The following is a 283,025-nucleotide window of genomic DNA, read 5'->3' as shown; positions in this document are numbered from 1 at the left end:
GAATGAGTTTGGGCTGATGGGGATTTGTGTGCCCACAGGGATTTTGGGGTGGGTGCCCAGCTGGGACTCGGCTGGAGGAGCAGGGAACTGTTCCTGCAGCACTCCAGTTCTCCTCTCAGCCTCCGAGCTGCCTTGCCAAGTGTTATAAAAATATATCAGTGTGAGCCAAAACATTTAGCACTCCACTTATTACTTTAAGGTTATAGGTTAAACAAATTCCTTCTCAGAATTTACTGTGTTCATTTTAGCTTCACAACACAGCCCTGCTAGTGCTGGATATATTTCACACTGTAATTCCTCCCTTATGGATTGCAGGGGGTGGGGGGGGAAAAGGAGAAGAGGAAGGGAGCTTTCTAAATTTTTATGTGAACAAAAGCTACTATATAAACTAGCTGCAAACAAGTCCTCTGCAAGAGATAGTTTGTAAAACTTATTTTCCAGTAACCAATAAAAGCAGGAATGAAAGGTACAGTTTGTTTTTAACTTACCTAATAACTTTATTTTTTTTCTGGGTTTTGCCCCTTTTTTGGGGGAGGGGGGTAAAAAAAAGCCTAGAAAGAAAATAAAGAGCCCAGCTCACACCTTAGGCAAGCAGGTGGGATTGTTGCAGGGAAAGTGCAGCTCTGTGAGCTAGGCTTAAACCCTTCTTGGGTGGTGAATGGATTTAGGGAATGGGAATGGGAATGGGAATGGGAATGGGAATGGGAATGGGAATGGGAATGGGAATGGGGTGCCCAGAGCAGCTGTGGCTGCCCCTGGATCCCTGGAGTGTCCCAGGCCAGGCTGGATGGGCTTGGAGCAGCCTGGGATGGTGGAAGGAGTCCCTGGGGTGGATCAGGATGATCTTTAAGTCCCCTTCCCACCCAAACCGTTCTGGGTCTCAGCTCCATCCTGCGATGCCATTCCCATGGGTGTCACAGGGAAATGCTGGAGGCAGCTCCAGGGTCACAGAATCCCAAAAGAGTTCAGGTTGGAAAGGACCTTAAATTCCACCCTGTGCCATGGCAGGGACACCTTCCACCATCCCAGGCTGCTCCAAGCCCTGTTCAGCCTGGCCCTGGGCACTGCCAGGGATCCAGGGGCAGCCTCAGCTTCTCTGGGAATCTGTGCCAGGACCTGCCCACCCTCCCAGCCAGGAATTCCTTCCCAACATCCCATCTTAATCCCAGTTTAAATCCATCTCCCCTTGCCCTGCCACGATCAGTCCATATAAAACCCCTCTCCCTCTTTCAGAATCCCCCTCATGGAACCAGGAGGATTTTCCCTTGGTGCTCCAAGCTGCTGCTCTGGTTTCTATGGAACAGACTTCAACAAAAGGGCTAAAAAAACAACAAAAAAAGAAAAAAAAACCCAACCCCATCAGGTCCGGTTCACATTTGGGGTTTGGATTTCACCTCGGAGGGGAGGGAAGAGGGAAATCAGACATGGAGGTGTCGTGTCTGTGAGCTCATAAACCGGGGCCAGCAGCTTGAAGATGGAGGAGCTGAGGGACTGTTTAGAGGTTTCCATCACCAAAATGAGGAGGTGGAGGAAGTCTGGATGATAGTAACCCCATATTAAAAAATTCTGCCCTGTCAACAGGCGAGGAACTACACGGTGGAAATCCGTCTGTGCCGCTGGAACTGGGAAACCAGATGTCTCCGAGCAATAACTGTCTTGGGAAGGACGACAGGAACACGTTTGCCTTGAGTTAAGGGGGGGGGGGGGGGGAAATAAACCCCTAAAAAAAAAAATCCCAGCCGTGGTTTCAATTAAAACAGCCCAACCCAAATATTGCTGCTATTAATGGGATGTCCAGCTGTGACAGCACTGTGGATATCCGTGTGCAACATCTGCAGCTGAGAGCTGCGAGGCTCTGCCCATGTGCAAGGGGAAATCCAGGCCTGGGAGAGGCTGGGGGCACAGCAAACTGGGCCTAACTGGAGAAAAGAAAAGAGGGGGTTTGGGGATGTAAAATTGGATTTATAGTATGAATTCCAGGTTTGGGTGCAGCAGAAACAAGGCTTGGGGTGCTGCAAGAGAAGAAAGAACTTTGCTGCTTTTCCAGCAGCTGGAGAAGCAGCACTTGGGCTCCTTGCAGCTTTTAAGATGTGTTTAAAAATCCTAAACCCAATCCTAAATTGCAGTGCTGGGATGGGAGCTCATAAACCTGGGATTTGCACAGCAGGAGCTGCTCCCACCCTCTCACTCCTGCTCTGTCCCACCCCATCTCTGCTCAGCATAAAATCCTCCAATTTTTCCACGCAGATCTGTGCCCCAGTGTCCCCAGTGGCTCTGTCGCACCCCACCCCTGCTCGGCACAAAACCATCCAACCTTTTCCATCCAGACCTGTCCCTCAGTGTCCCCCAGTGTCCCCCAGCTCCAGGAGCACGCATCCCTGTCCCATCCCTGTCCCAGCCTGTCGTTGAGTGTGTGCCCGCCCTGCTTTGGTGTTTCCAGCCCGGGACAGGAGCGGGGCAATGTCTGCCGGCTTTTCCTGCCCGTGTCTCTCCAAGGAGCCGCACGTCCCTCCCTGCCCGCGTTCCTGGGGCTGCAGAAGGAGCAGGAGGAGCTGTGTGCAGCAGCCCTGGCGACTTGGCCGGGCTCCAAGGGGACCCTCAGCCACTTCATTTGCAGGGGCTGCAGCCGGAGCCCGCCGGGGGAGCCATTCCAGCCTCAGACGCCTGCGCCGGGCTCTCATTTCTACCTCATTAACTTTACAGTTTGACAACTTCACAAGGCGCGGGCTTCTGTGGGGATTGCTGCCGCAGGGCCGGGGGCAGACGGTGTCTCCCAGGCCGCGGTGACCTCATGCACGGCTGCAATGGGTTTTCCTGCAGCCCTGGGCTGGCAGCGCGTCCCTGAGGGTCCCCGGCTGCTGTCACAGCTCCTGCAGGTGAGGCCTGGCCTTGGTCTCGCACACCATCCACGGCGAAGGGAAAGGCGGCCTTATGGCAAAGTTAGTTAAAGTTAATTAGCTCTCTAAAAGCAGCAGAGGACCCAGTGCCCTCTTCCCAGTGTTCAGTGGTCTCGGCAAGGGCTCAGCTGAATTAAAAGCTCTGTTTTCTTTTGCCATAAAGAAAACGACTCCGAGGCGCGCGGGGAGAGGCGGAGGGGTGGAAACGCAACTTTTATAACCTTTCTTCTGTTTATAAGGATGGTTTAACCTTTCAGACTTTCCAAAAGCTCGTTGCACAAGCCCTGTCTGGGCTGGCTGGGGCCTTGTGCCGTGGCAGGTGACTCAGGATGGGCTGGAGGGAGGAGGAAGAGCGGTGAAACGCAAACACCCGGAGCTGCAGAGCCTCAGGAAAAGCCCAGAAGCAATAGCTGGGAAAGATTATAAATTCTCATGCTCCAGTGCTCTGCAAAGCTCCAGTGAACAGAGGCAAGGACAACCTTTCCCTTCTGGACACGCTGGCTGCCTGCTTGATGTTCCTCCCAGCTGGCCTGAGTCGCTGCTGAAGGCCGGGGAGACCCAGATTGATTAAATTCCTCCCTCCAAGCCCAGCCTGGGGATCCAGCAGGAGCTGGTGTGTTCAGGGGCAGTGAGTGCATCCATCCCTGCCCAGGGTTTGGGATCCAGCCTGGGCTGGGGAGGTTGGGAATGCCAGGCTGCAGTGACAGCTCCCAGGCTGGCTGTCCCTGGTGAGACTAAGGCAGCAATGCCAGCCTGGCACAGTGACCCAGATTGAGCCTGCAGACCCCTGAGCAGCCCAGGCTGATCCCACAGCTCAAGGAAATGCAGGAAACCCAGGCAGAGAACTGGGCAAATGCCCCTCACGTGGTGCTCAGCAGGGAGGGCATGAAGAGCTCTCTGGAAACCTCCCTGTCACCTTGTTCTTCTAAACCTTCTGATGTTTACATTTTTGTAATGGAGTTCTCATGCACATTTCATGTAAATAATGATTGTTTTACATTCTTTTCTGGAGGAGGAGAAATTTGATGGCCTGTTAATTTAACCAGTGTCATTAGAGAGGTGGCAATTTCATCCTCCAATCCAGGGTCACTTTTAGAATTCTATAATTATGAAGGTCGAGAAATAAACTTCTTTTTACCTTGAAGGTTTCAGAGTGTGTGTCATTCATCTCGTGTCCCATTGAGACACCTCCCCACGTTCCTCTGCCATCCAAAGCCACATCCTGGAGAAATCCCACTGGGAATGTGGACAGGACAGTTGTTTGAGGGACTGCTCCATGGGATGAGAGTGGGATCACGAGAGGGAACATGGGGAGGTCATGGAGGAAGGTGAGGAGGAGGAGCAGAACGTGCAGGGTGTCCAACAGAGGAGCTTTGTTTGGAACCACCACAGAGGGAGAGGGTTCTTCCTGGTAGAGGAACAAGTGACAGGGTCAGGTCCTTGCTCGGCCTGAGAGAGATGAGATTAGATAAGAGCCTGTCCATGCCGTGCCAAACCTGCAGCTGGCACTGCCCAGAGGGGTGGGAGCCATCCCTGCCATTCCCAAATCCCTGCAGCGTGCAGGAATCCTCTTCTCTTCCCATAGGAGCCCAGCAGGAGCTTTGTCCTGCAGGATGAGCTGAAGGTGCGATGCCCTGGCCATCCATGGAGCAGAATCCATGCTGGATTCCTAATTAGGAACAGCACAATTCCACCCAGGAGGATTCAGAGGCAGGAGATAAAATGTGGGGCACAACCCCCTGCAGATACAAAGTGATTCTATTTTCCCTTTCCTCCAAAAGGAGATCAAAGAGGCGTTTGATGGAGTTAAAACTTGGGGCCAGCTCTTTTGATGGCATAAATTGACTTCCCTCCAACTCAGTGCAGGTGAGAATTTGGCTTTATCTATTCAAATAAAAGCTGGTGCAGCTCACAAGGTTATAAACTCAGCGAGGCAGGATTATTGTTACAGCAAACAGCTCTGAGCTGCCAAAATGGTTGGAGTTAGATGGGAATCAGGATAGAAAAGGTCATGGCTGTAACAAAAACGGGAGTATCAGGCTGGATTAGTTCACCAGCAGGCCAACAAAGGGATGGGGTGCTTGGAAAAATGTGGTGAATCCCTGCAAGCCTTTGAAAGCAGCCCCTGCTCAGCCACAGTTTGCTGCTGGTTGGGCACGAAATGCCCACAAGGTGAATTTCATGGAAATTCTTCACCCGATGAAAGCTTGGTTCTCCTTCAGTTTTATTTCCCAGGCTGAGCTGGGGTTTGGGGGGCAGCAATCCCTGCCCTGGAGCTCACCCCTGGCAGCTCCTGCTGCCTCCACCCCACAGGGCTACCCTGGTGCAGCTGGGTTTGGGATCTCACCAGGCTCTGTTTTCTGAGGAATTACCAGCTCTAGGTGACCAGCAGCCCCTCTGCCACCAGCAGGGACAGGGATGTCCTTCCTTGCCTTGGGATGCAGCAGATCCCTGGCCTTGGAGTGCCCTGGATTTGTGGATAAGCAGCTTGGGAATTCCCAAAGCTGCGTAGTGGGGCTGAACTGCCCCAAATTGGGGTTTGGGGAAGGCTGAGCACCCCCAGTTTCCCCGTGCTGGAGCAGCCTATAATCTGACATCTCCTCATCAACTAAACCATGGCACCAAGTACCACATCCATTCCTACCTTAAACAGGTCCAGGGATGGTGACTCCACTCCCTGGATTAACAGCCACCACCTGGCCACAATCCCACCCAAACGAGAATCACCTGGTGCAAGCAGCAATTTCATTGTGAACTGGCTGAAAGCTGTTGGAAAGTTCTGGTTTCCCTCCTTGGTGCAGCTGAGATCGGGATAATCCGCCCAGAGACTCAAAGTTGGGTATTCCCAAAGAATGGCCCAGATGGAAGCTCTCAGGAAGCCTCAAAGGAAAAAAGGATAAAGCTCACCCTCCCCAAACTTGGTTAAAAAGCCTCCATTGCCCTCCTCAGCAGCAGAATTTTAAAGACCCATTTTTAATTGTTGATTCTTTTTGTAACACAGATCTGTATACGAGGGATGGCACTGGTGCCATGTGGATCCAGCACCCCGAGGGGACCTGGAAAGGAGAAATTTCCATCCTACCATGGCCTGCCCCTGCCCCTGTCCCTCACACAGCTGACACTCAGTCATGCAGCAAATTAAACCAGCAGGAAGACATTTCCAGCTGTTCCCAATTAATTGGGTCGCTGCTGGTGGCACGGTGGTGGCATCACCTGTGGTTTGGGGACACTGCCACTGCAGGGGAAGCCCAGATCCATCCAGCTCCAGCAGCCCCTGCAGCTCTCTGCTGTGGGAGTGAACAGGTTTGGGCACTCATTCCAAAGCACAACCCCCAGATTGTTTTAAATTGGTTTTATTTTATTTTATTACCATGAGGAGGTTTCTCGGTCTGTGTCTGCCTCCCGTGCTCAAGGCACATCCTGGTGGGGCAGGACCAACTTTACAGGAAAGGGATCCCCTGCAGATGCAGCTTGGACAGAAATTTAGGTTGGATTTGACGATTTCAGAAGTTTTTCCAACCTAATTGGTTCTGTGATTCTGTGGAAATCAAAAGGATGTACACACGCTTCTCCTGACAGACCCTGGAGGAACCTTCCAGGGCCTGAAGGGGCTCCAGGAAAGCTGGAAAGGGACAAGGTTTGGAGGGACAGGACACAGGGAATGTCTTGACATTAACAGAGATTAGGATTAGGTGGATATTTTGAAGGAAATCTCCTCTTTGAGGGTGGGGAGGGGCTGGGATGGAATTCCCAGAGCAGCTGTGGCTGCCCCTGGATCCCTGGAAGTGTCCAAGGCCAGGCTGGACAGGGCTGGGAGCACCTGGGACAGTGGGAGGTGTTGGGGATGGAACTGGAGGGTTTTAAGGTCCCTTCCAACCCAAACCATTCCAGGATTCCACGGGATGGTGCTGGCTGGGCTCTGGTGACCTCTCCCATGTCTGAGCAGGGCCTGGATGAAATCAGCCCTCAGCGAATCCCTGGATCTCAGTGCAGGGAGGAATCTCAGATTCTCCTCAATGTTCCAAGCCACTCCAGCTCCTGCTGGAAGGAGTTCAGGCCTCATTTCTCCCAATAACTTCTCACTCAGCACCTCCCTGCTCTGGGTACCGCCGTGCTCCCACTTCAGACGCCGGGTAATTCTCCGGGAATTCTCCATTCCTGCCCCGCCAGCTCGTCTGCCCCCTCATTTATTCCTGTCTGCTCCCTTATTTATCCCCCACGATCCACCAAGAGTTAAAGGAGAAGAAAACATTTGGCTGCTGGTGGTTTCCAAAGCCTCATTACAGCTGAAATCAAGTAACCACTAAATCTTGTGTGGTTACAGAGGTCACTGCTGTTCTGGCACAGCGGCGCCAATCCCGGGGCAGGAATTTCGCTTCCCTCCCAGGAAAAGTGAGCACAGAGTTGAAGGGATGACAAGGAGCAGCCTCGTGGGGACCACAGGGGCTCTTTCATGCCTGCAGATCCCAAGTTTTCCCCGCTGGAGCAGGGACAGCTCTCTGTGTTTCCTGCAGGGAATTTCAGAGGGATTTGCCACCAACTTGGAGACTTCCCTGGCTGTCCTGTGGAATCAGGAGGAATTCCTTGAGTGTGCACAGGCATGGAGCCGAGCCAGGAGAAGGCTGAGCCTTGTGATGGCATTGTTGGGAATGCTGGGGGTGTGTTTGAATATCCCAGTGTTGCTCCAAGCTCTGCTCCTGGAGGGATGGGAGCTGAGAATTACGGAGTTGTCACTCCAGAGGTGCAGGAGCATCCCTGATGCAGCAGAAGATGAAATTTTTCAGTGCCAGAGGATTCCTGGTCCCAGGAGAGGCTGCATCCAGAGAGTTGAAGTTTGCAGGAAAATTCCTTCCCAGCTGGAGTGTGTTACCAGCTCCAGAGTGGATCTCCCAGGGCAGGGAACTGAGATTTTCCATTTCCACAGGGCTGGATCTCCCAGGGCAGGGAACTGAGATTTTCCATTTCCACAGGGCTGGAAGTTGGGAGAGGATGGAGCAGGGCATGGAGAGCCTGGCAGTGCCACACACAGGGTTTTAGTACCAGCAGCACTTTGTTAGAGATTCCCAACACAGCTGAAATCTGGGAGAGTGGAGCTGCCCACCCAAAGCTCCAGCAAAGCCAGGGATGCTCAGGGAGAAGCAATGGATCTGTGAAATCCCTGGGAAGGCTGGAGCAGACGTTCATTCCCTTTTCAAACAGCCTCAATTCCATCCCTCCCATCCCACACCAAGGGAATCAATCCGAGCTGCATCGTGTGGGCTGTGAATGGAGAGGGCTGCTCGGGGTGGCTGAGCTGATCTGCTGGAAACTCACACCTTTAATTAGCTGGAATTAATTGTCTCGAGTGCCGCCGCGCACACACAGAGCGCGCTGGGGATTTAGAAGGAAAATTCCAGACATGGCTCTGTTCCCTCCCCTCCTGCTCAGGAATGCCACCAGAGCTGATTTATTTCAGGGCTGAGCTGCAAGGACCGAAATGAAACACGTGCCACACAAACAATGATGCACCTCATTTAAATGTCCCCCTCTTAATTAAACCTGGGTAATTGCGCTGTGCCCTTTTATTGCCCTCCCGGGGCAGCGTGGCTGTAAAGTCACTTCACACACACTCAATTCCTGCTCCTTCTGCCCCACCTGGGCTGTCCAAGAGGGCTGGTTTGGTCCCAGGGCAGTCTGGATGCAGTGCAAGGACACGGGGAACAAGCAGGGTTTGGGATATTGGGAAGGAATCCTTCCCTGTGGGGTGGGGAGGGGCTGGGATGGGATTCCCACAGAAGCTGTGGCTGCCCCTGGATCCCTGCGAGTGTCCAAGGCCAGGCTGGATGGGGTTTGGAGCCACTTGGGATAAAGAAAGCTGCCCTTACCCATGGAGAGCCTCTCTGGTCTATGTTTTGAGTTCTGGAGGGAGTTAAAGACCAGCTTTGCACTCAGTTTAGACCAGGGTTTAATCTGCAAAGAACCTTTGAGAACAGCCAGAAAATCACCTGCCCTTTTCAGGCAGCATTTGAGCCTCCCAGCAGAATTAGTAATTCCCCCCCTCGTTATTTGACATTCCCATTGGAGTTTCCAGGCGGATTCCTTCAGTCCCTCTCTCCAGCACAGCTCCTGCAGAGGTTCCAAAATGAAAAAAACCAAGGAAAATCTATAGACTCATAACACCAGTTTATTGTATCATCTCCACTATTTTTTTAGGCTCCCTCCCCCATCTTTAAAATCTTTTAAAAATTCTACTTTTCTTTTTTGTTTTGCACAAAACGACTTCATTAATTAATAGACAAAATAATACAGAACATAAATACATATTTAACAGATTAAAAAAAAAAAAACAAAACCAAAAGAACCAAAAACATTTGAAGCTTCCAAAAACAAAAAAAAACCACCCCAAACCAAAATGTTAATTACAGCCAAACCTTGCTTAGAAGAGCTCCTGACTAAAACAAAAAAAAAAAAAATCAACAAACACTTCAGACACTGAATTGGTTGGTCCCATCAGACTCTTCCCACGGGATTTTTCTGGGATTTTGGGGCTCATCCCTGTTGGCATGCCCTCAAGGTTGGTCCGTTCCTCACATTGCAATAGACCCTGGAAGTCTCCAATTCCAGGCATCCCTGGGAAGACAGGCACGGGCGAGCTCTGGGGACACCAGGAGGTGACAACGGCCCCACCAACATTTTTGGGAAAGCTCCCCCTGCCCATCCTGCCCCTCCATGCCCTGCAGCCACAACGCCCCTTCCCGCTGCTGTTTGCCCTGGCACAGCTCCACGTGGGATCAGGGCAGGAACAGCATTCCCTGCCCTTCCGTGTCTCATTTGTTTGGGCATCATCCCGGCCTAATCCCCAGTTAATTACTGCAGGATGATGCTTTCCATCAATGAAAGAGCACCTTTGTGCCTGCTCCAGCTCAGCACTCCCAGAGCTGCGTTTCAGGGCACGGCTCCGTGGGCAGATGGAGCAGAGCAGGAATTCTGCATCCCCTGGGACAGGCTCTCCCACCACGGGTGGGTCAGGCAGTGCCTTTCTCTCCTCTGTGGTTTTGGGGTTGGTTTTGTTTTCACAGCTCATTTCCAAAAGCCTTGGTGGGGATCAAAAGGGCTCAGCAAACTCTGACGTTCATTTTTTGGCCAGCCCTGCACAAAATTCGTCAGCTCTGCCATGTGAACTTCTGCTCTTTGAGCTAAAGGGGGACAAGAATTCCAGAACAGGAACAGTCTGGATTTGTTTTTTATAGGAACAGGTAGGAAAAGCACAGCTCCTCAAAATACTCAGGGAATCCTGGAAGGTTTGGGTTGGAAGGGACTTTTGAGCCCATCCAGTTCCAACCCCAACACCTTCCACTATCCCATACAACCTGGCCTGGAAATGTTTTCCTGGTTCCTTGGGACACTGCAGGTCTTCAGGGTGAGGATCTGTCAGAGCTGCAGGACATTCACCTGTTTCACAGGCAGAGCAGCCTCTTTTCTTTCATATATCCCTCATCACCCCAATTTTTGGGAAGTTTTTGTAGAATGGGAATGATCCCTCTGGAGAAAGAAGAAAAAGAAGGATGTGAAAAACAGGAAAATCAGAATAAATCTCATCATAGATGATGAGAGCTCCTGCAAACGAGGGATTAAAGAATTATTGTAGACTCTAGAAGGAATTCTGCTTTGTATTTTCAGGATACTTTACAAATCCCAGTTAATTCCAATCCACAGCATCCCTGGAAGGAACAAACCTAATTTTTAGGTAGGATAAGTTTTAAAGCAGGAAAAGAAACATGAGAGGTGTGGGAGCAGATCCTTTCCTTTCCTTTCCTTTCCTTTCCTTTCCTTTCCTTTCCTTTCCTTTCCTTTCCTTTCCTTTCCTTTCCTTTCCTTTCCTTTCCTTTCCTTTCCTTTCCTTTCCTTTCCTTTCCTTTCCTTTCCTTTCCTTTCCTTTCCTTTCCTTTCCTTTCCTTTCCTTTCCTTTCCTTTCCTTTCCTTTCCTTTCCTTTCACAGAGAACTCCATGAGGATGAAACACTGATAACAAAACTGAGATAAACTCTGGGATTTTCTCACCCATTCCTTTCCCTCTCAGCTCCCGTGGGTGAGAGCAGCCACGAGGTGCCCTCCATGCCAAGATGGGATTTCTCTGCTCTTCCCTCAGCCCATGGGGCTGGGACAGCACATGGAGTAATTAATTTTGACTTACAGAAGCTGGATTAAATTGGATCGAAAGGGGTGAAAATAGGATTAGGAATGGAGTTTAGCCAAGAGCAAACAGAATTAAAACTCCCAGAGAGCAGCTCAGCACAGCTGATGGCAGTGATGGGATGAGAGGAGACAGCCTGGCACATTTCTGAGGGGTCATGGCAGAGAGTGGAACCCAGTGCCCCACTGGATGGGGGAGAATTCAAAAATAAAGTATTTTTTAAATTGTTCTTGTTGGATTTCTTGATGTTTCCCAGGATTGATTTGAAAACAATAGTGCAGAACAAGCAGGAGTCTCCCTAAACCCCGGCCCACAGAAAAGTGTGCAGGGCTTTCAACACATGCCCGAAATCTAATTAGTCTGGGATTATGCCTGTCACAAATCATCAGAGCTGGAAGTATCCTTAGCAGGAAAACCAGCTCCTCTCCCTGAAATCCTCCTCGCAGAGCCTGGAGACAAACCAGGCTCGGAATTTCCGTTTCCATCTCTTCCCTGGTGAGAATTCCAGGGACTCCTCTGAGTCCCCATCCACTGTCTGAGCCTGGAAAATCTTGGGTTTGGGTCTGGCTTAGCCTTGTGGTGCTGCAGGGAATGAGGAGCTGCCTCTGCTGGGCTCAGTCTGGGACTGGGTTTGGCCTCCCTGAGCTGCTGCAGGTCCTGAGCTCCTCTCCCACCCCTCCCCTTGATCCCAGTGGGAATTCTGTGCACTAAACTGGAGCAGGTCCTGCTCTTCCCTGCTGCTGAGTTATCCTTGTCTAACCCACAGGTGCCCAGGCCTGGATTTGCTGAGGAATATCCCTAAAACAGGAATGTCCAACCTTTGTGTGAGGCCTTGTGGCTTCCCCTGCCAACTGCTGAGCACAGACTTTACATCCTTCTCTCCATGGATTTACATCCCTCTCTCTATGGATTTACATCCCTCTCTTCCTGGATTCTTATCCCTCTCTCCCTAGATTTTTTATCCCTTTCTCCCTGCATTTTTATCCCTCTGTCCCTGGATTTACATCCTTCTCTCCCTGGATTTTTAACCCCCCTCTCTCCCTGCCTTTATCCCCCCCCTCTTCCACTTAAGCTCACAGCCTGAGGGTTCTCAGTGTGCCCACTGAGCTCAGAATTCCCTTTCCATGCAGGAATCCCATGCCCAGTGAGCTCAGAATTCCCTTTCCATGGGAATCCCACTCCTGCAGCCCCAGGAGCTGCTCAAAACACAGATTTCTGTTGTGTTCCCTGGCTGCTGGCACTGCTTGGTGCCCTGCTCTGGGGGAGATGCCCCACCAAGGCTTTCTTCACTCTGAGCTGGCCCAGAACATTCCCAGGAAAGCTCAGGGCTCCCAGGAGGAGCAGGATGATGGCACAGCCACTGCCCCACAGCCTGGGGCTGTCCCTCCTCCCCTTCCCCATGGGAATGGCCACAACCAACAAGGAAAAAGGCTTGGAAAAACAAACAGGATTGAAAAAAAACCCTTGGAAAAGCAGCTCCTTAAAGCTGAGATGGACTCAAAGCTGTTCTGGGAGCCTCCACCTCCTTTAATGCCAGAGCCTTTCCTTGCCCTGGCTCCTGAGGAATTCTGCAGGTGTTCCCTCCCATCCCTGCCTGGGAGGATCAAAGCTGAGGATCTGGCAGCCCCAGCAGGGATCTGTTCCTGCTCTGACCCACCTGGGCGGCCAAGGGGGGGGGCTCTGGGGGCAATTCTGGGGGACAGCAATGAATCTCAGCTCCCCAAAACCCCCACGAGGCTCTCAGGGGCTGCCGGGACACCTGGCTCAGCTCTCCTTCCCTGGCTGCTCCCTGGATTCTGCAGGGCTGGAGACTGGAGCTGCATTGTCCTGAAATTGCCCCAAAAGCAGCGTGGGGAGGGCACTCAGTGTCACCAGGTCACCCACCCTGGTGGCCTCCACGCTCCCCATCCACAGCAGGGATGCCCAGAATTCTGTTGGATGGACCCAATTCCAGAATTCTGCTGGATGCACCCAAGTCCAGAATTCTGCTGAATGGAGCCAATTCTAGAATTCTGCTGGATTAATCAAATCCCAGAATTCTGTTGGATGGACCCAATTCCACAACTCTTTTTATGGACCCAATTCCAGAATTCTGTTGTATGGACCTAATTCCTCCCCTCATGCTCAAAGGAATTTTCAGCCCTGGAATGAAATCCTGGCCTCTCTGGAGCGTGGCATGCAGGTTTCCCAAATCCACGGATTTTCCTCCATCTCCTGGTGCCCAGGAGCTGCTCCCAGGAGCAAAGAGTGCCAAGACAACCAGGCTCACCCTCTTTTCCCAGGATTTGGGAAGCAAATGGCACAGGACTCACCCTTTTTTAGCTGCAGGGGAAGAGGAGGGGGTTAATTTGATTTTTTCTCTGGGTTTGTTTTTGGTCTCATCGCTCCAAGGCAGTTCAGATCCCTGTCACTTCTCCTTCCTCTTCCCAGCGCTCTGCCTCCCCCTTCTCCTCAGAAGGTAACAGTATCCCTGCTCAGACATGCATTCCTTTCTAATAAGGTATTGTGCCTCTATTTATGCATCTTAGGTGCAGCGTGAGGCAGCTGCTGCTCCGCAGGGCCCTGGTGAGGAGCAGAAAATCCAATCCAGCCTGGAATGTGCGGGTGCAGCCGGACATCTGCCTCACAATTGCCTCCCCTGGCAGCTTTGCAATGCTCTGGAATGGGATTGGGGCTGTTTGGGGTGCCACAGGTCAGCCAGGAGTGTAGATTTGGGATTTGGGGAGTTCTCCTGGGCTCAGGTGTTTGTAGGGATCAGGATTGCCTGGGCAATCCAGCTCTGGTGCAATGGATGTGGATTCATGGGGTTACAGAAGGGTTAAAAAGCATCTTAAAAGATCATCCAGTTCCCAACCCAACACCTTTCATTATCCCAGGCTGCTCCAGCCTGGCCTTGGACACTTCCAGGGATCCAGGGGCAGCCACAGCTGCTCTGGGAATCTGTGCCAGGGCTGTCCCCACCCTTCCAGCCAGGAATTCCTTCCCAATATCCCCCCTAATCCTAATCTCTGTTAATGTCACATCATTCCCTGCGTCCTGTCCCTCCATCCCTTGTCCTCAGTCCCTCTCCAGCTCTCCTGGAGCCCCTCTAGGCTCTAAGGTGTCCCTGGCTCCTTCTCCAGGTAAGCACCCCCAGATCTCCCAGCCTGGTTCCAGCCCTGGGGCTCTCTCCATCCCCTCCATGTCCTTCCCAAACTGGCACACGTGGCCCAGGGGGTGCCTGTGGGGTGAGACCCCCAGATTGCTGCCCCATGCAGCAGATTGAGGATTTTGGCTGCTCCAGCTGCTCAGGGCAGGTGTCCCCTGTCCCATCCCTGCCCGGTGCCACCCCCGTGGCACCGTGACCAACGCGACACCAGGAGCCAGCTGGGACGGGGAATTTCAGCAGCTCTTTTGGGATTAAGCTGTTTCAGACCCCACTGCTCGCCAGGGCCAACTTTCCCTAATGATTTTCAGAGCAATAAATCTTTTCTCCTGCCCAGCAGCATTGGCAGGATGCTCCTGTGGCTCTTCAGGGATGATCCAGGGTGACTCTGCTTTCCCAGCCTTGGGAAAATCCCTGGATTTGTTACTGCTGACCTTCATGTTCTGAGCTGTTTGTAAATAAATCCCTTTGGAAAAAAAAAAACCAAAAAAAAGGAAAAAAAAGAAAGAAAAGGCTCCTTAAAATCAGGATTTAAGAAGCTCCAGAGGGATTTGGAGGGACCAAGTACAAAAGTTCTTTTTGGGAAACACAGTTTCCCTGTCAATACCAGGGTGGCAAACCTGAGCACCACCTTAAATCCACCCCCCAATTTCCTATCCCACTTTAGTTGCCATTTCCATTAATTTGGTAGCCCAGAATGACATTCATGACCCTATCCCTCAACTCTTCCAAGGCCTCTGTTTCACCCAAACCACCACATATTATTATTATTATTATTATTATTATTATTATTATTATTATTATTATTATTATTATTAATTCATAGTAATAAATTCTGTATAATGAATATATATTATTATATATTATTATATATTAATAATAGATAACATAACAATAAATAATATTAATTTATAAATAATAAAAGATAAACAATATAATATAAATATAAATAATAATATAATAAAGAATAATTACAGTATATTTATTGTTATTATAATCATTATTATAATATTAATAACATTATCAATATTATTAATGTTATAATATTATTAATATTATAATATTATTAATAACGAATTTTTATTGTTATTTATATCATTATATATTGATATTATAATAAATATTACTATAACAATGACTAATAATTACTATATTATATTGAATAATAATAATAATAATAATAATAATAATAATAATAATAATAATAATAATAATAATAATAATAATAATAATAATAGTGATAATGATAATAACTTCAGCCACTCTGTGCTGACCCGTGGCCTTTCCCTGGAGGTTTTTTTGGATATCCAGGGGGGCACCTGCAGCCCGGGCAGGGTCAGGGAAGCATTGGAGGGCTCATCAAGGAGCTAATTAATGACGCTGCTGGCGGTGAGGGAGCCGCGGGCAGGGCCAGCAGGGCTCTGCCGTCAGCCCTCCGTCCCTGATTAGCTCTCGCTAATGAGGCTGAACTCTGAACCCTCGGGAGGATCCCGGGATCCGCCCGCAGGACGGGGTTATCTCCTTCCCTCCTTCCCTCCCTCCGCCCAGCGCAGCCCAGCTGCCGCAGCTGATTAATTAATCGGCCACTTCCAAAGCCCGGCCTGATTAATTGGCCACTTCCAAAGCCGCTCCAGCCTCCGCCAGGAACCGGCAGATAGCCCCCATTAACCCTTTCAGCACCTGGCGCTGCCCGGAAGGGGTTGGAGATGTTCCAGAAGGAGGGAATAAATCAAAGTTTGGGGCTGAGCTGCCCCAGGGATGCACAAGCCTTGAATCTCTGCATCCTCCTTGTGATGCTGCTCTTGAAGAGCCCCCAGCCCAAACTCTGGGCTACCAAATCCCTGGGGGTGGCAACAAGATAATAATGATGATGATGATGATGATGTGTTTTGGGTGAAACAGAGGCCTTGGAGGAGCTGAGGGATGGGGTCATGAAGGTCACTCTGGGCTACCAAATTCATGAAAGTTGCAACAAAAGGAAATTGGGAGTGGAGTTAAGGTGTTCAGGTTTGCCCTGGTACTGGCACGGATGATTCCCAAGAAGAATTTTTGTGCTTGGTCCTTCCAAATCCCTGTGGAGTTTTCTTAAATCCTGATTTTCAGGAGCATTTTTTTCCCCCAAAGGGATTCATTTACAAACAGCTCAGAATGCTGGGTTTGTGTGATAAATAAAATGCAATGAGCCTGATCGTCACATTTTTCCAGGAGTTGGGGATTGTTCTCAGTGCCCATCAGGTTTAGTCATTCCTAGGGACAGGAATTCCATAGAACAACCACTGCCCTTGGAATTGTGAGCTGCACACACCAGCAGGAACAAGCAGGGTGGGTTAGGTGTGCTGTGGGTTCCTGAAGACTTAAACCTGAGGAGTTTTACCCCAAAAATCTGTTCCAGCTCAGGCAGGGCTCCTGAGCTGGGTGTGGAAAGGAATGTCCTGTGCTCCATGTGGAGCCAGACCTGAGGATCATCAGGGCTCTGCTTGGATGGGAAGAACATCCCAAGTGGGTTTTCCTTCTGTTTCATGGAATATTCCTTCTATTTCAAGGAATATTCTCCAGGAAGGCTGGTGGAGGAGCTGAAAGGCAGCTCAGGGGGCAATCAAAGGGGAAATGTCTCTGTTCCCCACCCAGCTGCAGCTTCCTGCTCCAGAAAATACCCCAGGAGCGGGAGCCAGGGCCTTGCTTCCCCAAAATGGGTGAATGATGGAATTGTGGGGCGAGGGGAAGGTGGAATTCCCAGAAATTCTCATCCTGAGGGGAGCACAAAGAAGGTGTCTGTGTGCTGCCCCTGGCATGCACGTGGGTGGGGAAGGAGAGGGTTTTCCTCTGCTGAGCACGGGTTGTAAAGCACATTTTGATGGAATGACATCCTGTCAATGTGGGATCAGGCTCTGAGTGCCTGGGGAGTGCTCTGGAGCCCATCCAAGGTCAACAGCCCAGTTGCCATCAGGGTTGGACTCCCAGAGTTCCCCTTTCTGCTCCCTTCTGAGCTCTTCATCCCCTCAGGGGTTTTTGATGCGGATCTTATGGCTCAAGGCCACACTGGGATATTTTCCTGCCCGAGGAATCCAATGAAATCTGCAGCCACAATGCACCTTTCCCATAAAAATGGCATTTTATTCAGTGGGGGGAGAGGGAAGAAGAGGGCTCAGCCCTTCCAGGTGTTTTGACAAGCTCAGTGGATGTTGCTAATATGTCATCCAAACATAAAAGTGATTTGGGGAGAACAATGGTGACATTTCAGCACAAGTTTTCCAGCAAAAGTCTGACATTCCGAGGGGGAAATGCCTTATCTTTCAAAAGCTGGATTGTTCAGGTGCAGTGGCAGCACAGAGCTGATTATTTACATCGGATTTACCCTGGTGGTGGATGGACAAAACTTTGGGATTTGGCCTTTCTGTGTCGGGGCAGGCAGGGAGAGGTGGCCCACCTGGATTCTATGGATTTAGGGAATTTTCCCAAAGTTTGATCCTATTTCATCTTCTAATTAATTTGGATAACCTAATCATGTATACATTTAATAAATTAGGAGGTGACTTTTCTGCTGGAGGAACTGGGGAGGGGTCAGAACTCCAAGGCTGAGTGACCCCAAAATGAGATTATTGAGAGACAAATGCAAGGTATAACCCAGGAATTGCAGGAAGAATCCACGGGCACTTTGGGAAGGATGGAAAACAAACCAGCCAGGCAGGGGGCTTTCAGCAAACAGCCTGAAATTATTGCAGTTGTGCACAGATGAGTGTGAACCAAGAGCCTGCTGGAGGAATGAAGGGATGAGGGAAAAGGGAATTGGAAAAGCAGATGAGAGCAGTCCTCAAAGCAAAAAAGAGGGAAGGCTCAGCCCTCCACACGCTGCAGAAAGGACGCCTTGGATTTCAGGGAAGAGGCTCTGGATGAATTTTGCTGAAAGCTGCTGGAGGGGAGCAGAGGGAAGAACTGTCCCAGATCTCCTGTGGAAATAAAGAGCAGAAGGGAAAGGACAGAAGGGACCCCCGGGGCTGATGCTGTGGCAGCACCACCAGCTCTTCCAGGGCAGGGAATTGCTTCAGGGACAGGGAATAATGGAATTGTGGGGTGGGGGAAAGGTGGAATTCTTCCAGGGCAGAGAATTGCTTCTCAATAATAAGGGAATCATTGTGGGGTGGGGGAACGGTGGAATTCTTCCAGGGCAGGGAATTGCTTCTCAATAATTAGGGAATAATGAAACTGTGGGATGGGGGAAAGGAAGAATTCTTCCAGGGGCAGGGAATTGCTTCTTAATCATCAGGGAATAATGGAAGTGTGGGGTGAGGGAAGAGTGGAATTCTTCCAGGGCAAGGAATTGCTTCTCAATAATCAGTGAATCATGGAATTATGGGCTGGGGGAAAGGTGGAATTCCCAGGAATTCTCATGCTGAGAGGGGCTGAGTGCTGCCCCTCAGACCCACACGGGTGCCCTGGCGGCACCATCGGCTGTTCCAGGCCCGGGAGAGGTGGGAGAGGTGGGAGAGGTGGGAGAGGTGGGAGAGCCTCCCCAGCCCCTGGTGTCCCTGCCCTGAGGAGCTGCACCCGCAGGGCTCAGCGGGAGCCTCAGCTCGGTCCCTCTGGGACAGGAACAGTTTCCTTTTGCGGGCAGGTATTTGTTAATCACCTGCTGCCTCTGATTGTGTTACCCGCTGAAAAGGGATCCCTGGAATGAGCCAGAGCCCCCGGAGCAGAGCAGGGATAACATTTCACTTTGCTTGTGCGCTAATCTCAATCCTCTTCTCCCAAATCCTTTTAAACTCGGGTTTTTTTTTTCCAGCCACCTGCCTGCGTTTGGATCAAACATTACGAGACTTCTTCACTCTGAGCTCCTAACGAGCCTGCTAAAATATTTATGGATGGGCTGAACGCTGATAATTCCACCTAAAACTGTCTGGTCTCTGCTCTGTGCCCTGCCCCACCTTTTGTCTGGTTGGGCATTGTCATTTTGGGACGTGCTGGTCCTTTCAGAGGGCTGGGACCGAGAAATCGGGGCTGTCATCACAGCAGAACTGGCTCTCGAGGCAGAAATCTCCCCACTGCTCCCTTTTCATTTCCTGGCTCGGCAGCAGGGGAAGAGATTATGTGATCTGATAGGTAAAATTATCCCGTCAGAGGTGAATGTCCTCATAAAAGGCTTTTGCAGGCCTGGTTGTGTGATATCCCTGAGAAGGGGACGTTCATTGGGAGCCTTTTATTGAAGGGAATTCTCAGTCCCTGCAGAAAGCCAGAGGGACAAAAGGTGATCCGAGCTGTAGGACACACAGACACACACTGAGGGGGTCAGGGATGCAGAAATGTTCCTTTTCCCTGAGTGGAAGGAGAGGAAAAAAACAAGAAAATCAACAAAACACCCCAATTTTGGGTTTTGGCTTAAAGCAGAGCAGGGTTTTCCCAGCTGGGTAAAATCTGGGGGGATGAGCTTGGGCTGGCTGTGTGAAAAAAGAGAAAATGATCTAAAAACCTTCATTGGTGGCTTTGGGGATATGGGATAAGGGTCAATCAATCAGGAAAATGGGATTTTTTTCAGGGAGACCTTCTCCCAGACCTCTGCCCAGTGCTGTCACTGTTTGGGAAGTTTTGAAAGGAATTTTTCAGGAGGTTTTGAAAAGAATTTTTAAAAAGTGACAAAAACCTCAACCAAATTTCTCAGATTTGCTTGGAATGATACAAAATCATGAGGGTGAAGAAGGTGCCTGTTGGGAATTCTCCCCTCTCTGCCCAGGAGCTGGTGGGACATGATGCCAGACCTTTTCCCAGCTCCTGGCTGGGCTTTTCCTTGGAGATCTGAGCCCAGGAGGCTTCACCAACAGGAGGAAAAAATGAGGATGTGTCCCTCAATCAGCCTGGGGGATTTTGGGGAAGGAGGAGCAGCAGCTCCGTGTTTGCTCTTCAAACCCCACAGCAAATACTGGGATTTGTTCCTGCTTCTTGGGAAGGCTGGAGGGGAGCACACTGCACTTCCCAAAAGTGTGGTTTCAATTAAGAGAAGAAAAAGCTCCAAAACTCACAGTGGGTTAAACATTCCAGTAAAAAGCATTTACTCTGCTCTTCCCTCACAAAGTATCCCTGGTTTCTGTGGGTGATTGCAGGCAGGTGGTTCCTGTTCCTATTAAAAATGAGTAATTCCAGCTCCCCCAGGATTCCTTCAGAGACAATCTGCACAGAGCTGCAAGTCCAAAGTGCCTTTTAAACCATTAAATGTTTCCCCTCCACATCCCACAGTTCTCCTTCCCAAGTGTTTTGAAGGAACTTTTGGATCGGGATGGTCTCACTGTGCTCAGGGAGGGAAGTCCTGCTGCCATAAATGAAGAGATTCCCCATTCCCTGAAACCTTCAGGAAAATCCAGCCTGGAGCTCCTGGTGTGGGAATAGTCAGTTCTGGTCGTTTTTCCCCTAATTTTCTTGTTTTTCATCCCGAGGGCTCTGCTCCTGATGGGGTGACATCTCCAGCAGGAGAGGTGGGCAGGGACACCCTTGGCCTCACCTTGTGCCACTCCCAACTTCCAATCTTTGTCCCAGCCATTCCTGATGCCTTGAGAAGGCTGAGCTAGAACAGACACTAGGGAGTTAAAGAATAAAGCAGGGATTTATTAAAAGCCTTCAATGGATACACTTGGGCAGCACAAGAGCCCAGCCAGGGCTACACCCAAGATGAACCAAAATGGTCACAAAAATTGACTCAAGGTCTCACTTCTATAAGTTCTGCTCCATTTGCATATTGCAGTTAATTGCCCACTTACAGCTTTAGGTTATGCAGTCCCATCCTTGTTTTTCTCTCTCCAGCCCACGGTGTTTGTGCTCTTGGGCCTGAGATTTGGATCATTTGTCCTTGGTCCTCAGCTAGAGAAGGAATTGTTTTACCTCCCTGCTCTGTGCAGAGAGCTCACCATCCCCTAATATGAAGCTCAGACCCACACACTAAAGCAGCACAGAATGTGAAAAATAGAAAAGCCAAAACCTGAGGCATGATTTGGGCCCTGCTGTGTTTGCTGACCCCTCCCAACAAATCCCCTTCCCAGCTGGGCATTCCCAAAGCCCGTGGGATCCCCGAATTCCAGCTCCTTGTGTGAGGACAGGGAGCACCCCTCAGCTTTCCTGCTGCTCCAGGAGCACCTGCAGGGATTTGAAGGAATTGTGATCTCCCAGTAAAGCCGTTTGAAGATTCCCATTCCCAGCTTCTCCCTGGCGCACAAAGGAGACAAAACCTGGAGAATATTGGAGCAGAAAGCCCGAGGGCTGCAGTTTCACAGATCCCCCGGGGGAATAAAAGAACACCACATGCCCAGATCTTTGACTGAACATTGGGATGTTTAATCTTGCCCAGTCAGCAGTTTTTGAACAGATTCCAGGAAAGCTTTTAAGCCTGATAAAGCCGGGCCTTTTGCATTTCCAAGTGATACTTTAGCTCCCAATGACATGCTCCACTTGTCATTCGGCTTTAAAGGGAGGTAATTAAAATCTTCCTCCAAGTATGGTTACACCAGGGAGAGAACCCAATGCAAACTGAAATAAAAAGGGAGAGACAAGCCCACAAAAATGCAATTTAGCAGCTGAAAAATGGCGAAGCGGGCAAAGATAAAAGTATCAAATGCACAATTGCTGTTTGCCCAAGGAGGGCTGGGTGATCTGGGAGGTGCAGAGACTTCCCCAGCAAAAACAGGGCCAAGGCCAGGGAATTTCCAGCAGATCTTATTTGCAGATTTTAGGGCCACTAGAAGCCACAAGACAGACTTGGAAATGTGGATTGGAATTCTGGCAGGCTTTGCTCTGTGAGGTGGGAAGTGGAGGTGAAAGAGAAATCCTCCCCCAAGCTGGGAGAGTTCAAGAAAAGCTTCCCAAGAAGAGTTTTGAGGAAAAAGGGATCAGACTGGGTTCAAAGGATATCACATCTGCTGGGTTTGGGAGGGGAAGATGGAGAGGGATGAATCCATGCAGGATTCCTGAAGGAGGGAGGGTGCACAGCTCCAAGGGGCTTCTGTGTAGGGCAGGTGAGAGCCAGAGGGAAGAGCAGAATTCCATAAGGATGGCAGGAGCAGGGAGAGCAGCTCTGTGGGAATTGAGCACGTTCCACCCCAAAACATCCACAGCAGGAACATCTTCCCTTCTCCTTCCAAGAGCCTCAGGCTGCAGTGTCATTGTCAGCTCTGCTCCATGGGGAGGAGGAGGAGGAGGAGGATGGCTGAAGTGCATCATTCCCAAAGAACCTTCACTCCCAGACAGCTGGAACAGCTCAGGGGTGTTCCAGCCTAAAAGCAGGGAAATGAAATTTTCTCCTGGCATAACACCGAGCCTGCATCACTCCACAGCCGTGCAGAGGAGCTCAGCAAAACCAGACACAATCCACCTCTCTGGGATCAAATGGAAAATAAAAATCCTGTTTGTTTCTTTCCTGGGGTCATGCTCTGATGCCAGACTGGCCGGAGCAGCTGGGGTTGGAGCCTGGAACTTCCCACATACTGCTGGAAATCCCTCAGACTCTGTGTGTTTATCAGTGCCATTTGCTGATGTAAAATCAGCTGCTTGGGGTAGTTTCCCTTTTTTTAGGGATTATCACTCCCTAATTTCCCCACCTCTGAGGCAAAATCCTCCCAAATTCCAGCAGGGAAGAGCAGCAGGCTGTGCCCTCGGATGGGAGAGCAGGAAAAACCTGATTGCAGCAGCTCCAGCTCCTTGTCCTGCCTTTCCACAGGTCAGTGTGAGCCCGGGGAGGGAGAAAGTTCTGCCAAGAGCCCCTGGAAGGGCTTCCCTTCTCCAAAAAAATCAATGGGAACACGTGGGGGAGGAGGAGTGTAGGGGGAAAGCAGGGATGAGCTGCTTGGGATGGGGGAAAGCAGCTTCAGAGTCACCTCTAAATTTCTGTGTGTGCCCACAGAGGTGCTGGCATGCACAGGACAGCCTGGATCTCGTGGGAATCGTGGAATTATGGAATGATTTGGGCTGGACGGGACCTTGAAGCTCATCCAGTTCCATCCCCATCACCTTCCACCATCCCAGGTTGCTCCAAGCCCCATCCAGCCAGGCCTGGGACGCTTCCAGGGATGGGGCAGAGGGAGAAGCTTTGAAATCCTGGGAGATATCACAAATAGGTTGGTTTAGATGTGATTTTGGGAAGGAACTCTTCCCTGGGAGGCCCTGGCACAGGTTTTCCAGGGAAGCTGTGGATGCCCCATCCCTGGAAGTGTCTAAGTGTTCACGCAGGAAAGAATGGTAGAGGAAAAACTTGGAGCTCTTGATGAAGATTCCTGAATATCTCTGTGATCACCAGCCCTTTTCTGCCAAGCAAGCAGGGAAAAAAAGGAAAATTTGGAATTTTGCCTCTCCAGATCTCTTGCTGTCATACTTTTAAGATGGGAAAAGAATTATTATTAAATTTCTATTAAATTATCATAATAAAGATGGGAAAAGCAGTAGCAAACATTCCTTACCCTTCCTATTGTTTTCCACTTAGTCCCCAGGGAATATTTTTGGAAGCCTGGGAGCACTGATTGCTATAACTGAGTGACCTCTGGGAAAACAGGAGCTGTGCCTTGTCTTGAGTCCAACTCCAAGCAAACTCCAGCTCAAAAAAGCAGGAAAAGAGGTAAAAAAGTGCTGTGTGAGGAATTTCTCCGAATGCCGTTGGGAAGGGCAGCAGAGAAACCAACATTCCTGTCTCCAGTGAGCATTCCACAGAAATTCACTGAGCAAAGGCAGAGAAAACCCACCCAGCCAAGGCACAAAACAATTCCAACAGCTCCACAATGATGGGATGTGCTTTGCCACTCCCTGCCCCAGCCATTCCTCAGCTCATTACGGGGAGCTGTTCATTCCTAACCCGGAATCCACGCGCTGCAGGAACGGGGTGAGGTGGGAACGGGATCTCTGCCAGGAGGGCAGGGATGGCCTCTGTGGGTAGGACCAGATATGGAGCCAGGCATCAGAATTCCAGACTGCTTCAGGATGATGGGAACACTGAATGTTGTCCAGTCCCACCTAGAACGCATTTCTTGGGGTTGTGTCCAGGTGGCTTTTGAGTATCTCCAGGGAAGGAGGCTCCAAATCCACTCTGGACAACCTGGAATACCAAGCAGGATGGAGAGAGAGTGAGCAGAGCTTTGTCCCACCCAGGGGGGATGGAGATGCTGCTGGGTGGCCTGGACACCTTCTCAACAATTGGGAAGAGATGGAGCTTGTCCCACACCTTGTGACGAGTGGGAATCAGCCTGGATTCCTGGTGGTGGGACACCGTCGGCAAAGGTCCAAACTGGGATTAAGCAGAATCCCACAGCTCCCCTGTGTCAAGGAACATCACCTGTCTAGGCTGGAAAGGTGTTCCACAGTTCCTTTCCCAGAGAATTCCTGATCTCCCTACATCTGACTCATGCTCCTGGTGTCCCAGCACCAGGAAATCTCCCAAATCCTTTATGGAATAAAGCTGCAGGTCAGCAGGTAACTGTGACTCAGCCACAGCCACTTCAAAGGGAATCCAATTCCTGAGAACTCTTTTCTTTTCCTTGATAAAGGGACTTTTCTCTTGATTAATTAATCACCGAGCAGAGCCATTGTTGGATCCTAACGACTTCCCTTTACCTTCATTCTTGTTTGCTCTGCTGTGAAAAACTCATTCCAAGAGAAGACTTCAACCAGGTCACGTTCCAGTGGCAGAAAGGAAGGGAAGGGGATGGAAGCAGCGTGTCCAGGGTGAAAAAACCCAACCCTGGCTGGAGCAGGGACACAGAATTCCATTGGGAATGCTCAGGGCCTGAGTGTGGGTCTACAGGGACCTGCCTTTGCCACAAAAACATTGTTTAACTTCTCCAAGTTGACTTAATGTGGGCAGTGGAACTGGTCTGGCCAGTTTGAGCCATTTTCACTTCCTCATTCTGGTTTTCAGCGGATGTGGGAAATTAAGGAAAGATTCTGTGAGGGAAAGCTGAAATCCAGCAGTGGCTGGAAAGAAATGGAGGAATTTGATGAAAGATCCATCAGTTTGGAGGGATTCTTTTCACTGCTGCAAAATCCCCTCCTGTTTCACGTTCTCCAGAGATGTCCCCTCATCAAGGAGTACCTCACAAGCTCTTGATCTCCAGACTGGAAGAATATCCAGTTAATAAAGCAGAGGGGAATTGCCCATCTGGTTTTGGTTATTATTTGAAACTGTGGAGTAGCAATATCTTCTTGTTCTTCATTTTTCTTTTAATTCTTCATTTTTCTTCTTTATTTTTCCTTTTGTTCTTCTTCTCCTTCTTCTCATTCTCCTCCTTCTTCTTCCCCTTCTCCTTCTTTTTCTTCTTCTTCTTTCCCATTTTTTAAGGAATGTGTAGGAAGCTGTTTCCACATGCCAAGTGATGAGTCCTCCTGCCAGCCTCCCTCCCCACCAGACAATTCCTTGGACACAGAGCCACGCTCCAGAGGATTGATATGATCTAATCCCTGATGAAGGGGTTAAAAGTGCCTCTTTCCAAGCCAAACACATTTTTAAGGCTGGATCCTATGGCAGGTATCCCTGGATACCAGGGATAAGGCTCCAGCTGGAGAATTTAAGGAGGATTTAAGGCTGGCCCAGTCCCTTCCTCCTTCCCTGAAACTGAACTGGATCAAGGATGATGCTTTAAAGCTAGCTGCTGGATATTTCTGGAGAGGGATGCATTGGATAAATCCCTGTGGGCATTCCAGGGGCACAGAGAGGGTTGGCCAGTCCAGGGCAATTTTTAGGAAAAAATTTGGGCACAGATTGGTGCTGTGTTCCTTGGAAAGGAATAAAAACAACAACATCAGTGTCTTTAAGATGGGACAGCAATCAAAGTTTTGGGGATATGCCTGGAGCCCACTTTGGAGCAATCCTGGGACAGAACTGGAAGAGAGAACCTGCTGTGTTCCTGCATCCTGGATTTGTGCAGGATAATGGGATCCCCAACGGGGTCTGCAGCAGAAGACACCACAACAGCCAGGGATAAGCTCAGGCTGAGGAAAGGCCCTTCCTGAGCCTGCCCTGCCTTTCCCGCTCCCCCAACACCACCAGGGCCATTTGGGAACCAGCGGGAAACCGAAACCCCACAGCTGGTGGGGCCACCTGTGCCTGCAGCCCCCCGGCCGTCACCCCCTCCCTGGGGACACCCTCCAGCCGTGGCCAGGGCCGGGACACGGGGTCAGCCGGGGAGGAAGGGGCTGCCGGGGCCCCAACACTGCGCCCGTTGTGGAGCGGGATTAGGGTGGGAATTAGTGCCGCTGGATCGAGACGGAGGCACGGGCAGCAACTGGGGGTGTCCTTTCTGCAGCCCCTGCAGGGAATCCGGCGTGTCTCGGAGCGGGGCCTGTGTCGGATCAGCACAGCTGGAGCAGCGCCGCTCCTAATCCGGCTGCACGACGCCAGCTGCCCGCCTGAGGGGCCACGGGGATGGGATGAGTGCAGGGCCAACAGGGAGGGGATGGGATGGGATGGGATGGGATGGGATGGGATGGGATGGGATGGGATGGGATGGGATGGGATGGGATGAGCCCAGGGCCAGCAGGGATGGGATGGGATGGGATGGGATGGGATGGGATGGGATGGGATGGGATGGGATGGGATGGGATGGGATGGGATGGGATGGGATGGGATGAGCCCAGGGCCAGCAGGGATGGGATGAGCCCAGGGCCAGCAGGGATGGGTTGAGCCCAGGGCCAGCAGGGATGGGATGAGCCCAGGGCCAGCAGGGATGGGATGAGTCTAGGGACAACTCCAGGATGGGATGAGTGCAGGGCCAGCCCCAGGATGGGCTGGACCCACCAGAATCCTCTGAGCTGCAAGGGGAACTCATCCATGGCTGGAGGCTTCTGGGCCCCACCTGTGTAGTGCAGCCTGGTTCTAGTCCATGTATGTTGGCCTCCAGCTCCCTTTGCTGGTCCTTCTCCTTTCCCTTTGGATATTCCTGGCACAGAATGGTTGGTTCTCCTGCTGGTGGATGTTTGGAAGGCAGAAGGCGGTGATGCTTCATCCTCCTCCTCAGAAGGTGATGCTTCATCCTCCTCCTCATCAGCCTGGCTGCATCCCTCCGATCCACAGCCGCACCATCACTGAGATCCCAAAACACCCGTACAAGACACCCCCTCTCACCCCAGCTCCCATTCCTGGGGTAATTAGTCCCTGTGAGTTAATTCCCAGCCGTTGGGCCCGGCAGATGGATCCCAGATCCCACAGCCCCCTCCGGATGCGGATCCTGTCCCAGCTCCGCGCTCCCGGCTCCGGAACACGCGGCGTGTTCACTCTGATTAGGGCTGCTCCTCCTTTCCAGCTTTCTGTCACCACACCATTGTTTTAGAACTTGATACCTCATTTATTTTCATGACAACAAATAATTTGGCAAGTCCTCCCCAGCCCTGTTCTGGCAAAATCCCACTCTGAGATTGATAAAGCTGTTAAGCTGGAGGGGTTCGGGGTTGGTTTGTACAGTTGAGTTGGGGTTGGGTTTTTTTTTTTGTAGGAAATTCAAGACTTTTAGGAAGTCTTTGAAATATTGACGGCCTTGCTTTTCTTCTTGAGCTGTCACTCAAAGGAGAGGCTGCCCAGCCAAAAATGGGGAGAAACAGAGATGTGGGGAACACCAGAGCCTCTTTCTTTCCCAAAATCATCCTGCTCCCTGCTCAGCAGGAGGAAAATCCCTCATTCCTGAGGGCTTGGAGCAACCTGGGAGAGTGGAAGGTATCCCTGCCCAGTGGCACTGGATGGGTTTTAAGGTCCCTCCAACTCAAACCTTTCTGGGATTTCATGAAGCAGCTCCAGGGTTAAATCCAGCTCCCTACAAAAGACTGGTGTCCATGGGATCTGCATGGATCACAGCAGAGCTGTGGATGGAACAAAATTAAAGTTTAGAAGAGAATTTCTCTCATTCCTACATGGCTCTGACCTTCTCCTGCCTCTGGCTGTACCCCTTTGCTCAGCCTCCACTGAGTGTCTGCAGGAATTCCGTCCTCTGGAAAAACTCCTCCTGCTTTCTCCTGGGCTCCTGGGAAGCTCCAGCTTTAGTTTGGATCCCGATAAGTAAAAACAAAGAGCCCAAGTGGAGCAAAACCAGATGCAGGAATTAAACAAACACAAACTCCACGTCCCCAGTGTGGAGCTGGCTCTGATTTATCAACTCACATTGAGCTGGAGAAGAATGAGCCAAAGATCTCCACATCTCCAGCTCTTTGGAGCTCTCAGGAGCCCCCAGTCCATGACTTTTCTGTGCTGGCTTGCGGCCCCTTCTTGTCCTTGTTGGAATGTGACCCAAGTAGGTCACGCAGATGGCACTGCCACCTCCCAAAGAACCCCACCTCTGCAGCATTCCTGGGCTTTTGCACCCCAAAAATAACGGGACAAATGAAGGGGAAGGGATGTGGAGAAAGCACAGCAGCGTGGGCAGCTGGGAGGGTGGGGACGAGGGAATTCCCGGGGACACAACTCTGGGATTCCCAGGCTGTTACTGAAAATTGGGACATGGATCCCTGGGGGACACTGGAGGGATGGATGCTGAGGAAAGAATGGGTCACAGGCCAATTATAATTGTTGTTATTATTATTATTATTATTATTATTAATCCAATCTTCTCCTTCATCTTCTCAAGTCTTCCAGTGTGTCAGAGCTGCTCCTCCCTCCGTACCCACTGGGAAAACTCTGGAAATTCTGGGAGTTTTAAGGTAGAAAAGTAAGTTTAACAAGATGGAGTTGAGCACTGGGAAAAATCACTTGAGGATGCACTGGAATCATCCCCCTGGAGAGCACTTCAGGCACCACCTGAGGCAGGAGAATTGCTGGGATGGCCTGGGCAGGTCCTTCCCAGCCTTGTTTTCCATCACTCCATGGGAACAACATCCCGTTTTCCAGGGATTCTTCACCCAGCAGATACACCTGGATCTGCTGGTCCCAGTCCTGGAATTCCACCAGTGGACCCTGGAGTTAAGCCTAGTTTAAATCCACAGCACCATGGAGCAGAAACCCTCAGGCCTTGCAGAGGTTTAGTCCGGAGCCCTAAGCTGGGCTTTATTTCTAAGCCACTAATGGGGTTGCTGTCCAAGGCTGGGATTTTTGTCGTGCCAAGTCCTAAAACGTGCAGCGGAGCTTCTGGCAAAGGCCAAAATCCCACAAGGAGCTGGAAAGGCTCTGTCTGCATTGGCAGTGCCCAGGGTAGGGGGGGTTTTCTCTTTGGGACTGAGCAGGGAAAATCCATGGGATAAATTAAGCTGTGGTTGCCTCTGGCTCAGCCTGTCCCTGCCACTGCTGGCTGGAGAAGGCCAGAGAATTTTTGGGCAAGAAAAAGATTGATTTCCACCTCCAGCTCTTGCTGCATGAAATTGGTGGTTTCTGCTCACCACTGGCTTTTTTTTTCAGAGATTTCTTTCCCCACCAAAACAGCTGCTATTGGATCTATTGTCAAGGTAATAACTCCTATTTAAATACACACGGATAACTGGGAAGGCTCCCATCACTGGGCACCTTTTGGGTTCAATTTCAGTGATTTCTGAGCCCCAAACCTGCTCTATCTGTGGTTTATTCACAGAGCTGATAATTGCAGTTACATCTGGAGGGAAAAGCATCCCATGCAATAAGGAGGATTTGATGGAAGGAGAATCCCAGCAAGCCATAAAAATACCATCCAGCAGCCCAGCTGTTCCTGCATTTCCTGCAGTGCTCCCCATCCCAAGTAAGGCTGCTGGCTGAGCTGTTCCCTTTCTTTTTGAAGGAACAGGAACAACCAGGTGGCCAAAAAGAAATTAAGCCTGGAAGTGAAGGCATCTCTCCCAACTGGAGAAGGATTTCCTTTGCAAGTACAAGAATTGGGATATGCTGGAGGGTGCTGCAGAGGAACTGGCACTGAGGGAGGGGAAAAGTAGAGGCCAGTCTAATTCCAATGATTTTTCTACTCTGGCTCATAATAAATTGAGATATTTTCAAGTTAAAGGGGCTGTGACCCTGGAAGGGAAGTCCTAATTAGCTGAGTTCTTCTCCAATTAGCTCCCAATTCTGCTTGACCCCGAGGTGGTTAATTAGGGGCTGTCAGGTCATGGAGGTGCCTCCTGTGAAGTTGTTTTTAGCTGTTCCTGAGCTGGCTGCAAAGTTTGCTCTGTGGGGAGGATTTGGGGATGAGCTGAGGCCACAGGGGTGGTGCAGATCCAGATGGGATCCAGGAGTGGTCCTGGGATCAGAGTGAGGGAGAACAGCCCAATCCCAAGGATTTATGGATGTACAACCTTCCCTTCTATCCCAGTGGTCTCTTTATTCCTGCCTAACCTGGAGGGCCAGAGGAAGGCCTGAATCCCTTCTCCCTCCTCTTCCTCCTCAGTGTCCAGGAATTTCCACTCTGCTCCTCAGGCAAGGAGTGCCCTGAACAACCATCAGGAAGGGAGACAAGTTTTTATTTTCAATTTGAAATGAAAACAGTTCCAAGTGGGCCATCATTCCCTTCAGACTGCTCATCTTGGAGCTGCTTCCCAATTCCTCCAGCATGTAATCTTCCCATTTCCTCCAGGCCAACTCCTCTGCACACTTATAATTAGGGCTGGTTTTTATTGCTCCCTCTCCCAAACCTCAGGCTCCAGGAGATTCCAAAAGTAGCTCATGTCCCATTAGTTATTTTTTATTATTATTATTATTATTCCTCTCTTCTGGACAGAGGGGTTAAGGAAGGGGATAGAGGGAAATGTTTTGTCTGCTGTGTTTCTGAAGAAATTTGGGAGCCAAGAGAAAGCTGGGAATGGTTGGGCTGGGATGTGTCCAGTGGCACCAGGAAAAACTCCTCAGCCACGAACTTCACCCAGCTGCAGCCAAAGACATTGGATTTCACTTGTGATAAAGGAATTTATGTGGAATTTATCAGCAGGGCTTGGAGCCTCCCACAGACCTTGCAGGGTTTTCCCCCTGTTACTCTACAGGAAAAGCAGCAAAAAGGTCAATCCAGGCTGGAGTGGGAGGCAGATCCCTGGATTTAAGCTCTGTCATGGGATCTTTTGTTCCCTGCACAGCCACAGCCCCCTGGGGACCGTGCCAGGCCCGGTCTGGCTCCAACATCCTGACAGGCTTCAAGGATTAGCCAGGAAAATTGGCCTTGGGGAGCTGCTGCCACACAGCAGAATTCAGCAGCTCCTCGGATTTTTTGTGAGGAAAACAGCGCTGGCTCCTTGCAGGTTGGAAAGGGAATAGTTTCCCAGCTGGAATGAGCCAGCATTCCATGGCCTGCAAACCAAAAACCTTCCCAACACAAGGGGGGGAATTTTTTGAGGGAGTTTTGACTCCTGCCCTGGATTTTGGTCACAAGAAAAATGTCTGGATGACACCAAGGAGATTCCAGTGCTGTTCCCAGAACCCAGAGGGATGTTCCTGGGGAAAACTGGGGTGTAGCAGATTGTGAGGTATCCAAAATTTTGTGGGAACCAGAAGCCATTAAAACTCCTTCAAATGAGAGCAGATTTCCTGGCTGTCTCTGCTTCCAAGATCCGAGTTTTCCTTTGGGTGGTCTTTTCCTTGTTATCCCATCTCTCCCTGTCACTCTGCCTCCCTCCCTGAGCTGCAGCAGATCCCAGGATTTTGCAGATTGTTTAATTCAAAGTGTGAGGGCTGCCTTGGTATCTTTTCCTTAATTTATCTTTTGATACCACTCTTGGAGCAGGGACTCTGGCTCCCAGAGATCTCAGCTCAACATCCCAGTGGTTTCCCAAGGAGGTTTTCCAGCCTGGGAACTCAGGGTAATCAGGGTTCTGCAGCCCACCAGGTCCTGCCAGAAATCACTGCTCAGGGAGCAGCACTGACTCTTTCCTTCTGATCCCCACAGAATTCTGGGATCCTTCAGCTGGAAGGAACCTTAAAGCTCATCCTGATCCATGCCATGGGCGGGGACACCTCCTGCTACCCCAAGGTTGTTCCAAACCCCATCCTTGGATGGTTTGAACTGAAGAATTGGAGGTTCAGGCAAGAAAAATGAAGGAATTTTTTACAATGAGGGTGGGGAAAGCAACTGTAGATTCCCCATCCCTGGAAGTGTCCAAGGTTGGACGGGGCTTGGAGCAACCTGGAATGGTGGGAGGTGTTGGGGCTGGAACTGGATGAGCTTTAAGGTCCCTTCCACCCTAAACCATTCCATGATATTGGAAAAGGTCAGCAGCAACAACACCTGAGGATGTGAGAAGGCTGAAAATGCGATTTTTTTTTTTGGGAGAGGAATAAAGTCCAAAATATTTTGGAATGTTTGTTAAAAGCATGGAAAGAAAAGATTTTCCCCTTGCTTTGCAGACTTGCCACGTCCACAGGGATGCGCTCTCCAGGAAGGAGCTCTGGGATCAGGATCCCCAGTGGGATCAGCTCCCCCAGCCCTGCTCAGGCTTCAACTCCTGACCCAGGAGCGATTTCCATGGGCTGGTGTCTGGTGTCCGCCCTCTCCAGGAAAACAGGGAGACACGGAATCATTTTCCCTGCTCAAGCCAGCACAAAGTGCTGCTCCCAGTGCCACATTAGCGCTCAAATCCCCTCATTCCTCGGGAATGAAATGGATACTGATCATTAGGAATGGGCAATAAACTTCCAGACACGAGAGGCAAAGTTCAACCCGCCGTGGACGGAGGAGGATTTACAAATATTTCAGCCTGACGGAAAAATTCGGCTAAAATCAAATTATTTAATGGTATTTGAGTGGATTTCTTGGATTTCTTTTTTTTTAAGGAATTCAGTTTTAGGGATCAGGGAAGTTAAATGGGTTTGGAAGGGCCAAAAAAAGTTGGGTTGGCAACAGCTTTTTTGTGGTGCTTGAAATGCAGGGGTTGAAACAGATGACCTGGAAATTCATTAAAATAGCAATTTTCAGGTAAAAATTGAGATTTTTTTTCCCCAACTTTCTGTATTTTTTGTTAATAAATAAAAATTTTCATTAATATTTTTATTTTGAATATTAATAGGTTTTCTTGCCATGTTTTCAAACACATAGAACTTTCTGTACCATTTATTTAGGGTTTTTTTGTTATGGTTATATTATTTTATTTTATTTTATTTTATTTTATTTTATTTTATTTTATTTTATTTTATTTTATTTTATTTTATTTTATTTTATACACCACTTGGAAATACTGGAATTTCTGGTGCCAAGTCCCTTTGCCTGATAGCGTCCACTTGGCTGTCTGTGTTTATTTTATTCCAACAACTTGGAAATCTGGGATAGTTTATGTGTTTGATGGACTAGAACCTGGAGTTCGATGGACTCAGGAACCTGAAGTGTTTTCCATCATTCCAAGAATGAAGTAGCTGATGCAGATTTTAGAGCTGTTTATCCAGAAACCTCTGGAAAAACTTGGATTAATGAAATTCCTCTCAGGTCTGACCTTCCTCCCCTTTCCTGACACATTCCCTCTCAAGGATCCTGCTTCTCTGGGCTTGGAGCATAAAAATCTCTGTTATTCCCAGGAGAGCTCTCCTTGTCTGCTTCCAAATGACAAACCAGGTTGGAATTTTCCTGAGAAAAATGGTGAGATTCCCATCTGACTTCTTTGGTATCTGGATGGGAGCAAGGAGAGACAGAAAGGTGGAAAGAACCTCGGGTTCTCCCACAAATCCACCTGCATCCAAAGGCTGAGTGAATCCACTGAAGTGTCTTTTGGGGAAAATGGGATTTTCCTGCATTGCGGCAGCACCCCAGAGCTCCAGGGAATTCTGAGCATTTCAAACTCAGCTCCAGCAGAAGTTCCAGGCTCAGAGGAGCCGGAGCAGCTTCCCGGGATGTGTTACAGGAGCCTCCCCTCTTTGCCAACCCGCAGAGGTCACAAACTGTCCCAGCAGCAGCTGCTGAGCCCGTGCTCCTGCTCCAAGCTGTTCCAGCTTTTAACTGGATTTACCGGGAGGGAAAACGAGCCGGAGCTCTCCCATTAACTCCATCCCCGGCTCCCTTGGCAGCTTGCACAGGCAGCTGCTGCCCACCCGCTCCTCCACGGGAAGCCACAGGGTCAGGATTTATTTTCCTGGAATTCTGGAGCACTTAGGAACTGGATCCTGCCTCTGCAGGGGCTCTGAGGGCTGATATCCCACCAAAACACCAGCCTGAGCATCCCACACTCCTGGCAGATTCCTAAGGGAAGAGCACTGAAGGTGGCACCTGCATCCTGCTGGCCCCATCCTTATCCCATCCTGATCCCATCCTGATCCCATTTCTGGCTCTCCCCTTGCAGTGATTTCCATCAAATTTCCATTTAAATCTCCCTATTTCCTACTCCTTTGGACACACTCAGGGCAGATCCATCTCCAGCCCCTTTGACATCTGGATGAAATCCCTCCAGTACCTCAAGTGTTAACCCAGCCCAGAAAACCGAAATTATTTTCTCTTTTTTTTTTTTTTAGAGAGTCTTTCGGCCTTTTTTATTTTCATGTTTGGGGTTTTTTGGAGCTGCTAACTGACAGCTGAATGGGAGATATGAATACAGAAATGATTCTTCGCTGAAAGCTGCAGAAAAGCCGCAACCCTCAGATCAAACAACTTTTTTTGTGCCGCAGCAAAACGAAATCCTTGTGATTTCCATATTCCTGGCGCCCCGAGCGTTGCCATGGCTCCCTGAGGACGGGCTGGCAGGAGCAGGGAGCGAGTGGGAGCCACTGGCCCAGGGTTAAGGAGCTGCTGAATTATTCAGCCCCATCCCTGCCAAAGGGGGGTCTCCTGTGATCCCTGCCTGGATGGATCCCTTTAACTCCTTCTCCTCCCTCCCCACTGCATTCCCTGAGGGAAGCAAGGGAAAAGTGGATTTGCTGTGCTCTGCTGTGCTTTCCTCCCTTCCGTGGTGCTCGTTTTCCTCTGGAGGCTCTGGATCACAGCCTGGGATAGTGGAAGGTGCTGTGAGTGTGGAATGGGACCATTTTCAAGATTTCTTCCAACCAAACCATTCTGATATTCCATGAACACCCCCCTTATGTCATGTGTGCCTCAGTTTCCCCATTCCCACAGCCTCAGGGATGGTGATGCTCCTGGAGGAGCTTTTGTCCTTCAGACTCTGGGATGTGCTGGCTCTTCCCATTTGGGATGTGCTGTGCTGTGGCCATGGCTTGGGGCATCCATTCTCCAGAGGAACTGGGAATGTTGCCCCTGGGACCTGCTGGAGAACAGCACAGCCCAGCTGCTGACCAGCACAGGATGGGATTCACTGCCCCAAGAACCACTTTGGAATATTTTTCCTCAATTTGACATGTTTGGCATATTGAGAACATGGGTTGCTTTTTTTCTAATGGAGCAAAACAATGAAAATACTTGGAAAAACCCCAGCTATGCTGGTCGAGACTCCCTCATTAAGGAGAGTTGTGCTTTCAGATGCTTCCCTCTCCTTCCAGCTCTCCCTCACTATTTAACTCCAGAGAAACCCAGGCTGTGTCCCATCCAAACTCCAGAGTTTTTCTTGCTGGAAATCACATTAAAAGCACTGCCTGGGCCAGCTCCTGATGATTGCGTTGTCCTGTGATCTGAAAAAAAAATGGGGGTAAGGTGAGGTAACAGCTCCGAATCCACCTCTTAGTCACTGCTGGCCATGAAAAACTGCTTTGGTTATCAAAGAAAAATGTTGAAGCAGACCCTGAGAGCCCCTGGGGAGCCAAGGACCTGCCTGGTGCCAACAAAAAGAGACGGATTAATGAGCTCCAGGGCCACTTGCTCCTGGATTTTTTCTTTAACCTCTCTTTTCCAGAGGACTTCCAGACAGATAAAGGACAGCGCCTGGTTAATCATTTATCCATCTGCATATCCAGCCTCTCTCCTCATCGTCTTCTCCGAGCCTCAGAGGGAAAATTACCATATTTATGTGCTGCTCTCTCCCCCACAAGCCGACGGAAGCAATTTGGGCTCAATAGGAAGTCGTGTCCCGTCCAATTCAGTGGGAAAAATCGCAGGGAAAAAGGAGCAGAGCGAAAAGCAGGGGCTGGAGTGAGCGGGGAGGTCTGTGAGGAGAGGGGCGGCTCCCGCCGGCCCGGCCTGCCCCGGAATGTTTTCCAGAGTATTTTTAGTGGCTGTCACGGGGTGATTTCCTCGCTGTCTGCCCGGGGCTTGGGTTGCTTTGCTGAAAAGCTCCGGGCAGAGCTCGGGGCTGGAGCTGGAGTATTCCTGACAGCAGAATCCCGGCTGGACGGACTTCTGTTCGCAGGGCCGTGCAGGGGAGCCCTCAGCCCTCCCTCAGCCCTTCCTCGGCCCTTTCTCAGCCTTTCCTCTGCCCTTCCTCAGCCTTTTCTCCACATTTCCTCAGCCCTTCCTCAACATTTCCTCAATTTTTCCTCAGCCCTTCCTCAGCTTCTCCTCGGGCTTTCCTCAACATTTCCTCAGTGTTTCCTCAGCCCTTCCTCAGCCGTTCCTCAGCATTTCCTTCGCCTTTCCTTGGCCTTTCCTCAGCCTTTCCTCCCTGGAATTCCATTTTGTAAATAAACCAGCACACCAAGCTGTGTGGCCTTGCAGCATTCCCTGGATAACGCATCTTTCCCCTCAGAGTTTCCTGCAAGCCCATGGCCCACAGTGATAATATTCCAGGATTTTTGTGGGATTTTTGGTGGTTACACATCAGGAATGGCCCAGCTGGGTGCAGAGACCATCCCCAAGAGTCTCCTCACACCCACTTGTATTTTTCTTTGCTTAAAACCCAGAAATTGTTGACAAAAAATGCTTTTAGGGTGATTTATTTGGTTGCAGCTGAGCTGCAGCAGCTCTGCAGTCTGATTCACTACTGAAGATTTAATAAAACGGTATTTTAATAAAATGGTATTTTAATAAAAGGACAATTTAATAAAAGGACAATTTCATAAAGAACAGTTTAATAAAATGACATTTTCTCTCAGGCTTCTGGTGGGTGAAGGGTGAATGGGATATAGTCCCTGCTGGCTCTGGGTGTTCCCTGCATCCTACATTTTCCACTGCCAAAAATGCCTCTGGATTTCGGGTGCTTGGATCTCCTGCAACCTCTACTGAGAGACAAGAAAATCCTCACTTGCCGAGCTCGGGAAAAACCTGGGAAATCTCCAGAACTGGGGCCATTATGGAGTTTTGTTGAGGATCAGGTGTGCTGGGGGCATCAATCCCTGCTCTCATCCCAGTCCCCACAAAATTCCCAACTCAGGAATACTTTAGCAGCATTTAAAGCATTCCCCAGGTGAACGGGAGATTCCTGGCAGGAACACAGCCTGGAAAGATAAGAAACCCCACAGTGGGGATCTTCTCCTGTTCCATCAGATGATGAGACCTCTAACAATCTCTCTCCTCTGCACCCTTTGGAAGGACAGGATTTTTTTGTCCTGGGGAAGGTGACTCAGCCAAGTGGATGTAAAATCTGGGGGCTGGAAAATCAGCTTAAATCAAAGCAGCAGGGCAAAATACCCTTCTCATTTCCCAGGAAAAGCAGGTCCCCAGCGCGCGCCTTCATTGGGATTAATTTGTTAATTGTTGCCTGCTATTAGCAACAGTTGCCATGTTTAGGGTTGAGTCAGAAATGCTGCTAAAAAACCTTAATTCAAAAGCGCCTCCACAAATAAAATCCAGCCTTGGAATGGGATTTCATGGCAGCTACAGCAAACACAACACTGCCTTCTCCATCCAGCCCTTTCCCTATCTGGGGACTATGGATCATTTATAGATAAGGGCTGTGGAATTGCAAATTTTTTAAAGTGTGATTTTTTTTCCCCCCCTAAATGTTATTTCTGGATTATTTCCCTGTGACAAGGGGGTTGTGTGTCCCACCCTGCAAGGTGGAAAAGCTGGGTTATCCCTGTGTGATTCCTTGGAAAACCAGTGCAGGGATTGCTGTGGATCCAGAGGGAGGACATTCACAGAAATCCAGACTGGTTTGGGTTAGAACAGACCAAAAGTTTTCCCATTCCATCTCACAAGATGGGGACATCTTCCACTGTCCCAGATTGCTGGAGCTGGAATTTATTAAGCAGGGACACAGTCTGAGTCTTACAGATAATAACTATAAAATTCTGTAAATAACTGTAAAAAATAGGGGAATGGATGGATCTGTGGATAATGAGGCCCCACGGAGCTCCCACAGGCAGAGTTTGTGATCCCAGTTTTCCTGTCCAAGTGCCTTTTCCTGGCTTGCTGGCACTTGTTCCCGGAATTTCCCATTATCACTGCATCTGAATTACTGGAATGCCCTCCTGCTTTTTCCTTGGCATCTCCCGGCTCTGTCTCACCGAGTTAAGCCAGGAAATTGGGAAGGCAATATTACAACAATACCTGTGAATCCGGGGCAGGCAGAGGCAGATATGCAAAAAAAGAGAAAATATTAAAACCTCTGTGTGTCCAGGACTGTGTGGTCCCTGCTCCTGAAATATCCATGGGAATAACTTAGGGAGCACAATCCCTCTCCTGCTTTCTCCACGTGCTCCTGAAGTTGTCACAACTCTGCCTTTAACCGTGGGGGAAGTTGGATCTTCCACCACAGCAGGTGCTTCAATCCATTATTCACAGCAGGAATAACCAGGATAGCTGGATTTTTATAGGATAGAAGGAGGTATCCACCCCCCAGGAATGAGAATTACAAGGGTGGTAAAGCAAGAAAGGAGGAGAGCTTGAAACAAGGAAATATTCCAGAAATTCCCTGCTGCTGGCTCAGAGCAAAGGCAGTGCCCTGGGAGCTGCCCAGCACAGGTGAGCACAGGGTTTTTTTGGGAATGCCACTTGTTTCTCTGGAGCCAGCTGGGACCTGAGGGCTGGAGAAACCACTTCTTTTATTGGATTGTCAGGGAGTTGGGAATCATGCTAATGACCCCTCCCAGAGCTCATAAAACCAGAGGGATGCTGCCAAAGGCAAAGGATGGAGCCACACCAGCACAAGAGGAGGAGGAATCAAAGTTTCTGACACAATTTTGTGGGAATAAGGTCAGAACATTTTGTTTTGGCTGCCTGAGTGGGACTTTCCCAACGGGACACAGTGTGGAAATATTTTGACTCTTTTTTGGGGTAAAGGAGGTAAATCCCAGAGTCCAGCTGCTGTGTGATTCGCAGCTGAGTGGGGTGATGGAATCCCATGAGGGATTCCATGAGGGCGCAGGTAAGCTGTCATTCCCAGTATTGATCCCAAATCCACTCTGCTCTCCCAGAGGATCAGGTGCTCTGCCCTTGATGGCAACTCCATCATCATTTTTTTAGAAATGACCTTTCCTCAACATTCAACCTCCTAATCCACCTGAAACTCCTGCTCTGCCTTCAGTAAGGAACAAACTCCCTCTGGAAAAGGCAAAGAGGTGCCTGAAACTCAGGCCAGACAATTCCCAAATATGCTGAAGGAACGAGCTCCACTCCCCCTCGGAGCGTGGCAGGGAACTCATGGAAGAAGTGAATCCACCTCTTTACTCAGCAGCATGACTTAATTCCAGCAGGGAAAAATGAGCTCACAGGGACTGCCAGTTTCCCTTTCACCTTCCCTCTCCCTCCTCCCGGAATGGGAACGGGCAGGGGAGGGTTGGACTCGTGCTGACAGCGTTGGCTGAGCCGCGGAGGAGGAGAAATCTGCACAGAGCTCTCCCAGCTTTTCCTTGGAGGGAGGATGAGCAGGGAAGGAGCTTCTCATCCATCCCCACAGCTCCTCCTGCCTGTGCCCGGCCCGGGCCAGCTCCATCCCCCCCTTTTCCGTGGGAAGAGGATCGGTGTCAGTCTGACACCTCGTTATTACTCATCCCGGTGGCTTTGGCACGTAGGGATTTAACATCACACTTTCCTCTAAGTGCTCTAATTCCTGCACAGCCTCTTCCAGCTCCACTTGGAAGTGGTGGGATGACAGAGGGGGTTGGGATTTCACAGGGAGAAGTCCAGGTCAGAGCCTCAGCCCGTGCAAATCCTCAGAGATGAGCTGGATTTCAGCATCCCAAAGCTGGCAAAGTTGGAAGTGCAGATGTCCGGGCAAAGCAGCGATCCCCGGAATTCTATTTAAATGATAGGAATAAAAGGAAAACAACTTTAGGAAGTGGATGTAAACCATCCCTAATCACAACCAGGAAATCAACTTTGCTGCTGAGGGGCTCGGGGTGGGGACAGGAGAAATGGAGAAGGAATCAATTTTTGCTGTGTTATGCTGAGGTCACACTGACAGACACAAAGCAGCTGCCACTGGCACTGCTGGAGGCACAACCTGACCACAGTGCTCCAACTTGGGGGGAAAAATCCACTGGCAGGATACCCCAAGCTCCAGGGAAATCAATCCTCCTGGAGATAAGGAGTAAAATATCAGTAAAGATGCACTGGAGGTGATTGTCCTCATGGATGTGGCCACTGGGAAATCTGCTGCAGAAACAAGCTCAGAGAAAATGCTGAAAAACCCCAGATGAAAATCTGCTGGTTCCTCTCTCCTTGGGGGCTTTTCACTTGGTGACAAAGTCAAATGACAGCTTCTGGCTCTGGAGCTTCAAGCTCCCAGCCTGACAGCACCACTGAGGTGCCTTTTCATCCTCTCATGGAACTCCTGTGGATATTGAACCTCTTCCCTATTCATTCTTCCTCCTTATGGGCCTTTCTGACCTGCAGCAAGAGCAGAAGGTGAGTTATCAAGGGTGGCCACAATTCAAGAGGAATTTCTTCCTGGAAAGGCTGGTCAGGTATTGGAAGGAGCTCTCAGGGAGGTTTGGAGTCCTCATCCCTGGAGGGGTCCCAGGAATGCCTGGAAGTGGCACCCATTCCTCTGGGCTGGGGACAAGGTGGGCATTGGGCACAGCTGAGACTCAAGGATCTTAAAGTGCTTTTCCAGCCTCAGTTCTGGGATTCTGGGATTCTGAGCAAACCCCCAGCCAGTGCCCAGGGTGTTGTGTGTGTGATAATTTAGAGTGACACCAGCAAAAAACCAAGTACCCAAAGCAAGTACTTGGGCCAAAAACTGATCTGATCAAAAACTCCTAAAAATACTGTAGAACAACAGCAGCAAAGTCATTCCCAAAGCAGGGATGCAGCTCCAATCTCTCCTGGATGGCTCTGAGCACTCCTGCATTTATGGATGTTGACATCAGCACCGGATGGTGTTTCTTATTTCGTTTCACGCTTTGTTAACTTCTCTCAATTACGTGGAACACTCCTTTTTTTTTTCATTTTTCTTTTTGGTGGTTTGTTTTATTTTTTAAATACCCAAACTTCTGCCTGTTCCCAATTACCAAAATGAGGAAAAAAAGTAAAATAAAACAAGAAAGAAAAACAGAGTGGAAGAAGCTGGCACCAAAATGAAGTCAGGCACACAATGGAACAGAAGAGTTGGAGGCTGGAGAGATGGAGGAGTTAAGGCACGTGGTCGTAGGAAGCAGAGGAAGGCACTGACAAAGATAGAAAGAGGCCTTGAGGATTTCACAAACGCTGAAGGAAATGTCAGAGATATTTCAGTGATAATTATCCCTGCCTTCTGCTCCGGGTATTTAGAGGATTTATGTTGTCTTGGAACAACAAAAAAGTCAAATCAGTGCTGCTTTTTGGGGGGTAATTTGTTAAATCTTAATAAATGCAACCAAAGCTTCGCCCTGTGCCAGAGGTTCACCTTCAGCGGGAAAATGGAGTTATCCAGACCTTTAAATAGCTTGGGATGTGTGGTTTGCTGGGCTTTTGAGCCTTTCTCCAGTGTTCAAAGTTGTTTTTAACACAATTGAAGATGGTTTTGATTCAATTATTGCATTAGTGGGAGGCTGAGCAGGCTCGGGAGCAGCGGGGTTATGGCTCTATGAGTTAATGTTCACACCCCTTTCGGGTGTCCCAGAGGAGCTCCACGGGCTGGCGGCCAAAATTGAGCTTGACTCGGCTCCCAGTGTGCGAGCCAACTGTTCCTGCATTTCATTTCTGTCATATCCTGGACATTAAAACACCATTAATCCAAACCTTTTGTTTCGAAGAACAACTGTGCTGTAAAACAGCGAGAGAAGCTGCCAAACTTCCCTCAAAGCTGTGTAATATCGTGGTCATCCACACAAACTGGGATGTAAAATTCAAAAAAATGGGAGTTTTTTTTTGTTATTTGGGTCTAAAACATGCTACAAATGAGATTTTTTTTCTTGCTTGGCTTTGCTGTGGGATGAGGGGGGATGAGTCCAAGAGCAGGTTTGTCCCTGTGGGATTCCACAGCAATTCCCCCCATTTAACCATTAAATAAGGGACAAGCTGGGAAATTATTTTGCTGTTGTGAAATGTGTTAACCCCAGGCTTTATTCTGGAAGTGGCTCTATCCTGCTTCCATTGGCTTTTCCCGGGTAACATGAGAAGCACTCTGATTTTTTCTTCCCAAATTGCTGGGTGATTCAGCACGGTCTGGGAGATGCCTCCAGAGGCACGTTCCCTGCACTGGCCACAGGAGTCAGGGATATAGTCAGGATTCCAACAGCTTCTCCATCTCCACGTGCATCCCCTTGTTTTATCCCTGCTTGTTTAATTATCTCAGTAATTATTTTAATGGAGGGACGGAAAAGGCAGCAAAGGGTGAGGCTGGAAAACCCACAAGCCATGGGATTTGTCATTTGTCCTAAAAACACCTCAGCAGCCACCATTCCCACAGGGATATGGCCTTGCATTCCCAGGGTATGGATGGGCATGGCCACATCCCCATCCCAAACACAGCAGCCAAGGAAAACACGGAATCAGAGAATCCAGAAATTGGAAAGATCAGCAATTTAATTTAAGATCAGCAATTCCAACAGTGCATGAGTCCAGCTGTGTCCTTGTCACTGAGGGCATTCATCCTCCTCCAAACCCTCATTCCCAGTCACCCTTCCCAGTTTTTCACAGCCTCCCCATGGAATCTTGACTTCCTCCTGCAGAGGTCTCAGCTTTTCAATCCATGGTCGGATGAGCAGGGAGATTCAAACACCACCACACACCTTCCTGCTCCACCCAAGAGGGATCTGCTTCCTTGGCTTCCCAAGGCTCTGGATGAGCTCAATCCATAACCACTTCCCTCTCCTCATGGTGCCTTTGGGATCAGGAAGATGATGATGATGATAATGGCCGAGTGTCAGGATGTGATTTTTCATTGTGGGGTGATTTTTGGGATGTCCCGTGCAGGGCTGGGAGTGGCACTCATTGATCCTTGTGGGTCCCTTCCAAGTCTGGATATTCCATGATTCCAGGACACCCTTCAGCAGCTGCTCCCTGGCTCCCATGTGCAGGGACTGAGGCTGGACAGGGCTCCTTTCCCAGAGCAGCTGGATGTCCAGGAATCCCCCATCCCTTGAGGAATATTCCAGGTAAAACTCTCCTGGAGCTTTTCAGGTGCAGCAGTGGCTGCATCATTTTAAGGACCAAGTGTTTCTTGCACGTCCCTTTTTCCTCCAGAGCTGGCGGTTGGAATCGGATGTTTATGGAACAAGGGGAAGTTAGGAACTGGAAGGAGGATTTAGGAAGCAAAGCCCTGCAGGAGGATCTCTGGCACCAGACATCCAGGAGCCACAGAAGCAGCACTGAGCCTTCCAGGCTGGGTTTGGAGGGGCTTTAAAGGAAGTTCGGAACTTCTCCCTAAAAAGGAGACATCCAAACATCAGCATCCATGACTCAGCTCATGTCTCTGGATCAAGCTGCCATTCCCAAAGAAAACCTGGGATGCCCTTGCCAACAGGTTGGCCTCCTTCATCACACACTCTCCGTCTTTCATCCCGGGGCTGATCAGGGAATATTTTGAGAGGAATTTAAACCACTGTAAATCCAAGCCCAAGGCAGTGCCAAAAGAAAGAAAGAAAAGGGAAAAAAAAAAAAAATCAAATACCACCAGAAGAGAGGGAAAGATCTTTCCCCAGGCCACAAATTCTAAAGCTCCCAGACAAATTTATGACCTGTTGGTTAAACCAATGCTCCTGGAATCAAGGATCCCTCCTGGAACAAGCTGAGATGGATCCATGAGCTGTGTTTTGGGCAGGATGTTTTGCCCCCATTTGCTGTAGCATTGTCTCCAAAATTTCCCAAATCCCATCCTGAGCATTCCCCCTCCTCTCCCTGCCTTAAAAGCCTTGTTTTGGCTCCGGCTGCAAGGAATAACAGAACGGGGAAGGGGAGGGAAAAGGGATCTCCGTCAGCTGCTAAACATATAAACCTGCAGATTTATTTGGTAGGAATAATCCCTGAAGGAGAAACAGATCCAATACTTCATCATCCCACAAACTGCCCACATCTGCTCGGAGACAGCAACAGGCGGCCGGGAACATGTGCCAGGAGCGGCTCGGAGGCAACCTGTCCCTGCTTCCCTGGATCCCACATCCCATTCCCAGAGATGTTTCTGGATGCTTCTCTTCCTTGGGGAAATTCCCTCAGCTTCTCCTGGGCTGGGGAAGTATCCTGGGATAGCCTGAAGAGTTCATCTCAGAGGCTGTAGTGGGATATATTAGAAATGTGCAGCTGACTTTAACCTGGAATTTTCTGCTATAAGCACCAGGAAAATTATTTTCTCTGGTGGGTTCAGCCCTGGAGGTGATGGCACAAAGTGCTGGGTGACTTCCCATGGGGACTACAGCCCACAGCCCTAATTTTGGTATTAAATTAGGATTTCAGCTCATTGGGAACCCAGAAATAAGGAATAACCCAGTGCCTCAGTCTCATAAATTGTTGCACGACCAGGCTAATTCCAGCTGGATCAGGAGCCTGGCAGGACAAAATCCACCCTGCAGAGAGGCACTGAAAAACACCCAAAATCAGCCAAATTTCATTGGATGAATCCCCTCAGCACAGAAACCCTTGGAGGAATGGATGCAGCAAGGTGCTGTCAGGCTCTCTGGGTTCCAGGATTTCCAGAGCCACTTCCCATGGGGAGCACAGCCCACAGAGCCCTAATTTTGGCATTTAATTAGGATTTCAGTTCTTTGGGAACCCAGAAATAAGGAATAACCCAGTGCCTTGGTCTTAGTGTTTCTCCTGTCCATGACCAGGATGCTCCTGGTTGGATCAAGAGAACAAAATCAGAACAAAATCAGGAGAACAAAATCCAGTCGCAGTTGGATCAGGAGAACAAAAATTGGGTGCCTGCAGAAAGGCACTGAAATACCTCCAAAATTTGGGGTGAAATACATCCCAAATCAGCCAAATTTTGGGGGTTGAATCCCCTCATCAGAGAAACCTTTGGAGGAATGGATGGAGCCAGGTGCTGCTGGGCTCTCCAGGGATTTCCAGGACTTCCAGGCTCCCTGTTTGGCCCCTGGAGAAGGGAAGCCGGGCTGGATCCGTGGCTGTCAAAGGGCGATTGTGGGGTTTGGAGCAGGGCAGGGTGGAAGGGGCTGGCCCTGGAACAGTCTCCCCACGGCTCCCCTGCGAGAACCACGCGGCTCCGTTGACTTTTCACACCTCATTAAGGAGGAAAACTCACCAGGCTCCCGGTTGACATTCCCGGGACTGCGCTCCCGACTGGCAAACAGCGGCTCTGTGTTCGGGCTCTCGTTATTTTGGGGCCCATGCTCAGCTGGAAAAAGTTGCTTGACAAAACTGCCTCGAGAAATCTCCTCCCTGAAGAGTTTAATTGTCCAAGTTTACTCTCCAATAAAATCCCCAAGTCTGGGCTTTGGTTTTCCAGAGGGAAAATGATCCTGCTTGGATCCGTGTGGAAGTGCAGTGCCTGAGCTGGGGACTGTCCCCTTTGCTGGGCATGGGGTCTAGGGCAGATTTGGGAATTCTGATTCTGTGCCTGCAAAAATGTGGATCCTGGGGGACAATCCACAGCCTGGTGTCACCTGGAATGTGCCCAGAGCAGAGTAGGCATGGAAAAGTGGTGGACAAGGCCATGGAAAAGGGGTGGGGAAGGCCATGGAAAAGAGGTGGACAGGGCCATGAAAAATTGATGGACAAGGCCATGGAAAAATGGTAGAGAAGTCCAAGGGCTGGAAATGTCAACTCAAGGGATGCTGTGAGTGTGAAAATCCCTCCCTGTGGACTTAAATAAATGTCCAACTCCACCCTAATTTTGTCCTTGAGGCCGTCACAGGATCCCTGCTCTGGACTAGTCACCGCAAAATTTTGAAACACAAAATTAAATTATAAAGACATCACCACAAATTCTGCTTAATTCATTCTATTTCCCATTTAATTTGAGTGACATGCAGCAAATAAATACTAAAAATTACAGCAAAAAATAAAAAGATGATTTGTGCGAATGTGTCGTGGCTGCATAAAACGGGCAGGTTTTCATTTGGCTACTTTTTAGTTCCTGGAGTGGGAGAGCTGCAAATAAAAACACCCCAGGAAGCTCCAATTCTGGGTCAAAAGCAACAGTTTATGTCACAAACCCCTCGGGGGACGACTTTTGACGCGAGAAGCAGAATGGGTAATTCGGAAAACACAGTATGAGGGACTTAATGCAGATTTAGGATTGAGGAAATCAATTTTTCAAATGGGAAGCGATTTTTGTAAAGAGTTGGATCCAAGAGGAGACACACAGATTCCAGGGGGAGAGGATGGAAATAACTTTTTTTTTAGTGTGGGATCATGTTACTGGTGGAAAAATTGACCTGCAGGGACTGAGTTCCTCCTTTGTGTCACTGACCATCTGCCAAGACCTGATTCTTTCTGGATATTAAAGGTTCAAAATCCAAACTGGATTTTGGAAGACGTTTAAACCTGAGCCTTGTGCACTGCCCGACTTCCTCCACATCCCAAATGAAAATCCTAAAATTGAACTCATCTGGGACAGAAGTGATGCCCTTTTTGAGAACAACATTACAAAGTCCTTCAAAAAAACCAACATGAGGCATCTTCAAACCTTCTCCATGACCTTATGAAGAGCCCAGACTCCAACCACTCTGTTCTCTTGGCTGCTTCAATAACTCTGGAATTCCAGGGAAATCTCAGCAGCTTCTCCTCTCTCTTGTCCCAGGATATTGCAACTTTTTGAGTGTCTCAAACCGTGCTGAAGGTCAGGAGATGCCTGGACTTGGTGTTTTGCATTGGAACAATTTCAGCTTGGTGCATTTTGGTGGCACAGACACCAAGCCAGGCCTTGTCTGCCTTTCCCTGTTTCTCTTCCTGCCCCTCTCCGGGTGGGATTTGATCCTTTTGGGGGTAGGTGGGTGCCAGCCAAGGTTTTTCCTTGTCGCAGTTTGATCCAGATGAACTTGGAGGGAATTCCTCTCAGCAACCGCCTGGAATGTGTGGAGGAGGTTGGAGTTCAGGTTGGTTTTTTCACAAAGTCTTCCCTGGGTATTGGTTTGGAAACCCCAAATTCAAATGAAAGATTAGGGACTGAGATAAAATAGATCTGAGATCCAACTCAAGCTGATTTTGCTTTCACAAACCCTAAACCATCCTGGTTTGTTCTTCACAGAAATGAGGGAGGAAACCCCCCAAACTTTCATCTGACCCCTCCTCGAAATTCTTTTGATGCTCAAGATAAAATGGGAGTGAGATTCCCACAATTCTTGGGGGAAGAAGAGGCCTCAAAACAAGAGATTCTGGCCCTGGATGGACGTGACCCAGCGCAGCTTGGCAGCCCAAATTCTGAAGTCATTGATCCTGGGAAAGGCAATAAATCCATTTGACAGCTCAAGAAAAGCCAGTCTGACCTTGGGCTTTGTTTTGATCCCACTGATGCAGCTGGAGACCTGCAGGAGCACAAAAATGGCAGCTCTGAGCCAGCAGCCCACTGGAAAATGGGTGGAAAAAATCCATCCTGCTGAGATGGGGAATAGGAAAATGTCTCTCCAGGACAGCAGCATCCCTGAGATCGTTGGCTGAATTTATTCAAAATCATAAAATCATGGAATCTCTGAGGTTGGAAAAAATCTCCAGGATGATTAAATCCAAGCTGTGCCTGATCCCCACCCTGTCCCCAGCCCAGAGCAGTGAGTGCCACATCCAGGAATTCCTTGGACACCTCCAGGGATGGGCACTCCAAAGCTCCCTGGGCAGCTCCAATGCCTGAGCACCCTTTCCATGAAGAAATTCCTCCTGATGTCCAACCTGACCCTGCCCTGATGCAGCTTTGGGCTTTTTCCTCTCCTCCTGTCCCTGTTCCCTGGGAGCAGAGCCCAACCGCCCCATCTGCCCCCTCCTGTCAGGAGTATTGCAAAGCCAGAAGGTCCCCCCTGAGCCTCCTTTTCTCCAGGATAATTCCCCTTCCAGCTGCCTTTCCATAGGCAGGGAAAAGCTGGGAAAACAGCCCTGTCCCCTGTCAGAAACCCACGGAGTGTCCAACTGGCTCCGGTGGGATGGAAAACGCAACATCTCCCAACAGGAACTGTTTACTTCTTCCTCCCACCACCTTGGGCTGTAACATCAGCAGCCAGCTCGGCTTTTGGAAGTTCTCAGAAGCTCTGGAAGCTGCACAGGGTTTAGGGCTGAACCTCGCCAGGCTAAAGGCTCGCAGGCCTCCGGGTCAAGGCCTTTTAAGGACTCTTTTATTGCAGCTTTCACAAATCCATTAAAAAAAAAAAAAAAAAAGAGGAAAACAATCCTCCTGAAGATTGCACCTTTGAAACGACAGCTACCTACAAAGTTTCACCACAGTAGTTCAAAGTGTTGGAAAAGACACTTTTACATTTAGCAGGGAACAGCAGGTTTTAATCTACTGTGAGTTTTTTTTCTCCCCAGCATGTTCCGAGTCTGTTCCATGAGTGTTATCTGTCCGGTTTCCAGGTTTTTATAATCCACTGGGGCCTGTGTAAATCTCAGGATTTCCTCTGCAGACTCGGCTCATGTTCCACAGCTGTGCTGTAGCACATGTGTGAGGAAATTAGAAATGAAATCAGCTGATCCAGTGTGGATTAGGACAAGGAGAGAGACCCAAGGCTTGCAGGCTCAATGGCTTGTCCAGGGTGTCAGTGCCACCCTCCAGAGCATGGCCATGGCTGGATCAGTGTCCCCTTACAGCAGGAGTGACATCTGCCCCACCAGGGGACACCTGAGGCCTTTCCTCAGAGGGTGTGGAGAACCTGGAACAGATTTCCAGAGCAGCTGTGGCTGCTCCATCCCTGGAAGTGCCCAAGGCCAGGTTGGATGGGGCTTGGAGCAACCTGGGATAGTGGAAGGTGTCGCTGCCCATGGTGGAGGGTTGAAACTTAGATGACCATTAAAATTTCCTCCCAGCTCAAGCCATTCCAGGATTTTATGGTTTTCTGATGGTGTTCCCCATCTCTTGCCCATCCAGTTGCAAGAAATTTGCACCATCAGGAGATGTCAGCTCAGAGGAAGCCACGTGTGGTTAACTGAGGTCGTGGTTCCAGAAATGCTTTGAACTGGATTCAGTGTGTCCATCTGCTCCTGCTGCACTTGGTTCCTGCAAATCTCCAACTGGGAACCAGCAGCAGGGAATGGACCTTGCAGGATGCTCAGAAAGGGCAGGGTGATGTTTGATCCCAAACCTGCAAATATCCCAAAAATCAGTGCCAGGAGCAGCCAGTGGACCTTGCAGGATACACACAAGGAGCAGAGCAATGCTCAGTCCCAACATCTGTCCATGGCAGACACTTCTTGGGATGCTGGGCATTTCCCTGTCCCAACATCTGTCCATGGCAGATATTCCATGTTCCATGGGCTCCATGTGCTCCATGTTCTCCATGGGCTCCATGTGTTCCATGTGCTCCATGGACTCCACAGTCTCTGTGTGCTCCATGTTCTCCATGGGCTCCACATGCTCCACATGTTCCATGTGTTCCATTTGCTCCATGTTCTCCATGTTCTCCATGTGCTCCATGTGCTCCATGGACTATGGAACACATGTTCTCCATGTGTTCCATATGCTCCATATGCTCCGTGGTCTCCACACACACCACATGTTCCATGTTCTCCATGGTCTCCACACGCTCCACATGTTCCATGTTCTCCATGGTCTCCACACGCTCCACATGTTCCATGTTCTCCATGGTCTCCACATGCTCCACATGTTCCATGAGCCCCACGTTCCCCATGGGCTCTGGCAGAGGGGGCAGGGTGAGCCTCTGGGGCTCTGGGGTTTATTTGATGCCCCCTGAGCTGTCGGGGGGTGCGGGGCTGTATCAAAGCTGGGCTTAGCGTGGGCTCAGACTGAGGGGGCCAGGCAGGGGTTAAGTGAAGCCTGAGGGCTCCAGCAGTTTGGGGCTGAGCCTTTCCCTGCCAGCAAATCCCACTTCAGAAAGATTCCCCCCACACAGCCAACTTTTGGCCCTGGAGATGGGTTTGCCATGAAATCCCCACGCCAGGTGAGTTCTACCTGCTTGAAGTTCTCCTCTGAGTGCTCCAGGGCCAGGAGGGTCACCAGGGAGGGTCACTCCTTCCCTCAGAAGGATCCAGGCACATCCCAGGAATGTGCTGTGGGATTTCTCAAGCCAAACCATTGTTTCATTTTTATTTTTTTGGCTATCTCCCCCTGACAGTGAAAAGGAGCCCAAATTCCCAGTTGCAGAACCATTTTCCACTCAGTGATGGAAAACCTGGCAAAGCTCTCCAGGCTTCCCAAAGCTGGGAACACCAGGAAAGGGAAGGGAATCAAGGTAATTGCAGTCTTGAGCAAGGCAGAAGTGGCACTGCAAAAAGTGTGGGCAGGTGTGGGTGAACCCTGCAGTTCAATCACCCCGAGCAGGTAAACTCAACCAACTCCTCACCTGAACGGTTCCTCCCTTTTCCAGCACCTGGAGGATCACAAACATCCCTTTATCTCCGGCTTGTCTCATGTGGAATTGGCAGCTGGGCTGGCTCCAAACGCCTGTGCAATGTTGGAATTCCTGAAAGACTTTTCAAGGGGTGAGCGCTGCATTCCACGGTCTGGCAGCACCCCCAGCCCCGCTCCTGGAACAGGAGACAAAAGGGAATGAGGCTTGGAGAGCGAGTTCCCAACGAGATCCGTGGATGTGACGCCCCTGTGCCTGGAAAACCCCGCTCCTTTTCCTTTTAAAGGAGTTGGAGGAGCAAAGGAATGGGAATCTAGCCCAGCTTTCCTGCATATTCAAGCAGCATTTCTCCCTCTAGGCCACAGGCTCGTGCGCAGGGAAGCAGAACAAAGGGAAAACACAACTGCTGTGAACTGGGATGAACTTCCAGCCAAAGTTAGAAGAAGGAATTCCAGCTTTTGGGAGCTGCTTGGTGTGGTGTCCACTGGTCCTGACTCATGTCCAGCTCAGCTTTACATGGATTTGTAGTCAAATTCCTACCCTAAATTCCTGGTGGGGTCTGGTGCCAGTTTGGAAAGGGTGGTGGAGCTGGTAGGACACTCCTATGTCCAGCTGTTCCTGGCTTTGGAATCTGGCTGGAATAAGGTTTGTCATCCACATGCTGTCACCTGGGATTGAGGTGAAGGTGCCTCCAACAGGGAATGTTTGGTTTCTCTCAGGGTGAACACAGCAATTCCATGCAAATACCGCGCCAGACAGTGAAATTCTGAGGAAACAGAGCTGGGTTTAATCCTTAACCAACATTCCTGCTCGTGTGGAGAACGATGTCCCAAGGGAATTTCCTATAATCTTGGTAAGAAACAACCCTGAGCTCCAGAGCTTGGTTTCCTACATGGTTTTCTTGCCCTTCTGAGGCTTTGATGTCTCAGGAGGTGCAAACTCTGCCTTCATTTTCCTCCCTGACGAAGCACCTGCACTAATTTGATTTCTGGCCTTTAGAGGGATTTTTGAGGAGTGCTGCATTGGGATCTTGCTCTGGGAAGTTGGGAAGCAGCTCTGGAGCAGGGAAAGCTCAGCAGAAGTGGCTGTGAGTTTCCCAAAATCTGGCATGGAGAGGCTGGGCAGTGTGTGGAGCTTCACCTGCTGCTGGGAGCCAGGGAGGAACTGGAAAACTCCTGGAATTGGGATCCTCGGGTGCTTTTGCATCACCCATGAGGCTCCGGGCACAGCTGTGAGATGTGGGATTGGCACATCCAAAGGTGCTTCCAGCAGCTTTGCTAAGCCAGGACTAGCAGCCATGGAAAAAGTTTGGAGAGATTTCCCACTTTCCCTCCACCTGTTTGGCTCTTTGGCCCTGGTAGGGTGAGGAGTCTCCATGTGTGCCGTTGGATTTATGGGATTTTGGTGCTTCACGTGCAATCCCGGGACACTGAGGAGGGTCTGGAGTGCATGACCCCCTAACAGGGCTCTTCCTGCCCCTTCTGCTCCGTGGGAGGCCCAGTCCATCCCCATCCCTGCCCCGTGGCCCCATCCCAGTGGCGGATCCCGCGGATCCCGGCTCGCTCCGTGCTTGTTGTTCCTCCCAAACCACCCAGAGTGCAGACAGATGTCCTCCCTCAGATCCAGCTGTTCCGGGGGAGGGAATTGCAGCTCCCAGCTGTTTGTCCCCGCTCCCCTGCCAGCGGGGCCGCCGGGGTCAACGCTCCCTCATCCATCTCTGTCCGGAGAGCTCCGCTAGCGCGGACCTGCTGCTCATTCCCTCTTGGAATTCAGCTTGGGTTTGTCCGAAGGAGCTGGGCCAGAGAGAACCTTGGGAAAACTCCTTCCCTCATCCCAATGTCAGCATCCTGCAGGACAGGATTGGGCTGACACAGCTGAGCTTCCTGGCACATCCTTTTGGTGCCAAAAATTCCCTGGAATGACTCGTTGTGGTGCAGAATTCCTGCTCATCCCTCCCTCTGTTCCATCTTTCCCTTCATACCCATCCCAAGGGAAGCTTGGGCAGTGGATCCTGGGCCATGAGCCTGCAGATTTTTAGGATTAATCCCATCCTGCCCTGTCCTTGGGCAAGGCAAGGATCCCCCCTATCCTGGCTTCTCCCTGCTCTGTAAAACAGGAATGACAATCCCAACTTTTCCCACCTCCCTCGAGGATTATTGGACAATGCTTTGAAAACACTCAGGGGGTGAAAGCCCAATTACTGGAAAATCCAAGCAATCCCAGCCCTCCTCGGGAGTGGGATTTGTGATTCCCAACAAAGCAAATATGATTCCCAACAAAGCAGGAGCCGCTAAAATCTTGGGAAATTCGTGTGAGTGCATCCGAGTGGGCAGGAACAGCAGTTTGAGCTCAGCTTAACTTGATTCATGTAGGTTTTGACTCAGATTAGCTGAGCTTAGAGGGAACAAGGCTCCTATTTCTGCTCCTGATTCCTAAGCTTGGGTGGGATTTTTCCCCTACTTTTTTACTCTCCCTCTTTTCCTTCCTCAAACAACCTCTCCTGGATCCTCATTAAGTTCTGGAAGTTTTGGGTGTGCTGGCTTTCACCTCCAGCCCCAACTGTGGCTCATCTTCCTTTACTTCAAACCAAAGGCCAAATTAAGGAAAAATTCCCTGTTTTCCCCCCTTTTTTTCCAGACACACACAATGCATTCCCCCTGCGGAAAAGCAACAACACATCTGGAGAGTGTTTTCCAAGGAATTATTGGAACAGCATCCTCAGCTTCATATTTTTATGTGCCACACATTAAAAATTACTGAGGGGAAGAGGAGACCCATGAGAAATATTAAAAAAAGCAGCAAATTAAAAAAAACCTAAAGATATATTATATAAATAATTATTATATAAATAATTATTATATTTTGAAAAATAAAATAAAGCAGAGTTTCCATTTGGGAACTGAATCTTATGGAGGAGTTTGCAGTTGGAAAAGCTGTGATTTGATGATTTATTCCTGATTTTTTCCCCTGGGGGTGTCCTCAAGGAGGAAGGAAACATTTGGGAGAAAAATGGATCAATGTTTTGGGCTGGGCTGAGGATCCTGAGGAAAAGCTGAGCGTGGATGTGCAGGGATTGGGATTTTTCCTTGTATGGCTCTGTCATTGAGATTCCAGGTCTTACAGATCCCCTGGGAACAGATCTTGGGAAAATCTTGGTGATTTCAGAAGTTGTTCAACTTCAAACATTTTTGGGAATTGTGTAGAAGGGCTTTGACACTCAAAATGCGATTTATGGATCCTGGCTGTCCACGGAGGGAATGCAGGGATATTCTGGATGCACAGGGGCACACAGATCCCTCATTTTGGGACACTCTAAGCAAGGAGGTGCTGTTCCAGATGGAAAAACAATTCCTGAGGAGCCCAAACAAGCAATAAACTCCCAAAAAATGCTCTCAGTAAATAAATCGTGACCCCAAATCTGTTGCTTCCTGCCTTTCCTTTCCATGCATCCCTTGATGAGCTGCACTTGGCAGGTTCAAAAGCACCTGAATTCCTTTATGGGCTCGTTCCAAGGGGATATAAAGCATTCCCAGGAACCAATGGGAAGAAGGATCCTAAAAGCCATGGTGACAGCTGCATTCCAAAGGCTGAGAGACAAAGGAATGGTAGAATAATCTGGAGTGAAATAAAGATTTTAATAGGAAAACGAAGTCTTCGGAGAGTGAACATGATCCAAAGCAAACCAGACCTTTATTTGGGAATGTGGGAGAGGGAGGAAAAAAAAATCCTCTCATTTTTTCCCCCCTAAAGCAAATTGTTCCTCATGGAGCAGTTTCAGATTTGCTGTTAAATTATTAAACTCCTTCTCTGGGGAGAAGAGATCAAATAAACATCCAGCATTCCATGGTTTTTGTGTTTCATAACCGAAGGAGGCTTGGGTGAGTGGAAAAGCAGCCTGGCTGTGGATAACCAGGCAACTGGAATAAAATCATCAGATGTTTGGGAATGCTGAGGAGATGTGGAGCCCTCGAGAAATCAACAGCTTAAAACAACAGGAAAAAAAATAAAAACCATTCCATTGGGATGTGGACGCCAAGATTTTCCCAGCCTGGAGGAAGTTGTGTCCCAACACGTTGGATGGAGGAGGTGGGACATTTGTCTGTGCTAAAAGGGACAAAAAGATGGGAAGGGATCGGGGATTACATCATGGATCAGAGCAGGTTTGGTTGGACACGTGGGGAGGAAGAGCCAAGGAAGGAGAATCCAGCAGGAATGGGATCCCCCAGAGCAGCTGTGAGGGATGGGGTGGAAAATCCCCCCAGGACCAAGAGCTGGAGGAAAACCCTGTGGCTTTCATGGATGCCAGATATTCCATGGATGGGAGATATTCCATGGATGGGAGCTATTCCATGGATGGCAGATATTCCATGGATGGCAGATATTCCATGGATGGCAGATATTCCATGAGTGGCAGATATTCCATGGATGGGAGATATTCCATGAGTGGCAGATATTCCATGGATGGGAGATATTCCATGGATGGCAGATATTCCATGGATGGGAGCTATTCCATGGATGGCAGATATTCCATGAGTGGCAGATATTCCATGGATGGGAGCTATTCCATGGATGGCAGATATTCCATGGATGGCAGATATTCCATGGGTGGCAGATATTCCATGAGTGACAGATATTCCATGAGTGGCAGATATTCCATGGATGGCAGATATTGCATGGATGGGAGATATTCCATGGATGGCAGATATTGCATGGATGGGAGATATTCCATGGATGGCAGATATTCCATAAATGGGAGCTATTCCATGGATGGCAGATATTCCGTGGGTGGCAGATATTCCATGGATGGCAGATATTCCATGGATGGCAGATATTCCATGCCCCAATCCCAGCACCCTCACCCTTTTCCCAGCCTAAATGGGCTCTTCCCAATGTCATTTCCTTGCCTGGAGTTTGCCAGTGTTGGAAGTCAGGGAGAGGATCCAGGAGGGATGCAGTGGGTGCTGAGGTGAGCCATCCATGCAGGTGGAATTCCTGCTCCAGGAAGGTGGGACAGGTGAGGCAGTGATGGATGGTTGGGAAGGAGCTGTTGGGAACAGCTCTTTTCCCACCTCTTTTTCACCTGGAATTAGGTCTGGATGTCCCCACACAAAAATCAGGCATGGGAGAGTTTTGAGATCTCAGTCTTGGCAGGTTTTCCTTATCAGAAGCCATCCCAAAGCAGAGATTCCCAAGGAAAGGAGCGTGATTTCACCATCCCAGGATTTCCTTCCTGATGGCTCAATCAGATCTGTGCAAATCCAGAGAAATTTGGTGTTTTCTGGAAGATTTCCTGAAGGAAAACACAATCCCACATCGTTGGAAATTTGCTTTTTCAAAGAGAGTTTGGATGTTCAGCTTGATTTCCATCAGCAACAGGGAAATTTTCCTGGATCTTGATGGAATCTACCCCAAATAATGGAGTTAGAATGCGGGAAATTCAGGTTTTTCTCTTCAGACAGAGGACATTTCATCCCTTCTGCTGCTCCAGAGGATCCATCAATTCATATCTTTTCAGAGAAAGCCTTTTCCAAGCTGTCCACACTCCAGGATTTTATGGTTTTCCTCTTTCACTCTCAGGTGAGTCAGGGTCAACACCAGCACTTGGCCAATTTGGAATAAATTTTCCACAAAATTCCCTTTCTCCTTTGTTTTCCACGATCAGGAAATTCTCTTTTCATGGATATGCAACCAGGAAAAGGAAACAGAGAGGGAAAAAACATTGATCTAGAAGGAATCTTTGAGTTTTGGCTCCCCAAATATTGAGATAAAAATCAGGAAAATTGGATGGAAAAGGAAATTTTCCACGGCTTGTAGGCTGAGTTGAACAGATTGTGTGAAAAGTCCTGGGATGAAGCAGCACTTTTCGATCTGGAATCAATCCTGGCAGGAAGTGGAAACATTTGCCGTGGAGTGGGAAACAACACATGGTTGTTGCATTATATTTACCCAATAAAGTCACTTTCTTTTTTTTTCATGTAGGATTGGAAAAAAACAGCATTTAATAAAAGAAGGATGCTGGGAATGCTTTTCCAGTTAAGCAGGGAGAGATGAGGAGTATTTTTTTTTTTTTGCCATTTTCTCAGGATTTTAGCAGGTAGGGAATGATCCTTCCATGATTTGGAAAAAATAAATGCTGGAAAATAAACAAATACTGATATTTTTAAATTTGATTTTTTTGTCTGGTGATGTTGGTGTCTGGTTGCAGGGATATAATCCTCCTGTGTGCAGGTTCCAAATGATTCCATCTGCCATTCCCATGGAGCAGAGAGCCCCTGGACACCTTGGAGCTGAGCGCTCCCCGGTGCTCCCCGTGCCAGGCTGGGGGAGAAGCTGAATTCCTGCTTTGATTGCCACGTGTGTGGGAAGGCACAGGAGGAGCGTGGGCAGGGAAGCGATGGAAGGAGCTCTCCCACCTCCTCACGGCATTTCAGGAGGAATCAGGCCCAGCCTGGGAGGAGAAGGAGCCGCTGGTGAGGGCTGGCGTTGTGTAACGGGACGGTGGCGCGCGGGATGTGTCACCTCCTGTCCCCACACGGGGCTCCAGGGGAGGATCCTGCTACAGGTGGCTGATCCAGGAGGGGTGGCAGCTTCCTCTTGGATGTGGTCATGGCACAGGGTCCAGCTGGTGAGCTGCAGGAAGGTTTTCTGTGCAAACCTCGGGAATTGTCTCCATTAAGGTGATTTTAGGAGCACAAAGTGTGGCTGGGGCTCTGCCAGAGCCTCTCCTTCTCTGGATGGGGGGGCAGCTGATGACCCCACTTGTCCAGGGGTTCAGAATCCCAGAATCCCAAAATTCCTGAGGTTGGAAAAGCCTCCAAGGTCATCGAGTCCAAGCTGTGCCTGATCCCCACCTTGTCTCCAGCCCAGGAATTCCTTGGACACCTCCAGGGATGGGAACCCCAAACTTCCCTGGGCAATTCCAAGTCCTGACCAGGCTTTCCATGCAGAAATTCCTCCTGATGTGCAACCTGAGCCTCCCCTGGCACAGCTTGAATCCTTGGATTTCTCAGACTTGTCAATGGCAAAAGCTCTGCCAGGTCCTTCACGCCTGGAGGGAATTCCCAGGATGGGGACTGGGGAATGTCCAGCCTGGCCTTGGACACTTCCAGGGATCCAGGGGCAGCCACAGCTGCTCTGGGAATCTCTGCCAGGGTCTCTCCACCCTCCCAGGGAACATTTCCTGCCCAGTATCCCATCTCTCCCATGCCCTGTGTCCTGTCCCTCCATCCCTTGTCCCAGGTCTCTCTCCAGCTCTCCTGGAGCCCCTTTAGGCTCTGGAAAAGGGGCTCCAAGGTGTCCCTGGAGCCTTCTCCAGGCTGGATAATCCCAGTTTTCCCAGCCTGGCTCTGGAGCAGAGGGTCTCCAATCCTCTCATCCCCTTCCCAGCTCCCACAAGGGCTCTCCAGTGATGGAAATGTTTCCATTTCCAGGGAAACAGCACCAATTCCTTAATTATTGCTGCTCAGAGCTGGTTTCCACAGAAACATTTTGAACTCTGAACCTGGAGGATTTTCTTCCCTTAGCTCTCCCTTATCCCATTCCTGATGGGAAATATCCCAACCCAGAGCAGCTCAGACCTTCCCAATGTCCTGAACATTTCCCAACCAGGTAAACCAGGCTGGGAAAAGGCTCAGGATTCAAACCAAGGGGACACTTGTGCTTATTCCTCATCATTTTTAACCTCTGCCTGTTGGAAAACCTCTCTGTGGTCATCTGGGAAGGGAGAGACAACTGGAGACCGGGAAAAAACAACTTTCCTTTTCTCGGAGTGCCTGCAGCTGTCAGCTGAACCCATTCCTGCCCTCTCCAGAACAACAGCTGGAGCAGCCAAAAATGGGATGCTGGGCATGAAGCAGTGCTCCTGCAGGGATCATTTACAGCCAGCACCTCGCAGATGCCACTTCCGTTCAAAAACATAAACTGGGCAGGAAAAAAACACCCCACAGATGGAAAAATTATTTGCCTGACATTGGGAATTCTTGTTGTTACATGACCCCCACCATGTGTTGTGCTGGAAAAGGCGGGAGGGGGGAGAAAAGGGAAACTGGAGGAAGGAGAAATTCTCCGTGAATTCGCTTTTCACCTGTTGTCTCCGCCTGGGGTGTCTGGGGATGTCTGGGGGCAAGATGGGGCCACTGGTTTGGCTCCAAGGATTCTCTTCCCCAGAAATATTTCCAAAAGGATGGAATTTTCTCGCCAGCAATTGGGGGTTTTTATTTGCTGGCTTGTGGAGTGGTGAAATTGGGTGTTCTTCCCTAGAAAATCCCATTCCAGCTCCAGTTGGAGTGAAGGAAAATTTGAAAATGGGCTCTGATCTGTTTGTTCCTGGTTAAGCAGGGAATGTGTGGCTGGAGAATGGGATGGTAGGGAATAGAGGGACGGGACAGAAATCCTGGCACAGGGACGTTCCTGTGGGCCACACACACCTCACTCCATCCTTGCTGCATCCAAACCTTGTGATCCCAAAATCCTGACACACGCAGAGCCGTGGAGCTGGGATGTGGGGAGCCTGCATGGATGGGGCATCAGGAAAAGCCTGGATATCAGGGAAAGGCTCTGTGGCGGGGCACTGAACGGGATTCCAGGGAATTGTCACATTCCCAAGGCTCCAGCAGCCTTTGCACAACGCGCTCAGGCACAGGGTGGGATTGCCGGGGTGTCCTGCGCGGGGCCAGGAGTTGGATTTGATGATTCCCATCCCTTCCAGCTCAGGATATTCCGTGATTCCATGAAAACATCCCTTCCACTAAAGGAATCATCAGCCCTTTTCCCTGCTGTGGAGATATCCGTGAGATGTGGGGAGATATTAATGTAATTTGTGAAGACATCAATGGAATCTGTGAAAACATCAATGTAATTTGGGAAGATATCAATAGAATTGTGAAAACATATATGTAATTTGGGAAGATATCAGTGTAATTTGTGAAGACATCAATAGAATCTGCGAAAACATCAATGTAATTTTTTAATATATCAATGTAATTTAGGAAGATATCAATGTAATCTGTGAATATATCAATGTAGTTTGTGAAGACATCAATAGAATCTGTGAAAACAATGTCATTTTTGAATATATCAATGAAATTTGGGAAGATATCAATATTATCTGTGAAAACATCAATGTAATTTGTGAATATATCAATGTAATTTGGGAATATATCAATGTAATATGGGAAGATATCAATATAAGCTGTGAAAACATCAATATAACCTATGAATATATCAATGTAATTTGAGAAGACATCAATAGAATCTGTGAAAACATCAATGTAATTTGTGGATATATCAATGTAATTTGGGAATATATCAACGTAATTTGGGAATAAATCAATGCAATTTGGGAAGATATCAATAGAATTGTGAAAATACCACTCTGAATTGTCAATATCCCAGGATATTGAGAAAACATTCCCAGGATTTCCCCTCCGATGCTCCCCAGGTCCAAAGTTCCTGCAAACATTGATTAGTTCCAGCCCTGCAGCTGATCGATCACTGCCTCCCCTCCGTGCTGCAGCTCTTGTCAGCATTTCAGGGCTTTGTCCAGGGCTCATTTCCAGCATCATCCACTCAATCCGAGCTGGTCCCCACACACAGCTCCTCCCAGAGTGGCCAAAACGTGGGGACAAAGTGGGGACAAAGTGGGGACAAAGGAGGGACAGGAGCATGGGTGGGACAGAGGTGGGGAGGAGATGGGGGGCTTTGATGGGAGATGGAGGCAGAGACTTCTCAGGTAGGGTGGAATGGGAAGAGAGATGGGGAAAGGGAGGGAAAGAGGGAAAATAGCAGGAAAGAGGAGGAAAGAAAGGGGAAAAAAAGGGGGGGAAATAGGGGAAAGGAAGGGAAAAAGAGGGAAAAGAGGGAGAAAAAAGGGGAAAGAGGGAAAAACAGAAGGAAAGAGGGGAATAGTCCTGGTACAAGGACACGGGAAAAGTGTGGATCCTCAGCCTTGGAGCTGTTCGATGCTAATCTAGGTGAATTCCTTTCATCTTCAGCTTGTGGCTCTTTTGGGGCTGGATTAGGGATCTGAGGGGTCTTTTCAGACCTGTCCTCGTGTGACACAGGGCTTTGCAATTTCCCACAACATTCCAAAAACCTGGAAGTTCCACAATGTGCATCCAAGCCTTGAGGACCAGGATGACAACTGCAGAACGGGGGAGACTTCCCTCCCCTCCTCTCTGTCCTCCCTTTCCATTAGCCTGGAATGACCCACCCACCCCCCCTCCAATCTGGGCCTTTCTGGGTTGGAATTTCAGCATCACAGACCTGGATTCACTTTCCCAGACCCCGGTGCTGCCCATCTCCCCCTCACTGTGAACCTGGGGAGCTGCACAGCCCCACATCCCCTCCCTGCAGAGCTTTGGGAAAAGGCAGCGAGCGAGCTGGGAGAGCTTCTCCTTGGAGCCTCAGCCTCCCCATTAGGAGCGAGCGGGAAGCATTTGCTGCTGCTGCTGCTGGTGGGAGAATGTTCCCGGTGACAGGTCCCAAAATAATTGTGGAGGTGACAAGAGTGAGCGACACCGCTAATGAGCGCGAGTTGGTGGAGCTGCCACCGCTCCTGCGCAGCTCTGCGGTCCCCAGGGAGGCTCTGCCGCCCCCGCCGCGCCCGATTTAACACAAAGTTTGGGAGTTTCACTTCACCCCGAGCGCAGATGAGGTGCTCCAACTTCTCCCCGTCCCTCTGGTGCAAGATAAACGTTAACTCTTCGCTGGGATTTGAGTTCCAGCTATTTTTCGGTGACTGCGTGTCCCAAAAAATGTGCCCCGGTGTGGTGTCCTCACCCATTGGGATGATCCCAAAGGAGTTCACCCCTTTTTAGGATCATTTCCAGCTTTGGAAGGAGCAAATGTCACTTCCAAAGGGATCTTTTGCTGGTGGCTTTCAGGCAGTTGTGGTGCAAATGTTGGGAAAAGGATTTAGGATCAGGAAAGCTGATTGTGGATGCAGGGCTGGAGTTTTGTCAGGATTTGGACATCTCTTTGTATACCCTTGGATTTTTTCCCAGCTCTGGAAATTTGGATTAAATGTTTTGGGAGGGACAAATCCCTCTGGATTTGGAGCATAGCTGGACCCTGTCTGTGAATAAATGGAGACCTTTGGAGTGTGATGGTTTAATTTAGAGGTGGCACCTGACATTGGGCTGAGATGATCCCAACCTCACCCAGTCTGGGAATCTTCCAGATTTTGGGCTGGGAGCCATGAGGGATTTGGGATGTGGGTCCAAACTTCCACCCTGGAGTCTTTGGGATGCTCAGGGTACCAAGGAATGATTTTCTGCCTTATCACACACTGAGGAGAGAGGAATTCAGCTCCAAGTTCCTCTTGCACCAAATCCTGGTGGTCATTCCTGTTCCTCCCATCGAATCTCCCAGTGAACTTCCATTTGTGCCTCCAGCAGCAAGGACTTCCCATGATCCTGGGGAAAAAAGCTGACATTTTGCTGGAGAAATCAGCTGGATCTTCAGGAGCATCTCTTTGGGGTTTGTCCATGATTTTTATATCCAGACGAGCACAGGGAGTTCCTGTTTGTGCCAATCCAGCAAGGACACCCCATCCCCTCTCTCCTGACATTCCTTGGGGCAGGTTAAAGAGAGGAGGGAAAGTTGGGGTGAAGGGTTGAGAAGCAGCTGGAGGGGGGACGCCAGGAGTGCAGGATTTGGAGAACATTTCTCCTGAGTTTTCCTCCTCAGTCCCTGAGATCCCTCGAGCTCCAAGTCCATTCCAAGGGATGTGTCCTTCCCTCTCCATACCCAAAATCTTCCTACCTCCCCCTTAAATCCCTGCCAAATCCCAACTTCTGCTGAGATTACCCAAATTCCAACCCCTCCAGAAGTATTAAAACTTCCCAACTTCCCAATATCCTTCCAGATAATTTAGTTTTCCTCTAAAGTAATTAAATCACTAATTTTCTGACCCTTTCCTTTTCATCTGGGAACTCGTGTTCTGGAGAGAATTCCAAACTCCCTCCTACTTTTCTTTCCTGCATGTTTCCCCCAGAGCATCCTAATTAACGATCATCAGCTTCAACGCCTCCAGATTACTGCAAATGAGTGATGCCTCCCTAATTAATAACGTCTTAATCACGTTATCACCCTTTGCCATTGCCAGACAGACTGCACAGAGAGGATTCCTTCCTTTGGGAAGCTCTCCACAGAAATGATGGATAGTTTGGAAGGAATCCCTCTGTGTTTGACACGTGTTTTCCCCATGTTTATCCCCAACACCCCATTCCGAGATAACGTTATCAGCAAAGGCCTTATCAGGGCAGTTTTCCTTCGTTTATCACCTGCTCTGGGTGTCAGGGTTAACAGGGCTGGGATTCCTTGGATTTGCTCTCCTTCACCTGGGATAATTGCAATTAAAACATTGATTGTTTTCCTGCTGCAGATAAGGAGCCACATCCACACGGGGGTGGAATCTCCAGGCCCCGCATTCCAGAAGGTTTTTCAGAGCAAATCTGGGAAATATTACAGATCTTTATTCCCCTCTAGTGGCACATCCACAAAAATCCAGCTGAATATCCAAACTGCTTCTTCCTCAGGGATCAGATTTTTTTATTGCTTTGCTTCCCAGTCCGAATATCCAGGTGGTGTTTGGTTATTAAATTGATTTTTGATACGTCGAGGGTGGAGGGAGCATTTCCAGCTGCTGCTTTTTCCAGGATGGGGATGGGGATCTCAACGCTTTGTCCTGGAAGAGAATCACAGGATAAAACCAGGAATAATTTGGAATTTGAGAAGGAAAATTGATGGGAAGAGGAGCAACTTGGGAGAGTTGGCATCACCTGCCTCAAAGGCGCTGGGAGAGCAACTGGATCCCAATCTCTGCATGGAAAAATGGGAACTATTCTGGGATTATGTGACTTTTTATCCTGCAGGAGAAGGAGGCTGAGCCCATCTGGGTGCCCACATGTGGGACTGGGATCCAGGGCTGGGAACACTCCTGGAATTCCCAACTGGGCCACTTTGGATGGGTTCACCCTCTAAAGCAAACCCTGAAAATGAGAGAGATGTGGGAAACCTGCAAAGATGGGAGAGAGGGAATAACATCAGTGGGAAAATCCTGGTGTCTGTGAAATGTAAAATATTTCTCTTTTTAAACCTTTTGTGGCAATTTTGGTTGACTCCAGAATTCCTCAGTTTCCAGCTTTGGATTTGATTCCTCCAGGCAAAATGGAATAGGGAAGCTCATGGCACCTCAATTCCCTTGGGAAGAAAAAACAAATAAAATCCACTACTTTAGCTCCAGGGTCAGCACTCACTGAAAAGTTCCTTTTAAAAATTAATAATGATGAAATTAACAGCAGAATTTCCTTCAGAATTGTTTTTCCTAAAATACAAGAGTGGCCTCTAGTGGTGTCATCTCCTGAGTCATCCTTCCCAGGACATGAAAAACAAGTGATTGAACTTAATAATTAACAATAAATAATTGGTATTGGACTTATTAATTAATAATAAAAACATAATAGAAAATTTAAGAACTCTTTTGGGAACTCAACTCTCTTTTCCTAATGGTTTTTCTGCTCCTTATCAATTCTGATTTTCCCAAGCCAACCTTACATCAAAAATCAGACTGAAATGGGGTGAATTTTAAATTCGTATTATTTGGGACATTTGATGCTTTTACAATGGGAGATAAAGATAATTGTGATTTATTTTTTTTAATGAATTAAGAATTTGAACAAAGTTTTGTTTGGGGTCTGCTTTGGGTCTGCTTTGGGGCTTGGTTTGGGGTCTGATTTGAGGTTTGGTTTGGGGTTTGGTTTGGGGCCATGTCCAGGGCCCAGCTGCAGAATTTCCATGCAGCCCTTACAAAGAACAAAATAAAATAATTTTTCCCAGCATAAATCCACACATCCCACATTTGCTGTGCCCTCAGGAACACTCTGAGCCAGACTCTCCTTCACCCACCAGTGGCTTTTGATTCCCACCTGACCAGACAAACCCTGCCTGAATAAATGATTTAAAGCATTGAGAAACCACTTTTGGGAGTGGTGATCAGCGCCAGCTCTCTCCAAAGCTGTGCCAATCACTCTGGGAGATTATTTGGATTATTCCTGGATTATTTCCCACTTTTTGCTGCCAACTTCAGCCCCTGCTTTGTGCAATTGCCTGGCTATTCTCAGGTTCAGCAGGAAGGAAAATGATGATAAATAACTGTGCCAAAAACGGACAATGGTTTTGAGCCGCTCTGGAGGTTTGAGTAAAGCAGCAAATCCCACAAATTCCCTTTCAAAATGGAGGGAAAAGAGTGAGGATGGTGTTTGCTGGCAAGGGTTTATCAGGAATAGACATCACACAAAAAACATCACTTATTTCTAAGAGAGTTCTTCAATCACAGGGGAAAAATATGTGGGAAGAGGAGTTGCATAGAAATCCTTTCTGGATTTATAGAAATGCTTGGATCTGGCTTTAGGGGCTGAAAATTGGGACTTTTTGCCCTAAAGGATGGATCTGTACAACAGAAAATCCAGTGGTTGTGTTGTGCTGTTCCTTGTTCCTTGCATATTCCCAAGGCTCACGGAATGGCTCTGCCCAAAATAGGGCAAACCCAGCCAGTCATCTGCAGGAGAATCCTGGAAATTATGGGAAAAACCACCTGGAAATTATGGGAAAAACCTCCTCAGAGTTATGGTAAAAACCTCCTGGGAATGACAGCAAAAACCTCCTGGGAGTTAGGGTAAAATCCTCCAGGGAATGATGGCAGAACCCTTGGAAATTATGGGAAAAACCTCCTGGGAATTATGGCAAAAGCCTCTTGGGAATTATGATAAAAACCTCCTGGGAATTATGGCAAAAACTTCCTGAGAATTATGGCAAAATCCTCCTGGGAATTATTGCAAAAATCTTCTGGGAATGATGGCCAAAATCTCCTGGGAATGATGGCAAAACCCCCTTGGGATTAATGGCCAAAGCCTCCTGGGAATCATGGTAAAAAAACCCCTGGGAATTTTGGCAAAAATCTCCTAGGAATGATGGCAAAATCCTCCTGGGAATTACAGCAAAAAGCTCCTGGGAATGATGGCCAAACCTCCCTAAACTGACATGGCTGGGGAAGAATAGTGGGAATTCATGGCCAAGCTCTGCTCTGGACAAGGAGGAGGAGGAATTTCCCTTAGGAAAACACAAAATTCCATTTTCTATGGAATGGGAATGGTTTGGGTGGGGAGGGACCATAAATCCCACCCAGTCCCAATCCCAACCCCAATCCCAACCCCAGCACCTTCCAGGGTTCTCCAAGCCCCATCCTGAACATTCCAGGGCTGAGGCATCCACAGCTTCTCTGGGAATCACTGTAAAAACCTCTTAACACCTCGTCTATATCAACCCATTTTTAGATTAAAAAAAAAAAAAATTTTGGATCATTTTTATTGCCTTCAGTAATTCCTGTTTTTGAGGCGCAGGACGCGGTGCCCTTGGCTGTGACTCGAGGCAGGGCAAGCTGTGCCCTCCCCGTGCTCCTCCAGGCGTGGCCCAGCTCCTTTCCTGGGGCACAATGATCTTCCCTGACCTTCCAGCTCAAGCTGTTCCCTGAAAAAAGGAGCTCCAGATGCTCCACAAAATCCCTTCTGCACCAAGGGACGCAGTTGGCTTGGGAAACTTGCCTGGAAAAGCTCCTTCGTGAGCTCAGCTTGGAGCATTCCAGTGTTCTTGGCGCTCTCAGGGATTTAAAATAAAAAAATTACATGTAAAATCATTGTGTTCCGGGTCCTCTCGGGAATTTAAAATAGCAAAATAAAAAATACATGTAAAATCCTTGGGTTCTTGGTGCTCTCAGGAATTTAAAATAGCCAAAAAAAAAAAAAAAAAAGCAAAAGAATAAATGTAAAATCCTCGGGTTCTAGGGCCTCTCAGGAATTTAAAATAGCAGGAAATTAAATGTAAAATCCTTGGGTTCTAGGTCCTCTCATGATTTTAAAATAAAAATTAAATGTAAAGTCCTTGGGTTCTAGGTCCTCTCAGGAATTTAAAATAGCAAAAAAATCACATGTAAAATCCTTGGGTTCTAGGTCCTCTCATGAATTTAAAATAGTAAGAAATTAAGTACAAGATCCTTGGGTTCTTGGTCCTCTCATGAATTTAAAATAAAAATTACTTGTAAAATCCTCGGGTTCTAGGTCCTCTCATGATTTTAAAATAAAAATTACATGTAAAATTCTTGGGTTCTTGGTCCTCTCAAGAATTTAAAATAGCAGGAAATTAAATGTAAAATCCTTGGGTTCTTGGTCCTCTCAGGAATTTAAAATAACAAGAAATTAAATGTAAAATCCTTGGGTTCTTGACCCTCTCAGGAATTTAAAATAGCAAAAAATTAAATGTAAAATCCTTGGGTTCTTGGCCCTCTCAGGAATTTAAAATAGCAAAAAATTAAATGTAAAATCCTTGGGTTCTAGGTCCGCTCAGGAATTTAAAATAGCAAAAAAAAAATTAAATGTATAATCCTTGGGTACTTGGTCCTCTCAGGCATTTAAAATAGAAGAAAATAAGCAAAAAATTAAATGTAAAATCCTTGGGTTCTAGGTCCTCTCAGGAATGTAAAATAGCAGGAAATTAAATGTAAAATCCTTGGGTTCTTGGTCCCCTCAGGAATTTAAAAGATATTTTACAGCTGTGAACCATTCCCACTTTTCCTGCCTCTCCAGGGGCTCTGAGGTGCCCAAACTTTCCTTTCTCCAGGGGAACATTCCAAATTTTCTCAGCCTCTTCTCTCCCATGGATATTGCTGAATTCCCTCTTTTTTGGACTCTCTATTCCTCATTTTTCTACACTGATTTTTGCCCTTTTTTTTTTTCTCCTACGTGGACCAAATCCAAGCCCTATAAATCCACTGTGTAAACAGGAATATCCTTCCCTGAATGGGATTATTATTCCCAAAGAGCAAGCTGTCATTCCAAGAGGCAAAATCCTGTTTATTCTGGAGACACCAGCACTGCTTACATAAAATCCAGACTCAATTAAAAGCTCCCATTTGGACCATTCCTGGACAGTTTGGGGCCAGTTTTCCAGGTTTTCAGACCCCCAAATTCTCTTTTTTCTCCAGTTTAGTCCCTGTTTTCCTGTCCGGGTGTGGAAGTCCCTCACCCCCTGTGGAAGCAGAGCTGTGGCCCCTCAAATTCCAGATTTTTCTTGGCCTTGGAGAGTTTGGAGGAGCTGAGATCCAGAGGGTGCCCCATGGAGAGCTGGATCCTGCTTGGGGTCACGCCAGGACAGTGGGAAAACTTTTTAAAATGAAAATATTTTCATTAATAAAAACCATTTCTTTATAAAAGTATTTTATTTATAAAACTATTTTATCCATAAAATATTTAGCTCATAAAGCATTTTCCTTACAAAAATATTTTTCTTTTCAATTTTTGAATTTATTTTCTTTTTTTTTTTTAATTTTTATTTTTAAATTTTTTTTTAAATATATTTTTTTATTAAAAAAAAATCATCACCTGCTCATTTCCTTAAACTCCACCAATTCCAAACCATTCCTGACAAAACTCATCCGCCAAGGATTTTTTTTTCCCCTTATTTATTCCAGCTCCACCCATGGATTTAAAGGTTGTTTTCCTTCTTTCATTTGGAAAAGCTGTTGCAGAGCTTTTCATTTTTTAATTAAAAAATATAGATTTTTCTTTTCAATTTTTGAATATATTTCTATTCAAAACCCCTTTTTTTTAATTAAAAAAAAATCATCACCTGCTCATTTCCTTAAACTCCACCAATCCCAAACCATTCCTGACAAAACTCATCCGCCAAGGATTTTTTTTTCCCCTTATTTATCCCCGCTCCACCCATGGATTTAAAGGTTGTTTTCCTTCTTTCATTTGGAAAAGCTGCTGCAGAGCTGTGTCAGCTTTTCCATGGAAACAGCTCCACCTCTGCTCCAGGGCTCGGAGCACTGGGAGCACCGGGAATTGGGGCAGAATGGGAATTTCTGGGAGCTCTGATGGATCAGGAAAAGCCCAGGGAAGGGAATATTTAAACCTGGGATGGGAAAGGCACAGAGAGGGCAAAAGTCCCCTTTCCCTCCTGGTGTCCCCAGGCTGAGCCAAGATTGCCTTTTCCTTCTCATCCCTGCCCAAGGAAGAGCGATGGAGCTGCCATGGGATACCTGGAGCTTCCACACCTGCTGCAATTCATGGGAAGCAATCAAAGGGAAAGGGGAAAAGGGAAAGGGAAAGGGAAAGGAAAAGGAAAAGGAAAAGGAAACTTAAATTCAGAGCCCAAAGTGACTTTAGATAAATCCCCAAAGTGTTTTTCCCAAGGAAGTGACCAAGGGTAAAAAAAGTGTGGGCATGAAAATCATGGGATTCTGGAATGATTTTGGTTAGGAGGGACCTTCAAGCTGATCCAGGTCCATGGGCAGGGACAATTCCCACCATCCCAGGGTGCTCCAAACCCCATCCAGCCTGGCCTTGGGCACTGCTGCTCTGGGAAATCCATTCCAGCCCCTCCCAGGGAAGAATTCCTTCCCAATATCCCATCCACATCTCCCCTCTTTCCCCTCAAAGCCATTCCTGCTTTTCCAGTTCATGCTGGAAATATAGAAATGCACAAATCCCAGAGATTTTATTGTGGCTTCGTTGTTTCCTTTTTTTCCCCCCTTTCTCCTGCTTAAAAAGATGCCGAAAACTCCCAAAGAAAAATTCTTTCCATGTGATCCCAGCACTTTCCCTCTTGGCTGGAACTCTGGATGTGGTTTTGGGTTCTGTGGTGGAGTTTTTTTCATCCTTTTTTTTTTTTATATATAATCCCATTTTTTTCACTTTTTATTTCCATCCCTGGGAGAGGCCCTGCAGAATTCCAGACTGGCAGCAAATCCTGAGGAATCCAGAGCGGGACAAAGGCTCGGGAGCGCGGCACAAGTTGCTGCAAGCAAAGAAAAGCAGGGAAAAAATTCCTTTTGCCGAGGTTTCCTAAGGATCCAGGCTGACTTTCCGTGTTTCTCTTGGATCCCAGCACGGGAGCTGCAGCCTGCCTGGAGAGCTGCAGCAGCTCGGGAACAGCGAGGGAAGGAGAATCCAGGGATTCTGAGGGACCAGGTGAGCTCCAGGGATCGGGATAAAGGGATGGGATCCCCGGGGGAGCAGAGCATTCCCACCCTGCTTGAGAGATTCCTTGGGAAAAGCAGGAATGAGGGGGTTTGGGAGTGCTGGGATGGCTTAAATTTGTCCCAGTTAAAATTCCCGATCCCATTATCCACCCTGCACACGCCAGGACGGAGATTTCCCAGCGGGATGGGGATGGATCCGCCGTGCCCGAGGGACACAGGGCAGGAAGGAGCCGCTTCCCGGAGCCTCCACAGGCGTGGAAACTTCCAGGGAATTCTCCTTTCCAGCCTTTTGGGATGCGCTGCTCCCTCGAATTCCTCCGGGGAATTCGCTTTTCCGACCCCTTGGGATTTGCTGCTCCCTCGAATTCCTCCAGGGAATTCGCTTTTCCAGCCATTTGGATGGGATGGGATCCAGGCACCGCATCCTGGAGCGGGGGGAGAAAATCCCACCCGGGACCCTCTGCAGGGACAGCCCCGAATTCCCGCTGAATTCCCAAATCCCGGGAAAGCTGCTTCTCCATAGGGAAAGGTGAGGGAGGGATCGGTCGCTTCCATCGGGGGGGTTTGTCCTGCGGGAGAAGCTGCCCTGGGAATGACTTTTACTGTAATTCCTGCTGAATCACCGCCTGCGCTGGCTCGGGAGCCGGGAATTCTGCCAGGGAGCCGCCCAGCCTGGAGCAGGGACAATTCCAGGACACTGCAGGAGTCAGAGGTGCGGGCAGGGACACGGGGAGGGAGAGAGGGAAGAGCTGTTCCCTTGGGAACTGGGATCATCCTCCTGCTCCCTGACAGTGTTCCTTGGGAATCAGGAGCATCCTCCTGCTCCCTGTCCTAGGGTAGGGTGGGATCCTGGGATAAAGACAAGGAAAAAGGGAAAAGTTGTTCCCTTTGGAATCATAAACCTCCTCCTGCTCCCTGTCCATGTTCCCTTGGGAATCAGGAGCATCCTCCTGCTCCCTGTCCTAGGGCAGGGTGGGATCCTGGGATAAAGACAAGGAAAAAGGGAAAAGTTGTTCCCTTTGGAATCACTAACCTCCTCCTGCTAGGGCAGGATGGAACCTTGGGAATTTGCAGGAATCCAGGGAACGTTTCCATCCAGGCACAGCCTCTCCTCCTGCAGCACCCCCATGGAATTGTGGTAAATCCTTTCAATCACCCCGAGGTGCAGGGATATTTCCTTGGGAACCTCATTTCTTCCCATTCCTGGTGAATTCCCAGCAGGTGAGCACCCCAGTGGTTGCTGCTCAGGGCTGGCTCCTCCCAGGACGGAGGAATTCAGGGAATCATCCCCACTGGAACAGGCCTAGGCTAAAAAGCATCAGAAAAGTAAAAATAAACTGGATAATTGGAAAAAGAGCTGTGAATTCCCAGACAAATGTTCACCCAGGCACTGCAAATCCAGCTGCAGCTCCACTCCTGGATCTCTCCATGGCTGGGTCCTGTTTCCCCCTCCATTCCTGCCTCTCTCCCAGTGTCCAGCCCCTCTTCTCCATCATCCCAGGCTTGGATAAACACCCGGGACAAGGACCTCGCTCATGCTCCAACCACGACAGGCAGTGGGAATTCCCAACCCTCTTCCTTTTTGGGATGCAAATATTCCTGCCTGGGAGTTCTCAAATCACTCCTGCCACAGCCCAGCTCCTGCAGGACCTCCGGGATATTTTGTCAGCACAGAATCCAGCAGAATTTTCCTTGGAAAACTCACAAAATCCTCCCGTGCTTTGGGCTTTTCCACAAGGAGCTGCCCACTAAGAAATTTTAGATCCTCCAGGGAGAGAAAATAAAAACAAATCCCGGAGAAATCCGTTCCAAGAGGAAGAGCAGTGTTGGACAATCCCAGCCCTGAGGATGCCTCGTTTCCTGCTGCTCCCGATCCAAGGAGCTCCGGAGCTGTGAGGAGATTCAGGCTGAGATTCAGAAGATAAAAGGTAAAAAGGCACAATCAGAATATTTTCCATATTTCTGGAATGGTGCTGAACCTCAGAGCTGGCACATCCGTGAGTTTTCCATCAATTTTTTAGGTTTAACTGTGGGGTTTTAATCGAGGTTTGTCCTGAATTAAAAGGGGCAGTGCCTGGTGTTGTCCATGGATTTAAATCAAGGATTGTCATGGATTTCTTTCCCAAGTAAAGCCCTAGGAATAACCCTAGGAAGGAAAACATCAGCAGGAATTCAGAGCATGGCTCAGGGAGTCCTGGAATTCCTGAGGCTGGAAAAGCCCTCCAAGACCATCAAATCCATCTTGGGCTGGTTTTTAGGATTTTCTGCCCACTTAATCTTCCTGTGTTTCTATTCCCAGTTGGAAACTCAAAGATGGCTTTAAAAAGTATTTAATTACGTGGAATTCAAGCAATGAATGCTGGTGGAAAAGGGGGATTGATCCCTCCTCCAGCTGCTCCTGGAATGAGGTACAACTACAAATCCAAAGGTATTTCCAGTCCTGATGGATTTCAGGAAAGAGCATTCTCTGCTCTCAGAGGCAAAGTCATTATTTTCCTGCTAATAAGGATTTCTTGGCTTTCCAGGAAGCTGGAACAGTGTGAGTGACACTTCTTTTGCAGCAGGGAAGAATGGGAAGTAAACATTTCCCAGGAATGCTGGTCCAATCCCACTCCTGACAGGTTTTTCCTCCTTTTTTCCTCCCCTGGCTCATTTTGTTCCCAGGGAAGCAGCTCCAAGGCTGGAAGTTCTCCCTCTGGGTGTCCATGGAATGAAACCCACGAAATCCACGAATCCTGGATTTCCATGGAATCCAGGCCATCCAGCACCCCCTTCCCAACCCATTCCAGGAATTCCAGCTGGTGGCAGAGGAGCCATTCCCAGCCCAGGGTCAGCCCGAGTCCATCTCACTAATTGGACTTTGGAGAGGATCCACGGAGGCGTCAATCCAAGAAATCTGTCCTGGATGAGGCTCCACTGCAATCAGTGCAATGACACCAATTACACATGGAATGGGAACCAGTGGCCAATCTCCAGGTCCAATCTTTCCTTGGGAACAGGTCAGTGAGGAGCCAGAGAAAATTCCTCTTCTTTTCACCTGTTCCTAGGGAGGGATTGGAGCTGAATCTGGGAGAAATCCAGGGAAAAAATGCTTCAGATGGAGAAATGGAGATGGATGGAGATAAAAGAGGAATTTTCACCCTGGATTTCACCCAGAATCAGCTGCAATTTTCCTCAGGAACAGGTCAATGATGAGCCAGAGAAAATTCCTCTATTATCGCCATCTGAGACATTTTCTCCCTGGATCTCTCCCAGCATCCAGAACCTTTGGAACTCACCAGGAGCAGATGAAAATCTAACCAAGGATTCCCAAACCCCAGAGTTTGTGCTGAGCACATCCAGTTTGGTGCAGTTTGGTGCAGCTCTTTGTTTTTCTGTTCCACACAGGAGAAAATCAAACTGGAAAATAAACACAGGAAATCCAAGAATATGGGAATGGATAAACCACGGAAAGAAGTCACCAGCAAGAGGCTGCCGGAGAACATTTAAAGATAGAAATACTTTTGATTTCTTTTCAGTTTGCTTTTTTTCTGGGCTTTCTCTCCCAAAAAAAATCAGGTTTCAGCTCTATATTTAAATAAAATTCCATATTTTGCCCTTCATTTTGAATTTTTTTGGATACTGAAGCCCAAACAAACCAACAGAGCATCACTTTTGTCTTTTCCCCAGAAATTTCCCGTAGCACTTGTTCCAGGAGCTTTTCCAGCGGAGCTTCTCCTCCCAGCAGGTTTTGTTTGGCTTGGGATTTCCCCCCCCCCCATCCTTTTGTTGACCTGGTGTCTCTCAGCAGCTGTCACAGGTAATGCCAGCCAGGAATCGCCTTTTCCAGCGCTCCGAGGGTCACCGCTCCCACCTGGAGTCTCCCGGCGCCGCTCCAGGAGCCGTTAATGATTAACCCCAAGGAAAGCACTCGCCAGCTGGCCCCGATTGGGATCGCCCCGTTAATGGTTTGTGTTCCCTCTCCTCCCCAGCTGCTCCCCTGGGAGGATGAGCTCCGTGATCCTGCTGCTGCTGCTGCTGCTTCCCGCCGGCGATGCCGGTTCTGAGGAGCTGCCCAGGCGGCGCCTGGCGTGCGTCAGGTGCTGCGGGCCCTCGGAGCAGCCCGTGTCCATCTTCTCCCAGAGGTCTGCCAGGATGAGCGGCCATCCCCAATATCCCCTGCCCAAAATCCAGCCCACTATCGACATCACCATCCTCAAAGGTGGGTGAAGCTCGCTCGCCCCTTGGCCTTCTCCTTGCTGCTCTTCCTTGGTGCTTCCCTGCGGAAAAATTCAGCTCAGAATTCAAGAACGAGGGCAAGGGGTGGCCAAAAGTGCCCAAAATGCGGTTGTGCCCAAAAGTGCCCAAAACAAAGTTAAGGGGTACCCAAAATGAGGTTGTGCCCAAAATGAGGTTTAAGGGGGGATCAAAATGTGGTTGTGCCCAAAGGTGTGCAAAATAAGGTCAAGGGGTGACCAAATGTGCCCCAAAGTGCCAAAACAAGGTCAAGGGGCACTCAAAATGTGGTTGTGCCCAAAAGTGCCCAAAACAAGGTTAAGGGTGCCCAAAAGTGCCTCAAAGTACCAAAATAAGGTCAAGAATGTCGAAAAATGTGTCCAAGCAAAAGCTGAGGGGTGCCCAAAAGGTTGTCATGCCCAAAATGTGTCCAAAACCAGGTTAAGGGGTGCCCAAAATGTGGTGGTGTCCAAACATGGCCCAAAGTTAATGCTTCTGGGAACTGGGAAGCTGCTGATATCTGATTGATATTCCCAGATTAATTCTTCTGGGATTTGGGAAACTGCCGATATATGATTGATATTCTCAGATTAATCCTTCGGGGAACTGGGAAGGTGCTGATATCTGATTGATGTTTTCAGATTAATCCTTCTGGGAGTTGGGAGGGTGCTGATATCTGAACATAGACAAATCCCTCTGGGAATTGGTAGGGTGCTGATATCTGAACATAGACAAATCCCTCTGGGAATTGGTAGGGTGCTGATATCTGGCCGATACTCCCAGGTTGGGCAAAGGCCCCAGCACCTCCCCCGCTCCCTGTCTCCAGGCCATTCCCAGCACCTGACCTCCCCACCCTTGTGTTTCCCCCTCACCCCTGGCAGGCGAGAAGGGCGAGATGGGCGAGCGCGGGTTCCCCGGAGCGGCGGGGAAGGCGGGAGAGCGCGGATCCCGCGGGCTGAGCGGCCGCAAGGGCCAGAAGGGGCAGCCGGGCCCCCAGGGCCACCCCTGCAAGCAGCTCTTCGCCGCCTTCTCTGTGGGCCGCCGCAAGGCCCTGCACAGCTCCGACTACTTCCAGCTCGTCACCTTCGACACGGAGCTCGTCAACCTCTACCAGCACTTCAACATGTTCTCCGGAAAGTTCTTCTGCTACGTGCCCGGCGTTTACTACTTCAGCCTCAACGTGCACACCTGGAACTTCAAGGAGACCTACGTGCACGTGATGAGGAACGAGCAGGCCGTGGCCATCCTGTACGCCCAGCCCAGCGACAGGAGCATCATGCAGAGCCAGAGCCTGATGCTGGATCTGCAGGAAGGGGAGGAGGTTTGGGTCAGGATGTTCAAGAGGGAGAGGGAAAACGCCATTTACAGCGAGGAGTCGGATCTTTACATCATCTTCAACGGGCACCTGATCAAACCCGCCCTGGAGTAGGAGCTCCTCGGCTCCAGGGAAAAGCTTTGGGCCACCCAGCAGTGTCTTCCCTCTAAAAATGCATCTTGAATTCCATCTGGAATGGTTGTTTTTCCACATCTGTGTGTCTCCAACTGCACAAGAATTCCAGAAGGTTCCCAGCTCCCTTTGTGGCCTCTCAGGAGCATCCCTGGAGTTTGTCCAATTGACAGCAAAAATTTCCCTTCTTTCTCTGGGGGCAATTTTATCTCCTTTAACCCAAAGAATTCCCAAAAGGAAGTTGTCACCAATTCTTTTTCCTCTAAATCAATGCCAAATCTTCAAGATCTCCCATTCCACTTGGAATATTTGCCGCCCTTGGAAGGGTGGTTTTTCCACTCATCTATGGATGGAGGGAACTGTTCCAACTGCACAAGAATTCCAGAAGTTTTCCAACTCTCTGCGTAGCCCCTCAGGAGCATCCCTGAAGAGCTGCAAACTTAGCAGCAAAATTTTCTCTTCTTTCTGCATCTCCCATTCCATTTGGAATATTTGCAGCCCTTGGAAGGGTGGGTTTCCACCCCTGTGTGGACAAAGGTGGCTGTTCCACCTGCACAAAAATTCCAGAAGGTTCCCAGCTCCCTGTGTAGCCCCTCAGGAACATCCCCAAAAATTTGCCAAGTTGGCAGCAGAATTCCCCTCCTTTGCTGTGCTTTAGATAAAGAATTATAATAATTAGGATATGATTACAATAAAATAATTATCCTTGAGGACCAGAGTGGTTATCCAGGTGCTAATTAAGGAATTTTGTTATTCCTGCAAAAGTCTCAGCGAATAAGAGCCACCCCCCCTCAGCAGCATCAGGTTGGCTCCTCTCAGGCAGGGATTTTGGCATTAAAATCAATATTTTGCACAGGAATTAATCCCAAGTTCCAGTTCGGTTCCATTCTGTGTCATATTCCATGGTTCCAGCAGAACGGTGGAATTAGAGCAATAACAGAAGATGGATTCAGGAAAGCTTTTCCAGGGAAACAGATCTTGGTACAATCACAGGCTCCAGAGGAAAACTTCCCAGAAGAAAATCCAGCCTGGGAATGTGCTTCCCAACTGGACAAAATGCTGGGAATTTGGGAGTTGCCATGCTGGAATTTCAGACTCTGCTCCCATCTGGACGTTCCCATTCTGGAGCACCATAATTTCTGGGAAAGGGAGGAAAAACTGGAAAGAAAAAGGTTTTTGTTGTGGTTTTTTGTTCTTTTTTTGAGCATTTGGGGTTTTTCCTCAGAAATTACCATCTTGGAGCACCATAATTTCTGGAAAATGGAGGAAAAATGGGAAAGAAAAATGAGTTTTTCTTCAAGCAGTGATTTTTGGGGATTTTGGGTTTTTCCCTAAAAAATTATGGATAGAACCATGGTGCATGCAGCAAAACCCCATCATTTTATCTCATTCCTTCTTTTCATTTTTCCCAGTCTCTCATTTGCTTCCCAAACCTTTTGTACAAAGAATCCAGGGAAATTCCTGCCAGGAAAACGCTTCCATGGATCTCACCTTCCCCAGCTTTGGGAAAAGTAGCTGAAATAAAGATTTTGCTTTTAGTACCTGGGGTTGTTTCTCTCTTTTTCATAATTTTTTCCGCAAGTTTTTCCACATTCCCTAGATAAAAACACCACACTGACCCTGGAAAAGTCTTGGGGGGGCAATTTAATCCAAATAATTTCCAAAAGGAAGCTGTCACCAACTCCTTTTCCTCTGAATCAATCCCAAATCTTCAAGATCTCCCAATTTTCCTGAAAATAGGGACTTTTAAGTAGAAAATTCCAGATAAAAATTGATCCCAAGCCTTGAATCCTTGAATGTGCTCCTGCTTCCCTTAACCCGCATCCTGAAAAGAAAACCTGGAAAATTTCCATTTTTAACGCCGCATTGGAGATCTCCACATCTTTTCCCCTCCTTTTCCCACTTCTAAACCCTTCCCTGTCCCATCCCTGGGTTGGAGAAATAACTCCAAGGTGGGCAGGAGCTCTGTGGTGGAGCAGGAGCATTCCCAGCTGCTCTGGAATTCCTCATTCCTCACAGATCCAGCAGTTTTCACACAATTTTGGCTCATTCCCTTCTCCCATTTGCTGCACTGATTAAAATTGCAATTAAAACTATTTCTGATTATTGCCAGGGATGGAAAAAAACCACACCCAGAACATTTTCAATCCACAGAATTCCATAGAAGTTCCTTTTTCCAGGGAAGCAGCAAAAATCCATCATTTTTATCCCTGAATAAACTCATCTCCAGGGGAGATATTTGGATTTTGGAGCTCTCATGACTCATCCCAGTGCCAGGAGCAGGGGAATCATTAAATCCACATCGATTCCAGGGGCACAACGACCTTTCCAAGCATCCAAAGGGATCCAAATTATCCCTAATGGGCTAAAAACCACTGGGAATCTCAACTTGCCGAGGTTTTCGGGGAAAACTGGAATATGCCAAAGCTGAATGTTCCCACTGCCACATTTTAAATCACTTTTCCAGGGCTGGACACCCCTTTTGGGAAGGAAATTTCCCAAAAATCCAATTTAAACCTCCACTGCTCTGCTCGTTGAGCTCCCTCTATCCTGGGAATGCCAAAATTCCTCGTTCCCATCTCCTCCCCAACTATTTTGGGGATAAAGAGGGAAATCATGAAATCTGCATCAATTCCAGGGGCAAAACCCAGAGTGTGCCCACAGGATCCAGATGGCCTAAAATCCACCAGGAATCTCAGCCTGCTGAGGTTTTTTGGGAATCAATTGGAACCTCTAAAAGCTGAATGTCCAAAGAATTTCCCACTTCCACCTTTTAAAATCCCTTTTCGGGGCTGGAATCCCTAAAATCCAAATTAAACCTCCTCTGCTCCGTGTGGTTCTGCTCCCTCCATCCCAGGAATGCCACAACCCCTCATTCCCATCTCCTCCCAGCCCGTTTTGGGGACAAACAGCCTGTTTGGGTGTGGTTCCATCCCTCTGGATGGATTTTTCTCAGGAATAACAACAGGCACCGGTGCCTTGGGCAAACTCTTCCCTTCCTCTCCAGGAGGAAACTTTGGATTTACAACAGGAACGGCGAGATAACATCGAGGCTGATAAGGAAACCAGGCAACAAACCAGGCTAATGGATTGCCTCTGGATGAGTGGAATGGGATTTAATGGCTCCAGCAAGGATCTATCCCACCCCAAGGATTGGGAGAAAATGCAGGAGATGGGAGGGGAGAGTGGGAAAACAAACAGAGAGTGCTTCCAAGCCAGGGAGCAATCCTGGCTAAAAGCTCCAGGATGGAGACTTTGGCCTTCCACACCCTCCCTGCAGGCTGGGAATGGCAATTCCCAATCCTTGGACAGGCTGGGAATGGCAATTCCCAAACCTGGATAGGCTGGGAATGGCAATTCCCAAATCTGCACAGGCTGGGAATGGCAATTCCCACACCTGGATAGGCTGAGAAAGGCAATTCCCTAACCCAGAACAGGCTGAGAATGGCAATTCCCAATCCTTGGACAGGCTGGGATTGGCAATTCCCAAACCTGGATAGGCTGAGAAAGGCAATTCCCAAACCCAGAACAGGCTGAGAAAGGCAATTCCCAATCCTTGGACAGGCTGGGAATGACAATTCCCAAACCCTGGATAGGCTGGGAATGGCAATTCCCAATCCTTGGACAGGCTGGGATTGGCAATTCCCAATCCCTGGGCAGTCTGGGAATCTCAATTCCCAAAGCCAGGACAGGCTGGAATCTCCATCCCTCCCTGGAATGAGAGGTGGGATTCATTTGGGTGTTCCCTGTTCTTGTTCCCTGCTCTGTCCCTGTAAATCCTGAGGATTCCTCATTCTCCTCCTGATTTTCCACAGTGGTTTTATTTTTGCTGGCAAGACCCAGAAAATCCGTGTGTGCTCTCTGCCCTCAGCACCTTTTCCTTGCTTAATTTGGGGAGATTTGCTGTTCTCTCCCAGGTTTTGCAGTAAAATCCCTGGGATTCGGATGGGACAGGGCCTTCCTGTGGGGATAACTCAGGATTTGTGTCCCTGCAGGGCTGGATTTGGCCCTAGCAGAGATGTGGGAAAAGCTCCATCCCCTCAGGAATGGGCAAACAGGGAGAGGAGTTGGTCCCTGAGATGAGGAGGGATTTGCTTCCCTGTTCCCAAAGCTGTGGATGTTCCCTCCCCAGCTGCATTTGTATTCCAGGCAAAAGCTGCTGCAGAGATTTGGGCACCCAACAATCCCTGCCAGACATGGGGAATGACAGCCTAATGCTATTTCCAGGGAAAATCACATTAAAATCCAAGGAATTGGGTTTTCCCTGGATGGTTCTGGAAGCAAATCCCTCTCTGCTGGCTCCAGGCTGGAATGCTGCAATCTCAGCCTCCCCAAGGCCATTCCAGGAGTGAAATTCCATGTGCAGGAAACTGAGGAATTGCCGTTGGATTTGGGGTTTTGCTGATCCAAAACCCAGGACAGAGCCTGAGTGAATTCCCAAGGGATCACATTGGAATCATCTCCCTTTTTAAGAATCCAAAACAATTCCTCCACCATATCATTTCTAGCTGGATTTTGTGTTTTCATCCCTGTTAAGTCAGAATCCTGAATTTTTCCAGGATGGAAAGGTCACCAGGACAGGGATGGGCTCAGTGATCACAGTGATCCTGTGATTCCAGGGATGCAGAACCCTCCATTCCCATTCCCATTCCCATTCCCATTCCCATTCCCATTCCCATTCCCATTCTCTGCCTCTGTCAGCTCAGCTCCCATGTTTCCATCAGGTCACAAACCCACAGATCTGCTGTTCCTTCCCTGAAAACGTGCTGGAAAAATCCAAACACCATCGAGTGCCATGAATTAATTCCATGGAAATGCCTCTTGATTCCTGTCAGGAAATAAAAGAATTCCAAGTGTGGGATAGGGGCTGTCAGCCCTGTCTGGCACCCGGCATATGGGGCTGGGATCTGTGGAAAAAACGGGACAGGGATGCAAACAGGATGCTCTCATTAATTCTGGGAATGCATAATTAATTAATTACCCTGCCCAGGGGAGCTGCTGTCACCACGGCTCCCAGAGCCAGCGCTTCTCCTCCTGTGGTGAAGCAGGAATTGTGCATGAGATTTGTGCTGCTTGGGTTTTGGAATTAGGAATTGTGCATGGGATTTGTGCTGCCTGCTCTTGGAATCAGGAATTGTGCAGGAATTGTGCATGGGATTTGTGCTGCCTGGCTCTGTTGTTCCTCCTGGATGCAGGAATTGTGCCCAGGATTGCTGCCCCATCCCTGGAAGTGCCCAAGGTCAGAGCTTGGAGCATCCTAGAATAGTGGGAATTGTTCCTGCTCATGGCAGGGGTTGAAATGGGATGAGCTTTAAATCCCTCCCAATTCAGAGCTTTCCACGATTCTTTGTTTTGCTAGGAAAAGCCAGGAGTGCATAAATTCATTGAGGCCTTGGAGGGGTTTTTATCCTTTTTTTTTTTTCCCCAACAGATTCTCCAGGGGAAATCATGGTGGGATTCACCTCTGGAGCAGGGAGGGGGAAAGCCCCAAATCTCCCTCTGGAATATGAAATAGGAATCCTCTGGAGAGGAAAAGCCACAAATCTCCCTCTGGAATATGAAATAGGGATCCTTTGGAGAGGAAAAGCCACAAATCTCCCTCTGGAATATGAAATAGAGATCCTATGGAGCAGGAGAGGCTGCAATCCTGGATCTCCCATCCCAGAGGGATGCACCAGGATTACAAACCCCAAATCCAGCCAGCAGAGGTGATCCATGGAAGGTGAAGGGAAAACTTTTCCCTGAAAATTCCCAGGTCTGATCTGCACTTCCAGGCCTGGGCTGTGTTTGCATCCAGGTCAAATCCCCACGGAAATTCCTGTTTATCTCCCACCCCCACAGGCCAGGATTGTTCATTCCCAGAATTTTCCAAGGGCTGCTACTTTTCCTGCTGGGAAATCACAGCAGGTTCATGCCAGGCTGAGGGAATGGGATCCATCCAATATTTGGGATGACTCCTGGCTCAAGGTCAGGACAGGATCCAGGGCTTAGAGGCTCAGGAGAAGGGAGGCAGCAGGGACAGCTTCACCTGCTGTGACTTTCCAGGGAATGATGGGCAGATAGGGAGGATTAAGTGTGAAAGGGAGAGGGAACACAGAAACCCCGAGCGTTGCCCATCCCATGGCAACAGCGCCGGATTTCCATGGAGTTCTCCAAACAACACCCAAAGGGGAGGGAATGAGGCACCCAGGAGCACCAGGAGCTGGGTGAGGTGAGCAGCTGAGGCATTCCAGGTGAGAGAGGGGCTGGAGCTGGATAAAATACCCTGGGAATAAAGCTGGGAATGAAATCGGCTGCTCCTGCCTGGGCTGCAGCTCCAAGGAGCAGGGACAGGCACTGGAAATTGGGATTTGTGGGATTTAAGGATGCTGCTCATGGGTCAAGGCTGGCCCAGGACTTTGTGGCACAGGGAATGTTTGGATTCCAGCCCTGGAACCTCAGGGAGCAGAGAGCTGGGAGTTTAACTGGGAGTTAAGGAGGGAAGGTGCAAAAATTCCATGCATGCCCTACTCTTAACTCCAACATCAATCCATTGATAAATCCTGGGATAAATCCCACACTTAAATCCCAGGATAAATTCCACACTTCAGGCACTTTCCTGGGATTTCCCTCCCTTGGGGAGCAGCAAGGAGAGATCCCAAAGATCCCAAAGCCAGAGGATTCCATGGTGACCCTGCTGAAACCCAGGAGGTGCCCAGTGAAGCCCATGGATCCCCATCCCTCTGGTATGCCCACCTGGAATCTGCCCTTTGAAATTGCTGTCTCCTAATGCCACTTGTCCAAACTGAATCCATTATTTCCCCCCCTCAATTAAACCCGTTTTTCATGGAATAAAAAGTGAATTCCTGAAGGAAGCTGCTCCTGTATTTTTTCCACACACCCTTCTTTCCCATCCTTTGGTATCCAGCAGCTGCAATTCCCTTTATTCCATGGATCTCATTGAATATTCATAGCTGGAGCCTGAACCAGAAATTCCAGTTTATTTTTTATTTATCATTTTATTTCATTTTTATTTTATCCAAATGATTTTTCCACCTCCTGAAGGTCAGGTGGGCACCGGGCAAATTTTCCATGATCTTCCCGTGGATGTTTTGTCTTTTTTTTTTTTTTTTCCAGCAGAGCAGAGCCAACATTTGGAATCCTTGGATAAATCAAAGAAAAAGCTGAATAAGCTGGAATTTGGAAGGATTGTCTGTCGAGGTATTAAAGATGTCACTCAGTCCCTGGGGCTGAGGGATTGGGGTTGGAATGTGTGGATAGAAAAAGGGATGTGGGGAGTGTCAGTGCTGTCTGGAGCTGCTGGGAAGGGCTGGCTGGGAGGACAGATTCTCCCTGGAATTTGTCATTCTTTGTGGAAGGATGACATGTTTTGATGGGATGTGTGCAGGGACGTTGGCAGCTCAGCTGGCTCCTCAAAATTCCTCTGCCAAGCTGCCAGGAGAAGCCCAGGAATGGCGTTTGGGATGCAGGGGAAAGCCAGCAGAGCTTCTTCCCAAGGCACAGAGCTGAGGAAAGATTTGTTAGGATGGGAGGGAATCCCATGGAGCAAAGGCTGGGTGGCACTGGGAGAGATGATCTGCAAGAGCTGCTCCCAGAAAAAATTCCTTGGGCCAGGAAAAAAATAAAAATAACTCATCCAAAGCAGCATTCCCATGGCACTGAATTCCCCATGGAGCTGCTGCTTGGAAAGGGAATTTTCCTGGGAATTGGGGCATTGAGAGCTTTCCTAAATTTATCCATGAATATGATGGATTGCAGCATTACCAATGGGAATGTTGGATGGGCTGGCTGGAATTTCTGTTTTCTGGGAATTGGGATCCCCATCCTGATCTGGGGGGTGGGAAAGAGGTGGGATCAGTCTGGAGGCAGTAGAAAACAAGACCCAGGTTTATCCACCTCCTTTCCAGGGTCTATTACCTTCAGATAAAACTTCCCTTTGTTAATTCCAAGGATTTATCAAACTCCATGGAAGGAGGGGACAAATGCTCTTTGCTCTGCCCAAAACAGGGTTTAGCTCCTTCCCAGAAATCTGAATTTATTAAAATCTTTTTATTTTTTTTTCCAAAGCAGATTTTCCTGCCCCAACCTTGAGCTTTGCAGTCATTTCCCTCTCCAGAGGGAACATCTCAGGTGGAAAACTGAGGGAATCACCACCCAGCTCACACCAAACCTACAGGAAAAGTTAATTTTATTAATTAATCAGCTAAACCCAGCTGTGCTGGGAATTGGAATGTGCTGCAGGGCAGGTGGGCACTGCCTGCTACTGGGAGAAACCTGGGAGTAAATTACTCATGGTCCCAGCCAGGCTCTGTGCTTGTGCCTCAGTGAGTTCCTGCCTTTGGGAATGTGAGTGTCACATCCAACAGAACAAATGGAATGATGGAATCATTAAAGTTGGGAAAAAACCTCCAGGACTGAGGCACAAACACTCCCTGGCAAGTGCACCAGTCAGGAGGGGATTGAGCTGGGTTTAGTGTCTGAAAACACAATTTTGAGTCCAGACTTGCACTCAGAACCAAGGAATGGACACCAAACCTCCCCAGGAGCCCATGGCCATCAGCACTGACATCACAATGACGGGGTCACAGCACATTTCATGGGGTGGCAAGGTGGAAATGTCATGGCTGCATTGATTCCTTTCCAGAGTGTTTTCCTAATCTTGGTTTTTTTATCCTTTCTGGCTGTGTTTGAAGGGTTCCTGGCTGTTCTGGCTCCCTGGGATGGGTTAATGGCAGGAAAACAAAGCAAAGGCAGCACCCAGCACATCAGAACCCGTTTCCAGAGCAGTGCTGGTGCCTTTTTTGCATGAAACTCTGAAGAAATCTCATTTTCCTTTCAGAAATCCCCTTGAAGAATTCCCAAATATCCCAACTGAGCTGTTTGCTGCTCAGAGCTGATCCCAGCAGTGCAAAGCAGCCTTAAACCAAGCTTTAACAAGAGAATTAGAGCTGGCTTAGTGTTGTTTGCATGGCTAGAGGGGTACAAAGCCTGGAAATCATTCCCTGGAGGACCCAAAGTGGTCCCAGACATCAGATCCATCAGGACACCACCAGAGCTTGGCACTTCCAGCTGGGAAAAGCAGGGAAGAGCCCTCTGTGTACATTTGTGGGAGCTTCTGGGGCTCCACATTTTCCTTTTGCATGAACTGAAGTCCCCAAGTCCTCCAGGGGACTTTGCAGTGCCAGGCCATGCTCCATTTGAAGTCCCCAAGTTTTCCAGGAGACTTTGCAGTGCTAGACCATGCTCTGCTTGAAGTCCCCAAGGCCTCCAGGGGACTTTGCAGTGCCAGGCCATGCCCTCCTTGATGTCCCCAGGTCGTTCAGGGGACTTTGCAGCGCCAGGCCATGCCCTCAGACCTTGCTGGTCTGCATGTGCCCGTTGAACTCCACGTTCCTCTGGGTCAGCATGGACTCCTGCAGGCGGCTGCTGTTCTCCTGCCTGTGCTCCACGGGCTCTCCATCCTCCACTCCATCGCCCTTGCAGAGGCAAAGAACCTTCTGGAAGCTCTGCTTGAAGTTGTCGGAGAGGAAGCCGTAGAGGATGGGGTTGGCGCAGCTGTTGGCGTAGCTCAGCACCACCATGAAGAAGTAGAGCCCCTCGAGGACGGGGTCGGCGGGCAGGATGAGGATCAGGTTGACGATGTTCATGGTGTAGAAGGGCAGCCAGCAGAACACGAAGACCACCACGATGATCACCACCATCCTGGTGACCTTCCGCTCCGACCGGCGGCGCCGCGTGGAGCCCACGCGGATCCCCGAGGACTTCACCTTGACCACGATCAGCAGGTAGCACAGGCAGATGACCAGCAGGGGCCCGAAGAAGCCCAGCACCGAGGTGTAGATGATGAACGCCGCCGACCAGACGTTGACCGGCTCCGGCCAGTTCATGTTGCACGTCTGGAAATCCTCCTGCACGTCCGAGAAGATGATCACGGGCAGCACCACCAAGAAGGAGAAGGTCCAGACCGTGGCGCTGATGAGCTTGGCCACCCTGGGGCGTCTCCACTTGGTGGATTTGATGGGGTGCACCACGGCCAGGTAGCGGTCCATGCTCATCACCGTCAGGCAGAAGATGCTGGTGAACTGGTTGATGCCGTCCACGGTCATGACCAGGCGGCAGAGGAAGGAGCCGAAGGGCCAGTAGGAGATGGCGTTCTGGGTGGCCAGGAAGGGCAGGCCCAGCATGAAGAGCACGTCGGCCACGGCCAGGTTGAGGATGTAGATGTTGGTGACCGTTTTCATCTTGGCGTGCCGCAGCACCACGTAGATGACCAGGGCGTTGCCGCTCAGCCCCAGGGCGCACACCAGCAGGTAGCAGATGGGGATGAGCACCTTGTGGATGTACTGGAACGGTGGCACCTCCGGGAGCGTCCCGTTCTCCGTCCCGTTGGGCAGCAGGGACGAGCTGGCCTGGCTGGGAGCAGCCTCCATGCTGAACGTGCTGGAGAAGTACAGAGGATCCATGGGTTTTTTGTTTTCTCTCTCTGTGGTTTTTTTCCCCTCTTAGGAGAGATTAAATTTCATGGGCATCTTGTTCCTAGGATGAAAATTCGAAATGCGAAAAGTCAAAATTCAAAGATTGAAAAAATAATTTTTTTTTAAAAATTATAGAATTATAGAAAAATAAAAATTAAAAAAATAAAATAGAAATAGGAAATAGAAATAGAAATAGAATCAAGTAAAATAAAATAAAATATAAAAATTTTAAAATTTAAAATTTAAATATTAAAATTATTTAAGATTTTTAAAATTTAAAATTTCAGAAATTCAAAAAATCAAAAACTCAAGGAAAAGACAGGACTTTTACAAAGCATAATTTTACAATTACTTCCATTTTCTCTTCTATTATTCAGGATTTGGGGTTGGATTATTCAGCCAGGGAGTGGGGTGGGATCAATTCCCTACAAAGGAATTGCACAATGGGAGAACTCCCATGCTCATCCCAGGTTCTGTTTCCTTTTCACAGGATCCAGGGCTGGGTGCAGCTGTGATGGATTTTTCCCTGTGAAGGTGGAGAGGCTCTGGAATAGGATTCCCAGAGAAGCTGTGGCTGCCCCTGGATCCCTGGAACTGTCCAAGGCTGGGCTTGGAGCACCCTGGGATAGAGGAAGGTGTTGGGGTTGGAACTGGGATCAGGAGAAGAAGCAAAACTTCCCATAGCAATGGAAAACCCTTGGGAAAAAATCCCTGAGCTCCAGTACAGAAAGGGTCATGTCAGAGATCTTCCCCACCAGGTCAGGGTGTGTGCACAGAGAAGGGAAGGAATAAACTCCTTTTTTCCATCTCTCAAGATTATTTTTTGTATTCCTGCATCCTCTCCTCTCACCCTGAACTGCTTTTTATCCCAAAAATCTCTTTTTTCCCTGCAGGAAATCCAAGCTGCACTGGGCAGCTTCAGGACAGCTGAGCAGATTTGAAGCTGGAATAAATTTTACCAGCCATCCTGAAAAAGGTGGAGAATTCCCAACACCCCTTTCCTGTGGCGAGCTCGATCCCCAGGAATATTTTTCCACCTTTTTGTCAAAGTGGGGTTCAATTTATCAGGTGGAGAAACTTGGAAACATCATATGAAAAATGGAGATTTAAAGCAGCAGAAAATGGATATTTAAAGCACCAAATCCTGGTGAAGGTGGAAGAAACACCCAGCAATTTTTGCTGCCGTCACCTGACGATCAGATTCCCACAATAATCCGGGGTTTTGGGGCTGGAATCACAAACAGCCAGCCCACAGCACTGGAAAAGCTCCTTGTCTCCAGGAGCAATGTGAAACCACCTCCGTCCATGGCTGGGCTTTCTCCTGTGGTGAGAAAACCTGGGGGAGAGGAGGAGCCCCTGCAGCTCCCGGGAGGAATCTCAAATGTGCCGAGCTGCTTTGGGAAAGTGCAGATGGGGAGTAGGTGTCTCACGTGGCTGGGTGGAGATGCACCGGGGGAATTGGGAGTGCAGGAGGAGCTGGGGGAGCTGCTGGAGCTCCAGGGGGATGGGGAGGATGGGGCAGGAGGAGCTGGATGTGCTGCTGGAATATTTGGGGTTCAGGTGTTGGGAGCATCCCTGCAATTCCCAGCGTCCCGCTGCAGGCAGAGCTCAGCCTGAGCTCTTTATAAATTAAACAGGAGAGGGTCAGAGGCTGGGTAAAATGACACAGGGAAAGTCCAGTGCTGGCTGGAGAAGTGGAATTTTAAATCCTGATCTTCAACCTGTTTTGAAGTCCTGAGCTGTAGCAAATATCATGTTATTTGTGGGGGAATTCTGGGAGAATTCAAAACTGGGACCCCTGATTCTCAGCTGGGAGGGGTTTGGAAATTCCCATTTTCCTGCTGTGACCCCACTGGGATCATCAAAGGGAAGGATAGGAAGGAAAAATGCGTGGGATGGGGCAGGCAGGGTTTATAAACTCATATCCATAGAGCTGCATCCTTGGGATTGGGAAATTCTTCCCAGAGAAGCTCAGCACATCCAGGCTGGGCCCAAAAAGCCCAAATTTCCATCTGAGCCTGGGAAAAATTGGAAGGCACAGAAAGAAGCAGAGCTGGAGCTCAGCAGGGAAGGTCAGGAGGGGCAGTCATGTGTGGCTCATCCTCTAACAAATGGGAAAGGACACCTTTTCCAAAGTGCCCTTTCCACAGTGTGAAATCCTTGGATTCAGGACTGGAGGAATTGCACAATGACTTCAGTCCTGCTCCTTTCACCACCTCTGGAGCTCAGGCCTTGGAAAGAGGAGCTTTTTCTTTGGATAATTCCCAATTCTTCTCCCTCTGGAGAAATCCTCCAGCCCCAAATCCCTGTTTGCAGAGGGCCTCGGGCTCTCCCAGCCATCCATGGGTATTCCAGGGGTTATTCATGAAGGGCTTAGGTGTGTTTTCCATGGAGAGGGGTGGATATTTTGGGGTTCTTTTGTGGATTTTTGGATTTTTATTTTCCAACAGAGAGGAATTTCCAGGTTCCCTCAGCAGCCAGACTTTTCCTGGAATTAGGGACACTTTGTCACCTCAGCGTTTTGGGGCTCTCCCCATGGGTTTGTGGGAACATTCACCTTTCCCTCGGGATTTTTGTTCTGTGGGATGAACTGTAGAACATTCCCTGTCTGAGCAGATTGGGAAGGGAGTCCCAGAACCCTGGAATGCTTTGGGTGGGAAGGGACCTCCAAGCTCATCCATGAGCACCTCCCATGATCCCAGACCGCTCCAGCATGGATATGGACAATTCCAGGGATGCCCGGGAGCATGTCCTGAGGGGAAATCCATTTCCTAAGGCTCTGCTGTGAATCCTTCCAACTCTTCCCTCCTGTTCTCATCACCAGGGAGGAATTTACCCCACCTGGACATTCCCCATTCCCAGGATTTGACATCCCAAATTCCCCCAGATCTGCAAACCAAACCCAGATCGTCATCCCACCTTTGCTTCCCTCAGCCTTTGCCTTGCAGCCACCAGAATTTTGGGATTTTTCCTGGGAAAAAAAAAAAACCAAAAAACCTCAGCTGCAAATCCATGTTTTCCTGGCTGCCTTGGAGGAGCACGGGGAGTTTTCCCCCCTCCTCAGGTGACAATTTGTCCCTCACCAGCACGATTTGGCCTCAGCTCCTTTTGTCACCACGACCCTGAACCTGCACAAAGGGTGATTAAAGATGATGATTAAAGGTAATTAAGAGGCGCTGATTGATCCCTTATAGCCTTGTTTAGTGTTCTTAATTAAGGGATTAATAACAAACACGCCTCCAGGGGGTTTTCTCTCATTCAGCTTTTTCTTTTTCCCCTTTGATTTCCAAGCGCCCACCCTGGGATTGTCCATAAATTCTGGGGTTTTTGCTTAAAATTGAGGAGCTGGGAATGTGGACCTGGAATAATCACTGACAGAATTCCAAGTTTTGACAGAACACTATCCAGGAAAAAATCAGCATCCACAGCAGCTGAATATATCTCTGTCCCTGCTTCCCAAAAAAATTCAGGGAATAAATAGCAGAGGTGTTATGGTGCTAGAATTTCGCATTTGTGAAAACTCCTAAATAAACCTGGGTGAAAAAAACCCCAAGCATTAACAGAACAGCGACTGAAAAATCATCCCAACCTAAGGAAAAACAAACATTTAAAATGGAATTAACATTTTTAATTTAAAATTAAAAATGCCCAGACAGATCAAGGCTGAAGTTTTCCCTGGGCTCAGGTCACAGCAGGAAAGCAAAAATAACTCCATGGAGAACATTGCATGAGAGTGGGGCAGGAATTGCAGGAATTAAACCTCATTTTCCAAGCTGGATTGGATCCTGCTGCCTGTTTGCCTCTGGAATCATCACTCTCTCATCCACGATAATTGCTGGGAATGGAATTACAGCACCAGCATGGCAGATTGCTGCTTCCAGCAGCAGGATAATTATGGATAACACAGCCAGTGGGAATCCAGGCTTTTCAAACTGTCTTGGGAGGAAAAACACCCCGAGAACTCTCCAGGAATTGTCTCCGGGCAGCAGAGTTCCCATCCCGTGGAGCTGGCTGCAATAAATCCCTGGGATTTTGATAATTTCATCATTTTCATGTTTTGGAGCTGTGTCCATCACCTGTCCATCCCCAGGGAGCTCCTGGGGCCTCGTTTGTGGGTTTGGGTGGATGGGACAGGCAGGGCAGGGAGGGAGGGAGTCTGCTGGGGAAGATGAAACAGGAAAGCCTTATAAATATGATTGTCTGGCAAAAGATTTTGAGAATATGGAAACTATAAGTGAATTGAAATGAAAGCAAGCTTTGAGATCCCTCAGTTACTGAACAACTGGAAAACAATGGTGTGGCCAGCTGAAGGTGATCCCCTTTTGATGGAACAACACCCTCTGCTTGCAGACAGGCCCAAGGGTCAGAGCAGACCCTGCAGCTTGGCAGAAGGGGCCCAAAGAGGAGTTTGTAGGGTTTAAAACGTAACACAGTGTGGTAATGTAATGATTCTTACAGGCTGTATGGAAATGCTGTAGGATTTGTACATTGTACTAGATTGGTTAGTGAGAATGAGAATATTCAACACAGAAAAAGATTTATTGTATTGGAATGGAAACTTCGCTGTCTTAGCTCTTGCCTCATACTCTCACCTCTTGTCTCTCAGCTCTTGCCTTTTACACTCTTACCCCTTTTACTCCCTTATGCTTTTACTCTCTCACCCTCTCATCCTCTCTCCCCCTCTCTTCTTTCAGTCCTGCTCTGAGCTGTGGCTGCAGCTCCCAGCAGGGCCCTGCACCCAGGCCCTTTGCAATAAACCCCAAGTTCCATGACCAGAAGAAGATTTATTGTATTGTAATGGGAACCTCACTCTCTCATCCTCTTTACCACTCTCTTACCTCTCTTTCTCTCTCTCTGGGGCCTGCTCTGAGCTGTGGCAGCTCCCAGCAGGGCTCTGCCCCCAGGCCCTTTGCCATAAACCCCAAATTCCACGACCTGGCTGCAGAGATCTCTCATGTCCGTCTGTCCCCACTGTCCTACCCCCCTTCAATCTTACAGGAGACCTGGCAGGGCAGCTCTGGGATAGCTCAGAAATCCCAGGAAAGCTGGGGGGTAGCAGCAGGGAAATGCAGCATCACCCTGAGAGCCGCCTCAGCTTTGAGGGATGAAATTGTTCTGTACAATGCAGCAGGGACACCTCGGTTTTCCCATTCCCACCACCTGGAGTTAAAAAAAAAAAAAAAAAGGAATCCATTCAGATTCTCCTGAAAAGGAATTTTCTCCTTGGACAAATCTTTGATGTTTCTCAGGGGGCGTTTGTTGCCCTGAAAAAAACAAATTATGGATTTTTCTCTGCTGAAAACAAAACTTTCCCATCTGAAATTGCTCCTCTGCTTCCAGTCTCTGAATTGGGACTAAACCAATCAGCTGAAGTTCAACAACTTCTTCCTGCTTTTAACCCTAAAAACATCTCTTTAAATTGTATATTTGGCACTACCTTGTCACCCCTCAGCCCTTCCCAGGGTTTCCCAGAGCACCTGCTCTGAGAGGCTGCTCCTATTTTTATGAGCAAACAACTCATAAAACAACTCACAAACCCAAATCTTTGCTGAATCCTTTTTTTTCTCCCCAAACACATTTCAGTCATGCTCAGGGATCACTCACTCAGGCTGAGCTGCTCCTGCCACACCAACACTCGTGGAAAGCAAAAGCTGCTGTGCTTGGTCCCAAGTTTAAACTGGGTTTGGTCCTGGATTTAAACTGGGTTTGGTCCTGGATTTAAAATGTTGATGTTCTTTGTTAAAATGTTTGCTCCTGAATTTAAGGTGGGTTTGTTCCCAGATTTAAACTGGATTTGCTCCTGGATTTAAACTGGGTTTGCTACCAGATTTAAACTGGGTTTGCTCCTGGATTTATGATGGGTTTTCTCCTGGATGGGGTTGGTCCCAGATTTAAACGGAGTTTGCTCCTGGATTTAAGGTGTGTTTGCTCCGAGATTTAAGGTGAGTTTGGTCCCAGACTTAAATCGCGTTTGGTCCCAGATTTAAGGCTGGGTTTGGTCCCAGGTTTGAGATGGGTTTGCTCCCAGATTTAAAGCTGGCTTTGCTCCAGGCAGAGCAAGGTGTGCAGCTCCATCTCTGTTCCCCCACCGGGCAGTGGGGCTGGGGTCAATCTCCCAAACCCGGCTCCGACTCCAGCACATCCCCAAACCCAGGGGGTTTTTCTGTTCCTCCCTTCCCCTCTGCAATCCAGGGACAGGCAGGGATTTCAGGGATATTCCAGGTGGGTGCAGGAGTGCTGATTCCAGTCTGAGGGATAATGGCAACAGCCCCAGCCCCAAGGTGGAAGAAGCTCAGGAACAGCAGCTCCAGGGGGGAAATTCCAGGATTTGGGGTGTCTGGCTTTAGGATCCATCCCACCCCAGCAGTGCAGCTCCACTGCAGCCACCGAGGCTGTTCCCAGGAGCTGGGGGTCCCTCAAGCACCCCCAGACTGGTCCCATCACACAGAGAGCAGCTGTGGGGTCTCACCTGGGTCTCTCCTCCTCTCCAGAGCTACAAAAGTCCCTGCTTGATCCCAAACCTCCTGAGCCCAGCTCTTTCTGAGCCCAGCTGTTCTCTCCCTGTTTTTTCATGCCCAGCTCTGGGTTCCAGGGCTGGCAGCTGCAGGGATCCAGCCCAGGGGCAGCCGGAGCTGCTCCCAGCCTGACCCTTCCTGAACCCCCAATGTCACCTTGGCCTGATCCCCGATATCACCTTGGCCTGACCCCCCGATATCACCTTGGCCTGACCCCCCGATGTCACCTCGACCTTGACATCTCTGCTCTCTGACCCCCCCGGAGCAGCTCCCAGCTTTGCTCTCCCTGCCGTGTTCTGTCCCAGGGCTCTGCTCTGTCCCTGAGCCCCATCAGGGCTCTGTCACACCCCCGGGTGACAGCGGCCCCGGGCTGTGCCCGCTGGTGCGTTTCGAGTCCCCTCCAGCCCCAAAGCCGCGCTCAGGCTGCTCCTGCTTCAAACGCGGCATCGTCCCCACGGCCAGGGGTCCCTCCCGGGCACCCCGAGCCAGGATTATCACCCCACTGCCCAGAGGGCTCCTCCTTGTCATCCTGCCACCCAGAACTGTCACCTCATTGCCCAGAGGGTCCCTCTCCGGCATCCCCCAGCCAGGATGGAGTCACTCCAGCACCAAAATCCCCCTCAGAAGGGCAAATTCCACAAGCGGGACCGACGGCTCCGGTGCCTCCTCCACCCCAGCGAGTCCCCCAAGCGGGATTTGCTTTGCGGATCCCCCGCCTGCCCCGTGCCCATCCTCCCTGCAGCGATCCCGGCTCCCGTTCCCGCATCCCGGCTCCCGTTCCCGCATCCCGGCTCCCGTTCCCGCATCCCGGCTCCCTTTCCCGCATCCCGGTTCCCGTTCCCGGCTCCGGGCCGTGCTCACCTGCGGCTCCAGGGTTGCTCTCCAGGGCTGGAGCAGGAGCCGCCGCTCCCGCAGCCGCGCCGGGAGCGCTCCCCGCGCTGGCCGCTCCCCCGGGAGGAGCCACGGGGCTCGGAGGGGCCGGGGGTGCCGCAGCCCTGGGGCCGCCCCCTGCTCGCCAACTTGGGCTGGCAGCGGCTGCTGCGGGCAGCGGGAGCGCTGAGCGGGGATGCTGTGCCCGCCCGTGCCCCCGCCAGTGTGTGTGTGCCACCTGCGAACGTGTGTGTGCCACCTGCGAGTGCGTGTGCCGCCTCCACTGTATGTGTGCCACCTTCAAGTGTGTGTGTTCCCTCCCCGTGTGTGTGCCACCTCTTCATATCTGTCCCCTTTCCCATTTCTGTGCCCCCTCCCCATGCCTGTGTCCCCCTCCCCATGTCTGTCCCCTTTTCCGCGTCTCTGCCCCACTCCGCCATCCCTATTCCTCTGTCCTCATCCCTGTTCCCTCGTCCCTGTTCCCCTTTCCCATGCCTGTTCCCACATCCCCATCCCCGTTCTCCATCCCCATCCGTGTCCCTCCATCCCTGTCCCCACTTCCCGGTCCCTATTCCCCCATCCCCATCCCTGTCCTCTCATCCCCATCCCTGTCCCTCCATCCCTGTCCTCTCATCCCTATCTCTGTCCCTCCATCCCTGTCCTCTCATCCCCATCCCTGTCCCTCCATCCCTGTCCTCTCATCCCCATCCCTGTCCCTCCATCCCTGTCCTCTCATCCCCATCCCTGTCCCTCCATCCCTGTCCTCTCATCCCTATCTCTGTCCCTCCATCCCTGTCCTCTCATCCCCATCCCTGTCTCTCCATCCCTTCCCATCCCCGTTCCCCATCCCCATCCTTGTCCCTGTTCCCCCATCCCAGTTCCCCCAATCCCCGTTCCCCATCCCCATCCCGGGCTGTCCTTACCGGGCTCTGCAGCTCCCGCAGCCCCGGGGCTGAGCCGAAGGGGGAAGAGCCGCATCTGCCCCTGCTCCAGCTCCTGTCCAGCCCCGAGAAATCCCCCAGAGCCTCCCGCAGGCTGGGACCGAGCCCCTCCCGACCCTCAGACACGGCAGCCGAGCCCGGGGCGCGTTTGGGGACAGCGGGAGGGCTCTGGCACCTGCGGGGCTCCGGTTTCACGCCCCCGTGCCTGGGCAGAAGGCGAGCCCGAGTGCCAAGGGCGCATCTCCATCATCCCCGCAGAACGGGATCCCATGTGGGGAGGATTTCCTCCAGCTGGCTCCGAGTCAGGCCCTAAAATCGCTCCCTGGAGGGCAGATGGGGGCTGAAGATCCAGGCTGGGAGGCGAGCTCCGTGTTGGGTTTGCTCCCTCCTAAACTCTGCTGGGCAGGAAGGGGCTGAAGGATTTGGGATTTCGAGTATTTTGCGATGCAACAAGTGCGATAAAAGTGAGGCAGAGCTCTCCCCCCTCCTCCCCGCACCCTCCCTGTGCTGTCACACACTCAAACATCACTCCCAGCATCACCTCGAGTGCTTTCTCCCCAATTTCTGGGCAGCTTGGGGGGCCCAGAGCAGCTCCGAGCTCAGCCCCTCCTCATCAGCATGCACAGAGCATCGCGCTCATAATAATGGATCTGATCTTAATCCTCTGTTGAGGCTTTTCAATTAGAGCCGGGTGCTTGAGTCAGACGTGTGAACACGGGGGAAAAAAAGCGAGGCAGAGCTGCTGCTGGCATGTCAGGCTGGAATTCAATCTGCTGATGTATTTATGGGCATGGGTTGCTAAACGCGAGCGAGACTCCAGCCTGCTCTCGCCATGACAATGGGAAGAGTCATCTGATAAAAAGAGAATTTGGCATGATAAACAGGCAAGGAGAGGAGCTTCGCATCACCTGCTCGGCAAACACGCCCAGAAAATGCCCACAATTTATTGCCCAGCAATGATCCCGCCAGGAGCGGCAGCTTGAAGCCAAATGGGGTTAATTTGAAGGAATTATCTTTATTTTATTAGAATTTATTGGCAGTTTGTGCTAGGGAAAATGTTGCTGGATAAACACGGTGGTGTCTAAGTTGCCCTGAAGAAAGCAGCGCTTTTCCTGTAAATAAACACTGGGAAAAGAGGAATTTTGCTGGGATATGTGCAGGGAGACACACAGGATTTTCCAAAGCTCTCAATGTTGGTTAAATTCTTTACCCACCTGAGCCAACAGTGCCCTGTTGGGGCTGAATGGAGGGAACACAAAGCCTGGAGAGAATTCCCTGCAATCCTGATTTCAGTGCCCAATTCCCCTGGGCAGAGGGCAAAGAGCAGAGGGAAAAGAGCTCCTGGCACCCGTGGGTGGCACAGAGACCTTTGGTGGCACAGGGGACAGTGCCCCACAGGGATGGGAGAGTTTCTTGTTTTTAGAATTTTTCTGTCTCCCCTTTTGCCGGATGGAACATTTGATGATCCGCGCGCTTGTGACATTTTTTACGTTGACATTGCGGAAAGAAAGGAGAGCTGAGATGGAGATAAAGGCCTCAAAATGAGGGACTGGGGTTGGTTCTGCTCTTTGTGCATGTCCTGGTGGCCGTGAAGGACAATGGAATGATGGGGCATGTGGAGAAGAGCATTCCCAGCAGGACAAGGAGTGACCCTGCTCCTCTGTGTCCTGCTCTGGGCCCCAGCACAGGGGGGACAGGAGCTCCTGGAGGGATGTGAGGATGAGGAAGGGCCTGGAGCAGCTCCATGCCCAGGAGAGGCTGAGGGAGTTGGGGCTGCTCAGCTGAGCTGAGAGGGGCCTCAGCCCTGGGTGTCCCTGGGTGTCCCCAGGTGTCCCCATGGATCCCTGGGTGTCTCTGCGTATCCCTGTGGGTCCCTGTGTGTCCCTGGGCATCCATGGGTGTCCCCAGGTGTCCCTGTCTGTCCCTGGGTGTCTCTGGGTGTCCCCATGGGTTCCTGGGTGTCCCCAGGTGTCTCTGAGTGTCCCTGTCTGTCCCTGGGTGTCCCTGTCTGTCCTGTCTGTTCCTGGGTATCCCTGGGTGTCCCCATGGATTCCTGGGGGTCCCCAGGTGTTCCTGTCTGTCCCTGGATGTCCTTGTCTGTTCCTGGGTATCTCTGGGTGTTCCTGGATGTCCCTGTCTGTCCCTGTGTGTCCCTGTATGTCCCCATGGGTTCCTGGGTGTACCTGTCTGTCCCTGGGTGTCCTTGTCTGTCCCTGTCTGTCCTGTCTATTCCTGGGTGTTCCTGGGTGTCCCCAAGTGTCCCCAGGTGTCTTTGTCCTGCAGGGAGGGCTCTGTTCCAGAGGAAGGGCAGGGACTGATCCCAGGAATCCCCTCTGAACTCCTGCCCAGCCCTGAGCAGATCCCACAGAGGGTGTGGAGTCTCTCTCTCGGGGATATTCCTGAATTTCAGGATGTAATCCCACTGAGGGATGATCCCTGTGCTCCCTCCCAACCTGGCCCATCCCAGGATTCCACGATCCATGTCCAACCCCCTCCCAAATCCCCCTAATTTGGGTCCAAGCCTGGCTGGAACTGGGTGGAAATATTGGAATTGGGTGGAAATATTGGAATTGGGTGGAAATGTTGGAATTGAATCCTTCCTCCTGAATTTTATCCTGACTCTGATTAAGGACTGGAGTAATTAAATCAAGATCTCTTCAAACCTCAGAACAGCAGAGGGACCAAGGAGCAGAAGGTCCTTGGGTTGTTCCCAGTTTTTGGAGCCTTTGCTCCAAAAATGGACTGGATGGGAAGGATTGGACACAGAATTTTCACATCCAGCAGAGGAAAAAGGTCAAACCCAATGGAACCAGTGTGGAAATGAGGGAAAATCTGCAGAGCTTGGCCAGGCTGGGAATCAACAGAATCAAAACCATCCCAAGTGGTGAAGGAGCAGCTTTATTTAAAAAAAAAAAAAAAAAAAAAATGAGGAGGCTTTGGAAAAGAGGGAAGCAGATCCTGGTCACACAGAGGGTTGGGGCTGGAGATTTGTCCGCTCCTCATTCCCATAAAATTCCCCAAAGTGCAGCCAGACACAGAATTTCCAGTCAATTTGAGACTCAATCCCAGTTCCTGAGGAACCCAATCCCAGCCTCTGCCTGGAATTCCCACCACGTTTTCCTCTAAGGATTTGAAATACTGATTTTTAACTTGAGGTGAATGAGATAAAAGCTCTGGATATTGCTGGGAAAATCATGGATCAGAGTGGGAATAATCACTTGGAGTTTCCAAAGGCAGCTGAGATTTGGGCTCTGGTGAGCCCTGAGTTATTCCTGTTGCCATAGAAATAAATGGATGTGTTTGCTGCTGCTCCCTGCTCCGGAGATATCCACAGATATCCATCACCACCTCCAGCTATGGCTCTTGGTTCCCAGCTTTTCCTTCTCCCAGGAATTCCACGTGCAGCAGGAATTTTTATTTTTATATTTTTATTTTTATTTTATTTTTATGTTCATGCCCATTTTATTTTTATTTTGTGTCATGTTTAGTTTTATTTTAGTTTTAGTTTTACATTTATGATCATGTTTATTTTATGGTTATGTTTATTTTTATTTTAAATTGTATTTTTAATTTTAATTTTTAAAATTGTTTTTATTTTCATTTTCATTTCATAGGAATTCCTGCCTGGGAGAGCTGGGATGGGATTCCCAGAGGAGCTGTAACTGCCCCATCCCTGGGAGGAGCTGTAACTGCCCCATCCAGCTTCATTGACTCAAAGTCAATCCTGAGTGCTCAAAACCAAGCCTAAAACAAGAATTAAATCCCTTTTAGGATGGATGAGCCTCTAGAAAAGGATTTCTCTTATCTGTGACCCTTATAAGCTTTATTTGCCTGTTCCTCCTGACTACATGAATTAAATTCAAGCCTTAAACAAGAATTAAATCCACTTTGGGATGGATGAGCCTCTAGAAAAGGATTTCTCTTATCTGTGACCCTTATCAGCTTTATCCTCCCGTTCCTCCACCGCTTATGAGTTAAAGTCAGGAATTAAATGAGTGTTCAAAACCAAGCCTAAAACAAGAATTAAATCCCCTTTAGGATGGATGAGCCTCTAGAAAAGGATTTCTCTTATCTGTGACCCTTTTATTTTCCTGCTCCTCCCATCCACCCAAATTCCCCATCCTCGGGTTCGTGGTCTGTCGCTCTCCGTGGTGCTGCAGAGGCTCTCGATGCACCAAAATTCCCTTTTTTGGCCTCATTTTCCCCCCAGCTCCCACTCCCAGCAGGAATTTATTCCAGCCTGAATTCCATGTTCTCCAAAGCCCAGAATTCCGCAGGGAAAGCTGATCCTGGAACACAGCTGTGCCTTATTCCTGCTCCATTCCCACTAAACCCAACCTAAATCCCATTAAACTTTCCCACTTCCAAACAAGCCTGAAACTCCTAATTGCTTCCAGTGAGTCATTCCCGGGTGGAATTGTTCCCTAAAAGTCGTGGATTGGGGCTGTTAATCAACACTGAAATGGTTTTTCACATGAGGTTTGAATAAATCCATTCAAATCCTGACAATTCCTGATATCCTTGGATTGTTCTCCCAGACAAAGCCGAAGTGAAACTCGTGAAAAATCCCATTATTTTTGGAATTTCTTCTTTCCAGCGCCTCCAAAACGTGGTGAAATTCCTGGAAATTCATTTTCTACCATGGCAGACTCTGAATAAAATTAAGGGAAGGGTCTGGAAGGGAAAGGGGCTCCCAGAATTCCCCAAAGGAAAAGGATTCCTGTTTTTCTCCTCAGGAATTCCAAGTGCTGATTTTTGGGAACCTTTGGTGAATAGTCCTGCCTTGGAAAGATAACAATGCCCAGCTCTTATCAAAATCCCTCAGAATCCAATTTATGGAAATTTAAAAAACCCAAAAAGAATAAAAATTGTTTTATCCATAAGGGCCCAAAGCTCTTGGAATTGGAATTCTGGGAATAGCAGCCTTTTCCTAATGATCCCTCCGGAATGCACAGGGGAAAGATCTGCTGGGAGAAAGAACTCCAGGAGCAAAACCCTCTGCTGCTCCTTCCCAGGGCACAATAAAGGAGATTTTTAAATATTTTGGGAGCTCTGATAAGACTCGGCTTCCCCCATTCCTGGGAGCAGCCAATTTTCAGGAGCCATCCTTGAAATCTCTCTTGGAAATAAAGAAAGATGAAATTCTCCCACCAAATCCACCCCTGAGTACTAAAAATAACATTTTAATACTTCCTTTTTACCACAAAAATGGGGTTTTAGCCCACATTTTTGAAGTGGGGGGAGATTAAAAATAGCCCCAGTGCCAAGGCCCAGCCCAGCCTCTGGAATCTTGTGGAATTTGTTCTGCTCCACTGGAAAATTCCAGATTTTCCCCTTGTGTGGAGTTTGGGCTGAGTGGAAGAATTTTTAGGGGGAAAAAAGGGCTTTTTTTGGGGTGATGGAATAATTTCATTTTGGGGCAAAATTGGGGAATTTTCTCCCCTAAAAGGGAAAGAAAAGCTGGGAAAATCCACCAAAATCCCAGGTTATTTTGGGGAGATCCATCCATTTTCCCTGGGTTCTGTTTCCCATCATCAAAGAACAGAAAACTTTGCTAAATCCCAAGAATCCTATGGAAACAAATAGAAATAACCCTGAAGTGGCTGCAGGATGGTCTGGTTGGGAAAATCCAAGAGCCAAGGAAGCTTCTGGATATTTCTGATTTAAATTCCAGAAAATAAAGCAAAATTAGGGTTGGCTTGAAGCAAAAACTGAGAAAAAAAATCAGGAATTCTGCTCATTCCTGTCCTGATTTCCAGGAAATTGTTGATCCCAAAGCTGCAGCTCCAAGATTCTCCTGGTTCTGGAGAAACCCAGGATGGGGCAGGCAAAGCAGGAATGTGGGTGAGGAAAATTCCAGGAATAGATCCTTTGCCACCTGCTGGAAAAATCTGCTGAAGCTTGCAAACACCGAGGTATTTAAGGAAAACACCAGAAATTCCTGCCCTGCCTGCGTGGGAATCCTTGGAAAAGCTGGCAGCTCCTTCCTGCCGTTTGTTCTGGGGTGGGAATTGAAAAAATCTGTGAAAAATCCACACCAAAATTATATTGGTGATTTAATTCAACCTGTGACTCCTCCAGAAAATGCTGGGACGGGAAGGGAACAAGGAGGGAGGAGAAATTCTGGATGTGAATGGTGAATCTCTGGCCCCAAATGAATCTTGTTGGACAGCAAGCCCTAATTCCAAGAGGAATTTGGTTTTTTTCAGAGGAAAACTCCTTCACTTCTCCTTGCAGAGCAGCAAAACCAGCTGGAATTTTATTCCAAAGGGGATTCTGGTATTGCCAAACCTGAGATGAAAAAAAGAGTTGGGAAATTGGAGATTTATGGCTCAATTTGAGAATTTTGGGAGTGGAGTTGCATCATCCCAGCTTTCCTTTTGTTTTTCCTATTCCTCCAAACCCTTCCCATTTTCACTGCTCCCATTTTAATAAAATCAGGGAAAAGTTTGATTTATGAGTGAATTTCTCCCTAAAATGATCACAGAAAATCCTTTGTTTTTAATGCAGCCTGGGATGTGGGAATGCCTCAGCTCCAATCCCACAGAGGGAAATGGGATCCCTCAGGCCCTGTTCCCTGCACTTCCCAGATTTAGGATTTCATTTTCCCTCTGGCAAATCCCACCAGGAAAACATGACAGGAACACTGTGTTTACCTCCCTGGTGGATTTCTGCTGTTCCATTTTTATTCATTTCCCGGGGAACATCATCCCAAATGAGATTTAATTTATTCCCAGCTGCTGGTGTTTATTTAATTCCCACCTTTTTCCACCTGTGGAATAGCTCCATCCCAGCAGATGTTCCCTGAAATTTGAGGATGGAGCAGGAAAAGCTGCTCAGAGGGAGGGGTTGGGGTGGGGTGGGAAGGTGAGAGCTGTGCTGGAGATGGGGAGGGGGAAAAGGAAAAGGGAAGGAAATATTTTATTTCCACCTCTATATTGTTATTATTCCTAAGAAATATTTCTATTCCTCATTATTCCTAATAAATGTTCACTCCTATTTAATTATTAGGATGAAATCCCCCCAAATAGTCACACATGCTATAGATAGATTGCAGATGGAATAAATTGATTTTAAGATGGTTTAAACTCTGTTTTCTGGCTTTTATAAGGAAAGGAAAGGAAAGGAAAGGAAAGGAAAGGAAAGGAAAGGAAAGGAAAGGAAAGGAAAGGAAAGGAAAGGAAAGGAAAGGAAAGGAAAGGAAAGGAAAGGAAAGGGAAAAAGGAAATGGGAAAATGCGGAAGGAGGAGAAAGGGAAAAAAGAGGGAAAGGGGAAGAAAGGGGAAAGGGAAAGGGAAAGGGAAAGGGAAAGGGAAAGGGAAAGGGAAGATTGACCCATTGATGCAAAATCTGGGATGAAGAGAAGCCAGAGAGCCCTGGCCTCACAACCCCATCCCAAAGCTACTCATCCCTGGGCTTGTGCAGCTTTCCCAGCCTGGTTTCTCACTGCTCTTCCAGAATTTTTCATTATCCCAGCTCCCAGGCTCCCTCTGTCCAGCATATCCAGCCTAAAATCATTATTATAATAATCTGCCAAATTGGCTCTGTTTTCCCAGGAATGAAACATTTCCACTGCAGCCAAATGGGCCCTGCCCGTTCCTGGGGAACATCCGTGTGCTCTGGTGGCACAGGCAGTTAAATGGAGCCTGGGAGATAATCTCATTTCTGCCTCCTCTGCTTTTCATTCCATTTTCCCTCCAGACCAATTATCCCCGGGAATTGAATCACAGGGATTGGCACCGCTGCTGCCTGCGGGAGAAGTGGGGAAACAAGAGGAACCACCGGAGGGAAGGGAGGGAAATGGTTTGGGATGGAGAGAAAGGGGCTGGAAAGGGGCTGGGAATTCTCCCTGAGAGCCACAACTGCTCTGGGATCCTTCTCCCAACATTTTCCTTACTTAACCGCTCTGGAATCCTTCTCCCAACATTTCCCTGCCCTTTGCAAGGTTGGAATGGGTTTAACCACCCCCTCCCCAGCAGAGATGCTCAAAAAATCCAAAATTCTGGTGATTTTAAAGTCCTCTCCAACCCAAACTATTTGGATTTTATACAAAATAAAAGGAATTCCATTTCAACAGAATTTCCCAACCTTTCCCCCTCCAACTTTCAAACAGGCTGGGAATAAATTCTCTCTTATCAGCAGAGGGTGATTAATGTTGGGATATTTGATAAATGTGTCAGGGTATTGGATAAATGTGTTGGAATTATTTGTTTAAATGCCTTGGGGTGTTTGGATTCTTTTTTCCCAACCCGTTTTTTCACTTTTTGTGGATTAAAGGCTGAGGTTTCCCACGCTCAGGTTTCCCTTTTTCCAAGTGCTGCTGGTTGGGAGGGCTGGGAGCAAAACTTTGCTGCTTGGAGTCCTGGGAAAAGTGGGATAAAGGCTGCTTCAGGGTTTTCCCTTCAGTCATAATCCTATAAAATATAATAATTCTATATTATAAATATATTTAGCAATAAAAAAATGGAAGATTTTGGAAAGGAATTGCAGGCTGGGATGGAATTCCAGTGAAGCTGTGGCTGCCTCATGCCTGGAATGTTCAAGGCTGGACAGAGTTTGGAAAATTTGTTGGAGTTGGAATTGGATGGGCTTGAAGGTCTCTTCCAGCCCCAATCACTCCAGGATTCCCTGATTTCTCCCTCAAGATCCAAAATCAGGGCTATCAAACACAATCATGAGGAGAAATCCATGAAAAGCCCCAAAGAACAACCCAAACTCTTGGATCCCAAATGCTCCTTGACATTCCCAAAGGAATGGGAGCAGCTTTTAGCAGGAAAAGCAATTCCTGGATAATCCTGAATTCAGAGAACACAAAATCCCAGGAATTCCAACCCCACACCTCATCCATGGGCTCTGCAAATGGCCCTGGCCAGGGTTTTTTGTGGCAATTTTGCCTTTAAGGAGTTTTTTTTTTTTCCCCTTTGAGCAGCTGCTTTTTAAAGGTTAAAAATCCCTGTAAAACAGGAAATGATGAAATTTTGGTCTGGTCATTTTTCCCTGGTTTTGGACACTCACATATTTAACAAGTGCCCAATAATGGCTGCATGGCATTTGCTGGGGATGTGGATAATTGGGGATAAAATGATGGATAACAGCTCATCCACAGGCTTTGCTTCCAGGGAAAAGCCAGAACACAGCACCAGCTCCATTCCACATCCCAGTGATGAAGTGGAAATTCAGGATTGCATCCCCAAGCTGGTTAAATTATCTTTTTATTTCTTGAAAAAAATTTAAAATTAAAAACTCTTGGATTCATCTCAGCAAGTGCCATGGATTGGGAATAGTTTTCCCAAGGGAAAATTGTCATCAAAGCTGGAAAATGTGTGGAAAATTTGGGTTTTTTATTAATAATGTCTGAGCAGCCTAAATTCCTTGCTGAATGAGTGTTCCTCAGTTTTATTGCACTCATTTCAAGCTATAAATATTTTATTTCCACCTGGATATTTTTATTATTCCTAAGAAATATCCACTCTTATTCCTTTTTATTACTAATAAATGTTCACTTCTTTTTAATTATTAGGATTAAATCCCCCAAAATAGGCACACATGCTATAGATAGAATGCAGATGGAACAAATCGATTTTAGCAGGAAAGGAAAAGGAAAAGGAAAAGGAAAAGGAAAAGGAAAAGGAAAAGGAAAAGGAAAAAGGAAAGGATTTTATCCCAAGTAGAAGAAAACCAAGTGAACACAACACTTCAATGTACAATTTCTCAATTTATTCATATGAAAGCTCACAGATATTTTTTTTTCCACACTTGCCAATGGCTGAACAGAAAAGAAGGAATAGTTTTTCTCCTGGGTTTTGCAGGCTGGGTACAGAAATCACTGTTGGTAACTCGCCACCTCCAGGTCCACGGGGTAGCGAACTCGGTAGCCCATGCACTTCTGCCTGTCAATAAAAATGCTGTTGGCTTTCACAGCAATCTCCTTCTCCAGCTTCATCCTGGTCTCCTCCAAATTCTTCAGGTTCTGCTCTGACTCCATCAGTTTTCTCTTCAGGGCCTCTAGGAACACTGTGAGCCCCTCCACTTCGTTCACCAACCTGCAAGGAGTTGGGTTAAGTCATGAAAAATCAGGGGATGGTGAGCAAGAGATTGGATATGGGGTAAAGAGCAACTACAGATTCTAAAATTCATCAGGAAAAGACCTCAGAAAAGTAAAAAAAAATATTTGATTTGGGATAAAGATTAACTACGGAATCTAAAATTTATCAGGAAAAAGCCTCAGAAAAATTGCTCAAAAAGGTAAGATTTGGGATAAAGATCAATTACAGAATCAAAAATTTATCAGGAAAAAACTTCAGAGAAATCCAAGATTGGACTGGGGATAAAGATCATCTATAGAATCTAAAATTCATCAGGGAAAAACCTCAGAGAAATTGCTCAAAAAGTTAAGATTTGGTATAAAGACTACAGAACTATAGAATCAAAAATTTATGAGGAAAAAACCTCAGAAAAATCCAAGATTGGATATGGGATAAAGATAAAACAGAACAACTACAGAATTGAAAAGTAATTTCTGACTTCAAGTAAAAAAAATTAAAGGTCGTGAGGCAAAAAATTGAAAGTCGTGAGGCAAAAAACTAAAAGTTGTGAGGTAAAAAAATTTTTAAAACAGCCCCAAATCACTTTGGGATGGAACAGGAGCCTTGGAGGAGTTGATTAATGACCTAAGTTGGAGTTAATTGTGTAAATTGGGGTAGATTTACTGACCTGAACTGGGGCTCATCCCTGCAGAGCTCGACGTTGGGCCTGGAGGATCTGTCGTAGAGCCTGGTCTGAGCCACCTTCAGGAAAGCTTCCTTGTCCCTGATGGCTTTTTTCAGGTTCTCAATGTTGGCCTCCTCATCCCCAATATCCTTCAGGATCTGGAGAGAAAATCCAAGGAAAAAACATCTTCAAACAATGATGAATAGCATCCCCAAAAATATCTGTTCATGGTGAAGTGTTAAAGTTTTTACCACCAGTCTGGGGAATTAAGTACAACAAGAATAATTTTCATTTTAGATGATAATACAAATAATTTTATTTTATTTAAGATTAAATACAAAAATTAAGGTGGGTTTGACCTGTTTATTTTTAATATTACACTGAGAAGCACAGCTTTAGTTTAAATAAAACAGAAAATATTCTGCAGCTTCTCCCATGTCCCAAAACCATGGGAGAGATCCCAAACCTCTCCCATGGATGAAAACACATCCCACCTCCGTGGAGTGCTTTGAATTGTCAATTTTAACTGGAAATCCAAGAAAAAAATCAATTTATTTTGAGGGAGAGCTGCTGAGCAGCTTGGGAATACCTGGTTTTCCAAAGAAAATGGAAAAGACAGGAAATCCTGAAATTCTTCCCTTCATAACCATTGATACACATGCAAAAAATAAAGATATCCAGTTGTCATTCCCAGATCCGAAGGAATTAATACTTTTTCCACACTTGCCAATGGCTAAAAGAGGAAAAAGGAGCTGCTCCATATTGGAAAAGGGGAAAGGCCCAAAGCCACCCCTTGTTCATAGAAAAAATAAAAGTACTGTGGTGGTTTTGATCTCTTTATTTTTGTTATTACGCTGAAAATCCCATTTTCAGTCTAAAAAGAAGCTGGAAATATTCCCTCAAAACCTCTTCCATGTGTTCTGTGGGATGACAACACATCCCCACCCCAGGAGTTGCCACCAGGGGCTAAGGAATGACTTTTTTCCCCACATTTCCAATGGCCTCAGTCCAGGGATGAGGAAAATCTTTACTCCTAAAGTTTTTAAAGAAGGAGCAGGACTTCTTCAAAAAATAGTAAATAATTTTTAAAGAGCACAGAATTCCATGTAAAATCCACAAAAGAAGGAGCTGCTCCACATTGGAGGAGGCTGAAGTCAACTGCCAGCTTGAATTTGCTGCCATCCCAGAAAAATCTGGGAATCCTGGATCAATCAGAGCTGCTTGATCAGCCAGTTTTAGGGTTTAATTCAGGTTTAAAGGGTTTAATTCAGGTTTAAAGGGTTTAATTCAGGATTAAAGTGTTTAACTGAACTCCATCCCAACAAAAACCACCAAGACCACAACAAAACCCCAAAACCTCTCCCCGCATCCTAATCTGACACAAAAATACTTCACTCCTGTGTGGATTAAACCAAATTTTTTTTGGTTTAAGGATGCCAGAACTCCATGAAGTGCCCCTGACCTGCTTCAGGTGGCTCTCCAGGCGCAGTTTGGCATCGTCCAGCTCCCTGCAGTGGCTGTCAAAGGCCTCGCTGACCGCTGCCCGCTGCATGCGCAGGTCCTCGGACGCGTCGTGGATGATGTTGTTGATCAGGGACCGGAGCTGCACCGACGCCAATTTTTCCTGTTCTGCCCTGGAAATGTTGTCGTGGCTGAACTGGGCCCAGGACTTCGGTGTGGAGGCGCTGGAAGAACAAGGAATGGGGTAAATTGGGAATTTTGACCTTAAAAAAGGTTCTAATCCTGAGAAAGTTGGGGTTGGCTTTTGGTCGGTTCAGGTCTTGCTTGGGGTGTGGATTTCTCATAAGGAACAGGATTAATCCTTTAATGAGTTAATAAAAATCCTCAAATAAATTAATAAAAATTCTTGGATAAATTAATCGAATATTCTAATAAATTAATAAAAATCCTTTAATAAGTTAATAAAAATACTCCCATAAATTAATGAAAATTCTTGAATAAATTAAGAAAAATATTCTAATAAATCAATAAAAAATCCTCAATAAATTGATAACAATTCTTGAATAAAATAAGAAAAATCCTTAATAGATCAAATAAAAATCCTCAAATCAAGTAATAAAAAGCCTTGAATAAATCAGTTTAAATCCTTGAATAAATTAATAAAATATTCTAATAGATCAGTTAAAATCCTTGAATAAATCAGTTAAAATCCTCAAATAAATTAATTAAAGATCTTGGACATATTAATAAAACATTTTAAGAAATCATTAAAAATCCTAGAATTAATTAATAAAAAGACTTGAATAAATTAAGAAAAACTTCTAATAAATCAATAAAAGTTCTCAAATAAATTAATAAAAAATCCCCAAATTAATAATCTCCTGCTCCTGTGGCTTCAGAGGGAACTAAAGCCTAAAATAAATTCAGTCCAAGTGCTCCATCTTGAGCTAAAGCTGGTCAGAACATTCACACACATTTTTTTGTCCAGTTCAGTCATGGCAAATAAACTTGGGAATATATCCAGGATTTAAAGGCTGGAAATTAAAAAAAACAGGATCTTGACAGGCTGGAGAGGAGAAGGCTCCAGGGAGAGCTCAGAGCCCCTTCCAGAGCCTGGAGGGGCTCCAGGGGAGCTGGACTGGGGACAAGGGATGGAGGGATAGGACACAGGGAATGGCTTCACATGGAGAGATGGGATATTGGGAAGGAATTCCCTGAGAGGGTGGGGAGGGGCTGAAATAGAATTCCCAGAGAAGCTGTGGCTGTCCCATCCCTTGGAAGCACCCAAGGATGGAGTTTTGAGCAGCCTGGGATGCTGGAAAGTGTTGGGACTGGAACCGGATGAATTTCCAACCCAAATAATCCACGTAGAACATCCAGCACAACCCTTCAAACCATGGCACCGCCTCGAAGCTCTTCCCCCAGCTGGGATTGGGCACTCCAGGTGTGCTGTCCCAGGAGATCCTGGGAATTACTCACTTCTCCTCGAACTTGACGGAGCTGGGGTGGAACTGGACGTCGGTGCTGTCGGTGCAGTAGCCGATGCATTTGTCGTCGATGTTGTACGTCTCCACCTTATCCGACCAGTCCAGCTCGCAGTTCTCCTTCTGGATCCGGTTGGATCTGCAAAAGTTGGGATCACAGCTCAGCTGGAAGCAAGGGAATTCCCAACCCAGCCCTCTTTGGGAAGCACAGCTCCACCCTTTGTGTTCTACAGGGAAACAAGACCGTGAAATTCCTTGCAGGTTGGGAAATCCCAAACTCTCCCTTGACAGCTCCATCTCCTGGAAGAGGAGCCTGACTGAGATGGGATTTTGGGAAAAAATTCCAGTGTGAGGGTGCCTGGAAGAGGAGTCTGATTGAGATGGAATTTTGGGGAAAAATTCCATTGTGAGAGTGGGGGGGCCCTGCAATAGAATTTCCAGAGAAGCTGTGGCTGCCTCTGGATCCCTGAAATGTCCAAGGCTGGAGAACTCTGGGATTGTGGAAGGTCCCTGCCCATGGAACTGGATAACCTTTAATGATATTCAGATTAAAATTGCTGCTTTGTTGTTAATTAGAGTCACATATCGTTCAGTTAATTATAATTATAATGATTCTAATTACAAAAGCCTGTGGGTTGTTATCAGTTGATAACAGCAGGTGTCACTCTCAGCCAAGGAATTGGGAATTCTCTTGGAAAAGAGAAATAAAATGGGAGTAAACTTGGAATAAAATGGGGCTAAAACTGGGCTAAAATTATCTTAAAACAATTAAAACCCCCAAATTAACCTCATTAGGCTCCTCTCATGCTCTAATTAATACAACAGAGCAACTTTATCTTAATTGGCATTTACAGCCATTTTTAAAGACCAATATTTCTTCTATCAGGTAGAACAGGAGCAGATTGAAGGATTTTTTAAACTAAAATATGAAGTTTCAAGCATGATTCCTTTATATTGATGGAATTTAGGATACAATAACAACTTTCCAAAGGGTTAGAAATTCCAAGGAAATAATCCTTTGGAATGGCAAGGAATACCTGGCCTGGCACAGAAATTCCAGATTTAAAGTCCACACTGACCTCTGGTGGCAAAAAAAATTCCTTTGATCCCAAAAATCCCTTTAATAATACAAAGATTTCTCCAAGAAGATATCCAGAGAATATTTTTATAGCACTGGAATTTAGTGTTGGAAAACAAATCCAACACAGTTGTGGAGAGCAGGAAAATCTATATCTACCTGAAAATCTGGGTTTGCATGGAATCCCCTCAGCTCCTAAGCCTGGCCTGGCTGAGATCTGTGTCCACCTTTATCCCAGGAATTATTTGGCTGAAGAATCCTGGGAAATGTTTTACCTTATCTGGGTGGCAGCTTGGATGATGGTTCTTTTCAGAAGATCCCGGATATCCCGGATCAGATCGGCTTCCTAAAGAAAAACAGGGACAATTCCATGGATCCAGAGCAGGAAACACCATCCTGAGGAGCAACTTGGGGATAAATCCTTACATTTTCTTATTTACTCTCACTTTGTTAGGGTAAAACTTGGAATTTTGGAGTCACCAGATCCTGAGGGAACTCAGGTCTAAACCTATGGGGGCTGAAAAACCTGGAATATTTCAAAATTTTGTGTATTTCATGAAAAAGTCTGAATGTTATCCTGTCATGGAAGGAATTCTTCCCTGGCACAGATTCCCAGAGAAGCTGTGGCTGCTCCATCCCTGGAATGTCCAAGGCCAGGCTGGAAGGGGCTTGGAGCAACCTGGGATAATGGGAGAGGGTGGGAATAGTGGGAAGGGGTGGGAATTGATGATTTTTAAGGTCCTATCCATCCAAAACCATTCCAGGATTCCAGGATGCCATCAGATTAAATGGAATAAATTAATTCCCTGCTCAGTTTTGAGATAGGGAAAAATCAGGGAATTTCCCCATGCCTGGAACCATGGACTTGAAGAGTTTTAAAGTCTTTTCCAACCTAAAAATTGTAACAACTCCCACATGGAAATATCCTACATCTACTCTTCCCTGTTTATATTTTTGACTGGAAAATCTCTTAAATATTGATTATAAATCAGAAATTACACCCAATTCCCATTCAAAATATTCCTAAATCCTATCATGCCTTCTATGTGGAATGCTAGAATATCCTGAGTTGGGAAGGATCCACAGGGATCAAGAAATTCCTGGTTCTTCTCAGGATAATCCCCAAAACCCCACCAGGTTTACACATTTCAGTCTGATCCTTATTTTTTGAATATTAATCCTCGGGTAACTGATTCTGATTGGAGCCTGCAGGTGAATAATCATTAATTAATTTATGGGATATTGGAATAGGTGTAATTCCAGAATGGAAAATGTGTTTTTTGTAACACCCAGCACAAGAATGACACTGGAATTTGAAAGGAATCTCAGTGACAGGGTTGGATCATCACCTTGGCAAAACTCGGGGAGAATTAATGACAGAAACTGCCAAAATTTGGTCAATTTGAGCATGGGAACAGCCAAGGAATATCCCAGTGTTCCTGAACTTCTGGATTGTGGAGTTTTAAAGTGTAACCTGCAGAAAGGAGGGGGTTTCAAGGCGGGTAGAGAAGGAATTTATGCCAGAATAGGATTTTTGTGTTGGTGCAGGAAAGCTCTGGGTTGGTTTTGTTGGGGTCTGGGCTGAGGGAGTGATCTGCTCTCCTCCAGCCACACTTCCCAAAGTGATTTAATCACTTCCCAAAGTGATTAAATCACAGCAAGGACTCAAAAAATTCCTTGGAGTGACACCTGGAGCACAGGAAGGAGCACCAGACCCCGACTCACAGGAGACACTTCCAGCATCCTCAGCTTCACCTCCTCACTGCTGCTCCTCATTTCAGCACTGTAAGAAGGGTTTAACTTCTATTTTTAGAGTCACGGTCGAATGTTTTGGTTGAAACTATACTTGCATGTGGGGATACCAGAAATTAGTTCAGGTTTGAGGATTAGGAGCATTATGGGGATTAGATGTAGGGCTGTGAGAAGATGTTCTCGTGTGGAGTTTTGGACTGATGTAATACGGGATGGGAGAGTGCCTGGTTGTGTCATTGTGAGCATGTATAGGGTGTATGAGGCAGTAAGTAGGATTGTGGCTCCTGTTAGGACAATTTTGAAGGCACATCAGTTGAAAAGTGTGATTACAATCGTTTGTTCTGCTATGAGGTTTGTTGTTTGTCAGGTTAGCTAGGAGTCATCAGGTGGCTATGAGTGATAGAAGGGGCTGAAGGCCTCGTGTAAGTAGGAGGATTCGGCTGTGAGTTCATTCATAGTTGGTGTTGGCTAAGCAGAATAGTACTGAAGAGGTTAAGCCATGTGAGATTATTAGAATTATTGTCCCTTATTGCGAGATTATTAGAATTATTTCCCCCTATTACCACCAGAGCAGCAGCGCCGGGGCTGTCACCAAGCCCGGGCGCCGCTCACCTTCATCAGCTGCTTCTCCACCTCATCGATCACCAGGTCCGGGGGCTGCCGCCGCTCCCGGCACTCCAGGTTATCGATGACAACCGAGTAGGGCACCTCGGTGGCATCGAGCGCCCGCTCCAGCCGCAGCTTCTGGGCCACCAGCAGGTTGGTCTCGGCGTCCAGCTCCATGATCTCCTTCTGCAGCTCCACCCTCCAGAACTGGAGGTCCTGCAGCCGCTGGCCCAGCGTGGCCTTGGAGTAGCCCTGGGCTCGCTGCGCGCTGGCGGCCGCATGCTTCATCAGGTGCTTGGCCTCGCCGCGGCCGCGCTCCGCCTGCTCGCCCGTCGTGTACGCCTCGAAGCAGACGCCCGCGTTGCGGCGGTGCCACTCGGGCAGGTGGTATTTGGCGGTGCGCAGGCCGGCCAGGGCCATGCCGCAGCAGGAGCGCGGCCTCTCGGTGGGGACCACATCGCAGGTCTTGCTGGGCAGCGGGCAGGAGGGAACGACCGGCGGGTGCGGCTCGTCGGGCTGCGCCATGGCGGAGCCTCCGCCGCTCGCCGCTCCCGCCCGAGCGTCCTCGCCTCACCGCGGCAACCAACGACTGGGCGGGCCCGCTGCTTGATGGACAGCAGCATAGACCAATCAGAGAGATTATTCGCACAGAGCGCGCCGCTGATTGGTGGATGTGCTCTCTGTGCCCGCCCCCACGCGGCTCGTTGCCGTGGTAACGGGAAGGCGGTTGCAGTTAAATTGGGAAGGCCGCGGTGAATGAAGACCGCGAGCTGTGGAGGGCTGAGGGGAAATGCCGGGGATTTCGGGAGGGTGAGGGCACCTCGTTCCAGGAAGGAAAGGAGGGGTTCAGATCCGGTGCTTAGCAACACCTGGAGCCTGAAATCTGGTGTTTGCTGCCACCGCCAGAGCCCAGATCCAGAAATTTCTCGGTGCCAGCACAGCCCAAGTCCAGCAATTTGCTGGCATGGAAAGGCAAAATCTGACAATTTCCCGGCACCGCCCAGGTCTGGTAATTTGCCGGTGCCAGGACTCCACATCCAGCAAATTGCCGGCGCCTGCACCGCCCAGGTCTGGCATTTGCCAGCGCCGGCACCACCCGGATCCGGCAATTTCCTGTGGCTGGGGCACTTGGGGTGTCTGGCTGAGCAGCAAAGGTGACCCTGTGCCAGGAGCTTTCCTTGGCTGCAGCAAAGCCTCGGCATGCAAAGCCCTTGCCCTGTGCCGGGAGGGATTGTGCCAGCAGAGCTGACCCAAAATTCCTTCTCCCAGGCAGCTTTAGGTACGCGCAATATGGCGACGCCAGAGGCTGCTCAGCTTTCTGGAGTCCTCCACAAGAACCTTGTGCGGGAAGCAGGGTTTATGTGCCAGGGTGGGCAGTTCAGAGCTTTTTTCTCCCCCGTGGGCTGAGGGTCTGGCCCTTGCCCTTTCCAAGAGCCCAAGGACGGCCATGGTGAGGGTGGCTCGTTGCCATGGTGACAGGAAAAGGCGGGAAGGCGCCTGAGGGCGGTGTCATGGTGGCCAGGGCGGCCCTCATGGAACCATAGGAAGGACGTCAATATTAAACTTATCCAGAGGAGAGCAACATGATGAAGGGCTTGGAACACCAATGTTTAGAAGAACGGCTGAGGGAGCTGGGGTTGTTTAGCCTAGGAAAAAAGAAGGCTCAGGGGTGACAGGATTTCATCTCAGTTCCAACCCCTCTGGTTTCCCCCGGAAGATTCCAGAGAGCCCCCCTGGTTTTAGGCTGCTCGGTTAACACATTTGTGCTCTTTGTTCTGCTTTTATTTCCAAATATTCATTGTTGAGGCCTTTGCTGTGACTCTGGTCCTGTTGGGGAAAAGGGAAAAGAAAGGGGAATAAAGGAGGAAGGGAAGGGAAGTTTGGCTCTCCTGCAGGAGATGTGGATCTTGATGAGATTTGTGGAATTCTCTGCCTTGGGAAAGGTGCTTTTTCCAGCTGGCAGAACTTCAGGATGAACCCGGCAGGTGTGGGCAAAATTCCCAGATTTCCACAGGGAATCCCACACTCCAGGTGGATTTTAAAAGCACCTCTCCCCATTCCTGCAGAGGGGAATCACTCCCATTTTGGAAAACCCGGAATGTACAAGAAAAGCAGGATTTGGAGGGAATTATTGCTCAGATTGCAGCTTCTCCCAGCACCTCAGAGCTTTGAGGGCAATTTTGGGAAGGATTATGGATATCCCTACTGAATTATGGATATCCCTGCTGGATTACAACAGCCCTGGGAGAATTCCAGCCTCCAATCCTGTTTGCTCCCAATCCTCCCCATGCTCTGGAGCTGATTAGCTCTTGGAATAATCCCTGGAATGCAAATAATCCCAGGTCTGTTCTGGGTTTAGGATCATTTCAGAGGATAAATGGGATCTGACAGAATTTTTGGGATTTACTGTACAGAGAAGTGCTGATGTAATTTATTTAGCTCCTTCACAGAAAAGAGGGATAGAGAAATTTCCAGGGTTTACTGTGTAGGGAAGTGCTGATGTAATTTATTTAACTCCTTCATGGAAAAGAGGGATAGAGGATTTTTTTAGGATGCTGGCAGCAATTTGAGAAGGGTGGATGAGGGTGCAAAAATCATGCCTGAGACAGCTCAAAGAAAAGGAAAAGAGCCCGCCTCTCCCATCTTTCCCAGTTTTCCAGCCTAATAAAAGGATCAGGGATGGATGGATCCTCCCGTGGAGGGGAGAGGGACACAAGTGAACCCCATTCCCGGTGTCCCCCCATCCATTCCCCTTTTCCCGGCACACATTCCTCCATGTGCCTGCGGCGCTGCCGCCGTGCAGGAGCCGCTCGCCCACGCAGCTCCAATTCCCCGTCTGGAGCAGGGATAAAAACCTGGAGCGATCCCAATCCCAACATCCCCGGCTGCCTGCTCCCGGTGTGGGGGACGGGAGGAGCCAGCCGGGGGCACATCCAAGGGAACTTTGGGATTAGGGAATGTGGCTGTGCCACAGGGAGGGATTTTTATCCTGGCTGGAGGGGGATTCGAGCACAGGGATTTTATTCCCGGCGTTTGGAGCAGGGGATTCTCCGGGATAAAGGGAAAAGTCGGATGTGCTGGGATTTGGGGAAGGAAGGAGGGGTTTTGAATATTCCAGGTGTTGCTGGCTCTGATCCCAGCACTGTGCCCAGAGTTTTGTGGCATTCCTTGTTTTCCACTCAGGGAACATTCCTTATTTTCCCACTCAGGGAACATTCCTTGTTTTCCACTCAAGGAGCATTCCTTATTTTCCCGCTCAGGGAACATTCCTTGTTTTCCCATTCAGGGAACATTCCTTGTTTTCCACACAGGGAACATTCCTTATTTTCCACACAGGGAGCATCCCTTGTTTTCCACTCATGGAACATTCTTTGTTTTCCAAAGCAAATCGCTCTTTCGGGAGAGGCCACACGGAAAAGCAGGAAGGGAACAGGGGCTTCCCTATAAAATATTCACTGGCTCAGCTCCGCTGGAGTCTCCTGAGGAATTTTGGGATCTGGGATAATGAGGCTCTGCCGCTCTTCCCGCATTTTCTGCCTCCTCCTGGCTCATCCCTTATTTATGTGCCCTTTCCATGACTTTTCGGGATGGCTTTTCCTGCAGGAGCTTTTGATGCCTTTGTTCCTGCTGGAGGAAGGGAAAGCACTGCTGGAAAAGGGGAGAAGGGAATTTCCTTCACGAAATTTGTTCGGATTAATGGGATTTTATGGAGGATCCCATTGCGGCCCTGCCATGGATGGGGACACTAGAATTCTTCCATCCCAGCCTAGAAAACATTTTTATGGGAAAGAAAGAGGAATTCTTTTTCTGCTGGGATAATCTGAAGTGCAAGAGGAGCTTTCCCATTCCAGGAGGAACCTGGAGGCTCCTGCTGCTTGGATCGTTCCCAGGATGGAACATTTATCCCATTTCCATCTTTTTTTAATCCTAAAATCCCCCCTTTTTGTGGGATTGACTCTGGAATAGTCAGGCCAGGATGATCCTGGATTGCTCCTGGAATGGTTTGGATTGGGATCTTCAAGCTCATCCCATTCCAACCCCAATGCTTCCCATTATCCCAATCCTCATCCAACCTTTCCTTGGATACTTCCAGGGATCCAGGAATTCCACAGCTTCTCTGGGAATTCCATCCCAGACAGGATGGAATGATTCCTTCCCAATATCCCATTTATCCCTGCCCTCTGGCAGTTGGAAGCTATTCCCCCTTTTCCCATCATTCCAAACTCTTGGGAATATTCCCTTTTCATCTTTCCTGGACAATTCAATCATTCCCACCCAGCTGAGGGGATTTTCCTGGGAAAAACCAGCTTAAGGTTGTTTTATCCCACTTTTTTAATGCCGGGAATCCTCATCCTTGGAATGGAAAGAGGAAAATCCAGGAGAGTGAAACACCGGGAATTGAAACCGAGGGAAAAGCGGGAGCGGGAGATTCCAGCGGGAGTGAGGTCAGCGGGAATCCTCGGCAGGAAAACCCGCCTGGTTCCCATGGAAACGCCCAGCCAGGATTTCACACTCCACGAGTTTCAAGTCAGCATTCCTTAAAAAAAAAAACGGGAAAAACCCAGGGAGGGAATCCTGAGGGAACCCCTCCAGCACCTTTATTTTTCCTGCATGGAATGCATGGATAAATAGGAATATTTGGCAGTGGAGCACAATTCCAGGGAGCTGCTCCCAGTTCAGACACTTCCAGGTGATTTTCCAAGATTCCAGAGGGTTTGGAATCATTTTGCTGTGGGATAATCAGTGGCACAAGGAGCTCGTTGGAAATTAAAGGAATTTTAGGGGAGAAATGAAAGAAAATTAGGAAAAAAGGGGAATAAGAGGAGCTTGGAGGTAAAGAATCCATAAAAATCCTGATTTTCTTCTTGGGAAAAATACAGAATTGCTGGATTTGAGAGGGAAAAGGAATTTTAAGGAGGATTTTCCATGGCAATGAGAGGTTGCCATGGGCAACAGGAATTGCTGCCCCGAGGTGGGAATTCAGGAATTCCTGAGTGGAGCAGGGATTCCCTTCCAGCAGCAAAGCCCATGGAAGAGGAAAATCAGGAATGCAGCTGGAAAATCCAATTTAAAAGAGTAAAAAAAGGCAAAATTCCCAAGTTGGAGCTGTTGTGGATCCTGAAGGGTTGGAATTGTGGGAGAAAATGGGAAGGGGTTTTCTGGGATGAAGTGGGATGAGTGGGAATGGGAATTGACAAAAATATTCCATAACTAATCCTCAAAAAGTCAAATTAATCTGGATTTTTGGGGGTGATTCCCAAACTCCACTGGCAGCTCCGGGCTGGGCAAATTTGGGAATTCTCTCCAAGGAGAGAATTCCAATAGAAATCCATGGATTTAGCCATAAAACAGGAGTAATGATAAAACTGGATTGGGAGTTTTGTTATTCCTTTTCTCTTTGGGATACACCAGATTGATTTATTGGAGCCAAAATATCCCCAAAATCCCTTTTAAACAGGAAATAAACCAGGAATGAACCCCATAGACAGCCCGGAATCTTGGGAAGCTTTCCCTGGGGATCCTGCTGGAATGAAAACCCCCCTGCAGGGCAATCCTGAGCCTCTGGAATCATGGAATTAGGGAATGGTTTGGGATGGAAAGCTCAGCTCCATCCCAACACCTCCCACAATTCCAGGCTGCTCCAAGCTCCAGCCTGGCCTTGAACATTCCTGGGATGAGGCAGCCATGGATTCTTTGGGAATGCTGGGATTTTAGGGAAGATCATGGAAAATGCTGTTTCCAAGGAAATCTGGGATGGAAACCAGGCTGGACATTGAGAACAGGAGGAAAGCAAAGGAGATAAAAGGAAAATTCCGGAATTGTCCTTGAAATGTGGGATGGGAATGGGAAGAACTCCCAGGCCCTGGAGGGAGCTCATTCCTGCCTTTCCCAATCCCACATTAACCCCATTATCCTGCTTTTCCCTGGCTAAAGTCCCTCTGGGGAGGCTCCTTTCAGCCTCTGGATCATTCCCAAAGATCTGTTCTTATCCAGGCTTTTAGAGCCAAAGCTGGGCTTTACAAAGCCGGGCTTTTAGAGCCAACCCCGGGCCCTTAGAGACAAGGCCAACTTTACAAAGCCAGGCCTTTAGAGACAAAGCCAAGCCTTAGAGGCTAAACCAGGCTTTTAGAGTCTAAACCAGGCTTTTAAATTCTAAACCGGGCTTTTAGAGGCTAAACCGGGCTTTTAGAGACCTCCCATGAATATTTTAGGTCGGAGCTCTCTGGTGAGAGCTGCAGGGATGGGAGATGCTCCAGGGGGAGTTTTCTGGAATCTTCCAGCCGGATTTGCTGGGATGAGCTCAGATCTTCCGGGGTGTCCTTCCCTCAGGGTCAGGAGCACCCAGGGAAAGCTCTGGAACAGGAGAAGTTTTGTCTTCTGGAGTTGGGATCAGCTGGGATTTCATCCCCATGTGGGCTGGAGGCTCCCGGTTTTCCTGGTTTTTTGTGGATTTGTGAGGGAATTCCCAACTCTGCAGCCCCTCTGCACCAGGAATTCCAGGGGCCCTCAGAGCTGGGGCTGCTTCTCCTCATTCCTACCCCAAAAAACCAGGATAATTTGGCCAAGAGCGGAGCTTCTGGAGCTCTCACCTCATTTTTCAGGATCACCAAATCATTTGGGCTCATTTGACCCCTCCTGCTCCTGGGTTTTAGAGGCCAGATAAGGAATCATCCCAATTATCTGTGGAAAAGATTATTTCCCTTTTTTCTGGCTTCATTCCTTCCTTGTTATCCCCAAAAAATGAACATCCAGGCCAAGAGGCCAAGGAATCTCCCAGATAACAAAGAGAAATTAAATTACTTTATTTCCCCCCCGGCCCAAGGAGGTGAATTCCTCCCTGAACTCATCCTTGAGGATTATCAGGAATAAACTCCAACTTTTCCAAGGTTTTTAACCTGGCCCAAAGGTTCCCTGACCTCATTCTGGGCTGAAAATTCCAATTGGAGAAGTGCTGATCTTCCCAAAAAATAATCACAGCTTGGATGTGCAATCCTGGGAATTGGAGGTGCCGACCTGAATTTTGGGAATGCAAAGTTTGGATGAGGGAAAGAACTTTGTAGGAAACATTTAGGAAGTGCAGGTGGGTTCATTCTGGTTATTCCCAATATCCAAAATTCCCTTAAATATGGATTTTCTGGAAAGCACCAGTATTGCCTTCAAATTTCCCTCTCCTGTTTTTTCCATGTTTTACAAAATCCCAGAATGGTTTGGGTGGGAAAGGGATAAAGCTGATCCCATTCCAAATCCCAGGTTGCTCCAAATCCCATCCAACCCAGCCTGGGATTTTTCCAGGGATTGGGCATCCCAGTTTCTCTGGAAAACAGGGAATTCCTGCCGTGGCTCTCCTGCTGATCTTGGGAATCAGCCAGGATAAATCCCATAAATTTCTGCTTTTCCCTCATTCATTTCAGGGATAGGGTGACACTGAGGGCTCTTGGAAGCAGAGAATTCCAGGGATTCAGGAGCTCCTGCAGGATCCAACCGACCCCAAAGGAAATCCAGGAGCTCTTTCCCTGCTCCTGGAAGAGCAGAAGGAAATTCCCGTGAGGATCAGATCCTATCCAAGGATTTTCCCATATTTGAAGGGCAGCCCCAAATCCTTCCCAGAGGGATTTTCCCGTTTTTCCCTGGACAAGAGGCTGCCAGCAGAGGGCACACAATCGATGGAGATGGGATCCTGCTTCCAGCTCTTCCCGAACCCCTTTTCCAGGAGGACAAATGGAGGCAGGAAGCGAGGTTGGAGAGGGTCGGGAATGAGATCTGGGATCCACCACAACTTCCAGGGGTTTGGGATGTGGTTATGGATCAGAAATCCCTGGATGCTTCTTCCCTGGGATCTGAGATCCCTCAGAACTTCCAGGAGTTTGGGGTGTGATTAAGGATCATCAATCCCCAGCTGTTCCCTCCCAGGCTGGGTGGGAATGTCATAAATCCCAATAAAACATTAAACTTTAAGCATTAAAGGAGCCAGGAGTGATCCATAAAAAAATCATGGAAAGAGCCGGATGAGACTCTCAGAGCAGGAGCAAGTCCTGACTGTTGTTCCCTGGCACTTTTGGAATGTGGTTTGTCCTTCCTGGTCCATCCTCAGCTGGAACATTCCCTGCTCCATCCCAAACTTCAGCAGGGATGCAAATTCCCCTCTGGATGCACTCCCTGATCTTGGATTTTACTTTGAGGCTGGAAGGGAAAAGCCAATCAATTTTTGGGATGGAAAAGGGATTGGGAGGATCCACAGATCCCAAATTCAATGATTCCTCCTAAAACATCCTGAATTTATTAATCATAACATTTTCTTGATGGATCCCTGGCTGGATGAACTCCTCCAACACATCCAGCTCTCCATCAGCATCCTGGATAGTTAATTTCAGGAATTAGCAGCAATTCCAATGATTTTGTTCACTCGGATTTGGGATTTGGTACCATCAAGGGGAAAGGAAGAGGAAAGGAAAGGTGCAAAGCAGGGATTGTACTGGAGATTCCACACTTTTCTCCCAGCTAATCAGGACAAATCCTAAATTCCAGAGGGAAGATGTGGTTGGGAGTTGGCGGAGGTCTTCTGGAGTTTCCCACTCTGGAATTCTCCCATTTGGGATAATGACTTCTAGAGGGAAACAGGAGGTGGAGTCAAATGGGAATGGGGAGAAAGAGGGGCCAGGAGGTGCCTCAACCCCATCCCAAAGGCAGGCAGTAAAATTCCCGGCTTTCCAGTGGGGTGTCAGGACAGCGGGATGCTTCCGAGAATGCTGGATCCATCCCCAAATCCATCCCTTTCCTGGCATGAGGATTTATTCCCTCCCATAATTCCTGAGGATCCCACAAGGAATTGGGGGGATCAGGGCAGATCTTGCTCTGTTTGTTCCAGGGTTAATTCCATGGAGTTGGAATCAAAGTTGATTTTTTTTCCACATGGACACCTTCCACTATTCCAAGATGCTCCAAGCCCTATCCTTGAACAATTCCAGGGATGTGGCCAGAGCAAGGATCCTCATCATCATTCTGGAATTCTCTTTCCCAGAGTCAAGAATCCCAAAAGCTTGGGAAACAAAGTGGCTGAGACCCCCACATGAGCTGGAAACCCCACATCCTTCAGAATTCCCACAAACTCACCCTGGTTTTAATGGAAAACATTGGCAAAAAGGGCAGGAAACAGAGGGAATTCAACCCCAGGGAAGGAATTCTAGCAGAATTCAACTGGAAGAAGATCCTGGTGATTCCTTTTGAATTTTCCCATGTGCCTCATCCCAATCCTTCATCCCATATCCCTCCTATCTCCATGGCATTCCCACAAGCAGCCCCGCAGACAGGTTGGATCATCCTGATGAATTTTTGGGATTCCATCCTCGAGGTCTTTTCCATTCCTCTCTCTCCTGCTTGTGAGGCTTTTCCCTTTGTATCTCACACTAAAATCGCCACACCCTGTTCATCCCAACCCGGGACTATCCCATAAAACCCTGGGATCGTCGCTACATCCCAGCTCTTTAGGAGCCGCATTAGGCTCAGCTCTGGGTGCTTTGAAAGCCGCCTGACCTCTCTTCCCAATCAATTCCCAGTTTTTAACCGGGAAGAACATCGGGAGCTGCATTTGCAAATGGAATGTGCTGCTGGATAATGAGCTCGCACTCCTGAAGACATTCCAGGGGACGGGAACTCATCCACTCCCAGATTTCCAACCCATCCCCGCACGCCCAGCCTGAGAGAATTCACGGAATTCCAAGGAATTCAAAGGGATAAAACTTCCCGAGCGGAGTTGAAGGGCTGGAGCCTGTGAGGACTTTTCCTGAGCTGTTCCTTGGGATCCCTGGGAGTTTCTTGGGAGTTAAACCTGGAGCAGCTGAGCGGGGAGCTTAGAGCCGAGCTTAGTTATTAAACTGCTCCTACCTCCAACCTGGGCTCAGACAGGGGCAGGGGGAGTGCCAGGAGAGGCGATCCCCCTTTTGGGGCTCCATCTCCCTTTTTAGGGGAGCATCCCCCCCTTTTTGGGATCTCCCCCCCCCCCCCCCCCGGAGGTGCCTGAGCCGCGCAGCCCTCTCGGGATGGAGCGGAACCAAGCCCGCACCTCCCGCTCCAAATCCTCTCGGCCCGCCCGGGGGTGCTTTGGGAGGGTCCCCGGCTCGCTGCCCCCCACCCATGGGTGCCCTCCCGTCCCGCAGCGCCGCGCGGAGCCCGAACAAAGGCGGGGGAGGGGGCGATGCGGGGCAGCCCCGGCTCCTCCCGGCCCCCGCCCCCGCCGCCCCCGCTCTCCCCTCCCCTCGCTCTCCCTCCTCCCCCGGTAAATCCGAAGTTTCCTGTTGGGCACGGGCGAAGCTCGGCGGAGCTGCCTCCTCCTCGCTCCTTGGGATTTACCGTCGGGAGAGGCTCGGGAAGGGCCCCCGCCACCTTCTCCTCCTCCTGCTCTTCCTCCTCCTCCTCCTCTCCCCAGCCTTCCTCCATCCTCCATCCCCGCGGGCGGGCGCCGCACGCCGAGCCCCAACCCCTCCCTTCCCCCCCCGCTGGATTTTGGGGGTGCCACCGTGCCTGGGAGGGGGCTCGGCCACCCCCGGGAGCCGCGATTGTCGCCGGTCCCATGTGAGCTGCAAGGCACGGCTATGCCCCTGGGGACACCGCGCTCCGCCCAACTGAGGTAGGACACCCCCCGAGAATCCGCCATCCCCCGAAATCCAACGCCGGGAGGCTCCTCCGGGGGCTCCCCGAAGCGTGGGGGGCACCCCCGGCTCGCCGCGGGGGGCGGGAGCGGCCGCGCCCGGGCGGAGGCTCGACCTCCCCCCGCCCGCCTTTGTTGTTGCTGGAGCGCCGGGACCCGGCGGAGCATCCCCGGCGGCGGCGGCGGAGGCGGCCCGGCCCTGACCCGCTGCCCTCGCCCCGCAGGTGCCGCTGGCCGCGACCATGAGCGCCGGCGAGAGCCGGGAAGCGCCGCGCCCGGCCGAGGTGCGGGTGCCCATCACGGCGCTGCCAGCGCCGCGCCGCCCCGCCGAGCAGCCGCCCGAGGATGCCGGCAGCGGCTCCGGCAGCGCCTCCGGCTCCGGCAGCGGCTCCCCCGGCCGAGAGCCGCCCGCCGAGCTGGGCTCCGAGGAGGAGGAGCAGGTGCCTTACCCGGCGCTGGCACCCACCGCCTTCTTCTGCCTCAAGCAAACCACCCGCCCGCGCAGCTGGTGCCTCAGGCTGGTCTGTAACCCATATCCTTTCCCTCGGGACGCCCCCGGGACACCGCGACACCCCCGGGACCCTCCCCGTGGCCGGAGCATCCCGGCGGAGCTGCGCGTCCCCGCTGCCGGCAGCGCCCTGGGATGCCACGGAGCCACCGGCGTGTCCTCGGTGTGTCCCCAGTGCCGGCTCGGAGAGGGGGACAAGGGGGATTTGTGGCAGCGGGACGCGCACGGAGCGTGTCCCCAGTGTCACCAGTGTCCCCCGTGCTGGGGACACGCCAAGGTCCCGCAGCGGCTCCGTGCGAGTGTCCGGGACGGGCCGGACGGGGCCGCTCGGGGGGTGCGGAGCCGCGGCCCCCCGAAATTCCCAGCGGGGAAAAAAATCCCTCAACTCCACTCGCGGCTCGCCGGGATGGGAATCCTCGCAATTCCAAAGGCGAGTTGGTTTTGTTGGAATGCCGGGGGGCATCAGCCCCTCCGCTGTTTATATAAGAGCCGCGAGTGCACGGGAGCTTTCCCCATGGGGGAAAAATGAAGCTGGAGTTGCTTTGGGAAAGGCACATTCCCGAAAAGTCCCCTCCGCTTTTGTTCTGCTGCAACTTGCAGGCAAGGAAGGGAACAGTGAATCCCTTAAATCTCCGCCGTTCCCGGTGTCCTTTCCCGGCTTTAGGAATGTTAAATAATCATCCAGCCGCGTTTTCCTGTGGCTCGTGACATCCAGGAGATGGAATTTTCCCCGGAATGCTGGGTGCGAGCAGGAGTTGTCAGTTTGTGCCCGGAATCTTTGGGAAGTGAGCTTTTAGCACGGGCATTGTGTGGAGAATTCCTGCTTTTCCCTGCCCCCCATCCCTGCCTGCCTCTCTCCCCATTATTTATTAATTTATTAAGCCCATTATTTATTAATAAGCTGATTATTGATCTGCCTCAGCTCCCCACACAAACCCCTGGTTCTTCCCAGCAGGAATTGCACCTTCCTCCCAGGAATGCTGCCCCAGGCTGGGAGCTGCAGGAATATTCAGAGGGAAAATCCCACAGTTTTTATGGATTTGGGGCTGCTTTTGTTCTGCACAAAATATTGACCAACTTTGGTCCTGTAGTGATTCCTCAAAACCCTCAGGGATTCATTAAGGGTTGGATTTAGTCGTGAAAAATCCCTTTCCCATTTTTTTCCTCTGGAAAATGGAGCTCCTTGGCCCCAGCTGATTTCTTGGTTCTGCTCGTGTTGGGTGAAGTCTCTGCTTGCAGCAAGTCTGGGTTTAAATTCCCCTTCCTAAAGTGCTTCTTGCTGGTTAAGCCAGGCCTAACATCACCAGTGCCATCCTGGGTGCTTGTTCCAGCATTCCTCAGAGCCTGGATGCTGGAAAAAAGGGATTTGAGGCAAGGATTTCCAGCCCTGGGGGGGGGAACTTGGATGTGCAAGGGTGGAAAGGAGAAACTGATACTTAAATATTCCACAGAATGGTAATTCCGTAAGAAAAACGGGATGGAGCTGGCCTTGGGGAGGGCACTGTGTTGTCACAGGCAGGAGTGAGTCAGGATGGATTTATTCCCTAATCCAGGCACTTGTGATGGAAAACTTTGGGAGTCTGTGGGAGGAAAGGTCATTTCCTTTGGGTTTGGGGGAGTCTCTGGGTTTGGCATTCCCGAAATCTCCTCTGGCAGGTGGAGAATTCCAAGGCAGGTGTTTTGGGAGAGGGTTCAGGTGTGCTCAGGCTGGTCTTTGATTTTCCTGTTGGGAATTCCCAGCAGAGCATCTGCCTTTCCCAAACTTCCCCATCCAACAAAGCATCAGCTGGAAATGGGGATGGATTGTTAACAGCCAAGCAGGAATTCCACAGAATTCCCAGGATTTCAGTGCTGGTGTGCTTGGATGGCAGCAGCAGGGATGGGCTCCTTGCTGGGATTTATTCCCATTTTCCAAAATCAAATCCTCGGATTAAATTTTTCAGGAAGAGCTGGTTGGGATTTTAGGAGCCACCTCAGAGCAGGATCTGGGTCTGGGTGTGTTGGACCAGAGGCACCTGGAAACCGGGAGCTTGGAAAAAATTCCATGGAGTGGGACACCTGTGAAGCAGCTGGAAGAGGGGATTGAAGGAGGAGCATGGCTGGATCAGGGCAGGAATTCCTGGGAGATTTTCTCAGAAGGAAAAGATCCCACAGAGGGAATTTCTGGCTCTGTGGGTTTAGATTCTCTTCCTGCCCTTCCCAAAGCACAAATCCATAAATCAGGAAAAAGGGTGTTGGGTTTTCCTTAGCATTTATGGATGGGAGAGATGGGAACAGGGAATGCTCCCAAAATATTTGGATTTTCCTGAGGTGCCCTCCTTGGATGGGGCTTTTTGGGTGTTTTGTCCAGGGAAGTTGTCCTTGCTCCCACTGGGATTGATTTGGTGGGAAGAGGGGAAGGTCTCACTCCGTGCCCTCCAATTCCCATATCCCTCTTTTCCCTGTGTTTGCTGATTTGGGAATTCTCCTCCTGTGAGGAATTCCAGCTCCAGGGTCCAATTTCCAGCAGCTCCTTGAGGCTGATCCCATGGGATGCTCTGGGAATGGAGCTGCCCTTGGATGAGGCACCCAAAATTCCCACTGTGTTCCATCCAATGAACCCCTTGGGGATCTCCCTTTCCCACCCAGATTCTCCAGGAGCTGCCAGCCACTCCAGATATTTTTGGGAATCGGAGCTATCCCAGCCCTGTGGCCCGGAGCAGGTGGGAATCTTCCCAAAAAATGTGATTTGTGTGGAGCTTAAGCAGGAAGGGGTCACTGGGAGGCTTTGGAATGGCTAAAAAAAGCTGGAGCCGGGTTCTGGAGGGGACAGGTGGGGCAGGGTCAGGTTACAGAGCCGGGAGCATTCCCAGGGAACATTCCCAGCCGGAGGCATCAGCGGGAAACGGGGATGGGGCACATGGAGGAGCTGCACCTCGGGGTTGGGGCACCACTGCCTTTGGGAATGCTGAGAACAACCTGGAAAAGTGATCCTGGCACAGATCCTGCTCTGCCTCCCCTCTGCTTCCAGAGGTTTGGGTTCATGGCATATTCCAGTTGGGAAAAGCGCTGATTTTGGGGGGTGGGAGCACTAATTAGGTGTTAATTCAATTAATCGGAGCAGGACTCTCTGCTGTCACTTTTGCTGTGCAGTGGCATTCCTGGATTTATTCCTGGATTTTCTGAGTGCAGGAATGTCTTCCCAAGCTCCAGGGTCACCTCCAATCCCAATTCCCACCCTAAAATCACAGATCACAACAAACAACAACCCAAACATCATTTTTGGGATACAAGCCCTGATCCAAACGGGATTTTCCCTCAAACCTGGGTGGATTTTCTCTCTGTTTCCCTGCTGTGATTTGCATTTCCCTTTGGTTTTTTTTTAATCCACACAAAATTAGGACCAAACTTCTTTATTTTCCTTCAGATTGGATCTCCTACGTCTGTTTATTTCTGGAGGGCCGTGGGTGGTGTTTTGTGCTGTTCCCGTGGGGATTTGGGATTTGCCACCCCTCAGGGTCGTTCCCTGGCTTTTCCCAAGTGGATCCATGGAAACCTGGAATGTCAAATGGGGTTTCCTTGAATATTTGGGATTAGCAAGGAGGGAGTGAATCCCTGAAGGTCTTTAGGAGGGGTTGGAAGCATCTCCTGGATTTTTGGGTCATGGATGTAACCCCAGGTGGGCTCTGATGTGGAGGAAAGCTTGGAATCCATCCCAGGACATCTCCAAGGGGTTTTCCCTCTGGAAAACTGGGATGGAGGGATGGGAAGCACATTACTGAATCTGCTTCCAAGCCTGGCTTTTCTAGGATCCTTTTATCCTAATCCATGTTTGTTGCCAATGGATTCCAGAGTTATCCATCCCTGCATCCCAAAATCCAGGGTTTTTCCTAAAAATTGGAATTCAGTGATTCCAGGGTGGCTTTGGGACTGGTTTTCGTCTTCTCCTGATTTAAGTGAGGTATTTTCCCTGGAAAATCCCCTCCAACTCATCCCATTGGATTTTCCTGAGGATTCCCCGTAATCTCTGAGAAATATCCTCAATTTATTCCCATTCCAGACTAATTTTAGAGCATCTAATTCCCATTTTCCATGGTATTTATGGATGCATGGATCCATGGAAATCCCAGACTCCACTTGGCTTTGCCAGTTGCCTTCAATTCCTCCCCTCAAATTTGTTGGAAATCAACAAATCCTATTCCAATTTGGAATTTGGTTCGGAATTTTGGGATGGAATTGAGTCCAGGTGTGTTTCCAGCATTTCAGGATGGCAAATTCCTTGGAAATGTGGAGCAGTGTATCCCAGGAGTGGAACTGGGAATGCAGCAGATCTGAGGCTCCAGCTCATCCCTAGGGTTGGATCTGGGACAGTGGGATCCCAAATTTTCCATGGATATTTCCGGAATGATCATCCAGCTTCTCTGGGGTGTTTTGCTGGTTTTTAGGGATTTTTTTTAAATGGAGAAATGGGATTAGACTGATTTAAACTCACCTTTCCCTTGGTTTTGTGTTTGAGGGCTCGGGCTGATTCCTTGGGAGCCAAATCCTGATTTTTCCAAGCTCCCAGTGGGACAATTCCATTGGAACTGGGATCACTCTTGTTTGCAGTGAATAAACTGGGAATTGGGATTTTCACCCTGTTTTTGCATGGATTTGGGATTAATTTCCCAATCCCTGCAGCAGCCAAGAATTCCTGCTGCCCATTTAGAGTGTTCCCTGGATTTCCCCCCTGGTTCCCAGTCTGGGATCTCCTCAGGCTGCTGGAAATTCAGGAGGAATCCCAGGGATGCCCATCCAATGCCATCCAGGTGTTTTTTCCTTTAATCCCTCAGGATTCCATCCCCAGAGGGCCTGCCCAGCATTCCAAGGCTGGAATTCCTCATGTGAGGAATATTTTCTGAATATTTACACAGATGTTGGAAACTCTGATTTTGCTCTTAATTCTTGAGGCAGCAGCAAATCCCGAAATCCCCAATCCCTAAATCATTGGGATTTTAAGGAAAAGACATTTTAGAGGGAATATTTTGCTGCCTGGGACAGGAGGGGAGTTACTCCAGGGTTATTCCATGATCGCAGCTAGGAGTTAATTCCAGAACTTCCAATCCTTTTCCTGAAGCAGCAAGGGAAGGGAATTTAGAGGGTGCTGAGCTCCCTGGAAATCCAGGAATGGTCACTCTGGAGTGGTCTGGGAAACTTTGACAAAAAGCAGCTGGAAAAGACAATTTTCCCTCTTTTTTCCCCAGATAAAAATCCGGTCTGGGCACTGCAGCAGGAGCAGGGATTTGGCAGTGGATGAAATGCTTGGCTCTGGGATCTCATTTTCCCTCTTTCCATGGACAGATGGGAATTGTGTGAGCTCACAATGCTCCCACTATTTGGCTGTTTTTCCCTAGAATTCCAGAGGAATGGGATGGCTCTGTGTGTGTGCAGCTATTCCAGGCAGGAATTCCAGCTGGGTCACTGCTCCCAATCCCTTCCCTCCATCCCAGCAGGGAGGATTTGCCCGGATATCAAAAATCCTGGGAGATCTTGCTGGAAGCAGGAGTTGCAGTGTGGGTTTTTGGGATATCAGCCCCATTCCCAAGGGATGGAGGATGTTGGATGGATGTGACAGACAGGGACGTTTTGGGAAGAGCATCCCGTGGGATTCGTGTGGAGCTCGTTGTACCCAAACTCTTTGATCCTCTCTGCCTGTTTGTTTGGATTTTCCTGCTGTCCCAGGAATTCCTGGGAGAGTTGGGATCAGAACACAGGTGTTTCCATGGATTTCTGCTCCTGTCTCTGAGGATGAGAAGGAGGAACTGACACCTCCTTTATTGGGAATGACAGGAAGGGAAGGACAGGAGACAAAGCAAAATGTGGGATTTGGTTCCACAAATGGGAATTCTTTGGGACTGGGAAAGGGCTCATTCCAAGGGCTGCCAGCTCAGGTGGGATGGGGCTGTTTAATCCCAAATCATGACCTGCTGAGGGATCCCAAATCCATCTCCAGCATCCCTTGGGATAGAGCTGAGGGCAAACAAGGCAGGATCATCCCTGCTGAAGTGACTTTAGGCCCGAGTTTAAGCCAGGCTTAACCCCGCGTTTCCTGAGAGTTGGGAAGCAGGGAGATTTGGGAACAGGGAAACTCAGGAATCAGGGAGTTGGGAGCAGGGAGATTTGGGAACAGGGAAACTCAGGAATCAGGGAGTCTCAGGAACCAGGGACCCATCAGGGAATGCTCTTGGCCCAGCACTGTGTCCTGATCCTGGCTCCTGCTGGATGTTCTCCAGGACTTCTGCACCTTCCAATGGCTCCTGGAGCGATCCAGTGCCAACAATTCCTGCTGCTCCAGACGTCCCTGGGGTTCTGTCTGCCTGGGAATGCTGGACCAGAATCCCTAAAAAGGCTCCAGGGCTGGGGCTGCCAAAAGGGATGAGCTTGATCTGGCTGTGCATCCTGTGGGGTTGGTTTCTCTGGAATTCTGGGATGTGCTGCCCTTTCTAGAGGCTTGGGAAGCCAAAAGCTCCATTTTTTCACCAGCTCCTGAGCTCCTTTAGATTGGATATTGGGAAAAACTTGGTTTTTCCATAGAAGTTCTCAACAGTCCATAAATATTACCAGGAATGGGATAGCTCTAGGTTGGAAGAAATTCCAGTCATTATAAAACTCCTCTGGAACACTTCATATTCCAAGCACTTCTTAATTCCTTGAATTCTGTAGGAAAAATCCTGGGAGTGGTGTTGGGCTTAGCACTGATTTGGGAAAGGTTTTGGAATTCCAGAGGTTTAATTTGGAGGAAAAACCTGTGGAATAGGAGGAAAAGAGAAGGAAAAGGCTCTTTTGCAGCACAAATTCCGTGGCTTGAATCCTGCCTGGAATTTTGGGGATCGAAAGAGGCATAAAAGTATGGCAGGGACAGAATTTCCCAGGAATTTTCTAATTCAGGGATCAAGCATTGCTGTCCCTTCAATTCCAGTTGGGAACAAGTGGTGACAATGGAGAAAAGTTCAGCTGGGCTGGAAAAATGGGAATATTTTAATATTCCCTGTGCTGCCTGATCCCAGAGTGTGGAATTTCCAGGGAATTTCCCTTTAGCAGCTCCTAAGAGAGTTCTGCTCCAATTCTTCCCTCATTCCCAGGAATTTTGCTTTTAGAGTAGTGAATTTTCCACATTTTTACCAAAAGCCCATTTCCTTCCCTGTCTTTTCCAAGTCAGATTCCCTCAATTTCTCTCCTACCTGAACTGGGATATCCACAGGACAATGGGATTTCCTGGAAGTGCTGGAAAAGCTCCAGCCAGGGGATTTTCCAGGAGTGCTTTGTGTTTCCTGGGAATGCCAGGAGTGAATTCCAAACCAGAGTTTGGATCTCATCCTCCTTCATCTCCCTTTTCCCGTCTTTTCCACATCCTGCTCCTCTTGGAACCCATCCAGTTTTTTTTAGGATGAGGAGGGAATTCCCAGTTTGAATACAGGGAAAACAAATTTATTCAAGGAATTGGGACTTGTCAGGACATGAGGGGACAGAGTGGGGAGAAAACCATGGAATTTTTGGCTTTTCCTCAGTTTTCATGGCAAAATCTCATTTTTCCCTGTGGGAGCAGCTCTCAGGCCACAGAAAACGGGAATTATCCCTAAAATCCTCATTTTATTTGAAATCCCAGTTGGAAAAGGCAATCTGGGGACACGAGTGGGAATTTTCGTGCTGTTCCTTCATCCTTGCACATTCCTGGTGAAATTCCTGAAGGATTTTCCACTCCACGCCCAGGAAAAGTTGCTTTGGGTTTGGTTTTGATTTGGGATGGGGAGAAGGGAAGGAGGAATTAATGAGCTTGGAGCCGTTGCCATAGCAACCTGTTGCTAATGGATCTCTGGGGTTTCCTCTCCACCTCCAGCAGCGTTTCCTGGGAATATCATTCCCATGGCAACGGATGGCGCTGATCCCTCCCAGGCCACCGCCTTGGAAGGGCACAAAATGCTCCTTTTTCCATCATCCTGGGAATTTTTAATGGGAAAAAAATTCCTGCTACTCCGGAGAGATTTTTGGGATGCTTGGAGTAAAAATTCCCAACTTGATCCTGTCTTTTTTCGAGAGTTTTTCAACCCAAATCCAGCCCTCATCTCTGATGTGCTCTTTGCTGCCTCCTCTTCCTCGCCCTCCCCTTGAAGTTGGAATTCTTGGAGAAAAGCCCAGGAAAAGTGGGAATTTTGTGGTGTGGGATAATCAGGCATGATGAAACCCCCTTGACCTTGGAATTTTGTGGCAGGATAACAAAGCACAAGGGGATCTGCTCATTCCTTTGGAAAATTCCCCTTCCCTTTCTTCGTTGACTTTCTGTCACCTTTGGATGATTAAGATTCCATCAAATTCCTGCCTTCCAGCCTGAGCTTTTCCCTCTTCCCAAAGATTCCAAATGGATTTTGATCCAAAGGGATTTCTTTAGGTGAGCAGCACTCCAGGAGCTGCTTTTCCAAGGAAAGTTGGGTTTGTTTCTCTTTCAATTCAGGGAAGGCCACTCGGAGTCATTATCCAAAGTTTTCCTGTCCCCTGGCTGTCTCTGATGGATTCCTTGTTTTCCAAAGGCTTCTTGGGAATGGAGGGCTTTGCTAGGGAGCCTGGAATGTTTGGATCTTCATTTAACTGTTTAACTCAGAGGTCCTGGAGTTCCAACGCTTTTCCAGCCTTTCCAGAGGCCCTGGCTCGATCCACCCTGCAATCCCATTAGGATCAGCACCATTCCAACAGCAGGAGGATTTTTAGGGATTTGCAACCCAATCTGGTGCTTCTTGCTCTTCCTTTTCCCCAAAATTATTCCTGGATGCCCCCTCCCAGCCAGTGTGGTCTCGCTGTTCTCCGTGTCCGTTCTGTGTCGGGTTCCTGGTGGTGACTGGAGAGGAAAGGTTGGATTTGAGGGAGATTTATGGATTCTGGCAGCTTTTCCAAGGATGTTCCTGCATCCTTGACCTTGGAGGAGAAGCTGGGCAGCACTGCAGGCTCCCACTTGGCTCCTTGGCTTGAATTCCCAGCCTGTCAATCCCGAAAATGCTGATGTTGGGATTTTAGCGGAGCGTTAAAAATCCGGGATAATTACCTTGGAATTAGATCATTCCATGGGAGAGGTGCACAGCTGCTCCTTCCTAATCCGAGGTGCTGATTTAGGCTTTATTCCCTATTTCCTCTTGGATTGTTTAAAGGGAAAATAAATTGGCTCCATTTAAAAAAAGATGGAATTCTTGCTTTTCCAGCAAATCTAGGCCGTGATTAAATCCTTCCACGGTAAAAAAAATCATTCCAATTATTGGAGAGGGAATTTTTTCCAACTAAAGCTTAAGTGGTCACCCTCGGCTAAATTCCACCTTTTATCAATTTAATTGGAAAACATTCATTCCATGAAATAATCTGGGAATGCTGAGAAGGAATCGCCAGTTGCCAGGACAACCCATTTCTCCCTGGCTCCCTTTTTAATCCTTATTTTGCCTCCCCCTTTTCTTTCTCCAATGTCACTTTGGATCATATCATCCTGACGGGAGATTTCATTATTTGGGAATTCAGGCAGCTTGCATTGAAAGGCAGAGGGATTTTTGGGAAGTTAATGGAATTTAGGGAGCTTTCCTTGTATCCGTGCCTGTCCTCCACGGAAGGTCACGAGGAGAAGTGGGAATTACAGGGAAAGCTGGAAAGTCAGTGGAAGCAAACAAGAGGCGTCTCCTCTCTTATCCCAACAAATCATTCCAGCAGATTCCAGCTGGGAATGTCCTTGAATCCAAGCTGGATTTGTGACATGGGACACGGTGTGGGATCCACGAGGTTCTGGTCAGTGAAATTCCAGTGGCAGAATGAGGGTGGCTCAAAGTCTGCTGGATCCAGGATTTTCCTGGACAACCACTCCCCTCTCTCTCATCCTTTCTCCTCCCCACTGGAATAATCAGGATTTCAGGTTAGGATGGAATTTTGGTTCATGAAGAAGGAAATAATCCCAGAGGAAGTCAGGGACACAGGGCTGGATGTCACCTCGAAGGGAAGAGTTGGTGGCAGGTCTGTCCACATTGCATAGGAATGGATTGGACATCAGGAAAAGGAGCCTGGCAAAATCCTGACAAAGATCCAAAGCCTTCAGGACGAGGCCAAATCCCAGAAATCCCTGGATTTGGTCATTCCAAGAAATCCTTGGCTCAGTGTCCCAAGGGTTTGACATTCTGGGATGAAAATCCAAGGACAGGATTCCTCATGCATTGCTGGAAAAAATGGGAAAAGCTCAGGAATACACCCAGGAATGGTGCAGCAGTGATTTCCAGGGAGATCATTTTGGAGCTGGATTTGGGGGCTGTTCCCAAATTCCATAATTGTCCCACAACTCCCAGAGCGCTGCCGGCCCCGATGTTGGAATTCTGGGGGGAATAGGATGATGTGGAATTTTTGGGAATAGACACCGGACTCCAGAAAGTAGCCTGAAAAAAAAAAGCCTCAAAAATAAGGTTATTCCTGAAAAATCTTGGATTACTTGGAATCCAGTGAAATCCCAGCCTCCTCTGGCACTGGAGCTGCAGAGGGGATAAATCCATTCATTTCAGCCCCGTTCCTGATCCATTATTTATGGCCCAACATTTGCTCTGGAAAACATCTCTGTGTGCTCACTGCCAGAACCTTTGGATCCCGCGGGATTTTCCCTGTTTAATGAGTCCCAGGGGTGGGAAGAGGGGTCAGGAGAGGGGGAGACTCTGAACGTCTCCGCTCGGGTTTTTCCTGCTCTGGGTTGCTCCAGTTTTGTCAGAATTCTCCTCCCAGCCAGCGAGATCAAAGGAAAAAGGGAAAATAAATCCACGGAGCCACTTGTTGGGATTTCCCTTTGGAGACACCTAAATTGCAGCTTTGCTTTTCCATCTGCTAATTATCCATTGTTGGGTTTTTCCATTTAATTTATTGGTTGTTCCTTTTTTATTTTTTTTCTTTTTTAAATCCGCTTTTTTCTGGGAGCACTCGGTTCTGCAGGAAGCTCATCCGTCCCATCCCAAGGATCCCTTTAGGATCATTCCCATTTTTCTGCCCCCTCCCTCGCCCTCGTGTCTCTGGCTCCAATGGGATGATTTATTTTCCATTTGCCAAAGGATGGAATAATCCATATCCGTGTGCCTCCGGCGCTAATCCCTCTTTTTTTTTTCCCTGGGCGATTGATTCCGTGTGGGAGGGGCTTTAAAGCTTTTTTGGATTTTTTTGGGATTTGGAATTAAAAACCAGGCTGGAAATGCAGAATGGAGTGTGAGGAATATTTTGTTTAAATTTGTCCTTTCCCCTTGACTTTGCTTGAATTCCAGATAAATCCGGGAATTGCTCCCTGCCCCCATCCTTCTCCCAACATCCTCGGCCAAGGATCAAAAATCCAAATTCCTAAAAAATCAAGGGAGTCAGTGAAGCTTCCTGGCTCCATCTCCTCCCTCCTGGAGAACTTCTTCCATTAACTGTGTGGATTCTGAATTTCCCTTTCCCACTAATTTCGAGGGAATGAACCCATCAGGCTCCTGGAAAATGCAGCTTTTCCACACTAAACAGAGGGGAAAAAGAGGATTTAAAGGAATTAGGGGGGTATTCCCAGCATTCCTGATTGATTTGCACTTCCATGGGAATCTGGCAGTGCTGCTCAGTCTGTGCAGCCTCATTGATTCCCAATAAATTGTTGGGATCACTTGATCCCATTCCATGTCCCCAGTCCAATGTCACTCGTCCCACACGTCAGTGACAGCTCCAAACATCCCAGGCAGCTTCTAGCCCTTCCCAGATGTGGATCTGGACTCCCAGAAGCTTTTTTTATCCAGGTATTTCATGGAAAAATCCCTCAGTATTTATTTTTAATCTCAATTTCATTGTCAGAGTTTGGAATTTGGTGTTTTTCCTTTTTTTCCTGGATTTTTATGATTGGATGCTCCATCCTCCCTGTGTTAAGCAGGAAAGGCTGATGGTGGGATAAGGAAAATAAGAAATCCATGGATTTGGCTTGGCACAGGGACAGCGACCACTCTAATGACACTTCCAGGGATCCAGGGGCAGCCACAGCTTCTCTGGGAATTCCATCCCATCCCCTCCCCACCCTCCCAGCTGGGAATCCCTTCCCAAATCCATTGAAACCTCCTCTCTTCCAGTTTAAAGCCATTCTCCTTTCCTGGAGGATGGGGGGGGAAGAAGCTTTTAAAGGAAAAAGAACTCTGGGAATATTTAAATTTTTCCCTCTTTGAGCAAAATTCTTCCAAAATCTGATAAATCCTGGATAAAACCAGGTGTTTCCACACAAACCTTGGCCTTTCCCTGTGCAAGGGAAGGAGCAGGATTGGCTCCAAGGAGAAGTTTGTGAAGAGCATGGAGATGTCAGAGCTTGTCCAATGGAAGGGGAAAAATGCCCAGAACCCTTCGGTGTTCCCGAGGTTTGTCAGGAAATCTTTCCTAACAACTTCACTCTGCATCTCCACCTGGAGTTCTAACGGGGTTTGGAGGGAAGGACATCGGAAAAGATGGATAACAATGGGAATTCAGCAAGGACTCCAGCCAATTTTCCTTTGCAATCCAATTTCCACAGGCAGGATGTGCCACTGGAAATGCCAGGGCTATTTATGGATCCTGGGAGCAAGGGGAAATGTAGAAAACTTGGGAATTTCAGCAGCTTTATCAGGATCTGGGAGGAGGGAGAAGCTGTTAATCCTTGGGAAGGTCTGGAGGGAGCTGGGGGACACATCCAGCCCCATTCCCTGGCTGAGGAATCCCAAATCCTGCTCCTTCCTTGCCTTTTGTTCTCCCTGGGCCATCCATATATGGGGCTTTTCCCAGAGAAACCTCCCAGCGGGGCTCCAATCTAAACAGTGGCAGCATCCCAGGATTTCTGCAGCTCCGAACTCCTGGAACAGCTTCCAGCTGGAATTAGGAGCCCTCGGGAATTCGGAATCCCAAGCTGTGCTTTTGTCATTGTCAAACTCCCACCTGGAATTTGCTTGGGATTCGCTGTGGTGTATTGGAAAGCTGAAAGGGGAACCCAGGAAATGCAGGAATTTTTTTAGGAATTTTTCCCATTTTCTCCATTTTTTTGGCTGTACAAAGCTCCCACCTCTGGCAGTTGATCTCTCCATGGATCCCTGTTTTGTGCAATCCAAAATCTGCACCTGCAGGGATCACACTCAGAATTCCTGCTGGCAGACTCAGATGGTGCATCCACAATTCCCTCATTTTTTTGGGGTTGGATCAGAATGGAAGAGGAATATTCCCTCTGCTCCACGAGTGTGTGAGCAGGGAAGGGCTGATCCATGAGGGAAACTGGCACAGATTCCCAGAAAAGCTGTGGTTGCCCCTGGATCCCTGGAATTGTCCAAATCCAGGCTGGAGCAGCCTGGGATAATGGGAAGTGTTGGGATTGGAACTGGATGAGCTTTAAGGTCCCTTCCAATTCCAAACCAGTCTGGAATTAGTCTGGACCAATGGTAGCATCCAAAACTTCCCAGTTCAATGGGATCACCCCTGGATTGTGATGGTGGATTTGGGATAATTAGGGCAGGATTTGATCCTGGATATGTTGATGTTTATCCATGGGTATCAGCTCCTTGTGTCCTAAAGGACAGGAGGAAAAGCAGGAAGAGAAGTGGGAAAACCAAAGCTTTTCCATCCTTCCTGTCCCTGTTTTCACAGGATGGAAATATCCTGCTCCAACCATAAATCCCGATCCCCAGGGGGAATTTTTTTCCCCTCTGGAAATGGAATTTTGTGCTGGCATAACCTGGCAACCCACCCACGCTGGAGGCTGAGTTGTCCAATAATTATTGGATATTGGACTGGGAGCAGCTTCCTCTGCATCCCTGGGCTATTGATCCCCGGAGTATCCTGGGATTAGAAAGGCAGGGAAGGAAATGGGAATTGGCATTTGAAAGGTGCCTCTGCTGGGGATAATAATGGGATCATTTCCTCAGGAGCAATGGGGAAACCAGGCTGATCCATCAGGGATGGGGATGTGGGGTTTGGGTTGGCTGGCACTGGAGAATTCATGGAATCATGGAATGGTGTGGGTGGGAAGGGGCCTTGAAGCTCATTTTGTTCCAACCCCAACACTTCCCACTATCCCAGGGTGCTCCAAGTGTCCAACCTGGCCTTGGGCAATTCCAGGGATGAGGCAGCCACAGATTTTCTGGGAATCTGGGGCCTCAACACCTTCACAGCCAGGAATTTTTCCCAATATTCCATCTAAAGTTTCCCTCTGGCACAGAAGCCACATCCATGTCCCCTGGACATGCAGCATCCCTTTGTCCAGGAACCCTGGATCACTTCCCAAATCCTTCTGAGATCCCAGGAGTGGGCACTGAAAGGAATTCATTGCTTAGAATGAGCTGGGAATTTCATTCCAGAGTTAAATTTCAGTCAAATTCCCGTTCTCAGGAATTTTCTGGCTTGTTTGGAGAAGGAAAAGCATCTCAAAATCCAGTGTTATTGACTCATGCTCTCCCACACATCCTGCAAATCTGGCTTTGGGAAAAGCTGGAATTCTGTGGATGGGAGGGATTTGTTTGGAGCAGGAGCTGGAAGCTGCTCTGGGCTCATTCCAGGCTGGCTCCTGTCTCCCATGGGATGATGGTGCTGAGGATTTTGGGAATATTTGGGTTCAGAGGCTCTGGGTATCCCCACTCCAGGACTTGTGGAGCTGTTTGGTATTGGAGCTGCCTGCTGATCCTGGTTTTTCTTAGGGATAGAAAAAAGCCAATGTCTTTTGGAATTGCATTCATTTGGTTTCAAACTTTTGGAAAAATTTAGGTTTTGGCTGTGGAGATGCTGGATTTGGATGATTTTTCCTGAAAATGGGATATTTATCCCTGAAAACCATCCCTGGTGCTGTGAGTGTTGTGGGATTTCTGCTTTTCCCCGCTGCTTTCCTAAGTTGTGTCCATTAAATCCCAGAAAATCTCCTGTCTCTGCTCCCCTGTGACACTTCCACCTGATTTTTCCTTTCCCTTTATCCTTCCCTCCCCTCTCCTGCCTTTCCCTGCTCCACTTTTCCCAGGAGTTCAACCCCTGGTCACAGCCAGGTCAGAGCAGGATTGAAACGAGGCCAGGCTTTGTCCCAGTTGGAAAACGAGGAATATTTTTGCTCTTGGAAAACATTCCTGATGTCACTTTGTGTTAGACATGACACCACTGCCAGCCTGTTCCTGGTGTCTGCTGGAAAATCAGGGATTTCTCCCGGAAAATCAGGGATTTCTGCCTTTTCCAAGAGAAACCAGGTGCTCAGCAGGCAGGAATTTCTCCTCTTCTGCTTTTCTACGTTATTTTTCCTGGGAAAAATCTCTCTTCAAGGAGAAGGGCTTGCTGGGAATGGGAGAGTTTAAAACATGTTGGGATTTGAGGATTTGGCCATGACCAAAATCCTGCTTTATTCCTATTGGGATTTTTGGGAATCATCTAAAATCCCATGGGGTTTAAGGCTGAGGAGGAGGGAAAGAGCATGGAATGTTTGGACTGGGATGAAAGTTTGGGATCAGCCTAAACTGGGCTGCTGATCCCTGATCCCAGGGATCCCAAATCCCCCTTTTCCATGGAGGAAATGTTGGGAATGCAGCTCTGCCAAGGGCTGCTGCATCTTCCACAATTCCACCCCAAAATTCAGAATTCTGGCCTCTTCCAGCCTCACAGCTTCTGGGATTTCCCTGGATTTGTGGTGTCCCCAGGGCATCCAAAATTCCATGGCTGATCTCCCATCCCAGCACATCCAAAGGGGTTGGAAAACAGCAGAAAAATTCCTTTAATTCCCAAATCCAGGCCTGGATTCCCAGCAGTTCCGGAGCTGTTTTGTAGGGCAGGATCAGGACAATTCCAGCATTTCCATGATCCAGGGTTTCTTTGGGAATATTTTGGTGATGATTAATCCCCATTCCCAGCACTTCCAGACTCTCCAGGAGCTGCTGGATCCAGGGAATTTGTCTCCAGCTGCTCAGAGCCATAAATATGGAATTTGTGTCAGCTTTATCCCTTTGGATTGGCACCCAGAGGAGGGAAAATGCCTGATCCAGCATTTCTGTCCTGGAAAAAAAAACCCAAAGCCAGCGATTTTGGATGTCAGGAAACCCTTTGGTGTCCAAGGCTGTCATTTTGATCTCTGATTTTCTTTTCTGAGTGGAGAAAAGTGAATGTGCCCTGGAAATCTGGGAAAATGCTGGGGAAAAAAATTATCACTCTCTTAGGGAAATTTAAAAAAATAATTTCTGAGAATTTTGAGAGTTGGTTTTGAGGGGTGTGAGGAGTGTCCATGTCCCACCAGTGGGAATATTGGGATGCACTGGGGCACTGTGGAATCTCTGGAAGGGGAAGAAGCAAAAAAATTCCTACTTTTTCCTCCTGCACAGCTTAAAAGTGGTTAAAGGAAGGAATTGGGGAAAATGGAGGAAAATCCAGCTGAGAGCTCTGTTCATTCCCAAGCCATAAAATTCTGGAAAACAGGGATTTATAAGGCAACACTTGGAATGATCCCACTTTGTGGGATTAATGAGAAGGTTTTTTAATGTTTAAATCCATTTTCAAGAGGAGGAACTTTCCCTTAGCAAAAGGAAAAAAATATTCCAAACCCTCTGGCTCCTGGAGCACCCTCATTTTCCAGCCCAGCAGAGTTGGCAAAGCTGCTGATTTTCCTTCATCTCCCATTTCTCCTGGTAAAATAAGGATTGGGAAGTGACAGGTGTGAAGAGGTAATGCCTGGGATAAAGCTCTGGCATTGCAGCTCCTTCTCCCATTGGATTTGCCTGTTCCCAGTTGCTCCCAGCTCCAAAGGGAGATTTGAATGGGAAGTGGGAACACGACTGTGCCTGGATATCCCTGAAAATTCCAGGAATCTTCATGGATTTAATGGATGAGGTTAGTGCTGGGTTTAAGGCCAGGGGTGGCTCCCACTGCAGAATTCCCTATGAATTGGTGGGAATTAAGGAGTGATCTCTGCATGGAGGCAGGAGAAGGGTTTACCCACCCTCAGCTGGGTCCTGCTTTTTGCCAGGAGTCCGAGGGAAAGGCAGGCTTGGATCAGAGAATTCCAAGAGATCTAAAATCTCTTTTTTGGCTTGGCATCTCAAACAGGGCACGGAAAATCCCGTGCTGGAGAATTCCATGGAATTCCGAGGTGCTGCAGGGAGGGAGAGTTTGGAAAAGGCACCTCCGAGGCAGGAACGGGTAGGTCTCACCCAGCAACAAAATCTGGACTGGGAGGGAGATCCCTGGATAAAATCATCCAGGATTAAAGGATGGGAATTCATCCAGCCCACAGGGAAGCCTCTCTCTCTGCTCCATAGGGAAAGCTTCTTCCTAAACCTGGATTTGGGATGGGATGCAAATCCAAAATGCCTTGGGCTGGAGAGGCAGCACTGGATGGGGATGAGGATGGGGATGGGATAATGGGATGGGATGGGATGGAAAGGAAAGGAAAGGAAAGAGATGGGGGTGGGATGGGATGGGATGGCATGGCGATGGGGACGAGGCTCTTCTGTCACCACCTGCCCTTCCCAGCCGTTCCCAGCCCCTGGCAGAGCCCGGAGCCTCTGGAACTGGCTCAGGCACAGAAACCCGAGCGGGCGCTTTAATCCTCGGCTGCGCCAGGGAAAATCTCAAGGTCACCGCGAGGCTCCGGCTGCCCCCGCCCCTGGAATCTTTCCTTTTATGTGGGAAGTGTCAGGATGGCTCCGGGCCAGCTGCTGGTGTCCCTGTCCCCTCCTCCATCCCGGGAATCGCCGCTCCATGGGTGTCCCCAAAGGAATGTGCTGGGGGGATGAGCAGAGACAGCCCAGGGCACTCGGATCTAGCATAGAAAACTTCAAAAAGTTATATATAAATATAAATAAAAAAATAAAAATTAAATATAAATATATATAATTAAATATAAATAAACAATGAATATGTAAATGCAAAAATTAAATAAATATAAATAATAAATTAAAATATAAATATACCTTTAATTATAAATGTAAATATAAATAAAAATAACTTTAAAAATAGAAATTTTATAAATTATATAAGACTTTACAAAATAAAAGTTTTATAAATTAGGTATTTTATTATTTTAGGTTAATTAATAGCTAGCCTATTAAGTTCCCATAAGAAAAAGATTCTAAGAATGAAAATTAGTTTACGTAACAATCTACTCTTGTAAGAAAAACAGTTTATGCCTAAAAAAATCTATCCCATGAAAATTCATTTAAAAAATTATAAACAATCTTGAAAGATAAAACTTTAATAAACATAGACACTAGCTATTTACTAACCAATAAACTAAATTTTAGTAGATTGCTAACTAATTAAATTTAACACAGTACCTTTTAATATTCCTATAAATATAAGCCAGGTAAATAAATTCTACATTAAAAAAAACAAATATCTAAATATCTTGGCCATCTCTATATTACAAGATGGGAGCACCAGGTAAACCAAGATCCTTGTCTGATAACCTGGTGGGCTCCATGGAATATTTGGAATGAGATAAGGACTGGGCTTGGAATAACCTGACCCAGTGGAAGGTGTCCCTGCCAGAGGGGATAAATATCTGTGTTCAAAGCTGGAGCTGGGCATGATCCAAAGCACAGCTCCTCTTTTGCACAGCTTGGACAACCTTGGGGAGGCTGGAGCAGGGGGAAAAGCTCCTGTTTTTCCACAGCTTGGAAAATCTTGGAGAGGCTGGAGCAGGGTGAAAAAACTCCTCTTTTGCACAGCTTGGAACACCTTGGGGAGGCTGGAGCAGGGGGAATTCTGCGTGCCGGCGTCTCCAGCAGGATCCCATCCCACGTGGAGCCATCCCAATGGGGAATGCTCGGCAGCCAGGGCGGGGAGGGATCCCTGCTCCCCAGGGGCATCCCAAACCGCCCTGCTGATCCCAGGGAAGGAGCAGGGCAGGGACAGCTGCACGGGAGGGACAGGAGCCAGGGCAGGAATGTCCCCCTGCTCCTGCTGCCAAGGCCAGCCCAGCCCAGCGGGATTCCCACCGTCCACACCCAGCGTGGGATGGGAGCAGCTGGATCATGGAATGCTGCTGGGTGGGAATTGCTGGGTGGGAAGGAGCAAAGCTCATCCCAGAGAGCGTTTGGAGTCACCCAGGTCCTGCTGGGGCTTCCCTGAGACCTTCTGGGGGTCTCAGTTGGGAAGGGCCAGCCTCAGGATCCAGGGAATATCAAAGCGTGTGGATCCTCCTGGAACGCCACGTGGGTTCTTGTGCCCGGCTGGGAGGGGAGCCCTGGCACAGATTCCCAGAGAAATTGGGGATTCCCCATCCTGGGAGTGTCCAAAGCCAGGCTGGACGAGGCTTGGAGCAATAGTGGAAGGTCCCTGCCCCTGGAATTGGAGGAGCTTTAAAGTCTCTTCCAACCCAAACCATTCTGGGATTTTTTCCAAGCATTCTTTTGCTGCTGCAGATCCCGCTGTGATCCTGCTCTGCTTCCATCTGTGCCTGGACACAGGGACACGGGACACTCTGTGTCACCAGGGCTGTCCCATGATCCCCTGGAGAAGGAGCTGGATCCATTTGTAACTTTAAATAGGATTTGGGGAAGCAGAGGAGAGCTCCCGATGAATGGGAAATCCGTGGATGTCAAAGTGGGGGAGATTCCGTTGTGCAAACTGGGAAATTCCCACTTTTGGATCTGGGATATTCCCACCCTTGGAGCTGGACTCATCCTGATGTGGGAATACAAGATTTTTCCAAAAGTTTCCTTTCTCCTCTTCAGTCCCTCCTTTTGGGATTGCTCTGGTTTGACTGGGAGAGCTCATTGCTGGTTCCTTGTCCCCATGGATATTCCCACCTGGGAATTCCTGCTGGAATGACTCAATCCCTGCCTTAACCTCAGCCTAAAACATCCCTGGTGCTCCCACCCTGCAATTCCTGGCTGGATTTCATATTTTGGGATGCACTGGAAGAGATTTTAGGGCTGAGGGGTGGAGAAGGAAATTCCAATCCTCATTTCTTTGGTGTATTCCCATTTTCCTGCATGTTCCATCCTTTCTCCCTGTCCCACTCCCTGTGAATGCTGGTGTTCCATAGGGAATGCTGGTGTTCCATGGGGGATGTTGGTGTTCCATAGGGGACGATGCTGAGGCTGCTGTTGCAGTTTGCTCCCTGCTCCCATTATCCCACCTGCATTTTTCCATGCCCTTGAGCCAGGATTTGCTGCTGAGCTTGGCTTGAGAGCCTTGTGGTGGAATGAGAATGATGGAACTCAGGTCAGGAATCCTGGGAGAGGCCCAGGGCCAGCTGTGGAGGAGATTCCCAACATCTGGCCTGGCTAAACATGGCACAGAATCCCCGTGGAATGGGCCAAACTGGGAGATTCCCACTCCTGGTGGCTCCTTCTTGAGCATTTCCCACCTCTGGAGGTATCCAGGGAATACCTGGATGTGGCCCTCAGTGCTCTGGCTGGGCTGACAAAGTGGGATCAGAAATCCTGGAGGGCTTTTCCAACCTCAGCAATTCCAGGATTTTATGGAGAGGGAAGCACAGCTGGAGGTATTTCTGTCCCTGTGTGCTCTGGGCTGTGCAGCAATCCCATTTTTTTTCCCTGGATTTCTGGTGATATCCAGTAGCCAGCGGGTTTCATCCCCAGCCAATCTTCCCTGTGGATCTCACAGAATCTCTCCTTCAGCCCGAATTCCAAACAAACATTGCCATGTTTGGAAATCTCCCTGCTGGGCCCCCCCTTTCCTCCCGCAGGAACTTTGGCTGGAGGGTGACTCATCACAATCCCTTCCCAAACAGCAGAAATTCCCAACGGAGCCGCCGGGATCCGCAGGGGCCTTTGGATGCCACAAAACCCCAGCCCTTCCCACCCCTTTGGCCTCCAGATGGATTTTCCCCAATTTTTTCCCCCATTTATTTGATTTTCTTGGGCACTCAGAGCTCCTCTGCCAGCAGCAGGAGCAGCAGCCTGGATGTGCCATTTCATGGGGTGATGCCAAGTTTTGGAACATCTTTTTCCCACTTCAGCTCTTTCCAAGGCACGCCCAGGCTGGGTTTATCCCTCTTTCCTCCATGGAGTGGATTTTTATGGAAAAACTCACTTTTCTTGGAATCCTATGGAGCAGGGGCTCGGGGAGGTGGCTGAGAGTAACAATTAGTGCTGGTCAGCCTGGCTTGTTAATTAATTAAGTAATTAATTAATGCACTGCAAATTACACTTTGATGAGGGATAACCTTCGAGGTGTAATTAGAGGGTGCAGTAATTAGCCAGGCTGGGTTGGAGGGGAGAAGTCCCAATCCAGGTTGGGATCCAAAGCTGCCTTCGGCAATCCACAGGGATAAATCTCTACTGCTTCCAAGGGGACAGAATCAATCAAATCCATCCCCAGAATTCCTGGTTTTCCAAAAATAGGAGAGATGGAGGGATGATGAACCAGCAGTGGTGAAGGCAGGGTGGATTTATGGGATTTTGGGAAGGAATTCCTGGCACAGATTCCCAGAGAAGCTGTGGCTGCCCCTGGATCCCTGGCAGTGCCCAAAGCTGTTCCATCTTTGTGGATTGGGGTTTTCCTTACTCTGGGAATGCTGGGATGAGTCTGGCTTGCTCCTGGTGTTCCTCTTTAAACACTTCCACAGAGTCCCAGAGGATTTGGGGGTTCCCCAAGTCATGGGATGTTATGGGATCATGGAGCCGTGGAAAGTTTTGGGTGGGAAGGGACCTTGAGGCTCATCCATTCCATTCCATGGGCAGGGACACCTCCCACCATCCCAGGTGGCTCCAAGCCCTGTCCAGCCTGGCCTTGGACACTTCCAGGGATCCAGAGGCAGCCACAGCTTCACTGGGAATTCCATCCCAGCCCCTCCCCATCCTCACAGGGAATAATTCCTTCCTCAAATCCAATTTTAATGTATTTATTCCCTCCTGTCCTGACCCTGGTTAAAGTCTCTTTCCATCATCCCGCCCTGTTCCAGAGCCATGATTCTGGAATATTCCTGGGATATCTCACCAGAGCTGCCTCAGCTGGTGAGATCTCCTTGTCAGGGGCTGGCCAGGAGCTGCCATCCCTTTTCCCCATTGCTATTCCTGGAAAACACGATTTTCCAAGGCTCGGGAGCTGCATTTGGGCAGTTCCTTTAAATAACCCTGATGATAAAGCGTTATCCATGGAAAGGCCATCTGTTCCCTGTGCTCCCAGAGCAGCTCCTCACGCATCCCTCTCTCCTTCCAGCATTCCCAAAGTTTCCAGCTCAGGCTCTTCTCCACCTGTCCCACCCATTCCAAACTTTTTTTTCCAGCTTTTTGCTGGAAAATCCAGCTCTCCTTGGAGGAAAGGTTGGATCTTCACCTGAAGGGCAAGGAGCTGCTTCCCTTGGAATTCCTGTCTCATTCCACATGGCTCTGGAGCAGAGGGATCATTTCACCTCAATGATCTGCTCCCTGTGTTCCCAGGCTGAGCAGGGCAGCTCCTTCCCTCATCCCTTCTTCCCTCCAGCATTCCCAAACTTCCACCTTGGGCTCTCCTACCTGTCCCACCCATCCAAGCCCTTCCAGGCCATTTTCCCCTGTTTTTTGTGTGCCCCAAATCCAGCTCTCCTCGGAGGAAAGGTCACTCTCTGCCCCTGAAGTGCTGGGATCTGCTTCCCTTGGAATTCCAGCCTCGTTCCACAGGGCTCACGTGGGGCTGGGCTGGAGCAGAGGGAGCAGTTAACCTTAATCAGGGCAGCCAAAGGAAAGGTTGGGAAATAATTCTGCTGGAATGTTTGGATTCGGAGAGCTGACATTAGAGCGGGTAAATGTCAGAGGGAGTTTAAACAACAGAACAACTCTTGGAGGGCCACGTTTTCCTCTGGTGGATTTCCAGAAATCCGCTTCCTTTCCACCCAGAATTTCTGAGCAGGGTTTGTGTTCCTACTTGGAATTCTGGCCATGAACCTGCTGCTCCTTTCCCAACTTTTCTTTGGATCCCACTTGTGTTTTCCCACTTTTTTCCCACCTTTCTGTATTGGCTGGGCCCCTCTCCAGTGCATTTCCCACTAATCCCACCAACCTGGATTTTCTGGAGCATTTCAGGATCTTCAGTGCATTTTCCACTGATCCCACCCTCACCCCAACATTCCCTCACCCCATGGCTGCTTCCTGAGTCGTGTGTTATCCTGGGATAACAACCCACCATTCCAGCTATGGACACCCCTCAATTTGCTCTTCCCAACTTAGAATTTGGGGAGATCCCTCTTCCAGGATCAGGATCCATCTTCCAGGAGCAGGATCTCTCCTTCAGGAGCAGGATCCCCCCTCCAGGAGCAGGTTTTGTCCCCCAGGACCAGGATCCCTTCTCCAGGAGCAGGATCCCCCCTCCAGGAGCAGGGTCCCCCCTCCAGGAGCAGGATCCCTCTTTCAGGAGCAGGATCTCTTCTCCAAGACAAGGATCCATCCCCCAGGAGCAGGATCCCCCCTCCAGGACCAGGATGCAGCCCCCACAAGCCGGATTCCCACTCCCAGCTCATCTTCCAGGGCTTCCCCGCTCCGTGGCTCCCATCCTCCATCCCTGCTCCTGGCAATTACTCAGCTGTTTCTCAGCTGTTCCCTGGAGCGGCGGGGATGAGAAGGCAGCAGAGATATCGCTCCCAGGTTTTTTTTTCCCCACGTTTTATGGCTGGGATAAGCTCCTCCCGAGCCCTTGGAACAGCTGTGGGGCGGCAGAGCCGCGTGCCGGGCGCGGCTCCCGAGGCAGCTCCAGGTGCTTCTTTATGGTCCCTGCTCCTGGTGTTCCTCAGGCTGGGGGGCTGAGGGCCAGGCTTTTCCAAACGAGCCCTTTGGGAGCTGTGGGATCAGGGAAAGGCCGGGAGAACAGGACTGATCTGCTCAGGATCCAATGCTGACAGATCCTCACACGCTCCCTGGGCAGTGTTGGTTTTCCTGCTGGGATTTCCTGAGGGTGATGGATCACCTGCTTCCCTCCCTCCCTCTCTTTCATCTCTCAGGATTTGTTTGGAATCCTGTGGATTTGTTTTGATGGGAATTCCTGGTTTTCCATGGCTCAGGGCATCACATGCACTTGCTCCTTGCTGTTAACAAATCCTGCAGCTCCCACAGCTCAGGTTTGGCTTTTCCTGACCAAAAGCTGGATTTCCCTTCCCTTGAGGTTTTCCAAACCCTGCCAGCTCCTCATCCTCTGGGATAAATCCATGGCTTGACCCTGTTGTTCCCCTGTTGGTTCATTTGCCTCCAGAGGCTGCTCCATGGAGAATTGCTATCCCAAATTTCCAGAGCTTGGCAATGCTCAAGCAGAGCTTTCCCTGGCCCCTTTTCATTTCCCAAGCCCAACATCCCAAAGAAAATCCCTTTCTTCCCATAGCCTGCAGGCAGCTCATTCCCATTCCTCACCATGCCAGGTTGGAGCACTGGAATTGCTATCCCGAATTTCCAGAGCTTGGCAATGCTCAAGCAGAGCTTTCCCTGGCCCCTTTTCATTTCCCAAGCCCGATATCCCAAAGGAAATCCCTTTGCTCCCCATGCCTGCAGGCAGCTCATTCCTCACCATGCCAGCCTGGATCAGGTTTAACTGGATTGGAAAGGAGACCCCAAGAGGGAAAACCCGAGCATCCCAAGGCTCATCCCGCAGCGCTTTTTGGGATGCTCCGAGGGTGCCTCGCTCCAGGATCACGCCGAGGATGCTCAGGTGCAGCTCCCACCCCCGCCGAGCCTCGCCCACATTCCCGGGCTGCCCTTTCCCATCTGGAGCCGCCAGGTCCTTGGGAAGCGCCTCGGCAGCGTTCCCTTGGCAACGGCAGGAGCCGGGAACGGCAAGGTGTGTGGGAGAAACACCAAACCGCCATCCAGCCACGGCCCCACAGGGACAGCCCCGTCCCCGAGGATTTTTCCCGTTTTTTTTTCACAGCCAGGGGGGTATTTTTAGCTCTGCCACGTCCCAGGGATCAAATATCCCCCAGGATGGGGGAGCTGGCAGGGGGGGAACCCTTGGGATTGACCGTGTAAGCCAAGCCTGGCCCCGGCTGCCAAGGATGAGCTTGGATTCCCCCGGCTGCTGCTCAGGCTGAACTCGGGGTTACCTCCAGCATTCCCCATCCCCGGGAATGACTGACACAGCGGGAAAAATGCCAGAGGCTTTCCAGCAGAAGGGAGAACAAATGAACTTGGTGTGCAACCCGTGGCAGTCTGGGCTGGTGGCAGCTCCCTGCCAGCTCTGCTCTCCTTCTCCTCCTCAATTTGTTAATTTGTCTGTCTGCTCCCAGGGAAGGTTTCTTTTCCTTTTCTCAATCCAGGAAACCGGAGGGGGGAAAAAAGGAGCTGGGGAAGGAATCTAGGCCATCCCATTGTGGCTCTATCTGAGGCTTAAAACCATCGAGCTGGGTTTGTTTGAAAGGGCCCATTTCTGTCTCAGGCTCGCTCGTTTGATTTTATTTGGATTTTCCTTTGTTCACTCAGCTGGAACAGGCGGGCGCAGAGGGAGGGGAAAGCAGAGGATTCCAATAATGGGGTTTTGGCAGCAAGTTGGGCATAAAACAGCTTTATTTGGGATTTTGGTCCTTTTTTGCAGCGGCAGCAGATGAAAGGAACTCGTGGAGGGCCAGGGGCTGGTGATCCCCAGGCTGTGTCGTGTGAGTTGTGTCCCACCCCAACAGCTGGGATTTTGCTGGGAATCCCTTCCCTGTCCTTTTCTTCAGGGAATTCCTGCCCTTTTCTGTTGGGAATCATTGGGAAGCTGTTGGTAATTGATCTATGGCTCCAACTTCGGTGTATCCACCCTACTCCTGCACCCACTGCCCCCAGGGCATCCCAAATCCTGGGATGAACACAGCAGGAAGTTGAATCATGGACTGGGTTGGGTTGGAGGAGATCTGAAGGATCATCTAGATCCAGCTTGGAGTCTTGTTCCCACTGTGGGATTTGGCTCCCAGCTGAAAGCTACCCAGACCCAGCTTTTCCCCAAGGAGCTTCCTTTGTGTTTTGCTTCCTGCAAATCCAGATTTTGCTGTTTTGGTGCTGTTCCCCTTCCCTGCAGTCTCAAAATCTGCTGATGGAAACCTCCTGTTTGGTCGTTTTAATGATGCCAGGAGCCCAAAACCTCCCAGGTCCCTGGGATGGGATTTTGGGATGTGTGTGCTGTGGCAGTATGGGATCAGGGAATGGTTTGGGTTGGGAGGGACCTGCCATGGGCAGGGACACTTCCCACTATCCAAATTTCCAAGTTCCAGCCCTCCCTTCTCCCTCCTTCCCTGACATCCCACCCAATTCCCCTGCTGTTCCTGGTGGGATTGGATGGGCTTTAAGGTCCCTTCCAACCCATCCCATTCTGGGATCCTGGGAATCAAATCTCTGCTGTCTGATCATCCCTAACCAGCAGCCAGGGTGGGATTGAGACAAACTGAGCTTATCCTGGGCTCAGCTTGATGGGCTCGAGCCCAAACCACTGTGCACGTGCTGGAGAGCTCGGCTGAGCAGGAGCCCTTGGGAGCGAGCAGGCACCGGAACGTTTTTGGGAGGAATCATCTCAAATGTCGAGCTGATCTCCAAATCCTGGTGGGAGTAAATGTCACTGCGATGGCTGAGCCTGTGCCAGCCATGGGGGGAGCCTGGGAGAGGCTGGTGTTGGTTGGAGCAGCTCCAGCAGGCTGCAGAAAGGGGGGTGACTCCAGGATCCCATGGAGAGCAGCATTCCCGGGATGGGGACAGTGACAGGGCCAGAGCTCGGGGCTCTCCAATGAGTTCCTCCTTCCTTTGGTGTGACACCACCTTTGGAAAGCTGGGATCTTGGAACAGCAAACTCTGGGGAGCTTTGGGAGGACATCTCTGAAGGGTGAGCTGCAGGTTTTGGAGTTTTCACCCTTTGTTTTCCCATGGGATGAGGGGATGGATTTGGATGTCCACATGAGGTGTGGATGGGGAAACGTTGGATCCAAAGTGTAAAATTCCCTGTGAGAGGCAGGAGTTGGATTCCTTGTAGGACAAGGGGTGATTGTTTTAAACTCCGAGAGAAGATTTGGGTGGGATACTGGGGAGGAAATCCTGGCTGGGAGGGTGGGCAGGCCCTGGCACACATTCCCAGAGCAGCTGTGGCTGCCCCTGGATCCCTGGCAGTGCCAAGGCCAGCCTGGATGAGGTTTGGAGCACCCTGGGACAGGGTGTTGGGGTTGGACCTGGACAGGCTTTAATTCCTTCCCAGCCCAAACCACCACTTTTGGTGGGAATTCTCTGCATGGACATCCCTTGCCTCACCCTCAGCAGGGACAGCTCTTCCCAAGTTCCAGGAGGGTGCTGGAGGAGCCTCCTCAGCTCCCTGCACTCATCCCTTGGAGGAGCAGCTCGGAGCCCCAGGCAGGGCCGGGATCTGCAGCAGGAGCGGCTCCAGCTCCGTGCTCAGAGCAGATGGAAGGAGCAGCATTTCCCTCCCACGCTCCTCCCCAGGAGCCCCTTTGGAGCGATGACATTTTTCCTTTAACCCCCTGATATTTTTCCGGGATCTGAATGAACAGCCCACACAACGAGGATGGGTTTTTTCCTCCTTTCCTTTTCTTTTCTGTCTCTCCCTGCATTCAGGGAAGGGGCTGCTCTGAGTATTCCAGTCATTTGGATGACCAGGAAAAACCTACCTGGCAGCTCTGCTCAGGATAAATTCCTCATTAATTAGAATTCCAGGAAAAGATGAGAGCTGATGGGAGGTAATTTTGGTGCTGCAGGTGTGGACATCACCTTCCCAAACCCCCCACCATCCTCAAGTTCTCCCCTTTCTCCCCTTTCCAGGGAACATCCCCAAGGGATGGAGGATTCTGCTTTACCAGACTTCCCAGGGTGTAGTTTTCCATGGAAGAGGAATACCCCTGGAAGTATTTAAACTTCTGCTGCTTATCCCTCGCTCACTAAGTCCCAAAGCTTGTTAAATCCCAAGCTTTGGAGCAATGGTTTAATGTCTTAAGCCTTGACCTGAATTACCTGCTCTGTGTCCCAGGATTAGGAATGCTCTGCATTGGGAAGAGTCCTCTCCTCCTCCAGCTTTCCCCTGTTCCAAACAGTTCTGCATTTGGAAGTTGGATTGCTTTAAAGTGCATTTGGGAGCAGCAATTGGACTTTTCCTGATTGGAAGGCTTTTTTCTTTTTTTTTTTATTGTAAGCAGATCGGGGGGGTTGGAGTCAGGCTTTAAAAGCCTTATTCATCCCTAATCCCAAATAATTCCGTCTCCGTGGCTTTTAACGTGATTAAATCGGGGCAGGCTGTGACGACACCGGCAATTCCGCGTCCCAGAGAATATTGGATTGAACCGGAGCAGAGAGAGGCTCCACCAAAAGAGGAATTTGGTGCTTGGCTTGGGCACTCCTGGGTCCAGGTGCTGTGGAATTCCAGGCTGGAAAAGCAGAGCCTTTTCTTGTGGGTTTTGCCTCATCCCTGGATCTAAAGCTGTCCATATTCCCTGCTTGTGCTGCTCTCCCCGTCCCAGATTTCCCAGGATGTGCAGAGAGAGCCCTTTGTGCATGGATGGGATGGAAGGTGGAGTGGGGTCACCTGGATTGTCATGGCCATGGATTTATCCATCACCAAATCCTTGGAATTCTATCCCACTGAAACTGCATCCCCCTGGAGTTTCATTCTCCATCACTTTCCTGCAGGTGCTCCCCTCTGGAAAACCCCAGGAATAATTAACCCCTGGAATAATCAATGATCTTGTGCCAATCACTCAACCTCGTTATGTCCCAGTTCCTTTGTGCTGAGCCAGGGGATAATCCAGGAAAGGAGCTTTCCAGAGGGTGCTGTGGCATAAACCCATTGGCAGCTCGGAGCTGCTGAGCCTCAGGGATGTGCCAGAGCCCTGGGAATACGGCAGGGAAGGGAAATCCTTGGGAAAAATGGGATTTAATTGCTGCTCCTTGTAACAGGGCCCCCAATAAGTCACAATTCCCAGACAAGGAAAGGCCCATGGCAGAATTCCCCACTGGTGAGAGGGAATCCCAGGATGGGGTTTATATCTGCTGCTCCATAAATTGCTCTGATACATTCCCAAAGCTCTGCAAGTCCAAATTCCTCATGGATCTAAAAATGTGTCATTTTCCAGGTCTTTTTTTCCCCAGTCCCTCTAAAAACAAAAAGAGAGGGGTTGAATGAGAGAGTGGGGGGACATATCCAAGGATTGGGATCAGGGCTCTGCATTCCCAAAGCTCCCAGGCAGTTTGGGAAGGGAGGCACCACTCCCATCCAGATGTGTCTCAGTGTTGTCACAGCTGCACCAGCTCCCAGAATTGAAGCCAGGGACACTTCCAGGGATGGATTTTTTGAACCAGGGTCTGCTCCATGTTTTTTCCTGGAGCCTAGAAAGAAGGAGAACAGGCTCAGAATTCCTCATTTCCCTCAGGCCCAGCAGATTCCTGATATGCCTGATTTACTTGTGGGGATTCAGTTTGAATCTGGCTTTACTCTTTCAAATTATTTCTTCAGCTCTTCCCTGGCCACCCCATGGCAGCCACATCTCCTTTGGCACCACTTCCCCCAATATCCGAATATTCCCTCTCCACCTTGGCCTCCATCCGAGATTTAATGTGCAGGGAGCTCTTGTGAGGGAAAAAACCTCATATTTTTCCTTGATTTCTCCTTCATTTTTAATCCTTCAAAGGGCTCTTGAGTCCTGATTCAAAGGGGCCTCATGTTTCTGTGTTTTGGGGAAGATGCAACTTTGTCATGGCAAAACAGCTGCAAGGAGATGTGAAAACAGAATAAATATGAAAACAGAATAAATGTGGGAACAGAATAAATGGGAGAACAGAATAAATCAGGAGCTGGAGAAAGGAAGGAGTGGGATGTTTTAATCTATTCCAACACTGTCCCCAAATGTCCCCATTTTCTGTCACTCCCAGCTCCTTTCAGATCTGCCAGACAGGGACGTGGCACTGCAGGGGATGAGGAGAGATAAGGCAGAGGGACTTGGTTAATTATTAATATTTAATATTAATATTCCCAAAGAATCAATGGGAGCTATGGAGGGCTCCCAACCTCAAAGGGCAAAGCTCAGCTTTTGCCCCCATATTTAAAATTCTTTTATTTGGTGATTTAGGCTCATCCTAAAGGCAAACTGGACTTGGGGTTTACAGAGGACTTGAGCTGCTTTTGGAGGTTTCAGGGTGAAAAATCCCAGGGGAAAAGCTCTGAGCCAAAATTCCCTTTCCATGGTGCAGCCATTTCCTTCCAGCCCCTCCTTCCCAGGTCTGAGTTAAAATCGGCTCCATCCTGATGGGGAGAAGAGCCCAAGGTGATCTCCAGGGCCACCATCCAGAACAGGAGCACTTTGTCCTCCTGCTGTCCTTCCCTCTCTGCAGGCTCTGGGATTTTCTGGAAGCACAGGCAGAGTTTGGGTTTAATTGGAACCTCCCCTGCACAATCCACGCTCGGGAGAGATGGAAAAGGGAGATCTGAGGATGCTGCTGAGCTCCAGCGAGGCGCGGGAGGTGGGAGGTGGATCCATATCTGCACCTGCCCTCGCTGGCCCTGCTCTGCTGCAAACACAATTCCATCAAACCCTCGTTTCCTTCCTGCCCTGATGCTGTGATGGAGCTGCAGCAGGAATTTGTATGGGATAATGGAGATTTGGAGGGATAACAGGGATTTGGAGGCAGCTCTGCCCCTGTGGGGTTGCTGTGGAGGAGTGGAATGCTCCTCCCTCAGCATTCCCAGGAATCCCTTTGATGCCTCAGGAATTTGGGAATATTTTGACTGTGCTGATGCCAGGGTGTGGCTCTCACTCAGCAGGGTGGGATCTGCCAGGGTGGAAAACCCTAAATGGGAACATTTGGCTCCCTCATCCATCCAGGAGCAGGGCTGGAAATGGGAAGCAGGAATTCCCACTTGGGTCAGCTGGATTAGAGAAATCCCAAAAATCCAGTGCAGGGAGGGGTTTGGAGTCTGGGCTTTTGTCTGATTTATTAACAGGGTATTTCGAGGCCTTCAGAGAGTCCCAGAATGGTTTGGGTTGGGAGGGACCTTAAAAATCATCCAGTGCCACCCCTGCCAGGGCAGGGACACCTCCCGCTGTCCCAGGCTGCTCCAACCTGGCCTTGGACATTCCAGGGATGGAGCAGCCACAGCTCCTCCAGTCAAATTTATCCCAATATCCTATAAAATCCCATTCCAACAAACCCCAGGCACCAGGCCCAAGCACTGCTTTGCCAAAAATCCTCATTTTAGGTTAATCCCAAAGTGCTGTCCCATTTCCTGTCCTTTTGGGTGGCCCTTGGGTCATCCAAAGGATCTAAACCAAAAACCATAAAGGACTGGAAGTATGAAGTACAAACTGTAAGGACTATAAAGTACAAAATGAAGTCAAGCCACTGTGAAATGAAGGAAGGAGAAGCAGAGAATGACAGGAAGGTGCAATCCCCACCATCCAACCCCTCTGCTGAGAGGATCCACGCTCACATTCCATCATCCACAGATCCAGCAGGACTCGTGGGCACTCCAGAAGCTGTGATCCCATAGCAGAACAGGGAGATAAATCAGCAGCTCCTTTGTTGCCCCGTTTCCACGCCGGGCACCCCGCGTTTATTCATCGGGAGCATCCAGGGAGCAGGAGCTGCTCGGGGTGCTCCATCACGGGCACTAATTGACTGTCACGCTGCTTTTTTTCCTGCTTTTTATTCCCGCTATTCATCAGCCCGGGGGAGCCGAGGAGCTGACAGGCAGGGAGGGAGCGGCGGTGCCCGGCGGGCAGCGTGGGTGGCACCTCCCGAGCTGGCACCGAGCCACCCCGGGGACACCGAGGGACAGCACAGGGCGCACTGCAGCCTGGCCCTGCCCATGTTTTCCGAGGGGTTCTTGGGGAACAAAAGGCGAATTCTCAAATCTAGCTCCGTGGCAGTTAACGGGTTCTAATCCGCGAGGAAATGGGTTTTTCTTCCTGTTTTTTTTTTTTTTTTTTTTTTCCCTTCCAAGTTAAATTATTCTTCCACATGCTTTACAGCTGGAGCATCCAATGAAATTCCAGCATTTGCCACCTTTTTCTTTCCCAATTTTCCCTCTCAAAATCCATTTTTCCCTTCTCTGTGCAGCCCCCCTGGAAATGTTTTTGTTTTTGTTTTTTCCTTCAAATTCAGTCTATTCCTCCACATGCCTTAGAGCTGGAGCATCCAAGGAATTTCCAGTCTTTGCCACCTGTTTTTTCCCATTTTTCCCTCTTCCCTTCCCTGTGCAACCTCCTTGGAAATTGTTTTCTTCCCATTTTTTTTTTTCCTTCCAAGTTAAATTATTCTTCTTTCCAAGTTAATCTGTTCTTCCACGTGCTTTAGAGCTGGAGCATCCAATGAACTTCCAGCCTTTGCCACCTTTTCCTTTCCCATTTTTCCCCCCCAAAATCCCTTTTCCCCTTCCCTGTGCAGCCCCCCCAGGATGAGCTGCCCCGTTATCCCACCCTGGCTGTGCTTCCCAGCGCTTCTGTGCGACTGAGCTCCTTCCCAGAGATCATCTGAGGCAAGAGAGGCCCAATTAACAGCCCATTCCAGTCCTCACCTAATTGAGAAGGGAATTGAGGGTTATTTTTACTCAGTCTGAAGACAGCAAAATGTTTTCCTCGCTGGGGAAGTTGTTTGGCACAGTCAGAGAGGGAGAATCCAGAAAATTCCAGCTGGGAAGCACCAGGTCATGGCAGGGATGGAGGGATTCAGTCATGCCAAGCTTGGTGTTACAGCTTCTGCAACATCCTGGGTGGAAAAAGGGGGATTTTGGGATCTAATTGATGGCTGGAAAAAGCAATGGCAAATTCCCATGAAGTGCTGAGGGGTTTCTGCTGCTTGCAGCTGGATCTGAGGAATTTTTTGGGAAGAATTCTGATTTTCCTGATGGTGGTGATGCTGTTATTGTAGGGTTTGGGTTTGCTTGAGGCTGGGGAGTTTTCTGCTGGGTTCATGGTTGGCAGTGAGTTTCTGGATCCCATGGGTGTGGTGGGAAGCTGGAGGAGCACTGGGCAGATCAATCCAAGGCCTGGATGGGTTTGGAGAAACCTGGGAATGCTGGAAGCTGTCCCTGCCCAGCTGGGGGTGGCACTGGAGGAGCTTTTCCAACCCAAACCATTCTGGGATTCTCTGAGCTGGACACAACCAGGCTGAAGGGGACTGAAGCCCTTGAGATGTGCAGGAGATGTGCAGGTCCTGCTCTCCAAACTGGAATTTGCAATGGGAAACATGGAAAAGTCAGATCCTGCTGTTCCAACCAGGAGAGGAGGAGCCTGTGGCTGTTCCCACCTCATTCAGGGCATGGATAAGGACAGGGAATCTCCTTGGATTTGGTGTTGGATGCCTTGGAGCTGTGGGAGAGGCAGGGATTGTCCACAGGGATTGTCCTGTTCCATCCCACATCCCCAGAGACTCCTCCTGGGTCCAGAACCAGTCTGGAATATCCAACCTGGAGTCTGTAGGGATGGCAATGACCTCCAAACCCCAGTGAGGGCAGGATCCGTGTTCTTTAGGGCTGCAATTAACGCTGCTAAATGAGTTTGGGCCCCCCAAGCCTGCAGGGTGTTCAGCAGGGCCAGAGCTACCCAGGTGGGATGAGAAAATCCCAGAAAATCCCAGAGGAGGCACACAAGGAAAGTTCCAAAGAACCTGAAGTGTGCCAGGGTCTGCACTCCCCAATGGCCTCGATTTTGGGAGAATCCAGGCTGGGAAAAGCTCCTGGGGCAGCTCAGACCCAGCACCGCGGGCTGGGAATTCCCATGAGGAGATTCAGGCCCTGTCCCTCCCATGAGCTCCAAACCCTGGATCCCTGCAGCTCAAACCTCCCAGAGTTAACCCAGAGAAACGGGATGAGCTATTCCCTGGATTTATAATGGCTGGAACATGGAATTACGTTGGAATTAAATCCCTGAGAGGTGTTGTCCCAGGGGAGCAGCACAAGGCCTTCCCAAGGACTGCCCTGGCCGCTCCTTCCCGGCGCCTCCTCGGATTTTTCCCAGCCTGGTTGTGCTTGGAAATGAATTCATACCTGACTAATGTTGGGATTTGTGTCTGACAAAAGGAGTTTGGCACAGACAGCTCCAGAAAGTTCAGCCTGAGGTGGGAATTGCTGATTGGAGCTCGTGTTTGTGCCTGGCTGTGCTCAGCCTGGAGCTCTGGGAGTCCTGGGATTCCTGCAGCTTTGATTCCCAGCCTTGTTTCAGCTTTGCTCTGTTACTGAGAGTGGGGAAAACCCTGATTTGGGTTGTTCTTCCTGCACACAGAATTCTCCAATTGCAGCTGACGGCTTGGAGTGATTCCCTCTTGGAAGGAGGAAATGGACATAATGAACAGTGCCCTGGCGGAAATTGAGAAATTCAGGTTCATCTTTGCTGGGCCACCCATTCCTGTCCTGCTTTGTTCTTGGGAATTTCTCTGCTGCTCCATCACATCCTCCCCTCCTGCTGCTCCATCCTCACCTCCCATTTCCAGCCTGCTCCAAACCTGGGTGAAATCCACAGGACAACGTTGGTTTGAGTGCTCTGCTGGATTTGGGCCAGCTCTGGTTGGGTTTACACAGGTGCTTGAGCCAGGACTAAACTCTAAATGCCATCACTCAGGGCTGCAGCTCAGCATTAAAATATCCATCAGTGCTCAGAGCAAAAATCTGTTCCCTGCAGCACCCTCAGGATGCAAACGGGGGAAAATGGGACAAATCCACAGGATTTCCATCCCAGTTTAAAGCCTGGCTCATCCAGGCCTGGCAGGGACCTGTTGCTCTCCAGGGCGAGCATGCCTGGAATTTTGTAACTTTTAATTTTATCAATTAAAATTATAAAGTTTATCAATTAAAATTACAAATTTTATGCCATCACTTAATTAAAATTATAATTAAAATTAATTATACTTTAAATTTAATATCATTAAAATTATTTATCAATTTAAAATTAAAATAATTTAATCATAATTAAAATTATAAATTTTATAAAAAATTTTGTAAATGATGTTTTGGGATTTTTCCCTCAATTTCAGACACCAGGCCTGTTGTGATCCCTCCCTAAGGAAACACCCCCAGCCCTGGCACTGCCCCTCTGTGCCAGCTGCAGCTCCCTGAGCCCCCTGCTAACGAGCAGGGCCTTAATTAGTGCCAGGGCCTTAATTAGCAGGAGGAGGGAGAAGTTACTCCCAAATTCCTCCTGCATCCAACCCCACATTTCTTTGCTCACCCTGTGCCGTTTGTGGCAGCACCTGGGAGGATCCTGCAGGGAAATCCTGGTGGTTGTGATGGATCTGAGGTAGGAGAGCTTGGGAAAAGGGTGGGGAAAAGGGATTTTGTCACCTCTTTGCAGCTCCCACTCCTCGTGTGGCACCACAGCCTCCGTGTTTGGGTTGCAAACGCTGCAGGGGGACTTTTATCAGGAGCTTTCTTTTATTGCTGTGTGAAAAGAAAAAAAAAGGGGAAAAAGGCAGCCCAATAACTTTTCCATTAAAGCCGAGCTTTGGGAGGCTTTTGTTTGGTGGCTTTGTTTACAAAACCTCTTGGAGCTGAGCTCTGGGAGAGCTTCCCTTGGAATTAGGGCTGGAATTGAGCTCGGAGCCATTCCAGGATTTCTGGGGGGAGTCCCATGTGTCAGCCTGGAGTGGGGATGGATGGGGCTGGCTCAGGGAGCAGCCACTGGGCCATGCTGGTGTTACTGGGAGGAGCTGCTGGGATGACGGATTTTAGATGGGAAAATGGAGCTTTTTTGGGTGATTTATGGAGTGACTGAACTCATTTGTGTGACAGCGCCTGATGGGCACAGATAGCTGGGAATTGTGTGAAGGAAATCCCATTTCCAGCAGCATTTTTATCCCAGATTCCCCCCCTCAGGATGAGCTCCAGTCCTGCTCAGAACCACCTGGATCAAGCCCTCAGTGGGATGTGCATCCCTCTTTCCCAGCTGGCTTTTCCAGGAGCTGCTCTCCAGCTGCAAACCTGGAATTTTGGGTTAGAAACTCCACAGCTGAACCTCCTGTGGCCTGGAAATCTGCTGGCTCCCTTCCCTCAGCTCCAAAGGGATGGCCAGGGCTCCTTCCTTTCTGCCAGCTGCACCTTGAGATGCTTTTTTGGGTTTATTTTTGAGATGGTTTTTTGGGTTTATTCTTGGGGATATTCCAGCTGGAGGCTGAAGGAAGAGAAAGCACAGGGAGAAATGCAGGCTGGTGGGAGGTTTTCCTGGTGTGGCCACCCAGGACAGCTCTGGGGTCACTGATGGCTGCAAAAGTCACTTCCAGGGAATTTTCCCTCTTCCCACTGTGACATCCTGAGCCCATTTGGAGGTGGGATTCCAGTCCCTGGCTGAATGGGAGGGAATTCCAGGGGGGTTTTGCATGAGGAGGCTGCCAGAAGCACTGAATGGGGTGCTCTCCATGGGATTTGGGGATATCCAGGCAGCCACAATGCTGTGGTGGGACATTTCCAGGCTGTGGAGCAGAGGGATGGGGATCTGTCACCATGGATTTTTCCTGGTGACAAAGTTAAATCCAGGTGTGATCCATGCACAGCTGGACTGGAGGATCCTGCTTGGATGCTCCATATCCTGTAACCTCCAGAGCTTTTGGGATAAAACCATCCCAATCCTCATTTTCCCTAAATTAATTCATCCTTCATCCACTTGGAACCTGCCACAGATTCAGCTCCAGCAGGGAGCCCAGGGATTCACAGCTGCCACTGTGGATTTCTCCCCAAATTCCTGCATCCACTCCCTGTGGAGCAGCTCCTGGGAGGAGATTCAGGGCCAATTCCCTGGTTTGGGGGTAGATTGGATGTGGGATCAGTTGTTATCTCAGATATCCCTGCTGCATCTGCCTGTGCCTCATTTCCTCTGGCATTTGGGGCCGTGTCTGTCATCCTGGCAGAGCTGGGATGAAAGGGAATAAATCCAGAGGGAGGAGAAGCGCACGGAGAGGATGAAAGAGCGTTTGGGGTGAGGAGCAGGGAAAGGCATTACTCACACAGAGAATTAAAGATCAGGAGCCTGTCTGGGATCCCACAGCAGCCTGGGAATCCCCAGGATAGAAACAACATCCCTGGGATGTGTGGGAATGTGTTTATGTTGGGATTGTACTGCTGCAGCTCAGGGATGTGTCACAGCTCCTGGGCGGATTCAGCCATCCCAAATCCAGCCTGAGAAAAGGAGGGAGAACCTGGGAATCCCTGGGAAATATTTATCCAGGAATCCAAGCAGGGACAGAGGTGGTTTTCTGGAAAATATTTATCCAGGATGCTGCTGCTGCTCCTGCAAATCCATCCCAGGATTCTGGCTCTTTGGGAATGGCACTGGAATTCTCCCAGCTGAATTCAAAATGAAAAAAATGCCAGGATCTGCCTTAGAAAAGGGAGCCTGGAAGGGGCAGATCATGAGGAATTCCAGGGTTGTAGGATTATAGGAGTGTTATGGATTGAAAATTGCTAAAAATCAGAATCCTGGAATCCCCTGGGCTGGAAGGGATCCCCAGGGATCCAACTCCTGGCCCTGCACAGAGACCCTGAGATCCAAACATGCCCTGTGGAAGCCCAGGATGCTCAGGCAGGGAACAGAAAGCTGTAAAGCTCCAAAATCCCGTTTTCTTTTGTCCCTTTTCCCCTCTTTCAGCCACACTCACCCCCTGTGCCCAGCCCAGAGCACCAAGGGCTCCGCTCCAGGCTCGGGGCTGGGGCTGGGAAAGCCCCACTGAGCTCTGCACATCCAGAGCCAGGGAAAAGTTGGGAAAAGCTGGGAAAAGTTGGGAAAAGAGCTCCTGGAGCATGGCAGGGCCTGGGGGTGATCCCATTCCCCAGCCCAGCTCGAGCCCTGGGAGCTGGGAGTGCCATTCCCGGGGTGAAAAGGGCATTCCCTGTCTGGAGCCGGCTTTGGGAGGGATTTGTGGCTGCAGCAGATGTTGGGGACAGAGCAGCAGGAACGTGAGGCTGCTCTGGCTCCAGCTCCAGCCCGGGGCTGGGAATGCTGCCAGCCCCCCCTGCTGCTGCCCCTTCCCCAGATTTGGGGCCAGGCTGTGCCTGCTTTGCCTTCTCCTCAGTTATGGCTGTAAAATCCTTTCTCTGATGGGTAACTCTAGGAAGGATCATTGGGAATGGCACAGGATAAATCCATCTGTCCCTCTGTGTGGGTGTGTGCCAGGAGCTGGCCCTGGGGTGGCCAGGTGGGCACTGGGTGCTGTGCCCTGGACATTGCCTGGGGAGCAAAGGGGGAAAATATCCCTGGGGAGCAGAGGGAAAAATCCCTGGGAACAGAGGGGGAAAATCTCTGGGGAGCACATGGAAAAAGCCTTGGGAATAGAGGGAAAACATCCCTGGGGAGCACATGGAAAAATCCTTGAGAACAGAGGGAAAACATCCCTGGGGAGCACATGGAAAAAGCCTTGGGAACAGAGGGGAAGAATCCCTGGGAGCAGCAGAAAAAATCCTTGGGAACAGAGGAGGAAAATCCCTGGGAGCAGAAGGAAAACATCCCTCAGGAGCTGCTCAGGTTGGGGTTCATGCCCAGGTTAAGAGCAAAGGCCAAGAGAGAATCCCAGAATTATTCAGGAAAAACTCTCTGAGATGGAATTAACCCAGCACTGCCAAGGCCACCGGTGACCCCCAAAGCCACCAAATGTCACCCAGGCAGTGACAGCCCAGTGTTTGATCCCAGGATCAAATCCAGAAGCTGCCAGAGCTTGGGGCTAAGCAGGAATGAATTTCTGCTCTAAACAAACCCCAGGAGCAGCCCTGGGTTGGCTTTGATCAACATTTCCTGGGAATTTTGTCCTGCCTGGGGCGGATGTGTAGCTCTGCTGACTCTGCCTCCAAAATCCCAATTCCTGGAAAGGCTGGCATTATTATTGTCCCTTTTATTGGTCCTTGTCACCTTTCCCAGCCACGCTCATTCCCAGAGACGGCTCATCCCCAGCTCAGGCTGTCCTCAGCAATTTTGGGACCAGGTGACATTTGGCTCTGCTGTGTGCTGACCCTGGGGACAGCACGGTGACAATTTTGGGACCAGGTGACATTTGGCTCTGCTGTGTGCTGACCCTGCCTCCTCCAAAACCCCATTTTCCTGAACAATTGTCATTATTATTGTCCCTTTTTTTGCCCCTTGTTGCCTCTTTTAGCCACATTAATTCCCAGGGCCAGCCCAGCTCGGGCTGCTGGGGACAGCAGGGTGGCAATTTGGGGACCCAGGTGACACAGGACCCTGGTGCTGGGTTGTGTGTGGCTCCTCCTCTGGATCATCCCTACCTTTTGTTCATCCCCTTGCTTTGCTATTATTAACTTCATCATCATCATGATCATCGTTATTATCATAATTATTAATTGTCATCATCATCACTATAATCATTATCTGCACTGCTATTTTATTAGCGTGTTATTATATATTACTGTTATCTATTATTATAGCTTTCATTTTTGTTTGATTTTGTTCTGTTTTATTTTATAAATATTATAAATGGTAAAATAATTTTATTATAAATTATTATAATTTAGAATAAAATATAAAAATATATTGTTATAATTTAAAATAATTTATAATAATTTATTATAAAGTATAATATATTAAAGTCCAATAAAATATTATTTTATTATAAATTATAATAAAATAGTAATATAATATAAATTATTATACTTTATAATAAATAATAAAAATTTCTATTTTATTATAAATTCCCTTTTTTCTCCCCCCTTTTTCCTCCCCCTTTTTTTTATCCCTTTCCCCTTCCCACATTCCCAACCCAATCTCTCTGCTCTCAGAGGAGCAGGACATCCCTGGAACGCTCTGGAATTCCCAGGATTTCTGTTTGTATTCCGTGCATTACTCACATCTCAAACCACCCAAACTGAAACTTCCCTTGGCGGCTCCTCCCGTAAATATTTGGTTTTTCTTGGAACCAAACTGCAATTTAGGGCTTTGGGATTTTCCTCAGCCTCGGGACAGATCCATAATAACCGGGATCCTGCCAAATCCCAGGGGTTAAAATCATGGGTTAAGTCTCCAAAATCCCCTGAGTGGCTTAAAAATAATAAGATTATGGGAAAATAGTGCCATGATCTTGCTTCTGTTCAGTTCCTGGGTGTCAGGCCTGTGGCTCCAGCCTCTCTCCCACATGGAATGAGGATTGGGATTGGGAATTTCTAAATGGAGCTGCTCCCTCTGGAGCTCCTGGGAATTTGGGAATTTGGGAATTTGTCCTTCATTCCAAGCATGAGATGAAAACCATGAATTTGTCACAGTGGTGATTCCATCCCAGATTGGTTTTGCTGTGTTTATTGCAGGAATATTTGTAGGATTTGGGAGAGGGGTGGCGGAGATCCATAATAACCAGGAGGCTGCCAAATCCCATTGGAAAATAACAGCTTAAAATCCACTGAGTGGCTTAAAAAATAATAATATGGGAAAATAAATTCCATAAATCCCACATGAAACTGGCAGGGAGTGTCAGGAGAGTTTCCCTGGGAGAGTCAGGAGTGTCAGGAATGGCACCAACATTTGGGGGCAGAGCCTGGGTTTTGTGGTGCCGCTTTTAAACTCGGGAATTTCAGCATAAGAGCTGCTGTGGATCCCTCAGAGAAACCAGGAGCCCCTTCCCAATCTGGGAATCAATCTGGAAATTTGAAATCTGGGAATCTGAGCGCGGCCCAGGTGTTCTGAGATGTGTTTTCCCTGGAATTTCTGCCGGAGGATGAAGCACCGGGCACTCCCTTTGGGATGCTCTCTGCCTCCAGCGCGGATCCCCCTTGGCTCTTTCCCTTCCCAAGGATTTGGGAACTTGCCCGAGCTGCTGTTTCCAGCCTCGTTCCCTTTTTTGGGGGATTTTCCAGGAGGGATTTGTGCCATCCCTCACCTGCCCTGACTCCCCTGCTGGAAAAGCGCTCCGGGAACATCCCCGAGGATGTTCTGTGGGAATTCCCTCTCCAGGCACATCCTTGCTCTTTGTGCTGCTCCAGGACTTTTTTTTTTTTTTCACCATTTCCTCACTTTTTTTTCTTCCTCTTGGGGTTTTCCCATCCTACCAGAATTGGGATTTTCATCCCACCCTGCCAAGCAGCATCACCCCATCCCCACCTCAGGGAATTTTTTTGGGATATCTCCATGGGGCTGCTGGAATCTGGATGGCTTTGGGAGGTTCTGGAAAAGCAGGAAATCAGGTTCAATCTCAGTTTTTTGGGGCTCCAAGGACTTTAAAGGGGGGGGGGGGGGGGAAAAATCTGCAAATATAATAAAGGAAATTTATGGAACTGCAGGCACAGGAGCCGTACTTATAGGGAGTTTTACATGGATCCCATCACTCCATGGAATATTGGGAATGGAATCTGGCTGAGGTTGGAGTTTTGGGGCAGGATTTGTGTATTGGCTCCGTGGGGTTGGATTATCTCCGGGCTTCCAGTCAGGGAAAAGCATCCAAACTGCTCTTAAAGATGAGAAAAATCAGGAAGAATTCATGGAAGGGAGGGAGAAATTAAGCTAACATTGGAATGTCAGCAATGGAAAAATCCCATCAGGAGCTTCTCCTGCTTCATTCCCAGGATTTTATTTCATTTATTTCTCAGGCTTCCTACATTTATTTCCATTTTGGGCAAGTGGGTTCCCAAGCCTGCCCTGTTGGTTCCCAGCTTTGAGGTATTTAATTAAAATTTTTAATTAAATTAAGTTTATTTTCCAGTTAAAGCCCCTCTAAAATAAGAACTTGGGCTTTGGGATCAGATTTTAGGTAGCTGCAAGATTTGACCCCACTGATTTTTGCCTTTTTTTTTCCATCTGGCTGAATAAGATCGTGCAAAACCAGTTTGAGACTGAAGCTCTGATCTGCTGCAATAAATTTTATCCTGAGCAGATAAAATCCCAGCTAAAATATTCCTGAGGAATAAACATGGGAGGTTTTTTATTCAGGAATTGCTGTTATCAGAAATAATTCAATGTCTGTGCTTCTCTCCGCCTCCCCCAGGTGTGGGTTTGGAAGCACAAAGGTTTATTCACATCCAGATGTTTCCAATTATTTTCCCTAGAAACAGTTCTCTCGTTCCTGCTTAATTTGTGGAATTATTCCATCTTTTTGTGGGATTTTTAATTGTCCTGCCAGCAGCAAACAGCAACTTTGGGCCTATTTTGCACTGATGCAAAATCACCACTTCCTACTTAGATCAATTAATTATCGGTTAATTGAGCACTGGCGGATCCTGTAAGGAATATGAGGGAATTTTGGAGACTGGAAACATCCAGCTGGGAGCCCTTTCCTTCTTTTCATGCCCTCTGCATCCTGAACCCCAACATTCCCACCCTTGGCCCCGTCAGCTTGGCTTTGTTTTGTCTTTGTCCATCAGGATGTGAAATTTGTCCTTCCTTGAGATGTGGGAATGGGGTTGGAATGGGAGAACCTCATTCCCATCAGGATGTGGATCCCAGAGTGGAATCTGTAATTCCTTGAGATTTGGAAATGGGGTTGGAATGGTAGAACCTGATTCCCATCGGGATGTGGATCTGGGAGTAGAATCTCTCCCTTCTGGAAATTTGGGAATGGCTTTGGAAGAGAGGATCTCATTCCCATTAGGATGTGGATCTCAGAGTTAAATTTGTCCTTCCTTGAGATGTGGGAATGGGGTTGGAATGGGAGAACCTCATTCCCATCAGGATGTGGATCTCAGACTGGAACCTCTCCCTTCTGGAGATGTGGGAATGGGGTTGGAATGGGAGAACCTCATTCTCCCAACTCCAGAGGGAATCCAGGAGAGCAGGGTTGGCACTGGGCACTGCTCTGCTGGTGCCCTTGAGTTTCTCTCTTGCTGTGGGGCGATTCCCTGCTGAAACTCGGGATTTGGAGCCGGGAATAGCCCAGGAGAAGGGTTTGGATGGGAGGAGGGTGTGGAGGTGTCCCCTGCCGAGGCTGTGCTGTCCTTAACCCGGTGCCACCTGGTTCGAGCACGTGAGCATGCTGGTGATCCTGCTCAACTGCGTCACCCTGGGCATGTTCCAGCCCTGCGAGGACGTGGAGTGCCAGTCCGAGCGCTGCACCATCCTGGAGGTGAGGATCCATGGCCCCAAAATCCCTGGGGTTTGTGGGGTGCAGGGCTGGGGTGGCCGCTCTGGGAGAACTGAAATTACGGAGCGAAATTCTGTGTAGTTTATTAAGGGAAAGTTGATTAATGAAGACAAGTCCCTCTCCAGCTCTCCTGGAGCCCATTTAGGCTCTGAGGTTTCCCTGGAGCCTTTTCCAGGTGAACACTCCCAGCTCTCCCAGCCTGGCTCCAGCCCTGTGATACCCTCATGCCGTATCAGGCATGAACAAAAGCTGGGGGCTCTTCCCAAGGCCTGGAATGAGCCAAGAGCTGTGCCAGGGGCAGGTTTGATTTTGGTGATGGGAACATGGAATATCTCCATGCTGGGGGCACTCAGGACTGACTGAAACCCTCTTTTCCCTCTCTCCAGGCGTTTGATGACTTCATTTTCGCCTTCTTTGCCGTGGAAATGGTCATCAAGATGGTGGCCCTGGGCATCTTTGGGCAGAAGTGTTACCTTGGAGACACCTGGAACCGCCTGGACTTCTTCATCGTCATGGCAGGGTCAGCAACCACCTCATCCCTTCATCCTGGGGCAGGGAAATCCCAGGGAACAAATCCCTGCCTGGTTCTCACAATGCCTTGGGAGGCAGAATCGCCCAAATCTGATTTTTTAAAATCCTTACCCCAAAACCACGCTGGGTTTGGGGGTGGGTGGTGAATATCAGGCAGAGCTGTGGGGGTTTGGAGCAATCCTTTAATCCTAACACACCCTGAATGTCCCAGTGCTGTTATTTCCAAAAAATCAGCTCAGCCCCACTCCTGCCCTGTGCCAGCAGCACAGTGAGGCAGGGATGGGCTGAACAAGGAAATTCAGCCCAAAAACCCTGTTAGGAATGTTGAGACCTCAGTGGGAAAAGCTGTTTGGGAGTTCACCCAAATTCCAAACTCCTCCTGGCTTACAGCTTCCCTCCATCTCCCCCAGCTGCTGGTTTGTGCAGGATGTGTTAATAAACAGCTCCAAGGATGATCCTCCTGCTTTTGACACCACTTCCCTCACCCCCACAGGGAATAACTGAGTGGAGTAAAAGCTTGGCAAAGCTCAAACTTTTTTTTTTTTTTTAATTTTTACCCAATAAATAAACAGCTTTGGAAAGCCCAGGCTCTCCTACCTGCTCAGTACATCCTGGGGAGGGAAGGAAAGCTTTAATTACTGCCTGACTTCTGAATTCCTGCGTTTCTAATGACCAGCCCAGGGTTAATTAAAACATCCTTGGAATATGTTGGGGCGTTTTTCCCTTTCCATTAGTGCTGTGCCATCTTCCCTGCACTAATGGGGTTTTGTTGTGCTCTGTGTTATTTGTCTGGAATACAATTAGGAATGGTTTTAGTGCCCTGAATAAAACATGAGCTCTCCTGAGCGGAGCTTCCTTGGAACTCGGGTGCAGTTGGAGGAGGAACATCAGGGACAACAAAAAAACACCCTAATTATTAATTATTTTTACCTTAATTATGTTTTCCTATAAAGCTGCTGCGGTGTTTAAGGGAGGAACGGCAGAGGAAGCGCAGGGAAAACTCTGATCAAGGAGCTGAGGGTGTTTTTCCACGTTGGATCTGTGGGATGAACAGAAAATCCCCAGCTCCTCAGGGCTCCCCCAAACCCAGGATTGGGGCACCCCATGGAGGCAGAAGGGCTGAGCCCCTCTGCTCATCTTCAGGGGCAGCTTTGGCACTGGGAATTTTGCTGTTGGAATGAGGGGGAAAGTGACTGGTGAGACCATTTGGGAGTTTTCTATGGTTTTTCTCCACCTTCCATGGCTGGAATATGTTTGGGGAGGATGCAAACAGCAGGAGACCCTGCTGGAGGTGTGGCATTACTCAGGCTGGAGAGGAGAAGAAGAAAAACCCCTTCCCAACCCCTGGCTGATCCCAGACCATTTCCAGATGTGAGCCAGACCTGGGAAATGATTTCCCACCTCCCCTGGCCAATCCTGGACCATCTCCAGATGGTTTTGGTGGACTTGAGCCATACCTTGGATATGATTTCCCACCTTCCCTGGATGATCCTAAATCATCTCCAGATGGTTTTGGTGGATTTGAGCCATACCTGGGATATGATTTCCCATCTCTCCAACGAGAATCTGGAGCTGGGAGTACCCCTGGAGGAGGAGAAGCTGTGCTGAGGGCTGGGATTCACCTCTCACCACCACCACCCTCCAATCCAGCGTGTGCTCCTAAAACCGGAGCTGCTTTCAGCAGGGAACTCACCACTGGAACAACAAAGCTGCTTTTTCCAGCCAGGGGATGGATGTGCTGAAGTTACTCCGAGGTTTTTTTGTGATAAGAAGGGAACAAGTGATCAGCAGAGCTTTGTTTGCCCCGTTCTGCCTCCTCAGAGGAGCTGCTTTGCCTCAGCAGCAGCAGCTCCAAAGGGAGCAGAGGAACTACAAAATAAACACAGCTCCCGCCTCCAGCACGGATGGCGTCTGAAGTTCCTTCCAGCTCCCAGAGTCCTTTCATGTTTTCCTCGCCCCAGAAATGTTCCCTGGAACGTTTCAAGCCCAGTGGAACTGGTGAGCTCTGTGTCTGCAGCCCAGCAGCAGGGATGGTGCTCAGGAGAGCTGAAACCCAGAGGTTCCTGGTGCATCCAGTCCCTGGAGATATTCCAGGCTGCCGGGATATGATTTGGATTTGACAGCTGAAGGTTTGCAGCTGTTGATCCCAAAGTCTCGTGTTTTTCAGGGTAGGGAATTACCTACCAATGGATAATCCTCCCAAAATTCCCAGCTCCAGTGGATTTCTGTGGGGCATTTCCAAGGGATTCAGGTTTTTCAGGCAGAATCTGATAACAGGACCCCACTCTTGGTATCCTGGTCCCTCCAGTCCCTGGAGATCTTGCACGGTCCCAGGATAAATTTTGGGTTTGAGAGCTGAAGGTTTGGAAGCTGTTGATGGCACAAAGCCTTGTGCCTCCCATTTTCCAGTGCAGGGAATCACCTACTGAGTGCCAATCCATCCAAAATGTTCAGGGAGAGTGGGGAAGAAGAATCAAGGAGAAAATGTTCTTTATTCTTAAGAATCAAATGGAAAGCAAAGGATTTGTGCATTTTTTTGTTGGTTTGGGTATTCAGGTTTGGTCACAGGAGGAGAGAAAAGCTGGGGAGCAACTCCTTGTCCTGGAAAGTCAGGGAATCATGGAAGGGGGTTGGGTTGGAAGGGACCTTAAGGATCATCTCATGGGCAGGGACACCTCCCACTATCCCAGGGGTGCTCCAAGCCCTGTCCAACCTGGCTTTGGACACTCCCAGGATTCAGGGGCAGACACAGCTGCTCTGGGAATCTGTGCCAGGCCCTCCTCACCCTCACAGGCAGGAATTCCTTCCCAATATCCCATATAAATTTCCCCTCTTTCAGTGTGAACCTGTTCCTCTTTGTCCCATCACCACAATCCCTGCTGGACTTCCCTCTCCAGCTTCCTTGGAGGTTTTTGCACATACTGGAAGGAAAATCCTGCTTTCCAAAGTAAAGGCTGGAAGGGACCTCAAAGTTCATCCCATTCCACCCCTGCCATGAGCAGGGATAACTCCAACCATCCCAGATTGCTCCAAACCCCATCCAGCCTGGAATTGCTTCATGGAATTGCAACCAAGCACCCTGGGCTTGCAGGCAGCATTTCCTGAGCTTCTCATGAGCACCCCCATCCTGACTGCTGTGCTGTTTTCCCTGCAGGATGATGGAATATTCCCTGGATGGCCACAACGTCAGCCTGTCCGCCATCCGCACCGTGCGCGTCCTGCGGCCCCTGCGCGCCATCAACAGGGTCCCCAGTAAGTGACACCCCTGGGCACAGCTCTGGAAAACTTTGGGAATAACCCCCCCACACACACACCTGGGGTTCTGAGCTCAAAAAACTGGAGTGAGTCTGGGAAAACTGGAAAACCATGGGAATAAATCCACCCCACCTCAATTTCTGAGCTCAGTCTGGGAAAACTGGAAAACTTAGGGAATAAATCCACCCCACCTCAACTTCTTGAGTCTGGGAAACTCCAGAAAACTGGAGTGAGTCTGGGAAAACTGGAAAACCACAGGAATAACCCTTCCCACACATCTGGATTTCAGAGCTCAGTTGTGGAAAATTGGAAAACTTTGGGAATAACTCTCCCCACCTCAGTTTCTGAGCTCAGTCTGGGAAAACTGGAAAACCACAGGAATAACCCTTCCCACACACACCTGGATTTCTGAGCTCAGAAAACTGGAGTGAGTCTGGGAAAACTTTGGGAACATACCCACCCCACCTCAATTTCTGAGCTCAGTCTGGGAAAACTGGAAAACTTTGGGAATAACCCTCCCCACATCTGTATTTCTGAGCTCAGTCTGGGAAAACTGGAAAAGTTTGGTAATAACCCCTCACACACACCTGGATTTCAGAGCTCAGTTGTGGAAAATTGGAAAACTTTGGGAATAACTCTCCCCACCTCAATTTCTGAGCTCAGTCTGGGAAAACTGGAAAACTTAGGGAATAAATCCACCCCACCTCAACTTCTTGAGTCTGGGAAACTCCAGAAAACTGGAGTGAGTCTGGGAAAACTGGAAAAATTTGGGAATGACCCTCCCACACATCTGGATTTCAGAGCTCAGTTGTGGAAAATTGGAAAACTTTGGGAATAACTCTCCCCACCTCAATTTCTGAGCTCAGTCTGGGAAAACTGGAAAACTTTGGGAATAACCCTCCCCACATCTGTATTTCTGAGCTCAGTCTGGGAAAACTGGAAAAGTTTGGGAATAACCCCTCACACACACCTGGATTTCAGGGCTCAGTCCGGGAAAACTTTGGGAATAACCCTTCCCATACACACCTGAGTTTCTGAGTTCAGAAAACTGGAGTGAGTCTGGGAAAACTTTAGGAATAACCCCCCCCCACCTGGATTTCTGAGCTCAGTCTGGGAAAACTGGAAAATCATGGGAATAGGCCCCCCCCACACACACACTTGGCTTTCTGCTTTGTGCAGCTAATGAGAGGAAATGAATTAATTTAATTTTTAATGGCGAGTTAAAGATCGTCATTATCATAATTGGTGTTAGCAAAGGGCAGGGGAGCAGGGGATTGACCCTCAGAGATGTTTTCCAAGGTTTTTGTACTTTTCTAGGGAAAACAACTCTCTGGTGGTGTAAAGTAAACAATGTTCCTCCAAAGGAAGGGAAAAGGTCACTTCCAAGAGGGATCTTCTTGCCCTGCTGGGTTGGTTTTCCCTCCTCAGTGATTTAAGATCTTTCCAGGACTTTATGTTCAGGATTAGCAGCTCAGGAGCTTCCCTTGCTGCTAAAACCCCAGGGAGGGTTTGCTCCATGTGAAACAAAATTGGGATCATCCTCGATAGGAAGTTCAAGTGGCTCCTAAATCCATTTTCAAGTGGCTTCAGCTGCTTGGCTTCTAAATCCAATTTTAAATCTGAGGCATCATGTTGGAATAATTCCCTGCTGGAATCAGCCAGCTGCTGAGCCGGCCTTTGCAAGGTGCTCATTCCACAGCAATTCCATCCTTTTCCAACCCAAATCTCCACCTCAATCAAAATGCAGCAGCATTGGGTGGAAATCACAGGGATCCTGGCAAAAAAAAAAAACCTAAAAAAAACTAAAAAAAAACCCCAAAAAACAAACAAACAAAAAGAAAACTAAAACTGAAAAAAAAGGATATTTCCTGTTTTGCTGGAGTGAGCCAGCCCCAAATCCTGCCTGGATTCAGCACATCCAGGGACAACCAAACAACCTTCCCCAGAAGGGGTTTGATTCCAGGCCCTCCAAGGAAAATGTGAGGGAACAGATGGATGTTTACACCCAGAAACCTCGGAAATTTCTCTCAGAACTCCCAATTCCACGGGGTTTGTTTTCTGGAAAACAAGGAACAAAAGCAGTGAATTGCACAGTGAGGTCCTTAGTTCAAAACAAGGCCACAAAAAAGAGAGGCCAGAAGGGGCCTGGAACCCTTTGGAGCTTTGTTTTCCTAACGAGGTTTTGTTGCCAGGGATTTGAAAAGCGCAACACCAACTTTCCCTCTGGGATTTGGGGTTCCAGGGAAGTTTCCCTTTGGAATCTGAGTTTCCAGGGAAGTTTCCCTCTGGGATTTGGGGTTCAGGGGAGTTTCCCTCTGCAATTTGGGGATCTGAGGATGGGCTGGAGCAGAAGCACCACGGGCTGGGCTCGGAGCCCTCCAGGCTGGGATGAGGATCAGGCTCCCTCTGAACTCCTCCAAATCCACAGAACCCTTCAATATTCCCATGGAACAGTGGGAATCTCAAGCTGGGACCCAGCTGGGCTCAGGGGAACTGAAGGATTCCCACCAAGCTCCAGGGATCCAAACAACTCCAGCTATAGGTGGAATTTTGCTCTTGAGTCCAACTTGTGTTTGTCTCCCTGATCCCTGACACCAAACGAGCCTTCCAAGGTTTTTTCACTGCAATTCCCATGGGATTTTCATATTTTTCCAACAGGCAGGTGATAGAAAATATCCCATTTTTTAATTAATATTCTGTGGGATGAAATCCAGTGGGTTCAATCCATGTTTGGAGTGGAGGTGCCTGAGGAGCAAGGGGACCTGAGCACCAGGATTGGGATTCCTAGGAATGATTCCCAGAAATATCCCCATTCCTTAGGGGCAGATCATCCAGCCTCCACTTTCCAACCCCACCCACTCAGCACATTGGGAATTTTGCTGTTTCAGGCCAAAATATTCCAGAATCTGTGGAGAAGGGATGGGAAAATCCCTGGATTTTGGTGGATTTTTATGGTTACATTTTCATCCGTGAAAATTCCTTGGAATTCCAGCCCATCCCAGCAGCATCCATGCCATTCCCAGCTCTGGGACTTGGGAATGGGATTTTCCATCAGATCAAATTCACAGCTGGATCAGAGGAGATGAACCTGGTGCTAAATGCAGGGAAATAGGCAGAACCAGCCTGGAGATTTATCCCTGGGATTCCTGGGCTCTTCCCTGGGATCCAGCCAGCACCATCAGCTCATGCCTTCCAGGCACAATAAATTCACCCACGAGATTCTTTCAGCTCCATGCAGTTTGTTAAGAAAAGAAAGAAGAACCCTAGCCAATAAAAACATCATTTCTATTAGAAATTATTCCTTCCAAAACACTGGAAAAATGGAATTCCTGCAATTTATTCACTTGGCAGGGGCTGGAGTCAGGGATATTTTTTCAGCAGTGGTCATTAGGTTGTTGGTTTTTTTTTTCAAATCCATTTCACTGCTTTATTTTTATATTTATTGTTATATTTATTTTTAGATTTATTATTATATTTTTATTTCTTTTTAATATTTATTTTTTAGATTTATTTTAATATTTATATGCTTATTTTTCTATTTATTTTTATATATTTGGGGGGGTTAATTATTTTTGTGTATTTTTAAAATTTATTTTTATTTTTCTACTGGGGGTTTTTAAACCAGGCATCCCATGGAATGGGGATGAAGATCCTGCTCCTCGTTTCAGCCTGGGTGATGCTCTTTTCCCATGGCACACTCAGCATTCCAAGGAGAGCCCGGGGTGGCTGGAGAACAGCTGGATTCAATCTCTGGGATGATGCCACTAAACAACCCCAAATACCAAAAGGAGCTGAGCAGAAAAAAAATTGTCTGGCATGGGGAGAGAAATTTTACCCATTTTTGGGAAAAAAAAAGGGAGGATATCAGTGAGAGAGGGGGAAAAAAAAAGGGAGAAAATCCCAGCATTGTCTTTCAGTGGGGATTGATTGTCCTTGCTTTTCCTAAGATGGATTTGCCAGGAAAATGTGGGATTGCTCCTGAGGGGGTGACAGTGCTGGGCAGGGCCAGGAGCTGGATTTGAGGAGCCTGGTGTGTCCCGTCCCACTGGGGTATTCCTGATTTGTGACAGGATACACTGGGAATAACCACCAGGAATTCCAATGCCATTGTTGGGAGTAACCACCAGGAATTCCAACTCCCTTTTGGGAATAACCCCAAGGAATTCCAAACCCCCTTTGGGAATAAACCCCAAGGAATTCCAACCCCAATGTTGGGAATAACCACCAGGAATTCCAACCCCAATGTTGGGAATAACCACCAGGAGTTCCAACCCCAATGTTGGGAATAACCACCAGGAGTTCCAACCCCAATGTTGGGAATAACCACCAGGAGTTCCAACCCCATTGTCCGAGAATTCCAGGTGGAACGTCTGGCATGGAAATCAGCATTTCCCTGACACTAGAGGCCTTGGATCCACCCTCTGGAGATTGCTGTCATTCCCATTTCCTGCCAAGCCTTTGACATTTTCACCTCCCTTTTCAGCCTCAGCATTTAGGGGAAAACACCAAGTCCTGATTTTCCTGCCCTGGCTGTGCATCCAAGGTGGGAATGGTGATTTGTGCCCATCCTGACGTGGTTTTCCCTCCTCCCCCAGGTATGAGGATCCTGGTCACGCTGCTGCTGGACACTCTGCCTATGTTAGGCAACGTCCTCCTCCTCTGCTTCTTCGTCTTCTTCATCTTTGGCATTGTTGGGGTCCAGCTCTGGGCAGGGCTGCTGAGGAACAGGTGCTTCCTAGACAGGAATTTTGCCATGTAAGTACAGCAAAGCAAAAATTTTCCACCTTTTTTTTTTTTTTTTTCATTTTTTTCTCCACATTTCTCTCCCTTTTTTCTTCCTTTCCCAGCAGGGGATTTTTTTCTGTCCCCTGCTGGAAAAATCCCAGCGCTCAGCAGGGTCCTTTTTGCCTGGGAAAAAAACCCCATTTGTCAGCAATTTCCTGAGGGTTTTGTGCATTCCTGCTGCACCTGAAGGACGAGGATGGGAGAGGGCTGGATTAGGTCTGCCTGAGATCACTCCCTGTGTGACTCTGGGAGGATGCAGAACAAACTCCCGGCTCTCCAAACACTTCAGGTCACCGAGCACACCCCAACCCCTGGCAGGGCATGGAGATTTGGAGATGCAGCTGAAACCCAGAGATAAATCCTTGTCAGGGATTTAAGATAAGAAACTGGATGTGAGAAGCATTAAAATCATTTGGACACAGCTCAGAGCGTGGAACAGGCACCAGGGATGGGCAGGACCTGAATCATTAAGGCTGAAAACACCTCCAGGATCATCAAACCCAACCTGACAGAGGCAAATTTTCATTTGGGATTTTTCCAGGCTGGGCACTTGTGTGGAGCAGCCCCTCTGATAATAAACCTTCATTGCCCTGCTGAGCCTCACCTGGGACATGCCCAAGGCCCAGCTGATCAATTTAAGCCCAGCCCAGGCTCTTAGGCCTGGTTTGGGCTGTGCTGCTGATGTTTGTCTTTGCTCCTGAGCCCTCTGGATAAATCCTGGACCCTGCTGCCAGCCCTGGGCTCTTCCAGCTGGGTTCAGAGTGGGATTGAGGAGGTTCTGCTGGAGCTGGGATGGGTTTGGGGCATGCCAGGCTTTGGAGCATCCCTTGCTGCTCCCTGAGCTGGGGCTGTGGTGCCCCTTCCCAGGGTTAAGGACACACCTGGATGAAAACCAAGCACAGCCAGCACAGAAAAGAGGGATTTTCCTGGAAAAAATCCTTCCAAAGGCTCCTGTCAGAGATGTCAGCAGCTCAGAGGTGAGGAAATGCCCCAGCCCAGCTCTTAGGGCAGCTCTAACTCGGCGAGAGGAGATGGAGCCTGTAATTACATCGCTGGGTAATCATCGGCTGCCTGCGCTCGGATTGACTGCGAGACGGGCAGGAATCATCCCTCAGGTCCTGCTCCTGCCTCTCACTGCCACTCCCGGGGCTCCCTCAGCCTCTCCTGTCCTCTGCACCAGCTCTGGTGGCTTTCATTCGTCCCAGCGGGGTGGAAAATCCTTAACCTGCCATGGGTGTGATTCCACTCCCCACACCCCAAACCCCCTCCCAGCATCAATTTCCCGCTCCCCAAACCCCTCCAGGCTCAGCTGGACCCCGGAGCTGCCATCCCCAAGCCCAAACTGAGCAGTTCCAGCCCTGCTTGGGTGGCCCCGTCGCTGTAATTAACTGCAGCGAGCCCCTCTCAGCTCTCTCCGAGTCAGGTTTTGAAACGCTCGCTGATTTTCTGGTGATTTTCTGCGAAGTGGAGCTTTCAAGATGAACCACAGGGGAAGCGTTCTCTAAGCACAGACATTAAGCAGCAGTTATGTAATGGCCATTAGCAGCATCAAAGGCCTCGCTGGATTTTCTTATCGGGGCTTGCTCCTTGTCAGGAGAGGTTTTGGGATGAGCTGTGTTTGATGGGGTTTGGCTGGGATCGCCTCCTTCCCTTTGGGATGGGTTGGGGTCTGGTTTATTGTGCTGCATTTTAAAGGAATTTGGGGAAATGGGGATGTCCATAGGGCAGGAAAATTTCAATTTGTAGCTCAGTGTCAGTGGGAGAAATGTGGAGTTTTCTGGTATTATTAATTTTGCATTAATTTCAAATTAATGCAAAATGTTCCGGTCCCTGCATTTCCAGCTATCCCTATTTCTTGGAGCTCAGTGTGGAAGTTTTAGGGTCGCAGGATTTTCTCATCAGGGCTTGCTCCTTGTCAGGGAAGGTTTTGGGATGAGCTGTGTTTGAAGGGGTTTGTCTGGGATCCCCTCCTTCCCTCGGGGATGGGTTTTGCCACCCCCCAGCTGTTGGGCTCTGGTTTAGTGTGATGGAAGGTGCTGCATTCCAAAGGAATTTGGGGAAACAGGAGTGTCCATAGGGCAGGAAAATTCCAGTTTGTAGCTCAGTGTCAGTGGGAGAAATGTGGGGTTTTCTAGTCCCTTCACCCCGAGCATGCTGGGTTGGGTTCTTGTTCTGTGTTAATTTTAAATTTAGAGAAACCCAGCAACGTTCCAGTCCCTGCATTTCCAGCTATCCCTATTTCTTGGAGCTCGGTGGGGAAGTTTTAGGGACTCCAGATGGAATTATTCCCATTTTTTTTAAATAATTTCTGACTCATTCTCTCAACTCAGGCGTCAGGGCACGGCTCTCCCCTGCAGTGGCTGTTAACACACCAGCAGCAAATTGTAAAGGAGAAAAGGGCATGGAATGACCTGGAAAACACTTCAGGGCTCCATCCTCCTGCTGTTGGGCAGATGATGGAATCCTGGAATGGGCTGGCTTGGAAAGGACCTTAAAGATTCTCATTCACCCCGACCATGATCAGGGACACCTTCCCTCATCCCAGGCTGCTCCAGCCCAGCCCCAAAAACATCCAGGGGTGGGAAATCCACAATTCCTCAGGGCACAGAGGTTTCCCAGCCCTTCAGGAGCCTGGGAGGGGCTGGGGCTGAGATCCTGCCTCTGATTTCCTCTGCAGCCCTGGAGACAGGGAAAACCTGAATTATTGGAGGGTCTCCCCTGGGTGCTGCTGCCAAACCCTCCCAGCTGAAACCAAACCTGCTTTAAACAGAGGATCTGGACAAAATCCAGGGACCAGCAAGGCAGGGCACTAACCCCAAATTTTGAGGATGAAAGGAGGTGTAAGTGAGCTCCCAAAGAGCTGCTTCAAATCCAGCTTTGCCCTGCTGTGTTCTGCCCTGCAGCTTCCCGAGCCTTCAGCTCTTCTAGAGGCATCAGATGGAAGGAGTGACTTTGATTTTTGCCATCATTCTTCTTTCCCCATGGAAACCTTTTCTTTTCAATCCCCCTTGAAAGTTGGCAGCTCCAAGTAAAGCAACTATTTTTGTGTCGAGCGCATTGTGAGAGAAAATTTGGGGACTTTTTGGAGGTGCCCTGGGAATTTCTGCTTTTCTCTCTCTGTCTTTCAGAGCTGTGCTGCTACAGGGCTGGAATGAGGTTATTTAAGGATTTTTACTGGGGGTTCTGAAGGAATTGCTGGATTGTTGCAGGAGTGGGTTGGAAGTGGGGCTCTGCTCGTTGGGCCATGGGAGAATCTCTCCCTCCACACCCAAAATGATCCTACAAAAGCTGGGATTGCATGGACCAGCAGCTCCAGGAGGGGCTGTGAGAGATGCCAGGAGATCCTGGCACTGGGAGCTGCAGGAGAAATCCCCCAAGGATCCTTTGGTGGCAAGGAGGAAGGTTTGGTGTGCTGGGTGGGGAGGACAAGCAGAGCCAGCAGCTCCTGGGGACATCTCCAGGATGGTTGTCTCCCCCTCGGGCTCCTTCCCACCCTCCTGAGCTGCTCCCGGTGGAAATAAAGGAACTGGGTCAGGCCCAGCCCCTCTCCTGGGGCTGCCCCTGTGTGCGGGGATGCAGAGCAGCATTTCCAGGCTGGAGCCTTTCAAGGAACTCAGTGGCTCGGAAGCAGGGGAGGGGAGGGAGCTGTGGAGGGTTTTGTGTTTCTCTGCTGCCTCAGGACACTTGTGGTGGGAGCTTTCAGCCTTCAGCTCCTCAAGCGGGCTCAGGAATTTGTCTGGAAGGTGTTTAATTGCTCGTGGTGGCATTGCTGAGCAGGGAATTCACCCTGAGTGCTGAGCTCCTGCCACTTCTCCCTCTGCTCCCCCAGCTGGGGCAGGCTGTGCTCTGCTGTGTTCCAGTGGTTGGGATGGATGGGCTGGGAAATCCTCCCCTGGGGGAGGCTGGAGCAGAGGATAATCCAGCAGGAGTGGGAGGAAAATGGATTTTCCTGCCCCTCTGTTGTCCTTCCTGCACATAGACATGCAGAGGGACAGAGAAAGGGAAATCCAGATGTGCAGCGAGCAGGGATGGGAAAAGCTGGGAAATCCTCTCTGGTGGGATAACAGATCCATCCTGGGGCTTGGCTTCTCCTGTCTTTCCCCCAGAGCTCTGCTGATTAGTGAGTTCATTAGCATTAATGAGTGATTTGTCTCTACCTGTTGGCAAGGAACAGGGAAGGCAGGAAGAAGTGGAAGCTCCTGGCAGATCTCATCCGTTTACTTGGGAGATATTTGGGATTCCCTCATTCTGCAGCATTTTTGTTTCTTATTCTTCTCTCCTTCCTTCTTTCCCCTTTTTGGTTTTGCCAGGAAAAATAAAAGGGGGGGAAAGGTTTTAAGAAAGGTCTGAAATTTGCAGTGTTTGCTGCCAGTTGGGGTTTCTTCCTCCCTCACTGGTGGTGCTGGAGCTTCCCACAGGAGTGGCTCCTTCCCAATGGGAAGAACAGGGAAAGGCTGGGTACAAAGTGCCCTTCAGGTGACTGATTTTGTCATAGGGACAACTTTTAATTTTGGGGACAGCTGCAAAAGTGAGGAGAGCAGAGGAAAGGGAGGATAAAATCCTTCAGAACTGAGCCAGGCTGCACCCAGCCCTCCCAGCAGAGCTGGGCTTTGTTCTCCTGCTCGGATTTTCCTCCCCCAGCCACCAAACTGCTCCAGATTCGTGCCCAGATCTCCTCTGTGCAGCTCCTGATACCCCAGCCCAGAGTCTTCATCCCAAAACTTCCCAAATGGAGACTCCTGGGATGCACAGAGCCTCTCCAGCTGTGGGTACCTCGCTCCAGTGGCATGGGGACTGATCCTGTAGTTTTGAGAGCTAAAGTCACTTCTCAGGTGTCTCCTCTCTGCTTCTTCTCCCAAATTCTCCAGCTCTTCCCAATTTTCCTGCATCTTGGTGTGTTTTAATCCTCTGTTTAATCCTCCCTGTGTGTGGCACTGCTGGGTGGTGTCTGATGTTCTCCCAAACGCAGCTGCTGCAGCTCCTGGCCCGTTCTCCAGCCTGTTTCATATGGAAATTTCCTCCCGGGGAAGCAGCTGGTGGGAGGGCAAGGAAAAGGCTCGGGGAGGAAAAACATCTTGCAGGTTTTTGTTGGATCCCAAGCCCAGAAACAGCGCAGGTGATGTCACAGTTTAGTCTGGAGCTGCGGGGTGTGCGAGGAGGGGCTGCTGAGCACAAAGAATTCCCAATTCCCAGGACGTGCTCCTCTTCCCTCTCCCATTCCTGAAGCTGCTGAGCCCTCCACACCCACCTCGGGTAATTGGATCATGGAACAGAACCAAATTCCCCCGGGAAGTTGCTGAGGGCTGATTTCCCTCAGCTCTGCCCTGCAGCAATTGTTCTCTCCTTAAAGTGCAGCCGCAGAGCAATTCCTGCTTGGCTCCAGGGTTTTGGGGAGCAATTCCAAGCAATTGTCTGGAATAACACTTGTTAAAGCCAAATCTCTTCACCAGATAGGGACGTTCAGAGAGAGATAAAAATAGAGCTGTCCTGGCTGGAAGAATTACCTGGTTATCTTCTGCCCACATCTTTTATAATGTGTGTGCTGCCTCTCCCTTATCTCGGGGTGATTATGGAGCAGCTGAGATCCCTGGAGCTGGGAAAACACTGGAGAAAGTTGGCTCTGCAGCAATGCAGCCCTGAGTGCTGCAGGCTCTCACCAGCACTGAGCACACAGCCCAGAAAGTGCCAGATGTGGGACACAGCTCCGGGAAAAGCAGCTCCTGCCCTGCTGCAGGTCCAGGCTGGGACAGAGCCATCGGCTCTATCCAAGCCGGTTCCATCAGAAATACAGCAGGCACATGGTTTTCCCATAAATTTGGGCTTTTCCTTTCTTTATGGAGGTACAGAGGGAGTGGGAGATGGCCTCTGGATGGGTCTCTCCTTGTGGGAGCTCAGATTCCTCCTGAGGGATGCATTTTTTGCGAAGCTGCTCTGCCACCCAAATAAGCATCTTCAAATCCTTCCAAGGAGCCCAAAATCTCCCTGGATTTTGGGGGAGAACCTGATCCGCTGGGATTTTCTCTCCATCTCTCTCATTTCGTTCTTTTTGCTGCTTTGTCTGCTTGGGGAAACTCAGACTGGTCTTTGCTGGGAGATCAGCAGGGTCTGATCAAATCAAAAGGATTTGGTTTTAGGGGCTGCAGTTCTGACAGGGATTTCTGAAGGGTGAAGGGATAGCAACCAGTGGCTTTTCCTGCTGCTAAAATCAGGGATGAACAGTCAGTGATGGAGAGAGATGGGGACACTTACTTGGCGATCAGAATCCCATTTTATTGTGGGATACAAAGCTTATATACTATTTAAGAGACACTAGTAATGTGTACTACAATGATTAGGTTAAAATCACATCCACAAACTTATGTATATAACAACATCTTTTGCTTGCAGGGTTTAATGGGATTTTATTTTTCTTGTAAACCTGTTTGATTGTAAGAGGAATAGCAGATTTGTCTTACAAACAAGCTGTGGGTCTGCTGGTATATAAAACTAGCACTGGGAGATAAAAGAAACAATGGGAAGGGTTCCACTGATTGATAAATGGAAAAATATATTTGCTTTTGCAAATAAACTTTAGGTTTGTTGATAAACTAAATTAGACATTGAAAGATGAAAGAAACAATGGGGAAGAAAAACCCCTAAATTACGTAAGAATTAAAAATTAAAAGGGAGGGTTGTACATCAGAGGGAAATCTTTGGTGTCAGGTGTACTGGGGAGTCTGAACTTCTCAAGTACCTCAGAAATGGGGAAAGAAAGAAGGGAAATTGGGATAAAAAGGAGGCTGCGTCCTCCAAAAATTCCGTAGACCCCAGGGGAATGCCCCATGGCCTCTCCTTTTATTCGAATAAAATAAAAGGACTCCTGTCTCCTTTTTGGACATAAACCTCTGGTGTTTGTGGATTAATTTTCCTGACAATTGAACCTTCTTGCAATCCAGGTCTAATTTTCAAAGCTCCCTTTGCTTTTGCCAAGCCATCCTGTTATCAAATCTCTGATGTCAACCAGGTCCAACATCCATCCTCTGTCTTGTGTCCCCCAACATCTCCCCCTTTCCTTTCCACCAAAAACACTTTTAATGGCCTTAATAATTAACCATGAACCATTTTTTTTTTTTACCCTCCTCCTTTTCCTTCTTTTCCACCTCATCCAGGACATACAACCTGACCTTCCTGCACCCCTACTACCGGCCGGACGAGGCGGAGGAGAACCCCTTCATCTGCTCCTCGCACCGGGAGAACGGCATGCAGAGGTGCTCCAACATCCCCAGCAGGAAGGAGTCCAAGGTGGAGTGCACCCTGAGCATGGAGTCCTACAGCCCCAGCCTGGCCAGCCCCGAGCCCAGCAGGAACTCCTGCATCAACTGGAACCAGTACTACAACATCTGCATGGCCGGGGACGTCAACCCCCACAACGGGGCCATCAATTTTGATAATATTGGATATGCCTGGATTGCTATTTTTCAGGTAGGGTTCTCCCAAAAATGGGATTTTTTCATGGTTTTGTTGGGGTTTTTTTTGTTGATTTCCTGGTTTTTTTCCTTGTTTTGGGTTTGTCGCTTTTTGCTCTCGGGAAGGTTTTTGCATTTTGGTGAATGCAGCGAAGTTGGAAGGAATTTGCTCAGCCCTGAGTGAAACTGGAAATCAAGAAATAAGGAATGAATGAATCAGGCAATAAATGGTGCAGGAGAGCATGTGGCGAGAAGAAACTTTTCTTTTTAAATCATTCGAAAAGAGGGAAAATAACTTCTGGAGGCAGAAAAATGCATGGCAAGTTCCACCTCTGTAAATCACATAAATCCCAGGGATTTTTGGGAGCAGGGTCTTCGTTGCTGGAGCGTCAGGAAACTGAAAGTGCTGTTGAGGTTTTTAAGCAAGATTTAATTTCATGCTAAAATGAAGGAAGCTGGCATGGCTTAGGCTTGGTTTTAAATCCCAGGGTGATCCTGGTGAGCATGAAATGCTGGAAGGGGGAACAATCAGTTCTGGCCAAAATTCCTGAGAGGAAATTCTGCCCCCAGGGAATTTCAGTCTCTTTTGAGGCACTTCAGAAAACACCAAAGTGCTTCTCACTGGGACTGGGGGAGATTTTACAGGTGATAAAACTCTTCGTAAGGGAAGGATTTTCCATGGATTTTCATGTCCAGAGGCTGTGGTTTCGCAGGGCTGCCCAGCTGGAAGATCCCAGTGTTCTTTCCCATTTTAAATGGGCACTTCCTGGTGTTGCAGCATTTCTTTGGCTCTGGCTGGGTGCCCTGGTTGATTCAGTCCCCCTGAAGTGGAGGTGACATCTGTTCCTAGAGCAGAATTCTCCTTTCAGCTTCGTTAATGAGGAATAATTACTCATCCACAGCTCTGTGTTTCGTTTATGGATTTCCTCCCAGTTCCATGGTATCCATGAAGTTCATCACTTCCAGCTTTCACCTAGGGGTTGCAGAGTGGGGAATGTTGGCTCTGAGCACCTTCCCTGCTCCTCAGGAGCTGCCCTTGGGTCACTGTGCTGGTGCCAGAGGCTCAGAACCAAACCCAGAGGGGTTCAGGCAGATCTGAATCCCAATTTTCCCATTGGGATTAGTGAGGAAGAGAGGAGCTGCTGGCTGCTAGTGAGTGCTGGGTAAAGGGCAGAGGGAATTCTCCTTTTCCTGCTCTTTGATGGATCTGAGGGATGTTCCCAAGAGATCCCACCTGGTTCCTTTTCTCAGGGAAAGGACACAGAGAAGGAGCAGGAGCTTCCTCAGAGGGGTCCTGCTGCCTTTTCCCTTCCTGAGCCATTTTCCAGGCTGCAAATTTTCATTCCATTTGATTTCCTCATTCTTAAAAGGCCCAGTTGAATTTCAGGAAGGGCCCCCAGCCCCAGGAGAGGTTTCAGGTTTCAGCTGGTTCCTTTGGGCAGCACAATGTCTGGCAGAGGGGGATCTCCTGTCCTCAGATGGTTTTGGCAGCTGCCAGGAGGTCGATGATTTGTTTTATCTCTGCTCAGGCCATCCAAAGGCTCCAGAGGATTTCCAGCCAAAAACTCTTCTCATGTGTTTATTCCTGCTGGAAGTCAGGGCTCATTTTTAGGAGCTGGGGATGATTTAATTCCAGGTAAAGAGGCAGCAAAGGTGCTGCCTCAACCTGGACGTGGGAAATCATCAGTGCAGGAGGTGAGGTGCTGAATCCAAACAATTGCTGGAAGCAGGGAAGGTTCAGCACATAAATCCATGGGATTGTGCTGGGTAGCACAATGAACAGCTGGAGCTGGGCAGCACCAGCTCAGCAGTGGGATGAGGGCTCTGAGGAGGTGGTGCAGAAAGCCCAGCTGATGGATTTAGGAACTCTGAGCTTCCCTGGGGATCGGGGTTGAGTTACTGGGGTGAGACAGGGCTGGCTGTGCTGAGCCATTTTTCTGCAGCGTAATGAACCCAACCCCTGGCACTGTGCAGGGGTTCTGAGATGGGGAGAGGGCCCTGAGGGCTGGCAGATCTCCAGTGGGAATTGTGGCCAGCTCAGGTGGCTGCTGCACAGAGATCCCTCAGGATTTATCCCAAATGAGCCGGGAACCTTGGGGTGCTCAGCCTGGAAAAGAGGGGCCTGGGGGACCTTCCAGGAGCTGGAAAGGGTCTGGAGTGCCAGGAGAAGGGGGAACAGCTTCCCCTGGCACAGGGCAGGGATGGAGGGGATCAGGGGAAGGAAAGGGAGGGTGGTGAGGCCCTGGCAGAGGTGGTCTCTGTGACCGTGTTCACAGGGGTCTCAGGTTGAGGGAAGAGATGAGGATCTGACTCCATGTTTCAGAAGGCTTGATTTATTATTTTATTATATATATTACATTAAAACTATACTAAAAGAATAGAAGAAAAGGTTTCATCAGAAGGCTGGCTAAGAGTAGAATGGCAAGAATGATAACAAAGGTTTGTGTCTCCGCTCTCTGTCCAAGCCAGCTGGGCTGTCATTGGCCATTAATTACAAACATCTAAGATGGGCCAATCAAAGATCCACCCGTTGCATTTCACAGCAGAATATAACTATTGTTTATATTTTGTTCTTGAAGTTTCTCAGCTTCTCAGGAGGAAAAAAATCCTAAGGAAAGAATTTTTTATGAAAGTTGTCTGCAACAGGTCTCATCCCTGGGAGTGTCCAGGGCCAGGCTGGGATGATGGGAGGGGTCCCTGCCCACAGCACAGATGGGACTGGATGGGATTTCAGGTCCTTTCCAACCCAACCCATTCCAGGATTTCATGATCTGGTGTGGTTTAGGAGCTGTCAGAAGGGAGGGGGATGAAATGAGCCCCCAGGAGGAACTTTCCAAGTGCAGGAAGTGCCCAGGAGTTTCCCAGGGCAGTTTGATGCCGTTCATACCACGAATAAACCAAACCAAAAGCAGAAAAAAAGCAGAAAAGTCTGAAGATTTCCACTCCAGAACATCCAGCAAAGCTGTCCCAAGGATAGGTGAGCACTTTAGGCACCAGAACTAAGATTTTAAAAGATTTCTTTCAGAAGAAGTGGCCCTGAACTTCCCAGAGCCAGGACAGGTGACAGCAGGAAAACAGGGAAATGTGTTGTCCACCTCCCAAGGAGGAGTCAGAGACAGAAGAACCTGGTGCAAATAAGAAAATTAAAAATAATCAAGGGAATGGCTGCATCCCTGAGTGCTGTAAAGGATAATAATTCCTTATGTAATCCTGAAAGTGATTCATGTTTTGCTTCCCCTCATTTGTTGTGCAAGAGGCTAATTCGTGTCTGTATTCGTTACAAAGGCACGTTCTGTGGCAAATTAGGTGAACTAATTAGCTTATTACAGACTAAATGAAAGGAGATGGAACCTAAATTAACTGTGAGGTTTGGCATGATATGAAGATCCCTTTATTGCACATGAATTCCAGCCCCAACAATCGGAGCAGTAATTACAGGTATTGTTGTCACGCAGCAGATGATGAATTACCCACCTCAACAAAGTCCAATTTAATTGGAATTACTGACAGTCCCAGTGCAGCAACCAAAACCTTCCCACCTCCCTGACCTGCAGCCTGGGGGTGGCCAGGCCTGAGTGCAGAAATCCTGATAAAATAAAAAGGGATTTGAGAGCTGAAAGTTTGGCAAGAAGAGATATTTCGGCTGCTTTGCAAAGCAGAGAAGCTTTGAGTGGGTAATTTCTCATAGGATTTGTAGGAAAGCAAGGCCCCTACTCACACTTTACTCCAGGGGTGATGCTTCTGGCAAAAGTTGAAGGAAAAAGCAATCCCAGGCAGATCCAAGAGGGATGGTTTTCCCATTGGCCGCAGCACTGTCCAAAGGTGATGTTAATCCCTTCTCTGCCCCCTCTGCTCCCTCAGTCCCTGCAGATTTTGGGAAAGAGCCAAAACCAGTGGAATTAGGAGGAAGAGGTCTGAGGTTTCCAGCTGTCCCCAAAGTCATTTTGGGGCTGTTTTCAGGAGCTGTCACACTGGGTGCCTGTGTTTTCAGTGTTCATTGAGCAGAGAAATTTGGGATTCGGGAATTTTTTTCCTCCAATGGCTCAGCCTTTAAATTGGAGAGTGTGTCAGCAACGCTTCTCTGTGCTGAATTTGGCAAGAAAAAGAGTTTGGAGCTTTTCATTCCCACTGCTTGGAGATGATGCTTTGTCACTCAACTCGAATCTGTTTTGGATCACCGAAAATATTTCCCTGGAAATGACGGGGTTTGAGCTCTGTTGCTGTTGCTTTTTTTAATTTGGTCAGCCAAATAAACAGCACTTGCTGCATTTGAAGAGCTCTCAGGCTGAATACCCCAGCTAAAAATACCCAGCCCTTTTCAAGCAGCTCGGAGAGTGCTTCCAAGAGGGATTTGTTGCCTTTGGAAAATCTTTGTTTTGAAGGTTGGGAGGAGTTGTGTCGTGTAGGACAGGGCAGAGAGGCCACCCTGATGCCAGGAGTGGTTCCATGACCCGTGGGGGTGCTGGATGGAATTAAAACCTCCTGGAGATGGAGATTGGGCTTCCAAACCTCTGGAGTTTGGGAGAGTTTCATCCAAGCTCAATCATTGATTCTTGTGTTTGGAGTAGGAAGAGGGGTCCTGCAGCAGGACCTGAACCAGAGACCAATTAGGAGAGCAAAATGCTGCTGGTTGTGAGTAACATCAACAATTGATCCAAGGGAATGGCTGTCGCTGTGCCAGGGAGGGTTAGGTTGGATTTTAGGGAAAGGTTCTTGCCCTAGAGGGTGGTGGGGCATTGGAACAACTCGCCAGGGAATGAGCATGGCCCTGAGGCTGCCAGAGCTCCAGGAGGGTTTGGACACCAACCAAGGGAGGCCCAGGGTGGGGTTGTTGGGGTGTCAGGGTTGAACTCTGCTCCTTCCAGCCCAGGATATTCCATAAATCCATAATTCTCACAGGAAAATCTCACTTTGCTTTGGTTGCCCCAAATCTACTCTGTGACCTTTCCCCTGGGCCAAAGGTGCAGTTCCTTCACCCTCATTTCCCAGCCTCATCCTCCCAGATATGGTTTGGAATCAGTAAATCAGTAAAATCCCCTCAGCTGGAAGCACAGATCTCAGCCTTCCTTTCCCGTTTCCCCTTTCCCCTTTCCCCTTTCCCTCATGGCAAACCCTTCCTGTCCCAGCTGGGCTCTGCAGAAATCTGGGATTTGTGGGGCTCCCAGGGCTCAGGTGAGCAGTTAAACCCTTCCCTTTGCCAAGGGTCCTTTCACAATCCATGGGGACAGGGATCATCATCAAACTCAGGAATATGGGCTGGGGGGGATTTGTGGGAGCAGCAGCTGAGGGAAATCAGGGAGTGTTTTGCTGTCAGATGAGGGCCTTGCAACAATGATTCGCCTTCCTTTGGAGCCAAACTGAGATTTGGGCTGGTTTTGATCCCAGGGCTACCATTCCATGAGGGTTTGTGTGACAAACAACAGCATCAATGACATGTCTGGCTTCACCCCACACCTCAATTCCCACTTTGCTTCTCAAAATCCACCAAGAGCTGCCAGCACTGCCCAGGCATTGCATTTATGGGACCAGATTTGACAGGTCAGGAGCCCAAGGCAGGGAAAGAAGCACAATTTCCTTTTTTCCCATCATTTAGGGCCACTTTTCAGAGCAAATTCCTGCTCTGCAAGGCTCAATTTATAAAGAAATGACAAGGCCTCGAAGTGAAAGGAAAAGCATCTGTTCAAAGGATGTTTCTCAATGTAATAAACCTGTTTTTCTGGCCACAGAGGTTCCTTAACGAGATGTTTCGGGAGGAAATAATTAAAATGGTGACGTTGGCTTCAAAAATAGGGATTTGATTATCTGCCAAGCTCGCTCTGCCTGTGCAATATTCCCTGGAATATTCACTGGGCAGTGCTTGGGAGCCAAATCCACGTTGCCCAAGAGGGTGAAATTCAGATAAGAGGCTTTCAGAAATGGAAGTTAAAGGCCTTATAAAACTTCCTGAAGCCATCAGGGTAATTAATAACTCTCACAATTTATAGCACTGGATCCCATCTTGATAAGTTTGATGAAAATAAAATATCAGAAAGCCTCATAGCAGGGCCAGGGGAATGAGGAGATAAAAACTAAATGACCCGAAACACTCATGGCCATCCTCAGAGTTGCTGTTGGGTTCAGGATAATTGATTTGGATGCAGATAATTCCCATTTTTTTGTCCCCCAAAGGACTCAATTTAGGCCGAAGGAAAAGCGGCTGAGTGCAAATTAGAAGTGTCAGTCAAGATGAAGTCTTCAAATGTGGCTTTCTCTGGGTTTCCAGAGCATCTCCTGCCTCAGCCAGGCACTGAGCTCAGCTAGCAGCTGCAACCCTGGAATCAGAAGGAATTTCTGGTTGCCAGAGCTGCATTTTATCAGGATTTTAATAAGGGAGCGATGCTGATTTTGGGTGCCTGCTCAGAGAGGCTGTCACTCCAAATGAAGTTTGTTCAGGTAATCAGAGCAGGGAAGTCTTGCCACGAGACAGCTCCAGGCTGGAGTTTTGTGTGCCCTGTGCTGGGTTCTGATCATCCCAGGCTCGCTCCACATGGCGCCTTTCCAACCTTCTCTCGATTGATCCGAGGAGCTGGAGGTGGGTTTGGAGCTGCAGCTCTGGCACCAGCCCTTGGTGCTTTCCAGCAGCCAGGAATTCAGCCCTTGACTCGTGGAACTTGGAGTCTGAGCGAGGTTTTCTCCCCCTGGATGGTTCTTTTTGCTCTTTGTTATCTGACACTGGAGCAAAAAAAAAAACCAAACAAACCCGTCCCGCTCTCTTGGAGTCGGCTGCAGCCAAGAATTTGCAAAGATTTTGGCAGAGCTCAAAGGAAAGAGGGTTTATGATGAAAACTTCTCGACACAATAAAAGAAAATCGTTCAGTGCAAGCTCTGAAGTGACCCCAGAAAAAGCAGTGTAAACCTGCTGCCTCCCTGGGAGCACTGAGGAGGTCTGAGTTAATTGCCAGCAGCTTTAATCTCCATTTCCCTCGTGATTTTCACTCTGGAGTTTTAGATTGACTCTGATTAGCTTGCCTAGAAGATCTGATTCTGTCCCCAATTACTCTCCTATAAATCAGATGAGCCTCTTTATTACAGCTGATGAAATTACTGTGGCATGAGCAGAGCAGGGGGATCAGAATCAGCAAAGACCTAAAAAAATTAAATCTGATTGGGTTTTGTCCACACTCATCCTGCTCCTGTGAGTCAGGTGCTTGGGGAGTGTTCAAGCCAAGCATCACTGAAATCAAAACCTGTCTGTGTGTTCCCCTGAGGGAGTTTTCTGTTAAATTCTTGCAGTGAGGGGAGAGAGAATTGGGCAAAACTGAGAGATTTACTGGTATTAATGGGAGAGAAATGGTTTATCCCAACCCTGGGGAAGGGGTAGAGAACTGGAGGAGCAGGGAAGGAGCTGAGCATCACCCAGGAGCTGAGTGGGGTGAGAGGACAGCCCTGTTCTCCTGGCAAGGCAGAAATCTTTTCCCAGGTACCTCCTGTGCCCCAGGTGAGGAGCAGGAGCAGCACCTCCAGCACCACCCTGCCAATCATCCTAATTGAATCTCCCAGCTCTGGCCCTGCAGCTGCTGATTTTCCTGTGCCTCGCACATCTTTCCCATCAGAGCAGAATTAGGAGCGAGTTCTCACCCTCTTATCTGGCTGATAAATAATTGTGGGTTGTGTTGGTGGGAGCCTTTGAACTGGAGCCTTTGGAGAAGCCCCGTGTGAACAAGCAGGGCTTGAGCAGCCTTTAATTGCTGAGCAGGGATTGCCCAGATTGGGAAGCACCAGGAAGGTGCTCCAGGGCTTTGGGAGACGTCCCTGGAGGGCTTGGAAGGGCAGTGAAGTGGATTAATCAGAGTGGGGATGGAGAGAGGAGAAAGTCCTTTCTCCTCGGTGGAATGAGCAAAGCAGTGCTGGATAAACCTCCCCGAGCTGCTGGGTCTGAGTCCATGGAATCCCACAGGGCTTTGGGCTGCAAAAAAAACCCTCCAGTTTGGACAGGGACCCCTTCCACCCTCCCAGGCTGCTCCAAGCCCATCCAAGCTGGCCTGGAACACTTCCAGGGAGGGTGGGATCAAAGCAGCAAACCTTGTGCAGGTGCCCCAGTTTGGCTTCCAAAACCAGTTAAAGGCTTTAGCTGGGGGTTTATAAATCAGCTCCTGGTGCTCTGGTTCCCATTTCCAGCAGGGCCTTGCTGGAGATGTGCATTTTTCCTTGGATCAGGGAAAGATGACCTCGGGTAGTCCTTGAAACCCAGCAGGGATGAGGCTGGAAGGAGCCCAGCCCTTGCAGGTGCCTGTGCACGTGTTGTCCTGCATTTCCCCAGAGCTTTGGGATTAAAAACCCTGCTGGATGTCTGGGAGCCTCCTCTTTTCCAGGAGATGTTAAAAAAATTAGATTTGCTCCTGGATCCTGGCAGCCCAGGAATGAACCCCCCAACGTGCCAAACGCCAGGACAATCCCCAGAGGTCTCTTTGTCCCTCCTGCATCTCCCCCTGCTTTACAAATGAGCAGTAAATAACACAAATTCTAATTACACCTGGAATATTCAGAGAGCTGGTGAGCATTTTCACCCTCCAGAGGAGGAACAGGGGGTGTTGATTGATTCCTGTGGGAAATGCTGCCTCTCATGCAACAAAAATATCCCTGCAAGGGCTGGTGGGCCTTCAGTGCTGGCTCAGAAGCCCTCAGGTGACTCCTTTTCCTTTCTCTGTGTTTAACAGGTTTAATCCATTGGATTTGAGGATTTCCAGCTAAATCCAAATCCAATGTAGAGGTGCATCCCATATTTTTGGGGTCCTTGGGTTTTTCATCCCTCAGTGGGAATGGCCGGAGAGCCTTCTAAGCATCCAGAGGGAAAGGAGAGAGGGAATAATTCCTGGGAAAGGGGCAGAGATTTGGTGTCACCTCCTGACATGACCCTACAAGGGCTGTGGGAGGCTCAGCTGTGCACAGAGCCCTCACAGACACAGCACCTGCCCCAAAAGGACTTTGTTCTCTGGAAATGTGCTCAGGGAGAGGCAGGAAAGGACAGGAGGTGTTTGATTGCTGGGCTGTTCCTCATGGATGAGCACCCAGGCAGTTTAACCCCTTCCCACCCCATGGGAATAACAGCACCAGGGGGAAAATGGGGATAAAAACCTGCCCTGGGTTGATCCTGGGGTTAATGATGGGTAAAGAATCCTCTGGGGTTTGGTTAAAGCTGTTTGTGGCAGGACAAGGGGCAGTGGATTTAAACTGGCAGAGGGCAGGGTTGGATGGGATTCTGGGGAGAAATTCTTCCCTGAGAGGCTGGGGAGAGGCTGGAATGGAATTCCCAGAGAAGCTGTGGCTGCTGGAAATGTCCAGGCCAGGCTGGATGGGTTTGGAGCAGGCTGGGACAGTGGGAGGTGTCCATAGTAGGGATGGATGGATGGATGGATGGATGGATGGATGGATGGATGGATGGATGGATGGATGGACGGACGGACAGGCTCTGAGGTCTTTTCCAACCTGAAGCATTCTGGAATTCTGGGAAGCCAAGCTTTGCTGAGTGCTGTAATTCTCATAGCAGCAGTGCATCCCTCTGAGCTCTCACATTCCTAAAAACAAAATATCACCCACTGGAGGTGCTGGGGGTGTCTCCAGGAGCTGCCAGTCCATCTCCACAAGGTTCTGGTTTCCAAAGGGCACAACCTCCTCCAGGAAGTGGAAAAATGAAATATTGAAGGCAGGAGGGGAAGGTAGCACCGAGATTTCAGGCAGGACATGGGATGGAGGTGTTAAAAAGTGATTTTGTGACTGGCCAGTCCTTCCTGCTGGCTGATGAGCGAGGGTGGGATGTGGAGGAGCAGCTGGTGGATGTGAGGAGGAGCAGCAGAGGTGTCAGACCTGATCCCCACTAGCCTTTAACAGCCCTGACACGGGGAACAGCTGCAGGGACAAATTTCACAAATTATCTCCTCCTTGGCAGATGAGCTTGGTTGGTTTTAGGTGTGCTGCCTCCTCACTCGGTGGGGGTGAACCTCCACGAGAAGAAGGTCAGAAAATTGCTGGGAAAACATCAGCATTTTGAATTGAGGGTGAGAAATCCCAAAGAGGCAGCAGCCCCGAGCTGCTCTCTGGGTTCTGATGGTTGTGTGAATGTGTGGTTGTGTCCTGAAGATCCTTATCCAGGAGTTTCCTTCTGTTCCTCTAGCAAAAAAAACCCAGGGAATTCATGGATTCATGCCTGAGTTCCCTGCAAGGTTTATTCACTGTTTCAGGGCTTATGGACCAGCTTTTGGGGACACACCAGGCAGAAAATCCCCTCCACCCCATCCCCTCCACCCCTTCTCTTCCCTCAGCAATTCCTTCCCTGCAAACGTGATTTAAATCAGGGATGATGCCTGAAATTGTGGGGTTGAAATCAGGGATGATGGCACTGAAATTGTGGGGTTTGAATCAGGGATGATGGCACTGAAATTGTGGGGTTTGAATCAGGGATGATGGCACTGAAATTGTGGGGTTTGAATCAGGGATGATGGCACTGAAATTGTGGGGTTTATGTCAGGGATGGTGCCACTGAAATTGTGGGGTTTCCCAAGTTCCCCCAGGCTCAGGTGGGGTGATGGGGGATGTCCCTGGGAGTGGGTTCAGACAGGAGCTTGGATTCTGATGGAAATTGCAGTTCCAGGGTGGAATTTCAGCTCTAGTAGCAAGCCAGCACTGAAAGTTTGGGGTATTTTATCTAAATAAAAAGTGTAAATTACGTGGCAGAGCTCCCTTTGCTGTGCACACAGCCTGGGTGGTGTTAATTAAACCCTCAGCTGCTTTTTTTAGTGGAAGGAAGGCTGAGAAAACGAGCCTTAAATCAAGTCTACATTTAATTAAAGCCTCTCTTCCATTCAGATGCTCTCCCACTATGATAGTGGTGGTGCACTTGGAATGCTGAGCCAGGAGGAATCAACAAGGAAATTGGGTTTGCAGACACAAAATCAAGTTAAAAATGTGGGAATTTTCTGGGTTACATTACAAAACCAGCAGTTTGAGGTAAAACTCCAGATCTCTGCAGGGAAAGGAGGTTTTGTTTTTGGGATTTTAATCCCTCCTTGGAATTTCTTTGCCTCAGAACCAGTGTTTCAGGTGGTTTATTTGAATGTTTCATGGTTTCAATTGTACCAGATTCCTGTAGGAACCTCGGGCCAGCCCTTTGTCCCCATTCCTTCTCTCTCAAACAAACTTGGGATGGATCCCAAGAGTTTCTGTGGAGGGATGGGTAGCTGGCCCTGTGGGAATATGGATATTTAACAACTTTTGGGGTGACTTTTGTCCTCACACTCTTTTTCTCTGTCTCACTGCAGGTGATAACCCTGGAAGGATGGGTGGACATCATGTATTACGTGATGGATGCACACTCTTTTTACAATTTTATATATTTTATATTGCTTATCATAGTAAGTATGACTTGGCAGATTCTCTTATTCCTTTCCCTTGGGGGGTGAAGTTGTTCCCTGTTTTTTTCCACAGGGAAGAACCAGGCAGGATTCAGGATTCGGGACTTTCCCTCCCTCTTGCCTTTCCACTCTTGGTCTTGTCATCTGGATGTGTCTGTGCCCAAAAATCCAGGTTTTTCCTCCTCAGTGTGCCAGAGGGAGCCTCATTTCTTTGGAGAGCCCTCAAACCTTTGAATTTCACCTGGAACCCTTTAAATAATAATAATTCTCATAGCAGCAGTGCACCTCTCTGAGCTCTCACATTCCTAAAACACAAAATGTCACCCACTGGAGGTGCTGGGGGTTGTCTCCAGGAGCTGCCAGTCCATCTCCACAAAGTTCTGGTTTTCCAAAGCTACCAGTCCATCTCCACAAGGTTCTGGTTTCCAAAGGGCACAACCTCCTCCAGGAAGTGTAAAATTGAAATATTTAAGGCAGGAATGGAAGGTAGCACAAAGATTTCAGGCAGGACATGGGATGGAGGTGTTTAAAAGTGATTTTGTGACTGGCCAGTCCTTCCAGGTGACCCTGTCTTTGTCAGGGTGGGTTTGGAGGCCTTGGGAATCCCAACCAGTTCCCAGCAGCAGTGGAAACCTGGATGAGAGCAGGGTGAGAGTGCCCTGGAGAAGTCAGGGGTTCCTGAGCTGGAGCAATGGGCCATGAACAGAGATTCATGCTCCACTCCACTGAGCTGTTCTCTCCAAGTGGATCCATGTGGAAAAGGCAGAAGGTGACTCCTGCCCAAGTCACCTGGAGCTGGGAAAGGCACCTCTGCTGCTTCTGTGGCTGCATCCAGGCTGATATAGCAGCACCACAAACCATCTCCACACAGCTCCCCTGAGCGTTCACCAGACAATTCCAGGTTCAATCCATCCCTGCCCTGAAGTCACTCCCTTTTCACCCCTCAGGGCACCAATTCTCTGCTGGACGTTTCCCTCTGGCTGATTTAGGAACCAGTGTGGTGAGAAATACTTTGTGGGCTCCACATCTGAGGGGAGGATGCAGCTTTAGGTCACATCTTGTCCTTGGGACTTGATTTTGAGAACTTGGTGTCCCCCAAGAGCAGATCAGCTCACCCAGGGACTGAATCAGCCCCTCTGGAGCACTGAGTGTCCTGGAGATGCTTGTCTGGGTCAGGGAGCCACAGGAGCACAAGATCACAGATCCTTGGGTCCTGACTGTACCCCCAAAATGATTTCACCCCACTCTTCTGGGGTGTGAAATGATTGAAGAAGAGAAGAGGATGTTTCAAACCAGCACCAACTGGACTTGAAATCATCTTTCCCTGCTGGCTGGCCAAATTTCAGGAAAAAGTTGTTCACTGTAAGTGACTGGGCCCTGGAATGTTCTGCCCAGGCAGGGGCTGGAGTCACCATCCTGGATGTGTTTAACAAGACCAGGAGGGGAAAATGTGGCACTCAGGGCCATGGTTTGGTTGATGGGGAGGTGTTGGGTCATAGGCTTGACTCGATGATCCCAAAGGTCTTTTCCAAGACCTTTGAGAATTCCAAGACCTTAGTGAATGTCCAAAGCAACGTTGTGCTGGGCACTGTGTGTGTTTCCTACACTTGTGTTAGCAAATGTCTGCTTGGAGGACAGGAGAGTGGAGCTAAAATCATTGATCATGCTTCAGAGCAGTTTAGCAGCTAAGGCACACGTTGGCAGCACATTTGGCAAGCAGCCCCTGGGATTTGGCACGTTTGGAAATCCCAGGATTGCCAAGAACCACGTATGGTGGTGAGGAGCTTCCCTCACTCCATGCCACCCCTGCTTCTCAGGGCTTCTGCTGCTCAGCGTGATCCTGAGATAAGTTTGAAAGTCTCTTTTCCCAGGGCAGTGGTCAAAGAAGGAGTCAGAACTCTTCAGTTCTCGGTCTCAAGGTTGTTTATTGTTTCTTATCTATAAAATTCTTTCTCCTGTCCAGCCGAGGTCCGCTCAGCAGGACAAACAGAGGCACTCTGGCCACCCCTGGGGGGTTGTTATCTTTTTATACTAAAAAAGTTTTATCTTTTTATACTAAAAACTACATGTACAATATTTACAATTACTTTCCAATACCTATCACCTATGTTAGACAGTGAGCTTCTACTCTAAACCAATCCAAAAGTGCCAACATCACAGCAGAAGATGGAGGCCAAGAAGAAGAAGGAGAAAGGCTGGGCATGCCCAGATTCCTCCATCTTGTCCCCTGAACCCCCATTCTAAAAACACCAAAAAATCTATTTTTCCACCTCGTGACAAACTAATTATTATTCTCCTTATACTTTTGTGGCTTGCAGATCCTCATGTAAGGTTGGTAACTTTTTCCATGCGTCATAATCAAAGTCACAGGTGCCTTGCTCTGTGCCAGGGTCTCTGAGCCCCCTGTCAGGGTCCTGGCAATCCAGGACAGCCTGAATTCCAACACCTGCTGACTCCTTGCCCTGTTCTCCCCACAGGTTGGCTCCTTCTTCATGATCAACCTGTGCCTGGTGGTGATTGCCACCCAATTCTCAGAGACCAAGCAGCGGGAGAACCAGCTGATGCAGGAGCAGCGGGCGCGCTACCTGTCCAATGACAGCACCATCGCCAGCTTCTCAGAGCCAGGGAGCTGCTACGAGGAACTGCTCAAGTACATCTGCCACATCTTCAGGAAGGTGAAGAGAAGAACCATCCGCCTCTACAACAACTGGCAGAGCAAACACCGGAAAAAAGTCAACCCCAACAGCGGCGGCGGCGGTGGGCAGAGCCAGCGGAGCAGGAGGAGAATCACCTCCATCCACCACCTGATCCACCACCACCACCACCATCACCACCACCACTACCACATCAGCAACGGGAGCCCGCGGGGGCCTCGTGCCAACCCCGAGCTCTGCGAGCTGGAGCTGCAGGTGATGAAGCCGGGCCGGCAGCTGATGCTGCCGCCGCCCGCCTCGCCCAGGCCGCAGGGCCCCGCCGGCGCCGTGCACAGCATCTACCACGCCGACTGCCACGTGGAGGGGCCTCCCGGGGGCTGCAGGGCCGCCAGCAGCCCCGTGGGCACCAAACTGGCCGGGCTGGGCAGCCAGGGCAGCATGAACTACCCCACCATCCTGCCCTCGCCCGGCGGCAGGGCCGGCGTGGCGGCCTTGCCCAAAGGGAAGAAGAACGGGAATTCTCCGGCGGCCGTGGGGAACAGCCCCGGGAGTCTGGGCCTGGATTCGTATGGGAAGCTACAGCAGCTGGTGGGAGAGCATGGTAAGGGCAACAGAGCTGGGGTTTGTCTGGGAGAAGGGCAAATGGCTCCGGAGTTGAGGTTTTAGTGTGTGGTGCTGAGGGCTGGGATGGTTGGGAGTGTGCTGTGGGACAGGTAAATCCTTGGATTTGCCGTCATGGATGGTGGAGGCTTCTTTGCTGTGCTTACAACATCAGGGTTTGAGCTCTCGTGTGCTTTGTGATATCCTGGAGGTGCTCCCACTCTTCCCACCCAATCCCAGAGCTCTGCAGCCCCTGGGATTACAGCTCCAGTGGATGCTGGAGCTCCAGCAGAGAACCCCCAGGGGTTCTTGAAAAGGATGAGCAGGTGGAATCTGCAGGAGAAGCATAAGATAAAGCAAACTGAGACGTTTAAAACAGGCAGGCACTGAAAGAACTCGAACCAGACACGTCCAGTTCTGCTCTGCTGGGCCCTGGAGCCTCTGAATCTCTTTTTGGCAAGGAGGAGCCACAGTTTCAGTGCTCAGAGGACGTGTGGAGGGCAGGACAGGAGCAGAGCTGCGCATCTCAGGCTTTCCCTGTGTGCAGAAGAAACGTGGAACTGAGTTTTGCTGCAGATTTGGGGCTCCATTCAGGCTGGGGAGGATTTTGGGGAACTGTTCAGTGCCTCTGTCCCATCCTCTCTGCACAGATGGAGCCACCCCAGCACAGCCAGGGAGGTTTTATCTCCCCTCACATATAAATCACCCACTGGAGCAGTGATTACACGCAATACTTGGATTTCTATTTTATAAAATGTTTTTCCAGTCCTCGTGGCTGGAGCTAAAAGCTGCAAAATACTCTTAAGCCTTCCAACAGTGAAAAGTCACAAAGATCCAGCTTCTATTTTTTAATCTCTTTAAGCCAAACTCGTAATTTGGTTTTTTCAATGCCTGTGTTTTCCAAAACTGTTTATTTGCGTCTGCATGGACACAAATATTTACCCTGGCGATGGATGTGCTGAAAAAATACCAAGCCTGGCTTTGAGGGGGGTCACAGGAAAGCTTGCTTGACAGAGGGTTCGGGAGGCTTGCCTTTGTTAATTTTGTTGTTTTTAAGGACCACACAAAAGGGTAAAAGTGGATTGTTTATAGAAACTGCCTCGGGCAGACGCTTCCGAACGCTCGGGAGCTTGGCACGGGGGGCAAGGTTACTGCCAACAGTTCTGTTGTTCAGCAAGGACTTTTTATAAATCACTGCTTCATCCTTAGCTGTGCCAATTAGTGAAGGTTTTTAGGAGAATGCATTTTTACCTTGAAATAAAAACCCAGGCTCTGCAGAAGGCTGGAATTGGGAAAGAAAGGAGCAGGAGAGCTGTTGAAGTCAGAGTTTGGATCCTCCTGCTTGCTGCTGGGGTCCTTTTTAGGAGAAGAAAGGCCCAAATCTCAGTCCCAACTGTGACATCCCCGAGCCAACTCGGTGATTTAGGAGATTTTCCCGCAGCCTGGGGTGGTTCTTTGAAAGCTGGGATTAGATTGAGTTGTCATTAATAATGCAATTACAGTGCCCTCTTTCCACAGAGGGATTTCAGCCCAGAGGATGCCAAAATGCTTTAAACAAATCTCCTGGAATTGTTTTGTCTCTTCCAGAAGTGTGCTCACAGCTGGGAAGGGCTGGAAGGTGGGAAGAGGCTGCTCATCCATCCCCTGAGGGAAACAGGCTGGGGAGGGATTGGGGCAGACCTGGAGACCCTGTGAGTGCCCATGGATCCTCCCTTCCATGGATCTGCCTCTTTCCAGGCCCTTCTTTCCACTCAGCCACTCCTGCAGGGCTGGGTCGGGGTCAGTTCTGCACCAGGAGTGATGGATGTGACTTCCAGGGGTGCTGGATGTGACTTCCAGGGGTGCTGGATGTGACTTCCAAGCTTTGGGATGATCTTTAAGTGCCAGAGTGGAACTCTGCCAGGCACAGCCCTCAATTCCCATTTCTCCATCCCTAAAAATCAGCAAAGGAGCCACGAGCAAGAATCCCAAGCTCTCCCAACCCTCCCTCAGCCTTTTTGGGGGAAACAAAGAGCCTTTAATTGTCTCTTTTTTCCCAAGCCAACAAGCAGAGCGTGTTCAGTACAAGACTAGTGCAGGGAGAGCACAGAAGTGCTAATTGAGAGCTTTAAGGAGCATTAACAGCCCGGGCTCTCCCAGCCCCAGCTGGAGGCCAGGTTGGTGTCTGCTAGGAAGGATGCAGTGGTGGGAGAGAGCATTCTCCTGCCTCTTTTGTTGTGGATTTGAAGAGCTCCGAGTACAGCCTGTTCCCCGTGTTCCCGTGCCCTGCAATGCTGGAGGTTATTTTAGCAGGCAGCCAAGGAGACTCTGGTATTTTGAAGACATCTGCAGCGCCAGGGCTTTTCATATCGTTTTTAACACTTTGATAGCATTAAAAGCCATCTGGCAAACCCCCTCCCTGTGCTGCTCCTGGGGCTGGGCTGAGCCTTCTCCCCCCTTGGCTCAGTCCTGAGCAGGAGCACCATGCAAGGGGCAAAACATTCCTGATCCTGGCTGTGGCCGTGACGCAATGCCCAGGAGCCAGGCATGTCCTCCAAGGCCCTTCTGAAGGCCACTGGTACCCATGTGACATTCAGGCAAGGAAAATGTGTTTTGACTCTTGCCACATCCTGGTTTTCCAGCGAAGGGATGCGTTGGCTTGGTTCGGAGCTGGGGCTGGAATCAGCATTCCTGCTGGGTGAGCTCCAAGCTCCAGGGCTCAGAGCCAGGAGCAGCCACTGCTTCCAAACTGATCCAAGTGGTCGCCATCCCACCTCCACATGGATATGGCACTTATGGATATGGTTTAATTGACTTAGAGGTCTTTTCCATGGTTCTGGGAGAGGGGAAAATTGTCCCTTTGCCTCATGTCCCTGAATCTCAAGGAATCGATGCTTAAACGGAATTCTGTGGGAAGCATCCTGTGCTCATGCCATTAATATCTGGTTGCTAAATATAAGGAGACTGAGAATAAGGTTCCTAAATATGAGGAAATTTAAGGACTGGATTCCTAAATATGAGGAAATAAAATCTGGGTGCTGTTCCATCAAATCATCCCAGTTACTCTTGTCCCTGTCCTTCCATTCCCTGGCTCCAGGACAGCCAGCATTTCTCCTCACACCACAAAAAACATGTGTTTGATTTTAAATCCCCCTGAAGGCTCAGCCCTGTGCCTCAGGCAGCGAATCCACCTGAGCTTTATTAAAGGCTGAAGGAGACGGAGGGGACTCGGTGACTCTCCGAGCTGTGATCCCAGCAGCCACCTTTGGTCCCTTCTCCCTCTCCCTCCTCATTAGGAGCTAAATGGCAGTGGTGGCTAAATTGGGTGGAACAGCTTGATAGCGCTCAGAGATCGTTAATGATGGGAGCTGCCCAGGGATAATCAGGAATAATGGAAAGGGAGGGATGGCACTGTCACTCTTCCCTCAGCCCAGGACACAAAATGAAGGCCACGCTCCGTGGAGAGCCCATAGAGGGGGTAGAGGGTGGGAAAAGGGACCAGGAGGGGAAAATGAGGCAACCACCAGAGCTGCCTGGGAGGAGCAGCTGTGGTGGCTCAGCCTGGAGAAAAGGAAGCTTGGGGAGACCTTCTGGCTCTGCACAACTCCCTGACAAGAGGGGACAGCCAGGGGGATCAGGCTGTGCTGCCAGGGAACAACAGGACAAGAAGGAATAACCTCTTGTGTGGCTCGCAGTGGCTCTTGGTGGCTCCCAGTGTGTACTGGCTCTCAGTGGCTCTTGGTACATGGTGGCTCTTGGTGGCTCTTGATTGCCCATGGTGGCTTTTGGTGGCGTCACCACGATAGCTGTCAGTAGTGTCTTGCAGAGGCTCATGGCCCACGGTGGCTCTTGGTATCTGGTTGCTCTCAGTGGTGTCTCGTGGTGGTGGCTCTCAGTGCATGGTGGCTCTTGGTGGTGTCTCTCAGTGCATGGTGACTTTTGGTGGTCCATGGTGGCTCTTGGTGGTGTCTCATGGTGGCTCTCAGTGGTGGCTCTCAGTGTCTGGTGGCCCTCAGCAGTGTCTCATCGTGGCTCTCAGTGCATGTTGGCTTTCAGTGGTGCCTTATGGTGGCCCTTGGTGCATGATGGTTCTCAGTGGTGTCTCTGTGTCTGGTGGCTCTCAGCAGTCCCACAGTGGCTCTCAGTGTCTGGTAGCTCTCAGCAGTGTCTCATGGTGGCTCTCAGTTCATGGTGGCTTTCAGTGGTGACTCTCAGTGGTGTCTCTCAGTGTCTGGTGTCTCTCAGCTCTCTGGTGGTCTCATGGTGGCAATCAGTGGTGTCTCTCAGTGGTGTCTCTCGGTGTCTCACGGTGCCCTTGCCCCACAGGTCTCCGCCGGACGCCCAGCCGGCTGTCGGGGCTGAGCGCGGCCGGGGCCCTGCCCAGCACTGGTGGCCCCGGGCTGAGCTGCGAGCTGCAGGACTGTCCCTTCTGTGCCAGCCTCCTGGACGACCCCGAGTTCGCCCTCAGCGACTCTGACAGCAACGGCGACTCCGACAGCAACGGCGTCTACGAGTTCACGCAGGACCTGCGCCACGGCGACCACCGCGACCAGCTCCAGCAGCAGCGCGGCAGGAGGAGGAGGAAGAAGAAGAAGGCCAAGGAAAGGAACAAGGTGGTGAAGCTCTGGAAGGCGTTCGGCACCAAACTCAAGAGGATCGTGGAGAGCAAGTACTTCAACCGCGGGATCATGATCGCCATCCTCATCAACACCCTCAGCATGGGCATCGAGTACCACGAGCAGGTGAGTGACCCCTCAGGGTTCGGGGTTTGGAGTTTGGCTGCTCCTGCAAGGGTGGCTTGGGGTGGCTCTAAAGCAATGTCAGGAGGAACAATGATTTTCGTGGTTGGAAACGGGGCTGAAGATGATCCCGTGAGGAGCAGGAGAAGCCTTTGGGGTGTAGGACACTTGGAAGTGCTGCTGGGGTGTGCAGAGCTGAAATGTGTGTGGTGGATGTGTCTGCTCAGAGCCTGGCTGCTCGTTGGCTGGGAATTATTCATACAAGTAGGAATTTTTGTGGTGGAAATACCTTTGGTCTGATGGTTGTGCTGGAGATAACCCAGGCAGAAATTTCTTCTTTGATCTGGAGCTTCAAATAAGACTTAAACTATCAGGCAATACTAAAAGCAACAAAGATAAAGAAATTAGGGTTTCCCTGAAGGCTCCAAACCCTTTAATTTGCTCTCACAGGGTGTGAGTAGGACTTCATTGAAGTGTTTAGAGGAATGGTGCCGTTCTTCCCAGTGCTGGGATGGCAGGAAGCAGAGCTGGAGCTGAGGACAGCTGGGACTGGAGGGGCTGTGCGATGGGACAGGGAGCTGAGACAGGAGAGCATCTCCACTTGCTCACCCTGGCAAAGTTCTGTTCTTCTGGGCTTTCCTATCTTGTAATAATTGGGGATTTTCCGCTCTTTTGTTGAGGCATGCTTGGGAATTTCTCATGTCACCTGAACTCTGTGTCAGGTGCAGGAAACGCATCCCAACGAGACCAGGTCTGTTTTTCTGGGATCAAAGGCATCCAGTGCTTCCCCAAAACCTTCCCTGCAGGGTCACGACCAGGTCAGGGTTATTTTTAAAGCTGCTCCTCCTCTCTTGCATGGCCTGTCTGTTTGGGAATGAGGAGGAAAGGCAGAGCAGCATAATCCACCCAAAGGCAGGACAAGAGAGAGGCTCTGCAGCTCCTTCTCCATCATTTCCCAGGATTAAGCACTGCTCAGGACCATGACAAAAAACCCTCTGGAGTGCTGCTACTTCATTTTCTCTCCACTCCTGTGCTTTAACCTCCCCTATTTTAGGCTAAGACTTATTTTCTTTCCAAAACAAAAAAACCTCAGGACTCAGCTAAAACAACCTCAACCGTGCAACGACAAATCAGAATTACAGGAAAGTGTCCAAATCCAGCAGAGATTGAGCTGTCCCTGTCAGCTCCCTGTTGAATCCTGCTTCGTTGTTCCACAAGAAGTTCTAAAATTGGGAAATACATCTTGTCAGTGGCTTCTGAATAGGCCATTCATCCCTCATTTCTGCATGGATACTCTTTTGTCAGGCGGATACAGCTTTGTCAGCCCTTGGATTTTGCCGTGATGGGAGCTTGGGGAAAACCTGAGGCAGGCAGCAGGAGAAAATCCAGGATCACATGGAGTGTGTCCCCAATCAGTCCCATAAAAGCGAACTGGGATAATTACAGCCTTGCTGCTAACAAAGGAGAGCTGTAGCTGGCTGGCTTTTATTGGATTTTACCTTGTAAAAGCTTGGCTTTAGGGCATCTCAAAGCCAATGGCAATAAAGATTCCGAAGCTTTTTGGCTGTGGAGTGGCAGATTGCTGCCAGCTCTGCTCACAGGCACTGCCCAATAAAAAGGGAGGAAAATGGAAGTGAAACCTGGAAAAGTTCTCCCCCCACGTGCCTGGGACACTGGGATAATGAGGCGTGGAGTGTCAGAGCCCAGCTTGGTGTCACCTCACCACCCAGCGGTGTCCCAGCGGCTGAGGGACTGCCCAAATCCAACAGGAAACTGCTCTGGATTTTGGCACAAAACTCTGTGGCTTCTGTGGGCAAAGTGGGAGGGATTTGGGAGCCCCCCTCGTGTGAGAATTGGCTGCAAGGCTCAAAGTGGGGCTGGTTGGTGTGGAGAGCAGGAGGAGGTGTCTGAAGTGCCCCAGAGGCAGAGCTGCGTGTTGGGGTGGAGGGAGGGGGAATGGCTCCTTTGGGGCCGTGAGCCTGACAGGAGCAGCAGTGGGATCACAGCTTGCTGGGTGCTGCCCAGCATCTGCCCCCAGAGTGTTCCAGGTGGGAAGTTCTGAGCCTCTCTAGGCTGTAACCAGGTGTGGGTGTTGTTGTTGTCTTCTCCATCCTGCCAAATGCAGAGGCCATTCCCCAAGTTAAAAGGATTTAGGAGCTGCTCTGTAGCTCTCCTCTTTTCCTTGCTGTTCCATGTTACTCCAAGAGCAGTTTTTAGGGAATCCAGGGGAGCCTGTGCTCTGCTGGTGACAGCATTGGAAGGGCTCTGCTGGACACAACCACAGAATCCTGGAATGGTTGTAATTTTAAAGTTCATCCACTTTGCCAAGGGCAGGGACACCTTCCACTCTCCCAGGTTGTTCCCTGTCCAACTTGGCCTTGGACACATCCAGGGATGGGACATCCACAGCTTCTCTAGGAAACCTCTCCCACCAACTCTTCCCAACATTTCTGCAGAATGAAACAGCTTCAGCAGCTTCTCTGCTCTTGACTTTCACCACTTTTTTTAGGCCATTGTCTGGTGGGATCAAACTGCAAACAAACCAGAGCAGCAGCCCCAGGGAAACCCATCCCAAACCTCAGTGTCCATAGGGAAATGCCCAATCCCTTTTATACAATTTACTCATGGTTTTTTGCTTTTTTTCCCCCAAACTTCTCCGCAGTCCCCAGTGGCTTTGCAGGTAGAGGGACACAGAAAATCGATTTTTGTTGAGCCAAAGCCTCAGTGCTGTGTGTGTGGGGAGGGTGAGGGGAGATGGAACAGAGCAGGCTGGTCCTGCTGTTCCTCCTCTCATCCTGGGACGCGGCCGAGCTCTGCAGAGAAGTCTCACGGAGCCCTCTTGAGGCAGTGGAGCATCATTGTCCAGCTCTGCTGGATGAGAGAATCCTGGCTGGAAGGTGCCAGGCTGGAGGCAAAACCCACCGGGCTCCCGGGACTTCTTTGATTTTGGAATCACAGAACATCCTGAGTCAGGAGGGAGCCACAGGGACCCTCCAGCCCTGCACAGACACCCCCAAATCCCACTCTGGGCATCCCTGGAGTGGTGTCCAAACCTTCCTGGAGCTCTGGCAGCCTCAGGGCTGTGCCCATTCCCTGGGGAGCCTGGACAGTGCCCAGCAACCTTTCCCTAAAATCCAACCTGACCCTCCTGTGGGACAGCTCCATCCCATTCCCTGGATCCTGTCAGAGGGAGCAGAGTCAGGAGGAGCTGGGGCTGTACTGCCACAGCCTCGGGTGCTGCTTCCAGACAAAGAGAGCCCTGGCCTCACCCAAGGCCCCTCAGGACCTCAGTCTGTGTTTTTATGGGAATGTGAGATTCCCACCAGTCTGCTCACCTGGCTGCTCCTGGCTAAATGGCACCACCCCCTTTAGAGCACAGAGCTTGGGTGAGTCATGGAGCCATGGAATGGTTTGGGTTGGAAGGGACTTGAAACATCATCATCATCATCTCATTCCTCCTCACCATGGCAGGGACACCTTCCACCATCCCAGGGTGCTCCAAACCTCATCCAGCTTGGCCTTGGGCACTGCCGGGGATCCAGGGGCAGCCACAGCTGCTCTGGGAATCCATGCCAGGGCCTCTCCAGGGGAGAATCTCTCCCTAACACATATTCCAAGCATTGTTCCAAACCCTCCAGGGGATCCTGTCCCGTGACAGCTCAGGGGAAGGTGAGGAGACACCAGAAGTGCTGTGCAGAGCTTTTCTCAGGGCAGCACAGCCCACTGGTGGCAGGAGATCAGGGCAGCTGCTGATGGGAAGTGTTTCCTTGGCATTCCAGGCGTTGGGAGCAGCCAGATCCTGCCCAGGGCATCCTCAGGGTTCAGAGCCAGCTCCATCTGGGGCATGGCTGGGAACTCAGAGTTCCAGGGTGCTGTTCATTAGCAGCAGCTCAGTTGGATTTCAAAGGTCAATTGCCTGCTTTGGAGTTGTCCCTGGCTTTTATTTCTCCCCTCCAGTGCTGTGTTTATTTACTTGTTTTTTATTTATTTATTAATTCATTAATCCATCCATCCCCAGCACAAGGAGCGCTCCCACGGAAGAGGAGAGCCAAGTACAAAGAGAGAAGCAATCCTTGCATTAATCTTCCAGGCCATTTCAGAACATTGGATGAGTTTTGTTCTGCATTCATTGCAGCTGACAGCTCTCCAGAGGATCTGAGAATGTGCCATGGCACTGCAGCACTGAGCAGGGAGCAGGGCACTCCAAAGGCACCACCTTGGGCTGGTGGGCTGGATCCTGGCACAGGGATCCCATCCCAGAACATTCCTAAGTGGAAAACTGATTCCTTTTTGCCCCAGAGTCAGGATCTCTTGAGTGTTCTGAGGAAATAATTGCTGTTCCTACAGCCTGCCTCAAATCCCAGCTTTGGGATTAACCAGGAGAAGGACAGAGCCCCTCATTTTTCCAGGAGAGGTGCTGGTGTGGTCCCTGCAGAGGGAAATGACCCATGAGCCCCCCACTCAGCTTCCCAGAAGAATTCACTGAAGGAGCTGTTGGTGCTTGTAATGACTCCACATAAAAAGCTCCATTTACATCAAATGGCACTAGAAACGTTATTTTATATTCTCTCCTCAGCAGAGAAGTACAAATTAGTATTTGTTCCAAGCTATTGCTGTTCAAAGAGCTTTTAATTGCTTTTCTGATCCCTCATCCATGGCATGTTTCGTTGGGAGCAGCTGCCTTTGGAGCAGGAGCTGACCTTGAGGTGCACCCAGTGGTCCGTGGCTTGTCAGAGTGAGAGGAGTGTTGGTTTTGAGTAGAACATTTCATTATTGTGGAGTAAAAGTCATTCTGTGTGATTGAAGGCAGCGCTCGCTTCAGCAATGACGTCCTGCTTTAGCGTTTGTCAATTTTGGCTTGAAAAATTGGTTTGGCATGGAAAGCTCAGCACTTACTCAGAAAGCAGAGCAGGATTTTTCAGCAGTGTTTGAAGCAAATTGCTGAAATTCCTTTTGAGTTGCGAGTCAATAAAATACTACCCTGAGCTGAGGTTCACGCTTTCAGCTGGCAAAACTTCTTCTCCCTTCCAGATTTTCACAGGATCCAATTTTCAGGACTCGCACACTGGCAGGATTTGAGGAAAAGTGATTCCCCCAGCCCAGGCTGGGATGTGAAAATTCAGCCCAATGTGTGTGTGGCTGTGGTAGGAATGGTGTGAGACTCAGGAGTGCTTTGGGTTTTTTGATTGTTAAAAAGGAATTCTAGGATTTTGTTTTATTTTGTCTGATAGTAGTATAAGTATTTATATGGGTACTAGTTGGTTTAACTGAAAACAAAGCTTTTTTAGCAGCATCTTTAATATTTGCATATTATTTTGTATATTAATATAGATTGAGGCAATTTTATTGCTTGATTTTTTGGTTTCTGGTAAGGTAAATAAACCCCCTTGCCAGTGTCATTTGGGCTGTGCCAGCTGCACTCTGAGCTCTCCCTCTCAAGGTCCCAGCAGTGAGAGGATTCCCCAAGCCTTGGTTGGATCGCTGGAGAACACATCAGTGATGGAAATTCAGCTTTTTCCACAACCTGAATTCTGTCCCCACCTCAGGGAAGGGCTTTTCCTGGGGAACTTTGGGAAGAAAGGGATGTTTTCCATCTTTTGTGCCCCAAGATGTTTTTATTGCACATCCAGGCCCTCTTGCTGTCAGGTCAGCACCAGGTTGGGGGAGCAGAGCCAGCAGCAGCTCCCACGTGGAGATTTCCACCTGGAAGTGTCATTCCCACCTCGAGGGGATCAGGGATCAAGGCAGGGCAGCAGGAATTGCTGGCAGGGAAAATCCAGGTGTCCTGGCTTGCTGCTGGACCGTGGTCATGGATAAACCACAGCCTTCCACACAGAACCTCCTCTCTCCCCCTTTTCTCCAATTTAAGGGCTCCTCCCCTGCTCTGTTTTCCTTCTCTTGGGATATTTTTTTTTACTATATAAGGGAAAGAGATCCCGGAGATCCTTCCCTTCCTGGGCCTTGGAGCAGACAGGAGCAGCACCTCAGCAGGGCAGGGCTGAGGTCATAGCTCCCCCCAGGGCAGAGCCAGAGCAGGGGGGGCTTTGCTTGCTCTGCATGTGCTCATCAGCCACGGGAATATCCCAAAATTCCCCGTGGAACTGCAGGAATGTTTCCCAGTGCTTGCTTCCCCTCACTTGTGCCATCAGTTGTTGTCTCTGGTGAGGGGTTGGGATAGAAGGTGACAGTGACAGGTGACAGTGACAGGTGACAGTGACAGGTGACAGTGACAGGCAGGTGACAGTGACAGCTTTCCCTGCTGCAAACTGGGGGTGTTCTCAGTTCCACAGGACCCCCAGATGTGTTTTTTCCCCATCTGCATCCATCCCCAGTGCCTTGATCCCACACAGCCCCACTGCAGAGCCCCAGGGTGACACTGGGGCTGGCAGCTGCAGCCAGGATTGTTTGAGTTTCAGCTGGCAGGTAAAATAAACCCAGCAGCATCCAGCCCCCAGCAGGAGAGCAGAGTGCTCCTGGCAGCTGCATTCCATTAGGAGTGTGTGGAAATCCCAGCCAGCCCCTGGTGCTGGGACAGGGGCTCTGATGAGCTTCAGGCCAGGCAGAGTTGGCACCGTTTGGCCACTTTGTGCAGAGGGACATGGAGTGACTTCCACACCTCAGAGGGGCTTTTGTGGGGTCTGTTCCTCCAGCCACATCCCTGCTTTCCATCTGGGACTGGCTTTGGGAGAGAAGGGTGAGGGTGGCTTTGAGCAGGAGAGCAAATCTCTGTCCCACAGGTGACAAAGGACAAGTTCCAGGCACAGCTCTGGTGCCAGCTGTGATCAGGGACCCCAGGGATGTCACAGTGCCCCAGCCAGGTCCCTCCAGCAGCTCCCATCCTCACAGGAGCCACCGGGAAAAACAGGGAGAGCAGAGAGGGGATTGTGAAAGGCTGAGGCAGGAAAGCTTTGGCACATTGGGAAGCAAGGAGAGGCTTGGGTTGAGACAGGAGGGATGGAACTGCTGGAACACCATCAGCTGAGGATGATTCTGCATCCATATTGTGTTTCCTGGGGTTTTTTTGTTCCCTGAGACCAGGATTGCAATGTGCTCTGTGCCAGGCAGATGTGTCAGGTGGCATTTTAGGAACTATTTCCTCCTTGGAAGGGTGGTTAAACAATGGAAGGTGGAGTCACCATCCCTGAAAATGCTGGAAACATCAGTGGATGTGGCATTTCATGGTGTGGGTTAGTGGTGTGTTGATGACCTTGAAATTCTTCTCCCATTTTAGTGACTTTGAGTTATTGCAAGGAATGATAAAATTGGGAATGAGAACAGAGCCTTGCACCTCTAAAGCAGAAACTGAGAAAATCCTTGTGAAGGCCTGGAAGGAGCAGCCAGGTGTGGATTAAAGATGCTCAGGGTGGCAATGCAGCCTCTCCCCGTGGGCTCCATCCCCACTGCTGCCATCCCAGCTGTGGATTCTCCTCAGCTTTTAACCAGGGAGATCTCCCAGAGTTATGAATGAAGTGAAAATGTCACCTTGCAAGCTCCTGCTGGGGTTTGTGCTCCAGGGTGGGGATGCTTTTTTAGGAGTGGGGTGGAAAGCTGATGTGAGAGGAGCGAGACTCTTGGAAATGAGGGAGCTTTGGCATCCCTGCTCAGATTCTTCTTCCAGCTCTATTTTTGTTTGCGCTGTCTGGTTTACAGCCCTAAAGACAGCCTGACTCCCAATTTGGGAAAAACACAGAGCACAGCCCTCGGAGCATCAGTGGCAAAGCTTTTTTAGAGCAGGGAGGATGGGCCAGGAGACCACTCGCCCAGGAGTTTTCTCCCTGTCTGGATGAACAGCTCCTCTCTCCCTGTCCTTGTCCTCTCCTTGTGCCACCCAGATCTGAAAGCTGTGACTGTAGTAAAACAGAGAAAACAACACCCAAAAAAAAAGGGGAAAAAAAAATGAGTTAATTTTATATACTCCAGAGGGAATTGGCTTTGCTGCAGACAGATGGATCCTGTAATTCCCTGTCTCTCGACATGACTATACATGGATTGGTTTGTTCCTTGGGGCTGGGGTGGGATGGGAGGCCAGGGGGTGCTGGCAGCTCCCAGAGCTGCACCTGGGGCAGAGCTGGGATCAGGGGCACCAATCCCTCCCTCTCTGCTCCCCAGGCAGGAATTTCCCAGCTCTGAGCCGCCTCAAACCCAATCAATAAACGGGAATAAACGAAACCACCGGGGAGAGAACAGGATATGGGAGAGAAATCAGCATTTTCCTTTCATTCCTGGAGGGTTCAGGGGCAAAGCATCCACCCTGAGGGCATCGTTTGTCCCGGTCGCTGCTGCTGGGAGGACAAAGAGTTGAAAGTCGTTTGTGGAGATGATTTTGGGCCAGAGAGGCAGAGAACAGCGTGGGTTGCTGGGCAATTATCTCCTGCCAGTGACCTGTGTGTGCTGCAGAGCCCTCCCTGGTGCTGGGAGCTGCCAGGAGCACAGATCAGCAGCTCAGGAGGCTCTGGAGCAGCTCCTGATGTGCTGCTGGTGCTGCTGCCAGGTGCCAGTGCTGGGTGTGCCAGGGGGCTGAGCTGCAGGGTGGGCACAGCCAGAAATCCCAGAAATCCCAGTTTGTGCCTCTGGAGCCATCAGAGCCAGGGGTGATGCAGGGAACTGTGACGGTGTTCACAGGGATCTGAGGATGAGGGAAGAGATGAGGATCTGACTTTCTGACTATTATTTTATGATATATATTACATTAAAACGATACTAAAAGAATAGAAGAAAGGATTTCATCAGAAGGCTGGCTAAGAATAGAACAGCAAAGAATGAAAACAAAGGTTTGTGGCTCGGACTCCCTGTCCAAGCCAGCCAACTGTGATTGGCCATTAATTGGAAACACCTTACATGGGCTAATCACAGATGCACCTGTTGCATCCCACAGCAGCAGATAATCATTGTTTGCATTTTGTTCCTGAGGCCTCACAGCTTCTCAGGAGGAAAAATCCTAAGGAAAGGATTTTCCATAAAAGATGTCTGTGACAGGGAACAACTCAGAACCCCCAAAAACATTTCTGAAGGATACCTAAAGGCTGTTCCCATTTCTCTGCTTGGCTGTGTCCCCCCTTTCCAGGCTGGAACGATGGGATTTTCATCCCCGCCAGGCTCCCAGCACACACAGCCACTCCAGGGCAGCAGGAATCACTCCCTGGCTGCAGGGTTTGATGGTTGGGGGATGTTCCTCAGCTCATTCCCTTCCCAGAACAGTTTTTTTTCCTGCTCCTGAGGCTGAGCTGAACCTGGAGAGGGTGATGGACAGGCAGGCTCAGGCTCCAGACAGGTAATGAGGGAAGGAAACCATGCAGTGCATGTTTCCCACCCGACTTGCACAAGTCCTTTTGTGTTTGAGAAATTATTTTAAAGCTGTGGATTTCCTCCCACTCCTTCTTTTTTTTTTTTTTTTTTCCCCTCCTTCTTGCTCGTCAGGGTGTAACAGCAGAGGGTTTCATCCATATTTGATTTTTTAACTCTGACAGGAAACCTGAGTGCTGGATTTATGGCTGCAGCTGTCACTCCTCTGCAAACAGGCAGGGAAATGAAGGTTAACAAGTTTGGGCTCAGGGGAAAGCTTGTAAAACAGCCCTGCAGAAGACTTTGTGTCATCACAGCCGCCTGAAGAGCAGATCCTTGCTGAGGTTCTCCAGCCCAGGGTTATTTATCATCATCTGCACTGAATATTTTTCTAATTGTAGCTCTTAGCTGGAAACTCTCGAAACTCCAAATTGAATTCTTTTCCCTTGTTTGATAGGGAGGGGAAATGCAGCCTGGGGAGCCTGGGGGATTGGTTTGATGGTTAAAAAAATCCGAGTGGCACTGGGCAGGCTTGCAGCAGCCATATGCTCAAATCCCAGGGGTGAGCACTCACCAGGAGGCACAGGATGCTCCAGAACATTTCTGGTGTGTTCTCCAGATGTCCCCATTCCTGTGGCTGAAGGCAGGGATGCTCTGCTTGTCCCCCAGGCTGCCCAGTGTCCCCTGCCATGCTGGCACTGTCCCTTTGGGTGGCTGAAGTGTGAAGTCCTGGCTGGGTGATTTTAAGGGAGGTTTGCTGAAAGGAGACAAAATAGCTCCTGACTTTTGTTTAAATGAGGAATTTGGCCTGGAAAGTATCAAATCTACTGGGGAATGGTGTGCTTGGAGTAGAAGGACTTGTTAGAACATGTGGCTGTGTGGCTTTGGAGTCACTGCACTCTGCTTTGGGCTCTGTGTGGCTCCAGGGAGTTTTGTCAGCAGGATGTGAAATTTTTGCCATGTCCATGGACTTTTCTGTGCCACAGCCTGGAGAGGAGGAGGCTGAGGGGAAACTCCTCTGGATCTGCAGCTCCCGGGACCAGGGAACAGCTGGAGCTGTGCCAGAGAGGGTCAGGCTGGAATTTAGAAAAAGGTTCTTCTCCAGAGGGTGCTGGCACTGCTCAGGCTGCCCTGGGAATGGGCACAGTCCCAAGGCTGCCACTGCTCCAGGAGTGTCTGGACACCATTCCAGAGATGCCCAGGAAGGGGGTGTTGGGGTGTCTGTGCAGGGCTGGATGGTTCCTGTGGGTCCTTTCCAACCAGGACATCCCATAATTCCATAATTCTGTTTTGGGTGCCAAACTGGAGCCTGTTCCCTGCAGCTCAGGGGCAGCAGGGCCCCAGTTCCTTCCTCACTCTCCCAAACTTCTGCCCTGCACCCCAAGGATGCCTTTAGGGTTTTTTTAGCATCTCCATGGAAATCACTGTGGGGCTGTGGAGTGCAGGGCTTGGATTTGGAAAGGAGCTCAAGGGATGCTCCAGTGGGGTCAGGTTTTGGGCCAGGAATGGTCCAACCAGAAAAGTTGGGAGAGGAGGCACTGGGAGCTCTCAAAGGCAGAGCTGCAACAATTTCCTGCCACGTGAGCTCAGGATGAGGCTTTGATGCTGACACAAACTTTATCTGGAGATGGTTTGGAGGGAGACAGGCTCAGCTCTGACTCTCCCACAGAAATCTGCATGAACTCCTCACCTGAGAGGAAGCTGCAAAGCTGCTTTTTGATGTGCCAGCCACTGCTGCACCTTGTTAACACATCTGTCTCTCAGCGTGCCCTCTCTTAAAGCCTTTAAACGCTGATGGATTAATTTGCTTTTGATGTCTGGGCTAATGAAGTGCTGGGTCTCCTCTGTTTCATTTTCTAGCTGGGTGGATTGAGGCTCAGGAGCAGCCAGGACTGGAGCTGGGGCTTCTTTGGAGCTGACTGAGGGACAGGTTAATTCAGGGCTGGCTCAGGATGCTTCCCTGGCTCTGCACAACCACCTGAGGCAACTCCTGGCTGGGGCTGAGCTCCAATAAAAGCCACCATTAGGCAGGCAAGGAGGAAATTCCGTGCTGTGCTCAGCTGTGCAGAGGTCAGGGTGCTTCAGCAGCGCCAGCAGCCCGTGGTCACCAAGGCAATGCCAGCTCATTGCCATGGAAACTCTCGCCACCTCCTCCAGCCTGGCTTGCAGCAAATTATTGCTGGAGATCCGCTGTGGATGCCACAAATAAAATCATCTGGCAGCTTTCAGCATGGCCTGCCTGCTCTGGGAGCCCACCAGGAGGATTTCCAGCAGGAAAGGAGTTTTTGGGAGCTTGGGGTTTGCACAGGGTTGGTTGGTGGTGGAGCTTTAGGAGTTTATGAAGGCCACCAGGCAGGAGCTGCAATCTGAATTCTCTCACTCCCACTCTCAAATTCAACCTGGTGTTGCCTGTTCCATCCCTGCCTGGAGGATTTGGATTGGTTTGGTTCTTTCCTGGGGGCAGGAGGTGGATCCAGGCCCTGGAGCAGCTGTGGGTTTGGGCTGAGCAGGGGTTTGGAGCAGCTCTGGTTCTGGGTCTGCTCCTTCATGCTTCACTTCTGCCACTCAGAGCCACAGCAGGGCTGGGAAAAAAAACAGGAAAAAACCACTTGATTGGGGCATGGAAGAGAGAAAGTTACAAAAGAAATAATGCCAGAATGGTTTGGGTTGAAGGAGCCTTGAAAGGGATCTTGTTCCATGGGCAGGGACCTCCCACCACCCCAGGCTGCTCCAGGCCTTGGACACTGCCAGGGATGGGGAATCCACTGAAATCCTGCTTTGTTTGTTTGTCAGAGCTGTCCCTGCTGCCATCTCCTCCCCAGCTGGATGTGGGACGTGCAGGGGGTTGAATCCAGTGAAATCCTGGTTTATTTATTTGTCAGAGCTGTCCCTGCTGCCATCTCCTCCCCAGCTGGATGTGGGACGTGCAGGGGCTGGCAGAGCCTGGCAGGGTGATTGCAGAGGTGTTGTTATTGCTGCTGTAATTAGTGGTAGGTAATTAGTGCTCCTTAACAGCCCCCTTTGCCCAGCTCACCAAGGCTGAACTAACGACCCCCAAAACCCAAACTCACCCACTCCTGCCTGGGGAGAGCCTCAGGTGTTCACCAAGCCCACAGTAATAGTGAACTGCAATAATTTTAATTAGTGCTGCTGTTATTAGGGCTAATCCAGCTGAATTTCATTATTTTAGCAGTGATTTGATGTCATTATATCAAATTAGAACCACTGATTTTTTATTTTTTCCTGTATCATTTCATTCCCATAACAATAAAACCACACTGAAAATCAGGGCAGGCTTGGGGGTGAGGCATCATTCCTGCAAAAGGAATCAGAAATATCCCATGGAAAGTCAAAAATCCCATGGAAAGTCAAAAATCCAGTGGAAAGTCACCTCCTCAGTTTGAAGTCCTGTTTTCCAGACCTTTTTGTTCTTTTCCCAATGTTAGGAATAAATATGATAAGAGAATCACAATGCAAAGTCAGCACAGTGATTTCTGTGAGTATTGGTGGTGGTTTCATAGAATTTCATTTCATTGGAGGTTTCTTTTTGTCAGGAAGGTGAAAATGTGGGAGCTCTGGGCCATCTCCAGACTCTGAAATTCTGCCAGGTGCAAACCCTGGGCCTGGATAAAATTATGGGATACAAACAGAGGATGAGGAGCAAGACTCACTGAGCTCTCCTGCTGCTTTTTGCTCCCACTTGGAAATTCCAGGATTTCACTCAGTGCAGATCCAGATGATCCCAGTGTGCTGAAGGGCAGCTCTGCCTTGGAATTCCTCTGGTATCCTTGGAATTCCTCCCTGACCTCTGGAGTCCTTCCCTGCCTCAGCAGAACAAGCTCCTCTCATCTCAGCGAGCAGGAGGGATGTTGGTGCTTGTTGCTTTTTTAATTCTTGATTATTATTTTATTTTATATTTTAAATTTTTATTTTCTAATATTTATTTTATTTTATTTATATTTTGTTGTTGTCATTTTCTAATGTTTATTTTTAAATTCCTCAGGCACAAGTGGTCTGCAGATTCTCCTGAGGGCTCTGCTCCCTGCTGGAGCTGTGCCAGGGAGGTTTAGTTTGGATTTTAGGGAAAAGTTCTTCCCTGGAGGGTGTCTGGAACAGCTCCCCAGGGAATGGCACAGCTCCAGAGCATGGGGACAGCACTCCCAGGGATGCACAGGGTGGGATTTTTGCAGGGCAGGATCTGGATTCTGATCCTGGTGTGTCCCTCCCAGCTCAGGGCATTCCATGATTCCAGAATTCCCGAGCTGAAAGGGAGCAGGAGCTTCAGGAGAACCCCTGGTTCCCAGTGCCAGCTGCACGTGCTGGAGGCTGCTGGCAAACACAGCCCCTGCTTTTGTACCTTTTTGTCTTTCTGCTTTCCCTTTCTGATCCCGGTGGATGGGCTTTAATTGCTGCTTTAGTCTGGTGCTGGTGGCTGAAAGGAGAGATCAATAATTCACGGGGAGCTCCAAGGTTCCCATCTGCCTGCCTTGGCTCAGGGCTGCAGCACCCTGGGCTCTCACTGCTTTGTGTTTTCCCAGACAAAAAGCAGCTCAGGATGATTGCTGGGGTTGCTGTGGGTTTGCTGCAGGGGAGGAAAGGTGGATTTCCCCTGGATTTGTTCTTCTGGCTCTGTGTTTGGTGTGAGCAGGGAGGAGCTGCTGCCTGGGTTCCAGATGTGGGTTTGCAGACGATAGTTTCTGTGCTGTTAAACATTGGGATCTTCAGCAGTTTGGGAGCATTTCTCTCTTTGGGAAGCTGTGTCAAACTTGGGGCAGTCCAGTCCAGAGAGATAAAAGGGTTGGAGGTTTCTCCAGCTGTGCTGTCCCCACTGGATGTCCCTGAACTTCATCAGCCTGTGGAAAATGTGAGTTACCCCCTCTAGGAATGTCCTGGATCCTGAGATCCCAAAGGATCTTCTTGATCCAGTGCCACAAAAATCACAATAAATAGAGCTCAACTCAGCTGGTCCATGCCCAGGCTCTAAGGCAGGATCAAGTGTTGCCATGTCAGGGTGCTCAGAGGTTTCCTGGCACTGAGAAGGTGAACAGCCCTGGTTAATTGGGATCAGCTGGAATTGGGATTGTTCAGCCTGGAAAAGAGGATTTGGGGTCAGTGAATTGTGGCTTTTCAGTGCCTGAAGGGAATCTGCAAGAAAGGTGGAGAGAGATCATCTAAAAGGGCCTGGAGTGCCAGGACAGGGGGAATGACTCCAAACTGACTGTGGGCAGGGACAGATGGAATATTGGGAAGGAATTCCTCCCTGTGAGGTGGGGAGCTGTGTCAATTCCCAGAGAAACTGTGGATTCCTGGAAGTGTCCAAGGCCAGATTGGACAGGGCTTGGACAGCCTGGGACAGTGGGAGGTGTCCCTGCCCAGGACAAGGGTGGCACTGGATGGGCTTTGAGGTCCCTTCAACCCAAACCATTCTGGGATTCAGTTCCCCAAACAAAAACCCCTAAAGAGCTCCCTGTGCCCAAACCAGACACAAACCCAGATTTTCTCCTGCTGTCCTCCAACATTTCCATTTCCTCCTCCTATTCCAAGACCCTTGAACCTTTTAAAACCTCTCCCAACCTTCTCCCATCTCCTCACATCCCACTTGGGCACTCAGAGGTCGGCTCCAGCGGCTGGCTCATGATTTTTTTCAAGAATTACCCTCTCCTTGAACTCATTTCCCCATCCAGCCTCTCCAGCTCCTCTCCTGGGCTGCACAGATGACTAAGACAAGGTTTTTTTTTTTTGAAACACAGACTAAACACATGCCCACCTTCCCTTCCTCCCCAGCACAGCCCCTGCTGTGCTCCCCTGACGCGTTTCATCTCCCGATGCCCGCGCATCACCAAAGTGCATTTTTCAAAGGGACTCTCCATAAAGCTCTATTAGCAGGGGATGAGTAATGGCTTGACAAACCAGATTTAAGTGGCCCCTTCTGAATCATCTTGGCAGTAATAGGGGGAGTGTGTCCATTTTTTGATTAAATATTTCCAGTGCCATTAACTCGGCCGGAGTAAACAACTTCTATTGGGTTTGCCTGCTAATGACAACCCAAAGGTCTTTGATCCCGGGGTTGCAGAGAGCCAGGAGCTGGATAAAGATCATGGAGTCGTTGCTAAAGTGTCATCAAAGAGCTGGGAAATGGTTCTTTGCTCTCTCTGTGTGCGTGTCCTGCCACCTTCAGTGCATGTGGTGCCACCTGTGATGCTCTTGGGCAGCTGCGGGATGTGGCTGGAGGGTTTCCTCAAGAAAAATCCATAATTAACCTTCATTTCTTGTGCAGATTCCTTCAGGCTGAGTCTCTGTTGTTCCTTTTTTGCCTGCAAGGGGCTGTAGCAAATTCCATGGGTTTTGTGTGTATCCCAGTCTTAAATATTCCAACTCTTCATATCCCAGGACTCAGTTCACACCTAAAAGGAAAAGGGTAGAGCCTCGTTCTTCTTTCAAATTAATGAGATTTGAGATATCTTCAGCCTAAATATAAAGGTGTAATTATTCATATATGTTTTAAAGGACCATAAATCAGTAGGAATGCTGCATTATATTTTAAAAATTAATTCTTTGTGGTTAACCAGCCAAACAAAGCTGATTTCAGGCATCGTGCTGATGATTTTGGGGTCATTAATTATTGACTTCAGCACCGAGCATGGTCAAAAACAGCTTTGCAGTGGGCAGGAACCGTGTGGATAAAATTCTTTGTGTGAATGTAATTTTTTTTTATGGTGAGGGAGAAGCCAAATTTCTTGGATGAGAGTCAGGCCAGGCCCTGCTCTGAGCTGTCCTGGCCAGCAGATCCACTGGTGCTGCTCAGCATATGGATGGGAATGATTCAGGCTGGATGAATTCCCTGGATTTTGGCCAGAGGCTTTTAAAGGAGCCAAGGCCATGCAGGGTGGGATGGCAGCAGGGAGAAACCTGCTCCCATTTCCAGGGAAAAGGCTCCAGTGACGGGTTCTGGGATGTTGGGAAGGGGCCACAGCATCTCCTGGGATGCTCCTGAGGGTGATCCCTGCACCCAGCACAGCAGACATTTCCCATTTTCCCTCTTTTTCCTGACCGTGGCACCAGTGTGCAGAGTCCAGTTCTCCCAGCTGCTCCTGGGGCTTTGCTGGAGCCATTCCCTGCTTATTTGGAGAGCTGGCTCCTTCCTGCTGTGACTTCTCATTTAATAACTGAACCTGAGCACTGCTGGCCTGCTTTGGGGCATTGTTTTAAAGGGTTTGGGTGGGTTTTTCTCATTTTAAGGCTTATTTTTGAGCCATCTGTCAGTCCAAGTGATCCTCCACCCAGATATAACCCAGCTGATTGCCCTGCTTTCCCAAACTGTTCTGCTGATAACATTTCAGATTGCCCTGGTCCCGTCCTCCAGAGGCTGGAGCAGGCAGCACTTGATCTAATCCTGCTTGGCATTTATGTCACTGGAAATGAAATTGCATTTTGCTGAATGAAACTGAGAAATGGGAAAGTAATACTGCAAATATGTTCTGCCACGTGGGATCTCCTGCCAGGGAAGCTTCTGGGGGAAGTTGATTATCCCAGAGAACAAACTCTGCTCTGTCCGTGGCTCTTCTTGCAGGACAGGGACATGTGGCATCCAGGGATTCTTCTGCAGAGAAAACACTCCCAGCCTGGAGACAGAGAGCCCTGGGATGGGTTGGGTTGGGAAAAACCTTAAAGCTCATCCTTTAAGTGCCACCTTCCACCATCCCAGGCTGCTCCAAGCCCTGTCCAGCCTGGCCTTGGACACTCCCAGCTTCTCTGGGAATCTGTTCCAGGGCCTCACAGGGAACAATTCCTTCCCAATATCCCAACCTGAACTGGAGGGACTGGCACAAAAATCTAGGGGGGTGCCTGAATTTGGAATCTGGTCACTGAACTCTGCTGGGTTTGGGGTTTTGGTGCTTCCTCCACCCCCCAATGTCCCTTTGGCAGCTCCAGGAAGGAGCAGAGTTTTGCATCTGGGAATGGAATCGTTAACCATGGAGCAGAGAGTTAAAAGGAACTCTGCAGAGCATTAGGAGATCAAGCAGGTCAATTGAAAGGAGGAAAAATTACCATCAGTTATCTTCAATTAAATTGTTATCGCTCCACATGAAGGATCCCATTTAGAGGGAGGCATAAAACCTGAGAGTGGAGGTGACTGAGGGAATAAATTCCCCACTTTTCATTCCAAACCCAGAGAGGGAACATCCATCAGCAGGCACAAGGAGGAGATCTCTTTTTCCTTCTGTTTCCAGCCTACTTTGAAGCAGAGCCCCTTTGGAAATCTCTCAGTGACACTTTTTTATTTTTTTTTTTTCAGTGGAAAGCACAAACTCCTTAAAGCCATGACTTTTAGGAGAGGCTTTAATAACAGAGAACCCCTTCTTGAGTAGGACTTGTGCTTCTGAGAGGTTGTGGTTGTGTCTGGCTGTTAAATTTGGGGCAGTGGCACCCCAAAATAGCAAAATATCTCCGTTTGTAAGGCTGGGATATCCTGGTTCAAGTCCCTGATCCCTTTCCAAGGCCAGAGAGCAGAAATAACTTTGAACTGTGCTCATGAGCCTGGGAAAACACCACCCAAACCCTTTTTTTTTAGGCAGTTTTATCACATAAAGGAAGGCAATTCCTGTGGTCTAGATGGACTAAACCAGTTTGAAGTTGATTTTCAGACATGAAGAGTCCAATCTTGTAGTAAATAAACTTCGTCCAAATGGTTTACACAGGAGATATTTTCAGATGCAGGAGTTGAAAAGCCACTTGTGTTATTCCTGGGGTTGATTTTGATTTTTTTAAAGGCAGGGAAAGCAGAGGAGGAAGCAGCCAGGTCTGCAATTGCTTGGGGGGTTCTGCCTATTTGCTTTGCTGGCTTGTTTACTTACCTCAGAAATATCAGAATTGCTCAGTTTGATCTTTGACAAGCAAAGAAGGAGAGAAAAATAAAGGTCAAAACGGAGCCTTCATCTTCTCTGGGGTGTCACTTACATCCCCTGACAGCTCTGCTTCCTCTGCCTCCTGGAACTCCCTGGAAAAGGAGATTTTAGCCCAGGCTGCTCCAGAGGCAGGGGAATGACACAGCTGGAAATAAAACCCAGCAGAGTGAGGAGAGCAGGGCAGCCTGTCCCTGCTGCGTGTAACTGAGCACTGGGAGATGTCACACGTCCCTCCTCCCCTCTTTCTTCTCCTGGGGATGCTCAGATTCCTCCCTCTCAGGGTGGGGAAGCCTGGCACAGATTCCCAGAGAAGCTGTGGCTCCCTGGAAGTGTCCCAGGCCAGGCTGGGGCCCCCTGGGATGGTGGAAAGTGCCCCTAGATGGGACTGGATGCTCCATAAATTCCCCGAGTTCCTTCTCTGCATTCTCTGTTGGTTTTAATTCCCTGACATGGGGCTGCAGACAGGTGAACTCTGTGGCAGTGGAAAACCTGGTAATTGGAGAATTATAATTGCCCAAAAATGAGGCGAGGGGAGGAAGCAGGAGTGCCCCGGAGCCAGGCAGGGATTGACAGATCATTATTGTGCCTGGTCAGAGCCTCTGTGGGCTGAATGCAACATCCAAAGCAGAAAAGCCAACATAAACAAGCGCTGCAAGTCCCATTGACAGCTTTAGGCTCGGGACTAAGAGAAAAAAACAACCCAAGTGCAAAGGATGTTTATGAGACTCAGTGTTCTGGGTTTGTTTACTGCTCCTCGGGGCTCTGCCACTCTCAGATCTCCCAGCTCAGGAAAAGTTGGGCTGCTTTGGAGGGGGATTTCTGAAGGAAAAAAACATTTTTAACTCTGGAAACTTCCCTGGTCATTCAGCAGGGAGGAGGTGGTGTGGAAGAGACCTTTTCTCCTCTGTGAGGGATGCAGGTGTGATTATTTCTGGGTTTCAGAGCAGAAAGGTGTTCAGTTGTCCTGCTGAGACCGAGCCTAAATTATGTAAAATAGCAGCTGGTGGATGCAGCAATCAAAGGAGATGAGGGAGAAGGTGGGCGAGAGGAAAAGGAGGCACAAAGAGATCCCGGTCCTTGGAGAACTGCAGGAATTCAGGTGCACAAAGACAATCTGAGGCTGCAAATTCCACCCTTCATTGTCTGCTTGGAGGAGCCATCGATAATTGGACCGTGATGGGTTTCTCTTTTTTCTCTTTTATTGCATTCCGTGGTTCCTGGAAGGCTCTGGGGTCCTTGCTAAAACCACAAGTGGCAGATTCTCAGCTCCCGAGGTTTTCAGACCAAAATTATTTAGGAAAGGATTTTTTTTTTGGTCTGTTTATCTGAACTTGGAATGAACTGTTTGAGGTTTGTCCCTAATAAAAGCATAGTTTAGAATCGCTGGAATATTCTGCAGCATAAAAATGGCCTTAAAAATGGGCAGAGAGGGGGTGTGTTTTGCCTGCAGTCAGGGCTTGCTTTTATTTAAACTCAAGGATGCTGAAACCTCCCAAACTGATCCCACACAGTTCCTGCCCTTCCCTTGAATAGTGGGAAATTTAACCCTGCAGCCCAAGGACAATTTAAATCTGAAATTGTAAAGTTTAGACTGAAATCTGAACTTTCTTGAGCGTTCCCTGGGATCTGCCAGTGGGACTTGGGGTTAAACCATTCTGTGCTGGTTTTTGGTGACAGTTTCGAGCATGACCATTCCCATTCCAGCCTGGGGGATCCTCATGCCAGCATTGCCAGTCTTCTCCCACTTTCTGAGGATTCCTGAGCATTCTGGATCCTCCTGCAATTCCACATGGTCACCTTTTGGCCCTGGAATCCTGGACTGATGTAAAGGTCAATAATTGCATCAGCAGCAGATGAGGAGATCCCCAAAGCTCCTGCGGGGTCGTGCTCACCCTCTTTGTGTTTGGAAAAGGAATTTTTTCCTGGTGCAGCTTGGAGCCCAATGGAGGGCAGGTATTTACCCTGCCAGAATTGTTGAGGCTTCGAAAAAAATTGGCAAAAAGCAAAAATCTCCACTTTAGACCAACTCTCCTGGAAGTGCCTCATTTTGCTGCCAAGCTTTGTTACACATCCCAATCCGAGCTGCATCTCATGACAGAACCACTGCTGGAGCCAAAAGTCTGAAGTTTCCAGCTCTGAGCAGGTCACAACGAGACATTGCAGCAATTTGAAAGTGTTGTTGCAATTTCATTTTCTCCCAGCCAGAAAGTTGGACGAAAATAATCCTCGCCATGAAAAGCTTTGGTTTCAGCAAATCAACGATTTGTTTCACCCGGAGAAAAAGACTCCTGGAAAAATTCCTGCTCTGGGACTGCCTTTAATTCGGACAAAATCAACAGTGGCTCCTAGTGGCTGACTGCGGGGGAATGGCCAAATCCATCTTGAGCGTCCCTTCCTTGACCCTCCTCGTGGATCCGTGCTTGTCAGCGAGCGGGAAATTTGCGCTGTGAGCAATAAACCATTTCAGAAGGCATAAAAATATCCCCGTTTCCCCGGCTCCCGTTGGTGTCAGGGGAAGATAATTACACTGGAAGGCTGGAGCAGTGGATGTTTGGCTCATCTGCTCCTCAGCATCCTCTCCAACAATCCCCAAGCTCCCAGCAGCGCTTGGCCGCCGTTCAGGGCCATCCGTCCTTGTCGGTGCCCGGCGGGTCCTGCCCGGTGTCCCGGCAGGATCCCGCTCCAACATCCCTGCTCACAGCTGGCCCTGTCATCACATTAGCGCTGCCTGCCTCCAAACAGCATCCCAAAAGGATAATGAAGATCCCTGAGGTGAGGTTTTGCAGTGTCAGCCGTCTGTCAACCTTTCCCAGGCGTCCTGCCGCGCTCCAATCTGCTGGATCAGCTCCTGGGCGCAGCTGCTGACGTTCCAGGCCACCTCCTTGTCCTCTCCTGTCCCCGTCCCTCGTGGCCTCTCTCCCCTCCCTGACAGATCGCTGCAGATTTTCTCCCACACTTCAATAGGAGGCAAAAGTCACGGAGCTGGAGACAAAGCAAAAAAGGGGCACAAATCGTCAAAGGGAATTGGGAAATGAATTCAGGATTGGCTCAGTGCTCCACAGGAGGATCTTGGGTTTGCCTAAGGGAACTTGGGATTTTAGAGAGTTACAATGTCCAGATTCCTTTTATTTGCCTTATGGTGTTTAGGTTGTTCAGCTTTTCATACTCTGACATTTTTGGTGATGACTCTGAGATTGTCTTATCGTGATGCACTTGATGATCTTTGAGGTCTTTTCCAACCTTAGCCATTCTGTGCTTCTATATCCGCATCATTCCAGGATTGGGGATTTGAAGCGACCACCAGAAAGCCCAATTTTCATGATAAAATTGTGACTCTTGGCAGCAGCAAGGGGGATTTGGAGAACCCCACACTACATTTGCCTTCAGTGGGTGAGGCTGCTGCTCCGTGGGAGAGGATGAGGTTCTGGGAATGGCAGTGGGCAGGTTTTCCATGTTTCCCAGGAAAAAGTGCTGGGGAACAGCAGGGAAAACAGAACGACCCCAGCAAGCTGTCAGGAATGGTGGTGGCTTCTTCTCCCAGATAATCAGCAACAGGATGAGAGGAAATGATGAGGCCTCAAGCTGTGCCAGGGGAGGTTCAGGTTGGACATCAGGAGGAATTTTTTCATGGAAAGGGTGGTCAGGCTTTGGAACTGCCCCAGCCTGGTCAGGAACTGGAACTGGAGGTGGCACTCAGTGCTCTGGGCTGGGGACAAGGTGGGGATCAGGCCCAGCCTGGACTGGATGGTCCTGGAGGTCTCTTCCCACCTCAGAGATCCTGGGATTCTGTGTGATTCCTTGCTGACAGTTGTCATTCACTTCCCAGCCTCAGCCTGCCACCCACACCCTGCTCCAGCAGCTGTGCCTGCAGGGACACCAGACCTTAATGAGTTCTTTTGCTCCTTGTCAAGAATTCCCTCTCCAGCTCTGCCTGGGGGGACCCTGAACGTGCCAGGTCCTGACAGAGAGCTCGGGAACGCTGCCAGCACCTGTGGCTTGGAGCAGGACAGCCTGGGAGCCTGCAGGGCTGTTTTGGGATCAGTCTCTGTGGAGAGCTGGTCAAATTCCATCCCAGAGCAGCCCTGAGCCTCTGATGAGGTTGGGGTTTTTTTGCCTCTCCCCAGGTGTGAGTTGGAAACTGGGTGGAAATACTAATTTTGTGTAGTGGCTTTGATTTGATAATTTTATATTTTTAAAATTTGGATTTAATTTTTAATTTTTTCATTCCAAACCATGACACCTGGTAGTTTTGGCAAGGAATAGGATGGATGAACTCTGCCTGATGTGAGGGAACCGGGCCCTGCAAATTTCCCAGTCCTTCCCTTCCTGGTATCCCATAGCAATCCGAGTTTATGGATTAGAACCTGGAGCTCTGAGTGCTCTTCCCCTGGATAAATGGTTGAGCAGCAGACAGACGATTGCAGGGAGTAATTTAGCAGTGAATGATGGCTCATTAGCAGCCCACGGACTGGAGGGGATGTGTGGGCTCTTCCCAAATCCCAGTTAACTCTTTCACCCTCTCCTTCCACTGCCAGGGGTTGGATTTGCTGAGTGTGGATGTGTTACAGAGCCTCAAGTAGTGCAACAGCATCCCCCAAACCTGCCGATTTTTACCCCCCTAACGAGGAATGGGGAATAAAGGAAATTATTATCAGTCCAGGAGATGAGTCAGATATGAAAATCACACTTTTTCCCAGACAATGTTATTACTCTGAGGAAAAGGAAATGAAAAAGACTCATTTTGTCTCACAAAGGAGCAGGCCTGGAACTCGAAATGCTCATTGCAGAGCCAGGTGCTGTTGGAAGGAGCAGCTCCAGGGAGGGAGCAGATCAATCCCACCTTTTCCCATTGTTTAGGGAGCCTGGGTGCTGGGCAGGCTTTGCTGCACTTCCCAGGAAAGGAATGGAATGTCTGGAAGCCCGAGGGAATGTGGTGCTGGGATAGAAGATGGGCATGGAAAAATCTTGGGTTTCAGCTCCATTAAAGTCTTGTGCACCCAGAGAAACTCAGAGATCCTGAATGCACTGCTGGCACTCAGGGCCACACTGCTGGCACTTAAAATCTGCTGGGTTCAGGAAACACAATTTGGGGGTTTGGGGGGCAATTTCCAAAGGGAGATAAGTACCTAAAAAAACATAAAACTATTGATCCCACTGACTTCAGGTGTATTTGTTTTCTAATGCTCTTAGGAGCATTAGAAAAATGCTTTGTTTTAATGAATAGGGCTGATATTCCTATATCACATACAGGAATATCCTATATTCCTATATAGCAGCGCCCATAAAGTTTTGCTGGAGTCAGTGCAGTAAAAGCAGAGTGATCCATGTGAATCCAGGCAGATTCCAGCCTGGATAATTCTAGCTTGGAACAGTGAGTGATCCATGTGAATCCAGGCAGATTCCAGCCTGGATAATTCTAGCTTGGAACAGTGAACAAACTCTCTCCTTTGCTTAGCTTGAATTATTTTGCGTTGGGCACAATTGTTCTCCAGCTGCTCCAGAGCTGGGCTGGGATCCTGTGATCCCATAAAACTCACAGGGAATTCCAGAAGGTTCATCTGCTGTTCCCTCAGACATTTCTTTTCCCTCCATGGCTTTCCAGAAGGAGCACAAATCCCAGCAGGAGGAACATTTCCCATTTTCTCTGACCATTTTGCTTTTCTGCCTGCAGCCAGACGAGCTGACCAATGCCCTGGAGATCAGCAACATCGTCTTCACCAGCATGTTTGCCCTGGAGATGCTCCTGAAGCTCCTGGCCTTTGGCATCTTTGGCTACATCAAGAACCCCTACAACATCTTTGATGGGATCATCGTGGTCATCAGGTTCTTCCCTCACTGTGGTTTTTCTGCTGGGGAGTGGGGTGGGGATCAGGGATGGCAAGGGAAATTCAGGATGGGTGTTAGGTAAAGGTTTTTTACTGAAAGAGTGGTTGGGCACTGGAACTGTCTGTCCAGGGAGGTGGTGGGGTCACCATCCCTGGATGTCTTTCAAAAAGGATTGGATTTGGCACTCAGTGCCATGGTTTGGTTGGTGAGGGGGTGTTAGGGCTGGGTTGGACTCCATGGTCTTCAAAGTCTCTTCCAACCTGGTGATTCTGTGATTCCATGTGTTAATGCAGGGTTGGGGTGTGCTGTAATTGTGCTGGACTTTTGGATTCATGCAGGGTTGGGGTGTGCTGTAATTGTGCTGGACTTTTGGATTCCTGTCCTTAGGAGAGCTGTCCAAAGTAAATCAACCTGGCAGATGGAGAGGAAAATCTATTTATGCCACACATCTGGCACTGGGGTGGATTTTCCACTCAAGTGCAGCGTGGCTGGTCCTGGGAAAGGGGTCCTGGGAGTGTCCATACCCCAGCAGTGCCCTCCTCTCCCAAATGACCCCAGCTGGGCTGGAATTGGGCAAGCAGGAGGGAAAGGGAGGGCCCTGCTTTGCTGTGTTCCCCAGGAACACTGTCCCAGTGCTGGGATCCTTTCTGGTCACCCCTCAATCAGTAATTTGGGGCAAAGAATTCCAGGAACACAGAGATGTAAACCAGGAGAGTGCCCTTGGCACATCCCTTTGATCCAGACAAGGTTCAAGGTTCTGAACAAAGGTCATTCTGTGGTCTGAACAAAGGTCATTCTGTGGTCTGATCAAACCAACCTCCCCAAAACTCCCTCTGGATGTTCTGAAGGAAGATAAATAACTCAAGAGACATAAGAACTATTGATCCTATTGACTTGAAGTGGGTTTTTGTTTCCCTAATTCCCTTAAGAGATGCTGGATTTTGTTTTAATGAATAGAGCTGTGCTGATACTCCTATATCATAGGAATGGATATTCCTGGGATAAAATTGTGATCCACATTATTATCGTGGTGCAGACATGGAGAACCTCAGGAAAAAAAAGGGAATTAAGGAGAGAATTGACCCCAAAACCAGCTGTAAAGCAGATGAACCATGCCACCAGAGGTGCGACCACGCCCCTGGGAGTGAAGCTGCTTCCAGAAGCAGGAAAAGGGGAGATTCTTGGGGGGGATCAGCTGCCAGGGAGCAGAACTGCTGGTGCTAGCAGTGTCCCCATGTCCCCACAGTGTCTGGGAGATCATTGGGCAGTCGGACGGGGGCCTGTCCGTGCTCAGGACGTTCCGGCTGCTCCGCGTGCTGAAGCTCGTGCGCTTCATGCCCGCCCTGCGCCGCCAGCTCGTGGTGCTCATGAAGACCATGGACAACGTGGCCACCTTCTGCATGCTGCTCATGCTCTTCATCTTCATCTTCAGGTATTTCTTGGTGTTTCAGGTATTTCAGCTCTTCCTGAGGCGTTGTTCTACTTCAGGGATGGGGACACGCCGCTGGTGTGGGGGTGATGCCTTGGGAAGGCTGGGCTAGAACAGAGGATGGAAGAATTAAAGAATAGAACAGAGGCTGGACAGAGTTAAAGAATAAAGTAGGGGTTTATTAAAAGGCCTCAATGGATCCACCTTGGGCCTGGCCAGGGCTACACCCAAGAGGAACCAAAATGGTCCCAAAATGCACGACCGCTCACGGGGTCTCTCACTTTTATAATTTCTGCTCCATTTGCATATTGGAGTTAATTGTCCAATTACAGCTTTAGGTTATGCAGTCCCATCCTTGTTTTTCTCTCCTCAGCCCACGTTGTTTGTGCTCTTGGGCCTGAGATTTGGATCATTTGTCCTTGGTCCCCAGCTAGAGGAGGAATTGTTTTGTCTCCCTGCTCTGTGCAGAGAGCTCACCATCCCCTAATGTGAAGCCAGACCCACCCACTAAAGCAGCACAGAACCAGAAAAATAGAAAAGCCAAAACCTGAGGCATCAGGGGGGATGCTCACAGTGGGATATTCACCCTTTTCTGGTCTGTTTTTCATGGAATGCCATCATTGCAGAGGTGAATTAAGGACACAAACAGGCAATCACTGCCCCTCAGAGGCTCCTGAGCTGTGCCTGTCACTGACTGGACCATACCAGTGTTAGACTTGGGGCTGAAGTCGTGCAGATTCCAAGATTTCTGTCTGTTTGACCCTCTAATGCCCCTCAGAATCCTTTGATTGGAAACCAGAGAGCTGGCAGCATGGTTTGTCATTTTTCCAGACAAAGGAGAATCCTGGATTTTCCTTCAGTGCAGACAACTGGAATGAAATGTGAGGCAGGAGAACCAAATTGCGGGGTCAAAAAAAAACCACTGGGAGTGGAAAAGTGTGCGTAAAACCCCTGCAATCCTCCCTGCAACCACATTTCACCCAGGTGTTCCTTCCATCTGCCTCTTTCCCCACTGCAGCATCCTTGGCATGCATCTTTTTGGGTGCAAGTTCAGCCTGAAAACCGACACGGGAGACACGGTTCCAGACAGGAAGAATTTTGATTCCTTGCTTTGGGCCATTGTGACCGTGTTCCAGGTAAGCTCTGCATCCTCAGGGATGTTTTAAGGGGGAACACGAGGAGTTTTTATTCCATGAAACTCTTCCAGGAGGTGTCAAATTTGGAGTGAAGAGTTATTAGGGTAGAGATGGGTTTAAAAGCCCTGATGGAGAAGAAATCTACTCAAAATCAGCACTGTCCATATCTCTTATCAGTAAAAGGAGGGCATCCACTCTTATTTTCCTTTTTGCTGCCCATCCTGCTCCTACTCTGCAGACCTCTGTCTCTTTCACTGCCTTTTGCAAACAATTCTGTGTGACTGGGAGTAACAGATCCTCTCCAAAATCAGAGCTGGAGGTGCTGGGGAAGCCTTGACATAAAAAGTTGTGTTTCCTCTGCAGCCTGGTTTGTGCCTGAAATTCCTGGCAGTTCCACAACAGAGGAATCATGGTTAATGCTGTTTCAAGGATATTTTAAATACAAAAATTGGACTTTTGTGTTTCAAAGCTCAGGCTTTAGAATCTGAGTGCAACAAGTGCAAATAAAGTTTCTAAAGGCAGAGTAGCATCACTCAAGGTGGAAACCAGGCCAGAGCCTTCCCTGTGGATATAAATTCTCACAAAGGAACAAGGACAATATCAGCCCCAGCCTCAGAGCTTCCCATTTTTCCCTTCCCAACACATGAATTGCTGCATTTCTCCTCCCAGTCCCTTGGGAAATGCAGCTGGCACGGAGCACAGAGGCTCAGTCCTGTGTCCCAGGAAGGTTATTGAGCAGCATGACTCAGTGCAGCACTCCTGTCCCCAAAGCCACCTTGGTTCAGGGGGTTTGAGGCCGTTTCCATTGCAAGAATTAATGTGGAACATCAGCCTGTCATCCATTTCTCTAAGCTATTTGAAGCTGGAGAGTGAAAATCCCTGAGGAAGGTCCCTCAGAGCAAAGCTTTGCAGTGATGGGGATTTTTTTTTCTCAATGTTTTTACCTGAAGGAAACAACTTCCCTGAGGTTCTGGAGCCACCCAATGTCATTTATCTCATTAAATATCCTGTCCCTTACCCTTTCCTTCAGCTCCAGCTGCCTTCTAAAGAGCAGCCTGAAAGGAGACAAGATCTGAGGCCTCAGGTCTGTTATCTTCTGATGGTTATCAAAGGAGGCAACACCTCCAGGAAATAATGGGATTAGGACAGTGCATCCTTCACCTGGGGATATCTTGGATCTAAAGTGTCCTCTGTGGGCAGGCCAGTGCCTGCAAGGAGGGCAGGCTTGGCCAGCAGAGGTGCAAAGATCTAAATAAAGGCAAATTTCTACAACGTGATCCGACATCACGTGCAGAGAGCTGGACAAAGGCAATTCCTGCTGCCTCATCTCAGGAGAGCTGCCAGTGGAAAGGTCAGGAGGAGAGGGAGAATGGCAGGATTGAGTGCACGGAGGAGCTGAGGGTTCCCTTTCCCTGCAGATCCTCACGCAGGAGGACTGGAACGTGGTGCTCTACAACGGGATGGCCTCCACCTCCTCCTGGGCCGCCCTCTACTTCGTGGCCCTGATGACCTTTGGCAATTACGTGCTCTTCAACCTCCTGGTGGCCATCCTGGTGGAAGGATTCCAGGCAGAGGTGAGACGTCCAGGCTGAGGGAGGGGGAGAGACCTGACACACACGTGTGGGGATGATCCATGGCAGGGAAAACATCCACCCATGCAGGCAGCCCTACATTTAAATTTAAGGGCTGCAGATGATCTGTGTGAACACCTGAAGCTCTTCTGGATCAATCTTTGCAGCTCTAAATTTGAATTTAAGTGGTTCAGATGAGCTGGGCTGAGCACCTGAAGCTCTTCTGGATCAATCTTTGCAGCCCTAAATTTAAATTTTATTTTAAGGGGTGCAGATGATCTGTGGTTGGCACCTGAAACTCTTCTGGATCAATCTTTACAGCCCTAAATTTGAATTTAAGGGGTGCAGATGATCTGTGGTGAGCACCTGAAGCTCTTCTAGATCAATCTTTGCAGCCCTAAATTTAAATTTAAGGGGTGCAGAAGATCTGTGGTGGGCATGTGAAGCTCTTCTGAGTCAATCTTAAAGCCAAACTGGATGTGGACTGGGAATTGGGGGACCAGGACTCTGATCTCCTACACAGTCTGCTGTGTGATTTAGAAGAAATAATTTAGCATTAATTTTACTCACCAAATCTCCCATATACCCCATGGTTTGTGTTCCTGTGTGGTGGGACTCAGGCTTTCAATACATTCAAAAGTTTTACTGAAATCCAAACAGATTAAACCAGCTGGCTTCCCTTGATGAGGGCTGGTTGCCTTGTCCTGAAGGGAGCTCAGGGCTCTAAGCAGGACTTTCCCCTCATGAATCCGTGCTGTCCATGGCTCTATCCTGTGATTCCACATGTTCCAGCCCTGAGGACCAGGCAGGATGAGCCCTGTCCTTTCCTTGGGACTCTGTTCCTCTGGAATATTTAAAGCCAGGAGCACAGCTGCTCAAAAGCCATTCCCAGGTTCCTGACATTAAATTCTCAGATCTTTAGGACGTTGCTTTGAGGTGGAAGGAAGTTTTCTCCTTTAGGGATCTTTGCAGGGAGCAGCTCCCGTTCCTCCCCTGCCCTGTGGGAGGTTGAAGCCAGAGCTCTCTGAGTGCCTGATTGCTCCTCCAGACAAGCTGTGGTTTCCCTGCCCAGCCCTAATGGCTCCTTTCAGAGCTGTTTCAGACCATGATTTAAATGTGTGCAAGCTCTGCTTTTCCCAGCCTGGATCATTCACCCCAAGGGCCAGCAACCACAGGCATGGCATTTGCAGGGCACATTTTGCTCTCCACTCCCATTTATTATCAATCCTGACATCAGGCCTGTGGGCTTGTCACTTGTCTCAGGGAGAGGCATTACACAAAACCCTTCTCAGCTGCCAGGGCTCCTCTCAAGCCTTGCACTGGGAAATCATAAAATCCTGGAATGCTTTGGCTTGGAAGGGACTTTAAAGTTGTGGTTCCAACCCCCTGCCACAGCTAGGGAACCTTCCACCAAACCAGGCTGCTCTGGTTGTAAACCAAAGACAAATTATTGTGGAGCTGGGTTTGCTTTTGTCATCCCTGGCTCTGCTGCTACGCTGGGAATTCTTGGTTTGACTTCTTTGACTTTGCCTCTGACAGGGGCTGTTCTGAGCAGTCACAGGAGGCACTGAGGGGAATTTCTCCTCCATTTGCTCAGGTGTTTCTTTTATTTATCTGGAGAGGGACTCCTGGGACAGCTGAGAGCTGCTCTCGACTCAGAACCATCAGCAGGGCTTCAGCAAGGGCACTAAAATTGTCCTGTGAAGCACAGCACACGCTCTCAGCCTGATCCCAGCTCCTGATCTGCCTCTGGAGCAAGTCTGCCAGGAGTTTTCCTAGAAGAGAACAGACTTAAATGGCCACAAACCCATTTTTAGTACATTTGTGTTTAGTACAAGTAGCCAGACTTCAAGCAGGGCCATAATTGCATATTTATGTTTACACCGTTCCCATGTCATTTTGAAATCCCCCCCAGAGCTGCTCTGGGAGAGCAGGCAAACCTCCCAAAATTGTGCAGATCTTTCATCCACTCTGCACTGGTGTTTCTGCTGTGAAACAAAGATGAATCAGGGAGCTCGAGCCGTTCAGTCATCCTGGCTGCAGCTCTTGGCAATAAATCACAGCAAAGTGAAGCTCATTGCCACTTCAGCACCGTGCCTCTGGAAACTGGGGGGGTTTGTCCAGCCATGGAACTGTGCTGCTTTCTCTGGGATCAGCCCTTCCATGCAGCCCTTTGCTGTCAGTTTGCACAGGTTTCTGCAGTGCTGAGGAATCCAGACAGATTCCTGCTGGCATCCTGCTGGAATCCCTCCCTGAGCAAGGAGAGCCTGAGGATGGCTCCTCTGTCCCAGGCTGATCATCTCTGGTAGCAGATCTGTCCAAAACGAGCTGGAATCACAGGAGGAAAGGCAGGGTGAGGGTGGCTGTTCCCTGTCCTGAGCTGCTGCAGGGCTGCCAGGCACACTGGCCCCATGCCCTCTGCCTCAGGTTGCCAAGAGATTTCCCAAAACAATCCCAGCCAGCACAGAGGGTGCAAATCAGGCTCTCCAGATCTAAGTCAATTTGAAAGTGCTGTCAAACAGAGAATTAAATCCCTCTGACACCCTTTGACATCAAACCCTAAGTGCTTTCAGCAGGGATCACAGAGAGAGCAAACACGGAGCCCCACCGTGCCAGGTTTCTCAGTCATTCCTGCAATTCCAGCTGCTCTGGGATGTTTTCCCCTGGGATTTGCTCTTCCTGGAGCTGTGTAAGAAGCACAGAGACACGGCAGGGACACGGTGACAACCACAGCATGGTCCTTTCTGTCCAAATGAGTGAAAACAAGGGAGAGGGACTTGCCTGGGATCATTCCCAGGGTGGTCTCAGAGGGAATTTGGCACAAACCACCCATGGGGAGCAGAGGCAGCTCAGAGCTGCTGAGGAATCCTAATGACTTGGGTCTGTTAATTACCCTCCTCCTCTCTGCAGGGAGATGCCAACAGGTCAGACACAGATGAGGACAAGACATCTGCCAACTTCGAGGATGAGTTTGAGAAGCTGAAAGACCTCAGAGCAACAGGTGGGGCTTTGTGTCTGCATTTTCCTGGGAATCTGGGAGCTACAGCTCTGCTTCCACAATGGAAGAATCCAGCTAATTTAGCAATTAATCTGACTGCAGAGTCAAAGAGCAGCTCTGCAAAGTGTAGGGGAGGCTAAATGAGCACTGATATTTCCTTTAGACAGATGTTTTTCTAATTTAAACGTTCCCCAAGAATTTTTAGCCATGTCTCCTCCCTCCTCCTGCACCATTAGCACAGAGTGCTTTGCTGACAGCAATGTTCTCACCCCACTTCTCGGCAGCTTTTCCAATCAATCAAGATCTCATCTGTTCCTTTTGGTTTCCCACACAAAATGCATTTGGGTGAGGTTTGATGGATGGAAAATGTTGCTGCTCATTTGTGTTCCAGGAGGGTCTGGCAGTCGGTTTGAGGGGAGGCCCACACTGCTCTGCTGTACCAAAAACATGGAATTGGAGGTGACAGCCTTCACTTTGCAGCCAGAGGGGTGACAAAAAGGGATCACACATTTTAACAGTGAATGATGGCAAACAGGAGCCTCTTCAGTTCCTGCTTCCTTTGATTCCCAGCTTGGGCTCTGTGAGGATCCCTCCAAATGCTCCTAAACCAGGATTTGTGTCAGCCAAGGAGATGCTGGTTGTGGGGAGCAGATGGAATTCAGCTGAGGAAGGGGCAGAGTCACCTGTTGGGGACGCAGAGGTCCCTTCCAAGCCAAGACATTCCATAATTCCACGGCTCCTTTGGAGGACACTGAATTCCCAAAAGCCCCTTAAGAGGTCCTGGCATTCACTCAATGCCTTTCAACACCTTGTGGGGACCTCACTGCCCACAGCTCCCCCTGGCAGAGCTCCTGGAGGTCCCCAGGAGCAGTGTCCCCTCACGTGGTGTCCTCTGGTATTGTATTTGTGGGGTGCCCCGTGGCAGGAAGGAATGATGAATCTGACTCCATGTTCTCAGAAGGCAAATTTATTATTTTAAGATACTATATTATATTAAAGATATAAATATGAAAATATTATAATAAACAGAAGAATACAGAAAGGATACAGACAGAAGGCTAAAAAGATAATAATGAAAACTTGTGACTCTTTCCAGAGTCCTGACATAGCTTGACCCTGATTGGCCAATAAGTCAAAACAATTCACATGAAACCAATGAAATAATCACCTGTGGTAGACAATCACTAAACACATTCCAAAGCAACAAAACACAGGAGAAGCAAATCAGACAATTATTGTTTTCATTTTTCTCTGAGACATCTCAGCTTCCCAGCAGCAAAACCCTGGGCAAAGGGAATTTTTCAGAGGACATGACTGTGCCGCCCTGTCCCCTTTCCCTGCAGAGATGAAGATGTACTCGCTGGCTGTCACCCCCAACGGGCACCTGGAGGGCAGGGGGGCCATGCCCCCGCCCATCATCCTGCGCACGGCCGCCACCCCCATGCCCACCCCAAAGTGCTCCCCACACCTGGACACCCTGCACGCCCCTGGGGACTCAAGGAGAGGCAGCAACGCCTCGCTGGACCCCACAGGCTACGACCAGAAGTCCTTGGTAAGTCCTTGTTCCTAGTCCATGGTCCCAGTCCTGGGTTCTTGCGGTCAACAAGTGTCAGAGGGCACTGTGGGGTCTTGGTTTCCAGGTGGTGGTGAGATGCTCTGGGGTGGAAGGGACACACAAGGATTGAGGGAATGGTCCTGACAGGGGTTGATCCCATAAGTTTGGTGTTGTCAGCACCGGCTGAGATCAGCTTAGGGTCGTGTGGGATATTGGGGACAGGCACTGCTGGAAAATGAAAAGGAGGGTGGTGGAGGGGGGAAATGAGTAGAAAGGCAGGGGGAGAACAGAGCTGGGCTAGGACAGCAGAACAGCCAGGGACAGAGAGTCCATGGAAAGGGGAAACAGGGATGTACCAGGATCCAGGGTTTTCCTGCCTCCCTGGAAGCCCTTGCCAAATCAACTCACTGGAGAGCCATAACCTGAATGAGTCCAGCTACTCCCAACCCCTCAGAGGAGGAGCAGGAATCTTTTCCAGCCACACCAGACATTTGGAATGTCTTGGAGAAGCTGTCAGGTGTTCTGTGAGGATGAGACCTGCAGCCCCTTGGTGTTTTGGGGTTGTATCTTGAATTTATACTGTGTCAGGGAAATGAAGCATTTTCCCTTGAGCTCTGGTGACAGCCCCACAGCCCTCTTGGAGGGGAAATCAGGGGAGCAAGGCATGAGGGGGTTTGGAATGAGGAGATGGGATGAGATGATCCTCAAGGTCCCTTCCAAGCCAAGCCATTCCATAATTCCACAATTCCTTTGCAAGGCTCTGAGTTCCCACAGAGGCTGTGACATTCACCCAGTGCCAGGATCGGGCTGAGCTGCTGCTCTGGCAGCCGTGCCTGCAGCAGGGGGGTGGGAGGGCAGCTCTGGGTGGGCACACAGGGAGCAGAGGCAGCAGGCAGAGTGGATTTCTGCTGCTGTTTATCCATCCCACTCCTCTGCTCCAGAGCTGCGAGATCATGTTCAAATCAAGGCAGCAGACCGTGAAGGCACCTCACGCCCCGGCACAGCCACCATCCCCCTTGCTAAGCTGCTTAGTCAACCTAATGCCTTTGAAAAGCAAACAGAGCTGACTGCTGTTTGCCTTGGGCTTTCATGGCGCTGCAAGCTGCTGGACAGGGATGTTCATCCTTCCAATCCATTCTCAGTGCCACCAGCCAGAGGCAGGGGAAGCAGGCAGGGCTGCACTGAGGAGGAGGAGGAGGAGGAGGAGGAGGAAGGCAGTTTGCTTTGGTTTGTGCCGGGAGGAGGGTGTGGAAGGAAAAGGAGTTTTCCTCCTGGCTTTTCTGCACTGACCTTAAGCTCTCTCATCCTGGGAATTGCCTGTACCTGCCCAAGAGTGCAGACAGGCACTGAAATTTGTGGAGGAGGAACATTCACTCCACTTTCTCTCACGGCAAATGGGAGAAAAGTAATGGAAACAGGGGCACAATTCCTACCAGGCATGGGTGACTCATGTTCCCTTTGGAAGGCAGGGACGTTGTGAGCTGAAACTACCATAACATGAGCAAAGTTCAGCAAAATGCCACTTATTGATGTCTTTGGGTTCATTTTTATGAGGAGTTGGTGTTGCCAGGGAGTCACTGAGATGGAGGGTTGGAGGCTGTGCTCCAGGCGTGGTCCAGGTTCAGTGTGGCCCTGACTGGGTGCTCCCATCTCAAGGATGGAACTGGAGTGGTGCTGTGTTGGTTTTGCACCAGGGAAGTGATGTTTTAACAGAAGCTGCAAACAGTTTCTTTTGTGTTAGATAAAAAAACAGTTAGTAATTAGGTTTGAGAATTACCAACCTGTTAAATACTGAGAAAGTCAACAGTCCTTATGAACACACATATAAAACCATATATATGTTGGAAGCTTACCTCTTTTTCTTTTGCTTTGGAAGCAGGTAAACCCACCACATTAATTAGTACATTAACCAAGAAACCTCAAATCAACAACTTAAACCACTAGGCGGGAAGGGGAGGCCGTGACTTTCACCAATCTGGGCAAAACTCCCCAATCCTTTGGGGATAAACAAGCCCTCCCTCCCTCCCTCCCTGTGGGAATCTAAAATCAGAGGGTTTTGGGAAAGCTGCAAAAGGCAGGCCTCAGAGACAGCAGAACTGTGATTAGAGCTAAGCAGCAGCCATGAGATTTGTCAGCAGAGAAATTATATAGGTAGAAAAGTAAAGACAAATAGAACAATGGTTTGTGTATTAACACTTGTCTAGAATAACTCCCTAAGCTACAGAAAAGTTTATCTAGTGAGATATTAGGGAGTTCTAAGCTTAATAATGGAGCTCTGTGCATTGTGTTTCAAGGCTTACAAGCAGGTATTTGAAATAAGCAAATTGTTAAGCAAAGGTACGTGTGCTTATAGCGGTTGGATGGAACTATTGTCAATATAGTCTTGATTTTTGTGATTGGTCAAAAAACTTTTAAAGTAAGTTGTAACATTAAGCTCTTAGTCTGCTGCCTGGGATGTGAGCTGGTGGCATCTTCCCATTGTCATAACCATGTAATGAGGCTGATGCTGGAAAATACAACAGCTCAAGGCACGTTCCACAGCAGCCCTGTCCTGTTTGTGATTTGTACATAGCCCCTGGCCAGCCACAAATGGTGCCCCTCTGTGATGCCTGCCTTTCTCACCTTTCCCAAAACCCTCCGATTTCACGGATTCCCACACCTCCCTTCTCTCCCAGTCCAGCCTCCGCAGCTCCCCCTGCGCCAACTGGGCCACCAGCAGCACCTGGGGCAGCCGCCGCTCCAGCTGGAACAGCCTGGGCCGGGCGCCGAGCCTCAAGAAGAAGAACCAGTCGGGAGAGCGAGAATCGCTGCTCTCCGGAGAGGGCAAGGGCAGCACGGACGACGACTCGGACGACGCCAAGTCCGGCTCGCCCAGCCGGCTCTCGCCGCCGCGCCGGGCCGAGTCCCTGGATCGCCGCGGCTCCCAGGAGCTGCTGCCCGAGCTGCTGAGGGTGCCCTCCGTGCGCCAGCTCGGGCCCGGCCCCGCTGCCCTGCTGCCCGCAGAGTTCCACGGCTGCAACGGCAAGATGGGCGCCGAGCTCTTCCTCAGGGTGGACGGGCACAAGGAGGACGCGCTGGACTACGAGGATGACGGGGAGGATGTGAGTGCTGAGGGAGATGGGGACTCGTGGTTTTACAGTGGGTTTTCTGTTCCTAAAAGGATGGATAGAAATCTGACGTGGAAATGTGTTATCCCCTCCTGAGGGATGGGCCTTTGCTTCCTGAAAGATCCCTTTTTTAAGAGATCTTTTTAGGCCTGTGTTGTATTTGCAGGGAAATGCCCCAATGAAGGCAGGAATGATGAATCTGACTCCATGTTCTCAGAAGGCTAATTTATTATTTTATGATACTATATTATATTAAAGAATGCTATACTATACTAAAGAATACAGAAAGGTTACTTACTAAATGCTAAAAAGATCAAAATGAAAACTTGTGACTCTTTCCAAAGTCTTGACACAGCTTGGCGCTGATTGGCCAAAGAGTCAAAACAACTTACACCAGAATCCAATTAAACAACCGCCTGTGGGTAAACAACCTCCAAGCACATTCCAAAGCAGCAAAACATAGGAGAAGCAAATGAGATAAGAATTGTTTTCCTTTTCTCTGAGGCTTCTCAGCTTCCCAGGAGAAAAATCCTGGGTGAAGGAATTTTTTCAGAGAATGTGAATGCCATAGGCCTGTGACAATCCCATGAGGTAAAACTTCCTTTTTTTCCCAAAAATGCCTCATATTTGGGCTAATTGGAATTGTCCCTCTCCAAAATTAGCTGCTGACACAATAGACTTTACTCACAGGAGCTGTTTGGTGTCATGAAAGCTTGGAAGCCTAAAAAGAGATGTTTTCCATTTCACTTTTTGGTTGCTTGAGGGCTTTTTGAGTTTGGCACAACTCTGTATCTCCAAAATGACCCCTTCCCAGAAGTCTTGCTTTATCCTGTCCATCTCTTCCCTTTTTCCACCCCTTTCCTCCTTATTTTCTTGGACAAATGTGATAATGGCCACCACAGTTCTGTCCCAAAAGCTGTGACCGCCTACAGACACAATAAAAAGCCATTAACTGCCCCCTCCTTCTACAAAACCACTGTGAAAGTTGAAGAGGCAGGAAAATAAAAGAGGAAGAAAAGGTGTTCCTTCTTTTTTACCCAGAGTTATTGCTACCGGATCCGCAAAGCCCTGGAGCCCTACAAACCCCAATGGTGCAAGACTCACGAGAACTGGTCCCTCTACTTGTTCTCCCCACAGAACAGGTAAGAAATTCCAGGGAAATTCCAGCCCAACAGGGGTTTGAGGTAATGAAATATTGCCTTCCTAGCCAGCCTCCCCTTGGGAAAAATCCTTCAGAGCTTTAGGATCCAGTTCCTGATTTTGAGGTGAAGTTTTCAGTTCAGTGTGGGCAGAACTGTGTGGTTCACCCCGTTGCTGTCAGTGGTTTAGCCAGCATTAGTAATAATTAATAATTAATGATAATCACGGCCAAAGCCTGTGGAGATGCTGCCTCACCACTTGGGCTGGTGCTGATTTTTGGGGAGGAGACTGTTCCTGACCCAAACTTCTGAAGGATCTGTTTTTCCCACCTCTCTCTAGGTTCCGAGTGACGTGCCAGAAAGTCATTGCCCACAAAATGTTTGACCACGTGGTGCTGGTCTTCATCTTCCTCAACTGCATCACCATAGCTCTGGAGAGACCAGACATTGACCCCCTGAGCACGGTGAGAGGCATTTCCTTCCTCCATCTCCCATCCAGATCTTCATTTCCTCAGGACCAGAGCCTGCAAGATAAATGTTGGATTTCTGACTCGTGTCTCTTTGTTGTTCTGTGTTTTCCAGGAGAGGATATTCCTCAGTGTCTCTAATTACATCTTCACTGCCATCTTCGTGGTTGAAATGATGGTTAAGGTAATTAGAGCTTCATCCCATGGCCCAGAGCAAGTTCTGGCCAAGACCAGACCATACCAGAGTTATGATCTGGATGAAGATTTCAACGTCTCCCTTCTCCTGGCTGCAGGTGGTAGCTCTTGGCTTTTTCTCTGGGGAGAACACGTACCTGCAGAGCAGCTGGAACGTCCTGGATGGAGTGCTGGTCTTTGTGTCCATCATTGACATCATTGTGTCCATGGCATCAGCAGGAGGAGCCAAAATCCTGGGAGTCCTTCGTGTGCTGAGGCTTCTGCGGACCCTGAGACCTCTCCGGTATGGGCTGATAAATCAGAGAGTTTGGGAAATGCACGAGGTCTTGCTTAATAACACAAAACACTGAAGTACAACATGGGTAGAAACATCTTTGGGTATCTCTAAACTCGGGGAGAAATTGTTTGAAAGCAGTGAAATGAGCTCAGATTCATCTTCAGCTTGGACATGTGTAGCTGGAGTTTGGAGTGAGAGGTGTGGTCAGAATCCAGAGTGAGGGCAGTCAGAGCCTCCTCCACACTGCAGCTTTGTCAGCCCTTCCCAAATCCTTCTTCCACTGCACAACTTCACAGGCACTCCCCGGCAAAGAGGGATTTGCAGTTGAACAGGTGCCGATGAGGATTTGATAAGCTCCAGCATCCTTCTGAGGATTTGATAAGCTCCAGCATCCTTCCCTGCTCTCCTGACCCTGCCGAACATCCCTGCAAAGCAGCTCCTCCCTCAGCCAGGCACAGGAGGGCAGAGCTCCCAGAGTTTGAGAACAGGAGTAAAGATAATCTGTGTTTTGGTTATGATTACACAATAAAGAGGGATAATGCTTGGCGGGTATTTGGATCAGCTCCTATTCTGGTTTTGTCCTGTTTGGCAATAAACAGGAGCCTTTTTTTTCTGAAATTTCAGGGGAATGAGACAGTCACCTCCAAAACGCTGGAAACTTTCTGGGACAAAGCTGTGCTTGTGAGTGATAGGAAGAGGGAATATTTTATACCACAAGAACAACAGCTCTTTGTGCTCTGTGTCCCCTTAGTGACCAGGAAATCAGTGTTTCTGGCTCCTTGCTGTTCTGCTGGTGGCACCAGTGTCCCCTGGCAGTGCTGGCTCCCCAGGACACCCTGGACAAGTCACCATGTGTGACCCACAGAAGTGGGAACAAAATTCAGGGCACGGGCAGTTCATGAGGAAAGGGGAGGGGGAAAGGGGGAATTGGTCTTTGAGAATAACTAGGCCAGATCCTATGAATAGAAAGGAATTCATCACCTCTCACCACGGCCTCGCTGAGCACAGGATGGCTCCAGGGACCATTCCTAACACTTTGGAGGTGCAGTTCACTCTCCACATGATTTGTCTCAAACAAGACCCTGTGGAAATGCTGCAGCACAAAATGCTTTTCTGTGGGCTTGGCAGGCACAAGGCATCACTATCCACGTGAGCTGCAGCTCCCTGCAAGGACTCACCCTTTACAAGCCCATCCTAAAAACAACTTTGATGCTTTTCAGGCAAAACTCCCACCTGGCCCTTCCTAGGAAAGCTTGGCTTGGGCTGCTTCCACTGCCACCTTCCCAGGGCAGGGCAGTGCATGCCCCAGGCTCTCCTCCAGGGAAACAACACCCCAAACCTGCCTTAGAGCACACCAGGAATCTCCTTCCCAACAGGACTGACCCTTTGGCTGTGGAGCTGCTGATCACAGGCTCCTGCTAGCTAAGAGCCAGCTCAGGAGCTAATTAGGAAACAAATTGGAATTACTCTGTTTGGAAAGTTGTCATGGCCACTGGTGGAGGAGGAGCACCAGACGTGGGCTCGCCAGGCCCACTGGGAAGATGTTCATGTGTTGGGAGAGGAAGGAGGGTCCTGTCTGTGTCCCTGGGCTGGGGTCAGAGCCCTTGGAGGGATCTGGAGTGAGGTACAAACCTCCCACAGTGGGAGCTCTGTGATATCCTGCCCAAAGGGAGTCTTCTCTCCTCACTCTGCCCAGCTGTCACAATTCCATCTGATGGGATTGGGAATGTTCTGGTTGTCTGGAAAATTCCCTGCCTGCAGGTAGAGGAGGTTTGGGCCAGCCCCAGAGAGCAGAGGAGAAGCAGCTGGGTGATAACAGGACATACATAAAAATTAAAATTTAAGTGTCTTGTGTTTTTTTTTTCCAGAGTTATCAGCAGAGCCCCAGGTCTGAAGCTGGTGGTGGAAACCTTGATCTCCTCCTTGAGGCCTATTGGGAATATTGTTCTCATCTGCTGTGCTTTCTTCATTATCTTTGGGATTTTAGGGGTCCAGGTAAAGTATTTCCCTCCCCTGCAAGTGACTGCTGCTTTTCTCACAAGCTAGGGTTGAGGTGGAAATAATGAGCTGAAATGCCTCCAAAGGAAGATTTCAGGGGAAGAGGAGCCAGACTTTAGCAGAAATGATCCAGGGTGGGGTTGGCAGCTGCTCCCAGCAAGGATCTCAGGATTAGGAGAGCAGACAGACCTCCCTGCTGAACTCTACTGCAGGAATGAAAGATAAATCACAGAACAGACTTTTCAGAGCTGCTTCTTTTTTGTTCTTTTTTTTTTTTTTTTTTTTTTTTTTTTGTGTTCTCAAATGCAGCTTTTTAAAGGCAAGTTCTACTACTGTGATGGCCCTGATGTCAAAAACATCACCACGAAGGCTGACTGCACCAACGCTCACTACAAATGGGTCCGGAGGAAGTACAACTTTGACAATTTGGGGCAGGTAAAGTCCTCCCTGCAGGGGTTTTCTGTGCCAGTTTTCATGGATGGACACCTGAAATGTGTGGCTTCAGGAAAGTGTGGAGCCTCCATCATAGGGAGTTTCCAAAACTGATTTGCAATCATCTATCAGTGGGTTCATATTTGCACTCGGTGATCTTTGAGGGCTTTTCCATCCTTGGTCATTCTATAACTTTATCTGGAAATCTCTGTCTTTTACCCTAAATGTGTAAATAGGGATCAGATCAACCCTTGATCTCTTGCTATGATTGTACAATTCCTTGGTTTTAGGAATGTTGTCGTTCTTTGAGATGCCATCCCTCAACTGCCCCTTTTATTCTCCAAATTTATTGCTGTTCTGTTTGCAAATGACGAAAATAAAGTGCTTTACATGGCTGAAAAGCAGGCCAGGCCATAGGAGGAATTGGGAGCTCCTTCTCTGGGGACTGCAAGGCAGGACCAACCCCTTCTGTCCATTTTGCAGGCCCTGATGTCCCTGTTTGTCCTCTCCTCCAAGGACGGCTGGGTGAACATCATGTACGACGGGCTGGATGCCGTGGGCATTGACCAACAGGTATCTGTCCTGCAGAGCCCACCTGTGATTTTTGAAATCCCAGGAAGCAGTAGAGCTGTAGAACCTCCTTGAGGCCCTTTTGCTCATTGAGCTGCCAGTTTTCCATTTTTTGGAGTTGCTTTTCCATGGCTGCTTCCCATGTAGGACAAGCTCTGGCGTGTCCTACATCAGGGTATGTAGAATGAATTAGAATGAGGGTGCTTGAGGATGGGAAACCACCAGGAATGTTGTGGAAAAGGCATTCAGTTTGTGAGTTTTGTGGCATTTTCTGTGGGAAGTTGAGCCTCGCATGAGTAGGACCCACCCAGAGCCACAGTAACACTTTGGACTTCATTTCCCCCACTTCTGAAGATCTGGTAACAACTGAGAAACATTAGGCAGGAGCCCACATCTGAAAAAATTAAAAATCTGGAGCCTATCTTTAGCTGAAACAATCTTGCTGGTGGGATGATGCTCACCACTGAGATTTAACTGAAGCTGTGTGAAATAAATACCAAAATAATCAAATCCCGTAAGGCACTTTTGGGTGGGTTTCGCACCAAACTGTAAAATTTTAGTCAGTGAGAAGGTGAATGAGAGGAAAATCCTTGGGGAAAATCCTCCTCCCAGTGCTCCCCACCTCCCCACACAACTTACTGCTCCAAAAAAACTGACTCAACCCACCCGCTCTGTGCCGCTTCTCCCTCGTCTTTCCCTCCCCTCCCAGCCCATCCAGAACCACAACCCTTGGATGCTGCTCTACTTCATCTCCTTCCTGCTCATCGTCAGCTTCTTCGTGCTCAACATGTTCGTGGGGGTGGTGGTGGAGAACTTCCACAAGTGCCGGCAGCACCAGGAGGCGGAGGAGGCGCGGCGCCGGGAGGAGAAGCGGCTGCGGCGCCTGGAGAAAAAGCGCAGGAGTAAGGAGATGTACCTGTCTGGTCGGTAGAGTGCCTTACAAACCAAAATCTTTCTGAGCCCTGCCTGCTCCCAAAGCAAGATTTCTTTTTAGTTTTGGGTTTTTTGTGGCTTTTGTTCGGGTTCACGAGGTTGTGTTGTTTCATTATCTCTTTGGCGGTGCCTTAAGGCTCGGGCTGGTGACGTCTTGGGATTGTCCTGGTGGGAAATGTCACCTTTTCACCTGGCTGGGGGGGAAATGCTCCTCCAGCAGAGTCCTCTCTGCAAGGCCATGCTGTCCCAAGCACTGAGGGACAGGGGTGAACTATTTCCCTGCTCCCCCCGTGCCTGGAGGCCACTCCAAGGCTCCCCCGTGCCTTAACGTGCCGCCTGCATCCGAGGATGGTGGTGGGCTTTGATTTGGGGGTTCATTTTTCATCTGAAGCAGTGGTGATGCTGTTTGGGAGTCCTGGAGCATGGCCCCGCATGCCACAGACACTGCATGGGGGCACGGACAGAGCCTGGGGACAGCAGGGAGCCCCAGGGTGGGGCTGCAGGGAGAATTCCTCTTGGGAACATGTCCATGACAGGAGATGCTCGTCCCATTCCAGGCTGGAACTCAGTCCTGGGACTCCTTTTGTCCTTGGAACACTGGCCAGGGGCAGGGCCATTAGCCAAGAAAGGCCTTTAGCCAAAAAAGGCCTTTAGCCAAAACTTCCTTCTCAGTGGATCTCATAGGGACCATCAAACCCCAAACCCACCTGAGCCTGCGCTCCTTTCCTGCCCCAAACCTGCCCATTCCCACCTCCCCTGGTAGGGTATTCCCAGGAGATCTGCCAGGAAAGCAGCCCCAGCTTTCCCAGAAGTTCCAGTGGGCAGGGAGAGCCTGCCAGGCGTTTTTGTGGAGTGAGCAAACCTGGCTTGGCCACCGAGATCAAAGCTGACCTTAGTCAGAGGTAAGGCTGAGCTTTCCTGGCCCTGTCTGCTTGCAGCACTGCTGTGACTCTGCCTGGCCGTGTCATCTCCTGGAAGGAGCAAATATTGTGACAAATTGCTTGTGTCCCACACATCAAGGCATGGATATCCATTTCCAGCTGGAAAAGCAGCCCAGCTCCAAGGACACGGCACAGGCTGTGCTGGGAGAAATCCCATCCCATTCCACTCCCTGCTTCCCTCCAGGCCTGGGGCAGGAGCTGTGTCCCTCACAGCCCCTCTGCTGCTCCCCTGGTGCTCCTTGGTGGAGCCAGGGGACACCTCAGCACTAAATGGTGGCACTGCTGTCCCCACAGGACCTCAATGGCACCGCAGGGAGGGCCAAGCCCTTTTGATTTTTGCCAGTTGTGAGTTCAGTGCCTGCCTCAAAATGAAATCCAGCTCAGACATTGAGTCTCTCCAAAGATTTCCAAGGGTTCAAATGCAATTTCCTGCCCCTTTTCCCATTTTGCTGTGGGAGTGTGAGGGTGGAAATACTGAAGGCAGCATTTCCAGCACAGGGAGGAGAATCAGATTTAGGGTCCCAGGGGTCCTCCTTGTGCAGCTTCTACCCCAATGTCCTGACCTAAAAGACATTCAGATAAACTCGAAGTTTATATGAAATTAAAAAAAAATGGCAATTTTAAGCATCCTTTGAGAGAGCAGAGGCACAGGTATGGAGGCACAGCTTGGTTCCTGATTAGGAAATAAATCTTATTAAAGCCTGGCTGTGACTGCACAGCTCAGACACAGAAAGAGCCAGTCCCTGTCAAAGTGATGGACACTGTGACATTGTCCCTCTTTATCCACCACCTCCAAGGAGCTATTTCAGCCCAGCCATTGCACAGATGAGCCTTGTAACATTTCATGGAGAGCACACAGGGAGGAGGACAGATTTCTGGAAGGGGATCAAGTCAATAGAGCAGCTGAGAAGTGAAACATTTGGCCATGTGCTGGGCTTCCAGAAGGTTCCCTGAAAATGTCTGGCTCTACCTGCAAGGACAGCTTGGCATCCAAACTGGAGCTGTTAACAAGGTGAACCCAAATACCTGCTGCACTTTTGGGAAATCGCTGTTTCCATTTCAAGGGATGTATTTTTGTTTCAGTTGGGAGGGGTTTGAACCTCCTGGGTGCTTTAGGTGACTAATGGATTTGATAAAAAAAAAACGTGGCAGACTCAGAAAGATGCGAGCTGTGGCTGTGGGCAGTGTGTGTGTGCTCGTGGAGCTGGGGGATCTGCATGGTGGCAGCAGCTGGCAGCTTCCTCTGCTTCCATGTGTCCCTTCCTCTGCTTCCATGTGTCCCAGCACTCCGTGTCACCCCTGTGGAGCAGCGTGGTCCCCCCAGGGAGAGGAGGGAGGAATGTGGGGAGGCTGGCAGAGATCCCTGCTTTCACCTCAGTCAGCATTCCCAGCGCTGGGCAGAGCAGGAGAGGAGGAGGAATTTGTGTTTTAGCAGGAGGAAAATCCAGCCTAGGCCACCAATGCACCCTGTGGGCTTGCTGTCTGCCTGGCACCTTGTCTGTGTGTCCTGTCCCCTGTCTGTGGTGTCCCCTGGGGATTGAGGGCTGGGGGATCTGTCCCTTCCTGCACACACTGAAATGCACCACGGAGCTGCGGCAGCCTGGGAATGGGTTAAACCTCAGCTGGGTGATCTGGGTGCCAATCCCAGGCTGGATCCAGGATTTGGGACTTGTCAGAGAGGTTGTTGTGTGGAAAATACAACTCCGGGAATGGGATAAACCTCAGCTGAGTGGTCCTAGGCACCAATCCCAGGCTGGATCCAGGATTTAGGACCTGGCAGAGGGATTTCTCCATGGAGGACTCAGCCCTGCAGCAGGACCCAGCCCCTTCTCAGGTGGGTGGGGAGTCACCACCCTGCTTTGGGGTGATTTTTCAGCAGAATGGTCCCTCTGAGCCCAATTCTGTGCTGTCACCACCTCAGATCTTTCCAAAACATTTCTCCTTTCCCATCTGAGGAAGGAGGGCCACTTTGCTGCAGGGATTGGCAGCAGGTTCACTCTGCTCAAGGAGAGCAGAGGGCAGGGGGTGAGGACGCTGAGAAATGCATTTGATGTGGTTTTAAAAGCTCAGTGAACTTTTTTATGTGCAGAGAAGAAAAATCAAGATAAACCAGAATATTTTTCCTGCCGCTGTCCCTGCTCCATCCATTCCATCCAAGGGTAATTTAACAACCCTGCTGCTCTCAGCCTTTTAATGAGCTTCTCGTAAGACACAGACCCAGAGCAGCCTCCCCAGATTGAAGGTTTTCATTAAAAACACGTGGAGCAGCTTGATCTGCTCTGCCTGTGGGATCCAGACCCAGCTGTCAGCTCAGCTCTGACCTTCAGGGGCTGCAGGAGGGTCTGGGTGACACTGAAAGCAGAGCAGGAAAAGCTGGAAATCCCAGCTCTAGCTGCCTTTCAGTGGTGTCCCTTCAGGAAGACCCCAAAAAATGAGAATTCAGAAATACTTTTTCCTGATTTCAGCTCTGTGAGAGGAGAATGGCCACAAATCTGTTCCTCTGAGGTTTTTCCCACCAGAGCTGGGAATTGGGGAAGGATGAGGGAAATTTTAAGCCCCAGTAGAGGTGCCTTTCAAAGCAAAAGAAATTTTAAGAAATTCAAAGAAATTCAAAGAAATTCAAAGAAATTCAAAGAAATTTTAAGCCCCAGCAGAGGTGCCTTTCAAAGCAAAAGAAATTTTAAGAAATTCAAAGAAATTCAAAGAAATTCAAAGAAATTTTAAGCCCCAGCAGAGGTGCCTTTCAAAGCAAAAGAAATTTTAAGAAATTCAAAGAAATTTAAAGAAATTCAAAAAGCCCCAGCAGAGGTGCCTTTCAAAGCAGTGGCTGCAAACCTTTCTCTAGAGGGTGGCACATGGTGATATTTGAATTTAAACACCCTCTCAGTGCCACAGCCCTCTCTGTATCCAGCAGAATCACTTGAGCTGGAACTGAAATTTTGGGTGCTGCATCCCTGAGTGTTCAGGGTTTGCAAGCAGGGAATTCTCAGCCCCTGCTATTTGTTTTTCCAGGCAGCTGCAGGTACAGAGCTGCTCTGTTCCAGGCATGAATAACCCCATTAGGGCTTTCTAATGTTTCATGCAGAGCATTGTAATGGAGGAGCTGGGGCTGGGAATTGTAATGCCAACTAAAAATGCTTTTAAGCCAGGGGAGGACGGGGCTTCATTAATTTCCATGTCAGCAGAAGCACAAGCAAAGTTGAAATACTCTGCAGAGAGGTGAGATTCAAGTGTTAGCCAGCATCTAAAAGCAGGGGGAGGAAAGGCTGAGATTTTCCTTTTTTCATCTGTTTGATGGTTGCTTTTTCTCCCTCCTCGCACTTCCACCAGTTCAAACCAGCAGCTGAAGGGAAGCTTGGCTGTGTTTGATGGAGGGAGAGCATTTAGAGAGTGCCAGGCCAAGGGGAATGCATGCCCACTGCCAGGGGGTTATGGGATTTTGGGAATTAATTCCTCCCTGGGAGGGTGGAAAGGGGCTGGGATGGAATTCCCAGAGAAGCTGGGGCTGCCCCTGCATCCCTGGAAGTGTCCAAGGCCAGGCTGGGATGGTGGAAGGTGTCCCTGCCATGGCAGGGGTAGAATGGGATGGGCTTTAAGGTCTCTTCCAACCCAAACCATCCTGGAATTCTATGAAAATGGACAAAAACCCACAAGAACCCCAACGTGTCCAGGCAGGATGGGGCTTGGAGCAGCCTAGGACAGTGGAAGGTGTCCCTGCCATGGCAGGGGTGGCACTGGAGGGACTTTGAGGTCCCTCCCACCCCAAACCAATCCATGATGACAGGAATCTGCCAGCTGGCTGATGGAGTCTCATCCCAAAGCCCATTTTCCCAGAGAGCCCAGGTTGTGTTTTTCCTGCTGGGATCAGCAGTGGATCTGGGGTTCCCTGTGGCTGTGCCCACATCCCGTGGAGCAGAACCCTCCTCAGCCAGGTTCTCCCACACACCCACAGCTCTGGTTGTGCCAGCAGCCATTGGGGTGTGTGCAGTGAACCCTCAGCACAATTTGGGGGCTTAAAATTCCCTCTAAGAGTTAAAAAAAGTGATCTGAGAGGAGCCCAGAGCTGCTTGCTGTGCTGCCAACAGAGGTAAAACTCCCTGGAGGGTTTGGGAATGCCCAGGGCTGTGGAGCCCTGGAGCTCTGCCTGTCCTGGCAGAGCTGTTGTGGGGCTGCTCCCCTCTGCCCCCACCCTGCTGCAGCCCCTCTGCCTCCCTGGGGTCACTGAGCCTGCCCTGGCTGCTGGGGCACGTTCCTGGGCACGTCCCTGGGCACATCCCTGGGCACATCCCTGGGCACATCCCTGGGCACATCCCAGCTCTCTCTGTGCTCATCCCTGGGCACATCCCTGGGCACATTCCTGTGCTCATCCCTGGACACATCCCTGGACACATCCCTGGGCACATTCCTGCTCTCTCTGTGCTCATCCCTGGGCATATCCCTGGGCTTTTCCCTGGGCACATCCCTGGGCAAATCCCAGCTCTCTCTGTGCTCATCCCTGGGCACATCCCTGGGCACATCCCTGGGCACATTCCTGGGCTTTTCCCTGAGCACATCCCTGGGCACATCCCTGTTCTCTCTGGGCACATCCCAACTCCTTGGGCACATCCTGGCTCCCTCCAGGCATATCCCAGCTCCCTCTGGACACATCCCTGTGCTCATCCCTGGGCACATCCCTGGGCACATTCCTGCTCTCTCTGGGCACATTCCTGCTCTCCCTCTAGGCACATCTCTGGGCTTGTCCCTGTGCTCATCCCTGTGCTCATCTCTGGGCACATCCCAGCTCCCTCCAGGCACATAACTGCTCTCCCTGGGCACATCCTTGGACACATCCCTGGGCACATCTCAGCTCTCTCCACGCACATCCCTGGGCACATTCCTGGGCCCATCCCAGCTCCCTCTGCCAGCCTGGCACGGGCAGCATCTCCTGGAGTGGACATTGCATGGGGTCCCCCCTGCTGCATGTGGTCATTGTCACCTCTGTCACCTCCCTGCCAGCTCTCCTTGGATGTTTTCCCCTGCTGGAGTCCCTCCCCCGTCCCTTGCTCTGCCTGTGGCCTGTGTGCATCCCAGAGGAGCCAGGCTGCACCTGCACTCCCTGGGGCTAAACCTGTCCTGGGTTTTCCCAGCAGGAATTTGGGCAGGGCTGAGAGAGACCTGTGGGACCCCTCTGTGCTGTGGGACAGAGCCACCTCTGGGTCTGCTGCTTCCTCCTTGGGTTTTCCTCTCCAGCCCATGGGCAGGAGGGGCTCTGATTTTAGGAATTTAGGAAGTTTTCAGCTCAGTGCCTGGCAGTGGAAAAATGTCTTCTTGTGATTCTCCTTCTGGAATTAGTTGATAAAACAGAATAAACACCTGATTTTTTGCTGAATAATGAATAAATCAGGCATTTGGGCAGGTGAGGGGTGGTGAAAACCACCTGCAACCTCTTTTCCTTATGTGCTGCCAGCCCATCCCTGCTCATCTCCTTTAATCAATCCATTAATCAACCATTCCTCATTAATAAATAGTCCCTTAATATAATATTTAACTATTAAGGGTATTCTCAGACCTCCCAAGGAGTTATCTGCACTCCCAAGAAGACATTTCCCTAAAAATAATAATAAAAAAAAATAAGGACAAGGATGTTGTAATCCTGAAAACACATGAAAGCACATTGTACAGGCTGAAATAAATATTATGCTGCAGTGTTTTTATTATTATTTTTCAGGCAGGCTGAGCTCAGTAGCACAGACAGCCCCAGCAGTCCAAGATGACTCGTAGGATTAAGGCACATGAAAGCAACAGAAAAAAAAATGTATTCAAAAACAACTCTGGTTGCTTTCATCTTGTTTTTCCACACCCCTTAGCAGAGCAAAAAAAAAAGCCTTGGTGACCCTGGTCAGAAGGAGATGTTTTTCAAATGCCTCCACTGTACTTTTAACTACGAGCAAAAAAAAATGTAGTTGAAAGGCAGCTGCAGATTCTGTTTCCCTTTATCCAATTAATTTTAAGGGTTTGGATTCTGATCTGGCATCAGTTGCACCAAAAAAAAACCCAAAAAAACCTCCCACATTTCAAGAGTCTTTCCATCTGAAAGGTATTAGCAGGATGAGAGGAGTGGGAGATGGATTTCAGGAGGGCACTGAGTGCTTCTGAACTGATTTCCCTCCTTATTTCAAGGTGAAGCAACTTTTTCTGAGCTCTTGAAGCATTAAAAGCTGAATTTGCTGATATATTTGTAAAATCCCCTCTCTGTGAGGAACCATCCTGCTCTGCCTTGGTGTGACCTCAGTGTCTCTCCACTTGTGAAGTCCACAGTAATGCTGCCTTGGCCTTGTGTAAACCCAGAATATTTACATTGCTGCAGTTTGAAAGGAATTGGAGTGCCCACAGCCATCCCTGTGGTCACACTTTCACTGGAGAGAGGCAGTAAATGCAGTCCTGGGGTCCAAACACTCTCCTTGGAACACTCCATGCAATTTGGTCACAGGCAGAAATTTCCACATTTTGAAGAGAAAAAAAAAAGGAGGAATCCCAGCCAGAGGCAGAGATGTAAAATTCATGTGAATGCTTTTGGATGCAGCCATGCCCTGAGCCCTAGATATATTGTTTAATTACCTATTTTATAAATACAAATGTATATTTCTTTTTCCAGAGGAGCTTGTGCTGGTTGTCGTGGCAGAGCCAAGCACTTTGTGGCTGTGTCCTGTGCGCTCCCATCCCTCAGGAATGCTCTGCTGCTTTTCCTTAAACCTTCCAAAGGTCCCAAAAAACCTTCTGGAGCTCAGGGCATGTTCTCCTGCCAGCTGGGATGATCCTGGCACTGCAGGACTGGGAGAGATGAGTGCTGCCCCAGCTCTGCTGGGTTTGGAGCTTTTCCTTTGGCCTTGTGGTCCTGTGTCCACCCTGCTCCTCCCCTGCCGCCCATGCCAGGAGGGGACTCAGGGACAGAGGGAAGGACCTGGCTGGCACCAGAGGCTGCTCATCCCAAAAACCCACTCAGGCTGTGGTGGGAGGCAGGATCACACAGGGATCACTCAAAAATTATACAGGGATCACTCGGGGATCGCTCAGGGATCACACAGGAGTATTTCAGGAATTACACAAGAATCAGGAATCTGGGGATCACAGAGGAGTATTTCAGAAATCACTCAAGAATCTCAGGAATTACACAAGAATCAGTCAGGGATCACTCAAGAATTACACAGGGATCACACAGGAATCACTCAGGAATCACTCAGGAATCTCAGGAATTACACAGGAATCAATCAGGGATCGCTCAGGGATCACACAGGAATGATTCTGGGATCATTCAGGGATATCACAGAAATCACTCATAAATCTCTCAGGAATCACACAGAGACTCTCAGGGGTCCCACAGGGATAACACAGAAATCATTCAGGAATTACTCAGAAAATACACAGGGATCACTCAGGAATCAATCAGAGATCCCACAGGAATCACACAGGAATCGTTCAGGGATCACTCGAGGACCATTCAGGGATCACTCAGCAATCACACAGGGATCACTCAGGGATCCTACAGTAATCACTCAGGAATCCCTCAGGAATCCCTCAGGCCTCACTCAGGGATCACACAGGAATCACTCAGGGATCACTCAGCCACTCCCCACGTTTTGTCACCTTTGTTCCCCACCCGTGTCCAGCTGGGAGGTGACTCCAGCCCCCGTGCTGGTGGCCCTCAGCCCTGCAGCCCCCTTGGCTCATGGCTGTCCCCCGTGTCCCCACAGAGGCCCAGCGCAGGCCCTACTACGCCGACTACTCCCCGGCCAGGAGGTACATCCACAGCCTGTGCACCAGCCACTACCTGGACCTCTTCATCACCTTCATCATCGGCGTCAACGTCATCACCATGTCCATGGAGCACTACAACCAGCCCAAGGTAGGAGCTGCCCCCAGAAGAGTTGCCTTGAGAGGAAATTGGCCATGGGGACGCTCTTAGTGATGTTTTAGGGTTTGTATTTTATTATTTTAATGTATTTGTAATGCTGCAGTTCTTTAGTGTAGAACTCTAAACTCCATGTGCAGCGTGAGCTGCTGCTTTCCCATTTTGGGCAGACACAACAATTCCTCTCCAGGCCTGGCAATCAAGGACACCTCATTGGCTCAGGCCCCAGAAATGTAAACAAAAGTGCAAACTTGAGGAAAATTACTTCATTACCTGAAGCTGTAATTGGCAGATTAACCCCCAATATGCAAATGGCCCAAACTTATAAAAGTGTGAAAACCCCTGACCTGTGGTCCAATTTTGGGTGTAGCCTTTGTCCGCCCTAAATGTACCTGAAGGGCCTTCAATAAATGCAAACACTTTTTATCCCTTAATTTTGTCTAGCCTCTGTTTTTAGGTAGTCCCAAAAAGGCACCCCCAGTTTTTGGGGAGCCTCAGCATTCTGGTCCAGCTCTGCCTCAGGCAAAACTTCCATTTCCCTGGTTTGGGTAAAAAAACCTCAGCTAATGGAGAGTTAATTAGGCTTTTACCAGGAAAAGGCCAATCTAAATATTTCCTGCCCTGATCCCAAACCTGACTGAGCCTCAACTGGAAACCAGTCCAGAGTTTTAGAACATTCCATTAACAGATATAAACTCTGAGTTACAGCATGTAGAGTGTTTCTTTTCCTCAATGGATTCTGAATAAACCAAATTTAAAATTACAATCCTCACTTTTTTTAATGTATTATAAAATAATTTTCTCCTCAGAACACCTTTGACATAAATCAGAGGGGCTGATAGATAAATTTATATCAATTTATACATTTTCCATCTATAAATTTTCCATTTCATTACCATTTACGAAGCTTAGGCTCAGCATTTGCTTTTCCAGCATTCCATGGTAACCTGCAAATGCCTCCTGGATGCTGAGCCAGAGGGTAATGTGTGTGTGTGTGTTTTACACCAGGGTAATTCCATGGAAATGTTGTTTATCCAGGTTAGGTTTTATTTACTCTTGGTTTACGTTCACTTAACGCAGAGTTGTAAATCCAAATGCAAACGGTCACAAACAATGGCAGAAGTCAGGCTCGGGCTTTGGATGGAACAGGGAATTGTGCTGTGTTTTTTAAGCTGCCATTTTATTTTAGGTACTGGTACAAAAATAGGGATTGTTGCCAACACCTAAGAAACTTCCAGCTCCCATTCCCAAAAAATCAGGGCATGGCCATGCCCTGGTGACCTCACTGTGTGTGGGGTCAGCAAAGCCAGGCATCCCACAGAGGGACAGAAAGAGCTTTCCTGTGCCCTGGGGTTTCCTGCAGCCTCCTCTGTCCCATTTATTTCCATTTTTGTCCAGTTTGATGCTCACAATTCCCATTTTTAATTGAAAACTCAGAATCCTGCTCTACACTAAACTAAACCCCCCAATCCCTCCCCACCCCAAGAGCTGCTCCCCCCTCTCCCAGCTTGTCTATTTTAAGACTCCCCACAAGATTCCTTTGCTATTGTTGGCCCCCAGCTCCAATGAAATCCATTATAAACACTCATCATGCCCGAGTATAAACACTGTGGATTCCTGACTTCCGAGGGCGGCTCCGGGGACAGCGGCAGCGCTGCACCAAATATGGACACGCTTTGCCCAGCTCTGGAGATGCCCCATTTTTCAGCAAGGAAAGGTTCCATCCATCTCTCCAAGGTTTATTTATTTTCCTCAGCTTTTTAAGCAAAGCCTTTGTCCCCAGGGCTGGGATCAAGAAATGATCCATCAAGGCTTTTCTTCTCCCCACTTCAGACCAAGGAATCTTCAGGAGATGGGGAAGGGGGGAATTTTTTCCTGTCTGGCCCGGACTGAACAATTTGTGCATCGAGCTTGAACCTGACATTTTTAGCAGAACTAATCTCAGTGCTTTGGAGGGTTTTGTTTGACTCAGGGGCTAAGCCTTTATTTGAGTTCTGCTGGGTGATTTAGTGAGCTCCACGAGCCTTTATGACTTTATTCCTGAAATTTCTGAGCTCCTCTCACCCTGCTCCCTGCCAGTCCCTCCATGGGGGTCTGGGAAGGGATAACTGGGCTGGCCTAACTGGGATCTGTCTTTCCAGTCCCTGGATGAAGCCCTCAAGTACTGCAACTACGTGTTCACCATCGTCTTTGTGTTCGAGGCACTGCTCAAGCTGGTGGCCTTTGGTTTCCGGAGGTTTTTTAAGGACAGGTGAGAACATTTTGGACCCCTGTGGATTTGGGATTCAGGGCTGGTCTGACCCAATTTCAGAGCCAGATTCTGTGGTGACACAAGAGGAGTCCAGGGCTTGCTCTCAGTGGGTGCAAACTTTGCAAACTTTGTAGTGTGAGAACTGAAAATCCTGAGAACTGCTGGCGGTGCTTTGCAGGAGGAATTCAGGAAATCTCCCCAAATTCCAGATCCACCTTTTCCCCCAGGATTTCCCTTTCCACCAGACCTGAGCAGCTCAGCCTAGAGGTCAGAAACCCTTCCCAGTCAGCTCCCATATTTTGTGGCTCAAGGATGTCTGTGCCAGCTGCTCTGAGCTGGTTTTGTACCACTAAAAATCACAGGCCCAGATGAGAGTGAAGAGATGTGTGGGAAATAAATTTGTAGAAAACTTTAAAAACTTAACAAAGTTTATACAGTATATATTTGTATATAAACTTCAAGATAAGAAATATTGATTTGGAAATATTATAGAATAAGGTAGATATTGTGGAGAGAAAAACAGAAATAAAAATAAGTTTTAAAGGATGGTTTTATAAAAAAACCAAACTAAATACTTTGGAACTATAAAAGACATATTGTATTAAAACTCAAGAGGAGTAATTTTAGATAATTAATTTGACAAAGATGCATTTGGGATTTGCTGGTGCCTGTCATTAAGATGAAATATGTATAATTTGAATTTTGTTTGTCCTGCGTGTCTGTGTAGGTGGAACCAGCTGGACTTGGCCATAGTCCTGCTGTCCATTGTGGGCATCACTCTGGAGGAGATCGAGATGAACGCTGCCCTTCCCATCAACCCCACCATCATCCGCATCATGAGGGTGCTCAGGATAGCCAGAGGTGGGTCCTGCTCTGGGCTCTCCAGGAAATCCTTTGGATGTTTGTCCTTCCAGCCCTGCTGGTTCATTTCCAGTGGGGAACATGGAATGGAAGCTCAGAGAGCAGCTGGGGGTTCCATGGGGTTTCCTTCTGGGGCTGGGTTCTGATTCCAGCCTGGGATCACTGAGCTTTTATCCAGGTCCAGAGCAGGGTGGGGAGGGATGGCAATTAGGGCTTGGGAAGATGCTCCTCACTGGTGAGGTGCCTCCCATTTTCCTGCCTGGGCATGTTGGGGTTCTCATAGGTTTTTGTCCATTTTCATAGAATTCCAGGATGGTTTGGGTTGGAAGGGACCTTAAAGCCCATCCTATCCTACCCCTGCCATGGCAGGGACACCTTCCACCATCCAAGCCTGGCCTTGGACACTTCCAGGGATGCAAAGGCAGCCCCAGCTTCTCTGGGAATTCTATTTCAGCCTCTTTCCACCCTCCCAGAGAGGAATTCCTTCCCAAAATCCCATAACCCTCAGGCAGTGGGAATGCATTCCCCTTGGGACTGACAGGGGGATGTTCAGCCCTGCTGGGATCAGGGAGATCCTGGTTTTCAGCAGAGAGCTCCCCACATGTCCAAACAGCATTAAGGGAGATTTAAACCCTCCCTGCAAGACCTAAACCTCGATTTCCCTCCTGGATTTTGCCTGCAATTCCCCCCAGCCCTGCTGAGCAGGATTTGCTCCTCATTTCAGTGCTGAAACTGCTGAAAATGGCCACGGGCATGAGAGCTCTGCTGGACACGGTGGTGCAAGCCCTGCCCCAGGTAAGCCCCCAAAATTCCTGCATCCCCTTGGGGACAGGAGTGCCTTTGGGGCCTGGGGACAGCTCTGGGTTTGGTGGCCTCCAGAAGCCACCTGGGGAGGGTCTCAGCTCTCTCCAGGCCTTGGGAGTGGAGTTTTTTGTGGCTCATCCTGGAGTGTGTTTGATAGGAGAAGCAAAATGATGGGAAGAGTTCCCAGAGAGCAAATTCCTGTAAGCAGAGCTTATGCAAACCCCAAATCTCACTGGCAAGTTGGGGAAACACCAGGAGGGACAGAGAAGGATCTTGGAGAAAGCACTGGGAGCTCCCAGCTCAGGAGTTTAATTTGGGAGGCAGGAACAGCCACAGTTATTGACAGGGGTGCTGCAGCCTTGGAAAGGCAAATTGGGGAGAGGCTTCTAAGGGTTAAAATCTTGATTTGGGGACACCAATCACCAAATTCTCCTGAGCTGCAAGAGAAACAAGAACACTTCCAGACTCAGGGAATTTGATAGGATCCTGCCAGGTTCACTTCCTGGGATCCCTTTTTTATGGCTCTGAGAAAAGGAAAGGAAGAAGCTTTTTGCTGGCTTTCAGTCTTCCATCAGAATTCCAAGGTGTTTGGGTTTTTTATTTTTAATGTTATCCTTTTTAAGGTGTGTTCTGCTCGTTTGTGGGTGTGCTGGTGTGAGCTCTGATTGTTCAGTGTTGGAGTTAACTCAGATTAACCCTGCCCATCCCAATTCCCTGGAGCAGCCAAGGGCAGACCCCACATGGGTGGGAGTCTCCTCCAGAGGATGAGTGGCCACAAGAGAACCAGCAGAAAACATGGAATTACCCAAATACACCCCAGGGACTCAGTTCCTAAGTGCAAATCAACCCACCATCTATTCCAGGAGAGCTGGAAAATGGGGAATTTCTTTTCCTTGCAAAGACCCCTTTGCTTTGATCTTCATCATTGCCATGAACACATCTCTAATCCCAGCATTTGCCCTTTGGCATCCAGATTTCCTTAAGGATTTGGGCTGAGGCTGAAGCAGGGATTTCCCAACCTGACCCCTGGACTGGCATTTCAAGAAATCCTTGGATTTGTGTCTGGTTTTCAGTTTGCAAAGCATCATCACCACAGCCCATATTTTCTCTCCCTCCTTGTTTTCTATCCCCACCCCCCAAACAATAGGGTGGCTTCTGGCCAGGGTTTGGGTTCCTTGGGGTGTTCCTGCAGTTTGCATTCCCAGCAGGGTCTCTTGTCAAGGGAAAACCCCTGGGATGTTCCAAGCAGATCTCATGCAGATAGAAAAATGCCACTTTGGTCTCCAGTGAATCTCAGAAAATGAGAAGGGAATTTTAAGAAGAGCTCTCTGACAACCATCACTCTTCATAAAGCTGCAGCTTTCATTTCCAAGGCAGGGCATGAGTTCCTACCCTAATTAAATTAGCATCCTAAAACCACAGCTGGAAAATCCTTGTAGAATGTGGTTTCTAAGTGACAAAAAAAGAGCTAATTTAATGTTTATTCATTGAGGTTTGGGGGGAAATTCTTTGTCTGGTGTGTGGAGAATGCCCATTTATGGGCTGACGATGACAAGGAGCTGTCACTGCATTTCTGGGGGGTGATTTTCATCAGCTTTGGATTTGGTTTTTATTCAGCACTTTGAGTAACACTTGGAGAACCAATTATCCCCAAATTTGGGGGAATGCAGCATTTTGATCCAGGACTGTCACAGGATTAATCTTCTCTTTTGGGATTTCAGGCTGAGCTTGAGCTGCTCTTTTCTAAGTGTCCCTGCCCTGCTCCTTGTGTGGTGACCTCTGCCTGCCAGGCCAAAAACCTTCTCCTCCACCTGATCTGTGGGCAAAAATGAGATTGAGAAGAGAAAAAAAATGAGAGGCCACAGAGATAGAAAGAATGGTCAGGGAATGATCTCAGATTCTCTGCCCACCTTCTCCATCTCCTCCCAATCCCTGGTTCTTGTTTTAAGGACTAAGTGTTAGGGAATCAGCCATCTCCTGTTGATGGAATACATTTATGTTTACTCTTCTTACTAAGAAAATATCTGGTGACTTTAGTCTGAATTAGCAAGGTTTGGTTTTTCACTGGATGTAATTTTGCTTTTTTCTTGTAGCACTTCTCCTTTTTGGAGCAATGGTAGATAAAGTAATCTCCTGCAGTCTGGACAACAGGAGAGCAGTGAACTCCTTTAATCTCTTGGTGTAGAGCAGCTTTTCAAGACCTGCTTCAAGTGTTTTCCTCTTCTTTCTGAGCTCCTGCTCGTTAAGGCTCCATAATGAATTACACCACTCATCCATCACTGATCATTTCCTTGCTCCTAAGTCTGGTGGCTGCTGGGTTTGGAAGCAAGGGCTGCTCTCTAAAGCTCCTGTTTGATGGTTTTTCTTTAGTCCTTTTCCCATTCCCAGCTTTCCAAAGTCCCTTTTTGGATCAGATTTGGGATATTTTCCAAAGTCCTTTCCTGCATCAGATCTGGGTTCAAATGCTCCTGGTGGAAGCAAATCCCCCAGCAGTCACTGCTGAGCTGCCTCAGCTCTTCCTGGTGGGGAGCACAACTGGAGTCCAGCCCAACCCCACCCTCCAATAAGCAATAAGATGTGGAACTTCCCTATCAGAAGATCTGGGTTGTTTTCCTTTCTCTGGTCTCACTTGATCCATGGATGGAACATTAATTCCCTGCACAAGAGACTCCTCTGTCTTCAACAGCTTGGAACTGCCCCCACAGGGGTTCCTTTTCCTTTTCCTTTTCCTTTTCCTTTTCCTTTTCCTTTTCCTTTTCCTTTTCCTTTTCCTTTTCCTTTTCCTTTCCTTTTCCCTTTTCCTCTTCTTTCTCCTTCTCCTTCTCCTTCTCCTTCTCCTTCTCCTTCTCCTTCTCCTTCTCCTTCTCCTTCTCCTTCTCCTTCTCCTTCTCCTTCTCCTTCTTTCCCTTCCCCATTCCCTCTTCCCTCTCCTCTTTGTGGAAATCCAGATAACACCTTTTACACATAACCTGGTAATAACTCCCACATTACCCCAAATTCTTTGGGATTTCATCAATGCCATAAGTTTCCAGGCTGACTTTTCAGGCACCAAAAACACTCAGGCGGCTTAGAGCAAAACCCAACAGCCTCTTCTGTTGCCTCAACCTCGAAAGTTTGTTTATCCCTTTTATTTTAATTCCCTGTAATTATTTGCTCATTTGCCTCCCCAGCAGTGTGTGTGGGGTGCTTGTGCTTGTGCCTGCTCGTTTCTAATGGCTCCCAAAGCATCAGTGGTCCAGCAGACAGGAGCAGCAAAAGCTGTTCCAGAAGGCAGCAGAGGCAGATGAAATAACCGAGCCCAGCCATCCACATCCCTGTTTTATCTTTATTATTCCCTGGAGGATTGTAATAATGTTAGGGAAATTGCAGAGCCAGTTTAGGCTTTATAGCAATTACAGCCTGCACTGGGTGATTGGACTATTCCCATTTCTTTAATATAAAAAATCCCCTCTTTCATCAGCAAGAGCTGTGTTAATTTTATAATGACAGATATCACACTGATAAACTTTCTGATTAAATTAAGCACAGTACAAATAACCAAAATGTCTGTGGCTGTGCCACCTCAGAGAAGAAAAATCTCCCAAAGTCAGAGTTCACCAAAATGCACCTCAGAGATCAGGAATCCCTGGGCCTGACTGCCTGGATCACCTCCCAGCTCCTTGTTTTTAGGGATAAAATCCTGCTGGTGGTGCAGAGAACTCACTTTGTCTCAGTTAGGAGCTGCAAACAGAGAGATTAAAGTGGCAGCAGAGATAAATGGGAGCAGGTGGCAGCAGGTCAGATCACTCTGCCCTTCGTGTTCTCTGCCTGAATCACCAAAAATCTGCTCCGGGAGACGTTTTTGAGGCTTGAATTCTGTGCTGGGATGAGATCCAGCACGGAGGGCTGTGATGCTGGTGGTGTGAAGAACTTTTGTGCTGTTTTCATGTCACTTGTCACCCCCTTCAGCCACCCTGGGGGCTTGGAACACCTCCAGCAGCACCTGGAGCTGCCAGTGCTGGTGTTTGGGATCAGGATCTTCCTGTGGGACACAGAAAGCTGAAATCTGGGAAGCTCTGGTTGAGAAGGGCCTGCAAAGGAAAAGGCTCAGGGGGTTCTCCTCTCCCTGGAGCACTGCAAGCCCTCCATGCCTATGAAACCTTTGGGAACAGCTCCTCTCCTGCCTTGCTGCTGTCTCAGAGTCCCAGGAAGGGAAAGGAAAAGGGAAAGGGAAAGGGAAAGGGAAAGGGAAAGGGAAAGGGAAAGGGAAAGGGAAAGGGAAAGGGAAAGGGAAAGGGAAAGGGAAAGGCCCCAAACCCAACCCAAAGCCCAGGTCCCAAAGCAGCCCTGCCCCACAAACTGCCCTGAAGTGGCCAAATTCCAGAGAGCAGGGTGATGGAGAAGCTGCTGCTTCCCCCAAGGGCATTTCTGCTCCTTTCCCCACACAAAGGCCTCCCTGGGCCCCCTGAAGCAGAACTCAGAGAGGGACCAGGCTGCTGGTCCCAGGGGAAATCTGATTTTCCTCTGGCCCCCGATCCCTGCTGTGCTTGTGTTGAAAATGTGATGGAGTGATTTCATTCATGACCTCGACTTGCCTGACCCTTGTTCTGCTTTCTCCTTGTGTAGGTAGGGAACCTTGGCCTACTTTTTATGCTCCTGTTTTTTATCTATGCTGCCCTGGGAGTGGAATTGTTTGGCAAGCTGGGTGAGTAATGGGCCCCAGGCCGCTGGCTCCATCCGGTTGGTGTTTATTTGCTATCTGCCTGCTTCCTTTTCTCCCTCTCCCTCTCATTCCTGGACCTTCCTTAGCTTCACACTCATGTTCTGGAAGATGAAAGTTTTCTCTTGATCTCAGGGTCACAGCTGACACACGAGGATGTAACACAGAACCTTTCTGACACTCACACACACACATTCAGGGCTCTGGCCAACGCCAGCCTTGGCTGGAGAGGAACTCTTTGCTTTTTAAATATCATTGCCCCAGCATGGATTTGTTCAAGTTTGCTACTGGAGACAGAACACGAGCCTGCAGAGCTGGATGGGGGTCAGATTCCTGCTGGAGAGATGCCACCATAAACATGTCCCTGCTCACAGCTTCCCCACAGCCCATCAGTTCTCTGCACTTGGCTGCCACTGCTCCTGCAGCTCCCAGGGCTCCTCTGTCCCCTGCTCTCAGCATCACCTTCCCCTCTCTCCATCAACCAGGAGGCATCCAGTGCTTCCTGCTTGTCCAGCATTAATTAATCCTCCAGTTTGAGGAGACAGCAGCTGCTCAAGAATGTGCCCATCACTAAAATCAGAGCAAACCCCAGCCTTGCCCAGCCTGGAAAATGCTGTTGGAGGGAGCTGTGTCTGCATCCTCAACATTTCCATCCCAATTAGAGCTCCAGGAGCACCAGAAGGCCCTTCCTGAGCAGAGTTTATGGCTGTCATTAATCCCCTTTATGAGCCCAGCCCTCTGCTCAGATTACAAGTGCCTGAGAGCAGAATAATTCTTCCAACCAAAACCAAATTATTTTTCAGTCTCTCACAAATTCTGGGGAAGGAATGAGTTCTGCACCCACCCTGAGTGAGACAGTGAGGGTTTATATTCCACCCCTGGAGTTATGGGTGTATTTGTTCAGTCACAGGGGTGAAAAATGATTCTTCTGGTGTTTCCACCCACACCTGGGCAATGCCAGCCCAGGGGACCCCACTGGGGCAGGACTCTGCTTCCCAGCCCAATTTAATGGGAATATTCCTTCCTTTTTCCTGATCAGCCCATACCAGCCACAAGAACCATCAGCCCTTTCTCCCTCAGGACTGGTCATTTGTGGGTTTTTCTTGGAACTTTTTTGTTTTTCCTTCCAATTTACCTCAGAATAATTACCTAAGACTGAAATGCCCAACCAAGAGCCATTGCTGCCTGTCCTAATGGATATTTAACGAGGCTGTGTTTTATGGGAAGACGGATATTTCATATGTTCAATTTGCATTCATTAGGCTATTAATTCTCAGGGGGAAAATGTCAAATTGCTCCACTTTATCTCAGTGAAAATATCCCTCGTGGTGGATGTAAAAAATCATCAAGGCAAGGGCGCAATCAACAGGAAAACAGACAAAGGAGGCTGTAGAGCAGGAGTAAAGAAAATCACAGAAATTAGAAGGAATGGTTTGGGTTGAAAAGGACTTTAAAGCCCATCCAGTGCCACCCCTTGCCATGGGCAGGGATGCCTTCCACTACCCCAGCTTGCTCCAAACCCTGTCCAACATGGCCTCGAATGTTTCCAGGGATGAGAATTCCACCACCACCATTTCCACATCTCCTGCTGTCCTGTGCCAGGGTTCTCGAGGTGAAAACACCTTTCCCTGTCCCTCCTGTTCCTCCTGAGCAGGATGTCACCAACCCCTGGTGCCATAAATCCATGGGACGTGGCTCTGGGGGCTGCTGTGGGTTCTCCAGCATGGCTTGGCTGATGTGCTGTTCCTTCCCTGCCCCACAGATTGCAGTGAGGAGAATCCCTGTGAGGGCCTGAGCCGCCACGCCACCTTCACCAACTTCGGCATGGCCTTCCTCACCCTCTTCAGGGTGTCCACGGGGGACAACTGGAACGGCATCATGAAGGTGTGTGCAGTCTCTGGGGGATTCCTCCTCTCTGGAGGGCTGTGGGTACAGTTTTCAAATGGATTTGGGCAACTCTTGGGTGCCAACAAAAATGTTTCCTCTTAAAATACAAAAACGAGATTTCCTAATAGAAAAGCCAGGTGTGTTTTCAAGATTTGTCCTAAGTCTCACCCAGCCTGAAGCTTTGTTCCTGGATGTAATATTGAAGGAAAATGATGCCAGGTTTTTGACTGGGAGGAGTAACCATGCTGTGCTCGGGTGCTGTGCCTTTGGGTTGTGCCATAGAATCACAGGATCATGGAATGCTTTGGGCTGGAAGGGACCTTAAAGCTCATCCAGTGCCATCCCTGCCATGGGCAGGGACATCTTCCACTACCCCAGAGCTCCATGCTCTGTCCAACCTGGCCTGGAACACTCCATGAGATGAGAAATCCAAAACTTCTGGGCATTCCATCCCCCTCTATTGTAGGTGCTGGTAATCCATGACCCCCATATTTCCTTTTAGCTGTTTCAGTTGTACCCACTTTGTGTTCTTTTGGTGTTTTGAGACATAAAGTTTAAGGAATTTAGAGATTTTAGAGGAGCTAAGATTTTAGTTCGAGATAAGCTTTATTGGAGTTAATTAAAATAAATAGATAGGCCTTGATGAAGTTAAAAATTAGTAGTTAACTAATAATTGACTGCTTGTCAACACAATGTTTGGTTAGCTGGGTTTAAAATGAAGAATATAGAAATTGATAAATAGCTTTTAGGAACATAAGACAATTGTAGCCTCCTCTATTCTGAAACCAACTGAAGATGGGGAATGGGAGTTCTACCAAGGATTCATTTGTCATATTTGCATTGAAAAGATAGAAAGGTCTGAACGAGAAGACTTCATTTATTTCCTCATTTTGGGACCCCTCCCCATGAAAGGGACAACCAACCCAGTTCAAGGAGCAAACTGTGCATGCTTAATAGCTTTTGAACTAATTACCATGCTTAATAGCTTTTGAAGTAATTACTATACAAAGCGAGGAATGAGATGTACCAAAGTTATGAATATGGATTTGTATTTTGGGTATTCAATACTTGCATAGATAAAAGGGCTCTGCAATCACCTGTAAATCACAGCGTGTATTTGGGAGCTATCCCGCACGCTGCCCAGCATCACAATAAACTTTCTAACTTTAAGCTGTTAGAGGGTTTTTATCCCTCACAGTTGGATATGGGTACTAGATCAATATCCATATTTTCAATAAATCACTTTCTGCCCCTGGAAAGCTCTGTAATGTCTGCCTGTCCCCTGGTGCAGGACACGCTGCGGGAGTGCACGCGGGAGGACAAGCACTGCCTCAGCTACCTGCCCGTCATCTCCCCCGTCTACTTCGTCACCTTCGTCCTCATCGCCCAGTTCGTGCTGGTCAACGTGGTGGTGGCAGTGCTGATGAAGCACCTGGAGGAGAGCAACAAGGAGGCCAAGGAGGACGCTGAGATGGACGCCGAGATCGAGCTGGAGATGTCCAGAGGAACCGGCGGGAGCAGGAGCGGGGCCGTGGCCGGGGAGAGCCGGGCGCTGCACGGGAACCTGGAGCACCCCAAGGAGAAGCACCAAGGCCTGGTGAGAGCTGGGCTGGGGAGGGGATGGATCCCACCAGCCTGACCAGCAGATCCCACACAGAGCCAGAGAGGGAGACAAGGAGCTGTCCCAGCCCCTACCCCAGGGATGTCACCACCACCCCATGTCCTGAGGCAGCCCCCAGAGCTCCTCAAGGTTGAAACGCTATCCTGGCCATTATTCCAGAGGAGAGTTCAAAGTCCATCTCTCCACCTTGTTCTCAGATTGTGGATTTTAAGTTCAGAGCCATAAAAGTCCCTGTCCTGCTGTCCCAGCCAGTCCTTGTCATTTTTCAGGGCAGCAAAAACAACAAGCAATCCCAAAAATCCTGGGAGTGCTGGAACTGGGAGCCCTGGCACCTGCAGCATGGGATGGGATAAATTCCCTTCACAGGTTCTGTTTAATCCCACTTTGGGATTTCCAGAGGATCCTCCAGCAATTCAGTGCTGCAGCTCCCCATGGCTCTGCTTAGGACTATGGAGAACTTGGGAATTATCAGAGCCCCTCAGCAAGAAGCTGCAGGTCCCTGGGTTTTTGGAGGTTCCTGGGTTAATTTTTGGAGGTCCCTGTGTTGATTTTTGGAGATCCTGGGTGGATTTTTGGAGGTCCCTGTGTTGATTTTTTGGAGGTCCCTGGGTTGATTTTTGGAGGCTCCTGGGTTGATTTTTGGGACACTGCCTGCTCTCTGATCCCTGCCAGTCTTCCAGGAAAAGAAGCAGAAGTGCAGGGGGAGGGAGGGTGTGAGATAATTGTCTCACCCCATGTCAGCAGCCTGTGATTAAGAGTGAACATGGAACTGCTTTGTCACCACGATCACAAATAAATCTACCGCGAAATCAGTGGGGGCTTTGAGATTAAATTACATTAAATTAGATTTTTGTGAAATCCATCAGGCTCCATCAGGGCGAGGAGAAAGATTTGGTTCCACAGGGCTGGGGAATTGGCTGTTTGAATGTTGCTCCTGACAAACATTCCTGCAGGGAACTGCACAGGTTGCTTTTCTAATTGAGGGAGGAGAGGGCACCTCCCTTCACACAGGCTGGGAGTGCAAACTGTTCATTCTCCTTGGGCTTTCCTCATCCTCCAACACTTCCCAAGCACATCAGAGCCTCCTTTTAACCCTGGGGGTGATGAGGGTCCTTCCACCATGTCCTGCCACCACCCCACAAAAGCCCAGGCCACCAGACTGGGGTGGCTGATGTCCCACCCATCGTGGTGCTGTGCTCTGGGACTGTGTCAAAGCTGTCCCCAACCTGTCCCTTCACAACCACAACCTTGCTGGGAAATCCCACAGCAATCAGCCCTGTGTGGGATAGGAGTGAAATCCTCTTTTTAGCCTTTAAAATGTGCATTTGGTGTGACTTCAAGTGTTAAACCCAGAGCTGCAGGCAGAGATTGTGGAGAAAACAGTGTCTGGTTTGATTTTATTGTTATTGCAAGAACTTGTTTGTGATGCTGAGGAAACTGAGGCAGGGAGGGATCAACACCTCAGGCTTCCAGCAATCCCCAGAGCTGGGGATTCAGGGAATGCTCCAGGGAAATTCCCAACAAACCAGAATGGCTTCAACCCCATCTGCTCCCACTCACCCCCATGCCCAGGTCCCATCCCAATTTCCAGGGCATGGGATCAGGCTCTGGAGTGCAGCAGGTGTTTCCCAGCAAGGAGGAGAAGCAGCAGTGATGCCTCCAAACCATCCTCAAGTCCAGAGCAGCTCTCCAACAAATTTCCCATCCATGATTCATATTTCAAACCCTTATTTCATTTGAAATTTACCCACGTCCCTAATTCAGTCAGCTCTCAACAGCTGAACCTTTAAAAATTGAAGTGGCTGATGTCAAGAAGGGCTTTCTGTTCATTTGTTCCAGCCACAGCCAAGCTGAGCTTTAGGAGCCAAATTCCAAGATCCTCCTGTTCAGGTGCTGAGACCTTTTGTTCTCTTTGTGGCTCAGGGTGAGCAGGAGCCCCTGGCTGTCCCCCAGCCCAGGTGAGGCCGTGCTGGTGGGGCTGATGAGCTGGGATGGCCAAGGACCAGCTGGCACTGGCTGCTGAGGCTTTCATCCATCAGCTGAGAGCCCTGGTGGCTCCTGGGCACAGCCACAGCTGGCACAGCTGGATGCCAACAATCTGTAAATACCTGCTGGTCCCTTCTTCCCAGCCAAGCTCCACAGGGTAAAAGCATGGAGTAATTCATCTTGGGGTGTGCACCTTCAGGGAGCTGAGGGAAGATATTTCCAAGCCAGAAACACAAGTTAAAAACCAGATTTAACCAGATCCTTGGTGAGCTCCAAACCTGAGGAATCTCAGGGACAGGTTTTGCTGGGAGAGCAAAGCAAAATACATTTAATTTAAGACATGCAGCTGGGAAAATGTTTTCAATCAGTCACTGGGAGGCTGATGTGAAGGGAGAACCAGAGGAATTCACTGTGTTTGAGATAAAAGGGGAAACTGGGAGGGGAATGTGTCCAGCCAGGACAAGGGAAGAGATGAGAATCTTGACTCCATGTTTTAGAAGGCTGATTTATTATTTGATGATATATATTATATTAAAAGAAAATTATATACTAAAACTATACTAAAAGAATAGAAGAAGGATTTCATCAGAAGGCTTGAAAGGAATAGAAAGGAATGATAATAAAATCTTGTGGCTGACCAGAATCCGAGCCAGCTGACTGTGATTGGCCGTTAATTAAAAACAACCACATGAGACCAAGCACAGATGCACCTGTTGCATTCCACAGCAGCAGATAATTATTGTTTACATATCATTTCTGAGTCCTCAGCTTCTCAGGAGAAAAATCCTAATGAAAGGATTTTTTATAAAATGCAATCATCCTTATCTCCTCACAGACTTCTCCCAGGACCATGCCTGGGAAATCTGTGCCTCTCTCTGTGGCCAGGGAGCTGCTGCTGCCACAGGGGTGATGCCCCCTCTCTCTCCTGTTGCTCTGCAGGGCAGTGTGGGCTCGCTGAGGGCCCAGGACTCCCAGAACCTGCTGACAGTGAGGAAGATCTCGGTGTCCCGGATGCATTCCCTGCCCAACGACAGCTACATGTTCCGGCCCGTGGCCCCCGCCACGGCCCCCCTGCCCCTGCACGAGGTGGAGATGGAAACCTACCCCTGCAAAGCCCAAAGAGGTACCTACCACCCTCACAGATTCCTCTGCTCTGGGGCAAAGGTTTGGGTTCCTCACCATGAGAAGGAGGTGGAAGGGTTGGAGCACGGCCAGGGAAGGGGATGCAGCTTGGGGGGCTCGGCCTGGAGAAGCTCAGGGGGAAACTTCTCATTCTCCACAAATTCCTGATAGGATGGGGCAGGGCTGGGCTCTGCTCTCAGGGAACAGGGTCAGGATGAGAGGAAACAGCCTCAGGTTGTGCCAGGAGAGGTTTGGATTGGATATCAGGGAAAATTTCTTCACTGGAAGGTGTTCAAGCATCAGAACAGGTTCCCAGGGCAGTGGTGGGGCCATCATCCCTGGGAGTGTTCACAAAACCTGTGGATCTGGCACTTGGGGACTTGATTTAGCACTGGCCTTGGCAGTGCAGGATTAATGCTTGGGATCCATGGTCTTTTCCAATCTTTACAGCTCCATGGTTACACCCACAGGGGGTTCAGTGGGGAGCAACCAAGGCAAGCATGGCCTGAGCAGGGCTGGCTCCCGTGGGGTTCCACAGCACCACAGTGCTTCCTTCCCCACATCCTGCAAAATTCCACCTTTCCATCACCTCCCCAGAGGCAACCTCAGGTGTCTGGGGAGGAACAAAGCTCCCAGGCACAGGTAGAGGTTTTTAGCTGAGGGAAGGGAGCTGTGCATTCCCTCTGATCAATAACATCCCCAGGAATAAAAGCCAGAGTTGGGATTGCTTCCAGCACAATTCCTCATGTTTCAGGCAGGCTGCAGCCTCAGGGCAGTGCCTTTCAGCAGCACACCTGGAGTTCAGAGCTGCAGGAGATTCTTTGGCAGCAGAAAGATCAGAAGCCACTCTCTGGTTCTTCCTGAGCCCAGCCTTGTAATGAATGTCATGGAGAGACCCCAAAATCCAGGAATCACAGAGCCTTTGAGGGGGCATTCATCCTCTGCATCCCAGCACATTTCCCTGAAAATGCATTTCTGTCTCTTCTCTTGAGCTGCTTTGAAGGGAAAATTGTTGGAATTTTGGATGTTGAGAATTTTAGATTTTTATGTTGATAGATTTTGATTTTTAAGAGAGTATTGTATTTAATTTGAAGTTGTAGAGGAAGTTTTTAAAAGTAAATTATAGAATTGAGATTATGAGTGTGTAGTTTGATTAGAAGTGTATAATATTATGTAGTGGAAAATATAGAGCTTAAGGTTTTAAAATATAGTGATATATGTAAAGTAAAATAGAGGTTTTAGGGTGGAAGTTGGGGGGTTTTAAAATTTATTTTTATGGGTTTGGGTAGTATTCTATAATTAGATAGAAAAGTTTGTATTGTGGGATATGAGAGATTCATTATTAGGTTAAAAGTAAAAATACAACAGGAAATTGATCTGAAACACATCTCTGCCTCCCTAAAAGCACACGTGCTCCTGGAGGGGCTCCCTAGAACTCTTCCCAGCCTGGTTCCCTTTGATCCAGCATGGTTTGAAATGCCAGAACTTCCCAGTGGGTTTGCACACCCTGATTTCCTTGGGAGAAGGAACTCTGTGTTTGTTCAGACTCTCTGGGAGCCAGGTCATGTTCTCTGCTCCGTGTTTATTATTATTTCACCTGCAAATTCCTGGTGAGGGAAAGAAAACAGAGGTTGAGTTTCACAGGCAGCCTCCTGGAGCTGCTTTTCATCCCTGGAGTGGCTGTAAAGGAGGATTTATATCCATATAAAACTGCTGGGGTGTTGGCAGGGGTGGGTAGAGCCCACCAAGGATTCTCTGATGTTTTCTAAATTCCTAAATTTCTCTCCAAGAGCACTGGAGGGGATGGATGTGATGGATATGACTTTTTACCTGGTGGTAAAACCAGCAGTACCCTGAGCTGTGCTGCTCCTGAGCTGCCCCAACTCTCCTTCAAGTCACAGATCCAGAAATTATATCCAAATAAAACTGAGCCCATGGAGACTCCCATGAGTGTTTCCATGGGTTTCAGGATGTCTGATCTTCTCCACTGACCACACAGTGAAAATCCTGTGGGATGAGCAGATCTCAGGATATTTTGGTTTTAGATGCAGTTTGCTGATTTCCTAGAAAAACAAGAGAAAAAACATCCAGCTCCAGAAATCCTCAGTGCTCCTGAGCATCCAGTTTGGAGGGGGTTTGGGTTTCCTATATGAGAGCTCGATGGAAAGTGTCCAACAGGAGGAAATTCCAGCTGAGGACAGGGAGTAGAGCATTGGGTCTGGATTTTATGACCATGTTTGTGACAGACTTTATGCCAGAGTTTTTCTGCACCATAAAAAGCACTTTATAAAGCCTGGAATAGCACATGAACAGCACAGGCTCAGTCTGAAACTCAGGGTGTAAGAGAGCCCAAAAAAACCTGGGGAGAAGCAGGGTGGGGGTGGGAATTCCTTCTGTGTGTTCTCAAGAAAAGCTCCAGAAGAAAAATTATTAAACACTCACTTTTCTTTGTCCCCACCAACAAATCTGTCTGTGAAATGCAACTGTGATGTGTGTGGATGGCTTTTGTCAGGGGTTCAAGTTCCCTGACCCCCGGGTGAGATCTCTTGGAGTGATGGATAAGGGTGTTTGTAACACGGAGCTGGGCAGCGCTGCAGGAACAGACGCTGGGTTTCAAACTAATGAGGACAATAAATCCTGCAGCCAGAAACCAGAGAAGATCTTTCAAACAACTCCCAAGTGCAGTAAAGCGGCACCACGGATGGGCTGGGGAGGAGGGATGGCCTTCAGACCCAGCCTGGGAGGCTTTGGGAAGAGAGAGATTCCAGCCTGTCCATGGCTCAGGCTGTCAGAGCACTTGGAGCAGCTCCTGGTGGGACCATACTGAGCTGAGCTGAGCTGAGCTGAGCCTTGGGGACAGCCCCTGGTGCTGGCTGGGCTGGGCTGGGCTGGGCTGGGTGGGAGAACTGCCCTGGGCCTGCAGAAGTTGTAGAATATCTTGAGTTAGAAGGGACCCTCAAGGATCAGAGCCCTACACAGGCACCCCAACATCTGTGAGCTCCCTGCCATTCCTGCTGAGCTTCAAAGCAGCAGACAGCACAAGGGACAAGGTTTTTAATCCAAGGTTTATGCCAAGATTTGGCATTCCACCCAGGCCCAACAGGTTTTCCCTTCTCCCTCCTGTGTTCGCTCCCCTCTTGAAGCTTCTGCCCCAAGCCTTGAGAGCCCCCGTGCCCAGCAGTGACTGCTCCTCTGTCCTGCCCTAGGGTCCATCAGCTCCACGCGCTCGCAGCCCGTGGGGGGCAGCTCCTCGCTGAGGGTGCCTGCGGAGGACGGGCGGCACCGCTGGAAGGGGCTGGTCCCCCATGGCAGCCCCCGCTCCCCTGCTCTCAGCAAGCTGCTCTGCAGACAGGTGAGGGGCCACCAGCACACAGAGGTAACTCCTGTCTTGTCACCTGGTTCCTTCCCTTCTTCCCCAGCCCTCTCTCGTGTTTCTGTGCTTGGAGCTAAAGTGGAATTCCTGTTTCAGAACAAAACGCGCTGTAAATTTTAATATATTCCCAGCAAATGTGGGAAGGCCCTTTTTTCCCTGCTTACATCTTCATGGCTGTGCTGTTCCAGGAAATAAGAGCTAAACTGTGGGGAGTAGGTGCCCAGTCTCCATTTGGGAGAGCCCTCCACCATGGTGGGGTGTGCTGGCTCAGGATTTGGGGCTGGAACAAGACCAAGGCCCAGCAGATGCCAGCCCTGAACATGAAGGTTCCTGCCAGCTAAAGTTTATCCTGTTGTACAGGAGGGTCTGACAGGACTGGCACAATGAGGCAGGGATGGGGTGGGCTGTGTTAGACTCACAAACCCTTTGCCTCATGCCATGGGCTCCCCATCCCTGTGAGTGTCCAAGGCCAGCTCAGATGGGGCTTGGAGCAGCCTAGACTGGTGGAAGGTGCCCGTGGCAGGGTGTGGAAGGAGATGAGCTTTAAGACCCCTTCCAACACAGCGTGGTTCTATAATTCTGTGTCCATCACTGGAGATGCTGCTGCCCAGCACATCTCCAGGCTCTCACCCCACTTCTCTCCCCTTCCAGGAGGCCGTTCGGACAGACTCAGTAGACGGACAGACTCCAGAGCACAAAGACAGCCAGCAAGCAGAGCCTGGAGAGCCCCAACCATCAGCAAAGCAGCCCCAGAGCACCCTCACCGCCAGCCCTCTCCATTCCCCGCTCCCAGCCACCCCTCCACGCTCTCCCCCATCGTCCCCACACCGGGCCCTGGGCCCCCTGGCACGGAAGCACACGTGTGGCCAGCACGGCGTTCCCAGCCGGCCACCCAGCCCCAGCAGCCCCCCCGGCCCCGAGAGCTGCCAGGCCGAGCCCTCAGACCTGGCTGACGAGGAGGTTCGGCACATCAACAGCTCGGCCAAAGACTGGGCGGAGGAGCACTCGGACCCCGGCAGCCGCTCCACCTCGCCCTTCACGTCCCCGGCCCCGTCCCCCGTGCCCCTCAAGAACTGCAGCACAAGCAGCCTCTCCCGCAGGGAGAAGGACTTGAAGAAGTTCTACAGCACCGACGCCAAGGGCTTCCTCAGCAAGCCCAGCTGGGCCGACGAGCAGCGGCGGCATTCCATCGAGATCTGCCCCTCCGGCGGCGCCCCCGAGCCCGCCGAGGACAAGCAGCGGCCCCCTGGCCACATCCAGCCGGAGGCCGACTACATCCACGGAGCCCGGAGGAAGAAGAAGATGAGCCCGCCCTGCATTTCTATAGATCCTCCCATGGAGGACGAGGGAGCGGCGGCCCCGCGCACCAAACCCTCCGAGAACACCCTGCTGCGGAGGAGAACCCCGTCCTGCGAGTTCCCGGCCTACCGAGAATCCCTGGAGCTCCCGGAGAGCCGAGGGGGGGAGCACCTCAGCATCCCCAACTTCTCCTTCGAGCAGCTGGACGGCGGCGGCTCCTTGAGCAGCCTCTCGGAGCTGCGGGACAGCGGGCAGCCCACGCCGGCCTCCCTGGACTCGCGGCCGGACGCTGAGCAGAGGAAACAGGAGCACTTAAAAACTCAGCGGGGCAACAACGGCAAAGAGGGGGGCAAAGAGCTGCTGGGCACTGCCAAGAGCCCCCCGCGCAAGCAGGACTTGGGCCCCGTGACTGTTGCCACAGAAGAAGGCACGGATGAGCCAGTATAGCTGCTGGGATGGGGGACAGGGGGGGTCTCAAGGGCTTGTCACCAATGTGGGGGTTCCAAAGCGACGGGACCCAGCGGTCAGGGGTGGCCGTCACCGTGGCCGTCCCCTCGCTGCGGGCACTCGTTGGGAGGAGCTGTGGAAGTTTGCAAAAAAAACCACACAAACACACACACACACACGTGAAAAAATGAAAAAGAAACCAAACAAGCGGCTGGATGAAACTGGGGATGGGGTTTTGGGGGATTTGGCGAGAGGTTTTGGGGTTTCTTTTCTAAGGGGAAGGTGGATTGATGCAGGGGTGGCTTTGTTCCTCCCACCCCTCTCTGTGGCCTCGATCACATTGATTTGGGTCTGAGGTGGTGGTGGGATTCTCTTGGGGTTTTGTTGTTTTGTTTGGTTTGTTTTTTGTTTGTTTTTGTTTTTGATTTTTTTTTTTTAATTTTATTTTTATTTTAAAGATGCTCAACTTTTCCTGAGGCACCTTTTTGAGCTGTCACGTTACGCTGGAGTGCCTGGGAGCTGGACATTGTCTGTATATCAGCAGTTCTATAAATAAAAATTCTGTATTTGTGAGCTACAAAATGAGGAAACAAACAACAAACAAAAAACCTGGGAAAAAAAATAGACCCACAAAAACTCTCTCTTCATAATGCACATATTTTTATAGAGAAACAGAGATGCTGTTTTTTGCATTACATGGGTGGTGTTTCCTTGGGTTTTCTGTGGAATTAATTATTCCAGCCATTCATTTTCCAAATGTTTCTCCTCTCTCCTCGCTTCCCTGCCCTCCACCATCACCCCACCAGCTTCTTCTCACAGCTGATGCTTCTGACGTCTCGCTCATTTTCTTTTGTACTTTAGAGGTTGTCCTAATTACAGACAAAAAAACCAAATCACTACTGAATTGTAGCCAGTGCAATAATAAGTTATTCATTCTTCTTGTCTGTCCAACTGTCCTGTTGCTTTTTTTCCCCCCCTTTTTTTTTAACTGAAATTCAGGTTAAACGTCGCAATAATCTGAACTAACGTGCACAAAGACAGTTTCTTGTGTTACAAAGAGAAAAAACTAATGAAAAAAAGGAAAAATAACTACATTTACAGAGAGATTAAAAAAAACTGAACAAATAAATAGTAAATTATTTAAGAAATGTATTTTGTTTACTGCAGTTCTAAGTAAATTATTGATACAGTGTGTAAAGGTGTAAAGAGCTGTCGTAGGTGATGTTCTTTGTGAGCATTTAAGGTGACGATTTGTCCTCCTTGTGACAGAACAACTCCGACCCCTGGGGGCAGTTTGCACTCCCTGTCCCTCCCTCCCCATCCCTGGACACGTTCCCTTCCCAAGGCCCTTCTAGAAGCCTCTAGAGGAATCCAGGTCACCTTTTAACACCATTTTGGGGGGGTTTTTTTTGCAGCTCTGTTTTGTTTTTACCCTCCTTCCCCACCCCTCCTGCAGGCCCTGTGTCCATGGCCCAGCTTGGCCACGGGAAACTGGAGCAGGAAGGAGCCCGTGGACACCCAGGGGGAACAAACCCATGCAGTCGTTTCCGTTTGGTTCCTTCCGTGCCGCCTCATATTTATGCCTTCACATTTATCTTCTGTTATCGATGCATCCATTACTCCAAAGGAAATGTATCTTGTTTCACATCTATTAAACTGTATAAACTGGAAGCGTGGCCTCCCTTTGTGCCGCAGCGGGGGGAGCTCAGCTGTCCCTCCCGCTCCCAGAGCTCGGCATTCCCTGAAAATTCCTTCCTCAACCTCTCTGAGCTGCAGCCCCCCTGGTGGGAACCATCCCTGCTGGAGCTGGAGGCTTCTCCCACCTCCCCCTGAGCTCAGAGAATCCCTCACCTCTCCTCCATATGTTGATCCGGCTGCTTCCGAGGAGCACCTGCGCCGCTGTAATTAAGAGTCATTTAGAATTATTGTAAATAATTATTCTGTCTCGGTGGGATAGCGAGGAATTCCAGAAAAGAGCCACGAAATCCATGATTAACAGTGCTTTGGGGAGGATGGCAAGCTGCTTTTGCTGCAGTTTAAGGAGGGGAGGTGAATCCTTCTGCTCCAGGCTGAGTGCTGCCTGGAGGGGTGGGGGATGCCCTGGGGCGTCCCTCAGCATCAGGGGACACTCAGGGTGTCATTTACTGCTGGGATTATTTAGCTTTGCTGGAAAAAGCCTGAATTTCCTTCTGGCCCTGTGCCTGAATTCCCTTCAGGGTGAAAATCCTCTTGCCACAGGGTTGGTGGCTGATGGTGGTGATGGAGAGGGGTGGAACAACTTGGAAGGGCTTGAGGCCATGGCAGTGTCAAGAATAAGTTGGGATATTTGCTCCTGGTTCTCTCTCAGCCTGCCACCCTTCCCAAAGCCCTTCCCAAACCCCTCAAAGCTCATCAGGACCCAAACCAACCCCACGGGCCTGCAGGAACATCCTGGCAGCATGGGGAGAATCAAGCTCAGACTGAATTTCCCAAGAGCAGAGAGTGACCGTGGATTGCTCCCTGATGTCTCTTTTGGAGACACTCACCTGGATTGCAGGTGCAAAACCCCCCCAGCTGCATCCCCAAACCCGGCCATGACCAGAGAAACTATTTAACATCAGCAGTGTTAATTTTGTTGATTAAATCTCTGCAGCATTAAGCAATTTCCCCCCGGACCGTCTGCAAGGCTCGCTTAAGATCGGAAGTGAAAAGCACGGGCTAAATGCAAGTCATGATTATTTAATTGGATCGATTTCTATTTTGCATTTTTAATGGCCATTCAGTCCTGTCCATTAATCAGCCCCAGCACTCTCCATCCCAGCAAAGCCACAGCTCACAGGGATGGGGGCTGTGTCCATCTGGGCTGGCCCAGTGCCACCTCAGCACCCCTGGAGGAGCAGGAACCGAGCAGGGATTAAAAACCACCATGCTGAGGAAGGAAACCATCATAGGGGCTGTGCTTCAAGGATAAATCTCAGATGGCATCGATCTGAAATTCTCTTTGTCACGCTGGGGAGGGAAAAAAGCTTTAAAAAATCCCAAGCACCAAATCTGACGCCATCCTGGGTGCAATTAGCCCCAACCTTAATCTGTCAGAGCTGTGAGATCATACAGGTTGCATGAATGCTAATAAGCATTTGATATTTGTACAAGCTTTCTGGGGATGAATAATTCAATTGACTTCATCCATTAAATTTCCCCTATTAAGTTTTCAAACCATGGCTGGGTTTTAATGGCTGGGGCCATCTCATCCTCCAGACGAGGGGGCTTAATTAGGAATTTTAGCACACCCTGACAGAGCCACAGGAGCTGAAATCTGTGTGGCTCTTTGGGTTTTGAGCAGCTCGTGTCTCTCTGCTGGAGCCCTGCTGAGCCCCTGGAATAACTCCAGCTCACACCAGGTGAGTGCTCCATCCTCTCCCAGCATTATGGTGCTGTCACAGAATGCTTTAGCCCTTTCTTTCCATGGGGTCAGCTTCTCTCTGGAGGTTGGGAAGGTGCTGAGGGGCTGTTTGGGATGGGGGATCTGCAGTGGCACTGATGCATCCCCTGGATTTTGGCACCACTCGATGATTCTGTGGGTCCCTTCCAACTCAGGATATTCTACAATTCCACAATTCCCTGGAATTCACTGATGCAGAGATGTCACCAGGAGTGTCCCACACCCAGCTTGGGCTGCTCCTCATGCCAGGACCCTTCACCTGTGTCCCTCACTTGCAGCTCAGCATTGGGTTGGTTTTTTCCAAATGTGGATGTTGAGCTATCTAGTGAAAAATAAATCTGTTCACAATGAGAGGGAGAAAATGCCAAGGACCCTCATTAAGTCACACCACAGGGAAGATCCAGATTAATGATTTGAATATTTGATTGAAGTCCCCTGTAGCAGCTTCTGATTCTGCTTTGCCCCACGTGGAGGCACAAGCTGCCGAGGGCCCGTGGCCACGTCTGCAGGGTCTGTTGGATGCATGGAAAACAGAGTTCCCATCTGAATTATTCCCTAAAAATGCAGCCACCACTGGACACAAGCAGGAGGGCTCCATGCCTGGCAGGAGAAGGAGCTTGTTTACCCTCCCCATCTCCTGCTTTTATTCCTTATGTCCCCATCAAATCCAGCTGTCCCTCTAGGCACCATCTCCCAGGGTCTGCCTCACCCTCTCCCCTCCTTGCCTCTGTGTCAATTTATTCTGACTGGCTCATTAATTCATTTTGCTCGTTAACTAAAAGAAACCTCACCAATGATAATGAGTTCTAATACAAATTAATTCTTCAGGGAAGACCAGGCACTTCACAGCTCCTTGGCAGTGACAGCGTCCGTGCCCAGCAGGGCCCCTGGCATGGGGCTGGCGGCCACATGGACACAGGGATCATCCCTGGAAGTGTCCAAGAACAGGCTGGACAGCAAGCTGGGACAGTGGAAGGTGTCCCTGCCCATGGCAGGGGGTGGAACTGGATGAGCTTTAAGGTCCTTTCCAAGATAAACCATTCTGGGATTCAGCCACGGAACACAAAACCCACCCAGCCTCACCCAGGTGCATTCCCACCACCAGGTAAGTGTATTCAGCAGGAATTACAGCAGCAATGTCCCCCTGGGTGTGCTGCTGTGAGATCCCACTCGGCCCCTGTTGGATTTGAGCAGCAGGAGCAAAAGGCAGGGAAGACAAAGGGCAGGGGAGCCTCCTGCAGCCTCCTGGCAGGCAGGGATGAGTCAACGCTGTGCAAACAACTCTAAAAATACAAAAGCTTTATAGCAGATTAATGACACCATCAAATGTATTTCACTGGCCATTTACCAGGTGTTGATCATAAATATTTGGGATTCAAAATAAACGTCTGTGCTGTGCTACCGTGGTGTTGTTTGTGTCCCTGCCACCCTCCCTGGATCAGCCCTGGGGCTTGAGCAGGTAATGGAGACAAAGGAGCTGCTCCTGCTCCCTCCCTGCAGCACAGGGTGTCCTTGCACTCTGTTCTCCAGGGATCTGCTGCTCCTGCAGGGGATGAGCCCAGAGCTGGGCTGATGGGCAGGAGATACAGCCCCTGCTGGCACTGCAGCCCCTGCCTGCCCTCCCCAGGGCTCATCCAGAGGTGATTCCAGGGGAAACCCAGGGAAAGGGCTCAGCACAACTCTCCAGGGTCCCTGGGAGCCCCTGGACCCAGAGCCAGGCAGCCTGGGCAGGTCACAGTGCCTGGGTCAGATTCAGGAGCTCCCAGTGACATCTCTCAGCAGTTTTGGAATTTTTTTTTCCATTTTTCCAGCCCTTGGCTCTTGCTGGGAATGAAGCAAACATAATTCCCTCAGCTGTTCCACTCTGTGACTCCAGCACAGAGGTCAGTGCTGCAGGGACACTGGGAATGGCTCTCCAGGAGCTGGGATCCAACCTGGAAGAGGTGACAAGTCAGTGATCAACAGGAGCCTGTCCTTCCTCCTTTTTTACAGGAATCCTCCCTCCAAACACCCCAGGGAGGATTCCTGTAAAAATCACAGTCCTGGAGAAGAGGAGAATGTTTTAAACAGCCAGGAGAAACAGCAGCATTGCTAAATAACACCCATGGGGTCACCACCATCCACAAACCTTCATCATGCTTGGAAATCAAACTCTCTGATGGAGCATTAATTAAGTTTTCCAGCAGGATAAAACCACTTCCTTGCTTGGGATTTCACTCTGCTCACAAAGGTTAAAAATACAGCTAATTAAAACAAGGCTGGCCTGCAAAGAAGGGAGGAATAAAAAGTCTTGCTATGGCTGGGAGGGGACAGAGTCCTTCCAGATGCAGGTACAGATGACTCATGGCTGCCGAATAACCCCCCTGCTGTCTCTCTGCCATGGGGAAGGTCTCCTATTGCTGGGAGAACTCCTCCAGCAGCTGTATATCACCTGCCAGGCAACAAAAATGTCCTGAAATTGGCTCCAAGGTAGCTGGTAGCCAAGTGCAGTGTTAATTAAACAGCCTCACTAGCTGCTCCAGACAGCTGCTCCAGAACTGCTCTACTTCCCCCCCAACCCTGATCATTTTCAGTTCAAATGAATTCTTTTCCCGGAAGCATTTCTGAAGGGTTGTGGAGAAAGGATAACATTTCAGGCATTCCCTCCCATCCCTCCTGCTTCCCTGACCCATTCTTCTCTCAGCCAAATTTGTTTGGCCTGAAAAACTGAGTTGAAATAGGCACTGACAGAGAACACATCTACTGAAATGTGGAAGGGCTCCCTCCACTCCTCCCACACTTCCCCAGAGGGTCTGGCAGCAATGAACCACCCCAGAAATTCCTCAGGGAGAGGGGAAGGTGGCCGGGGATGTGGAAAGGAGGAGAAGCATGAACCACAGCCAGGCTGGACAGCCTCCATGGCACTGACATGGTGTGTGGGCAGCAAATTCCCTGGCACAACCACAGTCCTGATGGGCCAGCATGGTGTCACCAGTCCAGAACTGTCCCAGCACCGGGCCAGAACTGTCCCAGCACCAGGCCAGCCGGAGAAGGAGCTTATTTACCCTCCCCTCTTACCCCTGCTTCTATTCCTTATGTCCCCATCAAATCCAGCTGTCCCTCTGGGCACCATCTCCCAGGGTCTGCCTCACCCTCTCCCCTCCTTGCCTCTGTGTCAATTTATTCTGACTGGCTCATTAATTCATTTTGCTCGTTAACCAAAAGAAATCTCACCAATGATAACGAGTTTTAATACAAATTAATTCTTCTGGGCCAGCCCCATCCTGTCACCCTCACACCGTGGCCATCTTCAGAACAAGTCGCCCTCAGCAGATCTCAGCGCGTGCAGCTCTTAGAAAGCCCCAGCACATCCATCCTTATTTACACACCAAACTCCCCCTTTCCTTTTTTAATTAGAGCAGGATAATTTACGCAGCACCGTGCTGTTCCCTCCTTTTCCCGCCCCCATCCCCACCAGCGGTGTGAGGGCGTTTCTCCCGCTGGCCATGATCAACACCCGCCCTGCTGAGGGCACCGCGGGACCCTCTCCTCAGCGCTGGGGCTGAGCCTCCAGAGAGCACAAAATCCACCATTTCCCTCCTTCTCCCAGCCAACACCAGCTGCTCTGGCCCTTGCCCGGCAGCATCATCTAGTGGCCATGGCCTCCACACATGGAATTGTAGGATCGGGAATATCCCGAGCTGGATCATCCCAGCCCGTCCTGGGATCCCGCCCGGCTCCAAACACCCCAAACCCCCGCCCTGGGCATCCCTCAGAGCGCTGTCCCTATAGTCCGGCAGCTTTGGGGTCCTGGCCGTCCTGTGGGCAGGCCGAGCACCGGTTGGGGCTGCTTCAGGCAGATATTAAATGATAATAATGATAAATAAAGTTCTGGACACGTGGCGGTGCGAGGATAACGGGGCAGCGCCGGGCGGGCTCTGCGGCTGAGGGGAACGAGGAGGATCCGCCCGGAAACACCCGTGCCGGGGGTGCCGGGAGCTCCAGAGGTGGGGCGGCCACGTTTTGGGGCGATTTTAGGGTGATTTGGGGGCGTTTCGCGGACCGGGAGCCCCGCGAAGAGAAGCGAAGCGCGGCGCCGGGGAAGTTTGGCCGCTGCGCCGCCCCGTCCGTCGCCACGGCAACCGGCGCGCTCGCCATGGCAGCACCCAGCGTGTTCCTGCTGGCCGTGAGCGGCGAGATCGAGAGCGGGGAGGTGCGGGAGAGCCGGGGACACCGCGGGACACACACCGGGACAGCGCGGAGGGAGGGGGGATCGCCCTGGTCCGGTCTCGGTCTCGCTACTGCGGCCGCCCGCGCGGGATGAGAATCTGACTCCCCTGATTCTGGCTGGCCTCAGTCTCAAACCCAACCCATCCTCATCCTGCCCGACCCTGCACACCCTGAGCCCCAAACCCAACCCATCGTCATCCCGCCCGACCCTGCACACCCTCAGCACCCCCATAACCCTGCCTGGCTTCGTCCCCCTTAACCCATCCCTGTCTTAACCCCTCCCAAACTCATCCCAGCCTCATCCCCCTAACCCCGCTGAGCCTCAGCCCCAAACCCATCCCAGCCTCATTCCCTAAAACCCATCCCAGTCTCAGCCCCCAAACCCATCGAGTCTGTCCCAGTCTCGCTGGCACATCTGCCCTCAGCTCCCTGACTCGGGCAGATCCTCACCCCCAGAAATTCCCAGTGAATTCCCAGTAATCCCTCCCTCCCTCCCTCTCTCCCGCAGTTCCCGGGATTCGATGACCTCTACTGCAAGTTCTCCTTTGTCTACGGCCAGGACTGGGTCCCCACGGCGGTACCGCCCCTGTCCCCACCCCGTGTCCCGCTGTCCCCACCCCCGGGCTCGGCGCCAGGCTCACCCCCTGCTCCCCGCAGGGCCTGGAGGAGGGAATCTCGCAGATCACCTCCAAGAGCAGCGTCTCGCCCACCACGCTGGTCTGGAACTTCCCCATCGACATCACCTTCAAGAGCACCAACCCGTTCGGCTGTGAGTGCTGGGGGGGGTCTGGCCCTGGTGCCAAAGCCCCCCCTCACCCCCGTTTCCTTGCAGGGCCCCAGATTGTGCTCAGTGTCTACGGGCCTGACTTCTTTGGCCACGATGTGGTCAGGGGTTATGGAGCTGTGCATGTGCCCTTCGTGCCAGGCAGGTGAGTGCCAGCCTGGCCTGCAGGGCTCAGACACATCCGGGGCCGGTTATTCTGCTCTTCCTGAAACAGAAAAACTCCCAAAAATCTCCTCGCTGTGCCCTGTCGGTTCACAGAGATTTTCTGGCAGAATTCTTTCATCATTAATTAAGTTTTGGTCATCCTGTAAAGCCCAAACTGGCCTGGAAAAAGGCCAGAAATGAAGGTCAGTTCCTCACACAATAAATTCTCATTTATTGGAGGATGGAATGGAGGAAAATCTGTTGTTCCTGTGCAAACAAACCTTTTCTGTGTGAAGGGAAATTTCCTGGTTTGTCAGGAATTCTGTGCCTTCATAAATAAAAAAAATCCTGGGTTTTTTTCATTCCTGAGGTTCTGGGCTCTCCTCTTTGTTTCAGGCACAAAAGAACCATTGCCATGTTTGTCCCAGAGTCCACCTCGAGGCTGCAGCAGCTCACCAGGTAACAATTAATGACTTTCATTCATTAAGGAATTCATTTCTCTCCTGTTCTCAGCCACAAAGGCATTTGCAGCCACTCAGTGGTGCAGAGGTGTCACTGCTCTGTGCCATAACCAGCTTTGTGTTCTGTGAGTAAAAATCACATTTTCAGGTCTCTGGGTATTTTGAAAAGCTTTCATAAACATATATAATATAATATAATATAATATAATATAATATAATATAATATAATATAATATAATATAATATAATATAATATAATATAATATAATATAATATAATATAATATAATATCACACTATATTATATTTTATAATATTATGTATTATAATATTATATATTGTATACTATTCTATATAGTATATAATATTATACAATAACATATTGTATAATGATATATAATATAATAATATAATAGACATACTAATTACCTGCTAACTGCACTTAATTACTGCCTGAATCTTCTGGGGCTGTTTTGGAATGACAGCAACAGGAAGAGCAAACCCATGAAAAAACAATTCCCAATCCAATTTTTTAAAAGAAATTCAAGGTGTCCAACCCTCAATGGTTCTCTGGGTGATTAAGAAGAATTTTTCAACAATATCTTTGCCACAGAAAGATTCTTCTAGCTCAGAAAAAAACCCTGGATTTAACAAAATCTGTATGAAACCAGTTACATTTTTTTTCCTTAAGGCAAAACTTACCTTTGATTGAATTAGATCAATAAAGAGAATCAGGTTTCAAAACCCTCCTGGCAGTCTCACTGACATCCATCTCATAGCCTGGATCAATCTCAGCCACTCAATTCATTATTTTGTAGTTTGCATTCATTATTTTGCATTTTGTATTCAATGATTTTATTTTGCATTCATAATTTTGTATTTTGCATTCAATTTGTATTTTAAATTAATTATTGTGAACTCAATAATTTGTATTTGGAATTCATTAATTTGTATTTTGAATTCAATAATTTTGTATTTTGTATTCAATGATATGTTTTCTGTATTCATTATTTTGTTTTTGTATTCATTGTTTTGTATTCATTAATTTGAATTCATTAATTTGAATTTTGTATTCAATATTTTGTGGTTTTTATTCATTCATTAATTTGTGTTTTTCTCCAAGCTGGTTCACAGGGAGGCGCCCGGAATTCACCGACCCCAAGGTGGTGGCGCAGGGCGAGGGAAGGGAAGGTGAGTCCTGGCAGCTCCTGCCTGCTGCCAGAGAGCTCCTCGTGAATCCCTTTCATTAATCTTTCATTAATCTCTAATTAATCCCGTCCCCTCCCCTGTGTGCAGTGACCAGGGTGCGCTCCCAGGGCTTTGTCACCATTTCCTTCAACGTGATCACCAAGGACCTGCACAAGCTGGGCTACGACGTGGGCCAGGGTCAGAGCACCGGGCCCCAGGGGCTGCAGGGCCTCTGAGCCCCCCAAAACCCCCAGGGGCTGCAGGGCCTCTGAGCCCCCCAAACCCCAGGGGCTGCAGGGCCTCTGAGCCCCCCAAAACCCCAGGGGCTGCAGGGCCTCTGAGCCCCCCAAAACCCCAGGGGCTGCAGGGCCTCTGAGCCCCCCCAGAGTCCCCCAAACCCCAGGGGCTGCAGGGCCTCTGAGACCTCCAAAGCCCTGGGGCAGCACAGGGGCTGCAGGGGCTCTGAGCCCCCCAGAGCCTCAGGGGCTGCAGGGGCTCTGAACCCCCCCCCAAATCCCCTCAACCCCAGGGGCTGCAGGAGCTCTGAACCCCCCAGGGGCTGCACAGCTTCTGAGCCCCCCAAACCTCCAGGGGCTGCACGGCCTGTGAGCCCCCCAACTCCCCTGGACCCCAGGGGCTGCAGGGCCTCTGAGCCCCCCAGAGGGGCTACATGACTCCTGAGCCCCCCAAATCCCCAGGGCCTGCACAGCTTCTGAGCCCCCCAAACCCCAGGAGCTGCACAGCCTCTGAGCCCCCCAAATCTCCTGGGCCCCAGGGGCTGCACAGCTTCTGAGCCCCCCAAATCCCCTGCACTGCTTCTGAGCCCCCCAAAACCCTTCTGAGGGAAAGGAGGAGCTTCTCCAACTCAGTCACTCCAAAAAACACCAGCCCAGGAGGATCTGGGGTAACAACCAAGCCTGATCCTCCCAGCAAGGCTGAAGTGTTGTGGCAATTGATGTTATTGGTAACATTCAGTGTTTTATTGATAATTATTGTATTTTATTCAGTGTTTTTAGGGGTCAGGCTGTCTCAGAGTAAGGCCTGTAACAAAATATTTTATAGCAGCCTTTCGTACACCTTTTTATAGAATTAATGACACAGAAAGTTTAGAGCTGTAGCAGTTTCCCTGCAGTTAAACTTTGCAAACCCAGTTTC

At 49.4% G+C, this 283,025-nt stretch overlaps 5 protein-coding genes across 5 annotated transcripts; 3 read left to right on the top strand and 2 right to left on the bottom strand.

Moving 5' to 3' along the window:
• The first annotated feature begins 69,574 nt into the window (after positions 1-69,574).
• C1QTNF8 (C1q and TNF related 8) lies at positions 69,575-75,348 on the top strand. The gene is made up of 3 exons (XM_058816224.1): positions 69,575-69,693; positions 73,676-73,905; positions 74,801-75,348. The coding sequence occupies exons 2-3, from the start codon at positions 73,692-73,694 to the stop codon at positions 75,346-75,348; spliced, it is 762 nt and encodes a 253-aa protein (XP_058672207.1). The 5' UTR covers positions 69,575-69,693; positions 73,676-73,691.
• Positions 75,349-84,716: 9,368 nt separating this feature from the next.
• Positions 84,717-85,829, bottom strand: SSTR5 (somatostatin receptor 5). Its single transcript, XM_058816217.1, has one exon. The coding sequence runs from the start codon at positions 85,827-85,829 to the stop codon at positions 84,717-84,719; it is 1,113 nt and encodes a 370-aa protein (XP_058672200.1).
• An 18,161-nt stretch (positions 85,830-103,990) lies between these two features.
• TEKT4 (tektin 4) lies at positions 103,991-111,783 on the bottom strand. The gene is made up of 6 exons (XM_058816245.1): positions 111,265-111,783; positions 109,176-109,246; positions 107,818-107,961; positions 106,340-106,562; positions 104,881-105,035; positions 103,991-104,210 (listed from the first exon to the last, which is right to left on the bottom strand). Exons 1-6 carry the CDS (start codon positions 111,781-111,783, stop codon positions 103,991-103,993), a joined length of 1,332 nt encoding a protein of 443 aa, XP_058672228.1.
• Positions 111,784-122,145: 10,362 nt separating this feature from the next.
• On the top strand, positions 122,146-271,664 carry CACNA1H (calcium voltage-gated channel subunit alpha1 H). Its single transcript, XM_058816318.1, has 34 exons — positions 122,146-122,435; positions 165,160-165,271; positions 165,676-165,809; positions 168,975-169,072; positions 173,671-173,830; positions 181,009-181,321; positions 192,600-192,692; positions 195,170-195,947; positions 200,252-200,667; positions 224,524-224,675; positions 225,925-226,110; positions 227,126-227,243; positions 228,662-228,817; positions 231,725-231,815; positions 233,156-233,364; positions 236,043-236,468; positions 237,516-237,616; positions 237,954-238,077; positions 238,196-238,264; positions 238,374-238,558; positions 240,421-240,547; positions 240,860-240,985; positions 241,466-241,555; positions 242,262-242,475; positions 251,157-251,308; positions 253,456-253,565; positions 254,293-254,426; positions 255,151-255,221; positions 259,836-259,914; positions 261,692-261,813; positions 263,108-263,413; positions 266,363-266,546; positions 269,752-269,897; positions 270,570-271,664. The coding sequence occupies exons 1-34, from the start codon at positions 122,146-122,148 to the stop codon at positions 271,662-271,664; spliced, it is 7,167 nt and encodes a 2,388-aa protein (XP_058672301.1).
• An 8,148-nt stretch (positions 271,665-279,812) lies between these two features.
• On the top strand, positions 279,813-282,511 carry LOC131565317 (B9 domain-containing protein 1-like). Its single transcript, XM_058816143.1, has 6 exons — positions 279,813-279,871; positions 279,952-280,063; positions 280,127-280,223; positions 280,619-280,681; positions 281,806-281,873; positions 281,979-282,511. The coding sequence occupies exons 4-6, from the start codon at positions 280,638-280,640 to the stop codon at positions 282,104-282,106; spliced, it is 240 nt and encodes a 79-aa protein (XP_058672126.1). The 5' UTR covers positions 279,813-279,871; positions 279,952-280,063; positions 280,127-280,223; positions 280,619-280,637; the 3' UTR covers positions 282,107-282,511.
• Positions 282,512-283,025: the final 514 nt, after the last annotated feature.

The sequence above is a fragment of the Ammospiza caudacuta genome, chromosome 17, assembly GCF_027887145.1.
Source record: "Ammospiza caudacuta isolate bAmmCau1 chromosome 17, bAmmCau1.pri, whole genome shotgun sequence".
Taxonomy (NCBI): domain Eukaryota; kingdom Metazoa; phylum Chordata; class Aves; order Passeriformes; family Passerellidae; genus Ammospiza; species Ammospiza caudacuta.
Note: the sequence above shows the minus strand (reverse complement) of the source record. Positions and strands in the feature narration are given on the sequence as shown.

Excerpts from the sequence above, each read along its gene's own strand:
- TEKT4 (XM_058816245.1), bottom strand. The coding sequence starts at position 111,783 with ATGGCGCAGCCCGACGAGCCGCACCCGCCGGTCGTTCCCTCCTGCCCG. Across the intron at positions 107,962-109,175 it reads CAAGCTGCCACCCAGATAAG|ATCCAACCGGATCCAGAAGG; the intron begins GTAAAACATTTC and ends CAACTTTTGCAG. Across the intron at positions 105,036-106,339 it reads TGGAGAGCCACCTGAAGCAG|ATCCTGAAGGATATTGGGGA; the intron begins GTCAGGGGCACT and ends TTTTCTCTCCAG.
- CACNA1H (XM_058816318.1), top strand. The coding sequence starts at position 122,146 with ATGAGCGCCGGCGAGAGCCGGGAAGCGCCGCGCCCGGCCGAGGTGCGG. Across the intron at positions 165,810-168,974 it reads TTCTTCATCGTCATGGCAGG|GATGATGGAATATTCCCTGG; the intron begins GTCAGCAACCAC and ends TTTTCCCTGCAG. Across the intron at positions 263,414-266,362 it reads AGGAGAAGCACCAAGGCCTG|GGCAGTGTGGGCTCGCTGAG; the intron begins GTGAGAGCTGGG and ends GTTGCTCTGCAG.
- C1QTNF8 (XM_058816224.1), top strand. The coding sequence starts at position 73,692 with ATGAGCTCCGTGATCCTGCTGCTGCTGCTGCTGCTTCCCGCCGGCGAT. Across the intron at positions 73,906-74,800 it reads CGACATCACCATCCTCAAAG|GCGAGAAGGGCGAGATGGGC; the intron begins GTGGGTGAAGCT and ends CACCCCTGGCAG.
- SSTR5 (XM_058816217.1), bottom strand. The coding sequence starts at position 85,829 with ATGGATCCTCTGTACTTCTCCAGCACGTTCAGCATGGAGGCTGCTCCC.
- LOC131565317 (XM_058816143.1), top strand. The coding sequence starts at position 280,638 with ATGTTTGTCCCAGAGTCCACCTCGAGGCTGCAGCAGCTCACCAG. Across the intron at positions 280,682-281,805 it reads AGGCTGCAGCAGCTCACCAG|CTGGTTCACAGGGAGGCGCC; the intron begins GTAACAATTAAT and ends TTTTTCTCCAAG. Across the intron at positions 281,874-281,978 it reads GCAGGGCGAGGGAAGGGAAG|TGACCAGGGTGCGCTCCCAG; the intron begins GTGAGTCCTGGC and ends CCCTGTGTGCAG.